Source organism: Polypterus senegalus, chromosome 11 (assembly GCF_016835505.1).
Source record: "Polypterus senegalus isolate Bchr_013 chromosome 11, ASM1683550v1, whole genome shotgun sequence".
Classification (NCBI taxonomy): Eukaryota; Metazoa; Chordata; class Cladistia; order Polypteriformes; family Polypteridae; genus Polypterus; species Polypterus senegalus.
Window position 1 is genome coordinate 19,923,482 of NC_053164.1, and position 243,577 is coordinate 20,167,058.

Consider the following 243,577-nt stretch of genomic DNA (forward strand, 5'->3'; position numbering starts at 1 on the left):
GAAGTGGAGGAGAGTCTCATTTATATTTTGTTATATTTTGTTAGTTGCAGAAATGTTAAAACCCTTTGTCCTCTCTAGAACTTGTGTTCGAGCCATTGTGTTGGGTGTTTGGGGGGGCCGTAACGCCCCCTGGTGGTCAGAATTGACATAATCTTAGCAAGTCAGAGGTAGGTGGTGACATATTAAATGACAGTTGTATACTGTAATGTGATATACCCAGAGACTCTGTCCTACTAGCCCAGCACTCTCCTCAACGAAGTCAAACAGTGGCATTGAGCTGACAACCAATGAATGCCCACCTGCAAGTACAATGCATAGAAGGCGATGATGAGGAATAAGAAATCCATCCATTATTAGTATTTTGGACCTCACAAAAAGAAGAGAAGCTTATCTGTCTGATTTTTCATGTTTTACGTACCAGGAAGAATGGTTCATACCCCTTCATACAGTGCAAGCCCCATCAGGCAGTGCGCTAGTGGCTGTCAGAAAGAGGGCATGGTTGGCATGCATTTGGCAAATTTGACATGTCCAGCGATTTTCAGTCGTATAAACTGACATGCTCCAGCGAAGAGACTGGTGACAGCAGTCTACAAATGTGACATTAGAGCACAAATAAAAGTCACATAATGTGACATCAGCTTAAGAGTCGGCAGTAAGTCGGCTTGCCCAGAAGACTCAGAAAACATGGCTGCCCCCTCGCTTTCTTTTTCTCTCTTCTGGTTTGGCAGCCATTTTTCAGGGGTCACCTAAATTGGATGGCTGCCCTCCAAAGTTTGAGGCGGTTGGATCGGAAGTGTTTTACAGCTGGACGCCCTTCTTGGTATCGACCTCCTTTGGTCACCTTTTATGATATGAAAGACAGACCGTTACCTTATGCTAACACAATACCACAAAATCTTCCTAAAGGTCCTAAGGGACCCAAGTGACACGAAACGCTAAGGCGGTTCCTATTTGAAATGTAAAGCCACTCCTGACGCCAGAAGTCAGTTTGCAGCTTGGTCAGAAATGTTACCCGTTTTAGCAATCAACATAGAACTCAGCATTAACATTTGTAATGCACCATCTATTAGAATTTATTTTGTACTGCATGTAGTAATAAAATGCATTGAATCTGCCTTTCCAACAGTTGGTGCATAGAAAACATTTGTAGTAATAAAAACCATCACAACAACAACATTTATTTCTATAGCACATTTTCATACAAATGATGTAGCTCAAAGTGCATTATAAGATGAAGAAAGAAAAGTTTATAAAAAAAATAAAAATGTAAAAATAAGATTAGGCATCACTACAAATGTTTATGATGTACCATCTGTTGGAATAACAAGTGCAATGCATATCTGTCTGTTACATTTGGTATGGGACTCATAAAAGCAGTGTTAATGTTTGTGATGCGGCATCTATTGGACTGACAAATGCAATGCATTTTATTACTAAACATGTCTGTAATGTGCCATCTGTTGGAAACGCAAATGCAATGCATAAGTGTCTGTTATATTTGGCATGGGATTCATAAAAGCTGTGTTAATTAATGTTTGTGATGCAGCATCTGTTGGAATGGCAAACGCAATGCATTTTATTACTAAACATGTCTGTGATGTGCCATCTGTTGGAAACGCAAATGCAATGCATAAGTGTCTGTTATATTTGGCATGGGATTCATAAAATAATGTTAATGTTTGTTATGTGCCATCTGTTGGAAACACAAATGCAATGCATAAGTGTCTGTTATATTTGGCATGGGATTCATAAAATAATGTTAATGTTTGTTATGTGCCATCTGTTGGAATGCCAAAGATGAAGCAAACCATATGGACATCCAGACAGACACCCAGACACTTATGAAGCTTTGAAGCTCTTGCCTTGCTGTTTTTGATATTTGCCCTCAATAGTTTGTCTCAGAAATGAACAAATGAGTGTCTGTTTGGGGTCCACATGTTCGCCCTCATGCTTCCTGCATCCAGTTTGCTCTCACACTCTGGGTAACTGGTGGCCCGGTAGGCATGAGCACATGTGCACCTTCTCAATCAGGATTATTCATTTTGGATGAGGGCTGAAAGATAAATTCCAGCTCCCTGAAGTAGGGTCACAAAATGGATGAATGGTTTATTTCTGAAGATGCAGGCATTGGTGTCGCAGAGACCTGCACTCACATCTTGATCCAGGGTGTACTTTGCATGTTCTCTTCATGTCCACATGAGTTTTCTCTGGGTACTCTAGTTTCTCACATCCCCAGATACTGTATATAAACGTTAAAATAAAGAGCCCTGTTTGAGTGAGTGGGGAGGATGGAGGGACAACAAATCAACAGAACTAAGGCCTACTCCACATGTACCCGGGGATTTTTATAACGTGATTTTTTGTATGCGTTTTGGCCTTTCGTTCACAGACAAACTGCATTTTAGGTCCTTAAAAACTGACCTTTTATGTGTAGACCGTGAAAACTGAATTTTCAGCTTGTAACGTCAGAGCGGGCACCAGGATCGTCTTTGGACAGGTGGTAAGGCGTGAGTGTGAAGCAGCTACAGTCCACTTGGGCCCTGGGTGTATACAATTACCTGTCACGGAGTCCAAAGTAGAGGAACGTGTAGCAGGCTTTCACCAAGCCCGTGGATGGGACTCATGTAGAAATAAAAGCAGCCATCCACTTCCATGGCTTATCTGAATAGAAGAGCAGGTTTACTCTTAACATACAAGCCACCTGCGATTTCCTGACGTCGTAGTGAAATGGCCGAGTGGTGTTCATGACCCCCAGATTTTCGTAAATTCCATGCTGAGCACACTTTTGAAAAATGGCTCAATCCCCTTGTCAATCAGCCCACATTCTTGGTTCACAAATTTCCAAAATGTAAAGTGGAGGGGAGTCTTCTTCTTCTTCTTCTTTTGGCTGCTCCTGTTAAGGGTCGCCACAGCGGATCATCTTCTTCCATATCGTCCTGTCTTTGTCATCTTGTTCTGTCACCCCCATCACCTGCATGTCCTCTCTCACCACATCCATAAACCTTCTCTTAGGCCTCCCTCTTTTCCTCTTGCCTGGCAGCTCTATCCTTAGCATCCTTCTCCCAATATACCCAGCATCTCTCCTCTGCACATGTCCAAACCAACGCAATCTCGCCTCTCTCTCAAGATTTTTTTTTTTTGTTCCTTATTTCACTTTATTCAATGTGTCCTGCGGTGGGCTGGCACCCTGCCCGGGGTTTGTTCCCTGCCTTGTGCCCTGTGCTGGCTGGTATTGGCTCCAGTAGACCCCCCGTGACCCGGTGTTAGGATATAGCGGGTTGGAGAATGACTGACTGACAGACAATGGGTTCATTTTTGGCATACCCCTTGGTGCTCAGAGTGCGGGGTCAGCCATTGTACAACGAGTGCAGGCCTTGCTCAACGGCCCAACAGAGTAGGATCTCTTTCGGCAGTAACAGGGATTCAAACTGGCAACCTTCCAGATCCTTAGCCATGTCCCACGACTGACAGTGTGTGACCACGAGCAAGGCGCTTCACCTGCCTGTGCTCCATTTGGAAAAACCAATAGAAATGAAATCCAATTGTATCTCGGGTGTTACGAGGCAGGATAAAAATGAAAAAGGACAAATGACCCCTTTTATTGGCTAACTAGAAAGATTACAATATGTGAGCTTTCAAGGCAACGCAAGCCCCTTCTTATTATGTAACCATTACATTTTGCCTGAAGATGGAGCCTGAGTTGCCTCGAAAGCTTGCATATTGTAATCTTTGGGGGTCATTTTTGTTTGACTTCTCACTACATTCATAATGGCTAACATGACACAACACCCTAGTACACCAGCCAAAGAAAGAAATGCAATTTATTAACACTGTGTGGCATCACCCTGCAAGTGGAGCCACTGAGATTTATGGTCTGTCTCAGCAGCAAACAGCAAATGAATAAAACAAAACATCAGATTGTTTTTTCAGCTTACAATTGTGCCTTTGGGATGGGCGGCACGTCTGGGACCATCAACAACAGGGGTCTGTGCCGGGGATGAAGCGAGCCGCAGACAGCGGGTGGGCAGGTTAATGCGTGGTGCTACAGTGACACCTGGAGGAAACGTTTAAAAAGTGCAGCCTTAAAGTTTTCTCAAAATTCTTTTGTAGTTTCAGTTCAGAACAGGGGTGGGCAATGTTGGTTCTGGAAAATTGTTCCCCAAACTCGGTCCTGGGGACCCCCTGTCGCTGCAGGTTTTTGTTCCCATCAGCTTCTGTTTTTAATTGAATCCCTGAGCTAATTAAGTGAACTGTTATTTCCCAAGTTCTGTGTTTAGGGAACAATATAAAAATTAGAAAACTAAGTTTGCTAATAAAATATATATTAAAATGTTCCAAGCAGTTATATGGGAATACAGTCAACCCTCGTTTATCGCGGTTAATCCGTTCCAGACTCTGCCGCGATAAATGAATTTCCGCGAAGTAGAAACCATATGTTTGTATGGTTATTTTTATATATTTTAAGCCCTTATAAACTCTCCCACACTGTTAACATTATTAGAGCCCTCTAGACATGAAATAACACCCTTTAGTCCAACGTTTAAACTGTGCTTCATTACAAGACAGAGATGGCAGTTCTTTCTCACAATTAAAAGAATGCAAACATATCTTATCTTTAAAGGAGCATCGTGAAGAGCAGATAATGTCAGAGAGAGCGCTCGCTAAGAAAAGCAAAAACAAAAAATCAATACATACTTTTAAGTATACAGAAGCACCGCGATAAAGCGGCATTTTGTAGAGGAGCGTCCTATCTTCTAGGCAAACAGCCACTGTGTAAACAGCCCCCTCTGCTCACACCCCCTCCGTCAGGCAGAGTGAGAGTGAGAGTGAGAGTGAGAGTGAGAGTGAGAGTGAGAGTGAGAGTGAGAGTGAGAGTGAGAAGCAAACAAAACAAGCGCCACGCGGGAAGCATATCTTATAGCACTGAGGAGTTTTAGTTAATATGTAATACATGCTCTGATTGGGTAGCTTCTAAGCCATCCTCCAATAGCGTCTCTTGTATGAAATCAACTGGGCAATCAAACTGAGGAAGCATGTAACCTAAATTAAAAGACCCATTGTCCACAGAAAGCGGCGAACCAGCGAAAAATCCGTGATATATATTTAGATGTGCTTACATTTAAAATCCGCGATAGAGTGAAGCCGCGAAAGTCGAAGTCGATTACTGTAATGTATTTTTTAACAATATTTTCATCTTGATTTTACTTAATCTACTTTTCCAGGTGTTCTAATTGTTTCATTAATCCATTATTTACTATTTAGTGGGTCTGACGCTGAAGTACTTGCAGCCTTTGATTATTTGCTGTTCTCTGCCAGCGTGTCTGCTCTGCTCGTTTTTAATTGTCATTAATAAGATACAACAAAGGGGAAAAACTGCACAGAGAAAAGGGCAAAATAAAATGAAATCAACAAAAGAGAGTTAAGCACTTAAATCTATAGAAAAAGCAGAAATATTTCTAAATGTCTTATAAATCTAAAAATCAGCCTGCTGTGCTTTTCTGAATGTCGAATAAAAGAAAAATAATCCCAGCTAATTAAATGAGATCAAAGTTATCAGGTGTTGTCACTGATTAGGAATCTGGTGGGAATAAAAACCTGCAGCCACAGGGGGACCCCCCAGGACCGACGTTGAGAAACACTGAACTAGAGGGTCGCAGTGCCTACAGGCTTTTGTTCTTAATGAGAAGTCAATTATTGCTGATGAAGCGCTTATTACTCAAGTGACATTTTGATCCTTCATTTTAGTGGTCTCGCTTGTTAAGGTTCCCCACCCTTAATTGCTTATTTCAGTCTTAAACAGCTGCCTTTACTGTTTTTAATGGCTCATTATTAGCAATAAGATACAAGTGACAGAGGAGCCAGCAGTTCTCCATCTAACTTGTTTCCATTTACACCTCTGTGGATTCTTCACACACTATTTAGTATAATAAAACACTTAAGAGAAAAACGTGACAGACTGAAAATGATCCGTTTTAGGCTTCAAATCATTTCGATAATATCCTTGAAAAGGAACGAATCTACGATATAAGAACCAGACCATTGCAGACTAACAATCCATAAAATTAAATAAAGTCCGAGATTGCCTTCTAATGAAGCGACTGAGTTGGAACAAACATTTAGAGCACGCTGTCCCCGTCACTTCACTGTGGCTTTGTGACGCACACACGCGGATCACACAGTAAGCGCCCCCTGCTGGCCTCACCAACCTCAAGCCAAACTTTTGTCCCCTCCAAGTACGCACCGAGCACAAACGTGCTTAGCGTCGAGTGGGTGACATCTTCCGAAGTGCAGAAGAAGAAGAAGAGCTCTGGCAACAATAGCCATAAAGTGGGGCTCTGACTCTTATAAATAGGAAAATGGACGCACTCTCAGTATAAAATTAAATTTATTCTGCAATAATAAAGCAAAATCATGTTTTGCTATGCATAGTACGTTTCATGGTAAAGTCTATCTAAATTATTTTATACTAGCTGAAACACCCAACATTGCCTGGGTATTACTTTCTTACATACATAGCACATAGGAATCATGAACGTTGGACGGCTGGTTTATACTTCACGCTCAGAACGCGTATGCGCCTGCATCATGGCTGTCATGCGTTTCCAGCGTTCATTTGACGAGTCCTCAGAACAGGGGCTTCATTGTTCTGACGATTTGTCCTACTTTGTCGAAGTATCCTACCTACAATAAACTTATAACGTTATACCATGTCATCATTTAACATGTATTTAGAAGTCGTCTATCAAATTTATGGAAATGTTAACATTTCTCAATTTATTCAATATGCATCATTTAATGCCCGAAAGAGACACAGCCTGATGCAAAGATTTCACAAGACAGTCATTACTCGTGCATGGATACAATGGCCTGTACAAGATTAAAAGTCACACATGCAAAATATACAACTTATAAAATGTTGACAGTAAATACCTATGCAGTAAACTGTAATAAATGCATTAATGTAGTAAGGCTAAGAAAAGCATACATAAAGTTGCGTAATTTTGGTCTGCGCATGCGTAGTATCAGTGAGTAGATCATTTCAATGGGTAGGATGTTTCGTTAGAAAACTTCATACATAACGCTGTGCTTAGAATTCGCACTATAACATGACGTAAGCACAAAAGCCAAAATGTGCTTATGCACTGAAATATCCAGATGCAGGAATCTGTGCGTAATCCAACTTCCACGTTCTTCCGCTACATAAATCCCGGTCAGCGTGAAAAGTAATACTCGTGCATGTGGCTTCTGTCCCGCCCCAACTCCTCCCAGAATTATGCCTCTATGAATATGCAAATCAATATAAATAGAGCTTAAGTTCAGCCTTCTGTGAAAAGACAATGGGAAAAGCACGGGGGGAAATATAAGAATTTCAGCAAAAACCAAGTGGAGGCAAAGAAAAAACGTAAACAGTGATATAAACAAGAAAAGGAAGTTGATCGAGTGACATCGAGTGAAAGCTCAAGTTCACAAAGATACACAGTACCCGAAATAAAAAAGAAGTTGTCGGATATCAAAGTCGCTGTGAAAAGGCGAGTCGTAGCCCAACTTCTGAGTGTCGTATGAAAGCTTATTAGGGTACAGAGAAAAAAAAACAAAAAAATAGGCACACAGTGGGAAAAAAAAGCACAAAATGTCAACTTTAATCTCGAAATTTCCACTTTAATCACGTAGTTTATTTTGTCATTAAAGTAGAACATCACAAACTTCTTGCTAAAATCGATTAATTTACTAGTTTCTCAAATCCCATCGTAACTAAAGTAGCATGTTAAATGCTTTGTTTTGTATTTGATCTTCTTTGTGCTCCGTGTGTAAATCACTACGTGCTTCTTAAACCGGCTTTCTCTTCCTCCAACAGGACACAGAATCCATTACATTCGTGATATTACAGCTCTCTGAATAACTAAAATAGTGAGATGTATACGTGATATCATTTTCATGATGATAGGAGTTAAAGCAGGTTATTAAACATGGGAACATGTTGGTGGTGGTACTGTCTCTTTCAAACGTACTAACACCCAATTCCTGTCCTTACTTTTTAAATCTTCTCCAAATACCCAATCGCCATACAATCAGCTCTGTAAAAGAAGTTAAGCCATCTGTAAGTTTAAAGTGCCGATTCTTCAAAACCTTTAAGGAACACTGAAATATCTTCATAGTACGTGTTTCATTATTCTATCCGTCTATCCTTCCAGCATACAGCAATCAATCAGGATCAATTTGTGAACTTGCTAGCGCTTCGGCACCTTGTCCTCACATGTTTAATTATTAACAATACAGATTATTTAAATGAAGTTAAAGTTTTATCTGTATAATACAATCAACATATTTTGCTGCATTTCATCTTAAAAATGATATCGTCATCATATGTAAATACGCGCTTTATAAAGTGGCTCAGGTTGTGTAATATTATAACTGTAGTGCAAGTTTAAAGTGGGGTGATTGTACTTATAAGTATGAACAGTTCTACAAGGAGCAATTGATTCAGTGTGTTTAAAGTTCTTGGGATGAAACTGTTTCTGAACCGCGAGGTCCATACAGGAAAGACTCTGAAGCGTTTTGCCGTGGCTGAGGCAGCGTGTGCTTGATGCTGTATACCAATATTTCTCTTTCCGATCAGCTGCTGCTGTGATTCACACTCAGATACAGTGATATAAATACTCTGAGTGGTGCAGTTAGTGTATTATGGAAAAAGATGATCCGCTGTGGCAACTCCTAACGGGAGGAGCTGAAAGAAGAAGAAGGTGCAGTGAGAGTAACAACGCTAAAGCAGTTATGGTATTTGGAATACTATGGCTATTCCCTCTACCATTATATTGTTACAAGTTAATTACAATCAGATGCGTTACACTAATAGACAATATGCGGTTAGTTTCAGTGTATTTATAAAGCCGCATCAGGAAAATAAGGTGTAACCACACAGGAACAATAGCACTGCTTTGACAGTCTGAAAAACCGAGCGGAGAACTTGCGTACGACAAGGTATGAGGTACAGTGGAAAAGTGCGTGGCTTTACACCAAGTGTAGGTTTTATACATCGCGATTTGAACGTGGAAAAGTTCTTACGCAACATTTCTGTGCGTACGCACCGTTTATACATGAGGCCCCCGGTCCTCAGAAATTAACTCGACACGTGCCAAGTTGCAGTACCAGCAAATAGTCCGGGGACATATTGGTCCAGCTTGGTCATATTACAACCAGAGGGCCAAACTCACAATGTGGTATTAAAGAGATCCTTAACAAATAATTATTGGTATATTTTCATTTAAAAAGGTTTAATTTTCTTCTTAATAAAAATTTTAAGCCAGTACTTCGCCGCTGCGAAGCGCGGGTATTTAGCTAGTTATAGTATTTGGACGAAAAAATAGGCTCCAGTTATGACCATTACGTGTAGAATTTAGAAATGAAACCTGCCCAACTTTTGTAAGTAAGCTATAAGGAATGAGCCTGCCAAATTTCAGCCTTCTACATACACGGGAAGTTAGAAAATTAGTGATGAGACAGTGAGTCAGTCAGTGAGTCAGTGTGTCAGTCAGTCAGTGAGGGCTTTGCCTTTTATTAGTATAGATAGAAAGATAGATAGATAGATAGATAGATAGATAGATAGATAGATAGATAGATAGATAAAGGCACTATATAATAGGTAGATAGAGAGATAAAGAAAGGCACTGTATGATAGATAGATAGATAGATAGATAGATAGATAGATAGATAGATAGATAGATAGATAGATAGATAGATAGATAGATAGATAGATAAAGGCACTATATAATAGATAGATAGAGAGATATAGATAAGGCACTGTATGATAGATAGATAGATAGATAGATAGATAGATAGATAGATAGATAGATAGATAGATTGCAGATTATTTTATTATTAATAATGTTTGTGATTCTTCTGGAATAACAGAGACATAAGGACCGGACAGACACACAGACACTTCTCTGTTTATTAAGGTGGATTTATTGACTTGTTTATTTAGAGGCATTCAGGGCTGCACTTTGGACTCTATACTTTCTATTGTAAATCAATGCACTCTTTGCACATTTGCACCTACCTGTGTTGTTGTGTGCCATCACTGCCTGGCTCATCCTCACACATGAGTATCCACAGACCTGGGCTCAAAGGGTAGTGAAACTGGAATAAAGCACTAGAGGGCAGTTAAGGACAGCCAAGATGAGTAAAACAATAAAGGAAAGTCTTTGTTTGTTCTTTTTGGAAACAAGAAGCAACCCAGTTAGTTCTGTTCTGTTGGAGGTGTAAAGATGAGCTCCTTTTACATGAAGGACATTATGACAATTGCACCCGACTTGGGCTGTCACCATTCTAAGAAGCTGTGCCGATGGCGTGTGTATGTGTGTGTGTATGTGTCTGTGTGAGTGAGACAGACAGACAGGGTGAAGGATTTAAGTGGGTGGGACATTTTCATGGTTTCCAGTTGAAGGACACGTCAGATTGGCAACTGCTGATCTCATGGCCTGAGGCTGTTGGAGTCCTAGACTAGACTACTTTGGGATATTCCCAAAGTATCCTGAGTGTACCCCCTTTTACTGACCACCAATAACGTGCTGCGTGACAAAGCCGCTACAGAGTCCAATGCTTTCCAGGTATGCCAAGTTCAGCCACAATCTCAACCTTTTTTTTTTCCTTTTCTCCATTCTGCCATGCTTTATAAAACATGCAACATGAGACAGACAAGCTTCTCTTCTTTTCCGTTGCTTATCCCTTGACACTCCATTATATGCATTGTACTTTTGACTAAGCCCTATTTCACTGTCAGCTCTCATACAGTACATAAAGCGTCTGGCCATAACAAGGGGGGCCTTCAATGGTTGATTTGCCCCAGTCTCCATCTCCATCCTGCTGGTAAGGCTACTGTATGACTGGGTCCCATTACTGTTTTCTCACATAGTTCAAATGTTTTTTTTTTCCCTTGAGGTGACATGATCATTCATCTTCTTGTCAAGGGGCACTGCCACTGTTGTTTAAATCTGTAGCTGAGGTGACAGTTCTAACTGATTTGTGTTCAGGTGCCATTGTCCTTGGCATTCATTTTGCTGAATTCTTCTGAAGGTGAGCTAACAGCCATGGATGAACTGCATTTGGGTGCCTTGGCCTTATCATGTTATTTGGTTGCCTAGTGTAGCTATGGCATGGTTGGGTGGCAATGACCTTATTGTTACCTCCTGTAGCTGTAAGAATTATATTCGGCATGGCCTTTATTGTTTTTACTGTGTGACCAAGCTAAGAATGCTAAACAAAGCCTTTTGGGTACCATTACCCTTGGTGTTCCCTAAAACATGGCACAGCTAGGTGGCATTAAACTTGTCTGTTCTTCCTATAGTTAAAATAAAAGTCATGGATGATTTGTGGTTACTGTAGATATCATTACTCATGCTTTTCGTCTATTGCTGAGATGGTTGGAATAGGCTATAGCATGGCTGGATGGCATTAACCTTGCTATTTCATCCTGTGGTTGAGATGACAGTCCCTAAAGTGGTTTTATTGGTGACATTTCCTGTAGCTATAGCACAGCTGGGATTCATTGAGATTGAAGATTTGGTGTTGTTGAGTGCCTTTGTCTTTGGCATTTCCTGCAGCTATGGCATAGTTGGGCATCAGTATTTTCTTCAGTGGTGAGGCTGCTTGTTGTATGCCATTGCCAGTCTCCTGTGGCTATGGCACACCTGTGTGGCCCTGACCTCGCTGTTTCATCCCATGCTTGAGCTGAATGTGACTTTTTTGGGTGCCATCGCCCTTAACATTCTCCTGTGGATTTGGCATTGACCTTTCCCCCTGCAGCTGAGGTGACTCTTCTGATAGACTTGATGGTGCTGTAATGGCTGTGGAACTGAGCTGACCATTCTCTTCAAAGCCATGCGGGATGCTTGCCATTGTTAGTTTCCACTTGTTCTGACTGATCTGAGGTTCGGCATCATTACCTTTCCTTGTTGTCCCCTATACTTGAACTGGCTGGTATAACTAAGTGGGCACTAACACATGGTTCTCCCGCCCAAGTGTGATCACATGAAATTTTATCCACACCACATTTTGAGCTCAGACAAGCAAAGGGGAGATGAGAGAAGATCAGACTGGAATGTCCGCTCACAGGGCAGAACTCATTAAGTGTCACAATTCCTTGTTTTGTCTCCTGTCACTACGTTCGCCTTGAGACTTTTGAAATCTGCCCTTTCTGCCACTTCGCTTTCCGTTCATCCTTGAGGTTGGCCTTCAGTGGCGAGCAGTGAAGGGGGGCCAGGGTGGGAGGGCTTGTTGTAGCAATGTCAGGGCCAATGCACGGCTGGCTGACGTGAATGAGATGATCTTTGGATTATGCACTCAGTCAACTATTTCATCAAGTGAATAATAACTACAGCTTTTGCCATGTTTATTGTATATTCAGCATCTTGCCAAATGAATTAAAATGTTGGCTGGAGTAGGTAAATCCAAAATATGGTAACTAAATGAGTGTAGGCCATGGAAAGAGTAGGGGTCCTGGGGTCTGGATTCAAGTATCCCCATACATCTCTGAACCTGCTTCATCCAACTTAAGTTAAATCTTTTGTTATGTGCAATCAGTGCCATGAATCTCTTACGCGTGTCTCCTCAGAGCAGCTGACAATAACACAGTACTAAGAGAGACATATAGTATGAAACACACACACATATATTAATATACTAGCAGAATACCCATGCTTCGCAGCGGCGAAGTACTGCATTAAAATTTTTATTAAGAAGAAAATTTAACCTTTTTAAACTGAGGGAAAATATGCCAATAATTATTTGTTAAGGATCTCTTTGTATATCATGTTGTCAGTTCGGCCCTCCAGTTGTAATATGACCAAGCTGTGCGCTGAGCTTACTCTTGAGCATGCAACTTATAGTTGGCCATGTGAACAGTAATCTTGTTTCAAATCTCACAGCTTGGATTGCTGCTGTCATAATCGGTTTGAGTTTCATGGTTTGTTTCAATTACGACAGTATTTGTAGGACTTGTGTTGAAGAGACATTCGCCATCTGTCAAGCGTTGTAAGCACACAACCGGTTTCATCGATAAAATCACATCCAGCTTTTGAGAGTTTAAACATTCATAAACATCAAAGTGTCCACTACTGAAATCGTCACCTGTGAATCTAAGATGTTTAAGAGGCATTGGCGGTTGTTGAAAGGTGTAAAATAATTGGCCATTTCGGTACACTTGAAAGCGACAACCGAACAATTCACCAGCAGCCATCAACTCACATGCAGAACCATAGGTGAAGGGCTTAAGCATTTCACTCTTCTAGTGCTCTTGTGTAGTCTAATTATCTCCTGTACCGTCATCAGTCCACACCTTGAACCTGTCCCAGTCATTCAATACATAAGACAGAATGTTCCTCCGGATATCAAGAGTGAGCCTGATATGGCCGTGCAATATGTAACAAAGAGAATGGAAAAGGTAGGTGCCATCTCTGGGCATGGAAACCACTTGGTAAGTGACAGTTCTTTGATCGATGGAGATCATCTCGATAGACATGTTAATAGGGGTACGGCTGGAACGATAAAGGAAATGGGTACCTGAACAATGTAAAGTAAGTCTAAAATACCAACACAATAACTATAATTGTAATAAATGAACAAAAAAACAGCAGAGAAGCTGTGGATTAAACAAAAAGGCTGTAGTTATCAGTAGGGAGACGTGAATCCTGTGGCGAAGCTAGGAAGGGAATGTAGAGACCGGAGCGACGGACGGCCTTATATAGGCAGGCAGCCAACAACGTGGGAGGCATTGGGATGGGGGACCCAACGCCACCTCACACGGTGACCGAGGTGCAGGCTATGGACGTATATATGTACGTAAGTAGGATTCAGTTAGTGTTGGGAACCCGCGTATCAAATTTCTTGAAGATGGGCCCATAAGTAACAAAGACTGTTGAAAAGTTCAATATGGCGGCTGACAGTGGCATCATACCACCGAAATAAGTACGTACATTGGTTTCGGTTAGCTCAGGGAAGCCACCTACCAAATTTCGTGAAGATGGGGACGTAAATAAGAAAGTTCAATTTGGCGGACGCTGTCGACCATTATGACCATTACGCATAGAATTTCGAAATGAAACCTGCTTAATTGTTGTAAGTAAGCTGTAAGGAATGGGCCTACCAAATTTCAGCCTTCTACCTACACGGGAAGATGGAGAATTAGTGATGTTGGAAAGTTCAATATGGCGGCCGACAGTGGTATCATACCAACGAAATAAGTATGGACATCGGTTTCCATTAAAAGTTCAATATGGCGGCCGACAGTGGCATCATACCACCGAAATAAGTACCAAATTTCAGCCTTCTACCTACAAGGGAAGTTGGAGAATTAGTGACGTTTGGAAAATTCAATATGGCGGGCGACAGTGGTGTCATACCACCGAAATAAGTCTGTACATCGGTTTTGGTTAGCGCAGGGAAGCCACCTACCAAATTTCGTGAAGATGGGGTCAGCCTTCTACCTACACGGGAAGTTTGAAGATTGGTGACGTTGGAAAGTTCAATATGGTGGCCGACAGTGGCGTCATACCATCGAAATAAGTAAGTACATCGGTTTCGGTTAGCGCAGGGAAGCCGCCTACCAAATTTCGTGAAGATGGGGCCATAAATAAGAAAGTTCAACATGGCGGATGTTGTCTACTGTTATCGACTGTTATGACCGTTACGTGTAGAATTTCGAAATGAAACCTGCTTAACTTTTGTAAGTAAGCTGTAAGGAATAAGTCTGCCAAATTTCAGCTTTCTACCTACATGGGAAGTTGGAGAATTAGTGATGAGTCAGTGAGTGAGTGAGTGAGTGAGTCAGTCAGTGAGGGCTTTGCCTTTTATTATTATAGACATAGGAGTATATGTGGGCGGCATGGTGGCGCAGTGGGTAGCGCTGCTGCCTCACAGTTAGGAGACCTGGGTTCACTTCCCAGGTCCTCCCTGCGCGGAGTTTACATGTTCTCCCCGTGTCTGTGTGGGTTTCCTCCGGGTGATCCGGTTTCCTCCCACAGTCCAAAGACATGCAGTTTAGCGATTGGCGATTGGCGATCCTAAATTGTCGCTAGTGTGTGCTTGGTGTGTGTGCCCTGCGGTGGGGTGGCACCCGGAGTTTGTTTCCTGCCTTGTGCGCTATGTTGGTTGGGATTGCCTCCACTATCCCTGTAGTTGGGATATTGCGGGTTTGTTAATGGATGGATGGAATATATGTGAACCCTGGTGATCACCTTTCTGGCTTTGCTTAGGTAAGCAGTACAACTTCTACTCACGCTCACGTGAAAAAGAGCACCCACAACTGGTCCTACCCCTTAAAGCTGGGACTTTATAACACTGGATGGTCCAGAAAAGTGGTGTCTCAGTTTGGACCTGGAACCCACCCTGGACAGAACTCCTGTGCGATTCCAGTTACTGAACCTGGGAAAATGTAGATTTATTGGGCTTTTGCAGGTCAGGTCAGGTCAGGTTTGGGGAGCATGCACTGATACAGCACGTTTCCACACCCACCACATGACTAAACGGCTCGAGATCCCAGTTGGAAAACCCTGAGACAGATACGTGGTCCTCTGAAAATGACCATCTGTCTGCCGCAGACAGGTGTTATGTGGCTGTCCCCTTGGCCTGATCTAGCCACTCGAGTCCTCAACAACAATGGGGATCCTGTGAGTTAGATCACCCTCAGTGAATCACACTACATGGCCACAGTGCAGTTACTGACACTCCCTCACAGTGCAGGTAATGTGCCCAATTCATGACTCCATAAGCAACTGCTCATTCAACACAAAGTCAAACCAGCGGTACCCAAAGATTCTCCAAAGAGACACAAGGAGTCCAGTCTTCGTCTCAGGTCACTCGATAGCATCCATGTCTCACAACCATATAGTAAAACAGGAAGCACCAGAACTCTAGAGACTTGGACCTTCGCCCTTTTGCAGAAATATCGATAGCGCCACACACCCCTTTCCAGTGACCTCATGACCCCCCATGCTCCCCCAATCCGTCTACTGACTCCATAGGAAGAGTCGCTAGAGACATGAATGATGCTCCTGAGGTAAGTAAACCTCTTGACGAGGTCGACACTCTACATGCAGACAGACACACTACTGATGGCTCTGTCTAAATTGCGTCACCTGGTTGGTGCCTCAGTATTCAACTGTCAACTGATCACAATACATATGTACAAACCATGGGTCACAAAAGACTTGAACGCCCTATTGAACAAGAAGAAGAGAGCCTTCAGGTCTGGAGATAAAAATGACATAAAGCAGGTGCAATCAGAACTGAAGAAGCAGGGGAAAGCCAACAACAGAGATGAACTTAAGCACAAGTGTAGAATGGGTTGAGGACTATCGTTGGCTACAAGCAGGCTGTTAAACATGGAGAGGAAGGGAAAAAGGGCAGAACTAATGCACTAAACCCTACTTTAACAGGTCTGACTCATTCTTGACAGTCCAGCCGTCCCCCAACGCTGCTGGCCTCTGGGAGAGAGCTGAGGAAGTTCTAGAATCCCAACTGCCATCTTCACCCTGCACAATATTCCCCATCAATGACATCCCCCCTCCACTCCCTGGATTGTGTGTTTCTGCTGATGAAGTGAGGAGAGATACTTGGGAAACCTCTGCATAAACAAGTCTTCAGGGCAGGATGAAATCAGCCCTGGGGTGCTGAAAACATGTGCGAGTCAGCTCTTTGGGGTCCTACAACACCTGTTCTTCCTTTCCCCGAATTTGTAGAAGGTTTCCAGCTGTGGAAAACATTTTGTGTTGTCCCAGTGCCAAGAAAATGTCATTCCAATGATCCCAAAGGACTTTAGATAAGTTGCTCTTACTTTGTACATCATGAAGACCTTTGAGCGGATGGTCCTAAAACAGCTATGGCCCCTGGTTTCAGAACATCTGGATCCTCTGCAGTTTGCTTATCAGACACATATAGGTGTGGAAGATGCTCTCATCTCCATGCTCCACAGAGCCTACTCCCACTTGGACAAAGCTGGCGCCAGAGTCACGATCAAGTTCTTTGACTTTTCCAGTGCTTCTAACACCATTCTGCCTCATCGACTGGGAGAAAAGATCAAGATTTTGTATCTTGATGACCCCACAATCTTCTGGGTCACGGACTATCTGACTAACAGACAGCAGTTTGTGAGCTGTGGGACTGTGTGTCAGAAATGGTGGAGTGTAATACTCGAGCACGTCAGGGAACTGTCCTGTCTCCCTTCCTGTTCACCCCTCCACACAACAGACTTCCAGCACAATACCAGTGCTTTGCCATCTACAGACATTTTCAGATGACTCCTCCCCACCAGCAACACCATCCGTCATAGGCTGCATTAATAATGGAGATGTGTTGGAGTACAGGAACGTTGTGAAGGACTTTGTCTTGCGGTAAAGGGAGAGCAACCTACAACTCAACTTCAGCAGGACAAAAGAGCTGGTGGTGGACATCCAGTGTGCCAAGGAGGCTCTGAGACCAGTCACTATTCAGGGGAGAACATGGAAGTGGTGCAGAGCTACAAGGACCTGGAGGTTTCCAACAAACTGAACTGGTCTGGCAACACGATGGCACTGGATAAGAAGGGCCAGAGCAGACTGGACTTGTTAAGGAGACTTAGATCTTTTGATGCGTGCAGCAAGCTGCTGAAAATGTTCTACCAGTCTGTAGTAGCCAGTGTGGTGTTCTATGCTGTGGTCTCCTGAGGAAGTAACATGAGCACAAAGGAAGCACAATATGTGAACAAGCATATCAGGAAAGGCTGCTCTATCACAGAATGAACCCTGGACACACTGGAAGTTGTTGTAGAAAGGATATTGTTGGCCAAATTGCATGCCATCATGAAAAATCCCCTCCATCCCCTACCCTCTCTCTTGGAGCACTTTTAGCTACAGACTAATTGCTCCGTGTTGTGCTAAGAAGCACTTCTGGGGGGCTTTTCTGCGCACTGCTATCAGGTGTCACACACGTGTGCATGGGAGTGGGTTGGTGCCGTCGTCTGATCCTTTCACCTTTTGTCCCTCTGTAGACCCACTGAAGAACACACCTCCCAGTGATGTCATCATCAACCCCTCCCACTAATGATGTCACGTACAGCTATCACTGAAGATAACCTATCCGTTCCAGAACCCACCTACTGAATATCTCACTTCCTCTTCTGGCTCTTCTGTTTCAGCCATATTTAAGAAACCAGTCAATCTCTGTTAGTCAATTCTGTTTTGTAAAGTCGCGACTCATTTGCCTTCATTATTTTTCAGTATGCGGGGTGTTTATCCCCAAACCTCTTTCATGCTCTTTGCCCGGTTCTCTTACACAGGCAATTCAATGCTTCCTCCAGGGGCACTTGTAATGTTTAGTTTGAAATGCCATTTTGAAATATTTGAACAATATTTATGCATTTATTTGTTTGTTTGTTTGTATATTTACTTGTATTTACATTTTGATTGATTGATTGATTGCCCTGCCCAGGGTTTGTTTCCTGCGCTGGCTGGGATTGGCTCTGGCAGACCCCCGTGTCCCTGTGTTAGGATGCAGCGGGTTGGAAATGACTGATTGATTGATTGGCTGTATAAGATGGTCCAGATCTAATTATGCAATTTTCATTACGCTATAACAATGTGCAACACAGGATGTTGGAGGAATTTGGACTTCCTGCAGTGCATAGGAACACAATCTCCCAAATCAACAAAATGTTTGACTAGACTGGTAGTGCCAATCACCCAGAATTGTACTGTTTTCCTGCATTGCATTAAGAGTTGCATAATTAGATCTGGAGCACCCTGTATTATTTGTCCTGTGAGTCTGTATTCTTAATTTTATGTTTCTGCTGCTGTATGCTGCTTATGAATTACCCCTTGTCATTAATAAAGGTTATGCTATCTAATCTAATGTAATATACAGTGCCCTCCATAATGTTTGGGACTTTTGTGTCTGCTCCACAGTTTACAAATCAAACAATTCAGACATTGTGATTGAAGTGCACACTGCAGACTGTCATTGAAGGGGATTTAGGGGCATTTTGGTGAGAGCATTGTCATAAGAAAGAGTCAAAGACATCATAAAGATTTGGGGCAGCCACCCATATAGTGTTTTTCCTGGCTGCAAAAGTTGATTTAAAGCAGCACCCCGTGCATAGAAAAGAGTCCAGAATAGAACTGATTGCATGGAGACAAGATGGCGGTTTTAAACGGGAAATGACGTCATTGGTGCCGAAACTGGAAGTGACATCATCGTCTTGAGCGGAAGTGTCGAAGCCGGAAACAAGTAGGGTTTCCCGAGAATGCTCGTCTGCAAGAGACTGAGAGAGACAGTTAGCACACTCAGACATTCCGATACATAAGATGGAGCAGATTATTTAAGGCTTTGTAATCCATAAGCAGGATTTTAAAGTCAAGTCGACTGAAAACAAAAGCGTGGATTAATTTCTCAGCATCTATCAATGATATAAGAGGTCTAACTTTTGCTATATTTCTTAAGTGAAAAAATGCTGTCCTAGTAATCTGATTAATATGTGATTTAAAATTCAAGTTCTAGTCAATGGTTACCCCTAAATTCTTTACCTCCTAATGCATCAAGTTTATTTCTAATAACCTCATTATATTTATTATTGCCAATCACTAAAATTTCAGTTTTTTCTTTATCTAGCTTGAGAAAATTGCTACTCATCCACTCAGAAACACAAGTAAGACATTGTGTTAGTGAAACAACAGAGTCGGGGTCATCAGGTGCTATTGATAAGTACAGCTGTGTGTCATCAGCATAGCTGTGGTAGCTCACGTTGTGCCTCGAGACAATCTGACCTAACGGAAGCATGTAGATTGAGAAGAGCAGCGGACCCAGGATAGAGCCTTGTGGACCACCATATAGAATATCAGGGGTCTCTGAAGTATAATAACCACAACTAAGAAATAATTTTCTACCTGCCAGGTAGGACTCAAACCAATTTAAGACCCTGCCAGAGAGGCCCACCCACTGACTAAGGTGATTTCTAAGAATATTGTGATCAATGGTATAAAATGGTGCACTGTGATCTAAGAAACATCACCAGGGGCCTCATGCAGAATTCACATTAAAACACAGCATACAGACAAAACTAGAAAAGTGCGTACGCACAAAAAGATTCAGATGCATAAAACTGTGCATAAGCAAAGCTGCACGCACTTCCCCTTTAAAAATCCCAATCATCATCAAATTTAATGCACGTGCCTACAGCCCCATCCTGACTCCTCCCAGAATTTTGTATATTTGAATATGCACATCAACATAAATAGCCCCTCCTGGTCAGTGTTTTGTTAAAAGACAATGGCAAAAGCAGAATTTCAGCAAATGCAAAATGGAGGTCCTGCTCAGTGACGTGGAGGCAAGGAAAAAATGAGATATCTGGTGGCTTAAGCAGTGGTATAAGCAACAAAAGGAAATGGCATAGCGTAGCAGAGGCACTCAAAAGTTCAGTTTCAGAAAGTCTCACAGCGACTGAAATGAAAAAGAAGTCGTCAGATATCAGAGTTTACTTGAAAAGGTGATTCATAGCCCACCAGCTGAGTGTCAAAAACACTGGAGGAGGAATTCTGGGGCTCATAGCGAGCTGCTGCTGTTATTGGGGGATTCCAACATCAACGTAGGTGAAGGCGAGTTTTAATTTATTTTTTTCCTAACTATTATCTACGTTTGTGTAAAAAAATTAGCATGTTTAATAAGACAAACAAGCAGGGAGCAGATGCGGTATTACTGTTTATTCTGTTTCCAACGATGTTGTGACGGTGCTGCTGTGCTGAGTACGTCTTCGGGCGCTGGATGCACACAAACACCTCTGCCTTGGAAACTGCTGGGTGACCACCTGACTGTGTGCTGACGGACTGTTCTGGAGTCACACAGTGCAATAGTGGAGTGGAGGCTGTAAGAGATGTAGCCAGTAAACTAAAGAAATAACCTTGATGCTAACAGATTTGTGAAATACTAATGGCTCATGATTTTAAAAAGACTCTTGTTACATATGTCGAGTAACGTGGGCTAAGTCCAAGTTTTCTTAATCTGTTAGTATCCTGCCATACATTAAAGATGTTGTTTTTTTTCCTCTATATATTTTTCAAAGCACAAAGAACCAACTTCATACATAAATAACCCTTCCCAGAATGAAATGGTACTTGGCCAAGCAATATCTCTACAAGGAACCACACAACCCAGTAAAGAACCATAAAGTGCCATTAAAGACCCAGGATTGTTAAAAGTGTAGTACTGGCTACTGTTACAGTTATGGGCAGGCTATTTAACAAATATAAGTCACTGAAAGCCAAGTATAAAAGCCTGCGCTATTAACAGATACAAACAAGGCTTGAAATGGGCCGATGCCGGCCTTTGTCTACCAGTAAATTTCATCTGCGGCATACGGGGGACGGGGATGCTCTTTCCTTGAATCCTACTGCATTGTCATAAAGAGAGGACCGCCAGTAATCTGGTTCCACTTCAAGTACTGGGTCCAAATCTTTTCAATGAATTAAATGTGACGACTGGCAGCATCACAATTGAATTTGTGGCCACCAGGGGGAGCACCAGTTCCCCAAACCGAACACAGACAGACACTAGGCACAAGTCCAGCAATACACAGACTTTATTGAACTATGGGATACGCTTTCACACGTTTCTCACCTGCACAGCACAATATGCACCAAACACAATAAATAAATAAATAATAAATATAGCACTTGTCTTTGTCTTCATTCTTTTTTCCTCTCTCCTTCTGCCTCAACTGGCAAGCTTCATCTTCAATTCCATCATCATCTTCATCGTTATCATTATCAACATCATCATCGTCCTCATCATCAACATCGTCGTCATCATCATTGTCATCAACATCGTCATCGTCATCATCATCATCAACATCGTTGTCATCATCATCCTCCCGACCCTGGCTCCTTTTATGTTGCACCTGGGAGTACTCCAGGTGGCTCATTAGCAAGGTCCAGAAGCACTCCCAAGTGAGGTGGAAGCCCACTGATTTAAGGCGCTGCAGCTCCCCCTGCTGGCCCCAATAAAAACAAAAAGAGCTGTGCCAAACTCCAACTCCCATGGAACCCTAAAGGAATCTTAAGCACCCCTGCAACCCAAGGCACATCTTCTCCCCTGTCCTACCTTTACAACTGCCTACATGTTGAGAAAGAACCTCCGCTGTCCATCACAATATTTACAGTTTGTGCAGAAGGAAACAGCTCCCTGGTTATGACTGACGCAATGTTGTAGTGGAATCACTCCACTTTAAAATTGCTCTCCTATGGATATTTAAGCTTTGCTCTTAATAGCTGTTAATAAAAGGGTTTAGATTTTAAACCACTTCTTGAAGCATTTATTTTTACATTTACAAAGTGTCCTTAGCACATGTGGTAGATTAACTGGGTTTATAGTCACACTTAGAGTTAAGTGATAGAGTTAAATATAGCCCACTGTAGGAGTCATTTTTGAGAAAAAAAAAGTTTGCCCACCCTTTACCTACACAATGAGTTTAATAATGAAACACGACCAAAATGAAACCCTCGACACGTGATATCACACGATCATCATCTGTCTGCCATAATCCCCCACTAAATCCATAATCACCAGTTTCTTTGAGCCGAGGCTGCACTCTCTGATGCCGAACGAACGACGCGCGCGCGGTTCTGGATTTGAATGAAGCTGCGCTATGGACATCTAGCACCGCGGCCGGCCGTGAGGAGCACCTGACTACCCAATCACGTTATGTCCCATCAACATTAGCTCGGTTCAATATCCTAACTCGACCAATATAGGCCAGCACCTTTCAGCGGAGAAGGAGATCTACGATCCTCTGGAAAGAAAATCTGCAGATTTTGGAATTCCAAAAAAGCAGAACCCCCAGCGCCCTTTTCGTAATGCAACCGTACTGTATTCGTGAAACGGCGCTATTTATCTAGTTGCGATTAAAACGCACCGCCTGGCATTAAGCCACCTCATCCATTTCTGAAGCATGCCGGGTTGGCTAAAAGACTGGATCTGCTGCCCGAGAGGCAGAGACACGCAGTCCGGTGATTCGGTGAAGAGCAGAAAAGTGCAGTGCGGGGCGTGACGGGGCGGGGTGGAAAGCCCGTGACGTCACAGACAGTTATCTGCGCTCGAAAAGACTGACGGGCTCACCCTGCGCTCGTCCTGTTGTCCAATTGTCACGTTGTATACGTGGATTAACTCTCGCATTCTTCCGCAACGTGAAGAGCTTCCGCAAGGTAAGGCACACTTGTTTTTTTTTTGCTTAGCGTTGAAGTATTCTCGTGAAAAAGAGAGGTTGCTTTTATTGTATTTATTTCTGTTTGTGCATATGAAGCTGTGCGCAATTGAGTGGGAGAGCAGCGCTCTCCAGCTGTGGCTACAGGTGCCGATCTCACGTGTCGAATGGACCGAAATGCGTCGCCAGCAAATGCGCAGAGATCGGGGCCGTGCGAAGGGAACAAGGAGGTTTAACCTCATTAGGAAAGGCGTTAAATGAATGACAAAACTTTATAACGTTATTATGGAGAGTTAGAAAAAGTACAGTAAGAAAGAAAGAGATTAAATTCTTAATTACAGGCGTTAAATGAACGACAAAACTTTAACGTTATTATGGAAAGTTAGAAAAACAAGAGAAAGACAGAAGTTTGTTTAAATTCATTATGATACGCGTTAAATGAATGACTTTATTATGGAAAGAAAAAGAAGGAAAGATTTAAATCAATTATTAAAGGCGTTAAATGAAAGCTAAAACGGTTAACTTTATTATATAAACAAGATAAACTAGATAAAGACAGAAGTTTGTTCAAATGCATTATGAAAAGCGTTAAATTATTATGGAAAGTATAAAAACATTGAAAGAAAAAGTTTGATTAAATCCACTAGGGGTTAAATGAAAGATAGATCTCTTAACTTTATTGTGGAAGGTTATAAACAACATAGAAAGTTTGGAGTTATGAAGTGAACCTTATTAATCAATAATTAACAACTCATTTTTATTATCCTAAGAATCAAATAAAAACAACTCACTCCAAAAGGTAAAAATAAATTCATATTTCAAATTAGAAAAATCAATTACCATCAAGTTAACAAAACTAATACACCACTCTTTACAAAAGAACCCATATTTAAGGTAATTTTAAAGGATTTGTATTCTAAATAAATGCTGGCTTTCATTAGCCATTAAATATCTTCATCATATTGCTTTTTTGACTTGCCTTCCTTTTTTCTGGATTTGTAAATGGCCAGCCCAATGAGAGAGAGTTAAGAATTGAACTTTATCAATAATCAACACATCATTTACATTATCACAAGTAAAGAAACAAAGAAAAACACAACTCACCCAAAAGGCACATTTCAAAGAAGTCGATAACTTCTCCTCAGATTTACAAATTGACTCATGAACTCACAATCCTTTCACAAAAGAATTCACATTTAAGATCTTTAGAATTTATTTTCTAAGTGAACTCTTTCACAAGGCTATTGAATATCTTCATCATATCACATTTGTTAACTATTTGAATTAACTTTCTCTTTTCTGAATTTGTAAATGGCCAGCTTGGCCTGCTCAGTGACAATGAAAGAAAGAAGACTGAATTCATTAAAGAGTTCATTAGAAAAAAATCAGAGCTCAACTTTATTATAGAAAGTTATAAACAGCAAAGAAACAAAGAAAAAAGAAAAGTCAAAGGCGTTAAACAACACAACGCTTATGGAAAGTTATAAACAGCAAAGAGAGAGAGAAGGAAGGAAGGAAGGAAAGAAAGAGAGAAATAAAGTAGGTGGCATTAAATGACAGAACTGTTTTATTATGGAAAATTATAAATAACAGAGAGAGAAAAAGAAGGAAAAAGAAAATTCTGTGGCTTTAAATGACAGAACTCTATTATGGAAAGTTATAAACAGCAAAGTGAGAGAGAGAAAGAAGGAATGAATAAAAAGTTGGTGGCTTTAAATGACAGAACTCAACTTTATTATGGAAAATTATAAACTGCAAAGAGGGAGAAAAAGAAAGAAGGAAGGAAAGAAAAAGAGAAAAGTCTGTTGCGTTAAATGTCAGAACTCTATAAAGAGAGAGAGAGAGAGAGAAGGAAGGAAGGAAAGAAAGAGAGAAATAAAGTAGGTGGTATTAAATGACAGAACTCAGTTTTATTATGGAAAATTATAAACTGCAAAGAGGGAGAAAAAGAAGGAAAAAGAAAATTCTGTGGCTTTAAATGACAGAACTCTTATGGAAAGTTATAAACAGCAAAGAGAGAAAGAAGGAAAGAAAAAAGAAAAGTAGATGGCATTAAACGTCAGACCTTGGCTTTATTATAGAAAGTTATAAACAGGAAGGAAAGAAAGAAAGGAAGGAAGGTCTGGTGTTAAATGACAGAACTCTATTATGGAAAGTTATAAACAGCAAAGAGAGAGAAAGAAGGAAGGAAAGAAAGAGAAAAACGTCAGTGGCTCTAAATGACATCTCAGCTTTATTATAGAAAGTTCTAAACAGCAGAGAGAGAGAAACAAATTTAAATTCCTTATAAAAAGGCATTAAATAAACAACAGAACTTAACTTTATCAAGGAAAGTTATAAACAGCAAAGAGATAAAGAAGTCTGATTTAAATCCATTATGAAATGTTTTAAATAAAAGACAGAACTCGGTTATGAAAGATCCTGAAAAGCATTTGATGAAAGAAAGAAAGAAAGAAAGAAAACTGAAATGAAATAAACATTGAATGAGGATATAGCGGGTTGGATAATGGATGGAGTAATACAAGGTGATTCAGTTTTGAATTTCACTTTGTTACTCAAAAAATCAATCAATCCTCTCCATCAGTACAAGAAAAGAAGCACCCAGCTCCAAATAAATAAATAAATACAGCTAAATAAGCTCATTTCCTGAAGTTTACAAATTGCCGCATTAATACGCCGCTCTTCTACAAAAGTTTCCCCATTTAAGGTCATTTTATGGAGTAAATATCTCAAATAAATTTGCTTCCACTAGAGTGAGAAAGACGTCACCTTGCCCATTTGTTGTGACTTTTTCTTTCCAAGATTTTTAAATAGCCAGCTTCGCCTGCTAAGACAGGATATTAAGCAATCTCACATGTAGGCTGCTTCGTTTCGTTATGATGCTAGAAACACAAATAAATGAACATGAAGTTGTTAAAAGACAATTAAGGGCATTGAAAAGTGAGTTCTGAACGCGTAACAAGAAGACGGAGAAGATCCCGGGCTCCCCAGTGAGGAGGTTTGTCTGCAAGTGAGGGGTCAGTTGGTGAGACACACACTCGGCCACTCGCAACACGCCACACTCGCCATTGCAGGTTGCCAGTCTTGGCCTTTAGCGGTTCTGCCAAGCTGGCACTGATATCTCTGCCCCCCAGTGACCTGCCAGCACGCCGCTCCGTATCCACCGCACTATCCAAGGAGATCGCTCCGTGCTGCTGACATCCTGTGTACTTTACGTTGGTATCTTCCATTTTTCGAACCCACCAGGAGAACGTTCAGTGTTCTACTGCTGGTATTCCGCAGTTAATGAGGATGTCATAAGAGAGTTGCCTTTGATTTTCTGCAGGAGCTGATATTTTTCTTCTGCATGGCTTAGTTTGTTAGTAATCACATGACAGGTGTTAATGCTGCACATCAGTTGTACCTTACAAATAATGACGCTAACAGTTTGTCTTTGCTCTCTGAGAGGCAGCTGACGTGCCTTTATGGCATCCGCACAAACACTGATAGGACATGTCAACTCCGGGAAGGAGCCATATGGCTGAGATTAGAAGGGCATTTTGAGTGCAGTTCAGTTGTCCAGTCTGAGAAGTCTTTTGTTCAGCTTTATATATATTTTTTTATTATTATAATTTGGTTGGCACTGTGGTATAGCGGGTCCGCGGCTTCCGAACAAAGTCAGGTTTTTTAAATCCGTATGGCCGTGTCGTTCTCCGTGGGCGCGATTGCACAACCGCGGGGAGTTAATGGGGTGATTGGAGCGAGTCGCACCTGCACGTGAGGGTGCGGTCGCTCTTGTTTGCCTCATTGGCTTCCTGCGGTGTGTAATTAAGACGCTGTGCCCACGGAGGCAGAGAGGTGTATATATAAGCGAAGGTACACCAGAGGGGGGGATAAATCATAAATGATGGGAAAAAAAATCAGGAATCGTGGAAAAAAAAAGAGATAAATCGGGGAAAGAAATGGAAGGAGGTAGAACGATGTGAGAAGGAGGTTAAAGTACGGCAATGACAGTCTAGGCTGGATGATCTGGCCACCTTAAGAGAGAGAGAGAGAGAGACAGAACGAGCGGGGGCGCCGCGAAGGAGCGTTAGATGGAGGCGCTCTAGGGGGCTAGTTCGCCCCACTGACAACTAGCGAGTGGGGTGAGTTGGAGAGGTGTCATCCCGCTGGATCTGAGGAGCGACTACGGGTGCGCGAAAGATCACAGGAGGAGAGCCAGCCTCGTCGGTCTGGCAGTGACGTCCGTTTGGAGGCCAAGACGGAGGTTGACAGAAGGAGCTCGTGACTGTTGGGTCTCCGCGGCTGCAAGTAATGGTGAGCCGGGGAGAGAGTGATGGAGGTGGGCCAGAGAACAAGAAGGGTGTGAGAGACTGCGTTTTTAACTTCTACATTTTTACCTCAGATTTTAAAGGATTTATTTATTGTTGATGGTTTTAACCCCACTGGACACTTGATTTTTATGGATTTATTTATTGAACTTTGACGCTGCACTTTTTGTTTGTGATTGTTTTTGAATAAAAGCACTTTATGGAATATCCCCTGGCCTTGAGAGATTTGTCCCTATGTGTCAGCTCATCTCGGTGACATTATCGACGATGTTGGGTTCAAGGGCTCCTGAACAGCATTAGGAGGATGGAGTCGAACCCGCATCGTCACAGACACCTTTATTCAAGGCAGCTTACAACATCTGAAGCACAATTGGTTCCATTTATTTAGTTTATTTTTCTTGTAAAGGTGAAGTGACTTGCTCATGGTGACACAGTGTCACTAATGGGACTTGAATGCACAACCTCGGGGCTTGAAGTCCGAAGCCCACATTCTCGACATGGCCTCACTTTCAGATGATTCATTTTGATTTTTTTTTTTTTCCTTTCAGTCAGGCCCCTTACATTAAAACGATCAGGACGAGAACAGGCCAACAAAGCTTGCCAGTCCTATGCCCTTAATTCTTCTAAAAAAAAGACATCAAGTCGAGTTTTGAAAGTCCCTAACGTCTTACTGTCTACCACACTACTTGGTCTCTTATTCCAAGTTTCTATCGTTCTTTGTGTAAAGAAAAACTTCCTAATGTTTATGCGAAATTTACCCTTAACAAGTTTCCAACTGTGTCCCCGTGTTCTTGATGAACTTATTTTAAAGTCACCATCTCGATCCACTGTACTAGTTCCCTTCATAATTTTAAACACTTCAGTCAGGTCACCTCGTAATCTTCTTTTGTTAACTGTAAAGCAGGGGTATCCAACGCCGGCCCTGGTGGGCCACAATGGCAGCAGGTTTACATTCTAACCCTTTTCCTAATCAGTGCCCAGTTTTTGCTGCTAATGAACTCCTTTTCCCTTTTTTATAATAGCCCTGTTTTAAAGGATTGAGTCCTCTCAATTGATTTGTTTCTTCATTAAATGACAGCCAAACAGAAATGAGATGCGAAACAAGCCAACAGATGACCAGCTAAATTGGAACGTTAAACTCCAACCAATTTCACTCCAACCAGTTCCTTAATGAGAAGCCAATTCTTGCTGTTAATTAAAACTGTTATTGAATATCATGACTTGTTGCTGCGCTCATTCTGTTGATTTTGTGTTTTTTTTAAGACCACCGTCAAGATGTTTTGGTGACCTGAGCAGACCAACATGACCGAGACCTTCACCTTTTTTTATTTTCAGGTTAGCTGGTCATGTGGTGGCTTTTTTTTTTTGCTTCTCATTATTGTTTGGCTGCTCATCAAGGAAAAAGAAAGAACTAAGGGGTCTGAGTCACGTCAGTTAAAACGAAGGCAAAACAAGTTAATCAGCAGCAAAAATGGCTCAATAATTAAGAAGATGGTTAGAATGAAAACCTGTAGCCACTGCGGCCCACCAGGACCGGAGTTGGACACCACTGCTGTAAAGGTTCAGCTCTTTAAATCTTTCCTCATAATTCAACCCCTGTAGCCCTGGAATCAGCCTAGTCGCTCTTCTCTGGACCTTTTCTAGCGCTGCTATGCCTGGAGACCCAAACTGCACCTAGTACTCCAGATGAGGCTTCACCATTGTGTTATAAAGCTTCAGCAGAACCTCCTGTGACTTGTACTCCACACATCAAGGCGCTATATAACCTGACACTCTGCTAGCCTTCTTTATGGCTTCTAAACACTCTCCGGCAGTTAAGTCCACTATGACTCCTAAATCCTTCTCATAAGGTGTACTCTCGATTTTCCGACCGCCCATTGTGTATTCAGACCTAACATTTTTACTTCCTATGTGTAATACTTTACTTTTACTGACATTAAATTTCATCTGCCACAAATCTGCCCAAGCCTGTCTGCTATCCAAGTACTTCTGTGATGATATAATGGATTCCAAATTATCTGCCAATCCACCTATTTTGGTATCATCTGCAAACTTAACCAGCTTGTTACTTATATTCCTATCCAAATCCATCCATCCATCCATTATCCAACCCGCTGTATCCTAACTACAGGGTCACGGGGGTCTGCTGGAGCCAATCCCAGCCAACACATGGCACAAGGCAGGAAACAAACCCCGGGCAGGGTGCCACACACACCAAGCACACACTAGCGACAATTTAGGATCGCCAATGCACCTAACCTGCATGTCTTTGGACTGTGGGAGGAAACCCACTCAGACACGGGGTAGAACATGCAAACTCAATGCAGGAAGGACCTGGGAAGTGAACCCGGGTCTCACTACCCACAGCGCTACCGTGCCGCCTATCCAAATCATTTATATATATATTAAAAACAGCAGCAGCCCCAGCACTGAGCCCTGTGGACACAACTCTTAACATCACCCAATTTTTATAGGGTTCTCTTGCACCATCACCCTTTGCTTACTGTGTCTGAGCCAATTCTGCACTCCTCTACACCTCACACCCTGAACTCCCACTCCTTTTACTTTGACGTTTGTCTTGCATTGCAGTACAGCGTGAGGGAGGAGGACAGCTGTGTGTTTGGAGAGACTGGTGGCCGTCGCTTCCTACCTGTGAGTGGAGCCTGCCAATGAGTGGGCTTGCACAGTCTTGATGGGCATCTCCATGGCTTGAATTTGTTTTAGAAATCCACTGAATATTTAAATTGTTATCAGTACTGTCTGGTGGGGCAGACAGCCAAGAAGTTGTATGAAAGGACCAGGGGTCAGATTTATAAAACCTGCGCAAAAGAAGACTTGAAACGTGTATATACAGCTTTCTACACAAAAGTCAGGATTTATAAAAGACAACTTGAGGGCAGAATGTGTGCTTATTTACAACAAGTCAGACCCATCCGTATGGAACATTTCAATGAAACTGGAACTGATGACACCCTTGATCAAGTAGGTAAGTGCAGCCAAACCAGCTACATGATGTCTCACATCTTTATATATAATATGCTACCATGGTTGTCCATTTGTCTGTCCAGGATTTTATATCACCTGTAGTTTGCAAACCGTTTGAACTATTGACCTGTAATTTGGTGCACATCATATACTACGTACTGTATATCCGTACATACCTCTACTATCCGCTTTCTGGGTGAAGATTGACCTCCAAGGTTATTCCTGTTTTTATTTTATTTTATTGTACAATCAACTCTCAGCAGCGGGCAGCAGGGCGGCCATGTGGCGCATGTGTACGGGCGCCATTCTCATCCCTACCACCTTCACCGTCATTTCCACTTCATATCTTAAATCATTTTTAGGGCAGATTGAAGACTTAAGTGGCAGCTTAAGTGAAAAAAATAAGGAAAACATACTAAGCAATTGCAACACAAACACTGACTTAACCAGTTTTGACGCGAAAAGATGCCGACGAAAGAAGAGAAGAAGCGGGCTGCTAGGGTGGATAAAAGAAGAGCTGCTCAGGAAGCAGCAAGCACATCAACCTCTGAGGAAACGAATGCTAAACATACAGAGAAGAGGATGAAAACTAGGAATGCTCAAGTCAAGTGTATTTGCAGTACGCCGTTACTGGTGCATTATGTTTCATGTCACCGAGCTGTTGTTAGAATTTGCGTTGACGTGAGAAACGTATCACCACACAAAATTGAGTCAGGTTTAGTTCCATTTTAAGAGGGCCAATGCCGCGTATTTGCCCTATAGAGTTTATATTGGCTACCTGTAGTCACTTCTCCAGTTTAGAAACCAAATCGCTGTTAAATCACCGATGTGAGTCACTCGCTGCATACAGAAAGCTCTAAATCTCTCGTGCCACGGCCTATTCAGACTCTGATCCTTTGACACAACATGACGTTTTTGGCGCTGCTCGAAGACCATGCAGATGAAGGGAACGAGCTTTTAGAAGCCGGTGAGACTGCCTTCTAAGCTGATTTAGACTTTCAAGAGCCATTCTCTTGGAACGACAGTTTGTGCTGAGTTGGGCCTGGCGTTAGAAAGACAGACTGACTGAAATCGCGCTGCGCCTGTTCATATGCAGATTTTAACAACGGTTGGTTTTCTGGCAGCAGGCGCCTACCAGAGAGAACTGGCCGACAGGTCAGGAAGGCCTTGGCCAAGCTTCAGGCCCCATCATGCCCACTGTGCGACCGACAAGGCACCACATCCAGCTGTGGTATGGTTTTGATTTGGTGATTGCTCTTGCGCCTGTGTTGCTCCAAAGTTATGGAACAGCTTACCTCATAGTATAAGGACATCATCGTCTCTGACTGTGTAGGATAAAAACTCATTTTTATTCCATGCCATTTCCTGTTTAGTTATTATTTATGCTTTTTATTGTGCAGCACTTTGGCTCAACGGCATTGTTTTCAAATGTGCTACATAAACAAATTGACATTGACTTTGGTTGCGCAAACCAACATAAAATGACAATTCACTGTTCGGTTTCTCTATTGTAATTGGAGCAATTTACTGCACTCCTATTGTAATAAGAACACCTTAAGAGAAAGACACTGTAAATAGTGACCTTCCATTAACACACAAGCCATCTGTAATGCCAAGGTGAGACTGACAAACTTTGTGGCTCGGTGGCCCGGGTCAAGCCATGTTTCATTTATTCTCAGGCAAATAGCAATGATCAGACGCCTGTGACGATGTGGGTTCTGGCTCCACACTCCCATTGCTGTTGGAAGCACTTGAACCCAACACCGTCGATAATGTAACTGAGTGAGCTAGTCAATGGAGGCAAATAATTCCAGCAAGGGGAAGGTAAAAAGTGCAAAAGTGCTTTTATTAAAAATTGTCCATTAAAACAAAAAAAAAAACAGTGTTCATAAATAGTGCAGTTCATTCAATAAATAATCCATAAAATGAAAACGTGGAGATTCAAAACCATTAGAAAAAGTCTTCTTAAAAACAACGAGGTTTAAAACGATCAGGAAGCTGTGTGACGATGTGGGTTCTGGCTCCACACTCCCTTTGCTGTTGGAAGCACATGAACCCAACACCGTCGATAATGTTGCCGAGTGAGCTAGTCAATGGAGGCAAATTACTGAGCAAGGGGAAGGTAGAAAGTGCAAAAGTGCTTTTATTTAAAACAGTCAACAAAAACAAAAACAGTGTTCATAAATAGTGCAGGTCTTCATATTCATTAAATAAATAATCCATAAAACGAACACGTGGGGGTTAAAACCATTGGAAAAACAATCCTTAAAAACGAGAGGTTAAAATCTTTTTAGGAAGCAGTCTTAAAACCATCAACAAATACGGTGCTCTTCTGTTAGCGTCTCACCTGCTTATCCCGTATGGGCCAAGCAGCAGGCAAGACGCTCTCTACAGCTGCCCTCCTCAAACACACGCAAGACTGGAGACCTCCCGATCCCTGGCTTCGGTTTGGCTCTCATCCCAGCCTCGAGACTTGGACTCCTTGGTCTCCAGGACGCTCACACCAAGGACTGCCACTCCAAGCCTCCCGACTTCCGCTGCCTTTCTGCGGCTCGTCGCTTTCACCTTGGTCACTCCCGCTACCTGCTCGCTCAGCGGGAGCGACATCAACACAAACACGTGGGTGTCGGCCTAACACCCAGCTTCCATGCAGCTGTCCACGAGCGCTCATTCGCTCGCACGTCCGCTCGCTCTTCGCGGCTCTCTCCCTCTCACCGACCTGCTTCCTCTCCTGCTCCCGGTAACCTCCGTCCTCTCCTTTCCTTTCTCTCTCCGATCGTTTCTTTCTCTCCCTAAAACCGACTCGCGCTTCTTTTAAAAACGTGAGGGGCCATCACAGCTGCAGCATTAGCCACGGGAGCAATCACGAATGTGGGCAGTTCGTCACCTGTGCACACGGTGAGAAACGCCCACGTCGACGACTGCCCCGCGGCTCGCTACAACAACGCCCCCCTCACGAAGCCGCCTCGGGTGCGATGATTATTTATTTAAAATCAATGGCCTTTTCTCCACGAGCTGTGGACCCATAACACCACAAGCTGTCTTTAAAAACAACAACAAATAAGCTTGGTGCTTCTTTTCTGTTAGCGTCTCACCTGCTTATCCCGTTTGGGCTTAGCAGTAGGCAAGACGCTCTCTGCAGCTGCCCTCCTACAACACACGCACGAGACTGGAGACCTCCCGATCCCTGGCTCCGGTATGGCACTCATCCCAGTCCCCGAGACTTGATTACCCTAATAGCCAGGACGCACACATTGGGGACTCCTCCACCAAGCCTCCCGACTTCCGCTGCCTTTCCACGGCCTTCTGCGGCTCGTCGCTTTCCTCTAGGCACTCCCGCTACCTGCTCACTCAGCGGGAGCAACCTCAACTCAAACGTCTAGGTGTTGGCCTAACACCCAGCTTCCCTACAGCTGCCCTAGGGCGCTCGATCGCGCGCTCACCACACGCACGCACCGCATGCTTCCTCGCTCCGTGTAACCTCCGTCCTCTTTCCTTTCCTTTTTCTCTCCGATCGTTTCTTACACATCCCCCCAAAACCAACTCGCGCTTCTTTTAAAACGTGAGGGGCCATCACAGCTGTAGCATTAGCCACGGGAGCAATCACGAATGTGGGCAGTTCCTCACCTGTGCACACGGTGAGAAATGCCCACATCGACGACTGCCCCGCGGCTCGCTACAACAACGCCCCCCTCACGAAGCCGCCTCGAGTGCGGTGATTATTTATTTAAAATGAATGGCCTTCTCAACGAGCTGTGGACCCATAACACCACAACGCCTTGCTGATGGCTCTCTACGTGATGGCCGGCTTGTTGGTAAGGTAACAGGCTGAGCCCCCCACTGTTTCATATGGTCTGTACTATTCATTGTAACAGTAGTCCTGCTATTACATGTGCCAGGTGATGGTGACTAATACCGAGACACTGGCGCCTTACGCATGCCGCAGAGGAGAGGTGCTTCAGTGCTGTGCGGACCATACCATAGATCTCCTCACATGCAATTGGCAAAGTCCAGAGGCTCCTCCAGCCAGTGAACTTCGACAGCATTGTGGTTGCGTATGATTATCATAGTCCAGGGTGGCAACCTGGTGGGGTTTGAGGCACGTTTATAAAATGACTGTGATTATATAAAGGCAAATTGCATGGAAATATGTGTACACCAAATTTTCTAAATTGGATATTTGCCATATGCATATTCCCATTTTTGATGTACGCATATTTACACACTCAAATCCACACAAACAAACATTTATTTATTTTGTTTTTTTTAAATGTTATTAATTTTATTGTAATCATTCCATAAAAATAAATCAATTGTTACAAAAAATAGGATTGAAAACAAATCGAACCCCACGCCTGAGAAAGAGAGCATGGCCACCGGAGTAATACTTAAAGCTTGTAAGCATACCTAAATTGATGAGTTTAATCAGGCAATAGAGATGAATGGAGAAGAAAAAGAAATGCGGAGAGAATTACTCCTTCTTATTCTAAATTGTTATTGATTAGATCCTGCCCGGTTTTGAAAAAGTTCTGTACAGATCCTCTAACTGAGAATTTGATTTTTTCCAATTTTGAAAAGTATAAAACATCAGTTACAATACAATACAATCCAATCCAATACAGTTTATTTTTGTATAGCCCAAAATCACACAGGAAGTGCCGCAATGGGCTTTAACAGGCCCTGCCTTTTGACAGCCCCCCCAGCCTTGACTCTCTGAGAAGACAAGGAAAAACTCCCAATAAAAACCTTGTAGGAAAAAATGGAAGAAACCTCGGGAAAGGCAGTTCAAAGAGAGACCCCTTTCCAGGTAGGTTGGGCGTGCAGTGGGTGTCAAAAGTAGGGGGTCAATACAATACAATATACAGAACAGAACAATTCCTTAAGACAGCATAATAATAAAAATTTTAGAAGTACGGTTTAACAGTAGATGATATGACATAATTAGGTTTGGATATTTTTAGAGTCCTGGAGACCTCATCCATCTAGCTGCCTCCCCATTTGGCCATGCCACGGCTGAAACGTTGCTCCAATGAAAGGACCCCTCTGACTTAAGTTACCCACAGTTTCCCACTGACTTAAAAGAGGAGAGTTAGGATTCTTCCAATTTAGCAAAATAAGTCTGCCTGCCAATAGTGTAGTGAAGGCAGTCCCAGTTTGTTTGTCCTTCTCCACTTTAACTCTTTCAGGGCTGATGTTGACTTTTGAAAAATTCAGGAGTAGAGGACGGTAATCGGCTGTAAACTGTGACAAAACTCACCCTTAAGTTTTAGTTTGACTCTCTCTGCGTTAAGGAAAGTTACGTAGCTTTGTTGATTTGACCTCGATTCACTGCGCGTGAATGAGCAGTAAAGAGTAAACAGCTTCAAAAATGGCATCGACATCTGCCGAGACTAAAGCAAATGTGCAAAAGTAAAATACTCCATGGACGTTTTACGTATTATCTCTGAATTGAGTTTGATGCAAGTGATCTGGAGATGGCTATCGAAAACAAAGTGAGGTACGGGCAGACTATTGGTCCCCAGTTGATCGTGGTGCTGAACACGTTTGTGTCGCTGATACACCTACAGCTGCATTCGCCTAGGAGGACCACAACTTAAGATGACGAGGTACAAACCATATTGCGTTACACTATGACTGCCACCGTCACCCACCTGCTGTGCGAAGACAGAGAGGTAGCCGGCCCGCCATGCATTCCTGCTGACCATCGAGCTACCCCTGTGCAGCCACTGCTGCCAGAGATGCCGAACAGGCCTCAACAGAAGCCACAGCACGTAGCAACAGACGTTTTATGTTGATTTTATGTGTGAAACCAGTGCATTGTGTGGAAAAAAATTCAGCCCTCAAAGAGTTAAACCCCTCTGTGAGCCCACCAAACACAGATGTTAGTGGGTTAGGAGGGATTGTGACACCAAGACTGACTGAGAGGCACTTAAAGATTTTGGTCCAAAATGATCTTAATTTGGTGCAGGCCCAAAACATGTGACCCTGTGAGGCTGGGACGTGATTGCAGCATTCACAGGTTGGCTCTTGCACTGGAAACATTTTTGGACAATTTTAGACGAGACAGATGTGCTCGATCTATCATTTTGACTTGAATAATTGTATGCTTTGCACGTATGGAGCTTGAGTGAATTCTCTCCATTGCTACTTCCCACACCTTTACTGATATATTGATTAAGAGATCTTTTTCCCCACTGCACTCTGGGATCTTTGAAAGGGAGGGACTGTAAAATAATTTTATATATTGCAGAAATGGTGTCTAAGTCCGAAATTGAGCAATATTTTTTCCAGCATGGAGGAGAGTGTGAGATGTGGAAAATCAGGCAGGTTCTGTTTAACAAAGTTCCTAATTTGAAGATAGTGTGAGAAATGTGTAGCTGGAATTTTAAATTTGGAATGTAATTGTTCGTAGGATGGAAAGATGTTGTCTATATAAAGATCTCTAAGCAATTTAATCCCAAATCTTTTCCAGATATTAAAAACTGCATATGTTTGCGTGGGTTGAAAGAGATGGTTCTCATGCAGAGGTGCTACAGATAATCTTAAAATGCTTCCTGCATTGGTTCCATATTCTGAGTGAGTGAAGCACAATTGGGCTGTTAGTATATTGGCGATAACTTGCATTTATTGGGGCGCAAAGCAGAGAATACAAAGAAGTGCTGCAGGATTTTATTTCTATTGTAGACCAAGCCTGTGTATGTTCATCCATTTGTGTCCGTGTCCAGGTTTTTATAGCTTGTATGTTTGCTGCTCAGTAAAAAAACTGAAAGTTAGGTAGAGCCATGCCACCTTCTGCCTTTGGTCTTTGAAGGGTCGCTCTTTGGATACTTGGATGTTTTGAGTTCCAAATAAATGACAAACATTTATAAATGAGACCTCAGGAGATGTAAAGTGCTGAATTAAAGTTTAGAGAGAGGCTCGGGTCAAAGTCAAATGATGGTGCATCTAGACTAATCTGTAAACCAAAATCAAAGTCAACAATAATGTCCTAGAATTTGTTGCCAAATAATAAAGATAAGTCTTTACATTTATATAACGCTCTTCTTTTTACTCTAAGCGCTCTCCACGCAGGGAAGGACACGGGAAGCAAATCCACAACCTCCTTACTGCAAAGAAGCATCGCTACCACAATCAAAGAAAACTCTCAGAAACACTCGCATAGCTACTACAAATCCAGAAACGTGGACACTCGAGGATGTTTGAAATGACCTTTACACTGTCACACTAGTGACATCACAGGTTGTGACCTCCCACTGTCACATGGTAGCAGCGTTCATTGCAACGACAAGCAAAGCAGCTCAGAATCACGGTGGTCATAAGAAAAACAAAATGGGAGCCTGCCGAGACTCAGAATATTTTTAATGTATTGAAAAGTACACCAGATAAGAGAGGCAATGACAGAAATGAATTCCATATATACAGAAACAAGGGGAAAAAAAAAATCATGGAAATACGTGGAATAATTATAGAGAAATAATGATAACTATAATAATTATATATAATTGTAATATATCATAATATATTTATCTATATATATATATATATATATATATATATATATATATATATATATATATATATAGATATATAGAGATATATGGGCAGCACGGTGGCGCAGTGGTAGCACTGCTGCCTCGCAGTTAGGAGACCCAGGTTCGCTTCCCGTGTCCTCCCTGCGTGGAGTTTGCATGTTCTCCCCGTGTCTGCGTGGGTTTCCTCCCACAATCCAAAGACATGCAGGTTAGGTGGATTGGCGATTCTACGTTGGCCCTAGTGTGTGCTTGGTGTGTGGGTGTGTTTGTGTGTGTCCTGCGGTGGGTTGGCACCCTGCCCAGGATTGGTTCCTGCCTTGTGCCCTGTGTTGGCTGGGATTGGCTCCAGCAGACCCCCGTGACCCTGTATTTGGATTCAGCGGGTTAGAAAATGGATGGATGGATAGAGATATATAGAGATATATATATATAGAGATATAGAGATATATAGAGATATATATATAGAGATATATAGAGATATATATATATATATAGAGATATATATATATATATATAGATAGATAGATATATATAGATATAGATATAGATATAGATAGATAGATAGATATATATAGATATAGATATAGATATAGATATAGATATAGATATAGATATAGATATATAGTGTCAGGGATGCCAGGGGCAATGACCCAGCCGGGACGCCATGAGGGACCGGATGTTGGTCTGTGCCCACCCTGGATCACGTGGGGGTCGCCTTCCTGGTTGCTTTGGGGGCCACGGGTACAGGGCATGGAAGCTCCACCCTGTAGGGGCCCGTGGTCACCGCCAGGAGGTGCCCCAATGCCTTGGGGACCTGTTACCCCAGCACTTCCGCCACACCAGGAAGTGCTGGGGGGAAGAATTAGGACGGCACCCGGAGAGCTGCCGGGAGGACAGCCGGCACTTCCGCCACACTGGGGCGTGGCCAGAAGAGGAATGCCGGGAACACCAGGGGCTCATCCGGGTCCTGTATAAAAGGGGCCGTCTCCCATCATTCGAGGCTAGAGTCGGGTGGAAGAAGGACGAGGCAAGAGAGGAGAGTGGAGGCGGCCCGAAGAAGGCATTGTGGCCAGGGCTGTGACTTTGGGGTTTGTGCACTAATTTGGGGTCTGAGTGACCATTGGACTGTGTCTTAGTGACATTATATTTGTAAATAATATTGTAAATAAACGTGTGGTGGTTGAGAAACAACATGTCCGACTGTCTGTGTCCGGGCCGGGTTCACAATAGATATAGAGATAGAGATAGGTTATATATAGATATAGATATAGATATAAGCCAAATACCACTGACTCACTCATCACAAAATCTCCCAAACCATGAGGACTTGAAGTTTGGAAGGTAGGTTACCCTACCCTACCCCTAACTGCTTAACAGATTTAGATCGGGTTTTTCCTATAATTTGCTTGAACATTCCATTGATTTTACGACTTTCTCATTGCGCTAAATATCATAGTTTGCTTGGGGTACCGATTTATTAGCCCGAATCCGAGAGAGAGTCTCATCGGGCTGCGGGGTCCTCCTCACTCACGTGTCTGTCTCGGGGCGTAACCTTAACTCCGATTACCTAGCGAATGAGAGAACTACTTAACGGATTTAGATCTTTTTTTTTTTTCTAGAATTTGCTTGAACATTCCGGTTGATTTTGTGACTTCTCTCATTGCCCTAAGAATTATGGTTCACTTGCAAGGAGTGATATATTCATGCTAATCCGAGACAGAGGCTGCGGGCCGAGGGGAGAAGAAGAGTGACGTCAAGAGTGTGGAGCTGGGCGGGGCCCTCCTCACTGTCCTGTTTCACTAATACGTGGGCGAAGCCGTGGGGGATGGCTCATTATATAGTAATTAGGGATCTGTGCTGGCAATCGGAAGAAATCATGGAAATGCATGGAATAATTATAAAGAAATAATTCTAACTATAATAATATAATGGTTATATAAGTATATAGAATTATAATATAATAATTATAACTAGGGATCTGTTCTGGCAATCAGAAGGTTGCCGGTTCGAATCCCATAAATGCCAGAAGTGACTCTACTCCTTTGGGCCCCTGAGCAAGGCCCTGAACCTGCAATTGCTTCCTTTTGGGTATGACGTTAATCTGCATTCAGCTCAGCATGTAGGTCCTCCATCTTACAGGGGAAAACTTGCGGAGTTGGTGGCAAGATTAGCATTCCAGCCATCTGTTGCACAGCTGCACTTGGATCTCAATCCGGGTGGTTCACCATGTAGTGGGTGCAGCAATGCGCCGTAATCAGTGCGGACTCCCGATCTCTCTCTTCTCTCTAGTCATGATAGCTATCTTTAGAAAATATAACTCCAGTACACATAAAGAAGTATCAGGGCTGTTATTGTCACATGTGTAGTCCTGTGAAACTCTAACCTGCATGTGCTAACCAACATGCAACATGTCGCCACTCTCTGGTGCCATGATTAGAACAAATTTTCTTCCTTACGTGAAAAATTACAGAAATGTATGTATAATTGTATTCTTTTGTGTATGTTGTCTTAGTCAATCAATGGAAAGAATCATCTTTTGTAGTGTTTTGGAGGTAAATGTGTGTTTTAGAAGGCTATAAGTTCAATGGTAAGCAAATTGCTTCTTGACATGGTGTACGCTGGGCATAGGTATCCTGCCATCTATGCTGTTCATACATAATGTTGTTTTATTATTATTAGTCAAAGTCCTATGTTAGCACAAGCCAGTTTAGACACGAGTTTTCAAAAGCAAGCAGTAAATTACTGTTATTCCATTTATAAATGTGCTATTATTATTCTTCTTTCGGCTGCTCCCGTTAGTTGCCACAGTGGATCATCTTTTTCCATATCTTTCTATTCTCTACATTTTGTTCTGTCACCCCCATCACCTGCATGTCCTCTCTCACCACATCCATAAACCTTCTCTTAGGCCTTCCTCTTCCCTGACAGCTCTATCCTTATCATCCTTCTCCCAATATACCCAGCATATCTCCTCTGCACATGTCCAAACCAACACAATTTCGTCTCTCTGACCTTGTCTCCCAACCGCCCAATCTGAGCTGACCCTCTAATGTCCTCATTTCTAATCCTGTCCATTCTTGTTACAACCAACATCGTTAACTCTGCCACCTCCAGCTTTGTCTCCTGCTTTCTGCTCTGTGCCACCATCTCAGCCCATATAACATAGCTGGTCTCACTACCATCCTGTAGACCTTCCCTTTCACTCTTGCTGATACCCATCTGTCACAAATCACTCCTGACACTCTTCTCCACCCATTCCACCCTGCCTGCACTCTCTTCTTCACTTCTCTTCCACACTCCCCATTACTCTGTACTGTTGATCCCAAGTATTTAAACTCATCCACCTTCACCAACTCTACTCCTTGCATCCTCACCATTCAACTGACCTCCCTCTCATTCACACACATGTATTCTGTCTTGGTGGTCCTACTGACCTTCATTCCTCTCCTCTCTACAGCATATCTCCACCTCTCCAGGGTCTCCTTAACCTGCTCCCTGTTATTATTATCATGTCTAAATACCTTTTTTTTTTATTATGTTTCCTTCTGTATATACAGTAAGCATATAAAGTCTCATAATATTATTTTAATGCATTGTTTTATCCTCATAGTGGTGGCCCGTCTAGGGATGGTTCCTGCCTTACACCACATTGCTATTATACTCAAAAGTCCCAAAGCGCGTAAATCCCTAATGGTTACAAAAATGGCCACTAGAGGGGGAAATACTGTCAAGAAGCACCAGCTAGTAAAGCAGAGGGCCACATAGAGTCTATAATAAAGTAAAGATTGATTCTTAATAAAAAGGCTGTGAAAATAACATGAGGATCTGTGGAGCACAAAAGGGGAAACAGCCTTCCCCGTTTCCCACAAGCACAACACAACACTCTAATCTATAGCAATACTGCTCAGTCCTTTCTCTCTCTCTCTTTCTCTTCTCCCTTTCTCTCTTTTTGCTCTGCCACCTCCACTCCTCTCCACGAAAGCTTTGTCCACCACCTCCAGACTCTGGCTCCCCGACCGAAGTGAGGTTGGCCACTTTTATAGTGCACCAGGTGCACCCGGAGCCTCTTCTGGAAGCAAGTGCTGCAGTCCAGGGCTACGGAACTGTCCAGGCGCCCCCTGGTGGTTAAGCCATGGAATTTGCCCTCTTGCGTTGCTCTGAATATGTCCTCTCCCCCGGTCCTTCCATTACAGGGGCGTCTTGGCCAGGCAAGGGCTCCGGTCATCCATCCATCTATCTATATATCTGTCTGTCTGTCTGTCTGTCTGTCATATAGTGCCTTTCCTCCCTATTTCACCATCTGTCTATCTATGCTCCAGTTTGCCAAACTGTCTTAAAAGTAAAGCTCATGTGTTGTGTTGTTTCATATTGTGGTGTAGTCATTAATGTCCACGATTTTCGTGGCTTCAGCATCCTGGGTTTGACACCTGCACCTGATTGCTGTCTATGTGTATTTTGCACAGTCCCCTTGTGATCGAGAGGGTTTTCTATGGGTACTCCCGCCCCTGCAAAATTGTGCTTTTCAGGGTAATTGGGAGTTTTAGAATTAGTTGAGAGTGTGTGTGTGAATGAGCTCTGGTGTCCCGGGTTGATTCCTTCCTTGCCCTTTATAATACTAAGATACACTGTGCCCCCCTACAGCCCTAAATTGGAGTAAGGGGGTTTTATAATATAGTATCATGTTATGTTATGACTGAATATGCCCTGCAGTGGACTGGCATCCTTCTCAGGCGTTGATGTTGTCCTGCACCTGATGCTGCCAGAGCAGACTTTGCCCCCTTTAGATGTGCTTTGACAAGCCTATAACCCCTTGTGACGATGCGGGTTCTGGCTCCACACTCCCATCTGTTTGGGAGCCCTTGAACCCAACACCGTCAATAATGTTACCGAGTGAGCTAGTCAGTGAAGGCAACAATTAAGCAAGAGGATGATAAAAACTGAAACGGTGCTTTTATTTAAAAGACAATCAAAACAAAAACAAAGTGTCCATAAAGTGCAGTGCTTCAAAAATTCAATAAATAATCCATAAAAAGGAACGTGGAGGTAAAATCAATGAATAGAAAAAACAATCCCTAAAACCAGAGGTTAAAATGTTTCTTTGGAAGAAGTCTTTTAAAATCAACAACAACAAGCCCGGTGCTTCTTCTGGGCTAGCGTCTCACCTGCTTATTCCGCTTGGGTTTGGCGGCAGGCGAGACTCTCTCTGCAGCTGCCCTTTTTCCATTACACATTCAAACAAGACTGGAGACCTCCCGATCCCTGGCTTCGGTCTGGCACTCATCCCAGTCCCTGAGACTTCATTTCCACCAATGGCCAGGTCACTCACGTTGGGGACTCCACCACCAAGCCTCCCAACTTCTGCTGTCTTTCCGGCCTTCTGTGGCTCGTCGCCATCCCCTGGTCACTCCCGCTACATGATCGCTCAGCAGGAGCGACTTCTACTTCAACTCCTGGGTGTAGGCCTAACAACCAGGTTTCCATGCAGCTTCCATGTTTGCTCGCTCACCCACATGCTACGTGTGTCTCTCTCTCTCTCGCACCGTCCTGCTTCCTCGTTTGCTCCAAGTAACCTCCATCCTCTTTCCTTCTCTTTTCTTTCGTTCTTTTTCTTCCCCCTAACCAACTCGTGCTTCTTTTTTATAATGCGAGGGGCTGTAGCATATTAGCCACGGGAGCAATCACGGATGTGGGCAGTTCCTCACCTGTGCACTCGGTGAGAAACGCCCACACCACAGATCGCTAAGCCGCCGCAAGAGCGGTGATTATTTATTTAAAATGGCCTTTGCTAAATGAGCTGTGGACCTGCTATACCACACCCCTACTTATCAAGACCCCTGTAAGAACCATTTGTTAATTATTAGGGTTATTTCCTTAGTTATGTTAAAGTGTTTGCATATACAGTATACTGTATATTAGTGCCTAGTCAGTGGGAGATTTTATTTTAGCCCCTACAAGGTGAATTGAAGTGGAATATTCAAATGATTTCTTGTCTCACTGACTACAGATTAGTGCCAGTTTATATTCTGCCTTGCAGTTGGTAAGGCATGGATGACCGTCTTTTTCAAAGCATGTCCTATTGGATGCACCGTATCCTATAACGTATCGTTTTCACCATACTGAATGTGCCATACGTATGGGACTTACTAAACGTATTAAGTAAAGCTTTGTGAGGTGGCCAAGCACAGGGCAAAACAAAACCGTGACAAGCGAAGAATGGTTGGGACACTAGCCGGGTTGCCCCATTTAATTCTCTGCTGTTCTTCTTTAAACTTAAACAAGTGCTTTCTGACAACAATAGGCATAACTCCGTAGGGAAAACACAAAAGAAAATGAGGCCTCTGGTTAGCCTTCGCAACAAATAACGGGTGTCCCGTGGAGCTCGGAACTTGTCAGGTATCGGTCCCAAAAAGGCAGCTCAGTGGAGGCAGTCAGGCTGCTTATAACGGGAGGACCGGAAGGGGCGGAGCTAATTTCCATAACTGGGCGGCTTCACAGAACTGCGGTGATAAAAGGAGACGAAACAATTAGTGACAGCGCCCCCTCTCAACCCGGCGGGTAACCACCTACCTGATGTGAGCCAGCAAGGAGATCTGCAGTCGCCCATGCGTGACACCTTCTATAAGTTTACCGTAGAGAAATGACACAGTCTGTAAGTACAGCAAGCAACTGAAGTTTAACAAGAAAAAGCTGAGTTTGTAAAAGAAACATTTTCTTCCTTTTTGCATTTCATTTTTCTCTACTTTTATGTGCACTGTTTTGCTTTGAATTTTCACTAAAGCTTTTTAAAACAAACTTTCATTGACTGAGAAATTTCTTTCATGCACATTCGACTCCTGCTGGTCCTGCCTTACCAACTCAGTAGCGACTCGATTTCGAGACCCTGGCAAAGACGTAGCTAAAAACGTGCCACATAATGAGCCCCAACAAAGAGTCACACCGTCCTGCTCCATTTTCTGTGCCCTGTTCTGTTTAAATATGACTTAGAAAAAAGAAAACACCCAAATCCTGGCCGGGAGGGGAGAGAAGACAGAGCTGGGGGGCAACATGTCCCCCAAACGGATAAACAACTGAGAGCTAATGCCTAATGCACAGACTGAGTGCAGGAAAGTAAAACAAGATGTCATCCAAGAATGTCATAATTGATTAAGAGATTCAGAGGGACTGGCTGGGCGCCTGCAGAAGAAGAGAAAAACAGGAGATGATATTTCACTGTATAATAAAATATAAAAAACCGGGAACGGTCTCCCCTCGACTTTCTCGTATACTCAGATATGGGGATGGATATTTGAGGAGTAAACTGCGAGACAATGATTATATTGTTATATCCATCCATCCATTATCCAACCCACTATATCCTAACTACAGGGTCACGGGGGTCTGCTGGAGCCAATCCCAGCTAACACTGGGCACAAGGCAGGAAACAAACCCCGGGCAGGGCGATAGCCCACTGCAGGGCACACACCAAGCACACACACAGGACAATTAAGGATCGCCAATCCACCTAACCTGCATATCTTTGGACTGTGGGAGGAAACCCACGCAGACACGGGGAGAACATGCAAACTCCACGGACGGAGGACCCTGGGAGCGAACCCGCGTCTCCTAACTGCGAGGCAGCAGCGCTACCCACTGAGCCACCGTGCTGCCCATATTGTTATATTATGTACACTAAAGAACAAATAGCAACAAATCAAATTAATAATATACTGCTTGAAAAATTAAAGGACCCCTTTTTAATGAGGGTATAGCATCAAGTCGATTAAACTTCTGGGCTATTGATCTGCTCCGTTAAGTAGCAGCGGGGCTTGTTAATCAGTTTCAGCTGCTTTGGTGTTAATGAAATGAACAACAAGGGCACTAGAGGGGCAACAATGAGTCGGCCCCCAAAACGGGAATGAATGGTTTAACAGATGGAGGGAGGCCACTGACGTTTTTCTCTCCTCATATGTTTTGTCACTTGTTTTGCATTTGGCTACGGTCAGTGTCACTACTGGTAGCATGGGGTGACACCTGGACCCTACAGAGGTGGCACAGGTAGAAAACTCTGAGGTGGGTAAACATGTGCTAAAAAGAAAGTTACAGAGGAAAAAACTAACGGATAAGACATATGACGCTAAAAACCCCTTTGCTAACTGTGGGGCATGTGAAAGAAACTGTTAAAAAAGGATATTATAAATGATTTGGATAGGAATATAGGGAACAAGCTGGTAAAATGTGCAGATGATACCCAGCCTGGTGAAATGACAGATAATCAAAAATCCATTGAATCATCACAGAGAGACCTGGGCAGCATACAGGTTTGGGCAGACATGTGGCAGAAGAATTTTAATGCCGGTAAATGTAAAGTATTACACACATAAAGTAAAAATGTGAGGTTTGAATGCACAATGGGCGGTCTGAAACTTGAAAATCCACCTTATGAGAAGAAGTTAGGAGTTGTAGTGGACTCATCACTACTAACTGCAGGTTATGTTCAAAAGCCATTAAGAAGGCTAACAGTTTGGTGAGGGTTGACTTGCCTTGACACTAGTTTTGTAAAATGTTACTTGCTTGTATGGAATGTTGCTTGATTTTAATAAATTCAATAAAATGTGAAAAAAGAAGGCTTAACCGTATGTAAAGTTACATAGCACCCTGATGTGAGGAGGTGATGCTGAAGCTTTATAACACACTGGTGAGGCCTCATCTGGAGTACTGGGGCAGTTTTGCCCTCCAGGCTACAAAAAGGACAAAGCGGCGGTAGAAAAGGTCCAGAGAAGAGTGACGAGACTGATTCTGGGCTACAGGGGTTGAATTATGAGGAAAGATTAAAAGAGCTAAGCCTTTACAGTTTAAGAAAAAGAAGATTAAGAGGAGACCTGACTGAAGTGTTTAAAATTATGAAGGGTACAGTGGATCAAGACGGTGACTTTAACATGAGTTCATCAAGAACACGGGGACACAGCTGGAAACTTGTTAAGGGTAAACTTCACACAAACATTAGGACGTTTTTCTTCAAGTAGAGAACCACAGACACTTGGAATAAGCGACCAAGTAGTGTGGTAGACAGTAAGACTTTAGGGACTTTCAAAACTTGATTTGATGTTATTTTGGAAATATTAAGTGGACAGGACTTGGCGAGCTTTGGTAGGCCGAATGCCTCTTCTCTGATGTTTTATAAAAAAATATTCTAATTACGAATCCTAAAAGACAAGCTGGAAGGAAATATCTCAGAAGAGGCCGACATGGCCCAAAGAGATTCTTTCAATATTTAAGTAGTAAAAGAATGGTCAAGGAGGAGATGAAGAGTGTCTGAAATGATCTGAAAAGGTGAGCTGGAATATACAGACAGTGAAACAGAAAGCACTTTGAACTTGCACGTTCTTGAAGTTTATATGTGTGAAGAAGTCGGTGACCTCCCCGAGGTAACAGGGACTACTAAGGAGGTACTTAGTGCTTTGGAAATGGGAGAGAGAGAGAGAAGTGCTGTTCAGATTAAATAGGCTGAAATCAAACAAATCACCAGATTTTATCCACAAGTACATAAGGAGGCTAGCCAGTGCCAATATACACTCTTGATGCATATTTTTATATTTTTAGAAAGAAACAGCACACTGGGGATGTTCCTAAGAACTGGAAAATAGAATAAGTTATCCCTTTGTATATACTGTAAATGCCATTCAGGCTGATCCAAGTAACTTTAGGCCTGTACGTTTAATGTACATCACATGTAAATTAATGGAAGGAATAGTAAAGATTGAGTAGCACATGACAAGAACAAGGGTGTTAGTGAGTAGTTAGCATGAGTTCATCTGGGGTGGGCTGTGTTTTCCTCTACGAGGCGCTAGCTCCCTGGTTGGAGTTCTTTTTTTCTTAATTGTGGCGTCTTAAGTAACTCGAAACTATATAGATATAATATTAAAAGGCAATCACGTAAGAGAAAATAACTTGGCTTTCTTTAATGACGATTTATGCGGCATTACAGATGAGGAAGCCAACGACAAGACTATCACTGAGGTGGGCTCTCGATGTATACAGTCTGCCATTTTTGTCGCTGCGCTGGAAGGATTTTCAGGATCGGATGACGTTATCTCCCATCTGTCCGTCGGCTTCAAAGGTGTGCCGGGCAATGTTCCAAGGCTTTATACTCTTTCTCCATGTGCAGGCCCTTACTTAGGTAAATCATGCCATTCCAAACAAGGCAAAGAGAAGATACAATTTCATGCTGACTCTGTCACACAGAAATCGTGCACGTTGCCCATTTGTCTTTGTCTATCTTGTCCTATGCTTGGCCTAGCAGTTCTAAATGCCGAGCCCCTTTGTACTAAATCTGGCTCAGCTGTGCATGTAGAAAGAAAAGAAAAAACAGGTTTAAAATATTTGCACAGAGTACAGTGACATTAAACTTATATTCCGATTTCAGGCTGTTAGGGGGGTCATGTCTTACTAACATGCTGGAATTTTCTGAGGATGCAACAAAAGAGTAGGATAAGACTAGTGCATGTGTTATTATTTATCTTGACTTGCAGAAGGCATTTCATAAGGTAGAGCAGAGGGGCAGGTTAGTGATCAAACTAAAGGAAGTGGGATTTCAGAGCACGGTGTGTAGGTGGGTTCAAAATTGGCTCAAACACAGGAAGCAAAGGGTTTTGGTGAGGAGAACTTTTTCAGAATTAGGTGATGTTGAAATTGGTGTTCCTCAGGGGTCAGTTCTGGGGCTGCTCTTCTTTTTAATACACGATTTGGACAAGAATATAATCGAATGAGATGGTTAAGTTTGTAGATGACTGGGAAGATAATTCACAGCATACAGGCTTGGGCAGATTTGCGGCAAATGAAGTTTAATGTCAGTAAATGTAAAGTATTACACATAGGAAGTAAAAATGTGAGGTTTGAATACACAATGGGCGGTCTGAAAATCAAAAGTCCACCTTATGAGAAGGATTTAGGAATCGTAGTGGACTCGACAGGCAGACAGTGTTCAGAAGCCATTTAGAAGGCTAACAGAATGTCAGGTTATATAGCGCCTTGATGTGAGGAGTACAAGTCACAGGAGGTTCTGCACAACTTTATAACACACTGGTGAGGCCTCATCTGGAGTACTAGGTGCAGTTTTGGTCTCCAGACTACAAAAAGGACATAGCAGCGCTAGAAAAGGTCCAGAGAAGAGCGACTAGGCTGATTATAGGGTTACAGAGGATGAGTTATGAGGAAAGATTAAAAGAGCTGAGCCTTTACAGTTTAAGGAAAACGAGACTAACGGGAGACAGGATTGAAGTTTTTAAAATTATGAAGGGAATTAGTCCAGTGGATTCCAGTTGTTACTTCAATGTGAGTTCAACAAGAACACGGGGATTAAGTTGGAAACTTGTTAAGGGAGGATTTTGCTCAAATGTTTTTCTTCAAACAAAGAATCATGGAGACGTGAAATATATAACTTTTGTTCTGTTCTTGAAAATCTATTCGGCAATAGTTAAAGTAAAGTTCTAATTACATTGGCTAGGATGGTAGCGTGACCTCCAGCCTGGTCGCTGCTGGTGTGGAGTTTGCATGTTCTCCCTGTATGTTCAGGGGCTTTTATTTCACAGACTCCCACACTCGTTGATTACTCTAAATTTGATTGGTGTGACTGTGGCCCCCCCTTGATGAATGGCATGCTGTCGTATGTTGTGTAATGGAGAAACAGGGTGTGAGGTCTTCTAAAAGTCTCACAGAGTTGCCCAGGTCCTTCTCTGGTTTTAAATAATCGGGAGTGGTCTCCCCTCAACCCCCTCATATACTCAGATGTGGGGATGGATATTTGAGGAGGAAACTGCAAGACAATGATTATATTTTTATATTATGTACATTAAAGAACAACAAATCAAATTAATAATATATTAAACAATTATTATAAAATAAAGTTGAATAAATTGGCCTCTGCTGCTGCATGAATAAAAAAGTTTCCATGATAGTTTTATTTTGGTGAACAATTCAGGTAAATTACCACTTTCGGTATGTGGAAGTGTGTCAAAAGTTGCAAGGGACTTTAGTAGTGTGTGCAATGTAATACTTGGACACAACATTTTGGGTAAAGCAAAAACATTCTCAAATATGTATGCATTTCCATTTCAACGTCAAAATAGAATATTACGATTATCTCGAAAAACCGGTTGTTGTTTGAAAAAATGCAGAGACAAAAAATGCTTAGAATGTGGTGCTTTACCATAATATGATGCGAAATGATCACATTTTTTATATTTTTTGGGAAACGTTTCAGGTAAAGTACCACTTTCGGGAAGTGGAAAAAGCTCAAAAATTGATAGAAATCTCAGTTTTGTGTGTAATACTTGTATGTAAAATTTGGTTGACTGAAGTGAAAGTGTACTTAAGTTATCGTGTTTACATGCACACACACAGACATAATTCCAGAAATGGTATTTTTGAACTCGGGGAGGTCTAAAACGTCGAGATTCATCAACATCTCAAATTGAATTTTTGGACGATTCCAATACTTTCCCTATACTTCGTATACAAGAAAATAAAAAGTAGAAAAATGCCTTACACGACAGAGGAACCATAAAACCTCTGGCTCGGTGAGGCACATTCCATTCCTTGCATTAATTTAATAAAAGTAAAATAAAATACAGAAAAATAGGGGCCAATAGGATATGTCTAAAAAGGTAATCAAAGCTGAACAAGTCCTAGTAAGCAATTAAAAAAATTGTAATCCCGAAAACGGAAGCAACTAAACTAGGAAAATCGAAAGAAAGCAATGCCTGCCATTATCTCCAAACAACTTTCAATGATCCACTGCTGGGATCCTCTGTCTGACTACAATATAAAAGTAGATGGGGGACTCTGCAGCAGTTGGCCAGATGTACCTAGATGTGACTGTAACCTGGAATTCGCTCCTTGCTGCTACCTTATTTCTGGGAAGACTGATAGTCTCAATTCCTCCTTTGACCACCTTCACTACTCCATCTGGGATAGACTGTCCAATTTCTGGATCGCTCCTTTTGTCTAGGCAGTGGTCCCAATCAGCTCCCAGATGGTACATTGGTGTCCCAAACAGTTCCCAAGTGGCCCAAAAAAGCCCTGCAGTGCACTTCCTCACCCTGTTGACCTTCACACCTACTTCATTGTGAAAGTTCATATTATTTGGTGACTTTAAATTAAGCCTTGTGTGAGAGCTGATGCCCATCCAGGATTGATTGCAGAGTGTTGACTCATGCTTTCTGCGTAGGCAACAAACTCCCTGAGCTTCTATTAAAATAACTAAGTTGATGGTGTCAATACAGTCTGCAGCCTTGTACAGTAGCGCCAGACACCCAGGTCCGACTCCCGGCCTCGCAGCTCCAGAAACTCAAGTATGATTCTTAACATTGGAGCTCCAGATGCCCAGGTCGGATTCTTAGCATCGGAGCTCCAGATGCCCAGGTCGGATTCTTAGCATCGGAGCTCCAGGTGCCCAGGTCAGATTCCCGTCTTCGGAGCTCCAGATGCTCAGGTCCGGTTTCCCGGCCTTGGAGCTCCAGACATCCAGGTCTGATTCTTGGCTCTGAGCTCTAGACGCTCAGGTCTGATTCTTCGCCTCAGAGCTCCAGATGCCCAGGTCTGATTTCCCAGCCTCAGAGCTCCAGATGCCCTTATTTGATTCTTGGCCTCGGAGCTCCAGACATCCAGGCCTGATTTCCCAGCCTTGGAGCTCCAGATGCTCAGGTCTGATTCCAAGCCTGGTTGCTCACTGTTTGTATGGATTTTCCATGTGCCAACCAGCCCCCTTGTATCAGAATAGGCTTATCTCTGGGTTCCAAAAATGTACAAGTTCTGTTACTTGGTGCCCAGTGAATGTGGCCTGTGATGGACTGGTCTTCATCTAGCTGTAATCCTGTCTGCTTAGGCTCTAACACCAAGAATAAGCGGGATTGTACTTGGTCAGTGGAGGTCACCTCAGCCTAATTGCAACAGGGATGCAGGTTTAATGCCAGGCCCAGTCATTCACTGTGTGTATCGAGTTTGCATATTTGCTCGATGTCTGCCTACAACTTACATTAATTGGTGTCATTAATTTGGTGTTGTTCATGAGTGTGCTGCCAGTAATCATTGTAGTTCAGTATGTCTTTATCTATGGGAGATGTTTGTGATGAGTCACCACATGACTGTGTAGTAAAATCAGCCAGTGCATCTAAGTGCAAATTCTGTGGCAAGTGATGTATCACCCTCTATTTAGCATAGTGACATACTTTGTATTGTGCTAGTATTCAAAAAAATGCAGCTGATGCATCACAGAGTACTTTCATTTTTATGGCATGAAAATACAAAGCATATGATACTACTGGCTCCTCACAACCTATGAAATGCTCAAATGAGACCTGATAGATCTCCCCAAAGCAGCCAGGATGGAGTTGAAGCCCTCCAAATCCAGAGGCTGTGTTCAAGAGAGGTTGTGGAAGACATGATTTCTGTTATTGGTGAGACCCTCGTGAGAAGCCTTGAGAAGTGGTGCAGAGCTGACCTGAATGACATGGAGAGCGTGAAGAAGAAGGTGACTGAAGGCCCTGAAGAAGAGCGGTTTGCTTGGGAAGTAAAAGGCGTGGGGCATGGAGTATATGGCACGAAGTGTAAGGCATGGAGTCCTCCTCAGACCCCTGTGGCCACTACTTCTTTACGTGGTAACCCTGTCTACTCTGGATACATTGGAAGGGACGATCAGTGGCTTCCTGAGGACGTGGCTGTCTGCTCTTAAAGGTTTCTTCACCATTGGCCTATACAGCTCAGCAGGTGTGTTGCAGCTGCCAATATCATTGGGTGTGGAGGAGTTTAAAGTGACCAAGGTCTGGTATGCTATGATGCTGTGAGACAGTGAGGATCCATCATGTGAATGTCGGCATCCTCTGTGTATGCAGGTGAACAGCTAGAAATGCTTTGACGGTGTTGAAAAAGTGGCTTCAGCATGCTGACGTTGTGGGGACCTGGGAAGGTTAGGGCTGGGCTGCGTCACTCATTCGAACTGGAAAGATGCTAAATCCGAGGAACATCAGGCCAGGGTGCAGTGGGAGATCAGGCCTGCAAAGGAGGCGTAAAGGCATTCGAAAGCAGAAGCCATGGACCAACAGTGCGAATGGAGTTGTTGGGACAGCACATGAGGGTGGGAAGACCTTTGTAACATGGAGGAGTGTAGCATTAAGTTCCTACTTTGTTCTGTCTCTGATGTTTTGCTCCCACCAATAAATTTAAACCGGTGGAAACTGATAGAAAACCTGGGGTGCAGCACCTGCCTGTGTGGAACATCTTCTGTCATCCTGCCAAGTGAGCCTGTTTGGTTGGAAGATGGCATCACCAACAAGTATTGGCATGATTGGCTGTAGGCTTGGAGAATGAGAGAAAATGACAGAACAGCAAGGTACGGGGCATAGGGCCTCATTTCAGTGGCTTCATCAGGCCGGGAGAGAAAGTGAGCAAAGATGTAAGGAGAACAGGGATCCTAACCACCGCTGTTGACTGGTGGCATCTGAAGAGGCAGCTCATACTTCCCATGGAAATCATCGGCACAAGTCTGCAACCTGACATTGTCCTTTTTAGTCCAAGGCCATGAAACAGGTGGTCCTCCTGGAATTGATGTTGCTTTGGTAGGAGTGGACTGAAGAAACACATGAGTGTAACCACATGAAATCTTATTCTTCTCCTTTCAGCTGTTCCTGTTAGGGATTGCCACAGCGGATCATCTTCTTACATATCTTCTTGTCCTCGTCATCTTGCTCTGTCACACCCATCACCTGCATGTCCTCAATCACCACATCCATAAACCTCCTTTTAGGCCTTCCTCTTTTCCTCTTCCCTGGCAGCTCTATCCTTAGCACCCTTTTCCCAATATACCCAGCATCTCTCCTCTGCACATGTCCAAACCAACACAGTCTCTCCTCTCTGACTTTGTCTCCTAAATGTCCACCTTGAGCTGACCCTCTAATGTCCTCATTTCTAATCCTATCCATCCTCATCACACCCAATGCAAATCTTAGCATCTTTAACTCTGCCACCTCCAGCTCTGTCTCCTGACTTTTTGTCACCCTAACCCTCTCATTCACACACATGTATTCTGTTTTGTTCCTACTGATCATTCTTCTTCTCTATAGAGCATATCTCCACTTCTCCAGGGTCTAGTGTAACCACAGGAAATATGAAGTTCTAATCTTTGTGTGCTACCTGAGAGATTTTTGGAGTGCCTGGGACTTCCCAGTGGAGGTCATCATGCAGTGGATTCCTAGGTAGTCCACTTTGGTGTAAATTAGGTGTTCTGAGGTTTAGAGGTCCAACATACATGGAGCTAATGGATGACATCAGCAAGCAGAGAGAGAGACAGCAATTAGGTGGCTTTGGTTCAAGATAATTGAGCGATGGCAGAATTTAGCTAGTGAAAGAGGGGTGGACAGAGCGGAGTGGTATTTGGATTGGAGGGGCCGAAGGTGGATACATCCAAGATGCTGGTTCTATTTTCAAGCCACATCCAAGGTGTCATGGGCCAATTAAAGAACCACCGGACACGCCCATTTGAAAATTTGGTGAAACCTCAAGGCTCTATCCAGGGGAGAAAAGGGAAGAACGTAAGAAGGAGGAGGGGGACTAATTAATGCTGACCACCTCACATTGGGTACAGGAGAATTGAAGGCTGCAATGATTTCATTGTGTTTTAAATGACTGAAAAGGGAAGAAACATAAAAACTGAGGAGGGAGAGGGAGGAACGACACAGACATACGGGAGAGCTGAAGGGACCACCGTACAACTTTGAAATGTGGAAATTAAAGTAACTGGTGTGGCACAAGGCAGTGATGAATTTTGGGGTATTGTGGAGAGAAAATGTAAAGGGTTGGGGGTATGTACAGTATATTGCCGTGGCAGTGTTGTACACTAAATGCAGTCTTAGTGGTCATGAATATCTGGTCAGTGCCTCATCGCGTGTTCTCCGTTATGCTATATATTAAATACAAATCTGTAACAGAAGTGCTAAGAGATTTTGCATTACATTTATTGTACTTTTTGTAACACTATTACCAAGTGGTTAGGTAAATTTACTAGTAGTGAAAGGAACTTTTTTGTTGGACCATCGAGAACTGTAAGAGCCAGGGGCGAAGCTACAGTGGGTCTGGGGTGGCCCAAGTCCATTCAGAAGTCCACCCAAATTGTGAGACATTATTTTGAACCTGCTTAAATGATTAGACATTTCGTTCAATGTTGAGTAAATAACTGAAAGCACATAGGTTGCTTTTGAAATTTGCTGGAAAGTCACGCTGTTGGTGTTATTATTTTAAGTGCTCCATGTAAAATCGACAGTCTATTTAAGTGCACTATGTAAAATTGCAGGTCTGCAAGGCGTTTCCGGTACTTTAGACCCTGTGGCCAAACACCTCTATGTGTAACTCCAAGCGGGATAGGATCTTTGATCAGTCATTCATGAATTGAGCCGCTCTAAACTCCAAGGGGGCACTCGAAACCAAAACTCCAAGCGGGAACCCCCACCCCCCCAAATATTTGATCAAGTGATTGAGCCTCTTGCCTACCCAACCGTTTCCAGGTTCACCCATTTTCCAAATTCTGGCTTTTCATCTGATTAGAACCCCAGAAAATATGGAAGCAGAGCCCTTGATATTCTACACATTGTCCATCGGTAGAATGAAACATTTCCATCTGGGCAGTTTGCTGATGATTTATTAAGATTGATAACAATAACAATCACCTGTACTAATGCAAATACTGCAGACCTTTTTTTAAGCAATAACTATGCGACTATCTACATTTTTACTCGGCTTATTTAATTGTTAAATGACAAATGAATAATTTCTGAAGAAGAACGTATTGTTAATGTTGGAGCTCATTTAGAAAACCTTGCGTCTAATAAATTATTTTTTTTAAGGTTTATAAAGGGATAAAGATGATGTCACACACAATGAAAATTTGGGTTGTAAAGAGAAGGCTCAGGGTAGAGACCACCATAGGGGAGGAGCAGTTTGTGTTTATGATGGGGAAAGGAATGACTGATGTAGTCTTTGCATTGAGAAAAACAGAAAGGAGTGAACATGGTGTTTATTGAATTGGAGAAGGCTTATGATAGAGTGCCACGTCAAGAGAGAAAGGAGGACCAGAGAAGTGTGTGAGGATTGTCCAGGATGTGTATGAGGGAGTGAGGACTCAGTGAGGAAGCAGCGTTGGGGTATCAGACAAGACCCCAATTAGAGGTGGTCTGCACCAGGGATCTTTGTTAAGTCCTCACCTCATTGATCTGGGTATGGATGTGTTTTGGGTTGACCAATCCCCCTGATGCTGGCTTTTTGCTGATGACATTGTGTTGTGTAACAGCAGAAAGGAGGAAGTTGGAAGAACAGAGAAGGGCTGTGGAAGATAGAGGGTTGGAGATGAAGAGGAAGAGAATGCACAGAATATATGAAGTTTAATGATGATCAGGATTCAGATGTTAGTCTGCAGGGAGAGTTAATGAAAGGAGTGGATACATTTAGATATCTGTGATCAGTGGTAGCCCAATGTGGAAATTAAGATGCTGAGAAAACCCATAGAGTGCAGTGTGGATGGAACAATTGCAAGAAGGTATCAGGAGTATTGTGTGATCAAAGACAATGGTAAGACCAGCAATGATGCATGGAGATGAGACATAGACAGTCAAGGGAGTGCAGGAGAAGAAGTTAGATATGGCAAAATGAGAACATTCAGATGGATGTGTGGAGCTACAAAGAAGGACAGAATAAGAAATAAGACAATCAAAGGTGCAAGAAAAGTGGGAGAGAAATCTAAGAAAGGACAGGAAAGTGATATGGACAAGTGATGAGGAGGGACAATGAAGGTGTGGGCAAAAGACTGATGGGAATGGAAGTCCAGAGGAAGAGAAAGTGAGGGAGACCAAAGTGAGTGGAGGTTTATGGACAAAGTAAAAGAAGATCTGAAGGAAAAGGACTTGACTCTGCAGGACTGAGCTCTGTGGAGAAAGTCAATCAAGCACATCAAACCCACATAGAAATAGGAAAAGAGGAAGATAAAGAAGATGGAGGAAGAAGAAACCTTATGAATTAGTGAGACACTAAGTTGGCCTAACTAGTGTGGGTTTGTTCCTGCCTTGCACCCTATACTAGCTGGGAAAAACTGGATTAAGAGGGTTACAAAATGACATGACTTTGTACCTTCTCTGGCCCCATGAGTGATATGACCAGAATATGATGTGACATTGATATGCCTCAGGAGTCGACTCCCTGATTTGATTGATGCTGATTGTTTTATTACCCATATATTCATGTGAGAAATGTGCTTGAATGGAACCCAAGATGTTTTACTGTTTTTCATTATATGTCCCTTTGTTATTTGTGTATGGCACCGCTGTCATTGTGGTGATGACGATCCTCTTGTTGGGTCGATTTTCTTATTTGTGTCCTTGGATGTAGAGAAAAGCCAAGCAAAATGACACCTTTTATTGGCTAACTAAAAAGATTACAATATGCAAGCTTTCGAGGCAACTTGGGCCCCTTCTTCAGGCAAGATGTAATCCTTGGATGAAAACTTTCAAGAACCCCTCCCTGTTGTAGCAGATTTTGATTCCAGCCTGTTACTCAGCGACTGCGTGGCATTTTCGCCATCTCCCCATGTCCTTGTAGCATTTCCTCAGGTGATCCGCTTTCCACCCGCCTCCCAAAGGCATGCAGGTTAAAAGAATCAGAGAAAAGCAGCTGTTTGGAAGTGAGGGGGCTTTGTAATGGACTGGTGTTCAGCCCGGGTTTGGCTCTTGTTTTTGTTTTGACCTCCTACAACCCAAGGTTTCTTGAGGAAACGGGAGAATGGATGATCATTTGTGATCATTAATGGACTTCTCCACTTGTGATCAGAACACACTTTGTCCAACTTGAGGGTGTAAGGAGGCCTATTTGGGCTGTGTATTCCATTACAGAGACAATTATAAATTTGTTTATTGTCCCCCTGTGAGTGTCAGCAGCCTGCACGTGTCTGGTTGTGTCAGCTCTAATGAGTCTGCTGCGTGAATGTGAAACCAAAGCGATACTTGACTTTTTCTCAGAAAGTCGGAAGCTCGTTCCTACACACTGCTGTGCCCTTTCACCACGTAAAACTGAGAAGTGCGATTTAGAGAAGAATCAATGACATGTACAGAGAACAGGAGGTTTGCTCTTTCTTGAGAGCTGCGACTTCCTCCCAGCTGATCGGAGGTCGAACTCGGAGTGCTCAAGTGCTGCTTCTTGGCTCGTTACTCACTGATCTTCGGGCGCCACTGGGTCCTCTCCTCTCTGTTTCCTTTGGCTTTCTTTTTTAATGCTGCCAGCATAGCTTAACGATTATGTGACAGGCAGGCGTCGAAGTGTCCACCATTTCGAACCCCTTACTCTGCCCGGGTGCAGATTTTACAGCATGGAAAAATCGCAGAGGATCAAGAGAACCTGAGTACCCTGAGTCTTCATTCTGTGCTCTGAAGGAAACACCTACAAGGTGGGCTGGGTTGTTTTCAAAAAAAAAAAGACAGAAAGAGAAAGAAAGCAGCCCGCCTCTTGGTGTAGCAGCGGCTCTGTGTGAACAGAGGAGAGCAAACTCCAGAAGCAGAGTCCTCAAGGGATGTGTAGGAGTTAGCTGAGACGTCCTACTGGGCCGCTGCCCGTTCTCTTCAACTCATGCTTGGTAAGCATTACGTCTTTGATTTCGTGCCATACTAACTTTTATTAATTAAGGTGTTTCTGTTCATACACTGGCAAAACTAGGATTGTTTTATTGAAGTTCACATTGTGCCTAAGTCTCTTGGACTTTCTAATCTTTCTTTGTTATAATATAGATTTGTTTATTTGTGCATCTACTGGGCATGCTAACCACAAGTTTTAAGTCTTGGTGGGTTAGAGTGTATTCTGTTGGCATATTCCGGATAAAACCCAAGATCAGACCTTTAACGACCTCCTAGGCACAGCCATCAGCAGTGTGTGTGTCTGTGGAAAGAGTGTCGACTGCATTGAGAGGTTTACTTATCATTCATGTCTCTGGTGATGGATTGGGAGAGCTTGGGGGGTCATGAGGTCGCTGGAAAGGGGTGTGTGGCGCTCTCGATATCTCTGCAAAAGGACGAAGGTCCAAGGGGCTCATGCATAACGGCGTGCGTAGAATTCACACTAAAACATGGCATACGGACAAAAGCGGAAATGTTCATATGCACAAAAAAATCCAGCTGCATAAATCACCAATTTCCACGTTCATCAGCTCCATTAATCCTGGTTAGTTTGCAGAGTAACGCACGTGCATACGCCTGCTGCCACTCCCCAACTCCTCCCAGAATTACGCCTCTTTGAATATGCAAATCAATATAAATAGCCCTTAAGCTCAGCGTTCTGAAAAAGACAATGGCAAAAGCATGGGGGGAAATAGAAAAATTTCAGAGAATATCAAGTGGAGGCAAAGAAAAACGTACTATTTGTTGGTTTAAACAGCGGTATAAACAACAAAAGGAAGTTGATCGAGTGACATAGCGTGTCGGAGAAACTCGAAAGCTCAAGTTCACAAAGTCGTACAGTGCCCGAAATAAAAAAGATGTTGTCAGATATCAAAGTCGCCGTGAAAAGGCTGATCGTCATATGAAAGCTTATTAGGGTACAGAGAAAAGAAAAAAAAGAAATAGGCACACAGTGGGGAAAAAAGCACGAAATGTCAACTTTAATCTCTAAATTTCCACTTTAATCACGTAGTTTATTTTGTCATTAAAGTAGAACATCATAAACTTCAACTTAAAATAGTTTAATTTACTAGTTTCTCAATCCCATCGTAACTAAAGTAGCACGTTAAATGCTTTGTTTTGTATTTGATCTTCTATGTGCTCCGTGTGTAAATCACTACGTGCTTTTTAAACAGGCTTTCTCTACCTCCGACAGGACACAGAATCCATTACATTCGTGATATTACAGCTCTCTGATTAATTAAAATACTGAGTTGTATACTTGATATCGTTTCAATATTCATATCATCTCAATTAAAGCATGTATTAAACATGGGAACACGGTGGCGCAGTGATTGTTCATGTCTCATGCAAGATGCTTGCTGCGGCGTGCGCGACCTTCGATGAAATAATTTATTGTAGCAGTACTGTCTCTTTCAAACGTACTAACCTCCAATTCCTGTCCTTCCTTTTCATTCTCCAAGTACCCAATCGCCACACAATCAGCTCTGTAATAGACGTAAAGCCATCTGTAAGCTGAGAACGCCGATTCTTCAAAACTTTTAAGGAACATTGAAATAACTTCGTAGCATGTGTTTAGTTATTCTGTCCTTCTATTCTTCCAGTGTCACACCAGTGCCAGCAAGAATACAGCACGTGGCAGGAACAATCTGTGAACGGAACGCCATCTCCTTGCTAGCGCAGCAACACCATGTCCTCACATGTTTAATTATTAACAATATAAATGATGTTAACATTTTATCTGTATAATGTAACAAACATATTTTGCTGCATTTCTTCTTAAAAATGATATCGTCATCGTATGTAAATATGCACTTTATAAAGTGGCTCAGGTTGTCCACTATTTATTATAAGTACAATCACCTCACTGTAAACTTGCATTACACTTATAAGTACAGACAGTTCTACAAGGAGCACTTGATGGACTGATGGAGTGCGTTTATAGTTCTCGAGATGAAACTGTTTCTGAACTGCGAGGTTCGTACAGGAAAGGCTCTGAATCGTTTGTTGTGTGAGAGCAGTTCAATAGACAGCATGGCTGAGGCAGCGTGTGCTTGATGCTGTATACCGATAATTCTCTTTCTGATCAGCTGCTGTAGATACAGATGCAGTGAGAGTAATATGGAAAAAGATGATCCGCTGAGAGAAGAAGAAGTAGGTGCAGTGAGAGTAACAATGCTAAAGCAGCCATGGTATTTGGAATAGTTTGGCTATTCCATGGACAATTATATTGTCACAGGTTAATTACAATCAGATGCCTGTTTACTAATAAACAGTATGCAGTTAATTTCAGTGTACAGTGAACCCTCGTTTATCACGGTTAATCCGTTCCAGACTCTACCGTGATAAATGAATTTTCGCGAAGTAGGATTCTTTATTTATAAATCGCATATTTTCGCAGTTAGATTATAGAAAACCTGTTCACAACCTTCTAAATACATTTTTTAACATTATTAGAGCCCTCTAGACATGAAATAACACCCTTTAGTCAAAATTACACTCGTAATACCCAAAATAAGAGAACATAAGACATATTAGACGTTACAAATATCATATTATTACTAGGCTCACCCGCCTTTTAATGCGACCGACTTTTATGCTCAATTTTTGTGCGCTCAATGTGTACATCAGGCATGTAAGTGTAGGGAATGAGAACATCAAAGTGCCCATTCATAACATCTCCCGAAAAGTTTTTTTATCCCCTCAAGTGCCTGTCCAAAGTCGTACAATGTCAGCCCGAATCTGTACCGCTAAAGATGGAGTTTCATGCACTAAATGAGAATAAGCAAGCACCATCTCCCCTGATATTTACTACGCGGTGAGGCATTTGTACTCCATCAACATTAATTATTTCCAGAGACATAATTTCGTGTATTTTTCCAGCGCATCGCACAAAAGCAAGGGAACGATGAGAGCACCAGAACTCTGCTCACATCGCATCGCTTCGTACCGCAAGCCGCATGTAGTAAGTCTGTGATAAGCGGAATACCACTACGCTTTGCACTCACGGGACGGAAGGACAATCCCAACCGCTTTTATATAGTAGATTATTGTACTGTACATTTAATTACACACACACAGTTCTTACACACAACCACTAACCTATGAAGGCACGACCTCATTAGGAGAGTCTTCAGGTGGTGCAGTATCTATCTATCTATCTATCTATCTGATCTTTTTCTGCTGAAGGAGTACTAGGAGTAGGCAGTGGGTGTCTGGGTGCGTGGCTGAAGAACATCTTGATAGGCAGTTGCTGGCGCTGTCTTTTCACATGCGTGAGGAGGCTTTTGTAGGGTATTGCCATCTTTGATCATATCCAAGAGTTTCACTTTCTCCTGGATAGTAAGCATCTTCCTCCGGTGCTTAGTTTTATTGTCAGAAGGCTTAGAAAAAGCAGCACGTTTAGGAGCCATCGTGGGGCTTAGATAAAAGTTCTCAGAAAGCGCATGCGTAGTGATGTAAGCGTGTATGAGAAAAAATCGCGATAGAGTGAAGCCGCGAAAGTCAAAGCGTGATGTAGCGAGGGATCACTGTATTTATAAAGCCACGTCAGGAATGTGGATCTAAAAAATAAAGGGAAAACACTGTGGAACAAAAGCACTGCTTTGATGCTGGGTGTCGCCAGTTTGCAAAACCGAGCGCAGAACTTGCGTATGCGAGGGTTTCAGCGAGCGTGAAAATGTGCGTGGCTTTACACCAAGCTTAGATTTTATACATTACGATTTGACCGTGGAAACAGGTGTACGCAACATGTTTGTACATATGTACCATTTATACATGAGGTCAAAATCTTTTGATTACAGTCAACCATCGTTTATCGCAGTTAATCCGTTCCAGACTCTGCCGCGATAAATGAATTTTCACGAAGTAGGATTCTTTATTTATAAATCGAATATTTTTGCAGTTAGAGCATAGAAAACCTGTTTACAACCTTCTAAATACATTTTCTAACATTATTAGAGCCCTCTAGACATTAAATAACACCCTTTAGTCAAATGTTTAAACTGTGCTCCATTACAAGACAGAGATGACAGTTCCATCTCACAATTAAAAGAATACAAATATATCTTCTCTTCAAAGGAGCTCCGTCAGGAGCAGAGAATGTCAGAGAGAGCGAGTAAAGCAAACAATCAAAAATCAATAGGGCTTTTAAGTATGCAAGACACCACTGGACAAAGCAGCTACAAGGAAGACAGCAATGTCAAGGTAGTCTTTCAGCATTTATTAGAGGGGCGTCCGTATCCTCTAAGCAAACAGCCACTGTGTAAACAGCCCCTCTGCTCACAGCCCCTCTGTCAGGAGCAGAGAATGTCAGAGAGAGAGAGAGAGAGAGGCAGAGAAAAGCAAACAATTAAAAATCAATACGTGCTGTTTGGGCTTTCAAGTATACGTGCTCTGATTGGGTAACTTCTCAGCCATCTTGCAATAGCGTCCCTTGTATGAAATCAACTGGGCAAAGCAACTGAGGAAGCATGTACCATAAATTAAAAGACCCATTGTCCGCAGAAATCCACGAACCAGCGAAAAATCCGTGATATATATTTAGATATGCTTACATTTAAAATCCGCGATAGAGTGAAGCCGCAAAAGTCGAAGCGTGATATAGTGAAGGATCACTGTACTGGTGTTTCCTGCCTTGCTATACGATTGTGAGACTTGGACACTATCCAGTGACCTGAGACAAAGACTGGACTCTATTGGTACTGTGTCTCTTTGGAGAAACCTTGGGTGTACCACTGGTTTGACTTTGTGTTGAATGAGTGGTTGCTCTTGGAGTCCCAAATGAGGCACATTGAGAGGGAGCGTCAGTTACAGCACTACAGCCATGTGGTGCGATTCCGTGAGGGTGATCAAACTCACAGGATCCCAATTGTTGAGCCAAGCGACTGGACCAGGCCAAGGGGACGTCCATGTAACACCTGGCTGTGGAAGATAGCGGGTCATTTCCGGGAGGTGGGACTGGACCAACCAGGATCCTGAGGTGTTTCGTCATGTGATGGGTGTGACAATGCGCTGTACCTGTGCATGCTCCTCAACCTGACCTCACCTCACCTTACCAGAAGGCCAGAACTAGCTGGGTCTTTTTTTAATTTATACAGGGTGAGTCAAAATTATGTTAACATACTTAATATGTGCAACATCAACCTGTTCCCCATCATGTTCAACACATGCACCATGTGTGGCACATAAATTGTATATAAGTATATACATAACAGTACCATTAGTGTTAACATAATATATATATATATATTGTCACAAAAGCCACGATGAGACAAAGCAAGGTTTGGGGCAGCCACCCGTATAATTTGTTTTCCTGGCTGCAAAGCATTCTTTTCAAATGATAGCACTGCTGTGAACAAAACCGAGTCCAATACAGAACTGAGGGCAAAGGGAAAAGGAGGAGGTTTTTAAAGGGGAAGACAGAAAGTGAGATCATAGGGGTCGGGCTCATTGAGATCTTCAGCCATTGGTTCGAGCCTGGACGTGACATCACAGGGGACGGAGCCGGCAAGGTCTCCTTCGATAGGCTCGGTCCCGGAAGTGACGTCAGGAGAGCCAGGCAGAATCTCCCGGGATTGGCCTGCAGGCAAGGAAGAAAAAGAGTCAGTGCACTCTGCCACATCCTGGTGTGTCTCAGAACTGTCCTTACCCTAGCTCATATATATATATATATATATATATATATATATATATATATATATATGAGAAAAGATCAAAGAGAAGATAAAGTGTTGTGGACACCACAGGGCGAACCCTATTTAATTGGCACATTGGGTTGCCAGAAAATAGCAAAAGAAATAAAACAATACAGCTAGTGCACTGGTCATTATTCAGACATGAGTATGGTGGAACATATCTGGGGTCTGTGGTGAAACTGGTCAGCCCAGCGGGTGCAGGATATTTTATTAGTGTGAGTGTGTGAAATGGAAAGCCACCCCTCATTAGTGCTCTGCAGATCACTGAGGACATACCTACACTCTTCAGAATTCTTTCTTCTTGTTTCAGCAGATCATCTGTGTCCATCTTTTCCTATATTTTACACCATTTTTCTGCCACACCGACTTCATGTCCCCTCTCACCACATACATAAATCTCCTCTTTGGTCTTCCTCTTTTCCTCTTCCCTGGTGTTTGTATACTCAATATTCTTCCTCATCTCCCCTCTTCATGTGTGCAAACCATCTCAATTGAGCTTTCTCACTTGGTCACCAGACTGTCGTATTTGTGTTGTCCCTCTAATCTGCTCATTCCCAATCCTGTCTACCCTCATTAGTCTTAGTGAATATCGTAGCATCTCTTCCTATTGTCTTTTTCTCACTGTCTCGAAATCATACAACACAGCAGGTCTCACTATAGTTTTATAGACCTTCCCCTTCACTCTTACAGATACTTTTCTATGGTTTTTACCTCCACCTTTCACCCATTTTATTGTATTTTTAACCTCCACAATAACACTTGTTTTTATGGATTATTTATTTAATGACTTTGGAGGCACTGCACTTTATTTATTTGGACACTTTGTTTTTGTTGATGTTTATAATAAAAGTACTTGGCACTTTTTTTACACCATCCCCTTGCTCCATTTGTTGTGCCTCACTGCCATACTCATCGGTAACATTACCGACGGTGTCGGGTTCAGAGCTCCCAAACAGATGATGGAAGAGTGCTACGAACCCGCATCGTCACAGCTCCTTGCAGTCACACACTTCCACCATCTTCCCTCTGATTCACACACCTGTACCCTCTGTTACTCCTTCTGACTCTCATTCTGCTCCTCTCCAGTGTGTACCTTCACCTCTCCAGGTTCATCTCAACATGCTGTCGACTCTCACTACAGATCACAATTAAAAGCTACACTCTTAGAAATCCTGGTTCTTTAATGGCACTTTATGGTTTTTTTTACCAGGTTTGTGTGGTTTCCTTGTGGAATCTTTGCTTGACAAAGCACCATTTTATTCTGGGAAGGCTTCTCTGAATATGAAGTTGGTTTCTTTGTGCTTTGAAACATCCAAATATGAAGAAAAACAAATTGAAATCGTATAGTGTATGGTAGGCTACCTAGCAGGACACTAACAGACTAAGAAAACCTGAATTTTGTCTGTGTGATTGTGAGGGGTGAGAGTCCTTTTAACGTCAGGAGCCATTGGTACTTCACAACTCTGTAACCGCCTCTTCATGTTTATCCACTGCATGGAGCCTGTTATGGATCTAAATAAGTGAAGGTTCTTTCTTGAACCTTCATGTGGTTGGAACTTTTGGGATCCATTATGGCAGGGCTTTGAATTACAATTAGGGTAATTAGCACCAGGATGTGCTGGCGGAAGGAATATCAGGGTCACCCGGAGTGCTTCCGGGTACTCGTGTGGCACTTCAAGTGCCGGCTGAGGTTCATCAACGGGCACCTGGGGCATATCCAGGTGAGCATAAAAGGGGTTGTCTTCCAACAATCGAGCAGCAAGAGTCGGGTGGAAGAGAACAAGGCTTCGGAGTGGGAAGAGAAGGTGGTCCTAAGGGGACCATTGAGAGGCCCAAGAAAAGGGTGTTTGGTGCTGGAGCACTGTGTGCTGTGCGGGACTTTACATCAGTGTAAATATTGTCAATAAACAGTGTGTGGTGGACTTAAGAATGGTATCTGTCTGTCTGCGGCGGGGCTGGCTCTTACAACATATATATGTATATGTATATTTATTGTATGTATATGTAAATATTTATATGTTTGTGTATTTATATGTGTATGTGTATGTATATGTGTATATATACACTCACCTAAAGGATTATTAGGACCACCATACTAATATGGTGTTTGGCCCCCTATCGCCTTCAGAACTGCCTTAATTCTACGTGGCATTGATTCAACAAGGTGCTGAAAGCATTCTTTAGAAATGTTGGCCCATATTGATAGGATAGCATCTTGCAGTTGATGGAGATTTGTGGGATGCACATCCAGGGCATGAAGCTCCCGTTCCACCACATCCCAAAGATGCTCTATTGGGTTGAGATCTGGTGACTGTGGGGGCCATTTTAGTACAGTGAACTCATTGTCGTGTTCAAGAAACCAATTTGAAATGATTCGAGCTTTGTGACATGGTGCATTATCCTGCTGGAAGTAGCCATCCGAGGATGGGTACATGGTGGTCATGAAGGGATGGACATGGTCAGAAACAATGCTCAGGTAGCCGTGGCATTTAAACGATGCCCAATTGGTACTGAGGGGCCTAAAGTGTGCCACACCATTACACCACCACCACCAGCCTGCACAGTGGTAACAAGGCATGATGGATCCATGTTCTCATTCTGTTTACGCCAAATTCTTACTCTACCATTTGAATGTCTCAACAGAAATCGAGACTCATCAGACAGGCAACATTTTTCCAGTCTTCAACTGTCCAATTTTGGTGAGCTTGTGCAAATTGTAGCCTCTTTTTCCTATTCGTAATGGAGATGAGTGGTACCTGGTGAGGTCTTCTCAAGGTTGTGCGTGTTGTGGCTTCACAAATGCTTTGCTGCATACCTCGGTTGTAACGACTGGTTATTTCAGTCAAACTTGCTCTTCTATCAGCTTGAATCAGTCGACCCATTCTCCTCTGACCTCTAGCATCAACAAGGCATTTTCGCATACTGGATGTTTTTCCCTTTTCACACCATTCTTTGTAAACCCTAGAAATGGTTGTGCGTGAAAATCCCAGTAACTGAGCAGATTGTGAAATACTCAGACCGGCCCATCTGGCACCAACAACCATGCCACGCTCAAAATTGCTTAAATCCCCTTTCTTTCCCATTCTGACATTCAGTTTGGAGTTCAGGAGATTGTCTTGACCAGGACCACACCCCTAAATGCATTGAAGCAACTGCCATGTGATTGGTTGATTAGATAATTGCATTAATGAGAAATTGAACAGGTGTTCCTAATAATCCTTTAGGTGAGTGTATATGTGAGTGTATATATATATATATATATATAATATATATATATAGGGGAAGAGGTCATGTCTCTTGTGTGTTGGTGGGAGTCGGTCATAGGATGCGTGTTTCATCAGGTTGCCAGTTGCCACTCTGGTGGGATGGGGTGCGTCGCATGTTGCTTGCTTAGCTGGCTAAAGTGCTGCAATCCTGATGGTGATAACAGAATAATTACCTGAATCTCTATAGTTTGTTGTTTACTGGTGTTTGGAGAAAGGGTTCCAGAGGTGGCAAAAGGGTGTTTGAGGCCTCCAAAATAAGCCCTTAAAGTAGACCAGAACCTACACTAACTTTCTCAGGAGATGCTCACTTTAACTAAGCCAGCCCAACTACTACCTGCTAGCTTTAGTCACAAGGTCCACAAGGTGAGCTTGCTGTAAAAGTTTAAAATATAAAGAAAGTCTCCCACAGGGAAGGGTTTGTGGTAGCCATCCCGTATATGTGGAAGCGAGCAATGAATTGTCAAAAATGTAGGTCCTTATAGACTGGAGTCCATAACCTGAGTGAAGTAACAGAGTAAGATGGAGTTTATACAGAAGGCCTGGAGGAAGTGATGTCCTTAGGCTCAGGCTGGATTTCCTGCAGTTGGTCTTCAGAGGAAAGAGAGAAAGGGTAACAGTGAACACTGCCACCCCCTGGTCTGGCATGTAATTACAACCATTCAAGCCCGTTAGCTGCCTCCCACGTGCAAGTGTGTGACACTGTATAAACTGTGAATTTATTTCCAAAAAGTAGAAAATAAATAAGAAAAATGCTGTTCAAAATAAGTAAAACAGAGGTTTGTCTTAAAAGTTAATCCACAGCAATCAAAACACAATTCACCAGAAAAATCCAATAAACAAGCAAGAAAACTCCAGAAATCATTCAAAAGTAAAACCGTACTTACAGACTACCAACCACAAACTCAGTGCACCTGAGACTCCTGAGCCCCCTCTTCTTTAGACCAAAAATACCCAGCGAGAAGTCCCAGACGCAGTGACGTCAGGGTGGTCCTGTCCCTTGGGAGGCCACTGGCATAACACAAGGAGCAAGTCTCCCTTTTAAAGGGACAAATAAACAAATGTAAAAGAAACATGACAAATAATTACTCAACAAAAGACATAAACGAGAATAAAAGAACAAATAAATACAAGTCCAGGGAAAAACAATTCTGGGTGCAGCATTAAAGTTGGAAGCATTGAGGAATTGGAGTTGCCGATTAGTCTCTTTGCATTGCAGTCTGTCGTCACCCACAACGGTGCACGGAGTGGTTCTGACTTTGAAATGAAAGGAGGAAATTGAAAGAAAAATGAAAGGAAAAATTTAGGAGGAAGAATCTGGGAAAGAGACAAAATCAAAAATAAACTCGGCAAAAGACCAAATCAGAGATCAAAGACAAAAAACAACAAAACCAGAAATGCTAACCCAAAATCAAAGCACAGAGTAAAAGTCTTATTCCAAAATTCCGCAAAACAAAAACTAGTCCACAAATAATTTCAGTCTCAGATGAACTAGAGCTGCAAGTGCTGACCTTTACGTAGTTGCACTAATAGTGACATCATGCCTCCCAAAGCATTATGGGATGTGTTACTATGGTAACAGGTGCCTCAAAGCCCACAAAATGATGGCACAATTTGGAGAAACAAAATGGTGATGAAAATAACATTGGTTCTGTCGAAGCAGAGTTACTTTTTTTTTTTTCCTGGGCCAGAACATGAAACAAGAAAAAAAGGAATATATGCTGGGGTCAAATCCAAAGAGACAAAGCGATCTTTCACTAAGCCAGACACATAAGACAAGAATCAGAATTGTAAACCATAAAGTAAGTCAGAACACCAAGAACGAAAAATACAGAGAAGTGCACGTTAAGTCTTTTCGTTTTATCTAAGAAATGGTTACTTGAATGGGGCATAAATTACCTTTTTTAAGGGTCGCATCGATGATATCACACAACCACACTACCATGGACTTCTAGGAGGTTGCTTCTGCAATGGCTGATGTAAAAATCAAAATTCAGTGCCGTCCATCATTTTTCAAAACTAGCCGTCCCCTGTGGCTCCGCCCATATATCAGTGAAACGGGACAGTGAGGAGGGCCCTGCCCAGCTCCCCACTCCTGATGTCACGCTACCCCCTCCTCTTGGCCCACAGGCCGAATATATCACTCCTGCAAGCGAACTACGATTCTTAGCATGATGAGAGAAGTCGCAAAATCAACCTGAATGTTCAAGCAAATTATAGAAGCAAAAAAAAATCTAAATCCGTTAAGTGGTTCTCTCATTCGCTAACTAAGCGGATGTAAGGTAAGCTCTGAGGATGGCGTATGAGTGAGGAGGAGGGCTGCGTCTCCCGGATTCACGTGAATATATCGCGCCTGTAAGCGATCTATGATTCTTAGCATGATGAGATAAGTTGCAAAATCAACCAGAATGTTCAAGCAAATTATAGAAAAAAACCCGATCTAAATCCGTTAAGTTGTTCTCTCGTGAAAAGCGGACAGACAGACAGACACACAAATGTTGGATTTTATATATATTTAGAGATGGCACTGCAATATGATGACAAAAAATTACACCTTAAGAATCAAGATAGGACAAACTAAATGCTTTAATCAAACACCTTGACCTTAGAAACTCCAGAATAGCAAAGAAGTTGCAAAAAGTATTAAAAAAAAAAAAAAAACAAATGCACCAATAAGGTTTTCAAATGAAAAGCAGAAACAGATTGTCCGAGTCAGAAAACCCCAATAATGATGTCTAATACAATTTTCAAGCCACATGAAGGCTAGAAAACAATTACATATAAAAGTGATTTCTAATAAAGGAGGAAGTGTATGGCAAATGGTGTTGGCGGTGGGATATTTAAAAAAAAAAAAAAATAATAATAATAATATTTTGGATGTGAGCCTCAGTAGACTTTGTGCCCTTAAGTCACTTTTCTATAACATTTCATCATTTACCGCTCTGATGCTGATCTTAGGGCGGTACAGTGGTGCAGTGGTAGCGCTGCTGCCTTGCAGTTAGGAGACCTGGGTGTTTTGATTTGGGAAAATGAACATAGAATAGAATAAGTGGGCAAAAATCAGAGAGAAGAGGTCCGATACTTCAATAAAATTTACTTATTCAATTATAACATATAAATACATATGAATGGGTTATAGAAATAAATATATATATATGCGCAAAGAGAAAAACTTATACTTACAATAACATACATACATACAGTAACATACATCAAAAGACCCAGAGCCATCATCCTAGACCAGTAGACTGAGGGAGCCCGCATGTCAGTCTCGTCAGAGGATCAACCCCGTGTGCCTTTTATCAGATACCGGGCGGTTGTGCCTTTCCCCACGGTTGAGCGTCCAAAGAAACTGAGGGCGGAACCTTCCCTTATATACTAATTAGGTGTCCTTGCCCAAAAGCGGCCTACGTGGAAACAGTGTATGCAGAAGTGATCAGTTTCAGCCTACCCCCTCCTTCCACGGGACACGGCGCTATTTTTTCTTCTACTCGGCCTTGAGACTAGTGCCTGATACCAGAAGACACAGTAATATGCTTACATGTGAAAAAAGCCTCTCGAAGAGAAAAACAGCTCCTTACATAGCCTTGGCTGTATCTTTAGAACATTCCCGGCTGTTTTTCCCAAAACATTAGTTTCTATAGCTGATTCTGCACTGAAGCGACTAACACCCATCTGCTCTCTTGATTCCCCCTCCCTCTCTTTATTTCACCTTTGCTTTTTACAGAGAAAAATCCTTCCATTACACTGGGTTCGCAGGGTCCTCCCTGCGTGGAGTTTGCATGTTCTCCCTGTGTCTGCGTGGGTTTCCTCCGGGCGCTCCGTTTCCCCTCAGTCCAAAGACATGCAGGTTAGGTGGATTGGCGATTCTAAATTGGCCCTAGTCTGTGCTTGGTGTGTGTGTGCCCTGCCCGGGATTGGTTCCTGCCTTGTGCCCTGTGTTGGCTGGGATTGGCTCCAGCAGACCCCCGTGACCCCCTTTGTTCGGATTCAGCGGGTTGGAAAATGGATGGATGGATGGATGCTGATCTTTCTGATTATAAAGTATTTCATTACGATAGCAATTGACAAGAAGAATTAATAATTAATTGCAGAATTACGGTATTTGAGGGTTCCCCTAGAGTGCCTCTTTCTCTTATAACAGGTGTAAGATCTATAAGTTTGGTAATTTTCCATCCAGCCGTTTTAGCTCTAGACTATCCTCAAGAAACTGTGACACAGACAGACAGACAGACAGACACCCATCATCGAGATATTGATGTTTTTCATTATCGGGGACCCTAACACGTTGAGATCTGTTGAAAATCGGAGATCGAAATGTTTGATGAATGTAAAGCTTTTGCTCCTCCCTCATAGATGATAGGTTATGGTGGGGGACAGTGCAATGCAATAAAAACAAAACGAATTAGTTAACTTGCAGAATGGAGGCTCAAAAATGTGAGCGAAGACCGTGTGTTGACTGTGTCTGCTGCGGGTTCCTGCACCATCACATAATGAGCTACCATGAGGAAAGGCAGAGAGGAGCTGTGAAGGAGCCAAGTTAATTGTGTATTAATGGATTTGCAGAAAGACTTGTGTCCAGTTTGTTACCAAATGCAGTGCAGTAGCAAAATAAGAAGCTGCAGTATCTGCTGTCGCCCATAATGATGTGTCACTGAAGCCACTGAAATGAGCCTCGTTAGCTTGAGTCTGGGAATTCCAGCCAGCCCTGTGTGGAATACCAGAGAGAGCCTTACAGTCATATGAAAAAGTTTGGTAACCCCTCTTAATTCTTTGGATTTGTGTTTCTCATTGGCTGAGCTTTCAAAGTAGTAATGATTTTCCTTACTCTTTTTAATTTTATTTTATTGTAGAATCAACTCTCAGCAGCGTGCAGCAGGGCGACCGCCCAGCGCATTCGTACCGGTGCCGTTCTCAATCCCTACCACCTTCGCTAATCATTCTTAAGGCAGATTGAAGATTTAAGTGCCAGCTTAAGTGAAAAATTAAAGAAAACGTGCTAAGTAATTGCAACACAAAAACTAACTTAATCAGTTTTAACGTGAAAAGATGCCAATGAAAGAAGAGAAGCAGCGGGCCACTAGGGTGGAGAAAAGAAGAGCTGCTCAGGAAGCAGCAAGCGCATCAACCTCTGAGCAAACAAATGCTAAACGTACCGAGAAAGAGGAGCAAAACTAGGAATGCTCAAATCAAGTGTATTCACTGCACGTTATCGTGCAGTACGCCGTTACTGGTTTGTAATATTCCAAAATATCCTTATTTTCAGTTTTTGCTAACCTAAACTTTAAATTGAAACCTCTGGCAGTTTACTGCTTACCCTTCTACCATTTTAGGCCATGCATTGTATTTCAACTGATGAAATGTGAAGAAAAATTGGAAAAACGAAGGTGTTGTAAAACTTAACCGGAGTGTGTATGCTGTAAGAGAAAGCCAGTCTCTCCTTTGACATCGGAGCACATGGAGAGACCCCCCCATCCTTTGGTCAGTGTGTGTGATGGGGCTGACAGCAGACTGGGGAGTGTGTGCAATGGAAATGGTGGGACGAGTGAGATCCCTGAACTCGCAGGGCGGTTGAGTCACTCGCATCATTCACTGGAGGCCTTGTAATGTTTCACCTCTCCAAAGGGCACGGTTATCATCATAGCTTCAAGTCGCTTGTTATGGTTTTTTTTTGTTTTTTTTTCCAGTGGTTGAATGTTGCTGTCTCGGTAAGTTCCACACACTCGCTGTCTGCCTGTTCCTTTCCTGTTTCACTTTTTGCTCTCCGCTTACCACAGATCTTTGCTGACTTGCTCAACTGCCTTTCTCTTTCAACAGCAACAACAGGAAACCGTCTTGATCTTCATGGTGGTAACATCTCTGAGTGTGACTTTTAAAAAAAAAAAAAATCAACAACAATGCCTTGAGTGTCAGACTGAAACATGTGGGCCTATTCTGAGCAGGATCAGTCTATGTCCCAAGGTCTATGCTAGATGTGGCAGGCCATGTGTCTGACACGTGGCTCCTGCTATTAACACCATGACATCTAGATGGAAAAATCTACACAAAGATAAATGTGGTTAAAAAAAAAAAAGTCACTTTCCACAAGTCATAAGTCACCCACCCCCTCAGCCGCTCTTTCCGCCTCTATGGAATGCTCCATATTGGGCACTTGGTGTGATTTTTGTGCCAGCTATCCCTGAGGATTGAGCCCACGCTTGGCTAACTCTCATTTCTGAGGTCCATGTCATCTCATGCCGCATTCAGATTTTGTAAAACCAAACAGCTCAATAACATCCAGTGACCCTCATGGATGCTGCCCTTGTGTTCTGTTTTCTTTTAAGGCTGATTCAAAATGTGCCCACTGTGGCTGCTGTCTTATCATGGTCTGTCTGCACAGTCTACACACTGTCTGAAAGTTTGACCTTAGACTAGCAAACCAAACAACAACATTTATTTTTATGGCACATTTTCATACAAATTATGTAGCTCAAAGTGCTTTACAGGATGAAGAAAAGAGAAATAAAAGAAAAAAAAGAAAGAAGATTTAGAATAAGACAGCACTAATTAACATAGAATAAGAGTAAGGTCCGATGGCCAGGGAGGACAGAAAAAACAACAAAAAAAATCCGGATGGCTGGAGAGAAAAAATAAAATCTGCAGGGGTTCAGACCGTGAGACCACCCAGTCCCCTCTGGGCATTCTACCTAACATAAATGAAACAGTCCTCTTTGTATTGAGGGTTCTCATGGAAGGACTTGATGATGATGGTCATGTGGACTTCTGGCTTTTAATCCATCAATGTAGGACATCACGGTACTTTGATTAGGTGGTGATGGCGCAGATCAACACCACAGAAATCCGGGAAAAGAAACAGAAGAGAGAGTAGGGGTCAGTTTGGATTTTAGAGCCACCATGAATAGTTATTATAATGAACTAGCCAACACGTGGCGTACCATACGCCGCATAATCATGCCGGTTTTTTAATGATTTTTAAGCACAGGGAGAAAATTAACATTTGAAAAATTGGTAATGTAATAAATCAGCAAGAAAAGCAACATTGTAACAATGCATGGAACGAACCAACACACAATCGAAACTGGTGGACTGCCATCGCTCATGTGCCCACCTCCAACTCGTCACTTGAGTATTTGTCGTCTTTGCACAGTCCAGATGCACCTGTGACTCACGTAGACTTTCCGTGTTCCTGCAGGAGCATCTAAGAAGACGCATGTTTGTCGCGGATGCGAATTGCTGTATGTAGCGTGTAAAACAGTTTGCTATGGTGCACGCGGCCATGCGTCGTAACCGAAAACTCGGTTTTTAAAGATTGCTTACTTCATTGTGTTTTAACCTCAGTTGTAAAGGATTGTTTTAGGGATCCCATGAGATACCCCTCGCAAACCGTTTTACACGCTGCATATGGCGATTCACCTCCGCGAGAAGCATGCATCTATGTACGGTCAACGTGGCTCGAAAGTGCCAGGAGTTGGTGGGCGTGGCTCCTTCCTGCGTGCGCCATAGGTGCATTGTCTTGTCGGCGGCTTAGTGAATCCATGGTTGTCTTGCCTTAGTGAATTATATATATGGAGTGAATATACAGAGTATCAGGATTAAATGAAGGTGAAGTTATCAGAAAGCCACGTTAAAGTAATGTGTTTTCAGCAGTGTTTTAAAGTGCTCTACTGTATCAGCCTGGCGAATTCCTATTGGCAGGCTATTCCAGATTTTAGGTGCATAGCAGCAGAAGGCCACCTTACTACTTCTTTTAAGTTTTACTCTTGGAATTTTAAGCAGACACTCATTTGAGGATCGAAGGTTACGATTTGTCAGACATTCAGATATATAAGATGGAGCGAGATTATTTAAGGCTTTGTAAACCATGAGCAGTATTTTAAACTCAAATCTGAAAGACACAGGTAACCAGTGTAGTGACATCAAAACTGGAGAAATGTGTTCAGATTTTCTTTTTCTAGTTAGGATTCTAGCAGCTCCATTCTGCATTCGTTGCAAACGATTTATGTCTTTTTTGGGTAGTCCTGAGAGGAGTGCGTTACAGTAATCTAGTCGACTGAAAACAAACGCGTGAACTAATTTCTCAGCATCTTTCAGTGATATAAGAGGTCTAACTTTTGCTGTGTTTCTTAAGTGAAAGAATGCTGTCCTAGTGATCTGATTAATATGCGATTTAAAATTTACGTTACAGTCAACAGTTACCCCTAAATTCCTTACCTTCGTCTTGACTTTTAATCCTAATGCATCAAGTTTATTTGTAATAATCTCATTGTCTCCATTATTGCCAATCACTAAACTTTCTGTTTTCCCTTTATTTAGCTTGAGAAAATTACTATTCATCCAATTAGAAACACAAGTGAGACATTGTGTTAGTGAATTAACAGCGTCTGGGTCATCAGGTGCTATTGATAAGTACAGCTGTGTGTCATCAGCATAGCTGTGGTAGCTCACGTTGTGCCCTGAGATAATCTGACCTAACGGAAGCATGTAGATTGAGAAGAGCAGCTGACCCAGGATAGAGCCTTGTGGAACAACATATCGGATGTCATGCGTCTTTGAGTTGTAATTACCACAACTAACAAAGAATTTTCTACCTGCCAGGTAGGATTCCAACCAATTTAAGACCCTGCCAGAGAGGCCCACCCATTGACTAAGGCAATTTCTAAGAACAGCCCCCTTACCGTCTTGCCCCAGTTCCTCATGGTCCAGTTCAAACTGCCTCCAAACCTAACCCAGCGAAAGGCACTATACTGTTTTGTCTACATGACCATCAGCCTGTCTTCTGCTTATCTGTCTGTCTGTCTTGTAACATCACAGCGTGTGATGCCCCTTGCATTCGGCTCAGCACATATCAAATTTTGGGCATCTTGTGGTTTGTGGCCAATCATTATTATTATTTTTTTTTTAGTCCGTTCTTCATTAAATCACACGTCTTCTTTCAGTAATAAATACAATGAGCACCTCTAAGTGCTAACATTTTTGAATCAAAAACATTTTTACAAGGACCCACTCAACGGACGTCCTTCTTAGTTAAAAGATGGTGCTAAAGCAATCGCACCGAATAACTAGAACAAGCAATGACATACCATCAGTGCTGGAATTGGGACCAAATTACTGGCGATACACTGGCATTCGATTAAAAAGCTAGAGGGGGTGCGGTTCCCCTCGCGCGCCTCAATACAGAAACAATAGATTGTAAAGGATTAGTGAGCCATGCTATACTGGTATAGCTACAATACGGTACAATAAAATCCAATCCGCTCGTTTAGGGCGGATGTCAAATTTTGTCGCCAGCAGGCGTTGAGGTTGGATGTTGACTTTAGTTGACATCAATGGGCAGAGAGTAGCAATTGGCTGTAGACGTCATCAAAACTCACCATCACTTTACGGGCAGACCCTCTTTGCTAGGAGGACTAGTTAGACTCATTGACTTAACATCAAATCCCTGTGTGTGTGAGGAGCATATAGTAAACAACGTCTAGAATGGCATTAATTTTGGGCAGAAGAGCAAAGCAAAATACTCTGTGTGCATTATTTGTTTTCTTGCTTTTTGCATATTATTTCTGAATCGGACTCTGACTTATCAAACTCCGATTTTGATGCAAGTGATCTGGAAATCAAAAACGAAAGGCTGGTAGATGTTGTGAAACTAGAGGGCGCTGTCGCTCCTCCAAACCCTCAGACAAGACGTCCAGACACCAGGTAAAAGTACCAGAAATAATTTCTTCTTTCTGATATTGTGCCACAGTAGACACCACAATCACCACCATAAACAATAAATCAATAATAATAATAACAATAGTGATCCTCCTCTCCTCCCAGCAGCTCCGTCACTCTACCATCCAACACTGGCTGAGCTTGCTGGTTTTCCCATAGTCCTTTAAATAGTCCATGACCCGGAAGTGCTCCTGTCTTTTAGTCCATGTGACTCAATAGCACCGGGTCAGTTGAAGATTTATATTTTTTCTTCAGCCCACAAGTACTTCTGTTATTCTGTTCCCGTGACTTGGGAGTACTTCCGGGCTATAGGAAAAATAGAAATCCCTGTGTCTCCCTGCAGCACCCACGGCACCCAGCAGGGCTGTGAAGTCAAACTCCATCTCCCACAATGCCCTGCGGGAATCTGGGGCACCTCCATGCTGCAGGGAGGACTCCATCTAGCGGCTTGGATGTGCCGGCCATCTCTCACAATGTTTAGACAAACAGGTATGTAGTAAGTATGTATGCAGAAAAGTAAGCTAATTAGCTTAGAAAGCTAATGTTTAATGTTAAATATAGTGTTCCCTTTATATACTTTTTAGAAAACTGAATTTTTGGGAAAAATATTCAGACCTGGCCGAAAATGAAAAAAATAATTAGCCCTGAAAGAGTTCAAGTGCAGAGTGTGAGAGGATGTGTGGCCCCCCTTGAGCGCCTCGAAACAGTAACATTAGATTGTAAAGCGGGGGTCCCTCTATGAAGTTCAAGTTGCCAGTACTCTAGGTAGGTACCCTGTGAAGCTTTGAGCACCATGATACAGTAACTTTCAGTTAAAGAGTGGAGGGGGTTCCACCATGAAGCTTCAAGCAATGTGGGTATACAATAAGAAAAGGTGCTGGTACTCTACGCAGGTACCCCGTGAAGCTTCGAGCACCACCATATAATAACATTAGATCAGAAAGCAGAGGGAGCTTCCTCCATGAAGCTTCAAGCAATGTGAGTAAATGCTAAGAAAACGTGTTGGTACTCTACGTTGGTACCCAGCGCGGCTTCGAGCACTGCGATACAATGACATTCGATCAAAAAGCAGAGGGAGTTTTCCCCATGAAGCTTCGAACACTGTGATACAATAAAAAGTGATTAAAAAGTTTCTTCCATGAAGCTGCAACCAACGTGGGTATACAATAAGAAAAGATGCCGGTACTCTAGGCAGGTACCCCATGGAGCTCTGATACCGCGATACAATAACATTTTATTAAAAGACAGAGGAAGTTTCCCCCGTGAAGCATCGATTCGAGTACCACGATACAGTAACATTCAATCAAAAAACAGAGGGAATTTCCTTCATTAAGGTTCAAGTGACATGGGTATACACTAAGAAGAGGTGCCGTTATTTTACGTAGGTGCCATGTGAAGCCTCAAACACTGTGATTAAAAAGTAGAAGGAGTTTCTTCCATGAAGCTGCAACCAATGTGGGTATACAATAAGAAAAGGTGCCGGTACTCTAGGCAGGTACCCCGTGAAGCTTTGAGCACCACGATACAATAACATTCGATCAAAGAGTGGAGGGAGTTTCTCCCATGAAGTTTCGTACTACATGGGTATAACTTAAGAACATATGTAGATGCTCTAAATAGGTACCCGATATAGCTTAGAGCACCATGTTACAATAAATTCAATCAAAAAGCAAAGGGAGTTCCCTCATGAATCCATGAGCAATGTGGTATATGGTCAGAAAAGGTGCCAGTGCTCTAGGTAGCTACCCCGTGTAGCTTTGAGCACCATGATACAATTACATTTTATTAAAAAGCAGAGGGAGGTTTCCCCCTGATACTTCGAACACTTTGGTACAATAAAATGTGATTAAAAAGTAGAAGTAGGTTCCCCCTTTGAAGTTTTAAGCGATGTGAGTATATACTAAGGAAAGGTGCCAGTACTCTATGACGGTACCCTGTGAAGCTTCGAGTACTGTTAAACAATAACATTCGATGGATGAGTGGGAGGAATTTCCTCCATGAAGCTTCAAGCGATGTGAGTATACACTACAAAGAGGTGCTGGTACTCTAGGTAGGTACCCCATGAAGCTTCAAGCACTATGAAATACTAACATTTGATGGATGAGTGGGGTTAGTTACCCCCATGAAGCTTCAAACAATGTGGTATATGCTAGGAAAAGGTGCCGGTACTCTAGGTGGGTACACCATGTAGCTCTGAACAGCGCGATACAATAACATTTTATTGAAAGACAGGAAGTTTCCCCCGTGAAGCATCGAGTACCACGATACAATAACATTCAATCAAAAAACAGAGGGAATTTCCTTCATGAAGGTTCAAGTGACATGGGTATACACTAAGAAGAGGTGCCGTTATTTTAGATTGGTACCCTGTGAAGCGTCAAACACTGTGAAATAATATTTGATGGATGAGTGGGGGAAATTTCCCCTCATGAAGCTTCGAGCAATGTGGGTAGATGGTAAGAAAAGGAGTCAGGTAGGTACCCCGTGAAGCTTCAAGCACCATGAAACAATGACATTCGATGGATGAGTAGTGGGAGAGAAGGGCTTTGAAATTGGAAGAGGTATCGATACTGTGTACTGGCGAGTGCTGGCCCACTACAAACACTTCAGTACCACCATGCTCCCTCCGTGACAGGGTCTGAACCTTCCTTTTTATCATCCTCGGATTCCCAATCTGGAGAGCTTGTGCTTCACTACTGTATTTCCACAACCGATCTCCATGTCTCTTGCCCTCTCTCATGCAGTCCCCGTCTGTCCCTCATTTCCACGTCGATCAGGGACCGATTTGTGTCTTCATGTCCCCTTTATTCTCGTTCCGTGGTAGTCAGCAGTTTGGCACACCATCTGCAGAAATAAATGAGCAGCAGAGGCACTCTGCCAAGAGCCTTCCTGCTAATGAATCGCCGTCCATGCCTGTCAGCCCATATTCCATGACTTTTTGCACGTCCGTCTGTCAGTTTACCACACTTGTTTTTCTCTTCTACTTGCCAGTAGTGATGAGTGGTGTTTCCCACATAGAGATCTGATATGGCAGTGGGGGTAAAAGGGGATCCCCCTGGAAAATGTCACTGCTTCAGTCATAAGGCCTTTTCCATTGCTTTTGAGCATTTACAATGACCTTTTTTTGTTGTTGTTAATTCATATATATTTTTAAATCAATTGCTTATGATGGGTGTTATTATTTTAAACAGGTAAATCTGAGTCATTAATAAAAAAACAAAAAAATACATAAGTTTACCGATTTTATTAACATTATTCTACTGGGACCTGCAGCCTTCTCATTAAGGTGCTGCACGCGCCTGTCACAAAGCAGAACTGAGGTTTGCTGGAATGTTCCTTTACTGATGGAACACTAAATATACCACACATCTAAATTCCTTGTGGGGAAAAATGCTATAAAAAAATAAAATATGTAAGTAGATAAAAAAAACTACAGGTATAACCATAACAGTCAATCTATCAGTCTGTCTGCCAGTTTTTCTTTTTCTGTTATGTTTGCCTGTCTCTTTATCAGTTTATCCCTGTTGTGACCTGTAGGGGGTGTTGCAGAGCCCCAAACCTCAGGCACAACTACTCAGATACCAGTCCCGGGTTCAAAACACCTTTTATTCTAAACAATACACCATACCAAACACAATTCTTTTTCTCTCGCTTGTGTCTTCCTTTCCTCCACCACCTCCAGAGTGAGGTCAGGCTGTATGCTTTACTTCCACTGCCACATCATTGAACCTGGGAAGCACTTCTGGGTCAGGCCTATTCGCCATAAAACAAGGGAACTCTCTCCCAACAGCGCCCTCCAGTGGCACCCAGGCAGCCCAACAGGGGTGCCTCTGTCCCATGCACAGGTGTCCAAACTGGAGCCATGCCACCTGTCATACTAAGGAATGAACTGTGCTTGGCAGGTGGTCTCCTCCAGTCCATCTATTATTTCTTCTCTCTGACTGGGAAAGGAAATAGGAACCATCCTGGCTGGGGTGTGCATAATTCTGCATCATCCTTCCATAACGGCCTGCCAGCCAGGTAAGAGACCACTCTCCATCCAGGTTGGGATGACCAGTCTCTCCATTATGTTTATGTCTTTGTATTTCCTGCCTGCATGTTTTCTTACCTGTCTGTCTGTTTGTCCGTGTTTATCTGCTTATCAGTCTGTAGGTGTGTCTGCCAGTTGTTGGTCTGTCTCTCTGTCTGCCATTATGTACTCCTGTCTCTCTACCCTCTTTCAGGTGTCACCTGTTTGTCTGCCTGCTCATCTACTTTCCTCTCTGGCCATCCGTCTGTCACCTTGCAGTTCTCCTTGTCTTTGCCTGAATGTATGTACAGTGGGTACGGAAAGTATTCAGACCCCCTTCAATTTTTCACTCTGTTATATTGCAGCCATTTGCTAAAATCATTTAAATTAATTTTTTTCCCTCATTAATGTACACACAGCACCCCATATTGACAGACAAGAAAACATTTTTTGAAATTGTTGCAGATTTATTAAAAAAGAAAAACTGAAATATCACATGGTCCTAAGTATTCAGACCCTTTGCTCAGTATTTAGTAGAAGCCCCCTTTTGAGCTAATACAGCCATGAGTCTTCTTGGGAAAGATGCAACAAGTTTTTCACACCTAGATTTGGGGATCCTCTGCCATTCCTCCTTGCAGATCCTCTCCAGTTCTGTCAGGTTGGATGGTAAACGTTGGTGGACAGCCATTTTTAGGTCTCTCCAGAGATGCTCAATTGGGTTTAACTCAGGCCTCTGGCTGGGCCATTCAAGAACAGTCACAGAGTTGTTGTGAAGTCACTCCTTCGTTATTTTAGCTGTGTGTTTAGGGTCATTGTCTTGTTGGAAGGTAAACCTTCGGCCCAGTCTGTGGTCCTTAGCACTCTGGAGAAGGTTTTTGTCCAGGATATCCCTGTACTTGGCCACATTCATCTTTCCCTCGATTGCAACCAGGCGTCCTGTCCCTGCAGCTGAAAAGCACCCCCACAGCTTGATGCTGCCACCGCCATGCTTCACTGTGGGGACTGTATTGAACAAGTGATGAGCAGTGCCTGGTTGTCTCCACACACTGAGGAGAGGCAAGACACATGACAGCCCGTATGGAGTTTGCTAAAAGACACCTGAAGGTCTCTGAGATGGTGAGAACTAAGATTCTCTGGTCTGATGAGACCAAGATAGAACTTTTTGGCCTTAATTCTAAGCGGTATGTGTGGAGACAACCAGGCACTGCTCATCACTTGTCCAATACAGTCCCCACAGTGAAGCATGGCAGTGTCAGCAAAAAAATTAATTTACATGATTTTAGCAAATGGCAGCAATATAACAAAGAGTGAAAAATAGAAGGGGGTCTGAATACTTTCCGTACCCACTGTATGTATGTCTGTCTGTCCATCACTCTGTTCTCAGTATTGTCTTGATGTCTTCTTTATTCTGGCCTGTCATTCTGCATCAACGTAACATCACAGTGTTCTTCAGTCACTTCTCCGTGAACACCATGGCACTACATGAGTGCATCTGTGTACAGAATAACTAGAAGTTCTGAGCAGCTGTCTTCCTTCTGACGCCCTAAGTGGTACGGCACACCTGTTTCTTTTATTTATCATATTTATGTTAATGCACATTTACTAACAGTGATGACATCCGTTTACTCAACATTGACCAAACCTCTGGCCTTGGGCTCAGTGGTAGCGTTTCACAAGCCTGCCTGTTTCTGTGAGTAGACTGCCTTTTTCTGACAGCCTGCCACTTGCTGAGGTACTTGATCAAGATTGTCACAGAGGTCACTTATCACCCAAACCGCAGATCTGTGGATGAAAAATGTGCCTGGCTGTCAAGATATAAAAAGAAAATTGAATGGAAAATGGAGGTTTTGGCTAAGGCATGTGACCTAGTAGAATATGACCATGGTGTCTTCAGCTGACTGCTATCTCATATGATCTGTGCATGAGTCAGAATGAAGGCAAAATAGAGGCAGTCGGGAGAGAGGCCACCTCCCTCTGTGCTGTAGTGAGCCTGTGAAAGTGGCACCCTCCCTCTGCAGCACTGGAGGAGAATAACGAGCATCTTGATAAGTAGACAACACTCCACCATCGTAGTCCAATAACACTGTTATATGCATGTGGAGTGCTCATCCTGTACAGTCTAAGGCACGGGTGTCGAACTCCGGTGCTGGAGGGCCGCAGTGGCTGCAGGTTTTCATTCTAACCATCTTCTTCCTTAGTGACCAGTTTTTGCTGCTAATTAACTTCTTTTGCCTTCGTTTTAATTAACTTGACCTCAAGCCCCTTAGTTGTCTCTTTTTCTTTAAAACGCTTTCAGGGCTGCTGTCGACTTTTGTCAAAAGAAAGCAATCCAGCAGCAGCATACTGATACAAAAAATAATAATAATAAGTAATAAAAATGCAGGTAAAAACCGACAATAACTTTGTATAATGTTAACGTTTACCCCTCTGGGTGGAATTGAAGAGTCGCATAGTGTGGGGGAGGAACGATCTCCTCAGTCTGTCACTGAAGCTGCTCCTCTGTCTGGAGATGATCCTGTTCAATGGATGCAGTGGATTCTCCGTGATTGACAGGAGCCTGCTCAGCGCCCGTCACTCTGCCACGGATGTTAAACTGTCCAGCTCCATGCCTACAATAGAGCCTGCCTTCCTCACCAGTTTGTCCAGGCGTGAGGCATCCTCCTTCTTTATGCTGCCTCCCCAGCAAACCACCGCGTAGAAGAGGGTGCTCGCCACAACCGTCTGATAGAACATCTGTAGCATCTTATTGCAGATGTTGAAGGACGCCAGCCTTCTAAGGAAGTATAGTCGGCTCTGTCCCCTCTTGCACAGAGCATCAGTGTTGGCAGTCCAGTCCAATTTATCATCCAGCTGCACTCCCAGGTATTTATAGGTCTGCACCCTCTGCACAGTTACCTCTGATGATCACGGGGTCCATGAGTGGCCTGGGCCTCCTAAAATCCACCACCAGTTCCTTGGTTTTGCTGGTGTTCAGGTGTAAGTGGTTTGAGTCGCACCATTTAACAAAGTCTTTGATTAGGTTCCTATACTTCTCCTCCTGCTCACTCCTAATGCAGCCCACGATAGCCGTGTTGTCAGCAAACTTTTAGTGTGGTGCTGAGGTGTCACCCATTGCCTGGCTGCGCTCGGGTCCTAATCTGGGATCCTGAGGTGGTTCATCGCGTGGGGGTGCAGCAACACACTGTGTCAGTGCAGGCTCCCAACGTCTCTCTCTCTCTCTCACTCTCATCACTTCAGGCAGTAAAGTAATACTAAAGTAATAACAGGCAGAAGTATTTTGAAGGGGGCCGATTCTTTTCTCTACACACTGTATGGTGGCCTGCCTCAGTGTAGGGATGCCATTTACATTTAGTGACTCAGTTCAGTGAAGCTGTCATCATAGTGTAGAGTTAGTGTTGGGCTGTGTGTCTGTGTGCTTCTGCAAAGGGAAAAAAGGTTTAAAGGTTATTTCCACATTGAAAAGGAACGAAGGTGGAAGACGCAAGATTTCAGCTGTAAAGCCTTCCTTGGGTGCTCAGTTAGAAAAAAAGGAGCAAGTCACATAAGTAGAAGGGGAACAAAGCCGGGGAAGAAGAAAGGAGAAAAGGCCAGAGGAGGTAAGCAAAGGCTTCCATTATAGAAGATGAAAGGAGACATTAAAAAGTTAGTAATATGTGGCCCCAGGCTGAGAATGAGTTTAGTTTCATTGGTTTTTCTTTGAAAAGTGTCATTGAAACCCTGTGAAAGAACACAGAGAACTCAGTGTGGCTGTGATCAGGGGATGTAAGGTGATCTATAATAGGCATTGTGCTTCCTAAAATGGTCTGCTAGACGTCTCCCTGTAGAGAGTAGGACATTTCATACAAAATAATTTACTAAGATTTTAGTGACTGGCAAGAGGCCCGTTGTTTAATATAGGATACACCAGACAGATCAGATACGAGGGTATTGTTGTTGGTGACATATTTTCAACTGACAAAGTGGCTTCTGTTCCAGCTCAATGTGCCTGGTGAGGAATGACGTGAAGTTGTATGTTAGGTGTAACTGTGAAAGTGGAATCGATATAGATGATGCTCACCTTTTTGATGATGAAGTACAGTAAAGTTGGTATTAGGGCAGAGTGGGAGGACCAGCCTGATGTGGGTTTTACTTTTGGGTTTCCTCTTAAGAGTGGATGTTACGAGGTCAACTCCTGGCTTCATTGAAGGCCCTGTGCATAATATGAGAAGGAGATGCCCTATCATTGAAGAAACTCCTCATTGTGTGGAGTCGGCCTTGTCACTGCAGATGTGGCGGAGTGTGAGGACCTCAACTGTGAAGTGAGTTTAGGTGGTCAGCAAAAGTAGACCAAGAATGGGTTAGGAAAAATAACTGCAAAATGGGCAACTTTTATTTAATGGCCTGTGGGATATTTTGAGTGTTATGGTGGAATGGGAGGACCTGCCTGATGCACGTTGCATTATTGGAGTTTCTTTTGGTGTGGATGTTACAAGGTCTGCTGTTGGCTTCATTGAAGGTCTTGCCCAAAATCTTCCATCAATGAAGATACTCCTCATTCTGAGGGCTTCATTATAGAAGTCAGCCTCATTACTGCAGAGGTAGCGGAGTCAAACTATAAAAGAGGAACCTTTATATGAAGGGCATTCAATAATTTATCTACCTCAGTTGGAAAGAAAAGAGTTTTCAAAAAATGTTTGTTGTATTTTTCAATAGAGTCCCCTGATAGCTCCATACACTTCATCCGCTTTCCCTGCAATGACTTTAACCCCTTTGAAAAAAAATCTTCTGTTTGACCTTCAAACCAGGGTGTCACGGCTGCTTTGATGTCTTCATCACTTGAAAACTGCTGTTCAAGGAGAGATTTCTTCAAAACTCGGAACAGGAAATAGTCCGTGGGCGTCCGGTCAGGACTGTAGGGTGGATGGTTCAGCTGCTGGAACCTACATTCTCGGATGGCAGCCCATGGTTGACGTGACTTTTGAACCGGTGCATTGTCGTGAAGAAGCAGCATGCCTGCTGTGAGTTTTCCTCATATTTTCTCCTTGATTGACTCCTTCAAAGGTATCATTGTATTGCCGTAACTCTCCACGGTTAGGGTTGTCTTGCGTGGCATGAACTCCAGAAGCAAAAGTTCTTCAATATCCCAGAAGACAGTTGACTTTGCCTGCAGATTTTTTTTTTTGGGTGGGGGATCACTTGTGCTTCAACTGCATTGACTCCATTTTGGATTGAGGATCTCTGTGATGGTCCCATGTTGCATCTGCAGTCAGCAAATGATGAAAAAAATTCACTTGGTCTTCACGGAGCATCTCCAAGTTCTCCTGACCACACTGGAGACACGTGGCCTTCTGACATGGTGTCAGAATTTTTGGAACCCATCCTTCACTGACCTTTCACATGCCCAACTTTTTCCAAGCTGTATGTACCAAAATGCTAATTTCTTCAGCTATTTAAGAAACCTTAATTTGTCTGTCTGACAAAATTAAATCCTCGACTTTCTTGCACGTTTCTGTGGAAGTTGCAGTGTTAGGGTCATTCACAGTGGACTCTACCCCACTTCAACTGCTTGCTCCAAAATTGTACTTTTTAGGATGCATCATGCATTCATGGATCTCCTTTGGCTTTTTCCCTGCTTTTGTGGGAAATTTTATCACTGAACATTGCTCCAAATCCAGCATTTTCTTACTTGATTCACACAAGGACTCTCCTGACCTCCTGACTCTTGGAATTTTAGACTCGCAATGAGCCACAGCAGTGCATGAGTAACCATGAGATATATCACAGCATGCTTGTTACTTTCTTTCATACTCAGGTAGATAAATTATTGAATACCCCTATGTATGATGCCCAAATATTTGCCAGTTAAGTGGGTCTTCTTTTGACATACTGAAGTGCCATTAATCTATCTAAAGCCACTCTGCTTAAGAGCCAACAACAACATTTATTTCTATAGCACATTTTCATGCAAATGGTGTACGTCAAAGTGCTTTAAAAGATGAAGAAGAAATGTTTATATGGTACAAAAATAAGATTAGGCAACACCAGGTAACAAAGAATAAAGTAAGGTTGGATGGTCGGGAGGACAGAAAAAAAAATTCCAGAGGGACTGGAGGAAAATAAAACAAAATCGGCAGGGGTTCCAAGGCTAAGAGACCACCCAGCCTCCACTGGGCATTCTACCTAACATAAATGATCTAAATCAGTCCTCATGATTTTCAGGCTTCACCTGAAAGAATATTCTAGACTCTCAGAACACTTATGAGCATGCATAACCATCATTCTTTTGATGCATCCTCTGAGCTCATCCTCAGAAATTAACGGGACACATGCGCAAGTTATAGTATCAGCAAAAATGTGGGTGGCTTGTGTGTTCAAGTTTAGGTTATGTGATGTCAGAATCGTTGTTTACTATAATATCTCCACAGTGACAGACATGCCAGTCTGAACAGCTGCCATCAAGTCGCCAGCTCTTTGAAAGTGGATGTGGAAACGTTGTATTGTGACGAAATGGAAGCAAATCTGAGACAGATATGTCTTCGCAAAGATGGAAAATGTCAGAGAAAAGAGGTGGGGATTCGGCCATTGCGAGGTAATGAAGTGTGATGGCAAGCCACATTGAAGCTTCAAAAGGATCAATGAGCGTGCCTCGATGTTTGATGAATGATAGATGTGGTGAAGCAAATCATCAAACTTAAGTACTGACATACAAAAGCATTTAAGGTGCTTTTCTTCATCCATTTCTCGCATAGGCAATACAAGCATCACATATTCCCCATCATACATTTAAAGGTCTCACATGGCATCTTCTCTTTTGTTGTTGTTCTCTTATTTTGCCCCCTCACAACAGCATTTCACACTGCCACCTGGTGGAATCCTCAAGAGTTACATAAAGTACATGTGCAAGTATAGTCAGTACACTACTCACGTAGCAGCAGCGTCCACAAGCATACGCATTGCATAGCGTCAAGTCTATCCAGGCCCTAAGGTGGAAACCTTTGGAACTACATTGTAGTCCACCACCGAGATTTATTTCTTACTAGTAAACACCATCCATGCTGTTCTCATTAAGTGACTTATTTAGTTCCCTCTCCCTGCACAGCTTATATAATGTATGTTGAAGCTGTCCTACTTATTTGAAACACTACAGGAGTGCAGAGATGTGGCTCCATTAGTGTTTCTTCTGGTTAAGGTGTTCTGATGAAGTTCATTGGGTGCTCTCACACTTCAGGTGTCCGTTTTTTAAATTCCCTTGGTGGAGTTTGGGATGTCTACCTGGTCCTTCCCCTCTGAATGACCAATGGCAGACAAGACACCAGCCTTCCCCACATAGTCATGCATCACATTTGCTTGCCCTTCAACTGGCCCCACATACATTAAAATGTAATGCAGGCATTAAGAGTCGGAGACCCCTGACTTGAAGTGACCCTCGCTTCAGCTGTCTTTGTGTTCTGTGTGTGTGAGACACGAATGAGAGGCGCTTTGTGCTCAGTCTTTATGGAGGAGGGAACAACAGAGGGCTGTGTCGATGTGCCAGGGCTTCACACTGGTCACGTCAGACAGGAGGGGGGTGCCAGATGCCCCTAAGGAGATGCCATGCTCATGACTCTAACAAAAAGACGCATTTAACAGGTGGCTGAGACGCACACATCACATGGCAAGTGAGACGAGTCAGCAGCTCCTGGTGCCAGTGACGTCTTCAGTGGGCAGCGAAGGCTAATTGTTAGCCATGCCGCCCTTGCCCACACATCTGTGTGGACAGAGTCCAGTTGTTGTTAAGATAAACAGCAAGAATTTATCCATGGGAAGTTGGCCATTCAGTCTATTAAGCTTGCATGGCTCACTGGCCCAGTTTCTCATTCACATTGTAAGCCATTTTCAAATCCACTCTCTCCAGTGCAGAGTCATGTAAAGCTGGCGCCTATCCTACCATCTGTGGGTATGTGCCAGGATGCCAATGAGTCCATCACAGGGCCCAGAAATCTGCACATGTTGTCAGGTGGGTAACTGACACAGTGGTTAGTGCTTCTGAGGTGACATGGGCTGAAAGCCCTGTCTGGCTGCCTTCTCTGTGCCGACTGCACATTCTCCTAATGTCCTTGTGGGATTTTTCCCCCAAGAACATCCAGTTTTCCTTCCACATCCCAACACTTTAATTGACGACTGATGTGAGCGTAAGCAGTCTGCTTCATTTGCCTTGGTGAGTTTCTGCATGGCAGAGCAGGGCTGTTCCAGTCTGCCAGTTGGTCATCTCTCACTAGCACAGGGGTCCCCAACACCAGTCCTGGAGGGCACCAGTGGCTGCAGGTTTTCATTCTAACCCTTTTCTTAATGAGTGACCTGTTTTTGCTGCTAATTAACTTCTTTTGAATTAATTTGAACTGACTGTTTCTTTTTCCTTAATGAGCTGCCAAACAATAATGAGATACAAAATGAGCCAAAAATGAGCAGCTGTGTCCATCATACAATATCTGAAAATAAAAAAAGGTGAAGGTCTCAGATATGTTGATCTGCTCAGGTCCACTAAACATTTTACTAGAGCTCTTAGAAAAGACAAAATAAAAATTTTGAGAAATTCCTGCTATTGCACACTAACCAGGTTTCCATCCAAGGAGTTTTTGCGAAAAAATATTTAGCGCTTCAAATTTTAGCTGATGGAAATGCTAATTATCGATAAAATGTTGTACATGTCGACATAATATTTTTCCATTTAACTTAAGCGCATAAATTCCATATCGATACTTCAGATGTCGCAAAAACTACATTGGAAACATTTTTTGTCGGAAAAAAATGGCTTTAACGCAAATAAATGTGTCACATGATGCATTTTCATCACGTGCAATCAAAATGAGAATGGCGGAGCGGTTCGCATGGTCTGATGAAGAGACTCGTTATTTCTCATGATGAGCCAATGCAGTAGCGGATAGGCTGGGTCTCCTGCTACTAAAAGGGGTACCTGAACTCCCTCCACATCAACTGTAGCCTGGGGGGGTGTCTCAGGATGTCAAAATAATACAAAAACCGCAAAGGTAATTTAATGTGCCAGTCAAAATATTGAATAAACCGTGTGTTTCATTATCTAAACATTTTTTTCTTATTATTAAATGGCAGATGTTTTAGCATATATGAGAAATTCTCTCATTAATATTAACTTTAGTTTTTTTTTGATTAAACGTCGTTATTTTGTATTAATTCAGATTTCAGTTTTAATTAAAAACCTTAAGGGAAGCAGGTTACAGTACTAATTCAGTTGTTATCACACTGAGAAGGGATGTTGAAAGGTAGGCTCACCTGTACAGATCCGATGCTGCAAACACAGCTGCATCATGGGCACTTCCAGGAGTGCCAACGCAAATGTCTCGTATCATGCACCTGTCATCAACAAGGGCCTGGAGAACAATAGATGGCCACCCTTTGCGATTAATGTAATCGCGGTAGCCTTCCATCGGGGGAAGAATAGGCACATGCGTGCCATCCAGCGCACCGTAAATCTGTGGCACAAGATACACCAAGGAATTGCGGTATGCATTGGCCTCCGCTACAGTCGGAAGTCTGATATAACGCCGCATTAATTTTTCTTTAATAGCGGTGCACACAGCATATACACATCGATGGACGGTAGTTTTACTAACCCCGAAAGTTTCTCCAACCACTCTATACTCAGCGCAGGTTGCCAGCTTGTAAAGGGCAATGGCAATCCGCTTTTGGGTTGGAACAGGTGGTCGGTGGCAACCTGTGATGGGCACAACATCAGGACTGATGAATCCACACAACATCTCACACATCGGCCATGTCATTCTAAAATGTTGCAGCCAGAGATTTTCTGTGAAGTGTCTCTCCACCACCTCCTTCCGTCGTCTCTCCCATACCCGTGGGTTTCGTCGCACTGGGGTACTTTCTTCGAGCTCTAGGGCTATCAGACAAGCAACTGCTTCATTCTGCTGTCGTCTTCGGATATTATGTACAATTCCAATTATTTGTGAAACTGAAATAACAGTAAGCTGGCAAATTTCAAAAAACTGTCTGAATAATCTCTCCATTTCTTTGTTTAGTGGAGAGGGTGTAACGTGGAAAACAAAAGGTAGATAATTTGCGACATACACAAAATTGTGTATGGAAACGGCTCAAGGGCAGATTTATTTTCACGATACAACAAAACTTATGCGACAGTTCGTTTTGGGGGGGATCATCACGCACACCATTTTATCGATAAAAAGCCAGTTGGATGGAAACAGGCTGGAGACAGCAAATTTCGCACATTTTTTTTTACGTATATTCTGTTTGTCGATAACAAAATGTCGCAAAAAACTGGATGGAAACTTGGCTACAGAGAGCAGCGACAAGCCATAATAAAGAGCTAGTTTAATTAACAACAAGAATTGGCACCTCATTAAGCAGCTGGTTGGAGTGAAACTGGTTGGAGTTTGAGGCCCTGACTTAGTTGGCCTTCTGTTACTTGACTCACTTCACATTTCATTTCTATTTGGGTGCCATTTAAGGAAAGAAAAGGGGATTCAGCGGAACAAATCTTAAAAAACAGTTCATCTTTGCTCTACTGAGATTCTTTTTTGAAACAACTGTACAATGACACTGTGCTCTGACCCTTAAAGGTCACGTGAAAAGTATATCATCCTCATCAACTGCGACAAGAACAGGCCATCCATTCCAACAAGCTCATCTATCCCAGTCACCCCGATTGTCTGCAATAATAACTAAGCAATAATTAAGCTGAGATTAGAAGGTTCCTAAAATTCTTCTCTCTACGACATAACTTGGTCGTTGATTCAATGGATTTCTTGCAGAATTCCTTTTCTTTTTATCTTAACCGGACCTGTTAATGGTAGTAAAATAAAATGTTTAATTTAAAACCACAGATTCTTAATTAGTGATGAATATTATTGTGGTTCCATTCAATGCTCAAATACACTCACCTAAAGTATTATTAGGACCACCATACTAATACGGTGTTTGACCCCCTTTCGCCTTCAGAACTGCCTTAATTCTACGTGGCATTGATTCAACAAGGTGCTGAAAGCATTCTTTAGAAATGTTGGCCCATATTGATAGGATAGCATCTTGCAGTTGATGGAGATTTGTGGGATGCACATCCAGGGCACGAAGCTCCTGTTCCACCACATCCCAAAGATGCTCTATTGGGTTGAGATCTGGTGACTGTGGGGGCCATTTTAGTACAGTGAACTCATTGTCATGTTCAAGAAACCAATTTGAAATGATTCAAGCTTTGTGACATGGTGCATTATCCTGCTGGAAGTAGCCATCAGAGGATGGGTACATGGTGGTCATGAAGGGATGGACATGGTCAGAAACAATGCTCAGGTAGCCCGTGGCATTTAAACGATGCCCAATTGGCACTAAGGGGCCTAAAGTGTGCCAAGAAAACATCCCCCACACCATTACACCACCACCACCAGCCTGCACAGTGGTAACAAGGCATGATGGATCCATGTTCTCATTCTGTTTACACCAAATTCTGACTCTACCATTTGAATGTCTCAACAGAAATCGAGACTCAACAGACCAGGCAACATTTTGGTGAGCTCGTGCAAATTGTAGCCTCTTTTTCCTATTTGTAGTGGAGATGAGTGGTACCCGGTGGGGTCTTCTGCTGTTGTAGCCCATCCGCCTCAAGGTTGTGCGTGTTGTGGCTTCACAAATGCTTTGCTGCATACCTCGGTTGTAACGAGTGGTTATTTCAGTCAAAGTTGCTCTTCTATCAGCTTGAATCAGTCGGCCCATTCATTCTCCTCTGACCTCTAGCATCAACAAGGCATTTTCACCCACAGGACTGCCGCATACTGGATGTTTTTCCCTTTTCACACCATTCTTTGTAAACCCTAGAAATGGTTGTGCATGAAAATCCCAGTAACTGAGCAGATTGTGAAATACTCAGACCGGCCCGTCTGGCACCAACAACCATGCCACGCTCAAAATTGCTTAAATCCCCTTTCTTTCCTATTCTGACATTCAGTTTGGAGTTCAGGAGATTGTCTTGACCAGGACCACACCCCTAAATGCATTGAAGCAACTGCCATGTGATTGGTTGATTAGATAATTGCATTAATGAGAAATTGAACAGGTGTTCCTAATAATCCTTTAGGTGAGTGTAAGTACAGAGATTGTCAAGATGAGTTTTTTTATAATTTGGAAAGCTGAAGCACCCCAGTGAACCCACTATAAGTGAACGGTCCGTCCAGTGCCTTGCAGTTTTACCTGTTGGTCTCATCTCCTTCGTCATCTGCCTCCTGTTGGTTAGGATGGGTCTTGTTTTAAAGAGGCAACTTATTAGGTTGAATGCCTTGCTTTGGGAAGTTATTGTGTGCTAAGAAACTGCATCTTTTAGTTACTTGGATCCAAATATCCGACCCACGCCACAAGGGGGCGGGACGTCCTGTGGGACTCCTGATGTGTTGCTGTTTCTTTAATTGGTGTATTAGGTTACTGGCGTGGCTATGATTTACTGCCTGCTGGACCAGATGGACAGTCTAAGGCAGAGGTGTCGAACTACAGGCCAGGAAGGCCGCAGTGGCTGCAGGTTTTCATTCGAACTCTTTTCTTAATCAGTGACCAGTTTTCACTGCTAATTAACTTCTGTTCCCTTTATTTTAAAAGCCCTGTTTTTAAGTATTCAGTCCTCTGAATTGATTCTTTTCTTCATTAAATAACAGCCAAACACAAATGAGACTTGAAATGATTCAACAGATGACCAGCAAAACTGGGATTCCAAACTCCAACCAGTTTCTTAATGAGAAGCCAGTTCTTGCTGTTAATTAAACCCGTTCTTTAATTCCATGGCTTGTTGTTGCTCTCATTCTGCCACAGCAGACATTTCCAAAACTGTTGAGTTTTCTGCTTTTTCTAAGAACACCGTTAAAATGTTTTGGTGACCTGAGAGATCAACCTTACTGAGACCATCACTTTTCTTTATTTTCAGATACTGTGTGATGGACACAGGTGAGCGGCTCATGTGGCCGCTCATTTATTGTCTCATTATTGTTTGGCTGCTTATTAAGGAACAAAAGAAATAACTAAGGGGTCTGAGTCAAGTTAATTAAAACTAAGGCAAAAGAAGTTAATTAGAAACACAAACTGGTCACTAATGAAGAAGATGGTTAGAATGAAATCCTGCAGCCACTGCGGCCCTCCAGGACTGGAGTTGGACACTCGTGGACTAAGATGTATTCTCATGTTACGTCACCTACTAAGGCGGGAGAGTAAATCTAAGATCCAATTTTGACATAGATAACGCAGATTGATTTGCCAAAGTCCTAATAAACAAAATCGTCAAGAAACTCTAAAAAGTCTAGTGCTAAAGTTTATTAAAAAGTGCCGTCCAGGGGGACCGCCCTTCAAATTCCCCACACCCCCAACCAGGTAGGCTGGGGCAAGGGCTATTAACATACATGGAAAGGGAAGAATAGTATCAGAAACCTCAACTTGTGGCTCTTATCACAAACTTGCTGAAATACCCAGCATTGCCCGGGAAGAAAATAAAGTGTTTTTGTTAATTGTTTTGAGAAAAATATATAATTAAAAAAATCTCAACTTTAAAAATATAAATAAATTAAACAATGAAGACTCACTAATGTGTTTGTCTTGCAGTCTTGCATGTATGTTATCATCTAATTGACGCTCGGATCCAGCCAACTCTGTTTAATTTGAAAAGGAACAGGGGTGCGGGGCGCAGTGCTGCTCAAACGTAAAGAATGCTGGGAGTCGCTGCCAGTTCGCCCTCTGGTGGTCATTCTGAGTGTCAATTGGATGATAACATGCATACAAGACTGTAAGATTCACCCCCCACCCTAACCAGAAGGGGGTGGGTTAGGGTTGATTTCACCCTGCAGTATTTTTAGTTGACCAATGAGAAACATGCGCACCAAGTTTCATGAAAATCGCTCCAGCTGTTTGGAAGTGATGTTGGAACATACATACACACACACACACACACTGACTTTTATATATATACTAGCGACTTTTTGATTTGATTTTTTCCGGCAAACAAATTTTCAAAACAAACCGTATTTTATGACTCTAATCAGAGTCGGAGTAATAATTATGTTGGCGTGGTCATTTTAGATCTGAGATCGGCTAAAATTTAAACAATGAACGTTGTTAATACCCAGCTATCATTACTCAGTTTGACAATAGATGTCAGAAGGACGGATGCCAAAACCGAACTGCCCAAAGATAGATTTCGATGTACCAAGCAAATGGCAATACTGTACGTTCTAAATTACTTTTGGTTAAGGAGCTGTCGAAGGGTTTAAGTCAGTCAACGATGTTAGTCCTGGAAAGTACGCCCCACCAAACCAACTGAACTTACTGTTATCTGCTCGGACCAACACCGACTTACTATACTCGTCCGTCCAGCGACGTCACTGAAGCATTAGTACATTCTGAGTCGAGGTATTGACGCGAACACCATACATATGGATAGTATTAAATTATATATAAAGATACTAGCTGAAATATCCAGCGTTGCCCGGGAGGAAAATAAAGTTTTTTTTTAATTGTTTAAGAAAAACATAATTAAAAAAAACACAACTTTAAAAATAAATTAACAAACAGTAAACCTGGGTTCGCTTCCCGGGACCTCCCTGCGTGGAGTTTGCATGTTCTCCCCGTGTCTGCTTGGTTTTTCTGCGCTGGGCTGGCGCCCTGCCCAGGTTTGTTTCCTGCCTTGCGTCCTGTGTTGGCTGGGATTGGCTCCAGCAGATCCACCATGATAGCTTGGATATAGCGGGTTGGATAATGGATGGATGAATGGATCTTACACAGTTAGTATATACCAGGTGACTGCCAGCATTCTTTATTTTTGAGTAGCACCGTGCCCCTGTTGCTTTTCAAATTAAACAGAGTTGGCTGGTTCTGGGTGTCTACTAGATCAGTGTTTCCCAACCTTGGTCCTGGGGGCACACTGTGGCTGGAAACAAACCCCGGGCAGGGTGCTAGCCCACCGCAGGGCGCGCACACACACACACACACACCAAGCACATACTAGGGACAATTTAGGATCGCCAATGCACCTAACCTGCATGTCTTTGGACTTTCGGAGGAAACCCACACAGACATGGGGAGAACATGCAAACTCCATGCAGGGAGGCCCCGGGAAGCGAACCCAGATCTCTTAACTGCGAGGCAGCAGCGATATCCTCTGTGCCACCGTGCCGCCCCCTGCACGGGATTCTAGAAAGTATTTAAATCGTCAGAACTACTCTGGGCATCTCTCTGCAAGAAGGATTCATGTTGCCGAAGTGCTTGCATCGTTTGTGCCATAGCAGCTAAGCGACTGTCTTTCTTAGGAGGTTTCCTTTTGCCGGTGTATTGGCCTCGCTTGCGTATCCTCAGAGCTGGAGCCGTCACCCCGACTCTACATCTCACTTCCGTGCCGGACAGACAGACACACACATGTACACGTTAAACTCTATTTAATTTCAAAAGCAACACAGGCACAGTGGCACTCAAACATACAGTGGTGTGAAAAACTATTTGCCCCCTTGCTGATTTCTTATTCTTTTGCATGTTTGTCACACAAAATGTTTCTGATCATCAAACACATTTAACCATTAGTCAAATATAACACAAGTAAACACAAAATGCAGTTTTTAAATGATGGTTTTTATTATTTAGGGAGAAAAAAATTTCAAACCTACATGGCCCTGTGTGAAAAAGTAATTGCCCCCTGAACCTAATAACTGGTTGGGCCACCCTTAGCAGCAATAACTGCAATCAAGCGTTATGATAACTTGCAATGAGTCTTTTACAGCGCTCTGGAGGAATTTTGGCCCACTCATCTTTGCAGAATTGTTGTAATTCAGCTTTATTTGAGTGTTTTCTAGCATGAACCGCCTTTTTAAGGTCATGCCATAGCATGTCAATTGGATTCAGGTCAGGACTTTGACTAGGCCACTCCAAAGTCTTCATCTTGTTTTTCTTCAGCCATTCAGAGGTGGATTTGCTGGTGTGTTTTGGGTCATTGTCCTGTTGCAGCAACCAAGATCGCTTCAGCTTGAGTTGACGAACAGATGGCCGGACATTCTACTTCAGGATTTTTTGGTAGACAGTAGAATTCATGGTTCCATCTATCAAAGCAAGCCTTCCAGGTCCTGAAGCAGCAAAACAACCCCAGACCATCACACTACCACCACCATATTTTACTGTTGGTATGATGTTCTTTTTCTCAAATGCTGTGTTCCTTTTACGCCAGATGTAACGGACATTTGCCTTCCAAAAAGTTCAACTTTTGTCTCATCAGTCCACAAGGTATTTTCCCAAAAGTCTTGGCAATCATTAAGATGTTTCTTAGCAAAATTGAGACGAGCCCTAATGTTCTTTTGCTTAACAGTGGTTTGCGTCTTGGAAATCTGCCATGCAGGCCGTTTTTGCCCAGTCTCTTTCTCATGGTGGAGTCGTGAACACTGACCTTAATTGAGGCAAGTGAGGCCTGCAGTTCTTTAGACGTTGTCCTGGGGTCTTTTGTGACCTCTCGGATGAGTCGTCTCTGCGCTCTTGGGGTAATTTTGGTCGGCCGGCCACTCCTGGGAAGGTTCACCACTGTTCCATGTTTTTGACATTTGTGGATAATGGCTCTCACTGTGGTTCGCTGGAGTCCCAAAGCTTTAGAAATGGCTTTATAACCTTTACCAGACTGATAGATCTCAATTACTTCTGTTCTCATTTGTTCCTGAATTTCTTTGGATCTTGGCATGATGTCTAGCTTTTGAGGTGCTTTTGGTCTACTTCTCTGTGTCAGGCAGCTCCTATTGAAGTGATTTCTTGATTGAAACAGGTGTGGCAGTAATCAGGCCTGGTGTTGGCTACAGAAATTGAACTCAGGTGTGATACACCACAGTTAGGTTATTTTTGAACAAGGGGGCAGTTACTTTTTCACACAGGGCCATGTAGGTTTGGATTTTTTTTCTCCCTAAATAATAAAAACCATCATTTAAAACCTGCATTTTGTGTTTACTTGTGTTATATTTGACTAATGGTTAAATGTGTTTGATGATCAGAAACATTTTGTGTGACAAACATGCAAAAGAATAAGAAATCGGAAAGGGGGCAAATAGTTTTTCACACCACTGTAAAGAATGCTGGCAGTCGCCTCCAGTTCGCCCTCTGGAGTGTCAACTGGATGATAACATTCACACAAGACTGCAAGATCACCCCCCACCCTACCCAGAAGGGGGTGGGTAACAGCTGATTTCACCCTACAGTATTTTTAGTCGACCAATGAGGAACATTTGTACCAAGTTTCATGAAAATCACTCCAGCTGTTCGGACGTGATGCTGGAACACACACACACACACACACACATTGACTTTACTTTTATAGATATAGATATAGATGAGTCATCATTTCAGTGCCCGCTGCTACTCCTTTTTGCTAAGCATAAATAATCAATCAAGCAGATGTTCCTGCTGAGGCCATACCAGATCAGAAAAGAACAAGTGATCAATAGCATAAGGAACATTATTGTTGAACTGAAATGGTTTCCTTTTCATTGTACAGTACATTTAAACAAGTTCATCACAGAGCACAGCATAAACTTACTGGATTAAAAAAAATGTTTGCTTGGACTGAACAAAATATATCCATCACACATACGGAGCAGTCGGTGGATCAGCACTCACTCGTCCAGAGCCACTCATGAGGTCCTGCGCTGCTTCTTGAGCACTCGGGTCTGGTGTTTCGAACTCTGAGTGGCATCAGATTGGAGGATTTTGCTGTTTTGAGAACGCCTTGCTAGCTGTTACGGGTTTTGGCATGAAGTTCTTTTTTTTTATACTTAATGTAGACTAACTAGTCGTGTGCTTTAATGGTTGCTTATTTATAAGGGGTGGGCAGCGTCGATCTTGGAGGGCCGCAGTGGCTGCAGGTTTTCATTCCAGTCCAAATGCTTCATTATAAAGCCAATCTCAGACCTTATTTAATTTTATAGCTTGTTAGTCTGCAATGTCAGCTTCTTATATCATAGATTTTTTCTTCTCCAAGGGTATCATCCTAATAATTTGAAACCTAAAGCATATAATATTCAGTCTGTCATATTTTTCTCTTAAGTTTTTTATTAAATCAAACAGTGCACGAACACACACAGATGTAAATGGAAACAAGCTAGCTGGAGAACTGCTGGCTGCTTTGTCGTTTGCATCTTATTGGTAATAAGGAGCCATTAAAAACAGTGAATGAAGCTGTTTAAAACTGAACTAAGCAATTAAGAAGGGGAAGCCTTAACTAGTGAGACCACTAAAATGAAGGATCTCTTGAGCAATAAGCGCTTTATCAGCAATAATTGACTTCTCATTAAGAAACTGGGATGGAACAAAAACCTGCTGTTACTGCGCCCCTCCAGGACCGACATTGCTCACCCCTGGTCTAGAGTATTCTGTCACTTATTTTGCTCAAACCTTGTCTCATAGCACTTTATTCAAAACAGACCTGATGTTGACCTGGTTATGTTGGCCTCATTTGTGAATTGCTTCGGATAAAGCCATCTGCTAAACATCCATCCATTATCCAACCTGCTATATCCTAAATACAGGGCCACGGGGGGTCTGCTGGAGCCAATCCCAGCCAACACAGAGCGCAAGGCAGGAAACAAACCCCGGGCAGGGTGCCAGCCCACCGCAGGGCACACACACCCACACACCAAACACACACTAGGGACAATTTAGGAGCGCCAATGCACCTAACCTGCATGTCTTTGGACTGTGGGAGAAAACCCACGTAGACACGGGGAGAACATGCAAACTCCACGTAGGGAGGGCCTGGGTAGCGAACCCAGGTCTCCTAACTGCGAGGTAGCAGCGCCTACCACTGCGTCACCCCATCTGCTAAACAAATCAATGTAATTGTACACGGGGTCTCGTCCAGGGTTGGCTTCTAATATTTCCGGCGCCGCATCCGAGTGGCAGCCTTTCCAGCAGCTCCGTATATGACTTTATCTTTTTACCTTTTTATCTCTATTTTTCTCTATTTCACTGATCACTTCTACCACTTTCTTTCATGTGGAATTGCTCCCTGGACACTTTTTACTATATTTTTATTACTTTTTATTAGTTTAATATTGTTTCTTTGTATCAGTATACTGCTGCTCGATTATGTGAATTTCCCCTTGGGATTAATAAAGTATCTATCTATCTATCTATCTATCTATCTATCTATCTATCTATCTATCTATCTATCTATCTATCTATCATATAGTGCCTTATCTATCTATCTATCTATCTATCTATCTATCTATCTATCTATCTATCTATCATATAGTGCCTTATCTATCTATCTATCTATCTATCTATCTATCTATCTATCTATCTATCTATCTAGCATAACTTAACACTTATGAAGGACTTCGCCCAGTGGCATTTCCTGCAAGCTGTTGTCCAGTGAGCCCCTGGCACACTAGTAAAGTATCCATATTGGAATGAATGTTTCCCTCAAGAAGAGTCTAGTGTTACATCCAGGGCTGGCACCCCCATTAAGGTGAATTAGGCATTCGACTAAGGCGCAGATCATAAGATTTGGAAACACCCTGGTGCACAAGTTAGCTACCGAACAGTCAGTTGGCACACTAATAAGCTTGGCTCAGGGCGCAAAATAACCTAGCTCTGGCACTGGTTACATCCTTTAAGCAGGGAACAATCTGTTTTGGTTTTTTTTTCAGAAAAATTGGGGAGCAAAACAATGATAGGCCGCAACATTTATATATAATTAAACACTAAGGTCTGTGTATCCGGTCCCTCCAAGCAGGGCCATCTGGACGTATGGGCATAATGGGCACTGGCTGGGGGGCCCTGAGGATCATTGGGGCCCACCATGTTTCTAATGCCTGTGTATGTTTCTGTTTGCTGTCAACAGAGGGGCCACAGCACACTACTTTGCCCGGGGGCCTATGGTGCTGTTAAGACGTCCCTCCCTCCTAGCAATATGACTGGTCTGTTCGGCTTTAGAGATGCGACCTAAGAGGAAGTGCGAGTGAGAGACGCACGAGGAGGAGTACAGGCTCCCGTTAAGAGAGCCACTTTAAGAGACGGAAAGAGTAAAACCGGACAGGAGGCGAGAATGGCGCTTTGAAAATAATGGTAGCAGGGGGACTTCAATCACGGCCCTGGAGGGCCGCAGTGGCTACAGGTTTTCATTCCAGCCGGTGTCCTAATTAGAACTCAGTCCTTGCTGATAATGATAGTTGGTGTTTGACTCCATGCCTTGTTGGTGCTTTCATTCATCAAATGCAAATTTTAGTTACCTTGTAGACCAGAGGTCCTCAGTTACAATCCTGGAGGTCTGCTCTGGTTGCAGGTTTTCACTTTAGCCAGTTTCTTAATTAGAACCTTTTTATTTACTACTAAACCAATACGTTTTTTGGGCTTCATTTTAGTTCTCTTGCCTGTGACCATTCAGAACCTTTAATTGCTTATTTTAGATCTTAGCAGCTGCCTTTAAGTTTTAATTGTTGCCTGTTTTCTTAATCAGACACGAGTTAATAATGAGATGCAGATAACCAGTAAACCAGCAGCTCTCCAGCTCACGTGCTTACCATGAAGTATCTATACTAATAAAAGGCAAAGTCCTCACTCACTCACTGACTGACTCATCACTAATTCTCCAACTTCCCGTGTAGGTAGAAGGCTGTAATTTGGCAGGCTCAATCCTTACAGCTTACTTACAAAAGTTAAGGAGGTTTCATTTCGAAATTCTACACGTAACGGTCATAACTGGAACCTACTTATGTACATATATACGGCCATAGCCTGCAGCTTGGTCGCCGTGTGAGGCGGAATTGCGTCCCTCATCGTCACACCTCCCACATAATTGAGTGCCTGCCCATATAAGGCCGTCCGTCAGTGGCAACCAATAGAAACACTCTGCCGCTAAATATTCGCGGGTGAAGGACAGTGCTTATGCAAACGAAGATGAGATGGTCAGGGTGGTGTTTGGCACAAACTCAGTGAAACTGCGAGAGAAACTTTTAAGTGCCGGGTCTTAGCTAACATTAAATAAAGCCGTGGACATCACACAAGATAGCACAAGCACAGCTGAGAACCTTCGATGCATGTACTCCGAGTGGCTCACGTGAACTGACTGTGAACGCAGTACGTAGAGAATAAGGAAGAGCTCCAAAGAGCGCTGAACAAAAAACGCATTACACAATTGAGAAGGCAGCAAAAGAATATGAAGCGAGTGACGCATACCAGCAAATTCATAAGTGCAGCTACTGCGGAAACAAAGCACACGGTGTAAACCGTAAGTTTAAATTAAGTTCATAGACACGCTGCCGCTGGCGTTTGTCATGCCTACGACGAATACGATATTCGCGAGATACAAGTTTAATGAGAAGACGCAGGGTATAAACGAGACTTTGGATCACTTTGTAACGGAGTTAAAATTGCTGGTGAAGGACTGTGCTTATGCAAACGAAGATGAGATGGTCAGAGATAGAATAGTGTTTGGCACAAACTCAGCAAAAGTGCGACAGAAACTTTTAAGTGCTGGGTCTGAGCTAACATTAAATAATTGCTGGTGAAGGACTGTGCTTATGCAAACAAATAGGAAAGCAAGGTGTAAGTCTGTGATAAAAATGTTTAGAAATGAATGAGAGGGGAATTGGAAGGACCGTTAATTTTAAGTCTATTCTGGTCCACAAAACACTTGGATAATGTTCTCACAGAAGGAAACTCTACGGTGCAATTGAAATTGCTCTTGGATGAATGCAAGCATTAATAAGCCAAACAGTTGGAATAAAAAGCTGCGGCCACTGTGGCCTTTCAGGACCGTGATTGAGGACCCCTGCTCTACGGGAATGCAATAGAATGATGAAGAGAGACGTGCAGATACAGAGGAAAGGCGCTGAGTGAGGGTACATGCAGGTCAAGGGATAGCAAGTCATTTTTTAGCTATTCTATTACCTCACACTGCTCCAGTGTGATGCTGAGGTGTCACCAGCTGTACTTTGGTCCCAATCCAAGTGGTCCGGGGTGCGGTGGGTGCGGCAATGTGCAGTAAGCAGTCAAGCGCCCAACTAATCATTACCTGTCTTTAGCATGCATTGTAATTAAACAGCAACAATAATGATAGTAATTCGGACTCTCCTTAGCGTTCTGTTTACCCAAAGAAAAAAACAAGTCAAAAATGTTATATGTTTTTTGAACAGTAAAAAAAAAATATTAGGGCGGCACGGTGGCGCAGTGGGTAGCGCTGCTGCCTCGCAGTTAGGAGACCTGGGTTCACTTCCCGGGTCCTCTCTGCGTGGAGTTTGCATTTTCTCTCCGTGTCTGCGTGGGTTTCCTCCCACAGTCCAAAGACGTGCAGGTTAGGTGCACTGGCAATTCTAAATTGTCCCAATAGTGTGTGCTTGGTGTGTGTGTGTGCGCCCTGTGGTGGGTTGGCGCCCTGCCCAGGGTTTGCTTCCTGCCTTGTGCCTTGTGTTGGCTGGGATTGGCTCCAGCAGATCCCCGTGACCCTGTAGTTAGGACATAGCGGGTTGGATAATGGATGGATAGAAAACAAATATTATTCCGTTTAACAGAAGTGTAAATACCAAAATGTTAATATAAATGCAGTAGAAGAGTTAAACGTAGCGTCTACTGCTGTCCTGATGCACGTTTAGTACACGTCCTTTGCGTCACTTGTTTCACACTGCCCGCCATTACAATCGGGACAATAGAAGCGCATTTCTTTGTGCACTTTTCCTATAATAATTTTCCTGTTGCTTGCGCATGAGAAGATGGAATGAAAGAGCCACATTCCCCACCCCTTGTGCTATTACAGGCTCTCACAATGCAAGGCTTAGTGCCTTCCACATTTCCACTGACATGAACATTGACAGTTGCTGCATTGTGAACTGACATCTTGCTTGTCCTTCTACTTGTTTCCAGTCTTTTAGCTGCTCACCTACTTGCACCGTGGTGAACCTTCAGGCAACCGAATTCCCCAGTCGTCATATGGCGGTTCAGTCCCAGCGTGCCATATTCATCAGTTTTGCTATCCATGTCAACGTGTGATCACCAATTCACATTGGCATCACTATCACTGTATTCGACTGATGGTTCAGTTTGAGCTTTTTCTAAAACAGACTTTATAGCTTCTTATTTACCTGCCATTGCGTTTTGGCTGAAGGGTCCGCCACAGTCAGTATCAATGAGTTACCTTAAAGTGGAAAAATGCATAGAAATATTCATGATTTTTGGCAGCATACTATTTCATCATACTTTTGTATGTATTAAGTTTATATATGTTTATTTTCAATTACTTGTTTCTAAGCTTCAATGTCTTGGCTGTGTTCCTTGTGTTTTATGTGTGGTTCCTCAGGGGGTTGTTGGGTGGGGAGCTGGCACCTGCCAGTCACTGCCAGGAACTGCCCTCTGCCCTATAAATTGCAGGGTCTCCCACAGTTCCTGACAGCTCATTTTCGAATGCTAGGTGAATTTCTGTGTTTTTGCTGTGCCTTGTGCTTTTTGTAAATTATTAGATTTTTTGACCTTCTACTCTGTTTTGTGAATTGCCTTGGGGTTGTGATTTGTGAATTTGACTGCTTGGACTGTCTTGTGTTTTAAGCAACTCCATTTTGCCATTCTGCTCATTGGAACTTCACAGTATTTCAGAACATTCTTATAGTTTTATCAAGTTTCTGTGTTTAGCCATTTATCTAGGATTTGGTGGTATAGTGCCCTCTAGTGCTTTTTGGGACCCCCTAGTTGTAACAACACTGTTCACTTTCACTACTGGAAAATTAAGAAAGTTATCCATAAGATAGATAGATAGATAGATAGATAGGGCACTATATGATAGATAGATAGATAGGGCACTATATGATAGATAGATAGATAGATAGATAGATAGATAGATAGATAGATAGATAGATAGATAGATAGATAGATAGATAGATAGATAGATAGATAGATAGATAGATAGATAGATAGATAGATAGATAGGGTACTATATGATAGATAGGGCACTATATGATAGATAGATAGATAGATAGATAGATAGATAGATAGATAGATAGATAGATAGATAGATAGATAGATAGATAGATAGGGCACTATATGATAGATAGATAGATAGATAGGGTACTATATGATAGATAGATAGATAGTACCCTATCTATCATATAGTACCCTATCTATCTATCTATCTGTCTATCTATCTATCATATAGTACCCTATCTATCGATCTATGTATGTATGTATGTATGGTTGTATGTATGTATGTATGTGATAGATATGGCACTATATGATAGATTGATAGATAGATAGATAGATAGATAGATAGGGCACTATATGATAGATAGAGAGATAGATAGGAAAGGCAGTATATGATAGATAGATTGATAGATACATACATAGGGCTCTATATAACAGATAGAGAGATAGGGCACTATTAGATAGATAGATAAATAGGGCACTATATGATAAATAGATGGATACATAGGACACTATATAATAGATAGATAGACAGGGCACTATCTAATAGATGGATTTTTTCCCAGGTGGTCCAGTGACCGGGCCTGAACATGCTTAGCTTCACATGGTTGACCTGTTCTGAAGTGCAGGTGGTATGGCTGCTGCTACAATAAACCGTGTGACCATTCTGAGGACTTCATTCATTCTTTTTTCCCTTTCAGTGTTTCTCATATTTTATTCACTCATTCATTTTACTCATTCATTCATTTTGCACATTCACTCATTTATTAAATTCATCTATCCAGTCATGTTCTAATTAATATAGGGTCATGGGAGGCCAGAGCTCATCATGGCAATATTGGACACTGTTCAGCATCTAGCTATGTGTGTGACACCAGTTCATCATCTGGCACACTTCCCCAACACACCAGACCAGTTAAGAGTCACCAGAGGCTTTGTTTATGAAACTTTGCATGGATTTGAGTGGGAAAAAATGCGCGCGCCATAAAAACAGGAAAATGAGTACGCCAGATAAATCTACTCTCTATCTATTCATCCATCCATTATCCAACCCGATATATCCTAACTACAGGGTCACTACAGCCAATCCCAGCCAACACAGGGCACAAGGCAGGAAACAAACTCTGGGTAGGGTGCCAGCCCACCACAGTCTACTCTCTCTCTATATACATAAAATCCTAAGCCTAAAAGTGTAACGATTTTATGTGACGTTTTTATGTCATGTTTTTTGTCACGCTTTAAATCGGGCTTATTTTAAAACCTACATATATATGTTTGGTATCATTCTTTTCAGAATTTATCGAACATCAATGTGATATTGTTAGATTTTCAGATTGTTATTCTATTTTTAAATTATAATCTAAAATATCAAGAAAGTTGTGCATCGAGCATAGTGGACCTCAGTTTAACAGGAATACTCCATTCGGTAAGAGAGTAAATATTTTATTCTCATTTCATGATTTTTACTCCATTAAATAATAATTAATTTTTCTTTTACATATTTATAGAATTTTGTGATTTTGACTCCAATAAAAAATATTTTTTTTTTGTACATTTACAGATTTTACTAATATTCTGGCCACAACTTGGGGTTGGGCACCAAAGGTGCCGGGGGGCTTGCCCCCCCTAGTTAGTAAATAAATAAATAAAAATCAAACCTATTAATCCTGGTGTGTGCACATTTCTGCACAATGTCAAGTCATGATTGTTCTTACAATGAGTAGCACAGGCCATTTGAAACACTGAGGGTTCAGCCAGTTACCAAGCCATGCACCCCCACATGGCAACATTATGTCTGCCAAAGCTACCTAGCCTCAAAATAAATGAGTCACGGGCTCAGCCACGATGTTTGCCAGCCATATCAATGCATCACTGATGACTTGTACGTTAACGGAATATCACTACTTATTATTAACAAGAGCAACTTCATTCTCGCTAGGTGCCCTTATTGTAATATAAGTGCGGTCGGTTGCTCTGATTACGTTAGGAGAACCAGACACTGCTGCAGATTGCCTGGTCATGTGGGCATACACATGTTATGTTTTATGTATGTTCACCCACACCATTTGAAAGCTGAATGTAGAGCCTTGTTGGCTGGTTAATGGCTTCCAGCACAGCAGGCATGACGGAGTGAAACTTGGTTGAGATATTCCTGACCTGTCAGCCAGCTCACTAAGTAGTGGCAACAAAAATGTTCTTCAGTACAAATATGCAGAATTGGCCCTCTTACAAAAGAACTGAAATCCTCAGTTTTGAGGTTTAATATGTTAGTCTCATAAATGCATATTCCATTAACGGTTTAGTGATATGAATTATTAAGTGCTGGTTTGGCTGTATTTCCCTACTTAATTAAGGCTGTCGTCATTTCCCAGTTTCTCCGAAATGTTGCAGAGGGATAAGTCTGAGTTACTGTAAATACACACAAGTTCACGGTCAAGTTTTTTTTTTTGTTTTTTATACATCCTGATGTTTATGCCAGAAATTGCCAATACACATCTTTTTGTGGTTATGCGAGCTTTATAATTGAGGCCCCAGGTAACTCAAACTGCAGCTCTCTGGGAAAAATCTGGAGGAGCTGAACCAAGACCTACGGGCGGACTGGTGGCTCTGAGGAGGCTAAGGATCTGTGCTGGTATCCCAAAGGTTGTCGGTTCGAATCCCTGTCACTACCAAAGGAGATCCTACTCTGCTGGGCCCTTCAGCAAGGCCCTTAACCTGCAATTGCTCCAGGGGCGCAATACAATGGCTGACCCTGCGCTCTGACCCCAAGGGGTATGTGAAAACTAACAAATTCCTAATACTGTACAAGAAATTGCATAAGGCGAAATAATAAAAAAAAGACCTTCTAGAGCTGTTAGCAGCACTAATCACTGTGCCACCCTGCCACCCCTTACGCATACACTGCCGGTCAAAAGTTTTAGGATACGTCAGTTTTTCTTCAAATTGAATTAGTTGAAATGCAATGAATGACCTAAAATGGTGAAAAGGTAAGCAGTAAAGTGCCAGAGGTTTAAATATAAAGTTTAGGTTAGCAAAAACTGAAAATAAAGGAAATATCAGAATATCACAAATGGGCCGCCTTCAGGGAACAACTAACAGGTTACAACCTACAGATGTTCTGCAGTAATTAAAGTAAATGAAGCCTTGCAAGTTGAAGCAAGCAATTTACACAGTTGTCCCAACTTCTGTGGATTACTTAAAACCCTCCTGTGTAGTTAAAGCAGAGTTAGAACAGACTGTGTCACTACACCCCCTGAAGTGCAGAACATCTGTAGGTTGGAACCTGTTAGTTGTTTCCTAAAGAAGGCCCATTTGTAATATTCTGAAATTTCCTTCTTTATTTTTCAGTTTTTGCTAACCTAAACTTTAAATGTAAACCTCTGGCAATTTATGGCTTACCCTTTCACCATTTTAGATCATTTGTAATTTGTGACTGACGGCTATCAGCAAGAGTGAAAGGGAAGGTCTACAGGACGGAGGTGAGACCAGCTATGTTACAGTGGTGTGAAAAACTATTTGCCCCCTTCCTGATTTCTTATTCTTTTGCATGTTTGTCACACAAAATGTTTCTGATCATCAAACACATTTAACCATTAGTCAAATATAACACAAGTAAACACAAAATGCAGTTTTTAAATGATGGTTTTTATTAATTAGGGAGAAAAAAAATCCAAACCTACATGGACCTGTGTGAAAAAGTAATTGCCCCCTGAACCTAATAACTGGTTGGGCCACCCTTAGCAGCAATAACTGCAATCAAGCGTTTGCGATAACTTGCAATGAGTCTTTTACAGCGCTCTGGAGGAATTTTGGCCCACTCATCTTTGCAGAATTGTTGTAATTCAGCTTTATTTGAGGGTTTTCTAGCATGAACCACCTTTTTAAGGTCATGCCATAGCATCTCAATTGGATTCAGGTCAGGACTTTGACTAGGCCACTCCAAAGTCTTCATTTTGTTTTTCTTCAGCCATTCAGAGGTGGATTTGCTGGTGTGTTTTGGGTCATTGTCCTGTTGCAGCACCCAAGATCGCTTCAGCTTGAGTTGACGAACAGATGGCCGGACATTCTCCTTCAGGATTTTTTGGTAGACAGTAGAATTCATGGTTCCATCTACCACAGCAAGCCTTCCAGGTCCTGAAGCAGCAAAACAACCCCAGACCATCACACTACCACCACCATATTTTACTGTTGGTATGATGTTCTTTTTCTGAAATGCTGTATTCCTTTTACGCCAGATGTAACGGGACATTTGCCTTCCAAAAGTTCAACTTTTGTCTCATCAGTCCACAAGGTATTTTCCCAAATGTCTTGGCCATCATTGAGATGTTTCTTAGCAAAATTGAGACGAGCCCTAATGTTCTTTTGCTTAACAGTGGTTTGCGTCTTGGAAATCTGCCATGCAGGCCGTTTTGCCCAGTCTCTTTCTTATGGTGGAGTCGTGAACACTGACCTTAATTGAGGCAAGTGAGGCCTGCAGTTCTTTAGACGTTGTCCTGGGGTCTTTGTGACCTCTCGGATGAGTCGTCTCTGCGCTCTTGGGGTAATTGTGGTCGGCCGGCCAGTCCTGGGAAGGTTCACCACTGTTCCATGTTTTTGCCATTTGTGGATAATGGCTCTCACTGTGGTTCGCTGGAGTCCCAAAGCTTTAGAAATGGCTTTATAACCTTTACCAGACTGATAGATCTCAATTACTTCTGTTCTCATTTGTTCCTGAATTTCTTTGGATCTTGGCATGATGTCTAGCTTTTGAGGTGCTTTTGGTCTACTTCTCTGTGTCAGGCAGCTCCTATTGAAGTGATTTCTTGATTGAAACAGGTGTGGCAGTAATCAGGCCTGAGGGTGGCTACGGAAATTGAACTCAGGTGTGATACACCACAGTTAGGTTATTTTTTAACAAGGGGGCAATTACTTTTTCACACAGGGCCATGTAGGTTTGGATTTTTTTTTCTCCCTAATAATAAAAACCATCATTTAAAAACTGCATTTTGTGTTTACTTGTGTTATATTTGACTAATGGTTAAATGTGTTTGATGATCAGAAACATTTTGTGTGACAAACATGCAAAAGAATAAGAAATCGGGAAGGGGGCAAATAGTTTTTCACACCACTGTATATGAGCTGGAGATGGTGGCACTGACCAGAAAGCAGGAGACAGAGCTGGAGGTGGCAGAGTTAAAGATGCTAAGATTGGCACTGGGTGTGACGAGGATGGACAGGATTAGAAATGAGGACATTAGAGGGTCAGCTCAAGTTGGACGTTTGGGAGACAAAGTCAGAGAGGTGAGATTGTGCTGGTTTGGACATGTGCAGAGGAGAGGGTATATTGGGAGAAGGATGCTAAGGATTGAGCTGCCAGGGAAGAGGAAAAGAGAAAGGCCTAAGAGAAGATTTATGAATGTGGTGAGAGAGGACATGTAACAGAACAAGATGTAGAGGACAGGAAGATATGGAAGAAGATGATCCACTGTAGCATCGCTTAATGGGAACAGCCAAAAGAAGGAGAAGAAGAAGAAGATTGCATTTAATCTGCTTACATCTGAACAAAAACTGGACAAATGGAGGTGTTACACTACCGGTCCAAGGTTTTGGATCAGTTTAGTTTTAAATATTGAACATTCACAGCTATATTTATCAATTGTTGACTCAATCTGTTTTATATATGCCTTTCAGAGAGTACACATTCCACTAAGAATAATATACTAAGCACCAAAATAACAAATTCATCAATGGTTGAGACAGATGATAAAACACTGAGAAAAGCTTAGAAATGTAAAAATGGAGATAAATCGCCACAACCACAAGGACGAAATCTTTGTAAAAATGCATACTGCCTCAGGGACAGACACTGCAAATGGGGAAAGATGAAGAAGCGTCTGGAAAAAGTCTGGCATTCCAATTTGCGAAAAGGGCAAGCAGACTGACTGCTGGAGACAAAACAACCCCATCACTATCTAAGCCTTTTTTTTTTTTTTTAATTTATTTTTGTTCCACAGCCAAACTTGTGAGTTTTTTTTTCTTTTTTCATCCGAGCAGAAGTGACCAGACAAGAATGTTTTTGTGCTGCTTTAGAAGAGTGGCGGCTGAATGTCTTTGTGAGTACGTCATGCATGATCTGGCACCCTGTTGTGCCAAGTGCTACGAGAATGGGCACTGGCTCCCCATGACCCTGAACTGAATAATCGGGTTTTAAATGGATGGATAGATAAATACAAATAGTGTGAAGCCGTGGGGCATGTACAGCCGCCCTATCCCGACACAGACTGGCAGGACATGTGTTTCACCACACAGCACACCATTTATTTTCAGTTGGGTTTGCATTTCTTCTTCACTCCCCCAAAGTACAGCACAGTCCATACAGCACCACCGTCCATTCTCTTCGCCAGTCCTTCTGCCTCCACTCCTCCTCATGAGTTTCGTCCAGTTCCTCCCGACTCGGGCCATTAAGTGTAGGTGACTGGCCACTTTTTTTGGTCCTGGGCGTATTCCAGGTGGCTCATCAGTGTTACCTGGCGTCACTCCCAGGTGAGGTAGAAGTCCGCTATAGGACTCTGCAGCTCCCCCTGGCGGCCCCTATGGAACCCAGCAGGGCTGTACCAAACTCCAGCTCGCAGTGTGCCCTGAGGGAGTCCGTGGTGCCCAGCAGCCCAGAAGGGCTGCCCTCTAGCATCCCACGGGAGGTTGTGCCTCACCGATGCTCTCTCCCCCAGTTCTTCCATTCTGTTGGCATCCTGGCGTGGACATGGCCGTGGCCGCCCGTCACAATAGTTATGTTGATTAATGTTTCATGATATCTTACAGAAAATTGTTTAAAAATGATATTTGGGCTGCATGGTGGGACATGGTCCCTGCAACATGAACACTGGAAGAAGTTGGTTCTGTAAGTCAGCAAGACTTTTTCTAAAACTGATTTATCCTGAGCCATGTTGGGGGGAAAACTGAAGCCTATTCCAGCAAGTCAGGGGTACAACAAGGATGTATCATCTCACCAGTCCTGTTCCTGGTAGCCATTGACTGGATCATAAGACAGAGAACTTCAGGCAAGCCTACAGGTCTACAGTGGACTGTTCCAACAGCTTAAAGACCTTTATTTTGCAGATAACATAGTTCTTTTGTCCACCTACAAGAGAAGACCTAAAGACTGGACGACTTTGAAAAGAAAAGGGGCCTCAACGTAAGCACCAGCAAAACCCAAGTGATGCACATCAATCCAAGATCTGATGAACCCATTATTCTGAATGGAAGCCCACCCGAAGATGTTGAGGAGTTCATCTAACTTAGCAGTCTGTTGAGCAAGGACAATGCTGCAGCTAAGGACATTAAGGCAGGACTAGGATCTGGAAATCTGCACAATACAGCCTCAGAATAACATCAAATCTGTTTTGCTGTTGTACAGGTCAAAATGCAGGCGTGTCATCAAGAGTGACATGAAGAAGATTCACGTATTCCACAGTAACTGCTTAGGTAGAATTTGCTGTATCTTCTGGCCAGAGAAGATCTCGAATGTTGAGTTATTTAAGAAGACCAATTTGCATACTGTGGTGATGGAGATCAAGCGCAGCAGGGTCAAATGCCTTGGGCCAGAAGTGCATTCCAAAAGTAGCTATGAGTTGGACACCATCTAGGAAAAGGAAGCAAGGAAGGCTGAAAACAACCTGGAGGAGGACTATAGAAGAACTGAACTGAAAGAATTACACTTCTCATGAGGTGAAGTGCAACATGCTGCCACTGATTGAACAAGATAGAAGCAGATTGTCACAGCCTCGTGTTCTGTAAGGAACTAGGAGACATAAGAAGAAGAATTAAAAGATCCCAGCAAGGCAGGAACAATTCCTGGACAGAGTGCCAGTGTACCCTACACATAGACACACACACAGACACACACTAGGGCTAGTTTAGCAGTGCCAACCTACATAATAACAACAACGTATTTCTTGTATAGCCCAAAATCACCCAAGGAATGTCTCAGTGGGCTTTGATAGCCCTTTTCCCCAGCTGTGAGCCCCTAAAGAAGTTATGAAAACTCCCAAAACAAGAGAATCCTGAACACTCACCCAGAGCAAACTGACATGTTGGTAAAATCGTGTCATTTGAGGGATTCGTACAGGACTAAAATTAGAGAGGTCCTCTGGTAATAATTACTTTACTTACTAAACAGTGTCTTATGTGGGGAAGAAAGAACTTCAGTACCCGTTGTTGTGTTTGCTGAGTAATGTGACTTATATTATAAAGGATGGCTGCCAATGTGGTCCGAACTGACAGCATGCACCGGTATGTATACATTAGCTACCGGTGACTCATATGGGCAAGAATGGAGTAATGTTGGTAGGGGGGTACCAGTGTTGTTCACTAGCCCCGCCTCCCACACAGCTGGTTTAGTGTTGTTCACTAGCCCCGCCTCCCACACAGCTGTTTATGTGCTCCTCACACCCACACACCCTCCAATGCAGCTTTGATTGTGCTGCTCACCGCCCCCCTCCTGTGTACCTGTTTCAGTGATGCTCACTAGCCCTCCTTTGGCATAACTGTGGTTGTGCTGCTCACTGCCCCCCTCCCGTGCAGCTGTTATTGTGTTACTGACACCCCCCTTCCATGCCGCTGAGATTGTGTTGCTCACTGCCCCAGACTCATGCAGCTGAGGTGTTGCTGCTTACTGCCCCTCTCCCGTGCAGCTGTTTTAGTGTTGCTTACTAGCCCCCCTTTGGCATAACTGTGGTTGTGTTGCCCACTGCCCCCCACTGTTTTAACTGTGGTTGAGTTGCCCACTGCCCCCCTACGTTGTAACTGTGGTTGCGTTGCTCACTGCCACGCTCCTGTGGAGCTGTTTTAGTGTTGCTCACTAGCCCCCCTTTGGCATAACTGTGGTTGTGTTGGTCACTGCCCCCTTCCCGTGCAGCTGTTATTGTGTTACTGACACTCCCTTCCACGCCGCTGAGATTATGCTGCTCAATGCCCCCGTCCCATGCAGCTTTGATTGTGTTGCTCACTGCCCTTCTCCCACACAGCTGCTATTGTGCTGCTCACACCCCTTCCAGTGCAGCTGTACTTATGCTGTTCAATGCCCCCCTCCTGTGCAGTTGGTTTTGTGTTGCTCATTGCCCCCCTCCCACACAGCCTTTGTCGCACCTTTCTCCCTTTGATAATGCACCTTTGTCTTCCAAAACACCAGAGGTCAAGCACTTGGTGTTTATGTGTTGGTTCTTTGCTGCTTTACAGCATTTAATCCTCCTTGTGTGGCTGTCCACTTGTCGTTCATGTAAGAGTGCTTTGTGGCACTCGATAATTCATGGGATCCGCTTGCTCATCGTTCGTGTAAGAATGTTTTGCGGCGCTCAATACTTCACGGCAGAAGGTTGACGGAGCAGATTGGATAACAAAGATGAGAGCCAGTAAGCATCTAAGAGTGTGAGTAGTTAATAGCAAAAAAATAAATTTGCCAACCATTGAGCTTTGCATCTTTGTTGAACTTCGCGGGACTTTCTCTTTTTATTTCACAATGTGATCATGTCTCTCTTTTTCTGTCCAGGACGGCACCCCATCTTCAGTCATCTGTGCACCTTATTGGTTAGTGGCGCTCTTCACGTGGCCTGTCAATCACCACTGCTCTGTTCTTTGTTTGCATAAAGCACAGTCTCGATGCAGCACAGAGCATGGAAGTTAGCATAATATTAATAAATATCGACAAATAAAAAAAAATTGAACGACAAATAAAAATACCATGTGTTGGTGAATTTTCTTTTTTTATATAAAGTCACCAAATTTCAATCAAATCCCTTAAAGCGTTTTTGAAATTTTGGGGTATTTAGTTTTTTTTATTGTAGGGGAGTATTTACCACTAAATATGCATATATCGAAATGTCCTTTCTTAGCTGATACCTACTGACCTACATGTACCATTCTGCCAAATTTCAACTTTTTAACTAAATGGGAAATGGTGTTTTTGTTGATGAGTGACTGGATGACTTTTGCATAATATAATATATAATATAGAGTATATATATATATATATATATATATATATATATATATATATATATATATATATATATATATATATATATAAAATATGTGTGTGTATGAGATCTGTCTGGAAAAAGTCAGCCATTGTTAATATAACGAGAATGGTTTGTGTGGCATTGAAGTAACCTGGCAGCTAAGGAGAGTGGACTGGAATACGTATGCGTGAACAATGATGACTTCACTGGACTAGTCAGTGGAGGCTCTCGCTATATACTGTACATGTGCACTCTGTGGCATCCCATTCCATATGACTGAGCGAGTAGAGCAATGAATCTGAATCAAATTTTGTGTTAAGCTTGAACATTCAGAAGGGCTTTTGGGGACAATGCAATGAGTGGCGAAAGATTAAATCACCCTAGTGACTCGGACCCCCTACAGCCCGGATTTGGTGCCCTGTGACTTCTGTTTTTTTCCTAAAACTAAAATCACCTTTGAAAGAGAAGAGATTTCGGACTGTTGATAAGATTCAGGAAAATACGACGATGTAGCTGATAATAATCTTCTTATATAATACACTACTGCGACTGTTCGTTTGTCTGTCCAGGATTTTAAATCACCTGTAGCTCACAAACCGTTCAAACTATTGACCTGAAATTTGGTACACATATACTACGTGACGTCTACTGTCCGCTTTCGGGGTTATGATTTTTATTACTCTTTTTATTTTTATTTTATTTTATTGTACAATCAACTCTCGGCAGCGCGCAGCAGGGCGGCCGTGTGGCACATGTGTACAGGCGTCGTGCTCATCACTACCACCTTCGCAGTCACGTCCCCTACCTCTTCATATCTTAAATCATTCTTGAGGCAGATTGAAGTGAAAAATTAAGAAAAAAGTACTAAGTAATTGCAACACAAAAACTAACTTAATCAGTTTTAACCTGAAAAGATGCCAACGGAAGAAGAGAAGCAGCCGGCTGCCAGGGTGGAGATAAGAAGAGCTGCTCAGGAAGCAGCAAGTGCATCAACCTTGATCCTAACGCCACCTACCGCCCATCTGTCACTCCACCTAGTGGTGAGTTCTAGCCATTTCAAAGACGTCCGTCCTTTCTGCCTCACCCTATAGGACGAAAATCACTGAAATTAGTCGGATCGTCACCAGGTTTTTTTCAGTATTGGTGTTATTGCAGCAGTTTTAAAAGATGAAGAAACAGTACCAGTAGTGAGAGAAGAGTGGATTATAGCAGAAATAATAGGGACCAGAGAGGGGAGGCAGGCTTTGACCAGAACTGTAGGGAGGGGGTCCAGTTGACAGGTGGATGGCTTAGACTTGCAGACAAGTAGGAAGCTGAAAAGAGGAAAATGAGTGAGTTGGTGGGTGAAATTCAAATGAAGTACTGGAGGAATCTGTACAGAGAGACTGATGAATCTTCTAGATTTTTTCATTAAAAAAGGACATAAGGGAATTGCAAAATTCAGTTGAGTAAAGGTGAGAAGGTAAAGAATCCAGGGGTTGTGTGATATTGTTAAGTAGTGAAAAGAATGACTTGGTGTTTCCTTCATTAGAAGAAATAATGAGACTATAATAAACTGCTCCAAAAAATTAAAGGAACACTTTGAAAACACATCAGATCTCAATGGGAAAAAGAAATCTTCCTGGATATCTATACTGATATAGACTGGGTAATGTGTTAGGAACGAAAGGATGCCACATCATTTGATGGAAATGAAAATGATCAACCTACAGAGCCCTGAATTCAAAGACACCCCAAAAATCAGAGTGAAAAAATTATGTGGCAGGCTAGTCCATTTTGCCAAAATTTAATTGCAGCAACTCAAAATTGTACGCAGCACTTTGTATGGCCCCTGTGTTCTTGTATACATGCCTGACAACATCGGTGCATGCTTCTAATGAGATGACAGATGGTGTTGTGGGGGATCTCCTCCCAGATCTGGACCAGGGCATCACTGAGCTCCTGGACAGTCTGAGGTGCAACCTGGTGGCATTGGATGGACCAAAACATAATGTCCCAGAGGTGTTCTATTGGATTTAGGTCAGGAAAGTGTGGTGGCCAGTCAATGGTATCAATTCCTTCATCCTCCAGGAACTGCCTGCATACTCTCACCACATGAGGCCAGGAATTGTCGTGCACCAGGAGCCACTGTACCAGCACAGGGTCTGACAATGGGTCCAAGGATTTCATCCTGATACCTAATGGCAGCCAAGGTGCCTTTGTCAAGCCTGTAGCGGTCTGTGTGACCCTCCATGGATATGCCTCCCCAGACAATCATTAACCCACCACCAAACTGCTCATGCTGAATGATGTTACAGGCAGCATAATGTTCTCCATGGCTTCTCCAGACCCTTTCACTTCTGTCACGTGCTCAGGGTGAACCTGCTCTCATCTGTAAAAGCACAGGGCACCAGTGGTGCATCTGCCAATTCTGGTATTCTATGGCGAATGCCAATCGAGCTGCATGCTGCTGGGCAGTGAGCTCAGGGCCCATTAGAGGACATGGGGCCCTTGGGTCACCCTCATGAAGTCTTTCTGGTTGTTTGGTCAGAGACATTTACACCAGTGGCCTGCTGGAGGTCATTTTGTAGGGCTCTGGCAGTGCTCATCCTGTTCCTCCTTGCCCAAAGGAGCAGATACTGGTCCTGCTGATGGGTTATGGACCTTCTATGGCCCTCTCCAGCTCTCCTAGAGTAACTGCTTGTCTCCTAGAATCTCCTCCATGCCCTTGAGACTGTGCAGGGAGACACAGCAAACCTTCTGGCAATGACACGTATTGATGTGCCATCCTGGAGAAGTTGGACTACCTGTGCAACCTCTGTAGGGTCCAGGTATCGCCTCATGCTACCAGTAGTGACACTGACTGTAGCCAAATGCAAAACTAGTGAAGAAACAGTCAGAAAAGATGAGGAGGGAAAAATGTCAGTGGCCTCCACCTGTTAAACCATTCATTCCTGTTTTGGGGGTCATCTCATTGTTGCCCCTCTAGTGCATCTGTTGTTAATTTCATTAACACCACAGCAGCTGAAACTGATTAACAACCCCCTCTGCTACTTAACTGACCAGATTAATATCCCATAAGTTTCATTGACTTTATGCTATACTGTTCCTTTAAAAAAAAAAGTGTTCCTTTAATTCTTTTGAGCAGTATAGTTAGATTTGGTTTGGGCAATACAGTTCTTGTAATAAAATATATGGTATTTGTACAGCTCTTTGTGAAGAAAGAGTCCAGTTTTTTTATATAACCGTTCAAGTTGCCGGCCTTTGGCTTTCAAAAGCCGAAGTTCAGGCGTGAACCAGGGAGCAGAAAAGGAGAAAGAAACAGATCTAGTTTATAATGGAGCGACAGAGTTAAGAATACCATTAAGTCCAGTGTTATAGTGTGAGACTAGTTCTTTGGAAGTGGATAAATTATCAGTGTCCATAAGGGAATCAATACTAGAGGAAAGAAAGTCTAAGTTAATATTCTTAATATTATGGAAAGAAATGAGACGGGAAAGCTTAGTGTTGGAAAGTGCAAGTTTGACATTGAATGAAATAAGAACGTAATCAGTTATGGGGAGTTCATCCACAGTACAATCAAGTGGGGTAACGCCAGAACAGCAAATCAAGTCCAAGATATGTCCTTTGGAATGAGTGGGAATCCAAAACTCTCAAGGCAGGATGTAAAGTCTCTAGTAATTGGGACATTGATATTATCCATATGTATATTGAAATCCTACAGAAGTGTTATGTTTGATGAAACAGTAGATAAGTGTGTAAGGAAAACAGCAAAGTCATTCAGAAAGTCATTGTTTGGTTTAGGGGACCGGTAAACAGTTCCAGTGATAGTAGGAATAGGTCCATTTAATTGACATACAAGAGATTCAAAAGAATTGAAGGCAGGAGCAGACAACTTTCTATCTTTTTTACGATTAACTGACATTCTAATGCTGGCGATTCCTACAAAGGATTTTGCAGAGGGTTTTGGACAGTGGAATAGATTCTAGGAGGACTTTGTGAGGTCCAAGGTGCCTACTTTGAAGAAAACTGAGGCGTCATTGTCCTGTGTAGAATGTTTCATGTATCTTCTTCAATAAATGAACCTGTTTTTCATGTTACATGGCTGGATACTGTCCAGACAGACCACGTGTATGTGTGTGATATACACACACATATATTCATCATATATTGATTGCACTTTAGTTTTTGATTTTTTTTTTGGAACCCTTGTAATGGTGGCTGGGAAAGCAGACAACCTGAAATGTCAAGCAACGGTTGATGGACCACTCTGTTAACCCATTCTAATACAAAGAAAAAAAGACAACTGGCTCAAACAAAAAAAACAATATGTGAGTTAATCACAAGGCAACACATTCAGTTCTGTCCTTCACGAGTGTCAGTTGAATATCTGGTGCCACCTTCCGGAAACGGGACGGCTTTATAGGGCTGAGACTGGAAGGGGAGGGGCTTTCTTTTTGTGTCAGGGCGGGGTCAGGCATCCTCCTTGGGTGTCTTTTATTGGCTGCGGAGTAAAAGAAAGATAATGTTAGTGGGAGTACCACCCCAGAACCAGGAAGGTGGTCTCTATAAGCACGAGTCTATGTGCGACTGCCTATTTGATGTATCCACAGTTATTGTAAAACACTTTCAGCTTACTTTGGTGTATGAAGCTATGCTACCATATAGAAATGAATGTTGTAGCGCACATTGTCATTTGTTTATCTATCCATCCATTTTCCAACCCATTGAATCTGAACACAGGGTCACGGGGGTCTGCTGGAGCCAATCCCAGCCAACACAGGCGCAAGGCAGGAACCAATCCCGGCAGGGCGCCAACCCACCGCAGGGACACACACACCCACACACCAAGCACACATTAGTGACAATTTAGAAACGCCTATCCACCTAACCTGCATGGCTTTGGATGGTGGGAGGAAACCTTATACTACAGTGAAATTGTTCCTTGCATTTCTCCCCCAGACTAGTGGTTGCAGAACAGTTTGCTTGGTTCTTACTTGCCAGTGATTGTGCCAGTGTGTGGATGCGTACATGACTCGAGTCTATGATGGACTTGCATAGGGTTAACATACATCCGGGCTTTCACAGAAATGTCCTCTTTTTAGGTACCTGTGGGGGCAGATTGTACAAAACTGTCAGGTGTTCCAGTTTTTTCACTTTGTGTCCCACCATTCCTAAACTTTTTTTTTTTTTTTAAGTTTTGCTTACCATATAATTTTCAACAAACATTAGATGAACCTGCAAAGGTGATGCCATAGATGAGTAGTGGCCCATTATGGAAGTAATTAAAATCGCACCAACCAAAAAAGACACTTAAATGGAGAGAAACTAAACGGGGGGACCCTGACCTTACCCCAGCAGTCTTTTTTTTTTTTTTTTTGTGTGTGTGTGTCCTAGACTTGCAGCCCCGGTCCTGTTTTGGTTCCTGCCTTATTCCTGCCCAAATATCCTCAGCCCCTATGGACCTTTATTATTATTATTATTATTATGTATCTGGCAGGTGTCTTTATCCAAGGTGACTTAGAAGATCAGGAAACGTTGCAACTGTTAACAAAAATCTGTAAACAGTTGTAACAAAGGCAGTTAAAGGCGTTTACAATTCACTGTCTTAGTCTGTACATCGCACGGTCTGTCTGAATTGGTTTTAGTTGGTTATGTTAAATGTTGTTCTTTAAATTAGCACGAGGCGTTGGCTTATTGGGATCATTCCTAACAGGTGCGGTGATTTAAAAGATTCTTCTTTAAGACGGTTTATTTAAAACATACAACTCCTAGGAGTGAAAACACTCAACACATTTTTCTCTAATGTGTTTCTTATTTTTTGCAGGATAAGACCACTAAGAAACAGAGGATGTAGGATCTCCGCCGATTTAGACATCATGTGACCACAAAGGAGGCGGAACCGTGGAAGGGCAGGAGGCGGGTTTAATTTTCTTTGGACCAATCCTGCATCGTTGAAAGGAGAGGCGGTATTTTTATCATTGGCGTCACCACGGAGTCGTGGTTAGAGTGACATCATCTTTTGTTTTGCTGTCGTCTGAACTCCATTAACGGGAGGAGGGGGCGGTTCCTACGGTGGGCAGGATGGGCCAGTCCCTGTCCTCCTCCTCCTCCACTTCAGTGGCTGCGGCGAAGGCAAAAGGAAAAGCAAAATCAGGGGAGAAAGCGGCTCCGAACAGGCGAATGAAAATCCGCAGGATAGGCGTCGAGCACCGGGATCTGGTGAAGAGCAAAGAGGACGTGGTGGGAGAAGCTAACAATGGACTCTTGGGGATGAGGCACGAGGATCCTTGGTCACGTAAGGTGCAGGTTGATGGGGACCACGAATCCGCAGCGATGGAGAGTGGGATGAATGCTGCAGGAGTCGGTGAGGCGAGCTTATGGCTTCCCTCTCCCGACACCCAAATCCCTGAACCCACCGATTCCGTGCAAGCAGACTCATCTAATAGCGTGCCGAAATGTTCAGGCTTTGCTGGAACCATCCCGAAGCTCATCATTACACGGGACTCGGGGGGAGCGCCAGCCGGGGTAAGCAGCCCGGGGGTTGTCCCAGACGAGGAATCTCCTTGCTCGGACAGTGGCTGCGGAGGTTCACCGGTGCCATCGCTGCTTTTTAGAAAGCTATCCAGTTCATCCTCCGCTGGACTATCTTCTGCCTCTTCTTTCGAGGAGTCCGAGGACGACATCGTCGGCAGTGACGCGGAGCCCAACGGCCAGCACGTGAGCTGCGTGCTGGGGAGCCCGGAGGAGCAGGCCGGGGTAAGTGGGGTCACGGGGCGGAGCTCGTCTGGGCTTTATGCATTATTACCAAGTCTACATTTTTATTCCTAAAGAAAAAAAAAATCTACCGTTTTGTGTTTTACATTATTATTTATTATTTACCTGACGCCTTTATCTAAGACAGCCTGCAACAGCCTTCCTCACCTTTTCTAACGCTGAGAAACTTGTCCAGGCTTTTATCACACTCCGCATCGATTATTGTAATTCCCTACTGGCAGGTGCGCCTTCTAATCTTGTATCACAGCTCCAGCTTATTCAAAACTCGGCTGCAAGAGTCCTTATACGAACCAGCAGCAGCGAGCACATCACACCCATCCTGCTCCGTCTTCGCTGGCTCCCCATGTCTTACAGAATCGATTATAAAATTCCACTAATAACCTACAAAGCCTTAAACGGCCTTGCGCCAAACTACATCAGTGACCTTCCCCATCACTATGTGCCTGTCCGCCCACTAAGGTCCTCTGATTCTGGCAATCTTGTTGTGCCCCACACTAATCTACACTCCATGGGTGACAGCAGGGCCTTCAGCTGTATAGCGCCCAGACTCTGGAATGACCTACCGAAATTAAACAACTCAAAACTTTTCTTTGAATTACTATCTTATTCTATTTATTTGGTTTAGTACAGTGTTATATACTGTATACCCTGTCGTTTTTACTTAAACTCTGTGAAGTGCCTTGAGCATGGGAAAAGCGCTATGTAAATAAAATGTATTATTACAACATTTTTGATTCAATTGATTACATTTTTCTTTGTCTAGTTGAAGCACACAGCGGTGACTTGCTCATGGTCACAGAATGTTAGTCGCAGGATTTGAATCTCCAGCCTTCGGGGATCGTATCCACTATGGCACATTGTTGCAGTGCAGTGTACAGTGTTTATATGCATTAAACCCTTTATGTCTCAAAGCATGCTTACATATATGAAATTTACCTGAATAAATATGAGAGGTTGACAGTTTGCACTTGATAAATAATTATCTGTATTTTTAAATTTCCTTTAAATGATTTAAAATTCATTTCTCATATTGTATTGTTTCACTGTAACAGTCTGTACACATTGATCTTTATATAGTGCCTTTCATGTGGAGTAACGTCCCAATGCAGTATAACAATACCAGTACGGTGATGGAGACTAGCTGGATATGCAGGATTGCTCACTATGCTTAGTTAAAACAATGGCTGCCAAGCTAAAGCCGCGGCACTACTTAGAAAGAAACATGCCGGGCACACAGAGATTTGTGGTGGGATCTGGTGCTACAAACTGGGGTGGGCTTAGGGGAGAGGGGTTTCCCTGGGCTTGAACCATTGTTTGGGTCCCACCTGTCTGCTCTGAGGGAAACACAGAAGAACTAGTGTGTAACATCAATGCTAATTATTTTGTAGTATTCTGGGACAGCAAGTAGTACTAGAGTGTGCAATCTGTATGGATAGCCACAAAAAACAGAACGAAGAACTACACAGTAAATAGACACAGTGTGTGTAATGGGAAAGCTTAGCATACAATTACTTGATGTCTTTTAGAGCACAGTGTTCCATATCAAATATTAAAAACACACAGCGTTTGATCCTTTATTTTGTGAGAGACAAGGAGAGAAGGGGGAAAATTATTATCCTGGCAACTAGTTATCTTCACAATGTCGGGTATTTTGAACGGTTTTGAGTTTGTCACGATATGTTAATCTATTATTGAGCTGTTGCTTTAATTCCTAAATGTATTCAAATGCCTTTTAATATTTGAATATTCCAAATGTTATTGGAAGATTCAAAACTGTCCACTCAGCTTTGTTCTCCTTCCTCACTACTGGATGCATTAAGCTTGGATTCCTGTATTTCATGTCACATAGCAGCATCATATTCATATATTTGGTAGAAGAATCTCCATAAATGAAGCCGACAAGTTTCTGTTTTGCATATTTTGGCTATTTTGTGGAGCTGCACTACAGCGTGCTGTCACTCTGCTTGTTGGTTAGCGGAGATACACAATGGCACTCCACCAGCAATAGGTAAAACATAAAATTATGGTAGAGAATGAGAATTTGTTTTTGGATCTGGTTAATAAACAGAGAACATTTGTTGGTCGCGGCACGGTGGCACAGTGGTAGCGCTGCTGCCTCGCAGTTAGGAGATCCGGGTTCGCATCCCAGGTCCTCCCTGCGTGGAGTTTGCATGTTCTCCCCGTGTCTGCGTGGGTTTCCTCCGACAATCCAAAGACATGCAGGTTGGGTAGATTGGTGATTCTAAATTGGCCCTAGTGTGTGCTTGGTGTGTGGGTGTGTTTGTGTGTGTCCTGCGGTGGGTTGGCGCCCTGCCCAGGATTGGTTCCTGCCTTGTGCCCTGTGTTGGCTGGGATTGGCTCCAGCAGACCCCCGTGACCCTGTATTCGGATTCAGCGGGTTTGGAAATGGATGGATGGACATTTGTTGGTATTGGGAAACAAAATGTGTGCCAGGTTAATAAATACCATATTGTTAAAGCAGCACACTAATAATCGCCTTGCTGATGTTCCATCTCTTTTATGGATACAGTATGTACGCATGGCAGCCAGAATTTGAAATTTATATTCAAAGAAATACGTTGTTAGACTCAATTATTGATTCAGGACACCACACAAGCACATAATTGAAGCTTACCCTAATAATCAATAAATTATGTAAATAATTCTGAATAGGTAATCTATACGTTCGCTACAGACGCCACCATTTTTTAAATGTAGTGTTTTTATGCTTTCTGCCAGACAGTTGAAAGGTGCTCGTCTCTCGCTTGCTGCCCCCTTGCAGAATGATATATGGGAACTCTTATTGCATGTTGATTATTATCAACTGCTATCCACAGAATTTGCTCTTGGAAACGAAGGATTCTTTTTTGCTCGCCGCCAGGCAGTTATTGTATTTTAAATGGTCCTCTCGACCGTTCGTGCCCCTTTTTGCTGCAAATAGTTAATGGAATTCCTGTCTGTGATTGGCTAGGCACAAAAGTCACAAGTTAGGAAGACTGACTTCCTCATTTATTGCCAGTCAGTGTCATCAATGAATTGATTGCTAAAATCCTGTTATCACATTTTCATGAATGGACCCAGCAGGTTTCTTCTCTTTTTGTTCCTTGCAGTGTGGATGCCGAGATTTAATTGAGTGAGAGTAATGTGTAATCGCACAAGATGCTGGTACACTTTGTGATTTGATCCTTTTAGATCTCTGCCCTGCTTTTGACACAGTCAACCAGCAGATCCCTCTTGCCACCCTGTCTGACCTTGGCATTGCCAGGTCTGAGTCGTTCCTCTTGGGCAGATCCTACTGTGCTTCCTGGCATGGAGAGATGTCAAGGGTGCACCAGTAAAATATTTTTTTCCCTGCATCAAGCAGCACTAAGTGTAGGATTTAAACATTTTTTGCAAACGTATTAACTTTAAGACAAGCGAAATATCACACCGATACAAGTGTTCAGACCTTTTAGTCAGCACAAAAGTGAAGCACCTTGGCAGCAGATCCAACATGCAGTCTTCTTAGATTTGACGTGACAGATTTTTCAGCCATTCTTCTCTGCAGATCCCGTCAAGCTCTGTCAGGTTGGGTGGAGACTGTCGGTGGTCAGCTGTTTTCAGATCTCTCCAGAAATATTCGTTTGGGTTCATTTCCTGGCTCTGACTGTGCAACTCAAGGACATTCTCAGAGTTTACCCTTAGCCACTCAAGTGTTGTCTTTGCTTTGTGCTTTGGGACGTTGTCTTGTTGGAGTGCAAACCTTAGGCCAAGTGTAAAGTCCAGAGTGCTCTGGAGCAGTTTTTCGTTAAGGCTCTCTCAGTGCCTTGCTTTCCCTCAACTCCAGTTCCTGCTAGAGTCCATGTGGTTAATTCCACTGATTGCGCGTTATTAGAAAAGGCAAACATATCCCTACAGAAGATCCAACAGTTGAGCACAAACCAAGCCATGATATCAAAGGGATTTCCTACAGAGGTTGGAAATGGCACAGATCTAAGGAAGGCTACAAAAAACATCTCCGACATTGAAGGGTTTCAACAGCACGTGGCCTCCATAACTCTTAACTCTTTGAGGGCTGAATGTTTTTTGCAGGCAACTCACTTTTCTGAAAAGCACACAGAGCAAAGGTTTCACATATTGCTGTGGCTGCTGTCGGCACCTGTTCAGGGTCTCTGGTGGCTGTGTAGGGGGCAGCTCGATGACGGGTGGGAATGCATGGCAGGCTGTCTGCCCTGACTGTCTTCGTATTTCAGTGTGACACAATCTGGTTTGTACCTCTTGTCATCGCAAGTGGCGATCCTCCCAGGTGAACACCATCACGATCAGCTGAAGCCCGGTTCCTCACTTTCGTTTTCAATCTCCACCTTCAGATCACTTGCATAAAAATCGGAGGCCAACAAGTCAGAGTCTGAGTCAGGCAATAATACGCGAAACGTCACTCACCGAGTATTTTGCTTTGGTCTCTCGCTAGATGTCGATGCCATTTTAGAGGCCGTTTGCTCTTCGCTACTCACACATGCACATGGAATCTCGGTCATATCACCGAAGCTGACTTTCCTTCTAGAAAAGAGAGCCGAACTGAAACAAAGCAGCAAGTTTTACGGCTGATTACCCTTCGCTACCCCTATATTTCAACAAAAGTCGACATCCGCCTTGAAAGAGTTAAATGAAAAAGAAGTTTTGTACAACCGTAATTCATCCTAGAGCTGGCTGCTAGGCCAAACCGAGCAATGGGGGAAAAGGGCCTTGGTAAGAGAGGTGACCAAGAACCTGATGGTCACTCTGGCTGAGTTCCGGAAAACCTGTGTGAAGATGGGAGAAACTTCTGGAAGGGTAACTACCACTGCACCACTCCACCAATCTGGACTTTATGGAGGGTGGCCAGGTGATTTATGGCATCTCATTTGTATATTGAAAAAAATATACCAGAGGAAACTCAGAAACCAAGATTCCCTGGTCTGATGAAACCAATACTGAACCATCTGGCTTAAATTCTACGCATCCAGTTCTAAGAGGTGCCTACGAAACCAGGCACTGCTCATCATCTGTGCAATACATTTCAGTGTTGAACCTTGGTGCTGTCAGCATCATGCTGTGGAGTTGTTTTTCTGTGGCTTGGACTGGAAGACCAGACAGGGTTGATGGAAAGCTGAGTGGAGTAAAGCACGGAGATCTCCTTAATGGAAAAACTGCTCCAAGACAATTCTGGATCTCACATTGGGTCGAAGGTTCATCTTGTAACATGACATTCACCCTAAACACAAAGCAGATACAGCATATCAGTGGCTTAGGGTAAACTCTGGGAATGATTTTGAGTGGCCCAACCAGCGCCTGAGTTGAACTCAATTGAATCTCTCTGGAGAGACCTGAAAATAGTGGTCCACTGACGGTCTCCATCTAACCTGACAGAGCTTTAGAGGATCTGCAGAGAAGAATAGGAGAGGAAATCTCCAAGTCCAGGAGTGTGAAGCTTGCTTCTTCAGATCCAAGAAGATTCTGGGCTGTATTCGCTGACAAAGGGGCTGAGTATTTGTGTCAGTGGGAAATTTCATATTCCTAAAAAAAAAAATCTAAAATTCTGTTTTGTCATTCTGGGGTACTGAATATTCCTTGATGAGGGAAAAATGAATTTAAGCGATTTTAGCACTGTGCGGCAATGCAACAAGATTAGAAAAGAGTGCACAGGGTCTGAATAATTTCTGAAGGCATGGTATGTGCAGAACATCTTGCTGTTACTCTGTATGTGTACATGTCATTGAGCAATTTCAACAGAATGCTTTGTGCCATGTTGTTATTTTCTGTGGTCTTGTAGTTGATTGCACATACTTTCTTACAGTAAAAACTGTTAAAAAAAAATCAAATTACCAAAAAAAAAAAGAAAGAAAAAAAAAACATCTGGAAAGACTGAAAAAGATGAAACAGAATTTAGAAAAAAACTAAATGAGTTTTATAGAGCCATCACTTCAAAAAGCACCACATGGCCTAGTTGCCTGGACCATAGCTAACTAATGGGCTGGGGGTTACATGTAGTTTTAAAATGAATTCCCAGCCGTGGTTCCATTGATGTGGAATTCTGGGCAGGTGGTGGATGTGAAACAACCTGGAGTTCTCTCTGCTGCCCAGCTTGCCTTCACAATATGTAATTATTACTGGTTAATGTTACTGCTTCACAGATCCTGGGCTTGAATTCCAGGCCCATTTGGATTTTACATGTTTTCCTAGTGTCTACATGAGCTATCCTGTGATCCCCAAAGGTGTGCATGTTAGGACAGTTAGCACCTCTGGACTGGCCGAGTCTGAGTGTCTGTGTGGTTTGTGTCCAGTGCTGGACCCCTCACAGCCCAGGGATAAAGCAGGATTAAAAATGTTACGTTAAAACATTGTTATTCAGGTCTTATTCTATTTCTCCAATAGATTGCTTAACCTCACTATAGATGACCATAATGTCCAAGGCTACTTTTGGTTATACAGTAGAACCTCTGGTCACGAACGTTTCCAAACGCGTACAAATCAAGTTACGATCAAAAAGTTTGCCAAAATTTCGCATCTGTTCACGACCACATGCTCTGGTGACAAACAAAAATTGGCCAGTTTCCCTTCCGGTTCGTACGTGCCAATGATTTCTCATTCTCCGTTTCCCATTTTCTCCACCAGAACTCGACTCATGCAAGGTTAGTTTTCTTGGTTGTTTAGGATTAGTTTTTGTATAAATTAAGGATTTTTCAAACTTGAATTTTTTCCCCCCGTACTTAAAACACATAACAAATGTGTTTACGGTGAGCGGTTCTTAAGGGTCTAGCACGAACTTGGTCTGGCACAAACTGTTATAATGTTAGTTTTCTTTGTTGCTCAAGGTTTTCTCAGTGTTATTCAATGGTTTTACATTTAGTTTACTATTACACTGTGCTTTTAATTGTATAATTAACTATTTTTGTACTTACAAATCTTAAAAAAGAAATTATTTACACACAGTTTGTACGGTCTGGAGCGGATTAATCGTATTTGCATACAGTCTTGTCGGGAAGTTACATTCAGGTCGCGTCCAGAGTGTTGGAATGAATTATGGTCATGAACAGGTAAATAAATGTCTTCAGTCATTCAAGACCAGGACCACCAGATGTCATAAAAGGACTTATTCACAAGCTGTGAGATGCATAAACTTAACATCTTTACAACATTAATTTAAAAATATGTCTATCTGGGAGGCTATTTCTGAATAGATAGGTATGTATAACTTTGTTTATCCCCTTTGGCTTGTTACAGAAGATCTCTAAATAAATCTATACATAGATTGATTAAAATATATACATCCAGAATACGGTCTGAACACACCCCAGAATGACTAAAAAGAAAGAAAACTTCTCTGATTGAAACATTATGCAAGCGTATTGCTGTTGGTATGAAGGAGCCCCAGTAGCATTTCTTGACAGGAATGATGATTAGTGTTGACCTTTTGCTGTTAATTTTAATGTTTTACACCTGAAGTAATAGAAATAAAGTAAAATATTAAAGCAAAGTTTCTGCCCTCGGACCTGTGCAGATCTCCCTTTTCCTAGCTGAGATGAAGCCTCGTGAGCAGATGACTTTGTCTTAAGATTTTACAGTTCAGTTTTGTGTGTATGACATGAGCTGGATTCAACCTGAGTAAGCAGCCGGGAAGTGGCATCCTTTGACGTGTTGTCCTTTTTCCCCAGCTGCACTTCCCACATTCTTGTGAGATGCGTCATTCGTCGTGAGGCATGCTGACTTGAATTACGCAGGCAGGATTGAGCAATGCTGCCATTGTCCCTTGACTGCCACACTTGATGCTGGTTTTTGGTGAACAGAAGCAGCTTAGTAATTCCATTGACTCACTTCCCATAAGGGAATGTAGAGCTTTTCTCCGTAAGGAGCTTTGAACATGCTGTCGTGATCACAGGCCATTGAACGTCAGACGCTCTACAAATAACTTCCTGTAGAGCAGAATTGCAGTTGTAAACATTTGATATATCACCGTTTAATTTTTTTTTTTTTTGCTGATCAGCTAGAGAGGGAAAAGAAACAAACAATAAGTTTAATGAATGACTTGCAGTCTGAAGGGAGACTGAACCAGTCGTTTTGCAGGATGTCCTTGCAGTCAGATGGAGAAGGTTCAGACTAAAGTCCTGCTCAGCAACTCAGTGGTACCTGTCTTCTGTGTGGCCATAATTCACTTCAGTTTCAATTTATTTTTATATAGTGCTCTTCATCAAATGCAGGCTCAGAGTGCTGCAGCATGTTCACAAGTAAAATGTAATTACTTTACAAATTAGTCAGTCATTATCCAACCCGCTATATCCTAACACAGGGTCACGGGGGTCTGCTGGAGCCAATCCCAGCCAACACAGGGAACAAGGCAGGAACAAATCCCAGGCAGGGCGCCAGCCCACCGCAGGATACACACAGACTAGGGACAATTTAGGATGGCCAATGCACCTAACCTGCATGTCTTTGGACTAATTGCAAAATGCTTACACATAAAACACACACACTTATTTAAACACACAGTAAACAAATATATCACAGTAAATGGAAGAATATTGGTCCATTAACATTATCTTTGAGCTGTGGCCATTTCATAATGGATGATTGGAAAACAAATTCAATACAGTAGCATCAGTGTAGATAATTGAAAACTGTGGGTTCCATTATCAGTTATACGAGACAAAGTTTTAGACCTTCACACAGAGTCACTGTTCTGGAGAATTCTGCCAGCTGGCTTCCGCCCAAATGCTGGCCATTCTATGGTGGAAATCTGTGCAGGACATACAGTAGCATCTTTTCAGTGGGCAGGAAAATGGCTTGGAAATCAGATGCTGAGAAGACAAACCGAACAGAGGAGAGTTATTAATAGGTTATCAGCAGCTCTAGTCAGGGTATGCTAGACTAAAGTAATTGGGACTTCAGCCTGGATATGAAAGCTTTGAATAAAGGGGCATCTCTTATACAAGTGGGCAGATTGCTCCATAACTTTGGGGCTCTGTAAGTAAAAGCTCAACCTCAAACTGATGTTTGGTTAAGCCTGGAAATCTTTTCTTGAAGTCTTAATGCATGCTCTGCTTTGTAAATAATGATAAGTTCAGATAGGTAAGCAGGACCTTGGCCATTTAAGGCTTTATGGATAAGTAGGGAAGATATTGATGTTGGCCCTATGCTTAACTGGAAGCCGGTGTAACGACTTTCAGAAGAGGAGTTATGTTGTTGCACCTTTTAGTTCTTGCAATGACTTGTGCAGCAGCAATTTGAATTAAGTGGAAGCTGCTTATTGAACTGTTTAAACCGCTTTTGAATAGTCAGTCCTGCTTACATGAACATTTTGGGAGTAAGTACTTGTGTTGTGTTATAGAGGCAGATCAAGATTCAAATGCAAACGGCAAAAATCAAAGTCAAACATTTTGAACCAAAGGTTCAGTACCAAAACAAGAATCTGAAAAGGGGGTTCTAAGAATTGAATATGATCAACAACAAATGGTTTAATACCTGCAAACTCAAGTGAGGAAGTGCCCATTGTGTACCTTAGAGGACACATCCTAGTAATGAGGCTCCCCTGTCCTATTGAGACACAAAATGATGGTGCATAAGTGGACACTGTGATACATTGGTATCCCTTCCAGGTTTTATCCCTTGCCTTTTGCCTAGTGCTGCCATGGTAGTCGCTGGCTTTCTTTGATTCTGAAATTGATTGAGTGGATTTGAGAAGGTTATGTTTTGCCATCCATATCAATCCAACAACCCCATTTTATCCAACGTCGGGGTCCCAGGGAGCCAGTGCCTATTCCAGCACCGTTAGATCGAAGGTGAAATTCCGCCATGGATTGAGGATCTGTCATTGCAGACCACTGCCATTCTCCCTCCAGACCAGTTTAGAATCACCAGGTTATCTAACCGGAGTGTGATTTGGATGTGACAGCAAAACCACACAGGCAAAAATCCACATGTGCATATAAAAAATGTGGAAAAGCATCAGACTCACTTTCACGTATCTGGTGTGCCATTCCTCCTAATATAGGTGGCAAGCTTATTAAGACATTTTGAGCTATTAACTTCAGACTAACTATTAAAAAAATATACTGAATTACTATCGCCCTTTTCTTTTCATTCTCATTGAAGTCCTTGCGACTTATATGCAAACAGTTGGTTTCATGTCCCAGCAGCAGGTAACTATGCAGATGTATGTATAAATCTATTTACACAAGTCCACTGGGGCTGAACACGGGGTCAGTTCCTGGGTCCATCATTGTCTGGGTAGAGCGTGCATTTTGTCCCTGTGCCTGTGTGACATTTTTTTCCAAGTATTATATTTTGTTTCCCATTTCTTAAAGATGGGTAGGTTATGTTAATTGACACTTTCAGGTTGTCTTGGAAGGAAATGGCAGTGACGTATTAATCACAGCTGCTTAGTATCTTGACGCTGGATGCCTCTGATCTGGACGCTTGCCACCCAGTAATGGAAAATCGCATGTTGGTGATTGCATCTCTTCTATGACCTTAACTGATTTCCGTTATCTTAACCTCTTTGATCAGCAGTTCAACTTAGTGTTTTTGATTGGCCTATTTTCAGATATCACTTATCCAAATGAAGTTGTCATAGTTTGCCTATTTGGTAATGGAGCCGACTTTAGGATTGTAGGAACTTGAACTCTGTGTGTGTGTTTATATTATTCTCGCTTCATATTTAGCATTCATATAGGAGGCTGCAAATGTGCAGCCAAATTTACCAGGCTGATTTCAATAAAACTTTTTCACCCAAATAGAACTAATGCTCTTACTGCAAGAAAAACTCTTACCTTCCATCTGCCTAATTTGGGATCAATCCAAGAAATTCTTAAAATTCCACATCTTGCTTTAAGAAAACCATTAAGGGATGCTTCACATTTTTCAGAAAAGTAAGCCAAGTCAAATGCTGCCACATAGCTTTCAAAAGGGACGGGCACATTCATTCTTCAACTGCTGTCAGTATGGGCTTTAACCTGTCATTGTCCACAGTTGACTCCAGGTGGTCTTCTCGGGTATAATGTCATTTCCACATAAGAAAATGTGATACTTTATTTTTGAATTACTGCTTGTATCTCAATGAACTCTCAACATAATGGGTATTATATTTACAGTGGGTACGGAAAGTATTCAGACCCCCTTCAATTTTTCACTAAGGCCAAAAGGTTCTATCTTGGTCTCATCAGACCAGAAAATCTTATTTCAGGTGAAGGACTTTGAGATGGTGAGAAATAAGAAGGACTCTGAGATGGTGAGAAATAAGATTCTCTTGTCTGATAGAACTTTTTGGCCTTAATTCTAAGTGGTATGTGTGAAGACAACCAGGCACTGCTCATCACTTGTCCAATACAGTCCCCACAGTGAAGCATGGTGGTGGCAGCATCAAGCTGTGGGGGTGTTTTTCAGCTGCAGGGACAGGATGACTGGTTGCAATCGAGGGAAAGATGAATGCGGCCAAGTACAGGGATATCCTGGACAAAAACCTTCTCCAGAGTGCTGAGGACCTCAGACTGGGCCGAAGGTTTACCTTCCAACAAGACAATGACCCTAAGCACACAGCTAAAATAACGAAGGAGTGGCTTCACAACAACTCTGAGACTGTTCTTGAATTGCCCAGCCAGAGCCCTGACTTAAACCCAATTGAGCATCTCTGGAGAGACCTAAAAATGGCTGTCCACCAACGTTTACCATCCAACCTGACAGAACTGGAGAGGATCTGCAAGGAGGAATGGCAGAGGATCCCCAAATCCAGGTGTGAAAAACTTGTTGCATCTTTCCCAAGAAGACTCATGGCTGTATTAGCTCAAAAGGGTGCTTCTACTAAATACTGAGCAAAGGGTCTGAATACTTAGGACCATGTGATATTTCAATTTTTCTTTTTTAATAAATCTGAAACAATTTCAAAAATTCTTTTTTTTGTCTGTCAATATGGGGTGCTGTGTGTACATTAATGAGGGAAAAAAATTAATTTAAATGATTTTAGCAAATGGCTGCAATATAACAAAGAGTGAAAAATTGAAGGGGGTCTGAATACTTTCCGTACCCACTGTAGGTAGATTTGCTCAGGTAGTCTTAGTCACACAGGACTCTTGGGTCTGAAGCCAGAAAATTCCAAAGTGTGTGGAGTGCTAATAAAGAAAGGGTTCAGGGTTTGTGATTCTCCATCTGAAAACAGTCTAGTGCTCTGGGTTCAGTTCCAGAAAAGCTGAAATTTCTTCCCTTTGGACAGGAAAAAAAAAATTAAAGGAAAATATGGAGCTATGAAAAATAAGTTTTTCATAAATTCAATATGCAAACTGAATGCTTTTTTTAGAAAACTGTGACATATTGGATGGAAGATCCATGTTTGGCTGCAGGTAAGGTTGATTTGTGATATCAGTCAGTCATTTTCTAACCTGCTTATTCCTAAACAGTTGCGGAGGAGTTGGAGCCGATCCCAGCTAGCATAGGGCACTAGGCAGGATCAGGCCCTTGGACAGGGTGCCAGTCCATTGCAGGCTGAACACACAACACACACACATATCAATCATCTGTACATTGGAGGCAATTTAGTATCGTCGGTGCACCAAGCCTGCTTGTCTTTGGACTGTGGGAAGAAACTGGAAGAAATCCAAACAGACCCGGGGAGAACATGCAAACTCAAAGTAGGGAGGGAACTGGGACACTAACCTAGGTCTCTTTACAGTGAGGCAGCAGGGCTACCATGTCGCCTTCGATTTGTGACATATGCACCATTATGTAACTGCATATTTGATCAATATTATGTGCAAGTGTCATAAGTTTGATTGCGGAAATTTCATAATATATAGCCCCAAATCGAAAATATAGGAAATATTAACATAAGAATACCACTATTAGGATATAGGATTGATAGAAATGTTAACCTCAATAATGAAATAAATCTCAAAGCTTTGCAAGCCACCACCAACTAGTGTGTGTGTGTGTATGTATGTATGTATGTATGTATGTATGTATGTATGTATGTATGTATGTATGTATGTATGTATGTATGTATGTATAATATATTAGACCACTAGAGGATGACTCGGATGCCCAAACCCCAGACACTGCACAGTCAACAGTTTCATGTGTAAAAAAAATATTTTTTTATACATAATACAAGTTTCTTTCTAACTAACTATGATTAAGAACTTTTTTTTAATTATAATTATTATAACTCTCACTGTGCTAAGAATCATAGTTCGCTTGCAGGAGCGATATATAGGGAGGTCCAGATCTAATTATGCAATTTTCATTATGCTATAACTTATTAAGTTTATCACATAGAAAATCACCCGAAAAATCCCGGACCATTGAGAAGTGTGCGAACTGACGACATGAAGAATCGCCCTCGCACCGAACTGGAATCGTCCCCGCATAAATCGGAGTCATCCAGACGATCTGGATCTGCATAATTAGATCTGGACCGCCCTGTATTTTCGCTAATTCGAGACACAGGTTGCATGGAGCGTGACGTCAGGAGTGCAGAGCTGAGCGGCGTCCTCCTCACTGTCCTGTTTCACTGATACTTGGGTGGGGCCACAGGGGACGGCTAGTGTGTGTGTGTGTATGTATATGTAAATCATTTTTTTTTTCAGCATTATTAAAACATAAGTACACCCCTTGCAAAGGTTCTCCTTTTATATATGTTTTTGGGCAAAATAGCATTTGATTGTTATTTCAACAATACTGATAAAGTGAATCTAACTTTAAAAAATTGACTAAACATGTTCTGTGTTCATCTTTATTTTTTATATTAAAGAAATTACGTCCCATTGTGCAGAAGTCAATGCATTCATACTGTTGTTATACCGAGTGCCTCATATTAGTGTAAATGATTAAAGCATCATTAGAGAGTAACTTGGAGTGCCTTTGGTTTTGTAAACATCAGACACATGTGGTACGCTTTGATAACTAACCATTAAAGTGTGTGGCTTCATTATGACAAGACCAAAAGCGCTGTCTTAAAGGCCCAGAAGAAAGATTATTGATGCCTGTAGATCTAGGAATGTTTAGAAAGCAATTTGTATTTGACCACTCTACTGTCTGAAGGATCTGTACACACACAGAAAATTTTCAGACCTCTGGAATTACACCTGGGCTAGGTCGTTCCACCAAATTCAGCTGAATAGCTGATCAAAAGACTCCCAAGAACCAAAAGATAACATTAAAGGATTTACAGGCAGGCATTGCCTTGGGTTACCGTCAAAGTGCATGAGTAAGCCATCTAAAAGAAACTGCACAACCTTTTCATGTATGCAAGGTCAGGAAGGAAGAAGCCCCTGCTCTTTAAAAAAAAAAACAGCACTAAAGCTGTATGTCTAAATATGAATAAAAACAACAAGAGTATATGCTTTGGAGAGATGAAGCTAAGGTAGAGCCATTTCCTCACAATTCCAGATGCCACATTTTGTGAATATGAAAAACTGTAGGTAGAACTTTTTGTCCCCATGGGGAAATTTGCTTTTTTTACAGAAGCTCTTTAAATAAATACATAAGTAGGTAAAAAAAAAAGTACATATAGACACACTTTGGTATGAACACACACTAGAATGATTATAAGGAACGAAAATTATAAAGATAAGTTCTGACTTGGAACTTTATATCAAGAACCTCATATCAACTGTTATTCTTGGTGGCATTTTAATTTGGACCTGCTTTTGTACCTCATACCATTGCCTGCTTGCCATCATTGAATCTTTCATAAATTCTTCCGTGTAAGTGGGGAGAATGTGAGGCTGCATGCTCAAAAGTTGAACCATAAGTGGACCTTGCCATATGAAAACGATGTCAAAAATGCAAGCAAATCCATAAAAGAAGCAATGGAGAGTTATCAAAGTCCTATAAAGCTCTGCTGTAGGGGTAGGCCTGAAGTTTGCAGCACATGCAAGAAAGCCCTCAAGCATCACATTTGAAGGAGTTGTTTTAAGAATGGACAGAAATTTGTTGATGTAAGACATCATCCTTATATATAATTTGATACTATTCGTATGTCTGGTGTTCGCGTCAATAACCCGTATGTATGGCGTTCGTGTCAATACCTCGACTCAATACAAGTTAGAACCATGCAATGGGACTCTGCCTCTGTTGTTAGAACATAACGTGGCAAACACGGATGCATGATTGCATGATTGGCTAAGAACGTTTGACTGCTTCAGTGACGTCGCTGGACAGCCGAGTATAGTAAGTCGGTGTTGGTTTGAGCAGATAACAGTAAGTTCGGTTGGTTTTTGGAACGTTGGTTTGGTGGGGCGTACTTTCCAGGACTAACATCGTCGACTTATTTTAAACCCTTTGACAGCTCCAGAACTGTAAGTAATTTAGAACGTATCGCCATTTGCTTGGTACATTGAAATCTATCTTCGGGCAGTTCGGTTTTTGCATCCGTCCTTCTGACATCTATTGGCAAACTGAGTAATGATGGCTGGGTATTAACAACGGTCATTGTTTAAATTTTAGCCAATCTCAGATCTAAAATGACTACGGCAACATAATTATTACTCTGACTCTGATTAGAGTCGTAAAATACGGTTTGTTTTAAAAATTTGTTTGCCGGAGAAAATCAAATGAGGTGCGCCGAAGAGCTGAGTTCACGTCTCGCAGCCCCGTTTAAACAGGCAGCTCTTCATTACATCGGCCGAAAAGGTCTATTTTAAGCACAAATCGGTGCCACGATAACAAAATCATTTCAAGGACTTAAAAAACAAATAATTCTTTGCAGAGAAAGTATGGATTTCACAAACATAGAATTTGTAGCCCGATTCGATCAGGCTCCCAGTCACTAGTCTTATATAATACGCTACCGTGGCTGCCCGTTTGTCTGTCCGGGATTTTAAATCACCTGTAACTCGCAAACTGTTTAACCTATTGTCCTGAAATTTGGTACACATGTACTACGTGACGTATACTATCCGCTTTCAGGGTGACGATTGACCTCTAAGGTTATTCCTCTTTTTATTTTTATTTTATCTTATTGTAGAATCAACTCTTGGTTGTGTACAGCAGGACAACCGTGCGGTGCATGCATACCGTTCTCATCCCTACCACCTTCACCGTCACCTCCCCTACTTCTTCATATCTTAAATCATTCTTGAGGCAGATTGAAGACTTAAGTGCCAGCTTAAGTGAAAATGTAAAGAAAACGTACTAAGTAATTGCAACACAAACACTGACTTAACCAGTTTTAATGTGAGAAGATACCGTTGAAAGAAGAGAAGCAGTGGGCCGCTAGGGTGGAGAAAAGAAGAGCTGTTCAGGAAGCAGCAAGCGTATCAACCTCTGAGCAAACGAATGGTAAACGTACAGAGAAAGAGGATGGAAACTAGGAATGCTCAAGTCAAGTGTATAACGTGTAGTGTGCCGTTACTGGTTTAAAGATAATTCGAAGCTTGGGATGTCAGCACAGCAGGTAATTTTTTGACGAATAAATGTTTGTAATGAATACTTACTTTAATCTGAATTTTTTGAATCAGATCACCATTTTCAATATTGTTGAAATGAAGGTCAAATATCTATACCTGCAGGTATCTTGAAGAACACACACCTTTTCATGAAGTGTACTTACACTTCAATAGCAATATATGTGCATTGCATGATAGTCCAACATTGTATTATGTTTATATTGTGTTTAAATTTGTTTGACTACACTGGTCTGAGCCGAAATTAATTCTTTCAAGTTTCTCTCTCTTTTTTTTTTTTTCTCGTGTTCTAAATCTCAATGTTGATACAAAGAATGAGACAAAATGGCTGATGATCTAATGAATTTCCTTCCTTTACTCTTTAAACTCAATCTGTTGTCCGTCACATCTTCCATACTGTATATCCTGTGCACAGATGACTGTCTGCCTTGTCACTGGGACAGTCATATCCTAAAATCTTTAGATGACTTGAATATTGCTAATCTCTCCCTGGACTACATTGTGGCTCACCCTTTTCCGTTGTATGAGCAATTTTTTCTTGGACTTGACTCCTATCTCTCTTCCCTTAAAATGACGATCAAATGCGTGATCAGGGCTATGCATACTTGGGCTCAGTTATTGACATTATACTGATGTTTTTTCCTGGAATAAACCAAGTAAGAAATGTCACCAAGTGATATCCTTCGGATTTGAAGTAAATGTACTAAGAGCCTGAAAGTCCTCAATAATATTGTTAAAACTTGTGGAATTATTGCACTCCATACAAGGCCAGACAGCAACCATCCTCCCATTTCTGTTTCACACATTGCCATGAAGTTCAGGTTTTCAAAGTTTAAAAGCTCTCTTATTCCCAGTTAACTCACAGTGACGCAGTGATTTTTAATTCTGCTGCCATACAGCTTCAGGGTTCGGCTTCTAATCTTATCGTTTTGTAACGGCTGACTCCTTACCCAACCAGCAGCTACACTACCAAGACCTGTGGCCTGGATGAATTACTGAGGCAAACCTACCTCTAAGAAATAGTTTCCCCTCAATCGACGGTTTAAACACAAGCACACAAAACCAGATATGTAAAATAGGTGTATAAGTAGGGCGGCATGGTGGCGTAGTGGTAGCGCCTCGCAGTTAGGAGACCTGGGTTCGCTTCCCGGGTCCTCCCTGCGTGGACTTTGCATGTCCTCCCCGTGTCTGTGTGGGTTTTCTCCGGGCGCGCCGGTTTCCTCCCACAATCCAAAGACTTGCAGGTTAGGTGGATTGGCGGTTCTAAATTGGCCCTAGTGTGTGCTTGGTGTGTGGGTGTGTTTGTGTGTGCCCTGGGATTGGCTCCAGCAGACCCCCATGACCCTGTATTCGGATTCAGGGGGTTAGAAAATGGATGGATGGATGGTGTATAAGTATATTAAATGAAACACAATAACAAAAAATGCAAATTCCACACGTAGAAAATATATACAGTATATATAGATATGTATATCCCTCCACCAAAGCAGCAACATGAAAACACCATATATACAATAACAAACCCTCCCTTGCCCTTGTAACGTATAACACACACAAAACACAACAATAATGAATGAATACTGAAATGAAAATAAACGCGAACTTGAGTCCGGATGACTGATCAAGAAAAAATTGATGCGTTTGAATCTCCCGAATAAATGTAGCAATCTCACCGTGTTTCCTCGGCATATGGTGGATAATGAAGTCCAACCCCGGGGTTTCTGGCGATGATTGAGCTGTAGTGAATCTGGGGGAATGAGAAACAAACTGGTTACAATGCAGGAATTGATGAGCTGTTGTCGTTAAGTAAAATCTCTGTCTTTCTCCTTCCTCCCCTCTCTTCCTCTTTCCCTCCTGATTGTTTAAACTGTAAAGAGCCAAATGTAACTGAATGTGAACAGTTGCTTTCCATCCTGGGGCTGCGGTTTCTCTCCCTCATCTGTCCCCTCTGCACTTAAGGGGACAACATTCACTGACGTACACATAGCGAACAGTAAACGGGACAATGGAAATAACACACACTCAGCACACATATCAAATACATTATTACTATGTAGTCCTGCTATAACACGTTTACATGCGTTTCAATAACCCGATTATTCACAGAAACCCAATTGGGGTGTGTGTGTGTGCATATAGGCACACTGACTGTCTCTCTAGTGTTTGCTGAATGCATACATGGATATCATTTTCTTCATATTTTTCTTCTTCTTCCTCTTCATCATTTTCTCTCACTTCTATGAGGGGTTGATGTGCTTGATCATCCTTCTCCAAACAGCTTGGTCCTGTACTGATAACAAGAAAGCATGGCTCCGCACCCCCAGCACAGACTGGTAATATAAAATCAGATAATAACTTAAGAGAGAGGATTTTTCTACTTCATATCTGAGATTGACATAAGTTGCTGTGTGCCTCGAGAGAGGTTCTGTAACATAGAACTGCACCACCTGCAGTGAAAGACCACCAGCTTCAAGAGTCCAAGTTGTATACATCATGTAGTACTTCTGTCTATGCTGTTACATTTAGATTACATCGCGTAGAAGAACAGTTAGCCTTTACTGCTTTTCTGCCTTCGGTTTCTCCTGTGGTTTTCTCTTGTGTGTTGTTCTTTCAATCAACACGGTAAATATACGAGTCTAATTACAAATAGAGGTGTCGCAGTTGGAGTCGGACTCAAAGGCTTTGTGTACTGACTCCACAGTCCTGCTTGCACGATAACAGTTACAGAAATGGCACTTCTAACAGAGAGGATTCTAATGACAAATAATATTGTCATGCTTGGGTCACAACGTTGCACAGATGCACTCAGGGATCTCTAGAGACAGAAACGTTATTCAAACACTGCCAAAACAAACATAATTCTCTTTCAGGTGTGATCCGGGCTCAGTGTCAGCCTGGACGGCATGGCTCCGTCTCTCGATCAAAAGAACACAAAAGCTGCTTCTTCAAAGGGGCGCGCCTCGGGAGTGAGAGGCCCCAACTGGATCAGAGGATGTCTGGGGGAAGAGAGACAAGGCACTGCCGTTACTTTTAAACGTTCAAAGCCCCACGCGAGATGCAGATCATGTGGCATAGCAGCAACAGCAAAGAGGAGATAAAAAAAAAAAGTGCGTTTCCCATTGAATCACTGTTTAAGAGGGAGTTTCAGAGGAGCGGCCACGTCTCCTTGGGGTGCGTTCAGCATGTTCACAATATTTTGTCCAGGCTTCCAACACAAAATAACATTTCCTACTCTGGTATACTGAAGGTTTTGAAAATGTCCTTCAATGTTAATCCAAATACTTCTGACACTGAACATGCTTTTTCACATCAAACCCTAATTTTTAGTGACATAAGGTAAGGACTTAACAGTGGCAAACACGGATAATTTTTTTGACAGTTCAGTGAGATGGATCAAGTATGATAGGTTTTAATGCAAATAAACAATATATATAAAAATATGTACTGTCCCCAAGTAATGTGACCAAAATGTATGCAAATGATAGTTCACAATGTGCACTTTGATCACAATGTCTGAATTCTTTGATTTTTAATTTTAAACTGTGGAGCAGTATTTTAAATCAAGAAAAAATGTGTCTTTGTGCCAAACATTATAGGGGGCACTGTTTATACTCTCACCGGCCACTTTATTAGATACACCTGTTCAGCTGCTTGTTATAGATAGATAGATAGCAAATGTCTAATCAGCCAATCACATGGTAGCAACTTAATGCATTTCATTATGTAGACATTATCAAGATGATACGCTGAAGTTCGAACCAAGCATTAGAATGGAGAAGAAAGGGTATTAAAGTGAGCGTAGCATGGTTGTTGGTGCCAGATGGGCTGATCTGAGTATTTTAGAAACTGCCGATCTACTGGGATTTTCACGCACAACAACCATCTTCAGAGTTTACAGAGAATGGTCCGAAAAAGGGGAAAATATCCAGTGAGCAGCAGTTGTCTGCTTTCAGTTGGAAAATTAACTTTAAATAGTTCATTTATATCATTGTAGACCGGTGTTGCCCAACCTCAGTCCTGGGGGACCCCCTGTGGCTGCAGATTTTTGCTCCAACCAGATTCCTAATCAGTGACAACACCTGATAGCACTGATCTTTGATTTTTCTTTTTTTCTACATGCAGAAAAGCACAGCAGCATGATTTTTACATTTAGAAGACATTTAGAAATATTTCTTCTTTTGCTATAGATTTAAATGCTTAGCTCTCTTTTCTTGATTTTATCATATTTTTTCTCTGTGCAGTTTTCCCCCTTCGTCTTATCTTATTAATGACAATTAAAAACGAGCAGAGCAGACACGCTGGCAAACAACACTGAATAATCAAAGGCTGCAAGTACTTTAGCGTCAGACCCACTGATTAGTAAACAATGGATTGATTAAACAATTAGAACACCTGGAAAAGTAGAATGAAAATCAAGATGAAAATATTGGTAAAAAGGAAAAAATACCTTATTCCCATATAACTGCTTGGTACATTTTTCTATCTTTGTCTGTCTGTCTGTCTGTCTGTCTGTCTGTGTCTCTCTCTCTGTCTTAAATAAAGCAGAGTCTATGTATGTTTGTTTGTCTGCCATACAAATCTGCACCAGGCATCCGATCGGCACCAAACTGGGGATGGGGCTCCTTTGTGACCAGGAGAAGGTCACAGGGTATGTTTGGTGGGGAAAAATGTTTCGGCACACGTTCCCGTACATATCATCGACAAGATGGCTGCACGTTGCAACAGACATTCACCTCAGCGCCATCTAGCGGCAGCTTTGTTCTCTTTGCGTCGCTGTTTACCCATGTTTCTTTAAATTGCCAAGACATGCTGGAAGTGTCCAAGTATGAGAAGGCTGACTGCTTTGATCGGGTGAAGGGCAGCTGCCATATGGATGTCAAACATGAACGACCCAGTGCACGTGACCGGCTGCACACCCGTGTTTCTGTGGGTCACACTCCCACACGCACTGATAGTGCTGTATTTCATGTGCCAACGTCCATTATATGCAAGCACATTTGAACAGAGACTCGCCTTATAAAGACAGCATCCTTCCCCCACCATTTTCCCCAGATGCACCGCTAGTTGTATGTCGCTTCTCTCTGTAGTTACAATCCCCAGCATCGGTTCGATGCCGGCACGGTTCAACAAAGACACTCCTTACCAACAGAGCACCCCTCCCCGCCATTTTTCTCAGTACGTTTTCAGTGCTACTCTTTCTCACTGGCTTTCCATATTTGTGGTGCTATTGATTTCAAATGTCTACAATTTCCTGTTCGTTTGGCTTTTGCTATGTCAATTAATAAGGCTCAAGGGCAATCAATGTTCTAGAGTGGGCAATCCTCAGAATTTGTTCATTTCCGTACCACAAGAGAAAACAAAAAATATAGTGTATCCAAACACTCTGGAATGACCACTTATATTACCTATTACAATAAAATATGAATCAGAAAACTGTTTCTTCTATTTCTATGTTCTGTTTCTTTCATTTTGGAAATTCACTGGTTATACATATATATAATATATTTTTTTTTTTAACCAAACTTAGTTTTCTAATTTCTATATTGTTCTCAAAACACAGAACTTGGAAAATAACACATCATTTAATTAGCCCAGGAGTCCAATTGAAAACAGAAGCTGATTGGAACAAAAACTTGAGTGTGCCGCCAGGACTGAGGTTGGGAAACACTGTTGTAGAGAGTCTGGATCAGTTGCGGTATGCTCCTGTGATCGGCACTCACGCAGTTTGACGTTCACAGTGATTCAGTCCGAATAGGCTGTGACTCGCTCTGACAAAATTAAACAGGCCTGTTTTTTTTTTTCTTTTCTTTTCTTAAGTCAAAAGGGTGGACTGTATATATGCAAGAGCTGAGAATCACTGAGCTTACACCTGAAAGTGCAATGCATTTAATGCAGCTACAAGGAACAAATCATGTGGTTTTCTTAACCCTTGCAAATAGAAGAGAGGCTCATCTATCTGCTGTCTCATAAAAACCTTGGCACACTTTGGGCTCCTTAGTACCAACTGAGCATCTTTTAAACATCAAAATGTGGAAAAAAGGACACCGATCATATCCAAACCTGCCATGTCTGGAAAGCTTGTGTACGCGTCTGGCTGTATCGGGCAGCAAGTTATTGGTACTGTTCGGAAAAGAGATGAGCTTGCAGTAGTTTGAAATGTGAAAGTGTGCTGGAAGGACATCACAGAGTTGTCTAGCTTGTCATCCCCTGCAGTTTCACGGCCCATAATCTTTCATCTTCAAGAAACAAAATGAGCAACGGCAGTTGTGAAGTTTGACATCTTCAGAACAGGTAATCTGAGATGGGTCCAGCTAGCTGCAGACCTACACAGCTTCATAATTCAGCAGCTCTGCCGGACAGCCAATCAGATTGCAGGTTTTTGTCACTTACTTTACTTACTTGACTTGAGTCAATTAATCCTCCCCCAACCTTAATCTTAACCATAGTGCAAGCAGACGTTACCACTGATGTATCTGTAAAAAGTAAAGTGACAATCTTCTCAATGGTAGTGAGCTCTGGAGGTCTATTGGGTAATCCACCTGAAGCTAAGTATGTTCAGGCACGGCCAACACTTGGATGGGAGACCAACCAGGAAAAGCTTAGGTTGATAGTTGAAGAGGTGCTGGCAAGGCTAGTAGGGGGTGCTTACCCCATGGTCTGTGTTTGGATCCCAATGCACCAGTTCAGTCGTGAGAACACTGTGCTGTATTAATTGTGCCGTCCTTTGGATGAGATGTAAAATCGAGGTTGTGACTCTCTGTGGTCATAAAAGAGTAGGGTGTATCCCAATGTCCTGGCTAAATTGCCCACAACAGACTAGACTTTCTGGTCCCCCTAATCATCTCCTGTCTCTAATTGGCTCGCTCCTTCACCACCTAACAGCTAATGTGTGGTGAGCATACTGCCGCAAAATGGCACCCGTCGGATCATCTAGGTGGATGCTGCACATCAGTGGTGGTTGAAGTGCCCCCCACCCCATGTTAAGCACAAATGTAAAGAAATACACCAGTGTAAGTTGATCAAAATAACGGTTAATTATTACTAATTTTTTTTTAGCTAGCATGGCTGCCTAACAGCCTTATTGATGTCAGTCTGAATCTTGCCTTTTCACTGCGTAGACTTTGCATATTCTTACTGTGCCTGTTTGGGTTTTCTCTGTGGATATGTCTTAAAGCTCTGAGTTGCCCATCATAGACTGCCTTCTCATTTAGGAAGGTTCTTGTATGAGCGCCGCCTCTCATTTTCCATTAACTGCAGAGAATCCATCCATCCATCCATTTTCTAACCCGCTGAATCCGAATACAGGGTCACGGGGGTCTGCTGGAGCCAATCCCAGCCAACACAGGGCACAAGGCAGGAACCAATCCTGGGCAGGGTGCCAACCCACCGCAGACTGCAGAGAATCAGATCACAAAATAGATTTTCCTCTGTATATTTTTTTAAGGGTAAGATGGTGGGGTGGTAGGGGAATTTTATTGTGACTTGGAAGAACATCCATCCATCCATTATCCAATCCACTATATCCTATCTGCAGGGTCATGGGGGGTCTGCTGGAGCCAATCCCAACCAACACAGGGCACAAGGCAGGAATAAATCCCCGGGCAGGGCGCCACACACACACACACCCACCAAGCACACACTAGGGACAATTTAGAATCGCCAGTGCACCTAACCTTCATGTCTTTGGACTGTGGGAGGAAACCAGAGCACCCGGAGGAAACCCACGCAGACACGGGGAGAACATGCAAACTCCACGCAGGGAGGACCCGGGAAGCGAACCCAGGTCTCCTTACTGCGAGGCAACAGCGCTACCCACTGTGCCACCGTGCCGCCCCATGGAAGAACAAGGAGGCAGAATGTGGGTAAAGGAGACAAGGCCTCAGGGAGTAAGCATCAAGGAGAACAAACAGAGCAAGCAGATTTGTGAAAGTGCAGAAGTGAACAGCAATAAAGAAAGTACCGGAGTGAATAGAGGAGAAAAAAGAAGAGTAAACGAGAATGAGGTGGAGGAAGAAAGCGGAAGAAATGGATGAGTGAAGATAACTGGAATAAGCAGCAGCTGGGGCAGAAAGAAAGCAGCAGAGCAGCGATGAGCGAGGGCTTTTTATCAAGGCCATTAAGAACGGAGAATGAGAAGTGACGAGAAGATTTTTATTTCAGTCCCTGCTAGTTAAAATGTGACAGATTAGAAACCACACTGTGTGAAATGTAATGGAAAAATTCAAGTGAAGGTTGCCTTGGCTGCTTAGCAACGGCGTGACGTTTTGTGTGTGTGTGTGTGCAGTGTTTTTGTGAGAGTGTGTGTGTGTTTTACTGACTTCGCCTCTTGCCAAGTGTACTGTGGACGTATAGCAGAAAAAAAAAAACCAGGTGACCCTAGGAATTGGGTTTGTGTGTGTGTGCATGTGTTTGGAGTTTGGAGGATCCACATCTTGGGAGTTAAATGGGCTTGAATATGCTTTGATGGTGGAGGGGGACAGAAACGGCCCGCCTGCTGAGACTGCAGTGAAACCAACAGCAGACTCCACGACGGTGAGTCCCGTGTCATTAACTACCCCTGTTCTTACTCTGGGGTGGGGGGGATCAGTGCAAGAGTTATTATGTGGAAGAAAAGGCTGCTTTGGTAGAGGAGAATGGGAAACCTCTGAATGCTGGGGGTCAGTGACCGAGCGAGGACCCTGCACCTTGGCACTTTCAAATTTGTTTGTACAGATACTATAGCGTCAATGGGACTTCTAGGGTGAGTAGGAGAAAGTTAAAGACTAACAAGGGAAGGTCTCCTGTTTTATTCTGCGTTGTGTCCTCCGTGTCCTTACCTTGGAAGCTGCCCTGGTTGGCATAAGCAGGGAGTCGTTTGTACTCATTTTGTAAAATCTGCCAGGACTGTGAGATGGGCCTTTGTCAGTCACTTTTCAAGTGTCGTGTTCAGGCAATCGTGCTTTGCGGGCTAAAGCTATTGTGCTCTGGTTATTCTTCGTCAGTGCTATAACCTGAATGTCTAGCTTACTGCCTTTGAAACTTTTTGGACCAAAAATGCTAGTCACTGAATTAGTAGGGTGGAATATATATTATGTGCTGGAGTTTAGGAGGTCATCTGTATGATTTATTTAGTTGATTCTTTGATCAAAGCGAAAGACGGTTTGCAGATGAACAGGTAGTTTTAAGTATTTGTTCATTTGGAGCATTGGCAGGTCAATTGAATCAACAAGGGCCTTATAGCAAGACAACAATGAAAATGACCCCAGCCAGCTTTTGATTTTATATGGTGATTTTAAAGTGAATGCAAGTTCAATTTGCTTTATAAATAAAGTACACTAGTCGTTCTGGTGTGTATTCAGACCATGCTGTGTGTGCATATCTATTTATTTATCTATCTCTTTATGTATTTATTTATTTAAAGAGCTTCTGTAAAAAGCCAAATTTCCCCTTAAGGAAAATCTATCTATCTATCTATCTATCTATCTATCTATCTATCTATCTATCTGTCTATCTGTCTATCTGTCTATCTGTCTGTCTGTCTGTCTGTCTGTCTGTCTGTCTGTCTGTCTGTGCCTTTCATGTCAGTCTGTCTGGCTGTCATACAGTTAATTGCTTGTTTTTTTAGTGTATCACCATATCTACTGTATTTAGCAAACATGTAGTTCAGTATCTCCCTAAAGAAGCCATATGGAGTCCCTGGTTGTAATTAACCTGTCAGCTTTGTGATTTTATCTAGTGCTATTCCAAAGTTCATTAACAGGTAACACAACAATCATTCTCCAACCCGCTATATCTTAACACAGGGTCACGGGGGTCTGCTGGAGCCAGTCCCAGCCAACACATGGCACAAGGCAGGAACAAATCCCCGGGCAGGGCGCCAGCCCACCGCAGCGTAACACAACATTTATTTCATATTTCTACAATGTAGAGAGAGAGTGGTTGTTATTGAATGACCAGATCTAAACTTTATTGTCCCTTATTATTTTAATAGTCATTAGGACGTCCCCACTATTTCACTGTTCCTACAGTTGGAGCTTTGGCAGGGCAATGCACTTCTTCAGTGCCTAAATCAGAGTCAGTGTTGGGAGTTTCATCTACCAACATTAGGATTTTAATGTGGTGCCTTTTAAAAAGAGAAAGTGGTTTACATGCACAGGAGCAGAGCACCACGCGAGGTTCTTTCTATACTCTGCCATTAAGCTCTGTGATAAGTTGCCCCTTGGCTGAGGTGGTCTTGTTCCTTGTGCTGAGTGGTGAATTGACGGTCAAACAGACGTCTTAACAGACAATGATGTTATGTGCAATAGAATGTGCCAATGACTGACATCCTGTGCTGTGAAATTGCAACCGATAAGTCTGTGCTATTCTAGTAAATACATTCATTTATAGTACTTTTGATTTGTATATTTGTGCCTTTTTTGTGTGCTGCTGTAACCCTGCAGTTTCCTTTAGGGTTAATAAAGTTTCCATCTATCCATCCATCCTTGGGGAATGCAGGCATTAGCCCTGATGGGGTTGGAAGTAGCAGATTTATACAGGTGAAGCAAGTTGCTCAAAATTGCGCTGGGGTCAATGATGGATTATATACAGCACTTTTTAAAATGACAATACCGTCAAGGCTCTTTACATGTGCAATTTTATTCTGTTTGTCTTGTGGTGCCTCTCAATGTGAACGCAGTTCCAAGATCTTTTATATAGGCAGTAAAGTACATTTGTTTCCATATGTCATGCCTGCAATGTCAGCTATAACAGGTTACAGACTGTGCCAGTGGTGCGGATAGAATTAATGATTTTCTATAGTGCCTGTCAAAGTCAGCACTTTGTGGGAATGTGGCAATGCACCACAAATCCCATACCTGTAATGTGAGTAACAGCAGATAAAATAACTTGACTCAGGGCATGAATTGTTGACGTGGCAGACTCCTAATTTTTAATGAAATGCATTTTAAAGTAAACTTACTTCCAAGATAGTTTACATATGGGGCATATTATGCCTTTGGTGGAATTGGCAACCAAATGATTTTATAGAATGCCTTTCCAAGTGAGCACAATTTCAAGATGCTTGACGTATATATTTATGCCCTTATTACTATACTAGCTGTACCCTGTGGCTTCGTCCACATAGTAATATGGTAATAAAACAGGACAAACGTTAAAAATCAATAGACGTTGGTACTATATCTGATTGTGTTCAGCTCTGATGGGAAAGTTTTCCACGTGTGGGAAGAAAAGCACACGGCCGTGATATCTCTGGCAATCAGCAGCTACCCTCTAAAACACACGGAGCACTGATCTCTCTCTGAAAAACGTCAAACGTTACTCCTTACAAATCTGTAGATGATATGTCTGTTGAACAAACAGGTGTTGCTAGCTAAGTGGAGGCAAGGTGTGTGACGTAGACTAACTCGAACAGAGGCTGACGAGTGCATGAGGAAGGCCTACCCCCCTGCTCTCGGCCCACAGCCACTCTGTTGGATTTGCATAAATACATCGATACCGCAAGCAAACTATGGGCGCAAAATCAACCAGAAAGTTCAAGCAAATTTAAGAGAACGTCCAAATCTAAATCCGTTAAGTAATTCATGAAAAGCAGACAGACATATAGACAGAACTCATGAAAACCATTTCTTAGTGAGCACCTATAGTGTAATCTACATTCCAAATTTCAAGTCCCAGGTCCTCATGGTTCAGGATATTTTGTGATGAGTGAGTCAGTGGTATTTGGCTTTTATATATATATATATATATATATATATATATATATAGATTATGGGTTGTGTCTGTTCTGATAACTGTCACAGGGTTGGTTTTATAGGAGCCAATGTTAAGGATTCGTCTGGCATACACATCATTTGTATACTGTAGTGAGAACTTATATGTGATCAATTACCATTCCATGGTGCATTTCAAGTACAAGACCCTCGAGTCTGCAATTTCTCTGATGCAAGCCTTGGCAGATGGCCTGAACCTGCTCCGTAAGAGAGTGGTAAGGACTGAACCATACTCCTTAAGCCTTGTAGTCCAAGACATTGTTTGCAGGTTATACTTCCTGACTAGATGGACAAAAGATGTTATATACTGTAGTGATCACAGTCATGTAGTTTATTTTTGCGGTCTTCATTTATCAGAGTATCATAAAATAATGAGATTTACTGGATAGGACTTAAACAGCAACATTTGTGGTTTATAGTCGGCAACCATACCACCTGCACTTCAGAATAGGGAATCCACCAGAAGCTAAGCATGTTGGATGGGCGACCACCTAGGAAAAATTTTTGGATTGGTGAGTTGTGTAGGGGGTCGGCACGGTGGCGCAGTGGTAGCGCTGCTGCCTCGCAGTTAGGAGACCTGGGTCCTTCCTGCGTGGAGTTTGCATGTTCTCCCCGTGTCTGCGTGGGTTTCCTCCGGACTCTCCGGTTTCCTCCCACGGTCCAAAGACATGCAGGTTAGGTGGATTGGCGATTCTAAATTGGCCCTAGTGTGTGCTTGGTGTGTTTGTGTGTGTCCTGCGGTGTGTTGGCACCCTGCCCGGGATTGGCTCCAGCGGGATTGGTTCCTGCCTTGTGCCCTGTGTTGGCTGGGATTGGCTCCAGCGGACCCCCTGTGACCCTGTGTTCAGATTCAGTGGGTTGGAAAATGGATGAATGGATGGAGTTGTGTAGGGGGCGATTACAATGTCCTCTGTGTGTGGATCCCAATGCCCCCAAGTTTGACATCTTTAGAATAGGCAATCCTCCTGAGGCTAAGCATGTTCAGGCCCAGCCAGCATTTGGATGGGAAACTAACCAGGAAAAGCTTGGGTTGCATCTGAAAGATGTATTGGTTTGGCCAGAATGGGACGCTTGCACTGTGGTCTGTGCGTGGATTTCATTGCAGTAAAAATGGTGCCGTCCTTCAAATGAGATGAAAAATCGATGTCCTGACTCTCTGTGGTCTGTGTGCTTACTGTCACATCATCCAGGTGGATGCTGCACATTGGTGATGGTTGAAGTGGCTCCCCACTCTCTTTGTAAAGCACTTTCAGTAGCAAGAAAAGTACTATACTGTAAAAATTTAAAGAATTATTATTATTATTATCTCAGTCCCCAAGCCAGACTGGCTTTATTTTATATTTTGCCTTTCTAAAAAGAGCCCTTTCCCAGGTGCTTTATAGAATAATAAATTATATATATATATATATATATATATATATATATATATATATATATATATATATATATATATATATATATAACAATAAGCTTGTTTCTGTAATGTGAGCTCTGGCAGTTGTAGCCGCCTGCTGTTTGTTAGCGAGAGGAATTTGAGCTGGCGTCCTTTTTTCCTTTTTAGCCCAACATCTTATTAAAGCTGCTCACTCTCCATTGTGTCCAGGTAAGCAGAGGCGTGTTGTTTTTTTTTCTAAACTGGAAATGCTGTAGATTTATTTTGAAGCTTGGAGATGCTGCTGGGCTTTCTCGTGAGTGCCACGAGACTGCAGATTTGATCCATTAAGACTGGTCTGAGCTCTGCGGCCTAGCACTTAGGCAAACAAGCTATAAATCACCAGGCCGCAGTCGAGGACTCCACAGTGATTCAAGGACGAGGTCTCAGCAAGTCTCTGAAGATGCCTTGTGCAATCAGGCATTGTTTGTATAAAGCATTTTGCACTGAGGCTGTAAAACAGATACTGCATTTTGAAAGTACTAAACTATGAAGCTTTACAGTTGTTCTCCATAGCCAACTGATCCTCTTTCTTTAATAGTAAACTGAAAATTCTTCTTCTGTCTAATTTTCAGCTTCTAGGTTAGGAAACCTGTAGACTCCAAGTAAGATGAGGTATGGACGACTGGCACTGACCAGATCTTAACCTGATCTGAACTGGTAAAGCTAAGGATGCCAGTAAGAACCAGAACTGAGCTGATCACAAGGAGCAGCCCAGCTGTCCACAATAATAAAGACACACACCCTGGATTAGGCCACAGAGTTGAGCTAAACCCAGTTAGACTGACTTCTGTGTGGTTGGCTGCAGGCTTGGATTGTGGTGGGTTAGGAGAATCATTAGTAACACAAACCGTGTTTTGTGCTGGTGATAAAATCATAGTTTAAGGTGTTGATGTGTGGCGTAAATGTTTTTTATTTAATTTTTTTTTTTTTTATTATGACTAATCCTTCAGTGATTGGAAAATTTGTTGATTCAACTGTGCTGTGCAACACTCGGCAGTGTGTTCTGATGACAAGCCATTTTATCTGTGTCACAGGCATGCTTGCTTTTCCCAGATACTGACTTTCAGTACTAAACTTAAGAAAAGCAGTGGAAAGCAGCCTACTCCAGCTGGCTTGGCCTGTCTGAGCTGGATTGAGGTCAGTCGAGTGACGCATAGCACAGTCTGCAGACCTCTGACCTGGTCAGGCTCAGGGTCTCGCACTTTGATGGTGGTGACTTTGGTGTGAGTTTATGTACCCCTTGTCAAATTGCTTCTTTCCCTGAATCTTGGGGTTTAAGAAAATTAAAGTCATACTCTGTCCAAAAATGATCATTTTCTAAAAATACTTTCGTTGTTTTGTAGGGTTGGCCAATAAGACCTTTTAGTTTGTTTTAATGGAAAATGGATATTGCAGAATTCCTGTTAGAATTGGCTTCAGTGCAGGCCTCCTAAACTATAACGAATGACACCAAAACCTCCATGGAAAAAATCTCTGATTACTCGTGTAGGATGATCCACGTGTCTGATAACCAGTTATATCCTCATAATAACCCCAAATCATGTAGATTAGCTCCAATGTTTTTAAATACATTCCTAGTTGTTGACCTGCAACTGTGGTACTTCAGGGTTTTTTATTGGCAGTTTGTGAATCCGAACCAGTGAATTGAAGTGTCGCTTTCTGAAGTGGATATGCGCAGATACAAGGAATGCTTTACCCTGGTAAAGAAAAACAAGTGAGAGCATTAAAGGAATACTGTAATACACCCCTTTGTCACTGAATTGACGAGTTTAAGTAAATTAAAGGAATACTTGATCATCTGTTCATAGTTTTTAGCGATGGCCAAGGAAGATTCCTGTCATCATGTTTTCATGCAGAATGGAGAGCAGAACCTTTATATGTAAATGAAGGCATCAGTGACCAATGCTACTCAATGGTAAAGGTTAAATTGAAGAGAGGACTTTTGACCACTGAATGAGAGAGAGGGGCGGGTCTTCAATTCAAAAAGTCAATCCCATCAGACCTCAGTTCCCTGTTTATGATGTTTCTCACTAGATTGTTTAACAAAATCTTTAAAAGCGAGTGGAAAAGAAGTATATTAGTATAGATTTTCAAGAATAAGGCAGATGTACAGTAACTACAGGGGTATGCATTTGATCAGCCTCACCAGGAAGATATGGGAAAGAGTGATGGATTCTACGCTTAAAAGGAGAGGTGGCGATTTGTGAGCAGCAATATGGTTTCATGCCAGGAAAGAGTACTACAGAGGCGATGTTTGCTTTAAGAGTGCTGATGGAGAAGTATAGACAAGGTCAGAAGAAATTGCATTGTGTGTTTGTGGACTTATAGAAAACGTATGACAGGGTGCCAGGAGAGGAGTTGTGGTACTGTGTGAGGAAGTCGGGAGTAGCAGAAAAGTATGTGAGGGTGGTGCAGGATATGTATGAGGACAGTGTGTGACTGCGGTGAGGTGTGTGGTAGGAATGACAGCCCACAGGTGAGAATGGGATTACATCAAGGATGCGCTGTGAACCCTTTCCTGTTTACAGTGGTGATGGACAGGTTGACAGATGAGGTCAGACAGGAGTCTGTGTGAACTATGATGATCATAGTGACAGTAGAAAGCAGGTTGAGGGAATGAGAGTCAGTAGAAGTACGGCAGAATACATGTATGTGAATGAAGGGGAAGATGGTACTTGGGTTCAGTAGCCCAAAGCAGCAGATAGTATAACAAAGAGACGAAGAAGAGAGTGCAGGCAGGGTGCACTTGTTGGAGAAGAGTGGAAGGAGTGATTTTATTATAGACGTGCACTTGCAAGGGTGGAAGGGAAGGTCTGTAAAACGGTAGTGAGACCAGCTATGTAGTAGGGTTTGGAGATGGTGGTACTGACGAAAAGACAGGGGGCAGAGCTGAAGATGTGATGATTTTCACTCGGAGTAACAAGGGTAGACAGGATTAGAAATGAGTGTATTAGAGGGACAACATAGGTACAACACTTTGGTGAACAAGTTAGAGAGGCTAGATTGAAATGGTTTGGGCACTTGCAGAGGGGAGATGAGGGTTACATCAGTAAAAGAATTTTGGGGATGCAACTGCCAGGCAAGAGGAAAAGATGAAGGCCAAAGATGCAATTGGTGTGGCCGAAAATGATTTAAGAGATGGGGATAGATGGAGACAGATGATCCATTGTGGTGCCCCCTAAATGGGAGCAACTGAAAGAAGATGCAATAGTATTTGTACCTTCTCGTGTACAGAGTATTGTAAAACTCTTACTTATATGTCCTACCAACATGAAACATGTCACCACTCTCCAGATGGTACATCATGAGGTGCTTTTACCTTCGGAATGATCTCATCCAGGTGGTAGCTCATCTTCTGCCACTTTTGAAATTAATGCTGGACGTCTGTGGTATGACAAGGCTACATCTTCACATTAATCTGGCTTGTTGGATTATCCCAGAATCTCTTTTCTTTTACCTTCATTTTGAGTGTCGGAAAACATGATATATGAGGGTTGATTTATAGCCTTCTCTTATGATCCTTACATACTTCTTGGAACATGTTTCACAGATGTTCGATACAGACAAAGTAGGTATCTGTAAATACCTGTTTAAAAAGTGTGCAAGATTCCCCACTACAGGTTTATGGCATATTTTAGTCAGGGGTATCATTTTAAGGACATTTGTGGTTCATACATTGTGTATAGCTCTTTTCAGTGAATGTCGTCACTAGACAGTAGTACATGTTAATAGTCAAATAGTGTTAGAGTGCTATTAAAAGTTTAACTTTGGAACTGATACCAGCTTTTGCACCTCAGAACCGGTACCAAAATGATACCAAAGTAAACAGCAGATAACTTTGTATTTTTCACAAAAATAAAATAATGTGCCTCCCCAAAAATATTATCAAAACTGCGCACCAACTTAAGTCACAGGATATTGGTGTGTTTTGATTTATTTTAAATATTGTAACAACTCGGCCACCCTGAAAAGAACAACACAATTACAAATGCTGGCAAAAGAAATTGTTGGCGAGTCTTGGTGAGACGTCTTATGCAGCACTGCGTGTTCCTGGCGCTCCGACTCCGCTGCTATCGCCAAAGTCCAACCCACAACCCCGTCCTGCACTCCGGCTCCAGCATGTCGCGATGTGCCCTCTTGTATTCGGATGTGATGCTCCAGCGTGCCATGCTGTTCCCCTCCTGCTGCGCTGGTATTGCTGTCCAGCAGACTCTTATTCTCTGTATGCAGAGTCTCACACAGACTTGGCACCGCTGTGCAGTTAAATTAAAGAGAATCGCCAAGCCTGGTCCACGCTCTTCCTTTTTCAAAAACACACAACTTAAAAAGGCAACATAAAGCAATTTCAGTCACATTTTCATGTGGTAAGTTTACAAAATTTTGATAATTCTGGTATGGGACCATTTTACAAATTTGGTAGTTTAGTGCTTTTGTATTATTGGTATACCAAGCAACATTTTAGTCAGATATCTTTGAGTTTCTTTTCACAAGGTGCCTCAGAAAACACAAAAAGTATGACATACTCTATATGACTATGAGAGAGAAATCCAGAATGTTTCCTTTTCATTTTTAGGTTAGCCTTTACCAAAAGCATCCTTTGTGTTCAGTGCCGTTGTTATAGTGGCTCCATTAGGGCGATGGGTGCGTCTTTTTGATCTGAACTTAGAAAGTACAAGCTGTCTTTTTCTGATTTTAGCTTTTGTTTTTCCTCTAGTGTCAGCAAATATCATTCAGTCTGACAATTGGAGAAAAGTTCATGCAAGATACGTAAGCACATAAACAAGAAGTGCATAAACAAAAAACCCTAGAATTTGAACATCAAGAAAATCAACAACTGAGAATATCTTAAAATAGAAGAAAAACAGTGATGTACTGTATATTCGCTTTCACCCAAACTGAGCTGGACAGAACGGTAACAATGCTAAAGCACGCAGTGCTCGCGATTAGCAGCGGCTCAGTGTAAACCCGATTTTAATGTTAAGCACTTAAAGGAGTTCTATAAGCACACCACACCGAATCACTGATTGGATCTACAACTCGACTGTAGGTTTTCTCAGGGTTTTTGTTCTCCCACAAGGCCTTTGATAATATTAATAGGAGTATGATCTGCATGAAGTAAGCTGATTTGTGTATTATATTAAATCAAAATAAATTGTGTTTTTAATATGTTTTTGTTTATTTTGGTATCCGTTTGTGACAATGTGTAGCATTTTGGCTGTACATGCAAAGTAAGAATTTCACTGTACTCAGTACATGGAACAATGCCACTACAACTACTGCTACTATCTCATTTGTTCTTATTATTGTACTAACAATGGTACTTGTTGAAGACCGGCAATAGCAAATATTTAGTTTATTTATTTAATTATTCTGTTTCTTGCCCTATGTGTAACTTCAGTGCCTTTCCTCGGTACCCAGGCGTGTCCAAATCTTTCTTGACTGGCGCTCCATCTCTCATGCGCTTCTCAGATTCTGTCGTTATTTCTGAGGCAGTTTTCTCCCCTCTTGTCTCCTTCTTTACTCCCATCTTTGAAGGCGATTGTCATCATGCACTTTTACTCCTTCTTGTTAGTCTCTCACATGCACTTCCTGTTTCGCCATGGCACCAAATCCCAACTGACCAATCAGATTTCTCTGTGGCACTTGTCACACAGACCTTAGCGTTTTATTATAGTAGACATTGGCCCTGATGAGCTTGAGCGTCTTGTGCTTAAAACTGTCTGTTTAGGACCCTAGCCCCCCGAAACCAGAAATTAGGTGGGTTTGGGAATGTTATCACTGTATGTTTAGTTGATGTCTTTATCCAAGGTGACTTACAAGATAATGTATGTTGTAAAATGGAAAAACTGTAATCCTATTTAGAAAGGTGAACACTGGCGCAAAGCACTTTACAATTACAGTGATATAGTCCAATTGTTCTGTTTTTTTTTATTTTTATTTTTCTTTAAGGGCCTGAGCACAGGCTTAATTGACTTGCCTAATAAGGTTGGCAGCATTTTGATTCACAGTCTGTAATTAAGGAAAAAAAGAGACCATGCATGGCCAATATAAAACGTAATATGTCACACATACAGTCCGACATGCAAATTAAAAGGGTTCAATACATTTTAATTATTTGAAACTGTTCAGTGCTAACAATGATGTTTAACCATATTTGTAATTGAAGCCCTGTTCGTTTGTAAATGTGAAGAGATTTGCCATATATACTCGTGTATAAGTCAAAAATCGATCATAAAATCAGACCCCAACTTAAACCTGTTCAAAAATACATTTTGCCTCCTCCCATCAGTTTCTCAGATACATCGAATTTTGTTGCAGTAGCGCAGTTGCCAATTTCTTTCGCCACTTCAACGATTTTTAATTTAGAACCAGCCTCATATTTTCTTCTGATCGAACGCTCCATCGTTGATAAGGGATGCTCTTACGATAAAGGTGTGTGAGGGTGTGAGATACAAAACCGTGCAAACGTCGCTTTGGAGTAGTTTGAGTATTACCATGTGGTCACGTAGGCACAATACATGGAAAACAAAAGGCCGTGTGCTCTGTGGTTACTCTCTCGGGTGGGCGTTAGCATATCGTAATCTCTTGGACTAATAACGTGAGTTTTCCGCATTCGACTTATACAACTGACATTATAAAATACTGGAAATTATACAGTAAAATCAAGCCTAGATTTATCCGCTGGAGAACTTAAACGAGAGTATATACAGTATACAATATTTAGTTGAATTCATGTTAACTGATAGGCAAAAAAAAATCTAAATTGTTTAATCCAAGAAATGTAGGATAGTACAGATTATTATGCCCATTTCAGATTAACTGTAGAAAGTCAACCCCAGAACCCCAAAATATTATGTCGATTTAGCGTGGCAGCACAGTGGTAAGTACTGCAGTCTTGCAGCTCCTGCTGCCATGTTTTAAAATTCTGGAACGGTCACCATCTGTGTGGCATTTGCAAGGCATACCACGGTCTGTGATTTGTGGGGTTTGGAGGACAGAATTAAACAAAAATAGTGATTACAGATTAAGTTATGCTCTGTGTCACAGTATTAGTGGCTAAAGCATTTGGATGTGAAACTGCAGAATAACAATCTAGATCCCTAATCTGAAATGACAGGGATTTTGGGATATTTGCATATACATAATAAAATATTTTGAAGACACCCTTGATCAAGTAGGGACATGCAGCTAAACCAGCTAAATGATGATGACTCACAAGTATAATAATTCATATCACCAAACCACCACTATAACGTGTCTTGACGTGTCAAATGTACTAAACCTCAAAGTGATGAATAGGACACGTACGCTCTATTTTAGTTCACTTGTAAGAACTTTTTTCGTTTTATGTCAATTTTATATCCGTTTATTTTTGCTACCTGTTGTCACTTCTCTGGGAGCTGCAGACAGGTCAAGAATAACTCTGCCAACCTGCACCGACTGACGACACACTGCTTTAATTTTTTGTATTGTGTGAGTGTACATACATAAAACATGCCATGGTAAAAAGGCAATTTGCAGCAGTGGCTGTTTTTTCTAATAATATTGGATTTCTTTACTGCATTCATAATGCACTCGTATTGCAATCAAGGCATTTAGTGAGAATGAAAGCTGCTTTTGTTAACTGTAAGCAGTGACATTCCATTAACTCGTAGCACAGGTGTTAGCGTTTCACTCCAAAACTGCTACTCAGCATCTATGCAGCATTGTGACACTTCACAGGGGACTCCTACACCAACTGTTTATTGTGGTGCTCACTGCTCCACGAGGGGACCCCCAAGCCCAGTCGTCCATTGTGTCTCCTACATTTTTGGAAAATCCATGTGGAATCTGCACCTACTATATGTTGTTCACATCTGTTCGGCAGCAGGAGAAGGTGGGAGTGGAGGATGCCATCATGTACAGTATATGCTACACCGATCCTTCCCCCAATTGGACAGAAGCAGTGGTGCAGTAAGAATTATGTTTCTGGACTTCTCTAGCACCTTCAACACCATCCAACCTCTGCTCCTTATTGACAAGCTGACAGAGATGGGAGTAGATTCATACCTGATGGCATGGATCATGGACTATCATACAAACAGACCTCAATATGTGCGTCTCGGAAACTGCAGGTCTGACATTTTAGTCAGCAGCACAGGAGCGCCGCAGGGGACTGTAATTTCTCCGGTCCTGTTCAGCCAACATACACCGGACTTCCAATACAACTCGGAGTCTTGCCACGTGCAAAAGTGTGCTGACGACACGGCTATCATGGGCTGCATCAGGAGTGAGCAGGAGGAGAAGTATAGGAACCTAATCAAAGACTTTGTTAAATGGTGCGACTCAAACTACTTACACCTGAACACCAGCAAGACCAAGGAACTGGTGGTGGATTTTAGGAGGCCCAGGCCCCTCATGGACCCCGTGATCATCAGAGGTGACTGTGCAGAGGGTGCAGACCTATAAATACCTGGGAGTGCAGCTGGATGATAAATTGGACTGGACTGCCAATACTGATGCTCTGTGCAAGAGAGGACAGAGTCGACTATACTTCCTTAGAAGGCTGGCGTCCTTCAACATCTGTAATAAGATGCTGCAGATGTTCTATCAGACAGTTGTGGCGAGCGCCCTCTTCTACGCGGTGGTGTGCTGGGGAGGCAGCATAAAGAAGAGGGTCGTCTCACACCTGGACAAACTGGTGAGGAAGGCAGGCGCTACTGTAGGCACGGAGCTGAACAGTTTGACATCCGTGGCAGAGCGACGGGCACTGAACAGGCTCCTGCCAATCATGGAGAATCCACTGAACAGGATCATCTCCAGACAGAGGAGCAGCTTCATCACAGACTGCTGTCACCGTCCTGCTCCACTGACAGACTGAGGAGATATTTCTTCCACCACACTTCGTTAACATTATACAAAGTTATTGTCTGTTATACCTGCCTCGCACTCTCTCCTTGAATTTTTGAACTTGCACTGCATTGTTATCACTCTTTAATTAATATTGTTCTTTATCAGTATACTGCTGCTGCAGTATGTGAATTTCCCCTTGGGATTAATAAAGTGTCTCTCTATCTCTCTATCCTCTGTACTTGTAAAAAGATATGCAAAGACCTTGACTAATTTACTAAACATGTTAATCTATCCATCCATTATCCAACCCGCTATATCCTAACTACAGGGTCACGGGGTCTGCTGGAGCCAATCCCAGCCAGCACAGGGTGCAAGGCAGCAAACGAACCCCGGGCAGAGCACCAGCCCACCGCACACACACACACACATCAAGCACACACTAGGGACAATTTAGGATCACCAATGGACCTAACATGCATGTCTTTGGACTGTGGGAGGAAACCGGAGTACCCGGAAGAAACCCACGCAAACACGGGGAGAACATGCAAACTCCATGCAGGGAGGACCCGGGAAGTGAACCTGGGTCTCCTAATTGCGAATCAGCAGTGCCACCCACTGCGCCACCGTGCCACCCCGCCTTCAATACAGCAGATTTTTAAAAGCATTTCACTTTTATAATACTAAACTATCCATTCATCTATCCAATTCAAAGTGATTGGGCCCTGGTGCTTCGCCATGAAGTATTTTGGTGCACGGCTGGAACCGGTAAAACTGTCCTAATAGGATGGAACGTAGTGGTGTGCAGTGCACTGGTAGAAACAAGATGGTAGGAGAAATTTGTCAAGCCAAATTTTCATACATCATTTTTTTCTACGGTTTAGCACATCAGGAAGCTGCTTTTGTTACTTGTCGCAAAAGTAATGTACATGTTATAGTGGTGTGGTGGGTAATGGGTGGTCTGTTACTTTCTGACACAACACTTAATGTGGCGGTGCAACAGTGGAGATGAAAATAAAAAAGCGAAGAATAACCTGTGGACTTTCTTTGCAAAAATGGAAGGATTGATGGTACTTGGCCACGAATAAGGTGTCTTCTAGAAAAAAAAACAATGCCATGATTTGAGTAGAGCGGTAGTTAAATGCTGGATGGAGCATGTACTGAGTCAGATGTACACACTTAAATATGAAGTGCTATCTAAGTCTCCTCCAGATGACCACAGAAAAAAATATCACTTAAAGTCACTCATACTTTTTCAGTGCATGTAATAAAATAGAGCAAATATTAATCTGAAACTATTAGAGCTCCAGTTGTTTCAGTTAGCTAAAAAAAAAACAAAGAGTATGTAAACTCGTCTGAAATTGCATTGTAATGTTTTTGTACACTGCCAGCATCAATTTGACGTGAGTTGAAAGCAGAACGTCCGAGGTGGCACATTGTGGGCAGAGCAAAAATACACAGGCAGGTTACTTGCAATGCTTCCTGACCTGACCATTTATACAAATGCAAGATGGAGCAGTGAGCTTTCTTTGTGAACAGTGTCACATGCAGGCACATCTGGGGACCACCTTCCTGGCTCTGGTGAGTTAAACAGTTTCATCCCCGGACGACAGGAACTGCTGATGCTCGCATTATCTTCTTCTTCCTCCTCATCGGTAGCCGAGAAAAGACACCCCAATAGGATGACTGATCCCACCCCATCACCCAGGGAAAAAACTGTCCCTTCCAGTCTCAGTCTCAACTGTCACTAGTGAAGGACAGAGCCCCTGAACGCTTACCCGTGTGTGATTTAAAGCCTCACATTGCTTATCTTTTTGAGCCGTTAGTCGGCTGTCATTTTTGTTAATATTAAGGGGTTACCAGGGTGGTACCCTAACTTACCTTTGACATGTCAAGTTGCCTGCTTTCCCAGCCACCATTGTAACATGGAAGAACTGATGCAGTGTATTACTTGGTCATGAATGGAGGTGCCTTTTAGAAAAAGAAATATGATACGAGTTCAGCTATGTTGAAATGCTGGCACATGTGTTGACTCACATACACACACTAGTGTTGGATTGGTACTAATATTCCGACTTTGTTACCAAAACAGTTGCGAAGCAAATAACACATAACTACAAACCGCTCTCTACCCACTAAAATCTTACTGCAGCCTCCCTAGCGCCGCTAACGTGTGTGTTTAAGTCAAGATGGTGTCGAAACATGTGCTGTCATGAAGTCCATAGCAAGTCTAAGCACATTTTTTCCCTGGCTACTCCACCAAGGGTCAGAGGAAGGGGTTTAAATGTTAAATTGTCATTTACTACCGGTTCCGAAAAATGCTGGTACTGAATGGCTAGTATTTTCCAGCTTGCCATGTTGATCAAGCATTTTGTAAGTTGAAAGCATCTTTGTACAGCTTTCATGTGAACACCCCAGGATCTCTGGCCTTGGCACAGATGGGATTCGATGACTTGAATGAGGCAGTGACTTGATATTTTCGGGTGGTTCTACCAGATCTGGAGTTGGTGTGTTGATAACAGACGATTGCTGCTTGAAGCGTTCAGGTGACAGCCATACATTACAACAAGTGTCACTACTGTACAAGAAAATAATGGATTTATTGACTCAGATTGAAATTCTTGTTGTGGCCACATTTTTGAAGATTGAATGACACAGTTTGGTGATGAACCCACAGCTTTTGGCAGATTACCATTTCATGATAAAGGGTGGCAATAGTCACCCTGATCATGTATTGTCAAATCCTTTAAAAAATGAACAACCTGCGTTACAAATGTACAAAACCTCCACAACTTCTAATCTTTGTACAGAGCACTCTGTATGAACTTTTTATCTAAGACTGACCTTCACCCAGCCAATCATAAGCAGTCTTGACCAGCTTGACCACACTGGGCTGACTCCTACCCAGATAGGTCACTTCATATCTATCTAACTGGCCACATTTAAAAAAAAAAAATGTTTTTTTTTTTTTACTACCCAGAGTGCTAGTGACCTGGGACACCAACATGAATTGCAAGTGTATACCAGTAGACTGTGGCCTCCTTATAAAGGAAATGAGGTAGAACAAGAAGATGATAATGAAGATGAGGAAGTGTTATGTTAAATCAGGCAGTCAGATATGACAATGGATGTGAAGCCACTGTAACAGGGTGGTAGGCATGGGGTGATTAACCATAAGAAAAAGCAAGTCATTCAGTAAAGTGAATGCATGGTGGTGTTAAGGCAGATATTACTATGATTGAGCAGAACAAGGAACCATGCTGGTTAGCAGGTATAAAGCATCCATCCATCCTCTTCTGCTTATCCGACATCGGGTCACAGGGGCAGCAGCTTGAGCAGAGATACCCAGACTTCCCTCTCGCCGGCCACTTCTTCTAGCTCTTCCAGGGGAATCCCGAGGCGTTCCCAGAGACATAGTCCCTCCAGCGTGTCCTGGGTCTTCCCCGGGGTCTCCTCCTGGTTAGACGTGCCCGGAACACCTCACCAAGGGAGACGTCCAGGAGGCATCCTGATCAGATGCCCGAGCCACCTCATCTGACTCCTCTCGATGCGGAGGAGCTGCAGCTCTATAAAGCATATAAAGGTATAAAGCAAAGCTGTGTGAACAAGGTGGTGTCCTAGGGCAGAAACCAGATGAGCAAGAGGTGGAGATGAAGTAGGAGGCCCCTTAAAAAGTGACATGGATCAGCATGCACAAGAAGTACAGGCCAAGCAAAAAGAAAAAAAAAACAGGATCTGAAAATCAAGAGAGAGAAAGATGGGAACGATGTCTTGGAGTTTCGCTCTGTTCTTCCTCACAGCGGAGTTGATGACAGATCACTCATAAGAATGTAAAGAATGAAAATGGAAGTAAATTAGTTAAATGGAATGTTGAAAGCATAGCATGATGGATGTGAACATGTAGGATGGAAAAGAGAAAATGTCAAGGTTAGAGAGGCAGATGGGCCAAGCTGAGAAGTGCGCATTGACCGAGAGGTGAAGATGAAGGGCAGAGAGAAGACAACTTTTATTTTCCTTAGCATCTTCCTGTTTCAAGTGCTTCTGCTTTGGTGCAGTTGTCATTTCAGCTTCTGAGTAAACGGGGGATTCTTTTGAGCAATCCCCCACCCCAAAGCCAGAAAACATCCAGTAAAAGTGTTTATTAGGGAAGCTAATCCACATAAAGGAAGGTGCAATGGAAAAAGATGGTTCATATGTTATAAAGTACTGGGGAATAATAAAGTCGGTGCCCCTCTTTGTCCCCTTCACAAGGGCTAACTAATCCTTGTCCATTACTAGGCACGAGTCAAAATTTTGGTTGTATCCAATTTTGCGTAATTGTACGACGACATTATCACCTGATTGAAATGAAGCACAAAGGCAAATAAAAATGTCTTTCATGAAAAGCAGGGAATTTATAAATCTGAATGAAAGGCTACGATTAAGGTGTAGCATTCACTTTGACAGAACTGCCATTCATCATCTGCATAATGATGTCATGGTGAAAGCGCTTGGTGAGCAGCACTGTATGTGAGAGTATGTGGACACCACAAGACAAGTCTTTCACACGTACACTTATTTTAGTGAGTCGCATCAGTGAATGAATACAGCCAATCACAATATCCACCTTAATAAGTAAAGACGTGTCTGTCGGGTTTTTGTGTCTGTCATTCTAACAGATTGCACATCAAAAACATTTGTAGTAATACAATGCATTGCATTTTCATTCCAACAGATGGTGCGCCTGCAGCTACAGACTTGGCGAGTGACTGAAATCCCACCATTCCTTACCTTTGTAGGTCTAAGTGAGTGGCTTATCCTCCAATTAATTAATTAACAATACTAATTAATTACATTTGTATAGCACTTTTCTAACCTTCTCAAAGTGCTTTACATAGACAGTGGGGGACAACTGTAGCATCCACCTGGATGATATGATGGCAGCCATTCTTGTGCCAGTACACTCACCACACATTATCTGTCAGGTGGTTGATGTGGTGAGAGAGGCAGTTGGCCAGTAAAGGACATATTGACCAGGCTCTGGTGGGTATCGGGGTAGACCCTGCCCAGGGATCTTTTATATCCGCACACAGTCAGCACCTCGACTTTATATCTCATTTGAAGGGCAGCACTTTCCTTAGAGCACGGTGCCCCCATAACTGCAGTGCACTACATTGGGATCCACTCACAGATCCCTGATGGCCTCACAAATGCCATCCAAGTACTGGCCGAACACAAACACGCTTCACTTCAGGCGGATTACCAATTCTGAAGTGCGGGTGGTATGACTGCTGGAGCATGAGCTACAGGCAAATCTCTTTTGTACATATACTGAACTTTGAGATGGTGGCCCCTGAAAGCTGGCATATCCACATACATTGAAGCGGACCTTGCCTAATGCTCTTGATTTTACTGTATGAGATATGCTGCAGAGGGTTTTGAGTGAGTGAGTGGAATAGCACCATTTGTGTGGAACGTTGGAGACGTTTCTTTTTCAGGTCGCTTTGGGTGTTGCGGTTTGTTTGCAGCTACTGTAGCCATCTAGTTCCTCCTGCAGAGCAGGCCCGTTGCAAACTGGAAATGGAAAAAATTGCGTCAGGTAGAAGGGGGAGGGGCCTGGTTTGGGCAGGCAGGATGGGGTGAGGGGGGGGGTGGCTGAGAGGAGGCAGGCCGTACACGAGAGTTGCACTGAAATTGCTGACCTACTCTGTGTCAATGGGCACAAAAGAAAGAAAAAAAAAACAGCTTGACTGTAAATGATGCCAATCTGCTGAATTGCTTGTGACTTAGAAGGTCAGAAGTTAAGACGCTTTCTATAAACATTCTTCACATGCTTGTTCGCCTATATCTGCTTTAGTTTTTCTCCTGTGAGTTGGCAGCTATGTGGCTTTGCTAATTAGGCATATACAGTAATGAAGGCAGTTCTACTCAAGACACCTTTGGCCATCATTTATTTGTCTTGCTGCAGTGTTGGGTGGCAGCTTAATTCCAGTCTCTCACATATAGACACATGAGCATGCTGGGAAAGGGTTTTGGCAAATTCATTCGTTTATTGCCCCATCATACTTAAAATAGGGCAGGACTAACTGATTACTCAAATCCTCTTTCTGTCTACAGCTTGATGGCTACATATACATAATCCAGTCCATCCATTTCTGTTACTTCTCGGAATCAACTTCTGTGGGGACAGTAATATAGGCAAAGATGCCCAGGTGTCCCTTTTCCCTGCCACCACCTCCTACTCATCTGGAGGAGTAACCTTCCCAGGCCAACCAAGAAACAGAATCTCTACATCACGTTCTTGGCTTACCCTGATGTCTCCTCCCGGTTGTACCTGCCTGAAACGCTTCCTCAGAAAGGAGTTTAAGAGGTATCCTAATCAGATATCCAAACCACCTCAGCTGGCCCCCATTCAATGCTGAGGAACAGCCGCTCCACTTTGTTCTTCTCGGCCATTCTCTAAGGCTGAGCCCTGACACCCTGTGAAGGAAGGTCGTTTTTGCCACTTGCATCCGCAGTCTATCTCCTTCGGTCACTACCCACAGTTCCTGATCCTAGGTTGAGGGTACGACTTTAGGTCGACTGTTATTTCACTTCACCACAACTGACTGGTACAACTTAAGCATGACTGCGGACACTTCTCCGATCTGCCTGTCGATCTTCTGCTGCCTTCTTCCTTCACTTGTGAACAAGATCCAGAGATAGTTAAGCTTCTCCACTTGAGGTAGCACCCCATTCCCAACCTGGAGAGGACACTCCACCCTTTTCCATCTGAGAACCACGATTATGGACTTGGAGGTGTAGGTCCACATCCATGCCACCTCACACTAAGGTCATAGCTTGATGAAGACAGCAGGATAACATCATCTGCAAAAACCAGAGATACGATCCTGAGGTCACTGAACTCCTTGGCTACACCTAAAAATTCTGTTCAGAACAATTATGAACAGAAATGGTGACAGGGCAGCCATGGTGGAATCTGAGCATAGAAACTTTATTAATCCTGAAGGAAATGTAGGGCAACAGCACAAATATACAAGATACAAATACACATATAGCAAGAATTTTCTGTAAGGAAGTGAACAATGTGTTTGTATTTACTAAGTGATGGAGTGTCATTTTTCATGTGGTCAGCAGCTGTTAACACCTTATTTAACATGCTAATGGTACAGCAGTATATTTTTAACTTTTGTTTTATGGTCAGTTAGTATCCTTGGTTCAAACCGAGGCCAGATCACTTTTGTCTGATGTATGCTGGGTATTTCAGTTTCAGTTATAAAAAGGTCTTATTTATGTGTGCCCTGTGGTTTGCTGGTATCCCACCCTGGGTTCGTTTCTACCTTGAACCTGATGGTGCTTTGTTCAGCCTTATACTATAAAATACCCGTTCAAAACATGGGTGGCTGAATGGTGATGTAGACTTTCAGGAAACATAATGGCGCAGTGATTAGCAAAGTCCAGCTCACAGTACCGACAGCCTAGGGTTGAATTCCATACCAGTCATGTTTTCTCAGTGTTTCGTATCTTGGGTTAAATTTCCACACCTGTGGAATTTTCACATTTTCCCTGTCATGGCAAAGGTGTTGCATGATAGGTGAATTACCAAATCCATAATGGTGGTGTGTGTGTTGAATGGGCCATCTGATGGGCTGGTGCCCAGTACTGCTGGGATAGCCTCCAGCCCTCTGGGATCCTAAGCAGGTCGGAGAATATTATGTTACAGTAGGCATAGAAAAGATTCAGCCCCCTTCAAAATATTCACATTTTTTTTGCCTTACAGCCTGAAATGAAGACGCACACATAAAATAGTTCTCATATTTTTCCAGCTGTATTTACTCAGTGCAACTTATAACAGCCAAGAGAAAAATATTATAGCAATAGTTAAGGAACAAAATAAAAACTAAAAAACAAGACTCACTGAGATGGTTAAAGGATCCTCGCCCCTTTGTCAATACTGTGTGGAGCCCCCTTTTGCTTTAATTCCAGCCACGAGTCTGTTCGGATTCTTCTCTACCAACTTGGCACATCTCGACTGTGTAATATTTGCCCACTCGGCTTTACAGAACTGTTCAAGCTCAGGCAAACTGGATGGTGAACGTTGGTGGACTGCAATCTTCACGTCATTCCACAGATTTTCAGTGAGGTTTAAGTCTGGGTTGTTACTTGGCCACGCAAGGACATTCACCTTTTTCTCCTTCAGCTACTGTGTGGTCCGCTTTGCTGTGTGCTTCAGGTCATTGACATGTTGGAAGGTGAACCTTCTTGCCTTGACAACTTTCTGGCAGAGGGGCAGCAGGTTTACCTCTAGAATTTGATGGTATTTTGTTTCATCCATTTTCCTTCTATCTTGACAAGGGCAGAGAAATGCCCCACAACAGGATGCTTCCACCTCCATTCTTTACTGTATGTCTAGTGTGTTCTTTGGATGGTATTGTCTTACTGCTAGATATACTGTTTGGCATTGAGGCCACGTAGTTTGATTGTGGTCTCATCTGATCATAACTCTTTATTCCTTCGGGCCTCAGAATCTTCAAGATGTGTTTTGGCAAAACTTAATCGAGTCTTGATGTGGCCTTTCTGGACGAGTGGCTTTTTTCTTGCAGCCCACCCATTCAAGCCACATTCGTGGAGCATTTTGTGGTATTGTTGTCAGGGGTGTGTTCTGCACCTACTCTGTTCAGTGCTTGTATGGACTGGGTGTTGGGCAAGGTCGTGGGGTCCAAGTGGTGTGGGGCATCTGTTGGTGAAGAAAGATTCACGGATCTTGACTTTGCTGACTTTACTTTCATCTTCGCGGAGTCAATGGAGGCTGTGATTGAGGTGCTCAAGAGACTGAGTGAGGAGTCTGAGTGTCTGGGCTTGCGAGTGTCCTGATAAAAATCAAAGATCCAGGCCTTTAATGACCTCTTGGGCACGGCCATCCGCAGTGTGTCCATTTGCGGAGAGAGTGTTGACCTTGTTGAGAGGTTTACTTACCTTGGCAGTGACATTCATGTCTCTGGTGACTCTTCGTATGAAGTCAGTAGATGGATTGGGATAGCATGGGGGGTCATGAGGTCACTGGAAAGGGTTGTGTGGCGCTCCCGATATCTATGCAAAAGGACGAAGGTCCAAGTCTTTAGAGTACTGGTGCTTCCTGTCTTGCTATATGGTTGCGAGACATGGATGCTATCCAGTAACCTGAGACAAAGACTGAACTCCTTTGGTACTGTGTCTCTCCAGAAAATCCTTGGGTACTGTTGGTTTGACTTTGTGTCGAATTTTGTGTCATGAGCAGTTGCTCATGAAGTCCCGAATGAGGCAAAATACCTGCATTGTGAAGGAGCGTCAGTTGCAGCACTACAGCCATGTGGCGCGTTTCCCAGAGGATGATCCGGCTCGTAAGACCCTTATTGATGGGGACCCGAGTGTCTGGACCTGGCCAAGAGGTCACCCATGTATCACCTGGCTGCGGCCGATAGAGGGTCATTTCCAGAGGGTGGGACTGGACCGCGTGTCTGCCTGGGGGGTTGCCAACCGGGATCCTGAGTTGTTTCGTCATGAAGTGGGTGTGGCAACGCACCGTACCAGTGCATGCTCCCCAACTTGACTTGACTTGTTGCCACATACACACAATGACCTCTGTTTGACAAAAAATCCTGCAACTGCCATAGGCCTCTTGGTTGCCTCTCTCACCAGTTTCCTCCTCGCTCTTTCATTCAGTGTGATCCATTGAGGGTCCTAGTGGTACCAAACACTCTCCACTTCTTTGATTATGGACTTCACTGTGTGCTCTAAGGGACTGATGAAGCCTTTGAGATTTTTTGTCTCCTTCTCCTAACTTGTGCCTGACCACAGCTTTGAGATCTGAGAGAGATCTTGTGACAGTGCCTCGTCACCCATCGTTGATTGTTTGCTTTCAGTTGCACCTTCGAGTGCTGGAATGCTGCAGAAATAGCTGAAGAGATCAGAAGGATTACAACTGAGCACAGGAGGAAGCCAATGAGCTTGGTGTGCAATGGAGAAGGTGATTAGTAACACTTGACTGAGTTTAGTGGGTGATCCTTTAACCATCTCAGTGATTGTGTTTTTTATATTTTATATTTTATATATATATATATATATATATATATATATATATACAGTGGGATGCAAAAGTTTGGGCAACCTTGTTAATAGTCATTATTTTCCTGTATAAATCGTTGGTTGTTACGATAAAAAATGTCAGTTAAATCTATACTAATAAAAGGCAAAGCCTTCACTGACTGACTGGCTGACTGACTCACTGACTCATCATTAATTCTCCAACTTCCCATGTAGGTAGAAAGCTGAAATTTGGCAGGCTTATTCCTTACAGCATACTTTTAAAAGTTAATCAGGTTTCATTTCAAAATTCTACACGTAACGGTCATAACGGTCGACAACGTCCGCCATATTGAACTTTCTTATTTATGGCCCCATCTTCACAAAATTTGGTAGGCGACTTCCCTGCGCTAACCGAAACCACTGTACTTACTTATTTCGATGGTATGATGCCACTGTCGGCCGTCATTTTGAACTTTCCAACGTCACCAATTTTCAAACTTCCCGTGCAGGTACAAGGCTGACCCCATCTTCACGAACTTTGGTAGGTGGCTTCCCTGCGCTAACCGAAACCAATGTACGTACTTATTTCGGTGGTATGATGCCGCCATATTGAACTTTTCAACAGTCTTTGTTACTTATGGGCCCATCTTCAAGAAATTTGGTACACGGGTTCCCAACGCTAACTGAATCCTACTTGCGTACACATATACGTCCATAGCCTGCAGCTCGGTCACCGTGTGAGGCGGCGTTGGGTCCCCCATCCCAATGCCTCCCACGTTGTTGGCTGCCTGCCTATATAAGGCCGTCCGTCGCTCCGGTCTCTACATTCCCTTCCTTGCTTCGCCACGGGATTCACGTCTCCCTACTGATAACTACAGCCTTTATGTTTAATCCACGGCTTCTCCGCTGTTTTATTGTTTGTTTATTACAATTATAGTTATTGTGTAGGTATTTTAGACTTACTTTACATTGCTCAGGTACCCATTTCCTTTATCATTCCAACCCCCATTACCATGTTTATCAAGATGATCATATTGCACGGCCATATCAGGCTCACTCTTGATATCCGGAGGAACATTGTGTCTTATGTATTGAATGACTGGGACAGGTTCAAGGTGTGGACTGATGACGGTACAGGAGATAATTATACTACACAGGAGCACTAGAAGAGTGAAATGCTTAAGCCCTTCACCTATGGTTCTGCATGTGAATTGATGGCTGCCGCTGAATTGTTCGGTTGTCGCTTTCAAGTGTACCAAAATGGCCAAATATTTTATACCTTTTGACAACCGCCAATGCCTCTTAAACATCTTAGATTGACAGGTGATGATTTCAGTAGTGGACACTTTGATGTTTCTAAATGTTTAAACTCTCAACAGCTGGATGTGAAGTTATCTATGAAACCAGTTGTATGCTTACAACGCTTGACAGATGCTGAATGTCTCTTCAACACAAGTCCTACAAATACTGTCGTCATTGAAACAAACCATGAAACTCAAACCGATTATGACAGCAGCAATCCAAGCTGTGAGATTTGAGACAAGATTACTGTTCACATGGCCAACTGTACTTTGCATGCTCAAGAGTAAGCTCAGCGCACAGATTGGTCATATTACAACCGGAGGGCCGGACTGACAACATAGTATACAAAGAGATCCTTAACAAATAATTATTGGCATATTTTCCCTCAGTTTAAAAAGGTTTACTTTTCTTCTTAATAAAAATTTTAATGCAGTACTTCGCCGATGCGAAGCGCGGGTATTTTGCTAGTATATCATATAGGAGACACACACAGTGATATTTGAGAACTGAAATGAAGTTTATTGGATTTACAGAAAGTGTGCAATAATTGTTCAAATAAAATCAGGCAGGTGCATAAATTTGGGCACCACAAAAAAGAAATGAAATCAATTTTGAGTAGATCCGCCTTTTGCAGAAATTACAGCCTCTAAACGCTTCCTGTAGGTTCCAATGAGAGTCTGGATTGTGGTTGAAGGTATTTTGGACCATTCCTCTTTACAAAACATCTCTAGTTCATTCAGGTTTGATGGCTTCCGAGCATGGACAGCTCTCCTTAACTCACACCACAGATTTTCAATTATATTCAGGTCTGGGGACTGAGATGGCCATTCCAGAACGTTGTACTTGTTCCTCTGCATGAATGTGGATTTTGAGCAGTGTTTCGGGTCGTTGTCTTGTTGAAAGATCCAACCCCAGTTCAGCTTCAGCTTTGTCACTGATTCCTGGACATTGGTCTCCAGAATCTGCTGATACTGAGTGGAATCCATGCGTCCCTCAACTTTGACAAGATTCCCAGTCCCTGCACTGGCCACACAGCCCCACAGCATGATGGAACCACCACCATATTTTACTGTAGGTAGCAGGTGTTTTTCTTGGAATGCTGTGTTCTTTTTCCTCCATGCATAACGCTCCTTGTTATGCCCAAATAACTCAATTTTAGTTTCATCAGTCCACAGCACCTTATTCCAAAATGAAGCTGGCTTGTCCAAATGTGCTTGAGCAGACCTCAAGCGGCTCTGTTTGTGCTGTGGGTGGAGAAAAGGCTTCCTCTGCATCACTCTCGCATACAGCATCTCCTTGTGTAAAGTGTGCCGACTGGTTGAACGATGCACAGTGACTCTATCTGCTGCAAGATGATGTTGTAGGTCTTTGGTGCTGGTCTGTGGGTTGACTCTGACTGTTCTCACCATTCGCCGCTTCTGTCTATCTGAAATCTTTCTTGGTCTGCCACTTGAGCCTTAACTTGAACTGAGCCTGTGGTCTTCCATTTCCTCAATATGTTCCTAACTGTGGAAACAGACAGCTTAAATCTATGGGACAGCTTTCTGTATCCTTCCCCTAAACCATGATGATGAACAATCTTTGTCTTCAGGTCATTTGAGAGTTGTTTTGTGACCCCATGTTGCTACTCTTCAGAGAAAATTAAAGGAGGAGGGAAACTTACAATTGACCCCCTTAAATACTCTTTCTCATTATAGGATACACCTGTGTATGTAGGTCAGGGGTCACTGAGCTTACCAAGCCAATTGAGTTCCAATAATTAGTTCTAAAAGTTTTGGAATCAATAAAATGACAACGGTGCCCAAATTTATGCACCTGCCTGATTTTGTTTGAACAATTATTGCACACTTTCTGTAAATCCAATAAACTTCATTTCACTTCTCAAATATCACTGTGTGTGTCTCCTATATGATATATTTAACTGACATTTTTATCGTAACAACCAACGATTTATACAGGAAAATAATGACTATTAACAAGGGTGCCCAAACTTTTGCATCCCACTGTGTGTATATATATATATATATATATATATATATATATATATATATATATATATATATATATATATACACACACATACACATTTTTTTTTCCTGAACTGTTGCTATGATGTCTTTCTCTTGGCTGTTATAAGTTGCATTGAGTAAATATAGCTGGAAAGGCTGCAAAGCAATAAACTGAATATTTTGAAGGGGCCGATATTTTTCTATGCTCACTGTGTATGTATGTGGGCAGAAGAGTACAGGAGTGGTTAACATTGCCACCTCACAATGCCAAAAGATGATGGGTTTTATCACGGCCCAGTCATTTTCTGTGTGGAGTTTTCATCGTCTTATATTACACATAATATACATATGTGGGCAGCATGGTAGCACCGTGGTTAGCACCAGCCCCTCGCCTCCAGTGCCTGGTTGCTGTTTGAACTGAATTTGCACCACACACATGTGGTAAGTAATTTGGGCCTAAGATGGAGGAATGGTATCCTGTTCACAGCCTATTCCTGATTTGCACTCATTAGTTCAGTGACTGGCTCCTTCCGCCATAACCCTGAACCGAATTAGGTGGGTTCCACAATGGATGGGTGGCTGCAATGAGCACTAGAGCGACAGGTTAAGTTGTCTTTTTCACATTTGCCAAGTGTGTGTTAGGGTAGGGTTAGTTGCCCCTTACACTCTTAACATCAGTGGAGGGCTTTTTAATTCTTGCTTACTCCCCATTGGACGCTGGAGTGTTTAGGCCATCCACTGTTTTTCATGCAGTAGAGGGAACCTTTAAGGTGGCTTGCTAGTTTCTTCACAGCAGGTGGCAGAGTTCAGCTAAAGTGCACCTGAAGCCTGTCATTTGGTTAAGATGTACTTTAGTCTCTCGCTTTCTGTTTCCCTCCAAGATGACCCCTGTTCATGCAGCAGCATTGGGCGTCACTCACTCGGGCCGGTTTTTCAGGTTGGGTGACTCTGAATATTTTTTTTTTGTGCCGCTGTATACTTAGGGGATCATTTCTTTGTACACGCGCTTCAATGAGTTTGCGTCTCTGCTCAAAGTGTCAGTGGATTTGTTGTCCAACGATGTGCGGCCAGGAGGAGGAAGAGGAAGATGAGGAAAACGAGAAGGTAGAGGAGGAAAAGGTCTTGTGTGAAGATAATGAAGGGTCACAAGTGTTCAGGCTGACAGAGACGGGCAACACAGGAGAAGGAAAATGCAGAAAAGCCAAGGTGTGCTCTCTCCTTGTTTGCTTGGGGGATTTCCTGTGTCAGTTTGTTTGCTTTCCTTGTGCCAACTGCTATCATTGCTTATATTTATATTATTTTGCTGGTAAGCACAATTTTTGGCACTTTAGGTCGTTGTCTTCCTTTAGTTCATTAGGTTTTAGGATTGAATTTGGAGCTTTACTGCTGAGCAATAGTTCAGTTAGATAAGATAATTTATATTGGCGGATAATTAAGTCACTTGAGATAAATGCTGCCATCACCATTGGCCGCCTTGCCCATAACAAATTCTGAACAGATTCTTTTTTTTTAAAGTCAGAATTAGTGAAATATCTTGAGATTGGTTTTAATGTAGAGTTTTGTTTCTTTTTTCCCACCTCATAAACACCTGAATGAGGTTTAATTGTCTGTTTGTCTGGTGTATGTGTATGGTTCATCCTGCATTTGAATGTTTTTGCTTGGTGGAGCTGCTGGAGCTCATCCTGTGTAGGGGAGTTGTGCCTTTTAAGGGAGGTGTAGTAGTAGCGTGTTGTACCGTGTTAGCCATTATGGATGCAATAAGAAGTCAAGCAGAAATGACACCATTTACTGTATTGGCTAACTGAGCAGATTCCGATATGAAACTGTACTCCACGCAGGTTGTGATGGTGTCGTTAAACTCTACTATGAGTTTTTGATGAGTGAATTGGGAGGGCTTACTTCACATCGGCTTAATAATAAATAATAATTCATTACATTTATATAGCGCTTTTATCAGTACTCAAAGCGTTATCCACCCAGGGAAGACCCGGGAAGCGAACCCACAATCTTCCACAGTCTCCTTACTGCAAAGCAGCAGCACTACCACTGTGCCACCTGTGAGGCTTGATCACGCCGTTCACACTTAATAATCTGCATCTGCGTCATTTCATATATATATTTTTTTCTAATTATGACCCCGGATTTACATGTTATATTTAGAGTGGCTTTATGAAGTCAGGGTAGCTAAAGCAAACTGGATGTTTGGGATGTAAACAAGTTATACAAGTTATACATTCTCTGTCTCTGACCTAAAGTGGGCATGCCACATTTTTTCTTTAGTTTATTATATATACTCATGAAAATGAATGTCTCCTCAGTACAATTGACAGTAATACAATACCAACCCATACACACTCAAAAGTATTTAAAACATGCAACATACACTCAACTGCCACTTTATTAGGTACACTTGGTCAACTGCTCGTTAACGTAAATATCTAATCTGCCAATCACATGGCATTAACTCAGTACAGTTAGGCCTGCAGACATTGTCATGATGACCAGCTGAAGTTCAGTCTAAGCATCAGAGTGGAGTAGAAAGGCAGTTTAAGTGACTTTGAACATTGTTGGTCACAGTTGGGCTGGTCTGAGTATTTCAGAAACTGCTGATCTGCTGGGATTTTCATGCACAACTACCTCTAAGATGGTCCGAAAAAGGGAAAATATCCAGAGAGTGGCAGTTATATGGGCAAAAATACCTTGTTGATGCGAGAGGTCAGAGGAGAATGGCCAGACTGGTTTGAGTTGATAGAAAGGCAACAGTAACTCAAATAAGCACTCGTTGCAGTGGAGGTACGCAGAAGAGCATCTCTGAATGCACAACACGTCGAACCTTGAAGCAGGTGAGCTACTGCAGTAAGAGACCACACCGGGTGCCACTCCTGTCAGCTAAGAACAGGCAACTGATTCACACGGTCTCAATTTCTGCTGCGACATTCAGATGGCAGGGTCAGAATTTGGTAATAGCAACATGGATCCATCCTGCCTTGTATCAACAGTTCTGGATGGTGAAGGTGTAATGGTGTAGGGGTATTTTCCTGGCATCATTTTGGCTCCTTAGTATTAACTGAGCATCGTTTAAATCCCACAGCCTATCTGAGTATTGTTTTCTGACCATGTCTGTCCCTTTATGACTGCAGCGTACCCATCTTCTGATGGTTATCTCCAGCATGATAACGCACCATGTCACAAAGCTCAAATCATCTCATCTGGTTTCTTGAACATGACAATGAGTTCGCCGGACTCAAATGGCTTGCACAGTCACCAGATCTCAATCCAGTAGACTGCCTTTGGGATGTGGTGGACCTGGAGATTTGCATCATGGATGTGTAGTCTACAAATCTGCAGTAACGGTGTGATGCTATCATGTCAATATGGACTAAAATTCCTGAGGAATGTTTCTAAGCCTTGAAGAATAGCAGCAAGTCTGAAGGCAAAAAGGGGTACAACCCACTACTAGTAAGCTGTGCCTAATAAAGTGGCCGGTAAGTGTAATATATGTACACACTTACTGGGGAAATTATTAGGAATACCTGTACATTTGCTTATCTGTTCACTTATCTAATCAACCAATCATGTAGCTGCAGCACAGTGTATATAAGATTACTAGCAAAATACCCGCGCTTCGCAGCGGAGAAGTAGTGTGTTAAAGAAGTTTTGAAAAAGAAAAGGAAACATTTTAAAAATAACGTAACATGATTGTCAATGTACTTGTTTTGTCACTGTTATGAGTGTTGCTGTCATTAAGGATTTGATTATCATTATTTCTTTCAATCAGGTTCGTATTTGGAGGATGTGTTGTGTTCAAGTTACATTCCGTGTTTGTCCACCGTTGTAAAGATAACAGGTTTCATTCATCGACGTGATCACTACCCAAATCGGTACTCGTGAATCTAAGATGTTTAACAGGCATTGCCGGTATTAAGTTGTGGATTTGCCTGTGAATATTTAGCGGCAGCGTGTCTATGAACTTAATTTAAACTTTAAGTTTACACCGTGTGCTTTGTTTCCGAAGTAGCTGCACTTATGAATATGCTTGTATGCGTCACTCGCTTCATATTCTTTCGCTGCCTTCTCAATTGTGTAATGCGATTTTTGAACAGGTTTCATTCATCGAAGTGATCACTACCCAAATCGGTACTCGTGAATCTAAGATGTTTAACAGGCATTCGCGGTATTAAGTTGTGGATTTGCGTGCGAATATTTAGCGGCAGCGTGTCTTTGAACTTAATTTAAACTTAAGCTTTACACCTTGCTTTCCTATTGATATGTCTACAAAGGCTTGTTCAGACTCAGAGGGTTGTTCCTTTCTTACTGCATCAATAAACAGCTCGTCTTCCTCTTTATCTGAGACATCACACACTGCATGCATGGGTTTACCTTTCCCAGTCCTGCACAGCGAATATCGTATTCGTTGTAGGCATGACAAACGCCAGCGGCAGCCTGCCTATGAACTTAATTTAAACTTAAGGTTTACACCGTGCTTTTTTTCCGCATTAGCTGCACTTATGAGTATGCTTGCATGCGTCACTCGCTTCATATTCTTTTGCTGCCTTCTCAATTGTGTAATGCTGACGGATGGCCCCTTTATGGGCAGGCACTCAATTATGTGGGAGGCGTGACGATGAGGGACGCAACTCCGCCTCACACGGCAACCGAGCTGCAGGCTATGGCCATATATGTGTACATAAGTAGGTTCCAGTTATGACCGTTACGCGTAGAATTTCGAAATGAAACCTGCTTAACTTTTGTAAGTAAGCTGTAAGGAATAAACCTGCCAAATTTCAGCCTTCTACCTACATGGGAAGTTGGAGAATTAGTGATGAGTGAGTCAGTCGGTCAGTCAGTGAGGGCTTTGCCTTTTATTAGTATAGATTACATACTGGTCAGGAGCTTCAGTTAATATTTACATCTAACATCAGTCTCTTTCTTCTTTCGGCTGCTCACGTTAGGCCACAGCAGATCATCTTTTTTCATATCCTCTAGTCCTCTGTGTCTTGCTCTGTTACACTCTTTATTGTTATCCACATTTTGATCTGGCAAAATTTTACACTGGATGCCCTTCCTGACGCAACCCTCCCCATTTATCTAGGCTTGTGCTGAAAAAATTTGATCTCTGGGATTTTGACTGTGGTGTGATTGTTGGTGCCCAGCAGGCTGGTTTGTATTCTTCTGTAACTGCTGATCTCCTGGGAATTTAATGAACAACAGTCTCTAGGGTTAACCACATTTTTAAACATAAATTGAGCAGCCCTTCTATCGTGATAAGAGAGGTCTTGGAAGAATTGCCAAACTGGTTTGAGCTGAAGTAAAGGTTATGCTAGCTCAGATAACCACTCACTACAACTGTGGTAAAAAGCTTTCCAAAATTCATAACACATCAAACAGCAGAACACCATGTCAGGTTCCGCTCGTTTCAACCAAGAACAGGAAGCTGAGGCTGCAGTTGGGCACAAGTTCATCAAAACTGGAAACTTGAAGACTGGAAAAACGTAGTCTGGTTTCACATACACGAGGAAAGCTTGGGTGCCTCCGTTTATGCTCATTAAAGTTGCCCATTGGATTGAGCAGAACAGGTCTTGTGTAATGTCCCCTGGTGTCCCGCCCGCTCTACTCACGACCACAGAATACTAAATAGGATGGTGAAGACTGCTCAGAATATAACTGACCCACTGCTTCTTTCCGTCTTAGAAAGGCATATTGTCTTTCTTTATAAAGACCTTATTTATTCTGCACATGTCTCTCCAGGATGGTAGAAATTAAATTGGAAATATGTTAAAGATAGTTAGAAACCAGACAGGAAAAGGGCTTGCCCATTGCGTCTTTAACTTCTCTTCATGAAGAGGGATACACTCGGTCACAGAACAGAGATGGAGAGCCATTCTTGTAGATAACTGAATTTACTAACAGTTGCTTTCTCGGATTGGTTCACTAGCTTGCAACCCTCTGATTTGCTCAAGAGACAATACAATACAATTTATTTTTTGTATTGCCCAAAATGTGGGAGCATCTGGAAAATGATTTGGTTGATGCTGGAATAGGTGTTGATGAGGCCAGCAGGGGTCCCAATACCCCAGTGCTGTAATGGAGAAACTGTGCTGTTAAAAAGTAGTTGCCGTCCTTCGGATGAGGTGTAAACCTGAGATGCTGACTCTCTGTGGCTATAAATGATCCCTGGGCATCCTTTTTAAAGAGTAGGGTGTATACTGATGTCCTGGCTAAATTGTCCTCCATGGCTTGGTCATTCAGGCCCCCTAATCATTCCTGGTCTCTAATTGGCTATCTCTCTCACCTCTTCACCACCTAACAGCTAACGCGTGGTGAATGTACTGGCACAAAAGTGGCTGCCGTCACATCTTTCAGGTGGATGCTACACATTAATGTTGGTTGAAGTTGTTCCCCGCTCACTATGAAAAGCAGTGTGAGAAAAGCACTCTATAAATGTAAAGAATATTTATTATCATTAGGGTGGAATGGGAGGGCCAGTGAGATGCAAGTTTCATTACTGGGATTCCTCTTAGAATTGATGTTATAAGGCCTGCTCCTGATTTGATTGAGGGCCCCGTCCACAATATGAGAAGGTGAATGCTTTATCAACGAATAACTCTTCATTCTGAGAGCTTTGTTACAGATGTCAGTCTTATCACTGCAGAGTCTAGGGAACTGTGTAAGAGGCTGAGCGATTTTACTATGCCAGGAATGGAAGGAGCTTTAGAGAAGGTAACCATGTAAGTCAGCTGGCTTGTAATAGACAGATGTCCTGGAAAGCTGATATCTAAAAATGGTAGAGTTGTCATGAAAACATCGATTGTAATACTGAAGGATGGATGGAAACTATTTAAATTATTAATGGGTTCTTGTAGCCAGCTTTTGGATCAAGAGGCAGGACCAAAATAACTTCATTTTGGGATGATCAGAGGTGGTTTAAGTGAGACATATTTCTGTTAAAATCGCATGCTTGAGTATATGACCTGTGAATCCTTCATACTCTCATGCCCGGCCAGGACGCCCTTTTGACACTGGATCTGGGGGTTGCAGCCATGGGATGTAAACTACATCCCCCCGGAACTCTGGGTTGCATCGGGGCCACTATCCTGGTACACCGGAACTCATCCCTGTTGGGCTCCATGGCCACCGCTAAGGGGAGCTGCAAGGCTTCCAGAGCCCGTGTGAGCGGGAACGCAGCCTAATTTAGGCTAATTGCCACCTGAAGCACTTCTGGGTGGGCTATAAAGGGAGCCTGCGACCACTACTCGGGGTGCCAGAGTCGGGAGGAGGAGGAGGATAAAGCTGCCTGGGAGGACTGGAGGAAGACAAGTGATTTTTGTGCTGTGGTTTTCTTTTCTTGTGTTGCCTTTTGGGAACTGTGCTGTAGCTGAGGGACACGGGGAAGACGTGATCCCCAGCAGAAGAACAGAATGAATATTTTTGTTTGTTTTCACCTGTGCCTCCGGTGTCAGTCTGTGTTCGGGTCGGCGCCAACAGTATGTCAAAGGCTCTTAATGTGGCACACCCCACAGAGCTAAACACCTCTTTACTGATGCTTTGTAAGTGTTGTCAAGATTGTAATTAAGATCTCGCTACATGACAGTATATGAGTCATAGGTACCTTAATTAAGTACGACCCAAGAATGGCGTTAAACCAGTGGTCGTAGTCCTGGGGACATCATGAGTCTGTATGTTGTGTTGTTTTAGCTTCTGGCCTACTTAAACAAGCTGTCATTTCCCAGTTTTTGTGTTTTGTGGTCGCTGTACAAATTATAAAACTAAGTTTGAAAACTTTTTTTAGAAGGTACCAAGCACTTATGGATGTTACAGGATGATTCATTTATCGTTTTTTAGGTTGTTTTTGGTTTTCAAGATTTTCATGACCATCGTTTTTATTAAGTCCATTATTTCCTAATGAACACATTAGAGGGTCCGATGTTGAAGTAGTTGCAGCTAGGGAATCCATTCCTGGGAATTCAGGAATCCCGCATGTCATTCCCGGAAATCCCGGGCTCCCGTGAATGACACAGTGCACGGGCATCTCACATGTGAACAGCTTTGTAATGACCGACACTTATTTTTAATAAAACTATTGCAATATGTTGACCCCAATAAAAGACTGACCTTATCTACAAGCAGTTCATGCTGTCATATAAGTACATGTATCTAGTTAGTTGCGTAATAAGAACGTCGAAAGCACAACGTGTCGAGCGTCTGGTCATCCAGGCGAGAGCGTACCTTTGTGTAGAGTACAGCAACCGCTGAGAAAGCACGCTGTGCCTCCACTGAAGTAGGCGGCACAGTAATCAGATACTGATACAGTTGTTCTAAACAACGCCCGCACTTGCCATTGCTCTGAAACACCGCCATTTCAGCTATTACTGATGCATCCAGTTTCTTGTCATCATTCTGTGGTGGCAAGATTCTTGGCACGGCTAATGCGGATGCAACATACTGACGCATTGCAGTTTCAAGTTGCTGTTCAAAGCTGTTGTCTGATGAAGACACCAGCCTGTCCTGTCAACAGCATGTGCCACAGACGTCAACGAACTGCCCCGTCCCGACATTCGTGAGCTGCAGAGTGCAGACACCTCCCAGTCCACTGTGCTCAGTCTTAGTGAAAGCCAGGAGACTGACTGCTGCTGGTCTGTTGTTGACTGAATTAATGAGCAACACACTACACCTTGGGCCAAAAAACCGGGCCACTTAATTATTTTCAACTATAACTCTGTTATTTCTTGATCGATTTTTACACTTTTACATGCTATATATGCGAGCTTGGCCGTTCCCGTTCAGCCGGATATTCCAGCAGTGATTTCATATTCCAGCAGGGATTTCATTCCCTAGTTGCAGCCTTTCAGCATTAAGGGTCATCTGGCCGAGTGTTAATTGTCATTATTAGGGTATAATTAAGGGAGCAAACTACATAGAAAAGTCAAATTACTAAGAAAACAACAATGGGCAGTTAAGCATTTCAAGGAATAGCAGAAATACAGATATTTCAGAATATCTCATAAATATTAAAATCACACTGCTGTGCTTTTCGGAATGCAGAATAAGAGAGAATTACAACCAAGACCTGCTAATTAAATTAAACGAGTTAGAGATAAAATGTCTGACTGATTGTGAAATTAGTCGGATCAAAATCCTCTATGCTCATGGAGCCCTCTTTCCCAATGCAGGGACTTTTTTCAAGAACATTCTAGAAGCTCTGGAATATTTGTAGCATTCCCACTGCAGGCTCTCGAGACAGTTCTAGTTCCAGGTAGGGAGTTTGTGATATGTTTTGTAGCTCCTATTCCAGGGTATGTACTATTCAATCAAACAGGAACTTTTATGGGTGGGGCTTGGGTGATGAATTGTGCTGATTGGCTGACCGTAAGCAGAGGGGCGGTCTTACCTTCTCAGCTAACAGTTTGAACTTTTAAGAGTTATCAAAGGAGATGCTACACTTTGAACCGCAGTCCTCACTGCATCACCCTTCATAGGCGCCTCCCTGGTGTGCCATGCAATGTACCACATTGAAGCAATAATGTGATTTTGCAATTGTTTTGAAGCAATAAGTTGTGTGGGTCGCCAGTGAACTCCTGATCATGCTCCACTTTGCGCCGCATTGCTCTTCAGCTGCCTCTCTGCACCACATTGAAGAAATAATCTCCCATGTGAAGTGGTAATCGATTCGAAGCAATAAGATGAGGGCTGCCCACCGCACTTCACACTGCATCACTCTTCATAGCCACCTACCTGGTGCACCATGCCATGCACCGTGTCGAAGCAGTAATCTCCAAAATGAAGTTGCGATTGCAGTGAGATGCCCCACATCTCCTGAACTGCCGACTTCGGCGCTCTATGGACCACACCATCTTCATAGCTGCTTCCCTGCTGCTGTGAATTGCTTTAAAGCAATAATCACAACCATGAATTTGAGATCAGTTCAGATCAGTAAGGTGGGGTCCCCCCCCGGTGAACTGTGAAACGCACCTCACTTCACACCATATCACTCTTTGCACATCATATCACTTGCTTAAGGTTACGGTTCCTTTTGTGCAGTGGGAACACAACACACAAAAGTGGCCAGGGACCACAAGTGGGCCAGTGTCTACATCGTGCAGGAACTCAATGATTCCTGACAACAAAGTTCCTGCGGTGAGATGGGCCTTTTGAGAACCACTGACTTAAGTAAAGCAGCTTAGGATATCTTACATATAGGCCAGAGAAAGAACAGAGTGCAAACAGTACATTTCAAGGAGAAAAATGGGCGAGTAAGAGAGGATGAGTTCTTTACACTCCAGATTCATCAGGAGAGATTCTGGTGGGAGCCCAAACTGTAAACGACAGGAAACACCTGAAGATTTGGAAGCATTTTTTTTCTTTTTTCTGCCATCATAAAGCAAACAGTTTTGCTAGGTGTAGCTCCACTTTTCCAGATTCCAGAGACACTTGATTGTTGCTGGTGCACGGGTCACACGTCATTACTTTTTCCACCATTAGCACTTTAAGATGCTGAATTGCAGGTGCTTTAATGTCACTCTGCAGCCATCTCTTGCTTATTTTAATTCAGGGTTCTTTTTTTGTGGTGACGAGTCAGGTCAACTTGTAGCTATGCCAGGTTGATGGAACAGATGGCCGTCTTTACATGGTGGTGTGGTGTAGCCACTTCTCTAGCTTGAATTATTTCAGAGGTCATTGCCAGGTAATGCAGATCTACCCGCTGCCTCTGAATTCATTTGCATGTGCTTCACAGATTACATAGGTACACTGCATCGAGGTATCAATGAAAGGTCACATATGAGATAAGTCATTAATTTACAGAATTTTGGAATTGCCACCATCTTGACGGGGCAAGATAACACTTGATGGACATACCAACTCTTTTTGTTAGAAGATGCTTTCCAGAAACAAAGCAGAACAAGTTTTTACTTTTATCATGCCAGTCCGTATGCAGTGGCAGGTGAATTGTCACAACGTAAGTAACTACGGGTGGGTGGAATTGGCAGCCTTATGCTGGGTTTAGCACAGATTAAAACTGAATGTCCTTGGTGGCAGAAGAGAATTTTATCATGTCTCCACCAATGCCTTAGTAGTGGGCATGCATTAGTGCAAAGGGAGAGGTATAATGGTGGGGTCAGGTGGCCTCGCCTTTGACCACCAGTGGACAGCATAGCAGCTTCCTGAGAACATTAAAGGATCAGATTTGGAAAGATTTGTCCTTCATAAGATGCGGTGGGCTGGCGCCCTGCCCGGGATTTGTTCCTGCCTTGTGCCCTGTGTTGGCTGGGATTGGCTCCAGCAAACCCCCGTGACCCTGTGTTAGGATATAGCGCGTTGGACAATGACCGACCGACTGTCCTTCATAAGAACATTTGACGAGGAGAACATTCAGACCATTTGTCACTCGTTATGTTTGACAGCTCAGCCATTAGCAAAACATTTCTTCTCAAAGGTTGTTAAGGTTTCTGCTTCAACTCCATATTTCAGTAGTTTGTTCCAGGATCCCAGTGCTTCCTGGCTTCAGTCTTAAATTGAATTCCCTTTAATGTCCAGTGATGTCCTCGAGTACAGTTGTGGCCAAAAGTTTTGAGAATGACACAAGTACTGGTTTTCACAAAGTTTGCTGCTTCAGTGTGTTTAGATCTTTTTGTCAGATGATTCTATGGTGTATTGAAGTATAATTACAAGCATTTCATAAGGTTTAAAGGCTTTTATTGGCAACTACCTGAAATACTCAGCGTTGCCTGGGAGGAAAATAGTGGGTTTTTTTTCTTTAATTGTTTGAGAAAATTACTTTTAAAATAAGAATAAATTAACAAACAATGAAGACTCACTAATGTGCTTGTCTTACGGTCTTGTATAGGCGCTTTTCCACTGCATAGTACGGCACGACACGGTTCAGTTCAGCTCACTTTTGAGGGGTTTTCCACTGGGAACAGTACCTGGTACCTGGTCCTTTTTTTTTAGTACCACCTCAGCCGAGGTTCCAAGCGCGCTTTCGTAACGGTTCAACTCTGCTGGTCACTGATTGGCCGGAGAAAATCGTCATTACTGCGTCACTGAACTTGCAACACGAGACAAAACAGACCCGCTAGATTTTTAGCACAGCCAGCGAAGGTTCGGACGCACCATTTTGTTTTAGCCAAAAATGGCTGTTTCGTGGTCTATTGAGGAAGTACAGACGTCCCTCTCGTTGGTAGCCGAGGAGCGGATCCAGCGAGAGCTGGATGGGGCGACGCGGAATGAAAAAGTTTTTCAGGAGGTCGCTAAGCTCTTGGGCGCACATGGCTTCCATCAGACTTACAAACAGTGTAGGGACAAGTTAAAAAAAAATGAAGAGTGAGCAGTAGAGGCGGCGCAACTATAACGACACGTGAATAATCCTGCCCACTCTAAAGCGGTACTAAACTGCAGTCGAAACGCAAACCGAGCCAAACTGAGCCGAACCAAGGTGAGCTGTACTGAACCGTGCTGTGCCGTACTATGCAGTGGAAAAGCGCCATATGCATCTCCTTCCGTGAGAACCCTAAATCCAAAGAGGACTGGAACCCCTGCAGATTTTATTTTTTTCTCCAGCCATCTGGAGATTTTTTTTTGTTTTTTCTGTCCTACCTGGCCATCGGACCTTACTCTTATTCTATGTTAATTAATGTTGACTTATTTTATTTTCTTACTGTCTTTTATTTTTCTATTCTTCATTATGTAAAGCACTTTGAGCTACATTTTTTGTATGAAAATGTGCTTTATAAATAAATGTTGTTGTTGTATGTTATCATCAAATTTACGCTTGGAACCAACCAACTCTATTTAATTTCAAAAGCAACAGGGGGTGCTCAGTGGCGCTCAAATATAAAGAATGCTGGTAGTCACCTCCAGTTTGCCCTCTGGTGGTCGTTCCTAGTGTCACCTGGATGATAACATACAATACAATACAATTTATTTTTTGTCTACCCCAAAATCACACAAGAAGTGCTGCAATGGGCTTTAACAGGCCCTGCCTCTTGACAGCCCCCAGCCTTGACTCTTTAAGAAGCCAAGAAAAAAACTCCCAAAAAAAACCCTTGTAGGGAAAAAATGGAAGAAACCTCGGGAAAGGCAGTTCAAAGAGAGACCCCTTTCCTGGTAGGTTGGTAAATGGTAAATGGCCTGTATTTGATATAGCGCCTACTAGAGTTCAAGAACCCCCCCTAGGCGCTTTACAACACAACAGTCATTCACCCATTCACACACCCATTCACACGCTGGTGATGATAAGCTACTTTGTAGCCACAGCTGCCCTGGGGCGCACTGACAGAGGCGAGGCTGCCGAACACTGGCGCCACCAATCCTTCCGACCACCACCAGCAGGCAAGGTTGGTTAAGTGTCTTGCCCAAGGACACAACAGCTGCATTCTCATGCCGGGAGCCAGGATCGAACCTGCGACCCTCCGATTGCTGGACAACCCGCTCTACCGACTGAACTACTGGTTGGGCGTTCAGTGGGTGTCAAAAAGAAGGGGGTTAATACAATGCACAGAACAGAACAAATCCTCAATACAGTATAAAAAATAAAAATTTTAGAAGTATGGAGTAGAATTTAACAGTAGATGATGTCACATAATATGATTTGGAGTCCTGGAGACCTCATTCATTAAGCTGCCTCCCCCATTTGGCCATTCCACATGTGAAATAGCACTAATCCTATGAAAGGACCCCTCTTTCCCACGAATCCTGTGATCCTTCATCAGGGATGACTTTACCTTAGGCAGGCAAAACAACTTGGTAGGTGGGCCGTGGCACCAAGTGCCACATTTGAGTACCGAGACGAGAAACAGAATAGTTGAGGGTTAGTATCAAATTAGAACTATCAGGTTACTTATGTTTTAGTGCTAATGACTAACAACAGAGATGCAGTCTGTACAGTAAATCAGCAGCTCTAGTCAGGGTGTGCTAAACCGGGATTTAAAAGCTGAGACCGAAGGGGCACCTTTTATAGTAGCAGGCAGACAACTCCACAGCTTAGGGGGGTCCTGTAACTAAAAGCTCGACCTCCCACTGTTATTTTATTAATCCTTGGAATCCTAAGCAGACCGGCATCTTGAGATCTCAATGTGCGTTCTGGTTTGTAAGTCGTGATAAGTTCAGACAAGTAAGCCGGACCTTGGCCATTTAATGCTGTGTATTTTAAAAGGAGGATTTTAACATGCACACCAGACCGTAAGATCACCCCACACACTACCCAGAAGGGGGGCGGGTTAGGGTTGATTTCACCCTACAGTATATTACATTAAGTTTATGCAAAGTGTCAATATTTGCAGTGTTGGCCCTTCTTTCTTTTTCAAGACCTCTGCAGTTCGCCCTGGCATGTGTCAATCAACTTCTGGGCCAAACCCTGACTGATGGCAGCCCATTCTTGTATAATCAATGCTTGGGGTTTGTCAGAATTGGGTGGTTTTTTGTTTGTCCACCCACTTCTTGAGGATTGATCACAAGTTCTCAATGGGATTAAGGACTGGGCAGTTTCCCGGCCAAGGACCCGAAAGTTCGATGTTTTGTTCCTCGAGGCACTTTAGTCATCACTTTTGCCTTATGGCCTGGTGCTCCATCATGCTGGAAAAGGCATTGTTGGTCACCAAACTGTTCTTGGATGTTTGGGAAAAGTTGTTCTCAGATGACATTTTGGAACAACCAGCACACCGCTGTTATAGTTTCAGATATTTGTTACTGTTTTTTTTTTTGCATCCTTTCAGCTCCAGTTTGGGAAGTTTGACAACTGCAATTGAACTTGAGTTTACACTTCTGAACTCAAACGTGTAAAGTTCACCTCAGTTCATCTGTTCGCCGAGTTTGCAGATAAATTATAAGAATTCACGAGAATCTTTGTTAATTTGTTTTCTACGTTGCTTCTTAACCCTTTTTCTGATTTTTGGGATTCTCATTTAGCGTTTCTGTACTTTTGAAAGACTTTCAGTTTTGATCTTCGCATGTCTCCTAGCATTTCTCTTCTGGTCCCCTCCATTACTTTTTGCAGTTTATGCTTCTGATAATCTATAACAATCCCTTCCTGGTGTCCCCTGTGTACCCAGAATAGGATATGCCGGTCCTTACATGCTGCCAGTGTATTGCGGTCTTCTCAGAAAGTCTTATGTGGAATTTATGGCTGCCATGTGCTAATCTGGTGGTTTTGACAGCTGGACTCCTCTGTGTTTAATGAGATGCTTTACTTTGCTGAAGTTGTCTCCTGTTATAATTGACTGATCTCTTCTGCTGATGTCTGGTCTTTTCCAATCCCCTCCAAGTTTGCCATTTTGTTTCTGCTTGTACTGCTGTTTTCATTTTCACCTTTGGCTAAACTCATTTTCTCTGTAAAGTACTTTGTGATGGTACACGCTGTTAAATGTGCTATATGAATGAAACACTTATTAATCCACTAAAGCTGACTAAATCAGATTTTAGGTTCCTTGTGAGGATGGATCAATCATAAGCTTTATGGCAGGCAGTTATTATAGGTATCGCATCTAATAGGGTTCCTTTCAGTAGCATCGCTTAACAATGAAAGATGAAAAAAAAAATCCAGAGTGTGAGGAAAATAGAGCTTCTGTTCCACAGTGTATCCATCTAGCCACCCATTTTCTGTGTTGCTTTATCCAGTTCAGAGTCACGGGCCAGGTATCATCACGCTCAAGGCAGGATCTAACCCTGGACAGGTGTCCGTCCGACACAGAGCATACTTACACTCACACTCACTCATATGATGGAGGTTTAGAGTTGCCAATCCTTTCAAGACACTGTTCTTGCATATGAATGTTTGTTTGTGCTGGTGTTGAACCCGGAATGGGCCAGTGCATAGGGAATGGCTGTAGTCCTCAGGATGTTAGAGATAAATCTGCCAATCTTGGTTTTTAGTCAGCAAATCTTCTTCTTCTTTCGGCTGCTCCTGTTGCCACAGCGAATCATCTGTCCACAAACTAATTTGAAATTGTCATTGATGGGTGCTGTGAACCCAGCCACAGGGGATGCACAAACCAGTGTGTTTCTTCATACCGATCCCAAGCCCGAATAAATGTGGAAGGGTTACGTCAGGAAGGGCATCCGGTGTATAATTTTGCCAAATCAATATGCGGACAACAATACGAATTTCCATACCGGATCGGTCGAGCCCTGGGTTAACGACGACCGCCACCAGTACTGTTAGCCAACAGGGTGCTGGCGGAAATTGGGCTACTGTTGGCCGAATGAGAAGAAGAGGGGGGAGACGTGTCCGGAAGCAGGTTGGTTTGGACAGTTGCAGAGGAGAGATGCTGGGTATATTGGGAGAAGGATGCTAAAGATAGAGCTGCCAGGGAAGAGGAGAAGAGGAAGGCCTAAGAGAAGGTTTATGCATGCAGGTGACGGGTGTGACAGAACAAGATGACGAGGACAGGAAGATATGGAAGAAGATGATCTGCTGTGGCGACCCCTAACAGGAGCAGCCAAAAGAAGAAGAAGAAGAAGAAGATGACGACTGATGGGTGCCATGACCACATTCTTTGAGGGTATATGGACGGATTTTCTTATAGGCGCTGTTTTAATGATGTCCTGCGGCAGTCTGGTCTGAGTGACTTCAAGGAAAGCCACTTTCCCAAGAGTGTTTACTGCCACTGCGTTTAGGGCACATTGAGTTAAACAGCCACTTGCTGTCTCAGACTGGGGACAGTTTAGAGCAGGAGTGTTAAACTCCATTCCTGGAGGGCTGCAGAGTAGGTTTGTTCCAGCCACGTACTTCATTAGTAACATTAACGGAACTTACTGTGTTGCCTTCATTTTAATTGACGTGCATTTTAATTATTGTGTTTTATTTTCTCTTTACCTGGCACCTAAACAATGATGAGATGCAAACCAAGCTAGTAATGGATGATGAGGCAAAGTGTTTGATCCACTCTGCACCGGTGTCGTTAACGTTCATACAATATCTGACTTAATAAAATAGTTGAAAAAAAAAGTGAATGCCTATGAAATATTTATGTATTGTGGCTCAGAAAGCATTGGGATGGTAATCTCAAGGAATATGAAATCTTATGAAAATGAATGGCGTGACCAAAAGAGAACATCAATGAGCCACAGAATTAAATAATGGGTTTCATTAACAGCGGAGTAGGCGATTGGCTGCAGTGAAAATGGTGGCCTTTCAGGACCTCATCAGACCCCTGAGTTGGTGGTTCATCTTTTAGGTTGCTTTGCAACGTTTTTATTGTTTGACTGCTGGTTAAGGAGACTAAATATTTAGGCAAGCCGATTATCATTTAGGCAAGCAGGCTAAATTGCCCACTATAGCCTAGTCATTGTGGCCCCCTAATCGTCCCCTGTTTCTAATTGGCTATCTCTTTCTCTCTCATTACTTCACCAACTAACAGCTAATGTGTGGTGAAGGTACTGGCGCAAAAATGGCTGCCATCGCATCCTCCAGTTGAATGCTGCACATTAGCGGTGGTTGAAGTGGCTCCCCACTGACTGAAGTGCTTTGAGTAGTGAGAAAAAGCGCTGTGTGAAGTGTTAGTATTGTTATTAATAAACTCGCTGTGTAAGCCTGTGCTGTAAAAAGCCTCAGCTCCTAAAAACTATTGGAATCATCAGAAAAAGAATTGAAATGCGGAGTCGGAGGTTTTGTTTTGTGAGCGTGCTCATCCCCCTTGTCTATCAGCAGCTAAGCGAGTTTCTCTCTCCTCGGAGGTTTCATTTTGCCGATGTGCTCGCCTCGCTTGTGTATCAGTGGCTAAGCGAGTTTCTCTCTCCTCGGAGATTTAGTTTTGCTGTTGTGCTCATCCCCCTTGTCTAACAGCAGCTAAGCGAGTTTCTCTCTCCTCGGAGGTTTCATTTTGCCGATGTGCTCGCCTCGCTTGTGTATCCGTGGCTAAGCGAGTTTCTCTCTCCTCCTCTTCTTCCGACTCATTAACTTGGGGCTGACTATTTGAGCTTCATGCCGTAGCCTCACACTTTCTGGTTGGACAGACAGACACACACATTTCCACACGTAGACGTTTATATATATATATATATATATATATATATATATATAATATAAGATTTGCTGTGTGTAAGCCCGTTGCTACAAAAAGCCTGGGGTCCTAGAAACTATTGAAATCATCAGAAAAAAAGCTGAAATGTAGAGTTGTCAGGTAATTGAAAGGAACTACTCTGGGTGTCTCTCTCATAGGAGGAATCATTTTGCCAACATAAAAAACTAAAGCGATTAATGTGTTATCCAAATGGTAGCCATCTTCAGACTGCCAAAGATGGCATTGAGACCTGGAAGGGGTAGGCTCAGGAGTGTAGAAACCAGCATTGCCGCCATCCATTCTGCGGAGGTAGGAAGAGAAAAGGCATTAGGCAACAGCACCATCTTCTGGCCTGGAGTGTAACAATCTTTAAATGAGCCTAGAGGTTGTCTCCCATGAGTGTGTGTGTGAGACGATATGTATGCAAATATTTGTGTCCGGCTTATGGAGGATGGCAATAATGTTGAGCAAGTGTGCTTAAAAGTTTTATTCAATTTGTTTCTGCACAGTGGTGGCTGGTAGGAGAAATGTAAATGTGCGGCTGTGACTTTCTTGTGTAATGAAATGAAGTGAAACAAAACGCTCGGCTATTGAAGTTCCAGATTGCATTCCCCACAATGGCTTTGTTTTGAAGCTGCTTTCCAATTTCAGGAAACCACAGGTATTTCCTCCTTTTTTTTTTTTTTCTTTTTTTTTTTCTTTCTGTCAACTTTGATGTCGGATATTTCCGGAACATCAGGTGGAAGGTGCAGGTTGTGGCAGATATGTCTCACAGCACTTTGTGTGTTGTTTCAAGGCAGCAAAGAAAAACCTGCAACTTTTTGTAGTGCCTTACAAGTACCCATATAAACCCAACAGCACTGCCTGCATTTTCGCAGCTCTTTTTCACCGTGTCACAATCTGTTTTCTAACCCGCTTACCAGTTCAGGGTGCCTGTGTCCATCACAGGGTCCACTCGCTATACTAATATACTCTAGTCACACTAATATACTGTAGAAGTGCCCATTAACCTAAGGTTTAGAGTACCAGGAGGAAAAGCCGTGTACACCTGACCTTTATTTTCGGTTTTACTGCCTGCTGTCACACCTCCGCAGCTTTGTTTTTTCTTACATACAACATAAATCTTGAAGAAGGTTTCCGGTTTGCCATCGTATACACTCGGCATCCATTCTGTCAGGCCCCCTTCTCATTAACACAAATAGTATAACTGGCTGCTCCAAACAGGCAATCGTATGGCCACAATGTAAAATACACACACTGAGCAAATTCTTAGGACCACCATACTAAAACTGTGTAGGGTCTCCATTTGCTCCCAGAACAGCCTCATTTCTTTGTGGCATGGATTCCACAAGATGTTGGACACATTCCTTTGAGATTCTGGTCCATGTTGACATGACTGCATCACACAATTTGTGCAAATTTTTTCAAATCTCCCTCTTTAGCACATCCCAGAGGTGTTCTGCTGGACTGGAAAGAGCACTGAAGTCATTGTCATGTTCATAAAGCCAGTTTGAGCTGACTTTTGCTTTGTGACATGGTGCATTATTATGATGGAAGAAGCCATTAGAAGATCGCAGCGATCAAGGGTTGCACATGGTCAGCAGCAATACTCAGATAGGTTGTAGCATTCAAGTAGTGATTGATTGGTGTTAATGGGCACAATGTGAGCCAAGAAAACATTCCTTACAACATTACACCACCACCACCAGTCTGGACAGCTGACTCAGGATAGAGATGGGTGCAGCGATTCATGCTATTGCCGAACTTTGTCTCTTCCATCTGTGTGCCTCAGCAGAAATCAAGATTCATCAGACTAGGCCGCATTTCTCCGGTCGTTAAGTATCCGGGTTTGGTCATCCTGTGCCACCGGTAGCCTCAGCTTTCTGTTCTTAGCTGTTAAGACTGGAACCCGAAGTGGTCTTCTGCTGGTGTGGTCTGTCTGCCCCAAGGTTCAACTTCTTGTGCATTCTGAGATGCTTCTCTGCTCTCCACACTTGTACAGAGCAGTTCTGTCTTCTCGAACCAGTCTGGCCATTCTCCTCTGACCTCTCGTATCACATTGGCGTTTCAATCCCCAGAACTGGCGCTCACATGTTTTTTGTGCCATTCATGAGTAAACTCTAGAGACTTGTGCATGGAAATCCCCAGAGAATCAGCAGTTACAGTCCACCTGCCCCAGTGAAAATCACTGAGCTCACATTTTTTTCCCCCATTCTGGGGTCTGATGTGATTTTGAATTTAAGGTCCAGACCTTCATCCGCATTATCTTGCGCATTGTGCTACTGCCACATGATTGGCCGATTCGATAATTGAATGGCTAAGCAGATGTACAGCTCTTCCTTATAATTTTATCAGTGATTGTGTAAAGCTTGCAGCCATAGGAAAGATTTGTTGTTCGTCCAAAAATTTTAAAGGGTAAGACTGTGACATAAGTTACTTTGCCCTGGAGTGATTCTTGGCTCTGGGTGTGGTACCTCTGTCTCATCATTTGGGATTTTCATTTAGTAAAATATCTCGGGTTTTATAGAGAATGGAGTAAAAAAAAAAAATAAAACGGTGTTGACAAAAGTGCTATGCAAAAAAGGTACATCTGAACACATGATATGTAGGAGCAGATGATCTACAGCAGTAGAAGACTCCCATTGAGGCTACAGTGGGCACATGATCACCAAAAAAAAAATTGGAAAAACTTTGCTTGGTCTGATTAATCTTGATTTCTTCTTCAATGCCCACATGGTAGGGTGTTAGAGTTGACGTAAACTGCACGAGTATGTGGATCCATCCTGATTTGTGTTAACAGCAGGCTGATGGTTCTAGTTTAATGGTGTAGCACATCTGTTCCTAGCAGACATTGCGCCTATTTGATCATTATTTGAATGTCACAGAAGTGACCATGCATATTCCTTTATGGCCATAATATACTTTTTTTAAATGTGTAACATGCCATGTGTGTATCATCTCAGACTGCTTCCACAAACTTGACAGTGGCTTCACGTTACACCAGTGGCCTGCACAGTCTCCAGGTCTCCATCCAATAGAGTGCCTTTAGGTTGAGGTGTTACAGGAGCAATGCACATAAAAGTGTGGCCAGAATATCTGCTATAGTGTCAACTTGGCACGACATGTCTAGGTGATCGTTGATTCTATGTCTTCTATTCTATTCTTGTCAGGCTCTTCTGGAAGCTTTAATAGATAGCTGGGCATAATAAAGTAGCCATTTGAAGAGTTTTTGGGTGTGTGTTTATATAGAAGATAGGAAATTTAACTAAGGAGTGGAGGCCATTCAGTGCATCAAGCCCTTTTGTTTAGCTAATAACTAAGCTGTCCCATATGAGTGTGGAATTCTCTGCTGCTGACAAGCCTTAATTCTGAAAAAAATGTTGCAAACAGAAATTCATTCCACAATGATTCTAATAACGATAACTTCCATACATCCCTCAATCCATCTTCGCCATTCTTGTTGTTTTGGCTCACTGTCCCGTTGGAGGATCCATGACCTGCGACTGAGACAGAGCTTTCTGACACTTGACAGTACATTTTGCTCCTGAATGTCTCAAACTCCTACTTCCCTGCACAGATGCAAGGCACCCCATGCAAGATGCAGGAAAGCTGCCCCAAAACATCTCCAAGCTTCCTCCATGTTTCACGTTAGCTGTGGTGTTCTTTTCTTTGCAAGTTTCATTTTTTTCGTCTGTGGACATTGAGCTGATGTAACTTGCCAAAAAGCTCCAGTTCTGTCTCGTCTGTCCAAGGAACATTCTCCCAGAAGCATTGTGATTTGTCAATATGCATTTTGGAAGATTCCACTCTGGCTTTTTTAATGTTTTTTTCTTTAAACAGTGATCATCTTCCATCAATCCCACTGTCAGTCAAAAAGTGATGAATGGTACAATTGGACATTGATGGACCTTGACCTTGGAGTTCAGCTTGTATTTCTTTGGAAGTTGTGCTTGGCTTTTTAAAGTCTACCATTCTCCCAATCATTCTGCCCACTCTGGGTCGATTTTCCTGGGTTGTTGGCCACAGTCTCATGGACCTTAAATGTTGTGGTAATAATCAAGCCTTGACACAATAAAGAGGTTTGGGGCAGCCAATTGACTGCTGATTGCAAGTGTGATAAGTCAACCACTCTAGACATCATAAAGGTTTGGGGCAGCCACCCCTACTGTATATTATAACCCGGCTGCAAAACTTAAAATATTTGAGCAAAGGTGTTCACAAGATCAAGTCCACATTGGAACTGCCAGACTGGAGGTAAGCTGGCGGCTTTGAAGGGCCGTAGAGGAAGTGAAGTCATCGGGGCTGGAACTGGAAGTGATGTCATCTCTGGTGCTGGAAGTAGGTTGGATTTCCTGGGACTGACCTGCAAGGAACTGAGAAAGACCGTCAGTACACTCTGCTGCCCCCTGGTCTGGTGTGTAGTATTAGCATTACTCAAGCCTTTTAGTTGCCTCCTATTTGCACGTGTGTGACACAAGAAAAAGGTTCATGCAAAATGTCTTTACAGACAAGAGCCCACAACAGAACTGAACAGGTTAGGAAATATGGTGGATATATAGTTGAAAAGCAAAAAGAGGAGGGATCTTGGGACTGGAACTGGAAATAAGGTCATCGGGCTGCGACTTCTTGGGATGTGGAAATTACGTCATTAGTTAGGTGGGCTGGAAGTGATGTCTTCTGAGGTGGAGACGGAAGTGATGCCGTCCTGAGGGCCAGGCAGAATTTTCCGCATTTGGTGTGAGGGGAGATAAGAGAACCGGGAATTACCTTCTTCTGAACCCTTTAGCTACCTCCCATGCGCACGTGTTTGACAACGTCCTAATAAAATTTGTACCTGTTGTCCCAGGAACATGTCTACTTGAAAATGGTCTTCTAGCCATTAAACTTGCCTGTCTGTCATTTTCTTTCTGATCTACACAGACAACTCTCTCCTTCGTTTTCTCTGGTCCATATTCAGTATGGGACACCAAGTAGCCAAGTGACGACTTTTCTCCATTTAAATCGGCTGAATGACTGATTGTACGATTGGAGATGTGTGTGATACAAATTGAAGAAAAAAGCTAGTTTGAAAACTCACTCAAATCCAATTATTTATCTTTTCTAGAGCTACCAACTAATGTGCACGGGCCCTCTTTGAATATCTTTATAGAATGAGCAACATCTGATCTCTTTTCATAGCTGTTTTGCTTTACTTGATGACATATCAAAGACTTGCAATACTCAGGGGACAATTGCTTTACATCTAATCACTTCAGGAGGCCTTTTCATTGAGCTGTAAGGGTACCAACACGTTTGTCCATGTCTGTACCTGGGATAAAGGAATCGAAAAGAGCTGGCAGTACAGCCACTTAAACACCAGGAGAACATGCCTGTGATGTTGCCAGGAGTTGAATTGGACTCCTTCAACCCAGTGTCAAACTTTTTCAAACAAAGTAGGCAGTCCCTGGGTTACGTACGAGATAGGGACTGTAGGTTTGTACTTAAGTTGAATTTGTATGTAAGTTGAACAGGTACATTATTTTAATAAATGCTATTGTTGACCGACTGTAACCAAGTGCTCTGCCAATGAATGATGGAGTTTCACTTCTCTCTGACCTTTTTATTATTTCTACTTTTTTTTTCAATGGTGATGGTTTTTCTCTTCTTTACTGTATCACCAGCACTTGCATCAGATTTGTGTTTCAGAGACATTGTTGAAGGGTGAAGACAAAAGGTTATGATGAGCTCTTCTGCACAGCACTGTACACGCTAGCACAGCAGGAAGGCACCCGTCATCAACACGTCTGATGTACTGACAAGAGACATGTTATGTGCGTAACTGTACAAGTATGCTTGCTATTCAAAATGAATGGGGGCATCGACGGGCAGTTCATTACCAGCCCACCTCACAGTCACCTCCACTACAGTATGTTGCCTGCAGTGTCCGCCCACCGAGAACAAACACGGTGCGGCCAAAGGCAGGTAGTGACTCGCCCCCATTCAATAGGCAGCCATCCGATGCACACTACAATACTACCCCCGCCGCCCCGTTCTGCAGCCGTTTGTGGTGGGCGGGTAGTTAAACTGCCCGAGGGACACTACAGTGCACGATCACCGAAATTACCCCCTTCCAGCCTCTATCCAGCCACCGCTTGCAGCATTACCAGCTGCCCACCGAGAACGAACGGGGCAGCCGTGTGTAGTGGGCGGGTAGTTAAACTGCCCGAGGGACACTACACTGTGCGGGCAGCGAAATCGCCCCGTCCAGCCATCGTTTGCAGCGTCCCCAGGCTGAAGATGACAGAGCGGCAGTTACTGAGGCGCATGCGTTGCAGCTGCGGCCCCGGTTGGATGTCCGTAACCTGGGGACTACCTGTAATACCTTTTAATTTTTTTACGTTATTAATTCTTTTTTTAATAATCAATAGTTGTTGCTTTACTTAACTTCAATTTCTGTTTTTGTTTCGTATGCTAGGAATATATGGGAATTATTTTTCTTTTCTTTCTAGAACAAATCGTGGAAGAAGCTGAAGACCATGGTGCAGTGGTCACCCTTTGTTGTCTCCTACAAAAAGCGTTACCCCTGGGTGCAGCTTGCAGGACATGCAGGTAAGCTGAGTGGGTTCCAGGCAGGGGAGGTGTGAAGTTCATATAGAACAAAGTCAATCACCAGACCACAGGAGAACTAACAATGCCATTATGACATACGGAGTGGCAACCATCCTTTAAGTTGAGAGACTTGTCACCACAGTTTTCAATGATATTAGTCAACTGACATGTGGGGTCTCCTGGAAGACCAGCACTCATAAATGGGACAAACCATTTGGGTTCATCAGAATTAAAATTGTGCTCAGAAGACATTGAGAGCAGAATTGTGAAAAGAGAAAATCCTGCTGAATGCACCCAACTGCCTCAATGACAATTTTGGATTGAGAAATTGATATATTTTGGAAAATTGTAATGCTTTTTTCATTTTGGGACCACACTACCCTTTTGCTCAGTTATTAAAATGCTGGAAGTTATTGTTTAAAAAGTGCAAAATGTGCTTCACTTTAGAACACAATCTCATGTGGCAAATGTATATGCTGTATACAGGGATGGACAAATCTGTAGTTTGGATGCTGAGGACTACCAGTTTTAAAATTACGAACAACCACACTACAGACTCACAAAGCCTAGTAGACTACCAGATGTTTTGAATCTTTAGTCCATGCAATATTTTCCTAATCAAAAACAAATGACTAAAAACACAAGACCCAGTTCTTCAAGCATGACCTTAACTTGTGTGTTACTTTTAGAGAGTGCTGCTTATAGCGTGCCAGACCTCCTGGTTTATAGTTGCCATGTGAAGCCTGCATGTAGACTGCAACACAATATGTGCACACTGTCAGAGACCAAAATGTATTTCTACTTGTGGCGACCCATTCGATTGGCAAATTCATATGTTCCTAGTTAGTAGGTGGCCATATTTGACCAGTATCACATAACACTTTCACAGCGGAGAAAGCAAGACTCTTCTGATGGATGAAGAGTTGTGCCAGTTCTTATTTGCTTTATGTGAGGGGGAAAAGAAGAAGGTGGCGTGTCAGACCGTCAACCAAAAACGGCAAAGGGGAGGACAATTATAATAGTCTCGCAAGTGGGTTGCCTACATGATGAACAGATGCACTTCAGATATTCTTCCTTGCCCACTGGTGATCTGATGCATGATATTCAGCACTTCACTCATCATTTTGGCACCCACCTAACCAGCCCGTCCTCAAAATGCACCATTCTGGATACGTGGCAGCGTGTGTGTGTATTGTTGTGTAGTTAGAAAAAGAAAAAATCGGTGCAAGCCAACTCTTGTTGCCTCCTCTGACATCATTTCTGCTCTGTGGCCCTCGCAACCAGTGTGGGTGCATCGGGTATCTACCACGCACTCACTCACTTGTGTCAATATAGCAAAACTGTGCGGCAAGTCTGTAGAGAAGGGGTGTCGAACTCCGGTCCTGGGGGGCGCAGTCATTGTAACCATCTTCTTAATTAGTGTGCAGTTTTTCCAGCTAATTAACTTCTTTTGCCTTAGGGCTCATTTATACTTCACGCTCAGAACGAATACACGTACGCATCATGGCTGCCACGCGTTTCCAGCGTTCATTTGACACGTCCACTTGCAGCTTTACAACCCGATGAGAATGAACGGGCAGCCGTGTGTGGTGAGTGGGCAGTGAAACCACTTACTGCTGGGAGCCGCCCGAGGGACTCTACACTGCGCGAGCAGCGAAATCGCCACCCTCCAGCCTCCGTCCAGCCACCACTTGCAGCTTTCCCAGGCCGAAGGTGACGGAGCGGCAGTTACTGAGGTGCATGCGTCGCAGCTGCGGCCTCGTTCGGAGGTCGTAGGTCGGATGTCCGTAATTTCGGGACTCCCCCTCGTAATGACACGACACATTTTAAAGGTCTCACCATGTTCTGTGCCATCTTTTTTTTTTTTTTTTTGTACCTTCACAGCATCACAACGTACGGCGGCGTATTTGAGCCATAGACAAAAAAAAAAAAATACGGACATAGTGAAAAGGTGTGTTTTGTGATTAAAGTGGAAATTCCAGCTTTAATCTCGAAACGTCCATTTGAACCTCGTAGTTTACTTTATCATTAAAGTAACCGTCATAAACGTCATCTTAAAACTGTTAATCGCTATGCACTTCTGGGGCTTCCTCATGAACTGACAGCAGCAATTGCCACACAGAAAACATTAAATGTATGATATTCCAGCTCTCTGCACATTTAGAATCCTTAGATTTATTCCTTATATCACTTTCATGATGAAATGCATTAAACTATGTATGTTGCATTTTACAGATAAGTTGTTAACTTCATTTAAATAATGAATACTGATAGTAATTACACATATGAGGTGGCACGATGGCAGAGCGGTAGCGCTGCTGTCTCACAGGGAGTCACGTCGCTGGTGTTACCAGCCTGGAGTTTTCATGTTTTCCTGGTGGGTTTCCACAGTGTGCTCCTGTTTCCTTCCAAAGACATGAAAGTTTGGGGATTTGGTGACGCTAAAATGACGCCAGTGTGTGTGTGTGTATGTGTGTGCTTGTGTTCACCTTGCAATGAGCCAATGCCCCGTCCGGGGATTTTGTTTCTTTCTTGGGCCCGATGCTTGCTGGAATGGGCACATCCCTGGATTGATAGATGTAATCATTAAACATCCTTTTCAGAGATATTGTAGCAAGGTGTCCTCAGAATTTAATGGATGTTTCAAGCAATTTACAGCACAGCGAAGCCAAACGTTTTCTCACTGTGATGATATCTCATAATGCCACCTGTTGGAATCTTCCAGATATATGTATTCGCACAAATAAAACAGTACAACGCTTGATAGATAGATAGATAGATAGATAGATACTTTATTAATCCCAAGGGGAAATTCACATAATCCAGCAGCAGTATACTGATACAAAGAAACAATATTAAATAGTAATAAAAATGAAAAGAATTAAAAATAAAATTAATGTTCGCATTTACTCCCCCGGGTGGAATTGAAGAGTCGCATAGTGTGGGGGAGGAACGATCTCCTCAGTCTGTCAGTGGAGCAGGACGGTGACAAAAGTCTGTCACTGAAGCTACTCCTCTGCCTGCAGATGACACTGTTCAGTGGATGCAGTGGATTCTTCATGATTGACAGGAGTTTGCTTAATGCCCGTCGCTCTGCCACAGATGTTAAACTGTCCAACTTTAATCCTACAATGGAGCCTGCCTTCTTAACAAGTTTGTCCAGGCGTGAGGCGTCTTTCATCTTTACGCTGCCTCCCCAGCACACCACCGCGTAGAAGAGGGCACTCGCCACAACCGTCTGGTAGAACATCTGCAGCATCTTACTGCAGATGTTGAAGAATGCCAACCTTCTCAGAAAGTATAGTCTGCTCTGACCTTTCTTACATAGAGCATCAGTATTGGCAGTCCAGTCCAATTTGTCATCCAGCTGCACTCCCAGGTATTTATAGGTCTGCACCCTCTGCACACAGTCACCTCTGATGATCACAGGGTCCATGAGGGGCCTGGGCCTCCTAAAATCCACCACCAGCTCCTTGGTCTTGCTGGTGTTAAGGTGTAAGTGGTTTGAGTCGCACCATTTAACAAAGTCCTTGATTAGTTTCCTATACTCCTCCTCCTGCCCACTCCTAATGCAGCCCACAATAGCAGTGTCATCAGCGAACTTTTGCACGTGGCAGGACTCCGAGTCATATTGGAAGTCTGATGTATATAGATTGAACAGGACCGGAGAAAGTACAGTCCCCTGCGGTGCCCCTGTATTGCTGGACACAATGTCTGACCTGCAGTTCCCAAGACGCACATATTGAGGTCTGTCTGTATTGCTATTGCGTAGCAGTAGCGTCCACTGGAGCATGTGTTTCGTCACGTGAAGTATAAACCTGGCCTTAGTTTTAATTAACTTGACTCACCCAAACAATAATGACACAAAACAAGACCACACACATGACCAGCTCACCTGTGCCCACCACACAAAATATCTGGAAATAAAAAGAAGGTGAAGATCTTGGTACGGCTGATCTCTCAGGTCATCAAAACATTTTGATGGTCTTAGAAAAACCAGAAGATCAACAGTTTTGGAAATGCCTGCTGTGGCAGAATGAGAGCAACAAGTGGAATTAAATAACAGGTTTAACTAACAGCAAGAATTGGCTTCTCATTAAGAAACTGGCTGGTGTTTGAAGCCCCAATTCAGCTGGTTGTCTGTCAATTCATTTCATGTCTCATTTCTGTTTGGCTGCCATTTAATGAAGAAAGAAATCTATTCAGAGTACTGAATCCTTACCAACGGGGATATTAAAATGAAGGAAACAGAAGTTAATAGGCAGAGAAACCTGGTCACTGATTAGGAAAAGATTTAGATTGAAAACCTGCAGCCACTGTGGCCCTCCAGGCCCGGAGTTTGACACTTCTGCTGTAGAGCAAGCCATCGTGTCGACTGTAAAGCAGTTGGGGCAATGACAGAAAGAATGCCAAATGTTAATTGTATCCCATCATTTTTTTTTTACCAAAATGTAATACAAACTTGTATTAATAGCTGGGATACTGGAAGTAGACTTCCAGGTTTGCAAAGCTGGTATCCCAGCAGTGTACAATATGCAGTTCAATTTGTCGACTCTGATATACCATGACTGTCAAAAAAAATAACTTTCTCTTGAAAAATACCAAACATATCCTTTAATACACAACTACAACCCTAAAAAATATATATGATCAAATTGGTTTTGATAAAATATTTCACAATTCAGAGTATTAATTGGGGAAAGATATTTGTTCATGCTTTTATTTGTCAGTTGGAGAGAAGGAGAAATTGAGATTTGGTATCTTTGCAGAACCACAACACATAGTGTTCCACATACAGTTGTACCTTGAGATACGAGTGCCCCAACGTACGAGTTTTTTGAGATACGAGCCGTCACTAGGTCGATTTTTTTGCCTTGAGTTACCAGCCAAAATTCGAAATATGAGCCATCAAAGAGCTTGTCGCCACACATTCCGAGGAACTGACGACGGAGGAGTTAGAACATTAGAACAATCTAGACGATAACAGGCCATTCAGCCCAACAAAGCTCGCCAGTCCTATCCACTTGTTTCCTCCAAGAAAACATCAAGTCGAGTTTTGAAAGCCCCTAACGTCTTACTGTCTACCACACTACTTGGTCTCTTATTCCAAGTGTCTATCGTTCTTTGTGTAAAGAAAAACTTCCTAATGTTTGTGCGAAATTTACCCTTAACAAGTTTCCAACTGTGTCCCTGTGATCTTGATGAACTCATTTTAAAATACAAGTCTCAATCCACTGGACTAATTCCCTTCATAATTTTAAACACTTCAATCATGTCACCTCTTAATCTTCTTTTGCTTAAACTGTAAAGGCTCAGCACTTTTAATCTTTCCTCATAATTCAACCCCTGTAGACCTGGAATCAGCCTAGTCACTCGTCTCTGGACCTTTTCTAGTGCTGCTATGTCCTTTTTGTAGCCTGGAGACCAAAACTGCACACAGTACTCCAAATGAGGCCTCACCAGTGTGTTATAAAGTAGAGCAGAACCTCCTGTGACTTGTACTCCACAGATCGTGCTATATAACCTGACATTCTGTTAGCCTTCTTAATGGCTTCTGAACACTGTTGGGAAGTTGATAGCTTGGAGTCCACTATGACTCCTAAATCCTTCTCATAAGGTGTACTCTCGATTTTCTGACCGACCATTGTGTATTCAAACCTCACATTTTTACTTCCTATGTGTAATACTTTACATTTACTGACATTAAATTTCATCTGCCACAAATCTGCCCAAGCCTGTATGCTATCCAAGTCCTTCTGTGATGATATAACGGATTCCAAATTATCTGCTAATCCACCTATCTTGGTATCATCTGCAAACTTAACCAGCTTGTTACTTATATTCCTATCTAAATCATTTATATATATTAAAAATAGCAGCGGCCCTGTGAACACCACTCTTAACATCGGCCAGTTCTGATGAGGTTCTTCACACCATCACCCTCTGCTTCCTGTGTCTGAGCCAATTCTGCACCCATCTAAAAACATCACCCTGAACTCCCACTTCTTTTAACTTGATGCCCAACCTCTCATGTGGCACCTTATCAAATGCTTTCTGACGGAACTACAGGCACAGCAACATACGGAGGGAGGTTCTGCAGGAAATCGGTATCGCAGAGGCGGCGGAGGAGGAGGTTATGTCTTCAAGTGAGATAAAGGAAGTGTTTGCAATGTGGGAAAAAGTTTCCAACTTTAAAGAAAAGAAACACCCTGAACAAATTGCACCTGATCGTGCAGCGGCGCTATTTAATGACACTTGCCTAACTCATTTCAGAAACATTCTAAAGGGGAGGACTAAAGAAAGCTCCTTGGATAGGTTTCTGTTGAAACACCCTGCGAATGAAAGTGACGAAGACGTGGCAAAAAAGAAAAAAAACTAGTGAAGAAGAAAATTAAGTTAAGCAAAACTGAAGTGAAAGAAAAAAACATAACAATACGCTAATTAGCGTCACCAACATCTGTTTTTTTCTTTAGATTCTCTGTTATGTATTAGGTTTTATTTTGTTTGTATACAATATTTCATTATAAATATATTTTTCTTATGTTAAAAACATTTAACAAAAAATTGGGGTGGTTTTTTGGGGGCTGGCACAAATTAATCTCATTTCAATTAATGTCAATGGGGAAAATTGATTTGAGATATGTGCATTTTGGCTTACGAGCTCGGTCACGGAACGAATTAAACTCGTATCTCAAGGTATCACTGTATTGTGTTCCTGTGCCAGTAGGACTTCTACTCCATAAGTGTTTTTTTTTATAATCAAAAAAAAGATGAGACGAGTGTGGGTAGACTGCTTCCCTATACAGGGTTGGTTCCTGCCTATCACAAGGTTTTCACTTTTGTTTCTAGATTTTTAAACCGTTTCTTTTAACTTACCCAGTTGTTTGAAGCAGTGCAGAGTAGGGTGCCTGGAAGAGATGGCACAGCACCTTCATGCTAATGTGCTCCCAGTGGTTTTGTGCGTGCTGAGGTTTGGATGGCTGTCGAGCTTTGTGCGTGCACAAGTATGAAAGAAGCCATTGCTGATGAGTTGCCATGTACCTGCAGGGGGAAAGAGAAATTCAGTTGCCAACAGAGAAAGAGTGAATCTCTGAGTTACCTTTGGGCCCAGAGGGCAAGTACTTAAAAAAAAAAAAAAAAAGGTTACCCGTACGAGGCTGAGGAAGGTGCCTGGATGGCAGGACTCCTTGAGCGTGTAGGCGTATCCCCTGGAGGGCCGCAATGGCTGCAGGTTTTTGTTCTAACCCGGTTGCTTAATTAGAAAGCAATTCTTGCCAATAATTTAATTTAATGGCTTGTTAGTGCTTTAGCTTTGCTATGTCAGGTCATTCTCATATCCTAGATTTTCTTCCCCTTTCTAAAGATATCATCCGAATGATTTGAAGGCTAAAATGGAGGAGTAATTCTCAGTCCTTCACTTTTTTCTCTTCACGTTCCTTCCAAGTATTTAATTAAACCACACAGTGCATGATAAATACACGCAGGTATAAATGGAGAACTGCTGGTCTCTTGTCATTTGCATGTCATTGCTACTTAGGAGCAATTAAAAACTAAGACTACAGCTGTTTAAGACTAAAATAAGCAATAAGGGTTCAAAATCTTAACGAGCAAGACAACTAAAATGAAGCAGAAGTGTTACTTGAGCAATAAGTGCTTCTTATTAATCAACTGGGTTGGAGCAAAAACCTGCAGCCACTGCGGCCCTCCAGGACCGTGATTGAGGAACTCTGCCTAAAATGGTAGCAGTGGCCTCCTTGAAGTATGAAATGTGGCAATCTGCGCTCCCATTGGCAGGGATTGATGGAAACTCCGCTTGGATTAGTGGCAGAAATGCTAGAATGGATCTTCTTCTTCATCTTTCAAAGGTGCTTTTGCTTCTGTACAGCAGTGTCCCCCTGAATAGTCGCAGTGTTGGGGGTGCCATGAAGTCACTATGTGGGTTTGTCAGTGCGTACGAGGGCGCCTTCTGATTTATCTGATGAGAGAAGGTTGTGCAGCGCTGGGAGTTGAGGAGACCTCCAGTTTACCTGTGAAGTGAAGGTGTGATGTGCTCTACAGAAAAATGGATTCACAAGAAGTAGAAGCAATTTCTGTTACAACAATTCTGAGTAAATCCACAAAAAATAAAAAGAACACACTGCCTTTTGTTGCAGCTGGTTATTCCTAAGTAAGATCTGATGATACTGTTTCTTGGATGAAATCTCATACAGTGGATGGTTCTTTTGTTACAACTAAACAAATTTTTCTTCTTCTCATGTGGCCAAAATTTTTTCGCAGTCCTGTTGCAAAAGATTAAACACTGAGTCACTTCCTGATTGATCAGTGGGAATTAAAACAATAAATTGACTCACGGGGCGTATAACAACTGAGGATCTGAAGCTAAAATTTCCACAAAACACCAGGAGCTAGTAAGCCATTTGGATTGAGTCACAATACATTTTTTAAGCCATGTCCTTTTTTGTCATCTTCGTCTTCTTTTTCCTTAGCTATTCCCATTTTTATATGGGGTCGGTAATCTTAGTTTGACTTGTCAAGTGCTAATCGTGTAGGTTTCAGCATGGTTTTTATGGCTGGAGGCCTTATGACTCTCCCAATTTTGTGCCATTTTCAAAAGCCACTTGGGATCTGATGACACCGGCTGAATTTGCATAAGCCCTCTGACATGTTTTGAAGCTTTCCGGAAAATCCATAGGTCCTTTTTGGGGAACTGGAGGATCCTTTTACGGGTCAGATGATGTTAGACATCATAGGCTTATCTGTCTCTCCATTTAATCATTAAAGTCTATTTATGTGGATCTGCTTATCAGAGGTCCATAGTTTGATGGACTCGTGGCTCTGGCTGTTACCCTGCTGACTGCAAAGCAGCTTGTTGTGCCTTGTGACACAGGTTGACACTGTAGACTTACTGTCATTGGCTCAAATACCCAAGATTCGTAGTTAGTTTGGAATGAAGCAGAGCCGGTTGGATACCAGGTTGTGGCATTCGTTTTCGTTTGACCCTCATTTAAAAATGCGTATCTTAGAAATTCCATAGAATTAATGGACATCCATCTCTGACATTAACTCCTTCAGCTGAGTGCCATTACTATAATTGATTTTATTCATTTTGTTGGCTACATGCATTACTTTATTATAAAGTACTTAAACTCCACTTCTTTCTGTTTTTGTGTCCCAATTTTACAGCAAATTTGAGAATATAGATTATACAGTATGGAGACGGAGGACAGGGGTCAGGTGGAGAACTTTGTTTCTTGGTGCAGAGAGAATTGTCTGCATCTTAACATCAGGGAAACTAAGGAACTGCTTATTGACTTTCACCACACCAAAGAGCCTCTATGTCTGGTCAGTAATCAGGGAGTGGATGTAGAGGTGGTCCACTCTTACAAGTACTTTGGGGGTCCACATTAATAACAGGTTGGACTGGTTTCAGAAGACAGAGGAGGTATATAAGAAAGGGGCAGAGCAGTGACATCTTTCACATATTCTACATCGCTGTGGTGGCCTGTGTAATTTTCTACTCTGTGGTGTGCTGGGCTGGTACCATCACTTCAAGAGAGACCTACCAAATCAACAAGCTATTTAGATGGGCAGGCTCAGTTATGGGACACACTCTGGACACACTCTGGATGTAGCAAAGGAGAGAATTAAAACAAAACTGAGTGCCATTATGAACAATGCTGCACATCCTCTCTCTGACACACCAAATCTGAGGACATTCCGTCAATGAATTATTCAGCAGAAGTGTGTCAAGAAACGCAACTGAGGGCCCTGCATACCAACAGAAATACGCATGTATAGCGCCTTACTGGAACTATGAAGTCAGAAGTTTTCCTTTCTTTTTATTTTTTTGTCCCTTTTAGTCATTCCACTGTGTGTTGAGACCATAGTGTGTGTATGTGTGTGTATATATATATATATATATATATATATATATATATATATATATATATATATATATATACATACATACATACATACACACAGTTGTGGCCAAAATTATTAGCCCCCCTGGAATCATGAAACATTTTCCTAAACTTCTTCCCAAAGTTTGCAACATTGATGAAACTTGATATAATCAAACATCCACCAGTGCTATTTACTAGCTTTTGATACATTTTGTAATATAAAATATATTTTTAGTCTTGCTTTATATCAAATATAGTAAAAAATGGGGTGGTCAAAAATATTAGCCCCATGTTAATGTTTGCTTTCAAAACACACCTACACTAATTAACCAATCAGCTTTGAAACCACACCTGTGCAATCAATTGGCTTCCTAACAACACTCAATCAGCATAAAAAGACTCCCAAGGAACAGGACTCTTGAACACATGAGAGGGACTACTGTTACCGATCATGCCAAAGACAAAGGAAATCAGTCTGGAGCTCAGAAAGAAGATAGTAGAGGCTCATGATAAGGGGCAAGGCTACACTGCCATTTCCAAGCGATTCACAGTGTCTAGAACTGCTGCACTTTGCATCATTGCCAAGTACAAGGAGACAAATTCTGTTAGAAACAAACCTGGCCGTGGCCGTAAGCGCAAGATTTCAAGAACTCTGGAGAGAAAAATAGTCAGAGGTGTCAGCAAGGAACCCCGGACATCTGCCAAGATGATTGTTGCTGACCTGGCCTCTTCTGGAGTTGTTGTTTCAAGGAACACAGTTGCGAGGGCTCTTCACCGTGGTGGGCTTCACGGCCATCGTCCCAGAAGAACCCCTTTACTCAAAGAGCGGCACATCACAGCCCGACTGAGGTTTGCCCGTGAACATTTGAAATGTAAAGATGATTTTTGGAAGTCTGTGCTTTGGTCTGATGAGACTAAACTGGAACTGTTTGGGCACATGGATGTTGCTTATGTTTGGCGAAGAAAGGGACAGGCCTTCAACCCTAGGAACACAGTTGCCACAGTTAAACATGGTGGTGGGAGCATCATGCTGTGGGGCTGTTTTGCAGCCTCAGGCACAGGGAGCCTTGTTGGTGCATGGCATCATGAAAAAAGAAAATTATGTTGACATTCTGAGGGAGAATATGCAGAAATCTGCTCGTAGTCTAGGCTTAGGTCGTCGCTGGGTCTTCCAACAAGACAATGACCCAAAGCATACATCAAAATTAGTTCAACGGTTTTTCAAGGATACCAAAACCAAGATATTGGAGTAGCCCGCACAGAGCCCAGACCTCAATCCCATTGAGAATCTGTGGCGAGTGCTCAAAGTGAATGTCCATGCTCGGAAACCACGCAATTTGGACCAGCTAGAACAATTTGCAATGGAGGAATGGACCAAAATCCCTCGGGAGACCTGTGCTAATCTAGTAAAGACCTACTCTAATAGACTGTTGTCAGTTATGGCTCAAAAAGGGTACAGTATTGACTATTAATGGGCACAGGGCTAATAATTTTGGATGTCTCATTCTTGCCCTTTCTTGTTTCCACTCAGTGTGTCAATAAAATATCCAAACTACAATTAGTGGACCTTGTTATTTTGGACACAGATACGCTTTAAAAAACAAACATTTGTTGTTAATGGTCATTTTCATATTGGAATCAGGAGTGTTGCCTAATTTCTAAGGGGGGCTAATAATTTTGGCCACAACTGTATATATACATAGATAGATAGATATATATATATATATATATATATATATATATATATGGCTTCTGTTAAAAGCCAAATTTCAAACCCCCCCGAGGAGAAATAAAGGAGCTTCTGTCCAAAGAGCATTCACATTGTGAATGTGTAAAGTGTCTAAAATTACATGATGCAATATTGTTACCTCTCTTACAATAAATTATTTCAATTAAGTTATTTATTTAGTTATTATTTATTATAACGTATGTAAAATTCTGTTAATGGTTTTTGATATTTATGAAGTCCTATATTATTACTGTCATTCTTTTATTCTTCAAGGCACAATCATTGGAGCAGAATAACTAAGCGTTACACTCCATATTGTACTGTATGTGTAATTTGCGTGTGACAAATAAAATTTGAATTGAGTAAGTAGAAACCCCATTTATATACACCCAAGTCCATCTGTGGAGTTCTCAAATACCATTAAACTGCGCAAAAAAGAGTGTAACATCATCATCATCTGCCGTGAATCTGAAAACAAGAATGAAGCTTTTGTCTCCAGAGATTGTACTACCGGGCTTAGCAATGTACGTTTAGATCATCAACATAAATGTCCTGAATTCTGAAAAAGGTGATTTCAGTTGAGAGAAGGAAAATGTGATCACTTGAGCACTCACCTTGGGATGTGCAATAGACATGCGCAGACTACACATTTATTAACTGTAACCCGGTTAAGGGTTTACATGGCCAGGTAAGAAGGTTACATGTGGAGAACTCTGCATCTATTAATGCGGCTTCTCAGAGACCAATACACCCAGTTTCTCTAACTGGAGTAAGAATGGCATTTCTGAAACTGGGTTTCTGTGAATAACTGAGTTATTAAAGTGCATGTACACTAACTGTTGGTGTTGAATAAGTACAATGTTAAACAACGGGTGACACCCTATGTAATGGCAAGGTTGGTACCAGACCACACAGTGGGTGTGTTGTAGTGTAGGACTAACCGGGATCAGATTTGTGTGAAGTCAGACATGGAGCCACAGACACAAAAATGGTGGTATTTCCAAAACAAAAGTGGGCCTTATTTACAGGTGCAACAAAACTACAAAAAATATCCCAATCTAAAATAGTGAGCAATATATAAAGTGAAGTTTCAAGTCCCCAAAAATTAAAAAATAATAATAATAAATACATTTTATTTATAGTGCCTTTCCCATGCTCACGGCTGGGTATACAGTATATAGCATTGTACAAACCAAATAAATAAAGAAGATTAAGACAGTAAATTCAGAGAAAGCCTAACAGACAACAGAATTGATGGTCTGCACACACACATGCAGGTTACATGAGCATCTTGACAGAGAGGTAAACTGAGAGAAGGGTAATAAAGTCAAGCAGAGCTAAAAGCCTTCCTGAGCAGATGAGTTTTGAGTTGTTTTTTAAAAGAATTCATGGAATCAGCTGATCTGATTAATTTCGGTAGGTCATTCCAGAGTCTGAGCGCTTGCTATACAGCTGAAGGCCCTGCTGTCACCCATGGAGTGTAGATTAGTGTGGGGCACAACATGATTGCCAGAATCAGAGGACCTTAGTGGGCCGGCAGGCACAGAGTGATGGAGAAGGTCACTGATGTAGTTTGGTGAGAGGTTATAAAAATAAAGACAAATATGTATATACACAAAAACGGTAGTCTTCCTAAATGAAGAAAATGTGTTCAGGAAGAAACTACAAACACAACAAAGTCCAAAGAATGCCAAAAATATTTACAAGGAAAAAAAAACAAAAAACATTGTACAGTATTTACAAAATGAGGCACAAGCCGCTGTTTGGTATACTAATCGAACGAACTATACCGACACACTATCCACACCAGATTGAGTCAAAAATACCAACCCTTTTCTGGGCAAAAGTGCCTCTTATAGTCGGAAAACAAATCTTTAGCCAATCCCGCGACACGTTGCTCCCATTCACCAATCGCGACTGACGCAGGTGCTTTGTGCTCAGGTGCTCCTCTCAACCTTTGCAATGCGTTTAATAAATAGGCTGGCGGCGACGCGTGCGCGCGCGCGCTTGAGCGAGCACGAGCACGAACTCGAACTCGAACTCGAACTGGAGCGCGTGACACGCTCCTTCAGAAGAGCAGATACGCACTACAATTTGAACTTTTTTTTTTTTTTTGGTTGGGAATTCCCTCCTAACACTAATGCATACACGCACGCACACACATTCTTAACTAAAACGCTTCGCACCTTTCTTTTCCAACGGCAAGACTAAAGGGCCGCCTGCTTTTATGGCATTGTACAAGCAGCGTCCATCAGCAGGCTTGACCTGGAGGCGCGCTCGACCCGTCGCCGTCTTCCCGCTGCGTGAACCCGCCGAAGACAAAGCTAAAATAACTGCGAAGCGCACCCTGCACTTAACGACTTAAACGGGTAAGTGCTTTATCTTTTCATTTTACGACACATGTCAACTTTAGCCTATTACTAGGAATTTTTCTTTCTTTGAAAGTGGTAATGCCTGTTAGGCGGATTACCACACAACCCTTTTAAAGGGCCAGTTTTTGCCGGCCCTCATGTATACTTGCACGTAATTCCGACCCCAAAGAAAATCATCACATTTTTTTTAGTTTAGAAGAAGTAGCTACTCGTTTACATCATCACTGATGTCTCAAATTCACCTATACAATACTGAAAATACCTATAACACATTATTGTTAAAACAAAAAATATATGCAAATAAAACCACTTTTTTCTGAATCTTAGGAGGAATTTCATACACTTTGGCTGGGCAGCTTCCTCATATTCAGGTAAAGAGCTGTCCTTTAGTTTAAACCTCATGACTGGCTTTATGGTGATGACTGTAAATGTGCTGTTTCAGGACAAGCAGTCCAATTCTTTCACAGCTAAGACCTCTTTTGCCGTCTTTTCATTCCAGGTAACTTCAAAGCAGGTGATTTTGGCAAGATTCTGAAGAAATACTGCAAATGTGAACACCTTTGCTTGGAGTCGCTTATGTCTGACAGCCTTAAGCCTTTTGTGCCCGGCTATTTCGGAGTAGTCGAGCGAGATGGGGAGACCTACAACCAGATGGAAGACCTCCTGGCTGAGTTTGATTATCCCTGTATCATGGACTGCAAGATGGGTGTACGGTGAGCAAAGGGAGGGAGGCAGGCATAATAGTGGGTTTAGGTTGATTTAAACATTATATTCACTTGTCTGATTCATGTTCTGTTGTTACCTGTCCATGGACCTTGCAGTATTGCATTTTGTCTCAGGGCAGAGAAAGATTTGTCTGCCAACATTCACCCAGACTCAAGTTGGACAATCCAGTTTGTCCTCTGACATTACAGGCCATTGAGACCAACAAAGCTTGCCACTCCTATTCACCTGACTCTTCCTAAATGCCATTTTCAACGTCCCTAAAGTCTTGCTGTCCACTTTTTCATGTGTCTGTGTTTTGTTGTGTGAAGAAAAACCTTCTCAATGTCAGTCAGTCATTTTCCAACCCTCTATATCCTAACACAGGGTCACCGGGGGTTTTGTCTGCCGGAGCCAATCCCAGCCAGCACAGGGAGCAAGGCAGGAACAAATCCCTGAGCAGGACGCCAGCTCATCTTCCTAATGTTTGTGTGAAGTTTATCCTTAAGTTTCCAACTGTGTCCCCGTTTTAAAGTCACAGTCTTGATCCACTGGACTAATTCCCTTCATAATTTGAAACACATCAGTCTTGTCTCCTCTTAATCTTCTTTTGCTTAAACTTCTAAAAAAGGTTTGTCTCTTTTAATCTTTTCTCATAACTCATAACTTTTTCCACATACCTCATGACTTAAGTCAAACGTTAAACAAAAAAATATATTGTAGCCTTCACCCCTCCCAACAACACTTAGCTTCAGTTTCAGGCTCTAGGGCACAGGTCAAATATCAACCAGCCATCCTAATGACAGTAAGTGAGCTCTGTTAACATTTTCAAAGTATTTTTCACTAAAATGACAGGGAATTTGCCTGGTCTGTTTAGGGTAGCAAAACGTGTGTGACTCTTGGGGGGAAAAAGACTCTGTGACCTTGAGGGCAGGCACCAAGTACAGCCTGTCCTGAAATCAGTCAGCCACTGGCCTAGTCAGTGTGGTAGCAGAAAGAGGACAGTAGATGTTGTCTCCTCATCATTAAGTACAGTCAGTACAGTTTAAACACACAAGTGGAAGTTGCATCACAGCCTGTGTATGTCTGCATTTGGAAATAGTCAGTGAGAAAACATCTTAGAATTCTTAGCTTTCAGGCTGGCTTTCATTCCAGCAAGTATCCAATCAGTTGGCCTTCCATTTAGCCATGTTGCTGATGTCTAGTTTACGTTTTCTACATTCTGCACAATTTCTAGGGTCTACTGAGGCACACCATAACACAACCGCACAGGTGTCGGCTATGTACATTCTCTCAAATTCTTAGGACCACTATACTATCGCTGGTTAGGACCTAATTTGGCTCTTCATGGCATGGATTCCACAAGTTATTGGAGTCATTCCTTTGAGATTCTGATCCATGTTGACACGATTGCATCCCACAATTTCTGCATATTTGTCAGCTGCACATTCATGCTGTGAATCCTCCCGTCCTACCACATTGCAAATTCAGATCTGGTGACTGGAAGGTCACTGGTAAACACTGAACACATTGCCATCTTCATGAAACCAGTCAGATGACTTTGCCTTTTGACATAGTACATTATCATACTGGAAGTAGCCTTTAGAACAGGGATGGCCAACTCTGGTCCTGGTGGGCCACAGTGACTGTGGGTTTTCATTCTAACCCTTTTCTTAATCAGTGAGCAGTTTTCACTGCTAATTAACACCTTTTCCTTTCATTTTAATAGCCCTGTTTTTAAGGATTAAATCCTCTGAATTGATTTCTTTCTTCATTAAATGAGAGCCAAACAGAAATGAGATTTGATACGAGCCAACAGACGACCAGGTAAACTGGAACATCAAACTCCTGTTAATTTCACTCCAACCAGTTTCTTAATGAGAAGCCAATAACTTGTTGATGTTCTCATTCTGCCACAGCTGACTGTTGATTTTCTATTTTTTTTAAGACCACTGTCAAGATATTTTGGTGACCTGAGCAGACTAACATGACCGAGACCTTCACCTTTCTTTATTTTCAGGTTAGCTGGTCATGTGGTGGCTTGTTTTGTGTCTCATTGTTTGGGGTCTGAGTCACGTCATTTAAAACGAAGGCAAAACAAGTTAATCGGCAGCAGAAACAGGTCACTAATTAAGAAGATGGCTAGAATGAAAACCTGCAGCCTCTGCGGCCCACCAGGACTGGAGTTGGACATCCCTGGTTTAGGAGATGGGTCAGTTATGGCCATGAAGGGATGCATGTGGCCAGCAACAATACTCGGATAGACCGTGGCATTCAAGTGATGATTTATTGGTATTAATGGGCCCAAACTGCACCACAAAAACATTCCTTACACCATTACAACACCAGCACCAGTCTGGAATGATGACACAAGGCAGGTTGGGTGCATGGATTCATGCTTTTGTAAATTGTTCCAAATTGCTGTATGACCAAACCATCTGTGTGCCTGAGTAGAAATGAAGATTCATCCAGACAGGGTACATTTTTTCAGTCTTCAGCTGTCCAGTTTTGGTGGACCAGTATCCACTACACCTTCAGATTTCTGACAGGTGTTCTGCTGTTGTAGCCCGTGTCCCTCAATGTTTGACATGTTGTGCATTCTGAGATGCTTTTCTTCCACCAGAGTTGTACAGAGTGGTTATCTGAGATACCATTGCATTTTTGTCAACTTGCACCAGTCTGGCCATTCTCCTCTCTCATCAACAAGACATTTTTGTGTACAGGGCTGCCACTCACTGGATGTTTTTTTTGCCTTTTGTACCAATTCTAAGTAAACTCTAGAGCCTGTTGTGCGTGAAACTCCTGGGCCGTCAGCAGTCATAGAGAAACTTAAGCCAACAACCACGCCACGGTCAAAATCACTTTTGTTTGTAATTGTGAATGTGTACCTGCAGTGGACTGGATGCCTGCACCAGAGTTGAAGTCTACCTTTGTGTCTAATGCTGCTGGAAAAGGCTTCAAAGTACCATGACCCCAAAGTGGCTTTGAGAGTTTTATATTTCATTAATTACAAATTGTCCAGAGAATGTAAAAAAATGAAATTTCCTGATCTGGACTCTAAATTTCTGTGAAACAATGCAGAGTTTTTTGTTTGTTTGTTTTTTTTTTTTTTTTCATCCAAACACAATGCAATGGCATCACAGGGTCTGTTCACATGTGCCTTAGCAACCCAATTGTTCCCAGAAACTTGATTTCTAAAATGATATGTAAACACTTATTCCAGTTAGAGAGGGTTATTGGCGTCTTGATAACACACATCGATTTCTCTGCAAATAATTTGACTATGTGGCCATGTAAACCCTTATGTGAATTATTGTTAAGGATTCTGTAGTCCTGTGGGTGGTGGGCTGGTGTTAGGGAATGCATTCCCAGACGAGTTTATCCATTCCCGGCAATTCGGGAATCCCGCATGTCATTCCTGCGAATCCCGGGCTCCCGGGAATGACACAGTGCAAGGGCATCTCACATGTGAACGGTTTTAGAACGAGCGAGACTTATTATTAATAAAACTACTGCAATATGTTGACCCCAATAAAAGACTGACCTTATCTACAAGCAGTTCATGCTGTCCTATAAGTACATGTATCTAGTTAGTTGCAGTAATAAGAGTGTAGAAAGCACAACGTGTTGAGCGTGCGGTCATCCAGGCGAGAGCGCACCTTTGTGTAGAGTATGGCAGCCGCTGAGAAAGCACGCTCTGCCTCCACTGAAGTAGGCGGCACAGTCATCAGATACTGATACACTTGTTCTAAACAATGCCCGCGCTTGCCGTTGCTCTGTAACAACGCCATTTCAGGTTTTACTGATGCATCCAGTTTCTTGTCATCATTCTGTGATGGCAAGTTTCTTGGCACAGATAATGTGGATGCAACAGACTGACGCATTGCAATTTCGAATTGCTGTTCAAAGCTGTTGTCTGATGAAGTGCAAGCTGCAGCAATGGCGCCACCTTCGTCCGGTGTTGTGCCACTTAATTATTTTCAACTACAGTGATCCCTCGCTATATTGCGCTTCGACTTTCGCGGCTTCACTCCATCGCGGATTTTAAATGTAGGCATATCTAAATGTATATCACGGATTTTTCGCTGGTTCGCCGATTTCTGCAGACAATGGGTCTTTTAATTTAAAGTACGTGCTTCCTCAGTTTGTTTGCCCAGTTGATTTCATACAAGGGATGCTATTGGCGGATGGCTTAGAAGCTACCCAATCAGAGCACGTATTACGTATTAAATAAAACTCCTCAATGATATGTGATGTGCTTCCTGAGCGGTGCTTGATTGTTTGCTTTTCTCGGTCTCTCTCACTCTCTCTGACATGCTCTGCGCCTGACGGAGGGGCTGTGAGCACAGAGGGGCTGTTTGCACAGAGGATACGGATGCTACTCTAAAAAATGCTGAAAGACTACCTTCACATTGCTCCCTTCTTTGAGGCTGCTTTATCGCGGTGCGCATACTTAAAAGCCCAACAACACGTATTGATTTTTTGATTGTTTGCTTTTCTCGCTCTATCTCTCTGACATTCTCTGCTCCTGACGGCGCTCGTTTGAAGAGAAGATATGTTTGCATTCTTTTAATTGTGAGAAAGAACTGTCATCTCTATCTTGTCATAGAGCACAGTTTAAACTTTTGACTTAAGGGTGTTATTTCATGTCTAGAGGGCTCTAATAATGTTAACAGTGTGGGAGAGTTTATAAGGGTTTAAAATATATAAAAATAACCATACAAACATATGGTTTCTACTTCGCAGATTTTCATTGAGGAGGGATTACTGTATAACTCTGTTATTTCTTAATCGATTTTTATACTTTTACACGCTATATATATGCAAGCTTGACTTTATTCCCGGATATGAGAAACATCCGGGCTCCCGGTAATCGGGAATGGATTCCTTAGCTGGCACCCTGCCTGGGGATTTGTTCCTGCCTTGCGCCCTGTGTTGGCTGGGATTGGCTCCACCAGATCCCCGTGACCCTGTGTTAGGATATAGCGGGTTGGATAATGGACGGATGGATGGATGAATTCTGTAGTCTACACATGCCCGTTGCTCTCTGTCGGCCTACGCATGTGTTTGCTTCACATTCGCTTGTAGTCAGCCAGGGGAGAAACATCCACAAAGTACACTTCTGTTGGCCAATGTTCAGGTGATTGCATTATCCCTTCTTCTGGCTGAAATAATCCATCTCAATATTTCAGAAATCGTGCTCAGCAATCTCGAGAGCAGTAGGGTGCCACTTAAAAAGTAATGTGTGTGTTAAGTAGTTTGATTACCTTTTAAAGTTACAAGTGACCTAACAAGATTTATCTAACTGAAGTCAAAATAACTGTTATGGGTGTTATGGGTATGCAATGCATTCTCCCACTCCCTCTCTGACCAGCATTTAATATTTTGCTTCTTGTAAATGTTTTTTTTCAAAAGGTGGTGGTCTGCTGTAACACTTACACTGCATGTATAAATGACCACAAATGAGCTATTGCTCTGTCAGAACAGGGCGTCCGCTGGTGTAAATTCTGTACTTCCCTTTGCAGCAAATTTCATAAAACAAAGCTTTTAACAAATGCATCCTAAGCAGTTTGGTGTTATGCCATTTTATGATGCAAAATCAAATTGCTGGATTTCAGAGAAAAGCAAAATGTGTCGCAAGGCTTTCATTTATTTTTTCAAGGGGTGGCACAAATCGATTTAACCTGGAACCCTAGCGACACTGCAGGACTGGCATGTCACAGGGATTATTGAAATGGAATTACAAATGTCGCTCACAGTGAAATGCTGATTGTAGGCTGAGAAGTAGTGAAAGTGGTATTTAGAAGAATATGCTCTAGAAAGGAGAGGAATGAAAGTCAGTAGGCCCTCCAAAAGAGAATACATGTGTGTGAAGGAGAGGGAGGTCAGTGGAATGGTGAGGATGGAGGGAATAGAGTTGGTGAAGGTGGATGAGTTTAAATACTTGGGATCAGCAGTACAGAGTAATGGGGATTGTGGAAGAGAGGTGAAGAAGAGAGTGCAGGCAGGGTGGAGAAGAGTGTCAGGAGAGATTTGTGACAGATGGATATCAGCAAGAGTGAAAGGGAAGGTCTACAGGACAGTAGTGAGACCAGCTATGTTATATGGGTTGGAGACGGTGGCACTGACCAGAAAGCAGGAGACAGAGCTGGAAGTGGCAGAGTTAAAGATGTTAAGATTTGCATTGGGTGTGACGAGGATTGATAGGATTAGAAATGAGGACATTAGAGGGTCTACTCAAGTTGGACGTTTGGGAGTCAAAGTCAGAGAGGTGAGATTGCACTGGTTTGGACATGTGCAGAGGAGAGATGCTGGGTATATTGGAAAAAGAATGCTAATGATAAAACTGCCAGGGAAGAGGAGAAGAGGAAGGCCTAAGAGAAGGTTTATGGATGTGGTGAGAGAGGACATGCAGGTGATGGGTGTAACAGAACAAGAGGCAGAGGACAGGAAGATATGGAAGACGATGATCTGCTGACGAAAGAAGGTATATACCATGCCGCCCTACTTACTGATCAAAATATGAGAAATGCCTGTGAATGTTTTTGCGAACGCCAAATGTTATTCCTGCTGTAGGACTGATGCACCTTTGAGATCTGACAAGGTTGCTGTTGAACGGGGTCGGTCCTCATTAGAGTATAGAGAGGGAGAGTGGTTGGGAGCATGCACTGATTACAGCATGTTGCTGCACCCACTACATGGTAAAGACCACCACCTGGATTGAGATCTGAGTGTAGCTGTGCAGTGGGTAACACCTCATCATCACACTGAAACAGTGTGAGGGTTTATATATATACATATATATATATATATATATATATATATATATATATATATATATATATATATATATAAAAAAATTAATAATAAATAAAGGTGGCTGGAGTGCCAGTCCTACCATCAACCTCCAGGTTTTCCCTGCAGGCTGGTCCTCCACTGGGTGCAGATTAACTTCATACCCAGGATGGAGCAATTGAAGGTTAAGGTCCCAACAGAGTAGAGTCACTTCTGGCGTTTATGGGATTTCAACTGTCAATGTTCCGATTGTAGGCGCAGATACTTATCCTCAGAGCCACCACTCCACCCCCATTAGAGCATAAATCAGTCTTCAACTGTTGGCCCCTTTTTTTTTTTTTTCTTCCTAGGGAAAGCATACCTTACCCAGAATCCTGTGCTGAAGTGCCCCATGTCCCTAAGTAGGTGTTCTTGTCCTCGAGTACCCTTCGCAGCTTGTCATAAATTACAAGACTTGCATGGTGGTGCAGTCATCAGCACTGCTCTCGCACAGATCAGGCACTCTGGGTTTAGATTCTGCACTCCAGTTTGGAATTTGTCTTCTCTCTGTCTCAGCTTTTATTTTTTTATGTTGTGGTACTCTAGTTTTCCTTCACTAGGTGAGGATGAGTCCATGGTAGGCACCCTGTCCGTGATTTGTGCCTGCCTTGTGCCCAGTGCTGACAGTATTAGGCTGTGGCCCTCCATGACCATGAAGTGGATGAAATGTGTTTTACAGTTGTGCTTGAAAGTTTGTGAACCCTTTAGAATTTTCTATATTTCTAAATAAATACGACCTAAAACATCATCAGATTTTCACTCAAGTCCTAAAAGTAGATAAAGAGAAATCAGTTAAACAAATGAGACAAAAATATTATACTTGGTCATTTATTTATTGAGGAAAATAATCGAATATTACATATTTGTGAGTAGCAAAAGTGTGTGAACCTTTGCTTTCAGTATCTGGTGTGACCCCCCTTTGCAACAATAACTGCAACTAACCGTTTCCAGTAACTTTTGATCATTACTGCACACCGGCTTGGAATTTTCCATTTCCCATTCCTCTGTACAGAACAGCTTCAACTCTGGGATGTTGGTGGGTTTCCTCACATTAACTGCTCACTTCAGGTCCTTCCACAACATTTCGATTGGATTAAGGTCAGGACTTTGACTTGGCCTTTCCAAAACATTAACTTTATTCTTCTTTAACCATTCTTTAGTAGAATGACTTGCGTGCTTAGGGTTGTTGTCTTGCTGCATGACCCACCTTCTCTTGAGATTCAGTTCATGGACAGATGTCCTGACATTTTCTTTTACAATTCTCCGATATAATTCAGAATTCATTGTTCCATCAATGAAGGCAAGCCGTCCTGGCCCAGATGCAGCAAACCAGGCCCAAACCATGATACTACCACCACCACCATGTTTCACAGATGGGATAAGGTTCTTATGCTGGAATGCAGTGTTTACCGTTCTCCAAACACAATGCTTTTCATTTAATCCAAAAAGTTCTATTTTGGTCTCATCCATCCTCAAAACATTCTTCCAATGGCCTTCTGGTTTGTCCACGTGATCTTTAGCAAACTGCAGAGCAAGCATCATTGTTTTATTTGGAGAGCAGTGGCTTTCTCTTTGCAACCCTGCCATGCACACCATTGTTGTTCAGTGTTCTCCTGATGGTGGACTCATGAACATCAGCCAATGTGAGAGAGACCTTCAGTTGCTTAGACGTTACCCTGGGGTCCTTTGTGACCTCTCTGGCTATTACACGCCTTGCTCTGGGAGTGATCTTTGTTGGTCAAACACTCCTGGGGAGGGTAACAATGGTCTTGAATTTCCTCCATTTGTACACAATCTGTCTGACTGTGGATTGGTGGAGTCCAAACTCTTTAGAGATGGTTTTGTAACCTTTTCCAGCCTGATGAGCATCAACAACTCTTTTTCTGAGGTCCTCAGAAATCTCCTTTGTTCATGCCATGATACACTTCCACAAACATGTGTTGTGAAAAGCAGACTTTGATAGATTCCTGCTCTTTAAATAACACAGGGTGCCCACTCACACCTGATTGACATCCCATTGATTGAAAACACCGGACTCTTATGTCACCTTCAAACTAACTACTAATCCGTGATGTTCATATACTTTTTCCACTCACAAATATGTAATATTTGATCATTTTCCTCAATAAATAAATGACCAAGTATAATATTTTTGTCTCATTTGTTTAACTGGTTTCTCTTTATCTACTTTTAGGACTTGAATGAAAATCTGATGATGTTTTTAGGTCATATTTATTCAGAAATATAGAAAATTCTAAGGGTTCACAAACTTTCAAGTACAACTGTAGAATGTGAATTCCTAAATGCAGATTTACACCCTGCTATTTTGGTATGGACTCCTCTTGAAATTGGCTGAATATCCAGTGTGTCCACAATTTCGGTATTAGCGTAACAATACCAGGTGCGTTAGACTCCACTGGGTCTTGGCGTTACACAACCAAATTACTGGATGTCTGTCACAAGGCTTGTGATAAAGCTCAACAGACCTTAAAGGGTAGCGTAGCAGGACATCCCCCAAATCTGTAAACAGCCGTTTTCTTTTATTGTGTGGTCATTTTGAGGATGTGCTGGAGCTGCAGGTACACATTCTCAGTCAGTTTTGAGAGCTTCACTTCTTTGACTTTGAAAGTTGCAGTCAGTCATGCACCACGCCTTTACATCTGATGATGAGCTGGATTTTCTGCTTATCTTGCTGGGATGGGACATCTGAAGGGAATTGTGGGGTGCAAAAGAGAACCCATCAAGTTTGGGGGCGACTGACAAAAAGCAGGGCCTGTTAAAGCTCATGGAGACACTTTTTTGTGTAATTTTTATATACAAGGAATAAATTGTTGCTACCATACAGCGTTGATGCAATCTGCTGCCACACAGCACTTGTTGTTTTTACTAAAGCTCAACACACCAAAGTACATTCTCCCCTTTCCTGCCAGTCCATATAGTAAAGGTCTCAAGTCCAGAACATTTTCTGACTCTTGTGAAAGAGGAACACACTTGTGAAATGACTTTAGTGCAAGCACACCGTCGACTCGAAAGCAGTCCCGGCGTAGTTCAGTATCACCTGGTAATTCATTGCACAGATGTTGGTGCTTTTAATGTATCCTCTTCTTGCCACTGAAGTACAGAACTCCTGTTTTGGCACATTCAGCGATCAGTTTATAGATAATGGCAGATACAAGGAAGAACAGATAAAGAAAAAATGTTTGGAATTTGTGGTAATTTGCAATTTACTTAAACCAAATGGAAGTTGGTTGCTCTAAGTGAAAAAGCTAGATATGCGTGAATTTCAATGATTGCAAGTTCTTGGACACACCTATATTCCGATGAAACCTTCACAACCTTCCTGGATCCTTTACTGGTAAATGCATTGTTAACTACAAAGAAAGATCGGCTGCTAATAATTAATGGATTCCATGCCTCGATGGATAGATATCTATCTGCCGTTTCTGTCTGTTTGATACACTTTGAATATTTGAAATTGAAGTTCTCCATGTTACTATAGATGGTGCCTTTTCTATCTATCTGTCTGTCTAACTAGGTATCTATTATATATCTATCATTTGAAATGATTTTGTAAAATCTGCCTGGACTGTGAGATGGGCCTTTGTCAGTCAGTTTTCAGGTGTCGTGTCCAGCGGGCTAAAGCTATTGTGCTCTGGTTATTCTTCTTCAGTGCTATAACCTGAATGTCTAGCTTACTTACTTACCGAAAATGCTAGTCACTGAATTAGTAGGGTGGAATATATATTATGTGCTGGAGTTTAGGAGGTCATCTGTATGATTTATTTAGTTGATTCTTTGATCAAAGCGAAAGACGGTTTGCAGGTGAACAGGTAGTTTTAAGTATTTGTTCATTTGGAGCATTGGCAGGTCAATTGAATCAACAAGGGCCTTATAGCAAGACAACAATGAAAATGACCCCAGCCAGCTTTTGATTTTATATGGTGATTTTAAAGTGAAAATGCAAGTTCAATTTGCTTTATAAATATAGTACACTAGTCGTTCTGGTGTGTATTCAGACCATGCTGTGTGTGCATATCTATTTATTTATTTATTTATATTTATTTATTTAAAGAGTTTCTGTAAAAAGCCAAATTTCCCCTAACGGAAAATCTTTATCTCTCTCATATAATCTGTCTCTCTATCATACAGTGTCTTTCACATTTATCTATCTAGAGCGGCGCAGTGGGTAGCGTTGCTGCCTCGCAGTTAGGAGACTCCGGTTCGTTTCCCGGGTTCTCCCTGCGTGGAGTTTGCATGTTCTCCCCGTGTCTGCATGGGTTTCCTCCCACAGTCCAAAGACATGCCGGTTAGGTGGATTGGCGATCCTACATTGTCCCATGTTTTGTGTGGGTGTGTGTGTGCGCCCTGTGGTGGGCTGGCGCCCTCCCCAGGATTTGTTCCTGCCTTGCGACCTGTCCTGGCTGGGATTGGCCCCAGTAAACCCCCTTGACCCAGTGTTAGAATATAGCAGGTTGGATTCTGTCTGTCTGTCTGTCTGTCTGTCTGTCTGTCTGTCTGTCTGTCTGTCTGTCTGTCTGTCTGTCTGTCTGTCTGTCTATCTATCTATCTATCTATCTATCTATCTATCTATCTATCTATCTATCTATCTATCTATCTATCTATCTATCTATCTATCTATCTATCTATCTATCTATCTATCTATCTATCTATCCTTTGAATATTTGAAATTGAAATGCTGCATGTTACTATAGATGCTGCTTTACAACCCTGCAGATTTGTTTTTTAGTTTGCCATCTTAATGCTTGTGTTTAATGAAGCAAGCAGCTTGTGTGTACTTTGCACTGGGTAGCTCCTATTGATGGACTGCCATTTGTCCACTCAGAAAGATCAGCCCTGGCCTCTTCTGCGTTCTGAAATGACCAAAAAGCCTGGCAATGATATGAAATGAGACACACCGCTTTCAGGTTTCTTTCATTGGTCTGACAGATAAGGTGGCATTTAAGCTACAATGAACTACATGTAGTGTCAGAGTATGAAAAATAGATTGTGAAATTTTTTCATGTAGTCAAACAGTATATGAACCACCGTTTTGGGCGGCATCATTTTCAGTTTTATGTTAAATATGGTAAAGCAGAACTAAGATCTTTCATTGAGCAACTTGGCACTCATCCTTGTCGTTTTATTTCCATTCTGCAATCACCTCCTGGGTGACCTGTGTAAGTCTGTGCCAACTGGCACTCCTCCTAATCTGTTATCTCTGTCTCTTCTGCCCACATATTCACCAACGGTAAAGCACAAAGCGAGTTATCTTTACTGTTCTTTACTTATCTTTTACTGATTCCTAGTGTCTTCCAGGATTTATCGAGAAAACTTTTTGCTGACCTAAAAGTTTTTTTGTTTTATGTGATTAAGATTAGACAGTTGTTATCTTCAGGAAATTATTAAACATAAGAACTTGCACCTTTGAATAGCAACAACCCCATGTAATGTGAACATAAGTACCAGCCGATAAGAAGGAAAAAATGACATGAGAGGCAGAAAAAGTCAGGGAAGAACTAAAAGCAGCAAAGGGTGAAATACCAAAAGGACATCTGTGGAGTGAAAAGTGTAATATTGGGCGGGTGTGTAATCACCAAAGAAAGGTGAGAAAGTGGAAACATAACTTGTATGCGCTTGTGTGTTTGTATAGCGCTTGTTGTGATATATGCAGTGTATGTATGCTTACGTAACTCCTTGTTGAATTCAATAACGTATTTAAGTTGAAAATACTTCCTTATACAAAGTGTTTTGAGTAAACCCTCTGTCTTTATTGGTAATTAGTTTCTTCTTCTGCATCAAGAACTTTATCTTTTGCTCTTGAGGTTGCTTTAGATCAGCATTTCCCAACCTGTAGGTCTCATTGGCACCACAGGTGAGCAGCAGCAGCCGACCGTGGATGACACTCTAAGACAGCCGCGTTCAATTCACAGTTCATTGGTGGACCGCAGCCAATCCCGGACGAGCACTGTAACCCCTGCTCTGACGATCGATTCACCGAAGAGGAGTAGCATTGACATTCGTGCCCGATTCATCGGACGCTGTACTGACCGCATGGCACCAAAGCCACATTAACACTCACAAGAGGGTCGTGAACACACTGCCGTATGAAAAGCCCAGTCCGGTTATTTTTGAGTCTGACCACGTAATTCAGCTTTCGGCCAAAATGGGGAAAAAAAAAAAAAAAGAATTTGCTCCCAGAGAGTTAAATTGAAAAGATAACTTGGCTGACTTTTGACGTTGCAGAGGTGATGGCAGAACATCGTGGAGTTTTGAGGATTTAAAAAAAAAACAATCAACCAATCAAATCCTCCTGGTCAATTTCAGGCCTCAATAGTAGTCCTGTCACTCTTTGGAGCTGTCAAAGTAACGGGAAGTCTGTAGCAATGACTTTACAACTTTACTTTGCGATTTGCAACTTTTTTTCTTCCTGAAGCACTGACACAATATTGTGATTTAGACTTCCAGACTGTTGAGTGGCCGCAATTTATTCCCTGCTGTGTAAATTGGGAGGATTTGCTGAAGCAGACTGGAACTGCTCAGAACTCTTCTCATTGGTAGAGAGGCGTGGAAAAGTATTCAGTCCTCATTTTCTGCATGACAAAAGATTTGCCCCCCTATTTATCCATTCAGTATTTTTAATGTGAACTTTTTATGTGGTAACAATATATTTCCAAACTCAAAATAAACCATTTTTTGTAGATATTTAACTGAAGAATTCAAAAGTTGAGTGTTTGCATAAATACTTGGACCTCTGTGCTCCAAGGTTTACACAAATGACAAATGGACCACTAATGACACAAAGGTGACAGTCATAGTTAAACATAATCGGGCACTACTTGTGAGTCCTTTGTATCTCTCTGGATATAAAAAGCCCCCTTTGTGAGGCCATAGTCTTTACTGGACAATCCCAAGAAAAATGAAGACAAAGGAGCATCAGCTAATGTGAGAAATAAAGTCTTTGAAATGCACAAGGTAGGAGACGACTACAAAAAAACATATCAAAGAGTTTAATTGTCCTGTCAAGTTCTGCTGGATCCATCATCAGAAAGTAGAAGGTTCATCACAGCACCCAGAATCTGTCGAGAGCAGGCTGTCCTTCGAAACGAAACCTCAGACAATAAGACGTCGACTAAAAGTCCAACAAGCCACTCTCGGAAGTCTGCCGTGCTCTTGGCTGTAACTGGAGTGGCCGTGCAGGGGTGCACAATATCACAAGCTCTCCATAAAATGGGTCTCTACAGAAGAGTAGCAAGAAAGAAGCCATTCTTTGAGAAGGTCCACATAAAAGCACACATGGCATTTGCTGCAAAGCATGAGGAAGACCCAGTAAAGATGTGGGAGAAGGTTTTATGTTCAGATGAGACCAAATTTGAACTTTCTGGCTAAACTTCAAAGGTATATGTGTGGTGTAAAACTAACACTTCCCAGGCCTCGTGAACCACCATAGCTACGGTCAAATAAGGTGGTGGCAGGATCATGCTTTATATGTGCTGGGACTGGGAAGCTTGTCAGAGTTGAAGGGACAATGGGTGGACACCACGACCACACAAGATTGCTGGAGAACTTGTCTGCTGTGAACCTACAGCTTGGGACAAGATTCATCTTTGAACATGACAATGACCCTTCGTGTAATACAATAAAAATATAATTTATTTCTAGTATAGCCCAGGATCTCACAAGGAGTCATGCCAATGGGCCCGTTTTTTTTGACAGTGCCTTGATTCGCTAAGTAAAATAAATAAATAAATGGAAGAAGTCTCAGGAAAGGTAATTCAGAGGGAGGCCCATTTCCAGGTAGGCTGGGCATGCAGTGGGTGTCAGAAAATGTGATGAATACAAAACAATACAAGTAGTCTTCATAAGGCCAAAGCGACACTGGAATGGCTCAAAAACAGAAAGGTGAATGTTCTGGAATGGCCGAGTCAAAGCCCTGATCTTCACCCTATTGAGAATCTGTGGCACTGTTTGAAAGCTGCTGTCCAGAGCTGCCATCCTACCAACCTAGAGGATCTCCATCAGTCCTGTGTGCAAAAATGGGACGCACTTAATCCAAAAGAGTGAAGGCTGTTCTCGCACAAAGTATGAATGTGTAGGCCTTGAAACTTTGGAGTTTGTCGTCTTCGGTTAAATATCTACAGAAAATGGTTTATTTGGACTTTGGAAATGTATTGTTAACAACAGAAGAATTCACATTAAAAATACTGAATGGATAAACATGTGGTCAAATCTTTTGTCATGCAGAACATTATGATGACTTTCAATGGGGCTGTATGTTGGATTCATTTTGAATGATTTGGTCAATTCAAGTTTTTAGGTTCATTTGATTTCCTATCTAATAAACCAGATGGAGCCCAGTTACGATTTTCACATTCTTACCCAGATTTGTTACCATTGGAAGATATGAAATTGAACTGCCCTTTGTGTTACTCTGGACGCCAGGGTTGCCATCTGATAGCACAAATAGCCCATGTCCGGATGTGCAGTGCAGTACTAACCGAGGACCTACTGGACGCACTGACTTAGCGACCCAGTAAAGCTCTCACGCAGAAGAGGAGATTCCAACGCCCTCTTGGGATGGGATAAGCTCTTTTGGACATGCAATGCTGTCAATAATGTTTGCGACAGACTCCTTTTTCCTTGATTTCCCCCTCTGCTCCACAGTTTAAAATTACAACTCATGCACTTCAGTCATTGTGATTAAATTGCACATTGCAGACTTTCATTTAAGGTGATTTGTAGACATTTTGATCACTTTACGTAAAAATGACAAAACACTTTTTCTATACGGACCCTCCCATTTTATAATACTTGTTGATTCAAAAAGATTCATCCAATTTCAAAGGGCCATATTTTTACAACTGTGTGTTCTCTAGGAACCAATCACATACCAATTGAAAGAGGGGGGTCATAGAGTTTCTGACTGTCCCCGCAGGATGGCTCGCTTCAGTCTGCGAGGAGATGGCGACCCCTGAGCAGAAATCGTTTTTTGCGTTCTCCACTTCAATAAGAGTGAATCCGTCATAACTGTGACAATCACGTTGTCTCTACAGCTGGAGGAGGTCACATCGAGCACTTGTAAAATGGCATCATAAACTTTACGCTCGCCTAAACCATTTACAATTTACTGCATTGTTCTGTAATGATTTACAAGTGAAATAAATCATTTTGAAATTGGATGAATCTTTTTGAATCACCCTGTATAATTATAATAAGCCAACTGCTCAAAATTGTGGAAAGGCTGACATCTTTAAAATTCATTATCATTCAAAAGCATCTTTACAAAAAAAAAAACATGTAAAGTGGAGTGCGTTGGTGTAATTTGACAATCGAGTCGGGACGTTCAGGAGAGCCTTGACCAGGCATTACGATGATACAGCAGTCTGGCCATCTTTGAGGCAAGAAAGAACATCCTTGCCACATGCTATTGGGTTATGCAGTACATACAGCATTTTAACACTGCGCTTTCATTGTAGCAATGAGAAGATGAATAATTTTTTATGCAATTTTTTAAAAAACATTTGGGGTGGAGTTTAAAGGGTGAAGCTCTTTGTCATTTCCCCTTCTGTAATGGAGTGGCACCACCACCAACGCTGCCAAGATAACCAAAGTGACCATGAATGGGAATAATTAAGAAAAATTTTTTTTGTTTCCTTTCTAGAACTTACTTGGAGGAGGAGCTGGTGAAAGCCCGAGAGAAACCCAAGTTGCGAAGAGACATGTATGAGAAGATGGTGGCTGTGGACCCCAATGCCCCTACTGCTGAGGAGAGGGCCCAGCAGGCTGTGCTCAAGCCACGCTACATGCAATGGAGAGAGACCCTCAGCTCCACCGCCACCCTGGGCTTCCGCATCGAGGGCATCAGGGTGCGTTTTACAGTATATGTATAAATATATGTATGAGTGTGTGTATGTATGTATAAGTATATGTATTTATATATCTCTATATATAATCTTCATTTGGATCTTGATCTTTGTTTGTCCGCGAATGAATTAGAAGAAGAAGCACTAGATGGCAGTAGAGAGACAGCTAAAACATAGGCATTGCATTAAGAATCTCCTCCAGGCTTATACTACTGAAGACTGTAGTACGCCAGTCACACCTCAAAACACAGACATTCAAACTAAACAAATTGTTGTGCTTTAAATTAACTAAAGAGATCTTCATTTAGATCTTGATCTTTGTTTGTCTGCGAATTCCACGCATGCGTAGACCACCTTCCAGTTTAGTATGTTGTTACTCACGGATGTCAACAATGTGCCGGAATAACGAAAGGGGTGGTGGACAGTGCTACGCTGGTTAGCTCCTGAGGCCAGGTTAGAGAATGAGATAAAAGGTACGTGCCTACGTAACATATGAATGAAAGAAAGACAGCGGGTAAAATGAATGACAACGTAACAGCACGCTCCAGGAAATTATTATTGTTACGTTGTAGCCGGCCAGTGCTGCGCGTCTCACAGTTGTACCGTGGCTTGCTCACATGTCAGTGAAGCGATCTCTATTTATGCTTTAAAGAGCCTGGATACCTATGTGTCCCCCTTTTATAACCATTGCTCCGTGTATATTGCCTTACTCTTTGGAACCTGTGAGATTGGAGAAAGGTTGAGAAGACATCGTGAGAGGAAACGACAGCATCGTGAAAACAAGACGGCCTGTGAACGGACAGAAGCTGAAATGCTCCTACACCACCACATAATTACTATTTGGACAGTGATTCTGAGTAGGCCGTTCCTATCGAATCAATGTCCAAGGGTTTTCTTTTGTAATTTTGTTTCCCTTATAAAAATCATAATGCTGTGCGACGAAGGGCCCAGTTCACGACTGGCAGCCGCGTTTAAACAGGGAGCCCTTCACAGACAACTTGAACACACGCAACGTAGTTGGGCGCACATGGCTAGTATATGTATGTATATATTTATATATAAGTATATGTATACATATTTATATATAAGTGTGTGTGTGTGTATATATTGTGACGTGTAAGTCCCTGTCTTGCACCCCAAAACACGAGGCCGAGTCTCAGTACTTTAGCAATACCAGCTTTATTCAGCTTGAAACAGGAACAGCACGTTATTTATTGTAGCGCGATCTCACCGCTCTCCTATACACAGCCACAGCAGTCAGGCAGGGTTATGGCCAAGTAATGCTACTCCCTGCATTTATAATGTTCCTCGCATCACCCATTGATGACAGGCACTTAAAGCGCGACCACAATCGGCTCAGATTTGCTTTTGCTGTGAACCGCTACAGTGCTGGGAGCCTGCGGTCTTCCACAGATACAGCAATCGCTCTTTGGCATGTCGTCCCGTTGAGGGGGAGTCCCAAAAGAGTTTAGAAACCTTACAATATATACGTATGTTTGTATGTATGTGTATTTTTTTTCCTTAGACAGCAGTAATTTCTTAAACACCATGACTTGATGAGGGAGACAGAGACCACTTATGTGACATTTTATAATACTTTGCTTTTCTTTTACAGAAAGCTGATGGCTCCTGTAACACCAGCTTCAAGAAAACGAAACACAAGGAGCAGGTGATGAGAACACTGGAAGACTTTGTGGATGGGAACCACAATATCCTAGTAAGTGCGTCCATTTTAAATATGACAAGCCCGATTCCTAAAATGCTCTTGGGGTCAACCTTTGGGATGCTGGCCATGCAGAGCTCTTTTTTATGTGATTTATTATTCATCTGATGACTTAAATTTGTTTTGTGATATGACCTGCTGATGGTCATGAAGTGTAAGTAGTGGGATTTGAACCCACAACCTCAGGGTATTAAATCCAAAGCCTTAACTACCCCACCACACTAAACTTGACTTGAGTTTACCGAGTGATGTGCAGTCATGTGAATAAGTAGTACACCCTATGGAAATTGCTGACGTCTTCAACATGTTTGTAGAGGCTAACCGTAGATATTCATGCAGACGATGCCTACAGATACAGGTGATCTACTTGAATTAAAACACAAGGAATAGTGTAATGGCCCAATCTTGGCCTTGCATGTTGGTATTGTCCCCTTTTAGCAAAAATGACTTCTTGTAGGCATTTTCCAAAATTTCCCAGTAGTCTTGGTGATATTTTTGTCAGCTCCTCCATGCCAAATGCCTTCCGTTTGAAGAAGTTTGTGGGGTTTCTTGCATGTGCTGCCTGTCTTATGTCCTTACCCCAGCATGTCATTGGGATTCAGATCCAGGGCTTTGATTAGGCCAGTCCATAACATAGCCCTCTGTTTGTTCTTTTTGAGCTTTCCTTGGTGCATTTACTAGTGTGCTTCAGATCATTATTCTGTTGAAAGGTCCATTTCCAGTTCAGCGTTCAGAATGGTGGCATCACATTCAGCTCAGGCACACTTTGATATGATGCAGAGTTCATATTTGACTCAAAGACTACAAGGTGTTCAGGCCGTAAGGCAGCAAAACAAACCCAAACTATAACATTTCCACCAGTCTTGGACAAGTTAGAAGTCGTTTGGAGTCTACGTCACTTGTGGATGATTTTCCTTGTAGTAGAATGACTGATTTCTTTCCGAGGGCCTTAGAGAGCTCTCTTGAGCTTGACATTATGACACCACACACACACATGTAATCACAAAGAGAACACCAGACCCTCGATATCTGTGGTTTAAAATGGACAGGGCCCACCTGTGTACTCCCTAAAGGTTGGCACCTAATTTGGAATGCCTGGACTTGAAGTGGTGATAGATGCAGGGTTGGACTTTATCCATGTGGCAGATCTGCATTTTGTGGTCATGTAGATTATGAGAATGAATACCCCATGCCAGTTTGATGTGTCATGTGTTCAAGTAGATGAGCTTTATCTGCTGGTACTGTCTGAATGAAGACCTAATGCTTAGCAGTTTTAATATACTTTTCACATGACTGTATGTTTCAGTGCTTGAGACTAATGAGAGGGCCTTCTTCATTTTCAGCAGATCCCTCTGTCTTATTAGGTGGGGTGGTGGCCCTGAGGCTAGAGATCTGAACCAGCAATCTGAAGGTTGCCATTTGGAATCCCATAAAGGCCTGAAGTGATTCCACTCCTTCAGAAAGGCCCTTCACTTACTTGGGTATGACGTTAAACTGGCATCCAGCCCTGTAAGCAGGTTCTCCAACCTGCAAGGAAAACTTGGGAATTGGTGGCACTTAAGTCAAGTTGGGGAGCATGCACTGGTACAGTGCTTTGCCGCACCCACTACATGATGAAACAACTCGAAGTCACAGTTGGCAACCCCCCCCCCAGGCAGAAACGCGATGGCCCCTTGGCCTGGTTCAGCCACTTCAGTCCATAACAATGAGGATCCAACGAGCTGGATCACCCTCAGGGAAACGCGCCACATGGCCGAAGTGCTGTAACTGCCGTTCCCTCACAATACAGGTAATGTGCCTCATTTGGGATTCCATGTGTAACCGCTAATTCAACACAAAGTCAAACCAATGGTACCCAAGGCTTTTCCGGAGAGAGACAGTACCAAAGGAGTCCAGTCTTCGTCTCAGGTCACTGGATAGCGTCCATGTCTCGCAACCATATAGAAAGACAGGAAGCACCAGGACTCTAAAGACTTGGACCTTGGTCCTTTTGCATAGATATCGGGAGCGCCACACTCCTATTTCGCCCCATGTTCTCCCAATCCGTCTACTGACTTCATAGGAAGAGTCACCAGACTTCAAACCTCACACTGTTCCAGAGTGGTACTGAGGGTTCCTAATTTGGGATACTGAGGTGGTTCGTTGTGTGTTGGGTGAGGCAGTATGCTATAGAAGTGCAGGCACCCAATCTCCTCCTCCTCCTCCTCCTCTTCTGTCTTATTGCTGGATTGTAGGGCTGGGGACATTTTTTTGCACTAACAAGATAAATACAATTTAATACCAGGTGGCCCTGGGTGACAGCTGACTGTCCTTGGGAGGCCAATGTTAAGGAAACGTGCAGCTTCCCTTTGCCCCCCTTAAAACTGACTGGTCTGATATTTGTTTTATTTTCTTCTTTTTTTAAGAGAAACTATCTGGCGAGATTGAAGGAGCTAAGGGGTGTCCTTGAGTGCTCGGCTTTCTTCAGGACGCATGAGGTGAGTCCCCTCATTCTGTCCTTTGCACCTGCGCTTCGGTTTTTTCATGGATGTCATGAAGACGACAGGGTAGAGGCCGCAGAGTGGTCCTGCTGAAATCCCTCCCCATGTTCTTATGTCCTGGCCTGTCATATTTATATTTCCATGGTCATTCATGTTTCAGTATACCATCTGACCTGAAAATATTGAATGTCTCCAAGTGGGCATTGTTTAACTCCACAGATCCCACTGCACACTTTTCAGGTTGTCATTTGATGTTTGCCTATCACTTCCATACATTCCGTAGGTGCTGAGGTGCTAATTGCTGTTGGTGACATTACAGCCTTCAGTCCAGTTAGGAGGAGATGTGTTTTTGTTTCAATTGCAGCGTCCCATTATGGTTACCTCTTACCTTTAAATGAGGAACTGGGCAGTGTTGTGGCTCTGGTAGTGTTGTACCTATTTAGGGCCAGAAGTGTTGACATTTTCAGGTCATCCAGGGTAGAGACAGAGTTGTCCCTCATACTCAGTTATATGAAACAGAATTTGCCATACAATAGCATCAACACCACCAGAAGGTAGCTGAACAGACCTTGGAGGGCTGTAGGCAGGGCCACCATCACTAAAGTGAAAGAGCCATGACCTGAATGGAGCCATGCTAAGCTCCCCAAGGCAGTAGTGAGAAGACATTCCCAACTTCATGGGCTTTCCTGAAACTAAAATAGAAAGTGAGAACAGACCTTCAAGTTGTTCTGACATCCTGAGGCACAATGGGCCAGTTGAGGAAGCTATAGCCTGGAGCAACTGTGTGGCCGTCTCTGAACCCAGAAGGGACCATGGAATGGATATTAAAGGTTACTTTCAGACTGAGCCTCTAAGCGTGGAGTCAAGAGGAGCAGAATAACAAACACGTAAATAGCTGGAAAAATGGAGGCCAGAGTGGGAGGTGCACGATTCTCATTCATTTGTTTAGCGACCCAGATCATTACCCTAGAATGAGCCGCAAACTGAACTACTGCCTGAGAAGGGTCACATGATTCTCATTTGTTTGATTCCCGAACTTCATTACTACCCAAGAAAGAGATATGCAATTCTTATTCATTTGTTTCATGAACATAATCATTACCCAGGAACGAGTTGTACAATTCTCATTTATTTACTGTGCTTCAACATTTTAACTATGTTGTCATGCTTTGTGCTTTGACACAAGACAGTGGGATATAATATGAATTATCAGCATGTTATATATATATATATATAAAACTAACTAACTAGCCGTCTCCTGTGGTTCCGCCTGCAAGTAGAGAAATGAGGACAGACTTTAAAAATCAATAAACAAACAGGAATCGCTAGCTAAGCAGAGGCAAGGTCCACTCAAAAACGTGGCCAGAGAGAGAACAATTTGAACAGAGGCTGCCGCGGGAGTGAGGAGGGCCCCCGCCCGGCTACTCACTCCTGATGTCACTCTTCCCCCTCCCCTCGGCCCGCAACCTGTGTCTCGGATGAAAGTGAATAAATCCTGCAAGCGAACTATGATCCTTGGCGCAATGAGAGAAGTTGCAAAAACAACCGGAATGTTCAAGAAAATTATAGAAAATAATCTGATCTAATAAATCGTGATAAGCGGACAGACAGACAGACAGATGTTGGATTTTATTTATATATATCTATATATATCTATATATATATATATATATATATATATATATATATATATATATATATATATATATATATATATATATATATATATATATATATATATATAGATAGATATATAGATATATAGATATATAGATATATAGATATATATAGATAGAGATATATATATATATAGATATAAATACTAGCCTTCCCCTGTGGCTCCGCCCACCTAGTAATGAAACAGGACAGTGAGGACCACCCTGCCGTTACCTTCCCCTCCCCTCGGCCCACAGCCTCTGTCTCAGATTAGCGTGAATATATCATTCCTGCAAGTGAACTACAATCCTCACATGTTCTAGCAAATTATATATATATAAAAAAAAAAAACAATCTAAATCCATTAAGTAGTTCACTTGTTTGCTAGCTAAGCGGATGTAAGGTACACTCTGAGGCTGGTACATGAGTGAGGAGGGTCCCTGCTCACTTCGCCTCAGCCCACTGCATGCCTCGGATTCACGCAAATAAATTGGGTACCACAAGCGAACTATGATGCATAGCACAAAGAGAGAAGTTGCAAAATCAACCAGAATGTTCAAGCAAATTCTAGAAGAAAACCCTGATCTGTATCTAAGTAGTCATGTCATGTCATTCTCCAACCCACTACATCCTAACACTGGGTCACAGGGGTCTACTGGAGCCAATTACAGCCACCATAGGGCACGAGGCAGGAACAAGCCCTGGGCAGGGCGCCAGCGCACTGCAGGGCATACACACCCACACACACACTAGGGACAATTTAGAATCGCCAATGCACCTAACCTGCAGGTCTTTGGACTGTGGGAGGAAACCCACGCAGACACGGGGAGAACATGCAAACTCCACTTAACCCCCGTTAAGTAGTTCACTTGTGAAAAGCGAGCAGACAGATGTTGGATTTTATATATGTAGAGATGTATATAAACATACTTACACGTGAACTATTTGATTCACTTAAATGGGCCATTTTGAAAGACCTGAAGCAGTAAAGGGGATGAAAATGGCCGCCTCCAGTCACGTGTTGTCATTGGCAGGGGCCGAATGGAAAACCTGTGCTTTCCTGTTCACCGTCTTAACCACCAGGGGGCCTCGCTCTTGGCCTTGGTGTTCTCTGCTCGTGTGCTTCGTTTCCTTGTCATTTCCCAGGCACCCTTTGATTTCCATAAATCTGTTTCCAATTTTAAATGTGGTTCTTTACAGCACAAGCACATCTGAGTATTTTATGTTGTTTTCTTTTTTGGTTTTAAAGCTATTTGTCAATCCACTCACTTCTTATTTTATTGACATATGCAGTATTTAAAAAATATTTAGATTTATTTTTTCTAAATTAAATTTTGGCAGTTTTTTTTTTTTTTTTTTTTAATAAATGCATGTATTTAAAATATAAGGGAGAATCAAAAAGTAACGACAGCCTTTCTACTGGTAGCCATCTTGTGCAAAACCTGATGGTGGTAGCTCAAGTTGTTATTCACATTTCATTTATGGCATGTGCAGACCCAAAGCTGATATCCAAATGTGCAGCAACAGCAGACATCGTAATCCGTCGGCCATCTCTGATGAAGGCGGTTGCCATGTCGCTGTAGGCTTGTGTGCACAATCTGGTCGATCTTCGGCGGTTACATTTGTTCTTCTAACTTTAAACCTTTCTACCCATTCATGAACGTCTTGTCGAGTCCTGCTGTTTTCACGTCTGTACTGAGCCGACATCCTTCAGTGAATGTCAGCAGGTCTGCCTAAACAAATCTCACTTCGGCGTGTTGATCACCAATGGTGCCATCCCACAGTGGAGCGTCCATGTTCATTTCAACTCGACCAATGGAGGAAAGCTGCACTTATAGCACATTCAATTAACCCATAAGCCATTGCAAATAGGTCATATTGTGCCAGCTTCTGTTTGTTGCTTTTAGTAATATTTTATTTATAATGCGCCTTTTCCACCACATAACTTTACAATTGTCTTTACTTTTTGATTTACCCTTGTTTATGTCCATAATAATATAAAAATGTTAACATTTTTTGGATTCATTTCATGCGCAAATTCTTTTCAAGAAATTCCATCCAAAGTATCCAACCAGAGCAGCTTTAATGGCTCCCAAAACTACTAACAGAATAACAGAGGACTATTTCATTTGTTAGGTAGAATGCCCAGGGCCTTACTCCTTTTCTATGTTAACCAATGTTGTCTGATTTTAATTTATTTTGTCTTTTATTTTTCTCTTCTTCAGTATGTAAAGCACTTTGAGCTACTTTTTTACAAAAATGTGCTATAGAAATAAATGCTGTTGTTGTATTCTTGTATCGCCACAGGTGGTATTTTTTGATTGAGTTTGGTAAGCATTACTGACAAAATTTGAGCTGCTGCCCCCTTGTGGCGCCTCGTGGGTCACAGCAGTCTGCACCCTGACGCTGTTCTCTTTGTTCCGCTGTCCCCAGGTGGTAGGAAGTTCCCTGCTCTTTGTTCACGATAAGACCGAGCTGGCCAGGGTGTGGATGATAGACTTTGGGAAAACGGTCAAGTTACCAGACAACCAGACGCTGGACCACCGGAGCACATGGGTGGAAGGAAATCGTGAAGATGGCTACCTGTGGGGCCTGGACAACCTTATAGACATTCTCTCCTCTATGGTGCCTGAATGAGAATGGCCGGCTAGAACTTGAAAGACATTTTAATGGACTTCTTTCCAAAGAAGTTACCCCTAAATAAACAACAAAAACCAGAACACTGCAGGGTCGCGAGACAAAAATGCTAAAAGCCCTCCAAAGCAGTGTTTATAAGGACTTCTTCATGGGATCTGAGTACGGAGGTGAGAGGGTTGAGTTTTAGAACATTTTTTACTGTTATTTTAAATTGAACAAAGATCCTCAAGTGGCCTTAAACTGACCTTTTTCTTATTAGAAATGAAGGAAATGTATTTTTTTAGTTACAATATCAACACTTTAAAAACTGTACAGCTTTTTTTTATGGTAAATTATTTAAAATAAGCAGTAAATTTGCTTTGTAAAGAAGGGATTTGAGTTAAATTGCAAATGTTGGGGGGTTGACGTGTGGTGGGATGAGGTTGCTGCGTCAGTCGCTAAACTAAAGGAGCACCCGGCCTGCTCATGAAAGAACACAAAAAGATCGAATCGGATCAACAGCCAGTGGCACAGAGCAGGGCTTCTAGTCGGAGTGGACGTCAAACGGGGGACTACTTGTGTTGCTGAGCACGTCACATTACACGACTAGGAATCGCAGGACTCTCTCACGACTTTTCAGCACAGGTTTCACATTTCCCAGGTACTCCGAGCTCCCATCTATTTCTGATAGCCAGGAACGTGCTGCCTAACTGCGTCGTTGCTGTCAAAACCTTTTTTTCATTTTGATGAGTTGAGCCGCAATCTCAGCTCCTTTTTTCCATTCTGTTGTGGTACGTAAAACATGGGACATCGGACACACACAGGAGCCTCTCTTCTGTTGTTGAGGTCCAGAACACCCTAGTAGCTGTTCTGTCATGGAATTAAAAAAAAAAAAAAGTCATATATATCTGTGTGTGTGTGTGTGTGTATATGTGTATGTATATGTATGTGTGTATATATATATATATATATATATATATATATATATATATATATATATATATATATATATATATATATATAGTGTGTATACAGTGGGTATAGAAAAGAACCCCACCCTTTGAAATATTCCCATTTTTTTTGCTTTACAGCCTTAAATGAAAACACACACAAAACAATATTTCTTCCCAGCTTTACTTACTCAATGCAACCTAAAACATCCAATTAAAAGATCTCACAGGTACAGTTCAGTTCAAAATTATTAAAAAATCAAAAACAAGGCCTACTGAGATGAGTAAAGGATCACCCCCAATGTCAATGTCATTTTGTTGACCCACCTTTTGCTTTCATGACAGCCTTGAGTCTCTTGGGATTCTTCTCTATCAGCTTTGCACATCTAGACTGAGCCCACTCAATATTTGCCCCCCACTCTTCTTTACAGTTTAACTGTTCAAGTTCAGTCACATTGGATGGTGAGCGTTGGTGGTCTGCTATCTTCAGATCTTTGCACAGATTTAGGTCTGGGCTCTGACTGGCCACTTTGTTCTCCTAATGCTACTGTGTGGTCAGTTTTGCTGTGTGCTTCGGGTCGTTGTCGTGTTGAAAGGTGAACTTTCTGCCCATCTTCAACTTTCTGGCAGAGGGTAGCAGGTTTTCCTCAAGAATTTGATGGTATTTTGCCCCATCCATTCTTCCTTCTACCCTAACGAGAGCCCCAGGCCCACAACAGGATGCTGCCACCTCCATGCTTTACTGTAGGTATGATGTGCTGTGGATGGTGAGCTGCTTTGGTGTACCGTTTGGTATTGAGGTCAAATAGTTTGATTTTGGTCTCATCTGACCATAAGACCTTTTTTCCACTTGGCATCAGAATATTCAAGGTGTATTCTGGCAAAGCTCAAACGAGTCTTAATGTGGCCTTTCTTGAGAAGTGGCTTTTTCCTTGCGACCCTCCTGAACAAGCCACAATTGTGGAGCGCTTGTGAAATTGTTGTCACATGCACACAATGACCACTCAATCCTCTAACTCCTTCAAAGTGGACATTGGCCTCTCGGTAGCCTCTCTTACCAGTTTCCTCTTTGCTCTTCCATCCAGTTTAGAGAGACAGGCAGATCCTGGGAGGGTCCTAGTAGTGCCAAACACTTGCCACTTCTTTATGATGGACTTTACTGAGCTCCTTGGGATTGATAAAGCCTTTGAGATGTTTTTGTCTCCATCTCCTGCCTCATGTCTGTCCACAACTCTGTCCCTGAGACCTTTTGAAAGTGGCTTGTCACCCTAAGTCAGTTGTTTGCTGTCAGTTGCAATGCCAAGCAAGGGAATGAATGGACCAGGAACAGCTTCACTAGTCACACTCATTACAACTGATCACAGGCGGATGGAAGCCAGTAACCGCAATGGAAATGGTGGGCCCTGACACCTGATTGAGTTTAGGGGGGGTCCTTTATTAATCTCAGGATTTCTTGTTTTTTATTTTTTAAAATTCTTCTGAACTGTAGCTGTGATATTTTTCACTTGGATGTTACAGATTGCATTGAGTAAGTAAAGCTGGAAAAAATATTAGTTTGTGTGTTTTCATTTACGGCTGTAAAGCAAAAAAAATGGGAATATTTCAAAGGGGATTAATTTCTAAACCCACTCTGTGTGTGTATATATAGATGTGTATATATATATATATATGTATGTATGTATGTGTGTGTATATATATATATATATATATATATATATATATATATATATATATATATATGTATGTGTATATGTATATATATATATATATATGTGTGTATGTATGTGTGTATATATATATATATATATATATATATGTGTGTATATATGTATATGTGTGTGTGTATATGTATGTATATATGTGTGTATGTGTGTATGTATGTATGTATGTGTGTGTGTGTGTGTGTGTGTGTATATATATATATATATATAAACTGCTCAAAAAAATTAAAGGAACACTTTGAAAACACATCAGATCTCAATGGGAATAAGAAATCCTCCTGGATATCTATACTGATATAGACTGGGTAATGTGTTAGGAACGAAAGGATGCCACATCATTTGATGTAAATGAAAATGATCAACCTACAGAGCCCTGAATTCAAAGATGCCCCAAAAATCAGAGTGAAAAAATTATGTGGCAGGCTAGTCCATTTTGCCAAAATTTAATTACAGCAACTCAAAATTGTACGCAGCACTTTGTATGGCCCCTGTGTTCTTGTATACATGCCTGACAACATCGGTGCATGCTTCTAATGAGATGACAGATGGTGTTGTGGGGATCTCCTCCCAGATCTGGACCAGGGCATCACTGAGCTCCTGGACAGTCTGAGGTGCAACCTGGTGGCATTGGATGGACCAAAACATAGTGTCCCAGAGGTGTTCTATTGGATTTAGGTCAGGAAAGTGTGGTGGCCAGTCAATGGTATCAATTCCTTCATCCTCCAGGAACTGCCTGCATACTCTCACCACATGAGGCCAGGAATTGTCGTGCATCAGGAGCCACTGTACCAGCATAGGGTCTGACAATGGGTCCAAGGATTTCATCCTGATACCTAATGGCAGCCAAGGTGCCTTTGTCAAGCCTGTAGCGGTCTGTGTGACCCTCCATGGATATGCCTCCCAAGACAATCATTAACCCACCACCAAACTGCTCATGCTGAATGATGTTACAGGCAGCATAATGTTCTCCATGGCTTCTCCAGACCCTTTCACTTCTGTCACGTGCTCAGGGTGAACCTGCTCTCATCTGTAAAAAGTGCATCTGCCAATTCTGGTATTCTATGGCGAATGCCAATCGAGCTGCATGCTGCTGGGCAGTGAGCTCAGGGCCCATTAGAGGACATGGGGCCCTTGGGTCACCCTCATGAAGTCTTTCTGGTTGTTTGGTCAGAGACATTCACACCAGTGGCCTGCTGGAGGTCATTTTGTAGGGCTCTGGCAGTGCTCATCCTGTTCCTCCTTGCCCAAAGGAGCAGATACTGGTCTTGCTGATGGGTTATGGACCTTCTATGGCCCTCTCCGGCTCTCCTAGAGTAACTGCTTGTCTCCTAGAATCTCCTCCATGCCCTTGAGACTGTGCAGGGAGACACAGCAAACCTTCTGGCAATGACACGTATTGATGTGCCATCCTGGAGAAGTTGGACTACCTGTGCAACCTCTGTAGGGTCCAGGTATCGCCTCATGCTACCAGTAGTGACACTGACTGTAGCCAAATGCAAAACTAGTGAAGAAACAGTCAGAAAAGATGAGGAGGGAAAAATGTCAGTGGCCTCCACCTGTTAAACCATTCCTGTTTTGGGGGTCATCTCATTGTTGCCCCTCTAGTGCATCTGTTGTTAATTTCATTAACACCACAGCAGCTGAAACTGATTAACAACCCCCTCTGCTACTTAACTGACCAGATTAATATCCCATAAGTTTCACTGACTTTATGCTATACTCTGATTAAAAAGTGTTCCTTTAATTCTTTTGAGCAGTATATATAAAATACACACAGGGTGGTCCAGATCGTCTCGATGACTTTGATTTATGCGGGGACGATTCCAGTTCAGCGTGAAGACGGTTCTTCATGTCGTCAGTTTGGACACTTCTCGATGGTCCGGGATTTTTTGGGTGTTTTTCTATGTAATAAACTTAAGTTATAGCGTAATGAAAATTGCATAATTAGATCTGGACCACGCTATCTATCTACCTATCTATACACACTGACATTCATACATGCATACACGCACAGGGGGAGATCCAGAATATTGTTACATTTTAATGACACAGCTTACCGCAGTTCCGTTTTCGTTGCCATCAAAATGCTCCCCTTAAGATGTAAATCCACGTGTCCCAGCACTACTCCTATTCCTGGAAACTGTTTCTGTACTCGTTTTGTTCGTGTCTAGTACCTCCTGTGATTTCTTTTTTTCTTCTGGAATTCAGATACACAGCAAATCCTCTGTCCTTTAGTCCCAATTTCAATTTTAGGAGCAAAATAATGATAATAATTCTTCCATTTATATAGTGCTTTTCATGGACAAAGGGGAGCCACTCCAACCACCACCAATGCGTCTTCCAAGTAGGTGCTACACAACAGCAGCCATTATTGCTCAAGTATGCTCATCACACATTAGCTATTAGGGGTTGAAGGGGTTAGAGAGAGAGAGAGTCAGTTAGAGATAGGGGATGATTAGGGGTCCGTGATGGGAATTTAGCCAGGACGTAATAAACCCTGCTCTTTTTGAAACATGCCTAGGGATCTTTAATGACCACAGAGTGTCAGGACCTCGGTTTTATGCGTCATCTAAAGGATGGCACCATGGGGATCCACAGTGGGTG

At 42.5% G+C, this 243,577-nt stretch overlaps 1 protein-coding gene across 3 annotated transcripts; it reads left to right on the plus strand.

Moving 5' to 3' along the window:
• The first annotated feature begins 23,133 nt into the window (after positions 1-23,133).
• Positions 23,134-238,692, plus strand: itpkcb (inositol-trisphosphate 3-kinase Cb). Of its 3 annotated transcripts, none has more exons than XM_039768129.1 (8): positions 23,134-23,219; positions 121,117-122,048; positions 198,326-198,425; positions 212,931-213,144; positions 229,626-229,830; positions 231,443-231,544; positions 233,956-234,027; positions 238,120-238,692. In XM_039768129.1, the coding sequence occupies exons 2-8, from the start codon at positions 121,374-121,376 to the stop codon at positions 238,321-238,323; spliced, it is 1,572 nt and encodes a 523-aa protein (XP_039624063.1). In that variant the 5' UTR covers positions 23,134-23,219; positions 121,117-121,373; the 3' UTR covers positions 238,324-238,692. The 3 variants fall into 3 exon arrangements, with proteins under 3 accessions (XP_039624063.1, XP_039624064.1, XP_039624065.1); XM_039768130.1 differs by lacking the exon at positions 23,134-23,219 and adding an exon at positions 58,586-58,686; XM_039768131.1 differs by lacking the exons at positions 23,134-23,219; positions 121,117-122,048 and adding an exon at positions 174,829-175,050.
• The last annotated feature ends 4,885 nt before the right edge of the window (positions 238,693-243,577 follow it).

Excerpts from the sequence above, each read along its gene's own strand:
- itpkcb (XM_039768129.1), top strand. The coding sequence starts at position 121,374 with ATGGGCCAGTCCCTGTCCTCCTCCTCCTCCACTTCAGTGGCTGCGGCG. Across the intron at positions 122,049-198,325 it reads GCCCGGAGGAGCAGGCCGGG|AACAAATCGTGGAAGAAGCT; the intron begins GTAAGTGGGGTC and ends TTTTCTTTCTAG. Across the intron at positions 229,831-231,442 it reads TCCGCATCGAGGGCATCAGG|AAAGCTGATGGCTCCTGTAA; the intron begins GTGCGTTTTACA and ends TTTCTTTTACAG.